General features: G+C 47.5%; 14 protein-coding genes, 2 long non-coding RNA genes and 4 other non-coding genes across 56 annotated transcripts; 9 read left to right on the top strand and 11 right to left on the bottom strand.

Moving 5' to 3' along the window:
* Positions 1-506: 506 nt before the first annotated feature.
* Positions 507-9,651, bottom strand: SDF2 (stromal cell derived factor 2). The gene is made up of 3 exons (XM_008527773.2): positions 9,423-9,651; positions 5,434-5,630; positions 507-1,182 (listed from the first exon to the last, which is right to left on the bottom strand). Exons 1-3 carry the CDS (start codon positions 9,571-9,573, stop codon positions 895-897), a joined length of 636 nt encoding a protein of 211 aa, XP_008525995.1. The 5' UTR covers positions 9,574-9,651; the 3' UTR covers positions 507-894.
* Positions 1,357-5,352, bottom strand: LOC139074106 (uncharacterized). Its single transcript, XR_011523548.1, has 3 exons — positions 5,217-5,352; positions 4,386-4,605; positions 1,357-1,546 (listed from the first exon to the last, which is right to left on the bottom strand). It is a non-coding gene; the product is annotated as an uncharacterized lncRNA (long non-coding RNA).
* Positions 2,429-3,036, bottom strand: LOC103555951 (histone H3.3A-like). Its single transcript, XM_070562722.1, has one exon. The coding sequence runs from the start codon at positions 2,882-2,884 to the stop codon at positions 2,471-2,473; it is 414 nt and encodes a 137-aa protein (XP_070418823.1). The 5' UTR covers positions 2,885-3,036; the 3' UTR covers positions 2,429-2,470.
* On the top strand, positions 9,632-40,163 carry SUPT6H (SPT6 homolog, histone chaperone and transcription elongation factor). Of its 3 annotated transcripts, none has more exons than XM_008527769.2 (37): positions 9,632-10,042; positions 17,965-18,096; positions 18,877-19,035; positions 19,133-19,209; positions 19,568-19,760; positions 20,001-20,085; positions 20,720-20,993; positions 21,371-21,472; positions 21,723-21,839; positions 22,205-22,294; positions 22,501-22,643; positions 23,288-23,436; positions 23,587-23,685; positions 24,186-24,315; positions 24,401-24,551; positions 24,724-24,878; positions 25,073-25,268; positions 25,679-25,818; positions 25,940-26,057; positions 27,128-27,204; positions 27,462-27,597; positions 27,896-28,033; positions 28,114-28,281; positions 28,900-29,027; positions 30,153-30,360; positions 30,853-31,000; positions 31,432-31,574; positions 32,471-32,611; positions 34,071-34,266; positions 34,681-34,919; positions 35,508-35,621; positions 35,794-35,918; positions 37,671-37,783; positions 38,066-38,143; positions 38,241-38,407; positions 38,880-39,067; positions 39,363-40,163. In XM_008527769.2, exons 2-37 carry the CDS (start codon positions 17,988-17,990, stop codon positions 39,547-39,549), a joined length of 5,181 nt encoding a protein of 1,726 aa, XP_008525991.2. In that variant the 5' UTR covers positions 9,632-10,042; positions 17,965-17,987; the 3' UTR covers positions 39,550-40,163. The 3 variants fall into 3 exon arrangements, with proteins under 3 accessions (XP_008525991.2, XP_008525993.2, XP_008525992.2); XM_008527771.2 differs by having other exon boundaries at positions 9,882-10,042; positions 17,969-18,096; XM_008527770.2 differs by lacking the exon at positions 9,632-10,042 and adding an exon at positions 14,717-14,787.
* A 1,667-nt stretch (positions 40,164-41,830) lies between these two features.
* PROCA1 (protein interacting with cyclin A1) lies at positions 41,831-50,417 on the bottom strand. 11 transcript variants are annotated; one of them, XM_008527776.2, is made up of 6 exons: positions 50,266-50,417; positions 49,652-49,805; positions 45,268-45,351; positions 43,090-43,225; positions 42,638-42,793; positions 41,831-42,545 (listed from the first exon to the last, which is right to left on the bottom strand). In XM_008527776.2, the coding sequence occupies exons 2-6, from the start codon at positions 49,737-49,739 to the stop codon at positions 41,873-41,875; spliced, it is 1,137 nt and encodes a 378-aa protein (XP_008525998.2). In that variant the 5' UTR covers positions 49,740-49,805; positions 50,266-50,417; the 3' UTR covers positions 41,831-41,872. The 11 variants fall into 11 exon arrangements, with proteins under 11 accessions (XP_008525998.2, XP_070418817.1, XP_070418816.1 ...); XM_070562716.1 differs by lacking the exon at positions 49,652-49,805 and having other exon boundaries at positions 50,266-50,416; XM_070562715.1 differs by lacking the exon at positions 42,638-42,793 and having other exon boundaries at positions 50,266-50,404.
* Positions 50,418-52,313: 1,896 nt separating this feature from the next.
* RAB34 (RAB34, member RAS oncogene family) lies at positions 52,314-55,624 on the bottom strand. 3 transcript variants are annotated; one of them, XM_008527785.2, is made up of 10 exons: positions 55,491-55,624; positions 55,174-55,265; positions 54,022-54,087; positions 53,814-53,915; positions 53,647-53,711; positions 53,476-53,527; positions 53,204-53,285; positions 53,040-53,130; positions 52,803-52,910; positions 52,314-52,721 (listed from the first exon to the last, which is right to left on the bottom strand). In XM_008527785.2, the coding sequence occupies exons 1-10, from the start codon at positions 55,542-55,544 to the stop codon at positions 52,654-52,656; spliced, it is 780 nt and encodes a 259-aa protein (XP_008526007.1). In that variant the 5' UTR covers positions 55,545-55,624; the 3' UTR covers positions 52,314-52,653. The 3 variants fall into 3 exon arrangements, with proteins under 3 accessions (XP_008526007.1, XP_008526006.1, XP_070418820.1); XM_008527784.2 differs by having other exon boundaries at positions 54,022-54,090; XM_070562719.1 differs by lacking the exons at positions 53,476-53,527; positions 53,647-53,711 and having other exon boundaries at positions 54,022-54,090.
* A 1,857-nt stretch (positions 55,625-57,481) lies between these two features.
* Positions 57,482-61,066, top strand: RPL23A (ribosomal protein L23a). The gene is made up of 5 exons (XM_008527783.2): positions 57,482-57,808; positions 58,436-58,619; positions 60,005-60,181; positions 60,704-60,773; positions 61,005-61,066. The coding sequence occupies exons 1-5, from the start codon at positions 57,727-57,729 to the stop codon at positions 61,017-61,019; spliced, it is 528 nt and encodes a 175-aa protein (XP_008526005.1). The 5' UTR covers positions 57,482-57,726; the 3' UTR covers positions 61,020-61,066.
* LOC139074253 (small nucleolar RNA SNORD42) lies at positions 58,281-58,347 on the top strand. Its single transcript, XR_011523789.1, has one exon. It is a non-coding gene; the product is annotated as a small nucleolar RNA SNORD42 (small nucleolar RNA).
* LOC139074257 (small nucleolar RNA Z17) lies at positions 59,859-59,930 on the top strand. Its single transcript, XR_011523793.1, has one exon. It is a non-coding gene; the product is annotated as a small nucleolar RNA Z17 (small nucleolar RNA).
* Positions 60,563-60,627, top strand: LOC139074254 (small nucleolar RNA SNORD42). Its single transcript, XR_011523790.1, has one exon. It is a non-coding gene; the product is annotated as a small nucleolar RNA SNORD42 (small nucleolar RNA).
* Positions 60,816-60,887, top strand: LOC139074258 (small nucleolar RNA Z17). The gene has a single exon (XR_011523794.1). It is a non-coding gene; the product is annotated as a small nucleolar RNA Z17 (small nucleolar RNA).
* Positions 61,067-61,522: 456 nt separating the features above from the next.
* Positions 61,523-63,376, bottom strand: TLCD1 (TLC domain containing 1). Its single transcript, XM_008527781.2, has 4 exons — positions 62,985-63,376; positions 62,601-62,683; positions 62,422-62,504; positions 61,523-62,050 (listed from the first exon to the last, which is right to left on the bottom strand). Exons 1-4 carry the CDS (start codon positions 63,176-63,178, stop codon positions 61,667-61,669), a joined length of 744 nt encoding a protein of 247 aa, XP_008526003.1. The 5' UTR covers positions 63,179-63,376; the 3' UTR covers positions 61,523-61,666.
* A 2,401-nt stretch (positions 63,377-65,777) lies between these two features.
* On the top strand, positions 65,778-74,537 carry NEK8 (NIMA related kinase 8). The gene is made up of 15 exons (XM_008527780.2): positions 65,778-65,899; positions 67,801-68,006; positions 68,246-68,478; positions 68,718-68,849; positions 69,351-69,559; positions 69,723-69,802; positions 69,886-70,067; positions 70,168-70,318; positions 70,718-70,794; positions 71,113-71,230; positions 71,905-72,055; positions 72,296-72,459; positions 72,620-72,778; positions 72,964-73,122; positions 73,525-74,537. The coding sequence occupies exons 1-15, from the start codon at positions 65,853-65,855 to the stop codon at positions 73,551-73,553; spliced, it is 2,097 nt and encodes a 698-aa protein (XP_008526002.1). The 5' UTR covers positions 65,778-65,852; the 3' UTR covers positions 73,554-74,537.
* A 503-nt stretch (positions 74,538-75,040) lies between these two features.
* Positions 75,041-81,186, top strand: TRAF4 (TNF receptor associated factor 4). Of its 2 annotated transcripts, XM_008527786.2 has the most exons (8): positions 75,774-75,926; positions 78,311-78,362; positions 78,728-78,854; positions 78,949-79,053; positions 79,124-79,285; positions 79,375-79,536; positions 79,617-79,772; positions 80,048-81,186. In XM_008527786.2, the coding sequence occupies exons 2-8, from the start codon at positions 78,355-78,357 to the stop codon at positions 80,678-80,680; spliced, it is 1,353 nt and encodes a 450-aa protein (XP_008526008.2). In that variant the 5' UTR covers positions 75,774-75,926; positions 78,311-78,354; the 3' UTR covers positions 80,681-81,186. The 2 variants fall into 2 exon arrangements, with proteins under 2 accessions (XP_070418811.1, XP_008526008.2); XM_070562710.1 differs by lacking the exons at positions 75,774-75,926; positions 78,728-78,854 and adding an exon at positions 75,041-75,314.
* A 3,184-nt stretch (positions 81,187-84,370) lies between these two features.
* Positions 84,371-152,453, bottom strand: FAM222B (family with sequence similarity 222 member B). Of its 8 annotated transcripts, none has more exons than XM_070562707.1 (4): positions 152,073-152,220; positions 140,760-140,851; positions 95,415-95,536; positions 84,371-87,475 (listed from the first exon to the last, which is right to left on the bottom strand). In XM_070562707.1, the coding sequence occupies exon 4, from the start codon at positions 87,283-87,285 to the stop codon at positions 85,981-85,983; it is 1,305 nt and encodes a 434-aa protein (XP_070418808.1). In that variant the 5' UTR covers positions 87,286-87,475; positions 95,415-95,536; positions 140,760-140,851; positions 152,073-152,220; the 3' UTR covers positions 84,371-85,980. The 8 variants fall into 8 exon arrangements, with proteins under 8 accessions (XP_070418808.1, XP_008526012.2, XP_070418806.1 ...); XM_008527790.2 differs by having other exon boundaries at positions 84,371-87,587; XM_070562705.1 differs by lacking the exon at positions 140,760-140,851 and adding an exon at positions 121,670-121,810 and having other exon boundaries at positions 84,371-87,587; positions 152,073-152,214.
* Positions 152,454-158,584: 6,131 nt separating this feature from the next.
* Positions 158,585-162,903, top strand: ERAL1 (Era like 12S mitochondrial rRNA chaperone 1). Its single transcript, XM_008527792.2, has 10 exons — positions 158,585-158,914; positions 159,828-159,955; positions 160,072-160,149; positions 160,782-160,828; positions 160,994-161,055; positions 161,223-161,335; positions 161,426-161,674; positions 161,814-161,963; positions 162,087-162,167; positions 162,283-162,903. Exons 1-10 carry the CDS (start codon positions 158,632-158,634, stop codon positions 162,403-162,405), a joined length of 1,314 nt encoding a protein of 437 aa, XP_008526014.2. The 5' UTR covers positions 158,585-158,631; the 3' UTR covers positions 162,406-162,903.
* A 1-nt stretch (position 162,904) lies between these two features.
* On the bottom strand, positions 162,905-163,674 carry LOC139074107 (uncharacterized). Its single transcript, XR_011523549.1, has 2 exons — positions 163,624-163,674; positions 162,905-163,042 (listed from the first exon to the last, which is right to left on the bottom strand). It is a non-coding gene; the product is annotated as an uncharacterized lncRNA (long non-coding RNA).
* A 19,067-nt stretch (positions 163,675-182,741) lies between these two features.
* Positions 182,742-198,284, bottom strand: FLOT2 (flotillin 2). 11 transcript variants are annotated; one of them, XM_070562735.1, is made up of 13 exons: positions 197,975-198,175; positions 194,957-195,081; positions 193,455-193,536; positions 190,366-190,456; positions 187,664-187,754; positions 186,514-186,637; positions 185,961-186,079; positions 185,726-185,839; positions 185,506-185,625; positions 185,202-185,416; positions 184,612-184,795; positions 184,152-184,301; positions 182,742-184,038 (listed from the first exon to the last, which is right to left on the bottom strand). In XM_070562735.1, the coding sequence occupies exons 5-13, from the start codon at positions 187,736-187,738 to the stop codon at positions 184,000-184,002; spliced, it is 1,140 nt and encodes a 379-aa protein (XP_070418836.1). In that variant the 5' UTR covers positions 187,739-187,754; positions 190,366-190,456; positions 193,455-193,536; positions 194,957-195,081; positions 197,975-198,175; the 3' UTR covers positions 182,742-183,999. The 11 variants fall into 11 exon arrangements, with proteins under 11 accessions (XP_070418836.1, XP_070418833.1, XP_070418834.1 ...); XM_070562732.1 differs by lacking the exon at positions 190,366-190,456 and having other exon boundaries at positions 197,975-198,226; XM_070562733.1 differs by lacking the exon at positions 194,957-195,081 and having other exon boundaries at positions 197,975-198,181.
* Positions 198,227-202,899, bottom strand: DHRS13 (dehydrogenase/reductase 13). The gene is made up of 5 exons (XM_070562745.1): positions 202,548-202,899; positions 202,335-202,453; positions 201,190-201,313; positions 200,691-201,002; positions 198,227-199,309 (listed from the first exon to the last, which is right to left on the bottom strand). The coding sequence occupies exons 1-5, from the start codon at positions 202,672-202,674 to the stop codon at positions 198,858-198,860; spliced, it is 1,134 nt and encodes a 377-aa protein (XP_070418846.1). The 5' UTR covers positions 202,675-202,899; the 3' UTR covers positions 198,227-198,857.
* A 2,493-nt stretch (positions 202,900-205,392) lies between these two features.
* PHF12 (PHD finger protein 12) lies at positions 205,393-243,761 on the bottom strand. 5 transcript variants are annotated; one of them, XR_011523551.1, is made up of 16 exons: positions 243,313-243,761; positions 241,909-242,090; positions 225,058-225,130; positions 222,063-222,456; positions 220,630-220,750; positions 219,272-219,404; positions 216,929-217,093; positions 214,048-214,206; positions 212,647-213,442; positions 211,544-211,568; positions 211,295-211,420; positions 210,183-210,326; positions 208,567-208,665; positions 207,742-207,824; positions 207,007-207,145; positions 205,393-206,661 (listed from the first exon to the last, which is right to left on the bottom strand). XR_011523551.1 is itself a non-coding variant. In XM_070562723.1 (15 exons), the coding sequence occupies exons 1-15, from the start codon at positions 243,448-243,450 to the stop codon at positions 206,327-206,329; spliced, it is 3,087 nt and encodes a 1,028-aa protein (XP_070418824.1). In that variant the 5' UTR covers positions 243,451-243,761; the 3' UTR covers positions 205,393-206,326. The 5 variants fall into 5 exon arrangements, 2 of the variants coding, with proteins under 2 accessions (XP_070418824.1, XP_070418825.1); XR_011523552.1 differs by having other exon boundaries at positions 207,007-207,198; XR_011523550.1 differs by lacking the exon at positions 211,544-211,568 and having other exon boundaries at positions 207,007-207,198.
* Between the last annotated feature and the right edge of the window lie 675 nt (positions 243,762-244,436).

The raw sequence follows: 244,436 nt of genomic DNA on the forward strand, positions 1-244,436 counted from the left end.
AGTAAAAAGAACATGTGCTAGACACAACTGGATTCCTATCCTCAAATTATTTACTAGTTTTAAGAATTCAGGCAGTTACTCAACTTTTCTGTTCTGCATTGGTAAAACTGTAGTACCTACCCTACAACATATCTGTGAAAATTAAATGACGTTAGATCTGTAGTATGGTGCCTAGTATTTCACAGTGAAAAAATGTTGGTTCCACTTTCTACCTCTGCCCCTTCTTCTCAACTGCACTAACAGAGAGTAAAATATTTCATTGGCTATTTACTAAGCTGTATTCTTTGAGGGTCTTTAGCTATAATTAGTCAAAAATCTAATAAAGATGAGGTGCCGAGGGAGAAGTAAAAGTAGAGAGAGAAAAAGTTTGGATGCAAGTAAGGCTCTTTTTCAAAAGGGCCCACACCAAAGGTAGGATCTCAAAAGAGTGATAGTAATGACTCTTAGGACTCAAGGATTAATCAGGTTATGAAATAGTACACCTAATAAAATGACAATGCAGTGACTAACAATAAAATTCTTTTTTATCATTTTGGAGAAAGAAACAGGAAAAGTCACACCATTAACAATCCATGATGCCAAGCTTCTGGAAGTAAAAATGTCCCAGCTAGGAGGGATGTCTCCCTCAGTTTGTTTTATCAATATGAATAAAAAGTATCTGCTCCTTCACCAGGAAGTCCTGTACTCAAAAAGAACTGACCCAAGTCTAAGAAAACAACCAATTCAAGTGTGAAGGGTTGAAGCTTCCAAACACAGCCACTTTTTCTGTCGTGCATCTCCATCTCAGTGGTGACATGGCCAATGCCCAGGGAACCTGTGGCAAGGATCCCAGGGTGAAGTAGAAGCAAATGTCTATGAACACTGTGTGGTGACAGTGGCTTACAGCCTCCAGACTCAGAGCTCTGCGTGGTGGGATTCTGCCTTCAACAACTCACTGGGCTTCATGAAGATGCCTTCCATGGCTTTCCAGTAATTGTTCTGGCTTGGCTGGGCCATGCCATGCACCTCTTTTTGCCCACTAATGGGTCGACCATATTGTTCTCCTGTGACAGACAGCAGAACCTCGGTAGAAGAATGCTTGAATCGCACCTCACCATCCCTCACCCAGTAGGGCCCATTACAGAGCACTGTCCAGTCATCCAGATAATCGCCTTCACCTTCCTCACCAAAAGCACTCACCTCCTGCAAGACACAGATAGTAGCAACATTAGCATGGCTGACACACAGGCTTGGAAAGGAGAGGGAGGCAATGGGAAAACATGGCTACCCAAAAGTGAAAAATGAGAGGCTTTCCAGTGTTATTTAAAAATAAATTAAATAGGGGCCGGCCCGGTGGCGCAGGGGTTAAGTGCGCACATTCCTTTCTGGTGGCCTGGGGTCCACCGGTTCGGATCCCAGGTGCAGACATGGCACCACTCATCAAGCCATGATGTGGCAGGCGTCCCACATATAAAGTAGAGGAAGATGGGCACAGATGTTATCTCAGGGCTAATCTTCCTCAGCAAAAAGATGAGGATTGGCAGATGTTAGCTCAGGGCTGATCTTCCTAAAAAAAATATAAATAAATAAATTAAATTAAATAAACTGTGGGAAATAAGGGAAAAAAAGACAAAGGACAGGAAATCAGTTGCCATAATATTATGGTCCAAACTTTTATTTTGTAAGTACTCCTATATTCAGCTTATGTTTTCTAATGTTTTCCTTTTTTAGTTCAGTGTATCTTAATAGCAAACTTACAGGAACAGCACAGCAGACAGACAACACTAAAAACATGTACTTGCATGTAGGACAACTCAGTTAGAAAAGTATAGTGAATGGATGGAATCTACTGTATGCTACAAACACCATTTAGTTGCCGTCAATAAGAAATTTACTTGTTTTAAAAAATCCAAATGCTGGCATTGTCCAGAAAAATTTAACAGGTTTATTTATAATTGTTACAAAGCAGAAGTGCTGAAACTTGTTCACTGAAACATTTTGACTTGCATTAACTCTTTATGTCCCTGCACTTATAGTAAAAGTTCACACACAAATGAAAATGGAAAAACGGCCAATGCCTGATTTCTGTCGCCTATTTTCCCACTTGCAATCATATCCTTAGGTACCTTCTGACCCCATGGAAAAAAAAATCTAATGTTCAGAACTACCAATAACAGGAAGAGCAATTTTTTTTTTTTTTTTTTTTTTTATTTGGAGGAAGATTAGCCCTCAGCTAACTACTGCCAGTCCTCCTCTTTTTGCTGAGGAAGCCTGGCTCTGAGCTAACATCCGTGCCCATCTTCCTCTAGTTTATACGTGGGACGCCTACCACAGCATGGCTGCCAAGCAGTGCCATGTCCGCACCCGGGATCCGAACCAGCGAACCCCGGGCCGCCGAGAAGCGGAACGTGCGAACTTAACCGCTGCGCCACCGGGCCGGCCCCGCAATTTTTTTTTTAAAGACTGGAATATTTCCCATCATAGTGGATTCTTAAGCACATTCTCCATGTATGTGGCGTGCTGCTAGCTGGATGTCTTTTGGCATCATCATTACACATTTGGCATGGATAGCACACAGGTTGGTGTCTTCAAAAAGGCATACCAGATAGGCCTCACTTGCTTCCTGCAAAGCACCAATAGCTGCGCTTTGGAAGCATAGATCTGTTTTGAAGTCCTGAGCAATTTCTCGCACCAGATGCTGGAAAGGAAGTTTGTCAATCAGAAGTTCAGGGGACTTCAGATAACGTCTAATTTCACAGAGCACCTCAGTACCAGGCTTGTAACAATGAGGTTTCTTCACCCTGCCAGTAGGGGGCACACTCTTGCAAGCGGCTTTTGTAGCCAGTTGCTTCCTTGGTGCTTTACCACCCGTTGATTTGTGGCCAGTCTGCTTTGTACCGGCCATGGTAGAGACCTCTTTACTTACCCCCCTTCTCCTTCAGCTGGAGCTCCACGAGCTGGAGGCGGCACTGGCATTAAGAGAGCGATGGCCTATGTTTTCTATTATAGTCTTAAAATACTTTATAAATCTCGTGCTTTGATTCTAAATATTCCTGCCTCATTCCTTTAACTAGATTTTAAGTGACCTGGTGAGAAACACAAGTTGGAGAGGGGATAGGCTCTGGAGACACGCAGACCTTAAATCTCAGCTCCCTCTCTAGCTGTGTAACTCCTTTGAGGCTTCATTTTCCTCCTCCATAGAATGACAATATCACCTTACAGAATAATTGTGAGAATGAAATAATAAACTTTAACTGAACAAATTATAGCAGATTCTACCTTCTACTCCTCTACTAATCCCATTCTCCTTAAGGCCAAATATTCAGAGTTTCTATCACAATAAAAAAGTTACTGATTATTTCAGAAATATTACTTTTAAAACACACTAATAGCAATATAATTTTAAATGATTAAAAAGCGGTCATTTGGAAATAGAGTCTATAAGACTAAAGGCAAAAAGTACTGCACATAATTAACAATTCTACTATATTTGTATATTGGAACTGAACAAATAAGTAAATGGATGACAGTGACGGGAGCCAAGCATCTCACTGTTAGAACGGGAATTTACAAATAAGCAAAGGGAGGAGGCTAGAATGATCCATGTGGTAATGGATTAGAGTTGGAGACACCAGTAAGAACTTATGTTTAACTTAATATACATACAGATGGTTACACATATAAACATTTATAGATATGTATATATATGTATACACACATATTTCTTTGTTCTGTCAGGTGAGAGGGACTAAAAGAGACAACACCCCAGTAGCAACGAGCTCATGTAGGGCCCAGATCTTGGTTTGTAATACCATTCTCCAAGAAAAGGAAGCAGGGTTCCTTGGAGAAATAGGTGATTCTAGGACTGTGGCAAGAAATACACAAGATGAATTTGGAACATCTTTTAGTGCCAGAAAGTAAGAAAGTATTAAAACACATCCACACACATACACAATGATGGGAGTATGTCAAATGGACACAGGAGACAACTGAAAGAGCTTCCAGCAGCCAAAGTTGGAACAATTTGAGCAAGAAAATAAAGACAGTGGTATTGAATTATAACTCAAAGTATAAAATAAATATCCACGAGTCCATATTGATATAAATAAATGATTGAATAAACAAAGAGTAAAGAGACAAATCTCTCATGCAGAAGAATTCCAAATACATTATTTAGCTACTCCACCCTAAAGGAGAAGCATAACTCCTTTCTTCTTAAGTGTGGGCCGTGCATAGTGACTTCCTTCCAAAGAGTACAGTATGAAAAGGGGGGAAACAAAAAGAATAACTTTACAGGAAAAGACTGGCAACACTACTTCAGCCAGGTAACCAATAACAATAGTTATAGTAAAATTATGTAGATAGTATTTACACTTGATACCCATGTGATAAAAATGGCACTTTACCTCTGTTGTCTTCCTCCCAAAAATCTTTAGAAATCCAGTCTAATCAGGAGAAAAATATCAGACTAATTCCAATAGAGGAGCACTCTATAACAAACCTGACCAGCACTCCTCAAAACTGTTAAGGTCATCAAAAACAAGAAGAATCTGAGAAACTGTCACAGCCAAGAGGGGCGTAAGGAGACATGACAACTAAATGTAATGTGCTGTCCTGGATGGGATCCTGGAACAGAAAAAGGACAGCGGTAAAAACTAAGGAAATCGGAATAATCTATGGACTTTAGTTGATTGCTTTATTAACTGCAGTTAACTTTAGTTATCACTTTATTAACTGCAGCAAATTTACCATACTAACGTAAGATGTTATCAGAGAAAACTGTGCAGAGTCAGGGTGGGAGGGAAGCAGTCATTAAGGGTTCCACATGCCCCCAAAAATTCAAGGCTTAAAAAAGTAGCAAAGGGGCCGGCCCGGTGGCACAGCAGTTAAGTTCGCACGTTCTGCTTCGGCGACCCAGGGTTCGCTGGTTCGGATCCCAAGTGCAGACATGGCACCGCTTGGCAAGCCATGCTGTGGCAGGCATCCCACATATAAAGAAGAGGAAGATGGGCATGGATGTTAGCTCAGGGCCAGTCTTCCTCAGCAAAAAGAGGAGGATTGGCAGCAGTTAGCTCAGGGCTAATCTTCCTCAAAAAAAAAAAAGCACAATATCTAGTTCATTTTCCCAATGTGGTTGGCATCATTAAAAAATAATAATTTTTATTGCAAGTTTGGAAAACACTGGGTTTCCTTATTGCAGGATTTATCAGGACAACTTATGATATGTTAACGTATACCTATTCTGTTTTTTCCTCCTCATTTTTTGATTTGATCCAGATGTAAAGTCTCCATTTGGACCAGAAACAATTTCCTTCACACTTGTAAGACAAAGCCAGTTCTCCAGGTCTGCACAAAAGAGAACGTCTACACCTGAAAAAGAAAGGGCTAAGAACCAAGATATCAAAGAACTGAGTAATGAACAGAGCAGCAATGGTCCACAGGATGCCACCTCACCTGGTTTCCAGAAAGAGGTGAAGTGAAGTGGTGACTATGGAGGTTTCGGCCAGTGTTGACATGTGTCAGCCGGATGGGCTGGCCACATCTGATGGGGGTTCCCCTCTCACACACTGTGGCAGTCTTCCCCCGTATCCTCCAGTAACTATTGCTGTCATCCACAGAGGTTACACCTGTCACTGACTGCTGCCCACTACCTGCAGTCAAAAAAAAAAGAAAAGAGAGTGAGCTCAACCTGACCCCTCTCTTTCCTATGGCCAATAACGTGCCCTGTATCATAAAATAGGTTTGGAGGTGTGGGGAGGAAACCCTATGTTTGGTAATATTTCCTCTTCTACAACATTAAAATATACATATGAGAAATACTAGATGTATTTATGTAGTAGTAGTAGTTATATGATAAACCATATTTAAGAGTGTACCAGGGGGCCGGCCCCGTGGCTGAGTGGTTAAGTTTGCGCGCTCAGCTTCAGCCGCCCAGGGTTTCACTGGTTCAGATCCTGGGCGCAGACATGGCACCACTCGTCAGGCCATGCTGAGGCTGCGTCCCACATGCCACAACTGGAAGGACCCACTACTAAAAGTATACAACTATGTACTGGGGGGCTTTGGGGAGGAAAAAGCAGAAAAAAAAAAAAAGATTGGCAACAGTTGTTAGCTCAGGTGCCAATCTTAAAAAAAAAGAGTGTACCATATCAGAAAATCCCAAGAATTTGCATGAAAGGGCACTAAATAAATGAACACGTAGTTTTTTTGAAGCACAGGCAGTGTTTACCTGTATATACTATCCTGGATAGCCCCTGGTATATGTCAGGTATCTAATCATATAATTTTAACATGTTTGTAACATTATTCAATGATTACTACGTATGACAATCAAAAATTTTTTTTTAAACATTTTGTTTTTTTCCTTTTTCTCCCCAAAGCCCCCCGGTATACAGTTGTATATTCTTAGTTGTGGGTCCTTCTAGTTGTGGCATGCGGGACGCTGCCTCAGCGTGGCTTGATGAGTGGTACCATGTCCGCACCCAGGATTCGAACCAACGAAACCCTGGGCCACCTGCAGCAGAGCGCGTGAATTTAACCACTCAGCCAGGGGGCCAGCCCCGACAATCAAAAATTTTTATCACATTTCACCAGTTTCGTTAAGACCACTTTTTGCTGTCAACTTTAATCTAAGCAGGCATTACAGTTCCCAAATCCTGTAAGTGACCGATCAATGCATTATAAAAGTATTCTTAAGTCATCTAAGTTTGATTAATACTGCCTCATGTAGTACAACTGCGCAGGTTAAAAGGTACTGGGTTAAACACATAGCTCCAGGCTTAAAAAAAAGGAGGGGCTCGCCCCGTGGCCGAGTGGTTAACTTCATGCACTCCGCTTCGGCAGCCCAGGGTTTCACCAGTTCAGATCCTGTGCGCCGACATGGCACCAATCATTAGGCCACACTGAGGCAACGTCCCACATGTCACAACTAGAAGGAACCACAGCTGAAATATACAATTATGTATTGGGGGGGATTTGGGGAGAAAAAGCAGGAAAATAGAAAAGGAAAATACACAAATAATAATTGCTAGTTAGCTAATGTATACTGAGCGCTTACTAGGAGTCAGATACCAACCCAAGCCTTTTGCCTGCATGCTCCTATTTGATACATGCATCTATTCTCTGAACTAGGTATTATTATTACTATTATTATTATCCCCATTTTACACTGAAGTGTTAGAAGGGTTGAACAGTATGCCCAAGGTTACACTGCTCCAAGAGACAGTGCTGGGGTTTGAACCTAGGCCACCTGATTCTAGAACTCACACTCTTAACCACTCTACCACACGGCCTCCCACAAAGCTGTATTTTCTGTCAAGCTCCCCCAAACAGGCCACTTTTCATATTAACTCCGGGGATATTCTCTTTCCTAGGCCTCACTCATTACTCAATTCTTTGAAAGCACTCCCTATTTCCCACTTTCCTCAGTTACTCTCACCTACTTCTCCCAGCTTTGCCTTCAGTCCCCCAGTCCTGCCTGACCATAGCCTTCTGATGACACTTCCCTTTTACCACAGTCATCTGCGGGAATGTTTGTAGCTAAACTACCAGCTTCTCTTTATTACTTCTTCCACTCAGCTCGTAATGATTTTGTTACGTCTTAAAAAAAAAAAAAAGGCAAACCAACCCACCCTCCTTACTTCTGGGTACTGCTTTACAGTTCTCTTGGTCCTCACTACCATGATGCTTCCCTAAATCATGATCTACACTTTGTCTCCTACTTTTTCACCTTCTATTCAACTCTCCACTTCCTCTCCCATCCTTAAAGCTTGGGATTACCCAGGGTTCTATCCCTGGCCCTTATCTATTCTTAAATACTTGTGGAGGATCAGGACAAAAGCATTCATAAGTACTTCAACAAGTTTTTCAAGTGATTCAAATTGACACCAGATTGAGAACTGCCGTTCATCCTGGGCAACCTCATTTTACTCTTTCCACATCTTCAACCACAACCTGTACAATCCTGTTGTACTTAACTCTGTATCTCTGGCTCAGCACAGATCTCTCTTTTGAGCTCCAGACTGGACCTGGTTCTCACTGGGCTACCCATCAGGAGCACGTGAAGAGAGCTTTTTAAACCTACAGATTCCTACTGGCAGGCCTCTCTCCACTCACATTCTGATTTAGTAGATCCAAAGTAGGAAACTAGATCAAATTAAAAAGTAATAAGCCTGGGGGCTGGCCCCGTGGCCGAGTGGTTAACTTCACACACCCCACTTCAGCGGCCCAGTGTTTCACAGGTCCGAATCCTGGGCGCAGACATGGCACCGCTCATCAGGCCATGCTGAGGCGGCATCCCACATGCCACAGCTAGAATGACCCACAACTAAAATATACAACTATGTACTGGGGGGATTTGGGGAGAAAAATGAAAAATAAAATCTTAAAAAAAAAAAAGTAATAAGCCTGACACACAGTAGGTGTTCACTGAATGGTTACTAGGATTATTAAGACATCCCAACAAGGACAACTCCTTTCCTAGTCTAACTGGTCAGACAGGTTTTGGGAATCAGGAACCACAGACTAGCCCCCATCTGAGAGAACTCCTTCCTTTCTTAGCTAATAGCATCATCAGTCATCCAAGACAGAAATCTAGCAGTCATTTTAGATGCCTCTCACATCTCATAAGCTACGCTTTTTTCTGTTTTTCGTCTTTGTTTTCTTTTAACTTGCTGACTAGTTCACTACTGTATCCAGGCATATATTAGGAGCTCATTAAATCTATACTGGATGAATGAACCCACAATTAATGAATTATAAATAAACCCACAAACTAAGCATTTTCATTTGTTAAGTTAAAAAGCCCTCTAAATAGTTTCCTCTCCAATTCCAGTGAGTCCTTTAGTTTAAGCTCTTTACAAGAAGAAAAGTAAGGTTTCAGTAAAAAGAGGCCAAAGAAAAAGAGTTGAAGTGCAAGTGTAAGATGCACAAGAGCTAAAAAAGAGTCATAGTCAAAGAGTGAGCTCTTGGAGTTTGAAACTTCAAAGATACGGCACTTACTGTAACTTTCTACATGTCTGTCTCCCCCGCACTGAGTAGTACCAGCCTGGAGTAGCTGAAAGCAGGCTATGAACCTGAACATATCTGGATCAAACCCTGTCCTTGTCAAACACTAGGCGCAAGGCTTTGAGCATGCGAATTATTTCTGAGTCTGTTTCCTCATCTGTAACATGAGATTAACAGTCTCTACCATGTATGAAAGTTATAAACCTGAAAAAGTATATATGTAATGTCCCTGGCACGTAGCTCACCAAACAGAAGCTGGTATTACGATAAAGATGCCTTTGGACAACTCAATTCTCCGACTCTCCGCCTGTAGATCTCAGGAACCTCCCCCAGCCTCCCCTAACCTCCCCAGACCACACCCCTCATCTTTTCCCTAGGCCCCGCCCCTCCGGAGCCTACCAGGCCTTGCCAGACCACCCGCACCCGGGAGGCAGTACCTGACCCATAGCGCACGTCGTGTGAGTGCAGTCGCACGTTGTGGCGCGTATTCAGTAGCTTCACTACAGAACCGCATGTAACGACAGCCAGATTGGACGCTCCCACAGCACTCCACAAACCCGCGAACAACAGCAGCAATACCACAGACATCCTCGCTGTAGCGCGGAGCCCCTAGTCTACGAAGAAAACTCGGCCCCTCCCCGGAACCGGAAGCTGCAGGCGGAACCACAGAGAGGAGGAAGAAGAAGCCCTAGTCTGGTCTTTATGGTTCTTTTGGCTAGAGTGGCCGGAGGAAGCCGCTAGGCCTGGTTGCTTCCAATCCCTTCCTTCTGTTCCCGGGGCTCTGTGACAGCTGCCTTCCTGAACCGCTTCGGCCAGTTTTCGCGCCCCCCGGGACAAAGCGCCGAGAACCCGGTGGGAGAAGAGAGCAAAAAATGGCCCGCCCACTCCCAGTGACAGAGAGCCGGAAGTGACGTAGCACGTTGACGCAGCAGCGGCGGCGGTGGCGGCGGAGGGGCCGTGCGGTGGGTCTGTACTATCCTTTCCCAGTCTCGGTTCGACGACTCCATTTTCCTCGGTGGGGGCTTAGCGCACCGGAGGAGCGGCGGGCTTCAGGCAGGTACAGTTCAGACTGGAAAGCGTGTTCCTCAAGTGCGTCAGGTGGGGAGCTAGGCTCCTAGGGCCTGGTCCTGTAAGGGAAGAGGCACTGGAGAGCCCTATGCGGGAAGAAGGGGGCCCCCGGCCTTCACTGCTCTAGGAGGGAAAAAGAGGACGAAAGTGGGGTAGTTGCTCAGAGTCTCAAGGCGTTTCCCAATTCTCTGCCACCCAGAACCAGTGAACTGGGCAGTCTATTGTATGAACAGGCTCCCTGGGATCCCGTCCTTCTCTCGCAGCTTCTGAAAACTGGGCCACGCCAAAGGATGGGGAATGGAGGGGACCTGGGGCTTCTGAGTCAGGATCAGGTGATCCAATTGTTTGTTCTGGGGATGTGAAAGCTACGGAGCTTTCATCAGCTTGGCCATGAGGCTAGAGGACGATGCCAAATTCCATCTTTTCCCATATTGTTGAGTAATAAAATTAGAAGTTTTTGTAGATGGCTACGTCCCCCAAACGCCTACCACAAACATCGGGATGGGCTATTAAGTCAAAACTTCCTTTTTTTCTAGTTTCTACCTTTTTCTCCAGGCACTCTCTTGAACGGGCTGGAGTGGTTCATTTCCCTTGGTTGTTGCAATAGCTGATACTTATTTTTCTTTAAGAGGATGCCTAAGCTCTCTGAAAATACGTCCGCGGAAATTCACTGTGGTATCAGAAGTAGCAAAGGAGGATTAAGTTACACTGCTGCTGTTAATGAACATATAGAGTGTAAACAATTTTGAATTTGATTAATTTCTTAGGGAAAAATCTCACTTCCACTGTTTATTTGAAAATTACTGGTTTTTTAAGTCTTTAGTGTGTTGATTACAAAAGTATGATTGCTCCCCCATTAGCTATGAATTTAGAGCCCTTTTCCATAAGTTGGGCTCCTTCAGCCAATACAAGTCCATTCTTATTCACTTGGATTGTGTGGCTACTAGATTAGATTAGTATTGTTACTCCCTAAAAGGTCTAAACCTCATCAAGGAATTAATCACATCAGGAAGTGGTGCAGTCTGGAGAGGTTCACTCACATTTTACAGTGCTCTCAGAAGACCTTCACAAGAAAGGAAGCCTACCCAGTATGGGGGAAACATACGGTCTTTCAAGGCACATAAATTTGCCCTTGCTCCTGTGTTCTTGGTCTCAGTAAATGGCACCACAATCAGAATCCTGTGTATAATCCTTGGATCCTTCTTCATTATTTCCCGATAAAATCAATCACCAGATCCTACCTCTCCATAAAAATCTGTTTCCATCAACATACAAATTATGTCCTGGTATCCCTCTCATCTCCCACCAACTACCATCCTACTCTTTTGCTATCCCTTCACAGCCAGATTTCTACCTGTGTCAACTTTCTTGACTTTTATTCATTCTTCAGCTTACATGAGTCTGGCTTCTCTTCTGACTACTCCATTGAAGCTGCTCTTGTCAAGGTCACCAGTGACTTCTGTATTGCTAAATCCCACGGATACTTTGTTCTCATCTTCCTCAGTCTCTGGAGTATTCTACACAGTTTACCCCTTTCTTAAAACTCTCTTCTCTTGACTTTGTTGACGCTTCACTCCTGAATTTTCCCCATTTCTCTGGCTGCTACTTCTCAGTGTCCTTTACTAGCCACTTTTGCTCTCTACCTGAGACCTAATGCTGAATTTCCTTCAGAGTTCAATCCTGGGTTCTCAGAATGCTGCTTTTAGGTGATCCAGTCCCATGGCTTTAATTACCATCTGAAAGCTTGCAACTCCCTAGTTTAAACTTCTAGCCCAGCCCTCTCTTCTCTAGGTTCAGGAATCACACACAGAATGCCAATTTAATAGCTCCATTTGGATGTCTGTTAGAGATCCTATACCTAACATAACAAAAAGAAAATTTTGCTTTTCCCTGTCGTCGTTCTAAACCTGGTCTTCCCTGTCTCACTAAGTGGGCTCCCGTAAGTTGGGCTCCTTCAGCCAATAGAAGTCCATTCTTATTCACTTGGATTGTGTGGCTGCTAGATTAGATTAGTATTGTTACTCCCTAAAAGGTCTAAACCTCATCAAGGAATTAATCAGGCTCTCATCTACATGGTTACCAAAGCTAGACCTCTGGGAATCATGTTGGATTCTTCTCCCTTACTACCTGCCTTCCCCGAGTCTTTCAATAAGTCCTGTGACTTCTACCTCCAAAATGTATTTCAGATCTGTCTTCTATTTTCCATCTCCACTGCTACCACCATGTTCCAAACCAACCATCATCTTTTGCCTGGACTCCCACAATAGTATCCTCAGTTTTCCCTACTTCCACCCAAATCACCCTCCAGGTAGAAATTTTTACATTTTTACATCCCCCTCCCTTTCTCATTCTTCTGCCTTCACCATTCTCTGGTCACACTGGCCTTAGAGTATCACCTACCATAGGCCAAGTTCTTGCCCACCTATTCTACCAGGTACCTCTTCCCTTGGCTCTGTATACCATATCCTACCCATTCTTGCTATCTCAGCCTAAACTCACTCACTCAGAAGTCAGGGTATTTATTTCCTTCCTAGCACTTATAGCAAGGTTTATTATATTCGTTTGTGGTTTGTCTCCTGCACCAGAATACAGGTATCCTGGGGGCAGGGACTTTGTCTTATACATACCTAGTATGTAGTAGGTACTCATTAAATAATTTTTTGTTGAATTAGCAAGTAAATTAAGTCAGTAGTGCTCTTTTATACACTGGTTCTCTGCAGGGGCTTCCCAGCACCTTGTGAATAGAGTCTAAAATCCTTAAGTTAAAATCCTACCAAGATGTATATGACTTCACCACCAACTCATTATGAACCCTACTCTCTCTCCCCAAACTGGCCCTCACTGTTACTGCCACAGAGCATCCTGGGCCTTGTTCTGGGAGAACTCTTCTCAAAAACCACCACTCCTTGAACCACCTCCGAAGAAACAGCTCCTCCACTTAGCCAATTCCTCTTCACTCTTAAGCTTTTTATTTAAAGTTAGTTTCTCAAAACCAGGTTAGGGTCCTCTATTACAGCCTCCCATGGTACCTTTGTCATCAATTCTTTAAAGACTTTCTATACTTCTAGGTCAGGGGTCCTAGGTCCTAGCCAAACTAAGCCTCCTGGGTCAAATTAGGCCACTCCCGTTTATCTACATATTGTCTATGTCTGCTTTTGTGCTACAATGGCAGATCTGGCCTTCTGTAGTTTGCCAGCCCCTGTGCCAGAGCAAGAACTGTATGTTTTCCAGTGTGTAGCACAAGGCTCGAGAACTGTTACCTCCTCCCTGTGTTGCCGGGATTCTGAATCTGGTTATGTATTTCAATTGTTTCTGCTCTTCTTTTGCCCTTTTCTTGTTTCCCCAGGAAACATAGAAAGAAAAGGGATACCTAATATTTCTAAATTACTTACTATATGCACCATTATTAACAGTAATGCGTTTTATACCCTGGCACTGAAAAGATTCTAAGACTGTTATTTCGTATAAGTAAGGTGTGCATGTTAACATGATTATAGGTGGAATTAACCTTGCCTGTATTTTAACATCTTGACTTGGTGTGATTAGGATTTTTCGTAACAGTGTTCTGAATCCCAGATTTAAAAGAACTTGTCTTAAGTGGACTCTGAATACTTTTATTTACTGAACTTAGAGGTTTTTGTATTCCAAATTGGGTAGTCACTCGTGAACACCTTTGGAATAGCCCTAAGCCGTTGCTCATAAATTATAGAATGTCTTATAGTTTGAGCTCCACACCAGACTTCTGGAGCTTTTCCCCAGACCACTAGGCCTTTTCAAACCTAAGCCTTTGCTCATGTTGCCTTTTTCCAGACTGTCTTCTTAACTCCTCTCAATTCAAGCATCACCTTTTCTGAGGCATTCTCTCACTTGTCTCTTCATGCTACTCTCATAGTCCTGGTTCATAACTATCATATATCATTTATTATGCTTTTTTGTAACTTTATTTACAGGTTTTTTTTTTTGAGATAGATTGTGAACTCCGCCAGGGTACAAAGCATGTTTTACTCATTTTTATATACCCAAGCCCTAGAATAGAACTTGACCCTGAAAAAAACAGTAAACATTAACTGAAGCTGCCGGTGGAGGGAATTAACAGACATCTCTTTTTGTTCTGGTCTCTTTTTAATTGCCTCCTACATCATCTTGTTCAAAGGGAGGGACTGCTGAGGGCCTCCCCTGTGGCAATCTGATCCCAGCTCCATTCCTCTTGCAGAGAATGTCATGGTAACTGCCAGCCTTTTCCTTTGAGCCACATCCTATACTGCAGCTGTGCTTCCACCTGAAGAAACCTTGTTCATTCACCTTCCCATTCCTCATCTAGATCTATTTTCGTAGTAAATTTAACCCACAATCTGAATATGAGGAAAATTCAAGAGCATAAGTACTAAATACAAACTCCAAACTCCATCAGGCTCATCTCAGATATCATACATTAATAATATTCATGTCTACTAAATAGGGTTTTTGTTCTGGAATAGTTGCTACTTGCCAACCTCAGCCTGCAGTGCTGCTGCAGCACCCTCTGCACTCTAGGTCTGCAAGTTGCTGCAAGTCAGGATTGCTTCTGGCATACTTCTTTTAATTGGAAATCTTGGCAGTGAGCTAGATTGGAGGCATTCCCCAGCTATAGCACAACATGTACTTTATTGCTAACCTAGGGAATGGGAGAAAAGGTGTATGCAGCACAGCGCACCGGCTGCCTCCGGGACAGAAGAAAGCTGTTGTTTTCATCAGGTAGGGTGTCTGTTTCTCTTGTTCAGTAGGCTGTAGGCTCATCTGATCTGCAGGAGCTGGCATTTAATGTGAAGATGTTGAGGGCTTAAAAGGCTGAATTTGTGGGTCTGATAGCCTAATTAAAGCAAGCTATGTGCGGGGGCTGCTGTACACAAATCTGTTTTTAATGGCTCGGTTCAGGGCTGCGGGTTGGGGGGGGTGTGGTGTCATAATTAGAGCCCCAGATTTAATTGGCAGAATTTTAGATATTCACTTTTGGCAGTACTCAAGCTAAATGATCTTAAGGATACAGCTCTTGGGGAAAAAAGGGCATCAGTCTAACCCTAGGGCTTCCTATATCATTGCTCTATGGGGCCTATACAATGGTGTAGTGTAGTGGCTCTCAAACTTTGTATCTTAGGACCCCTTTATACTCTTAAAAACAGTCTAAGACTCCCAACGACATTTTGTTTATGTGAGTTATATCGATGTTCATGAGATTTATATATATTGATGTTTATCAGATTAGAAATTAAAACTGAGACGTATTAAATCATTTTAAGGTAATAATAAGCCCACCAGAAAAATGTAATCATTTTGCAATACACAAGTATATCAAATCAACACATTATACACCTTAAGCTTAGACAATGTTATATGTCAATTATATCTCAATAAAACTGGGAGAAAAAAAATAAACCCATTGCAGTTTAACATAAATAATACCTTTTATAAAAAACAACTATAATCTTCAAAACAAAAAGTGTAGTGAGAAGAGTGGCATTGTTTTGCTTTTTGGGGGGCAAATCTTTTTAATGTCTGCCTTAATAGAATACAGCTGGATTCTCATATATGTTTCTGCATTCAGTCTGTTGTGATACTACACATCGTATAACCACTGGAAAACTCCACTGTACGCTCATGAGAGAAAGGATCTCAGCTCTTGCAGTTGTTTGTGTCGCCTTGAACAGGTGACTTTATCTGAGTCTGTTTCCTCATGTGTTGAATGGAGAGAAGTGTGCTGTAATTCATAGGACAGTGTAAGGGTTAATAGGATATTTGTTAGGCGTCTGAAACTTGGTAGGTGTGTGATAAATATTATACCTCAGTGCACATTTTTTTAAATTATTTTAAGTATCCAGGAAAGGCCTATATTAGTTTTGGTTGGGTTTTGTTTAAGTGTTGTGAGTTTGTTTTCCACTTCTCTTCCTGTGCCTGCCCTATACCTGTGATAATACGTAAACTTACTTTATGGTCCTTATATGCATTCATCTCTCTCTCGCTCTGTCAGAAGTCAACTCCTTGAGAACCATTCTGTTTCTCTTCAAATCCTCAGCTCCTAGCAGAGTGTATGTATATAGTAGGCATTCAATAGAGTTTGAAAAGAAATAGTACCTGAAAGCTCAGCGTAAAATTGAACATAAGACCATGTCATTGCCCCTCCCTTTCCACCAGAACTCAGTATCTTTAGTTTTGTTTCCTTGAGCTCAATTAATCTTAAGTTAATTGGTTATGGTATCAGTTGATATCAGTAAGGCTAATTTTCAGGAGAATTAGAGCCACGGAACTTAAGGCGCCTTCTAGAGCTCAGACCATTTCAGGTAGCACTTAGCCACCCTCCTCTTCTCTCCCGTCCCACTGCCGTCTTTCACTGGGAAGGTGGCAACAATATGAAGAAGTAAGTAATTTATTTGACAGATACTTAGCAGTTCCTGTTTTGTACAGAGCACCTATAAGGATATAGCTTTCTGATACAGAATCACAACATGCCTTGTAATGCCTCTCATATTGCCATTTATGTTTTCATGGTTTTTATTAGCCCTTCAATTGGATGTGGTCTCTAATTTCCGGAAGCTTATAGTCTAAGTGGGGAAAATGGACATATACACAATGGACCATAATTCAGGATAGGGTGAGGAGTGATGCTGAGTTTATCAGCTGCCAGCTTCAGGATTCCAGAATGGAATCTTGATGTTATGATTTGGGTTATGTGTGCTGTTTCTTAAAGTCCTGTTTCAGACCCAGGAAACTCCATTTTATGGTTCTTGGGTTCTCCGCTGCCACTTCCAGGCTTTGGATGAGGCTGAAAGCAGGGAAGTAGAAGACAAAGTTGGGATTGGTTGGCACATAATTACAGGATGCTAGGGAAAATTAGGCCCAGGATTCAAATTCAAACTCAGTTAACATTTATTGAAACAGTAAGATAGGTTCTTTCCCCATGTCATGTAGTATTCTCAACTACCCTTGAGGTAGGTAGTGCTGTTGCCATTGTCCAGATGAAGAAATTAATGTTCAGACACATTCAGTAATTTGCTTGAGTTTATATACCTGGTAGATGATGGGACCGGGATTTGATTTCTACTCTTAAACCCAACAATCTTTGTGTTTAACTATGTTGGCCTTTATTTTGTAGGCCATGGACGTCTCTCTCAAACTGTTTTCAAAGTGCCAGGGAGGTAGATGATAAAAATAGAATTATGGTTCTAATGTTTCTAAAGAGGCCTCTTCTCCATCTAAATGCTCCTGACCAGTACTCACACAAGTGGGCTTAAGTTCGTGAAATGTTTAATCTATTCAATAGGATTTTCCTTTTGGCTCTGCCAATAGCCAGGTATAGTATATGAAAATGCCTGTCATTAAGTTGGCACTTACTATTTCCTAAACTTCTTATGAGTCACATAATCTCACTACTACCATATCCCTACTTATAATTATTCCTACACTAATTTCTTTCCTCTTCTGCCCATTCCTGCTCCCAAGTGGTAAGTGAGATAAAACTCTTTGGAAAGTGAGATGGTATATGTAGAGAAGTCCAGTATATGTAATCACCCTTTAAAGGTACACATGAGAGGAGTAACTGTGGGAGCAATGGAAGATGGAAGAGACAGAACCATCTGATTCATACCCTCTTCTCCCCAGGTGGAAGTGATTGAGTGGGCAAAGCAGTGGCATGTGGCTAAAAGGCTGTTTGTAGAAAGGTTTAAGAGCCCTCTGTAAAGTCATGTGTCTCTTTTTTTCTTAAAGGTTGGCACCTGAGCTAACATCTGTTGTCAGTCTTTTTTTTTTTCTTCTTTTCTTCTTTTCTTCTCCCTAAAGCCCCCCAGTACGTAGTTGTATATTCTAATTGTAGGTCCTTCTGGTTATGCCATGTGTCTCATTTTTTATCCCCATCTTTCTTCATTCCCTTCTCTTCTTCAGGCAGGCTGTGAGAAGCTGCAGCAATGTCTGATTTTGTGGAAAGCGAGGCTGAGGAGTCAGAGGAAGAATACAACGATGAAGGCGAAGTGGTGTCCCGGGTCACCAAGAAATTTGTGGAAGAGGAGGATGACGGTGAGGAGGCCCCAGCCTCAAGCTTCTCCCCACTATTGCTAAGCTTTGGATAGTTGGATTCTTGCTGATGAGAGGCTCAGGCTGAGCACAGAAGTTATCACACATGAGGTACCAGCTTGAGAATTTTTAGTCATTCATAGAAAATATTTACTGAACATCTTTCTCCTGTATACCAGGCACTGTGCCTAGAACTAGGAATACGAAATAAAGATCTTGCTATTATAGTTTACATTAGTGGGAGGGGACAGACAATAAACCAATAAATTAATACATGTGTAATGTTTCCCTCTTTTAGAGACCTAGCAGTGTGGGTATTTATGCACCCAGTTGCTTATTTCTCTGGCCAAACCCCACCATTAGGATCATCATCAGAGTAGAACAATGAAATGGCTTTAAAGGTGGAAAGGGAAATGTAAGTTTTGTCAAAAGAATTATGGATGAAAGAAGGAATATAGCTGCTGAGTTTATAAACTGAGAGGAAAACAAAGGTTGTTGGTGGCTATAAAGCCTGTAGTAATGATTTGGAAGAACCAAAGTAATTTGGAAGATCATCTTGCCTAAAGACAGATGGTGCATGTAGAAAAGAGAGAGTCCTTTCCAGATGCTGCTGCTCTTAAGTCAATGGTCATGTTTTTGCATTTGTAGATGAGGCAGAAGAGTTAACATGACACCCAGGTCATTAGGTTCAGAGCAGATGGAGGATCACAGTTAAGCACGTGGCCCTGCCCCACCCTTAGCCTGTTTCCCAAACTCCATGCCTCAAACATGCTTGCTTTCCAGATGAGGAGGAGGAAGAGGAGAACCTAGATGATCAGGATGAGCAAGGCAACCTGAAAGGCTTTATCAATGATGATGACGATGAAGATGAAGGGGAGGAGGATGAAGGTAGTGACTCTGGGGATTCAGAAGATGATGTTGGCCACAAGAAGAGAAAACGCAGTGAGTAGTCTCTCCTCAGGTCAAGTGAGGCTGGGGTGGAAGTTGCAGTGGAGATGGGTCCTCTCCATCATCAGGGATAACACTTTGTTTTCTCCAGCATCTTTTGACGACCGCCTGGAGGATGATGATTTTGACCTCATTGAGGAGAATTTGGGTGTCAAAGTCAAAAGAGGAGTAAGTATCATTTCTTTATCTCTGTCCTTGTGAGTGAAAGAAAAAGCCCTTGAAATTCATTGATTCTTGGGGGAGGAGGCACATCCGGAACAGTTTGGGGAACATCAGAGAAGAGGCAATTGCTCAGTATCCTTGTGCTGTGGAGCCTAGAGTTGCATCCTGTATCTGGATGCCTCTCAGAGAAAGGCTTATCAAAGTTTCAGTGGTGGGCCTTGGGGCTGAAAGAACATCACTTAATGTGCTCTTTTCCTCTCCATTGGTCAGCGTGACTGGTGGGAAAATGGGACTAAGACTGGAGAGCAGGCATCCTTATGCCAGTACACTCAGACCCTGATGAGGCAGGTTTTCCCACCCCTAGCAAAAGTACCGACGTGTCAAAAAAATGTCAGATGACGAGGATGACGATGAGGAGGAATATGGCAAGGAGGAACATGAAAAAGAGGCTATTGCAGAGGAAATCTTCCAGGATGGGGAAGGGGAAGAAGGGCAGGAGGCTGTGGAGGCCCCCATGGCTCCTCCAGAGGAGGAGGAGGAAGATGATGAAGAGTCAGGTATGTGGCATCAGCCAGGGAACCCAATATTTGGGTGTGTGTTGGTATTTCCTAGCCCCTGGGAATAGGATGAGAAACCATTCCGCAACTGTAGGCTCCCAGCATTTGACACAAAGAAGTTACTTTTCAGGAGCCTCTCTACTCTTCTCCTCACTGGCTACTCATATAGTAGGAACTAAAACCATTCATTCCTGGCTCATCCCCTGCCTTTGAGCACTAATCTCTCCCATCCCTACCTAGACATTGACGACTTCATTGTGGATGATGATGGACAGCCTCTGAAAAAACCTAAGTGGAGGAAAAAGCTTCCCGGATACACAGATGCGTGAGTGGGGTCTGATACAAGGTGGTGATAAAGGCATTTGAGTGGACCCAGTCAGGAAGGAGGAGGTCAGAAGCCTCTGCCAAAAATGGAACATTCCCAGCTCTCAGCCATTTTGCGTCTCTACCTCAAATAACCTTTACTCGGCAGCAATTTCAGACTGCTCTTAAAATTCCTGAGAGCTCTCTGCATTCTAGGGGCACTATGGGATTAGGGTGGAGTCGCATATGGGCAAGCCTCCAGGCTCCCTCTTCCACATGCAGCTCCATCTTTATGTGTTTATATATTGGCCTTCTAAATATATTTTTATTGGAAGAAAGCTTTTGCTTTAAAGGAATACTGTAATGCCTTAGCAGAAGATGGATTCACTGAGCAGGATATGGATCCATCTTCCCTGTTGCTGTTTGATCCCTGTCACTGGCATGTGCCAAAGATGGGCTTTTTTATCCCCCATAAATAATAGTTTCCCAGAAATATCTCCCAGATAAGCCTTTATACCATAGTGAATATGCCTTTTTTATGTACCTCTCTCTTAGCTTTCCTAGTTCCCTTCTGGCAAGTAAAGTATCTGTGCAGGGGTTGCATTTCTCTCTTCTCACCAGAACCTGGGCCAACTGCCTCTTGCTCTTACCCGCAGGGCCCTGCAAGAAGCTCAGGAGATTTTTGGTGTGGACTTTGACTATGATGAATTTGAGAAATACAATGAGTACGATGAAGAACTGGAGGAAGAGTATGAGTATGAGGATGATGAGGCTGAGGGTGAGATCCGAGTGCGCCCCAAGAAGACCACCAAGAAACGTGTGAGCCGCAGGAGCATCTTTGAGATGTATGAACCCAGTGAGCTGGAAAGCAGCCACCTCACAGATCAGGACAATGAAATCCGAGCCACTGACCTGCCTGAGAGGTTCCAGGTAAGAAACCACCTGCCTCTGTCCTTCTGCCGATCTGTCATCAGCTGCCCTGAGCCTCCTTGCTGCAAAGGTTGTAGCAGAGAAATAGTCTGATGTCGAATGGTATCTAGAAAGTCGGCTTTGAACCCCATCTGACTGCAGGGTACAAGGAGTCCAGCCCTTATAGGAGGGAAGATAGACTCATGCTGCTTATGGTTCTTGAAATGGCACTCTTTCTTAAGTAAATATATGAAGTGCCTACTTCTTACCAGGATGCTGCTCTTCCAGGTTCTGGAAATGTGTGTCTGTGGGGCATATGCTTTTGTCCAGAAGTGGTGTACGTTTTACGTGGGATACAGGATAAAGTCAGTCTCACTCTGTTGTCTTATCCTGTGCAGCTTCGCTCCATCCCAGTCAAGGGGGCTGAAGATGATGAACTAGAAGAAGAAGCTGACTGGATCTACAGGAATGCTTTTGCCACACCAACCATTTCTCTTCAGGTACCCAAAAAAATATCCTTACATTTTGAATGAACCGGAAGCCACTTCATCAAGGTGAGGAGCTGCTCCTCCCCTGTCCCAAACATCTGTGTGCCATGTACACAGCATTATGTATACGTGCAGATATATGAGAGAGATTTTTCTAGATTTCATCTGATTGAGGTCATCCTGTAACTTGAAACAGTTTGATGTGTTCTAAGACAAGGCAAGTAACAGTGTTGTTGCTGTTCCTTTTTTCTTCTGACTATAGGAAAGCTGTGATTACCTAGACCGAGGGCAGCCAACCAGCACGTTCAGTCGAAAAGGGCCCAGCACAATTCAGAAGATTAAAGAGGCCCTGGGCTTCATGCGAAATCAGCATTTTGAGGTAGCACCTCAAGCTCTAGTGGCTGATTGGTTAGAAATTCAGCTCAGGGATGAAGGAAAAGGTAGCTTCCTAAGTCAGGTGGGGAGCCCCCTTCTCCTGTCTTCAGCAGTGGTCTCTTGACTCAAGAAATGTGAAGACCCAGGGAGATGCTAGTGATCAAGAGAATGATGCTATCCTGTCTATAGCATTATCCTCCCCTGTTGGGGAGAGCGTGTGCCCTGGATAGGCCTGTGAAGGAGGCCAAGCCTGCAACTGTGAAAGTTCCTGGAGTGTTTATCCCTCCAGGATAAACGGGGAGTAATTGGCAAAGGGGATCCTTGCAAACTTTTCCTCTCTGGTTGACTGCAATCTCTTTGCCACCCTAGGTGCCTTTTATTGCCTTCTACCGAAAGGAGTATGTGGAGCCTGAGTTGCACATTAATGACCTGTGGAGGGTGTGGCAGTGGGATGAAAAGGTAATATGGATCCATGCCCCCCATGGGGTTGAGGGCTGGATTGGCCACCACCACTACTAGGGCCCAAGCTTTCCTATATGTATTAGATGGCAGCCCAAAACCCCCAGGCCTGTCAAGCTTCTCACAGGGTTTCCTGGTAAGGACCAAAGCAGCCTTGGGTATCCAAGCTGAACACCAGCCCTTACTCCTGCCCTGTCCTGTCCTAGTGGACCCAGCTGAGGATCCGCAAAGAGAACCTAACGCGGCTGTTTGAGAAGATGCAGGCTTATCAGTACGAGCAAATCTCTGCTGACCCTGACAAACCCCTTGCTGATGGCATCCGGGCTCTGGACACCACCGACATGGAAAGGTAGCATATGCGGGGTTTATTCCATTACAGAAAGCCCTCAGACCAGGGGAGGCCCCGCAGGAGCAGCATAACCTTGCAAAATTCTCAGCAGAGCTCCTATCCCTTAGAAACTCAATTTGTCAACACATCAAAAGTTACCTTTGTTACCGGAAGATTCATATTGGTTATCCACATTGGTATAAAAGGTTAAAAGGGTCAGATATTCATGTTTGCTGATCTGTATATTCTCTGTGTATAAAGTTAGATGGGAAACCAAATTATAACCAGAAAGTAGCTTGGTGAGCCTGGAATCACAGCAGGGTGTGGGAGGGGAGCAGATGATTTTAGTGGCCAATGTCATGAAGGGACAAGGACTGTCTCAAGGACTCTGAACCATGCTAGACACACGTTGCCTTGTCTGCTTCTCCCCTTTTGTTTCCATTTCTAACAACCACCAACCGCCATTTGTTTGACTTATTCTTTGTTTAAGATATCTTGGTTCCCTTAAGTCAATGATCTGGGGCCATTATGAGTCTCTAATAATTGGAGAATACAGGCACTCATCCTAGTTGGGATTTTGCTTTACGGGAATTGGACCTCTTGGAGCAGAACTGGGATACTCCCTTCCTCAGTGACAGTTGAGGTCTTATGTCTCTTCCCTCCAGGCTCAAGGATGTGCAGTCAATGGATGAGCTGAAAGATGTCTACAACCATTTCCTGCTTTATTATGGTCGTGACATCCCCAAGATGCAGAATGCTGCCAAGGCCAGCCGCAAGAAGCTGAAGCGTGTAAGAGAAGAGGGAGATGAGGAAGGTGAGTGCTGGAAAAGAAAACCGAGGAGGCTTGATGGCCATGGCATTTCCAAGGATGCCCTTGGCTGAGTGCCCTTTGGGGCTTCTCTACATGTGTTGGATCCTCGGGAGTAATTGGAAACTAGAGCACTAACTCATGTTTTCTTGCCAGGTGAAGGTGAGGAAGCAGAAGATGAGGAACAGAGAGGGCCGGAGCTCAAACAGGCTTCTCGCCGAGACATGTACACCATTTGCCAGAGTGCTGGGCTAGGTAAAAGCTAGCTGCGTTGTGATCTGAGCATTCCAGCCTTGAGCAAGGGAGGTTCTCTGATAGTCACTGGTAGGTCAGAAGAGGACTTAAAGGACATCTGAGTGAATCACCAATATGATTCTGAACACTTGCTCCCATGACCCACACCCACCCAGCAATAATGGTCCAGCTTCTCCCAAAATTCCTGAAGAAATGGGAAACTCATATATCAGGGGGAGGGAGTCAGTCTGTCCTATCTTTGGGAAGTTCTTTTATTAAACTGTAGCTTCCACCTTAGTTCTGAGCCCAGAAGTCACATAGAAAATTTCTGTTTCTTCTGCCTCATAACAGCCCATCAGGTGTTTAAAGTCAGTTTTTTCTTTCTTTGTAAGATGTCCTGGTCCTGCTCATTCATGACCCCTTTAAAACCTAGAGCCCAGAAGTGCTGCTCTAGACTCTCAGAGCCAAGAGATTTGTTACTCTAGCTGTTGCCTTACCGTTCACTCTCCTGTTCATGTTAGATGGGCTGGCCAAAAAGTTTGGGCTTACTCCTGAGCAGTTTGGGGAGAACCTCCGGGACAGCTATCAGCGGCATGAGACAGAGCAGTTTCCTGCGGAGCCCTTGGAGCTGGCCAAGGATTATGTTTGCAGGTAGGCATGTATCAGCTGGCTGGCAGGAGGAGGCGCCTGAGGGCAAAGACGCCCTCATGCTGCAGCTCCTCCGTTTTCCCCACAGTCAGTTCCCTACACCGGAAGCTGTGCTGGAAGGTGCCCGCTACATGGTAGCCCTGCAGATTGCTCGAGAGCCACTTGTCCGGCAGGTGCTGAGGCAGACTTTCCAGGAGAGAGCCAAGCTAAATATAACCCCCACCAAGAAAGGTAGAAAGGTGAGCCAGGTGAAGGGCTTTGATCCAACATGTGGCCCAGCTCTCTGATTGAACTGAGTTTCTTGCTTCACATTTAGCTGAGCTGTCTGCCTGAGAGCAGAGAGGGTGTCTTTTCTCCCAGGGTCAAGCCCAGCCTATCCATAGGCTAATGGTTCCCTCTTGATGTGTACAGGATGTGGATGAGGCCCACTATGCTTACTCCTTCAAGTACTTAAAGAACAAGCCTGTTAAGGAACTGAGAGATGACCAGTTCCTCAAGATATGCCTAGCTGAAGATGAAGGGCTGCTCATCATTGACATCAGCATAGATATGAAGGGGGTAGAAGGGTAAGCAAAGCTCTGGAGTGAGGGCTCTTTGGGGAGGGCTTGGTGAGGAGTCTTTTGGAGGGAGGGGTCACTCAGGAATGTGAACCACTATTTCAGAATTAAGCAAGCCATTGTCCTTGGCTCGCTCACAGTGTTCATGGATGTTTGGGCATCACCTTTTCTCCATCCCGGACCACAGTGTTGTCTCTCCTCAGCTATGGCAATGACCAGACATATTTCGAAGAGATCAAGCAGTTTTACTACCGAGATGAGTTCAGCCACCAGGTGCAGGAGTGGAACCGGCAGCGCACCATGGCCATCGAGCGGGCTTTGCAGCAGTTCCTCTACGTGCAGATGGCCAAAGAGCTCAAGAACAAACTGCTGGCCGAAGCCAAAGAATATGTCATAAAGGTGAAGATGGAAACTCACAATCTTTACTTGTGTGATTTCCCCAGATTAGAGCTGAGAGTGATGAGACCCCTTAATAGTAGTCCCGTAGCTAGTGTAGAAACACTGAGGGCAGGCGGAGCATGATCTGAGAGGGAGTGCAAACAGAGCCGCAGGTGACTCTAAGACCTCCCAACTTGAGGAGCCTCTTCCCTCCCACTCCCTCCCCCATCCAAACATTCTTTGTTTACAGCGCTCTCCTCTATGTACTCTCCTGTTCACAAAAGCAAGGTATGCCTTCAGGTTGTAAGCCTGCCAATCGCTAGGAACGTGTGCACATATGAATACAACCTTTCCAGATGTGTGCTGCATCTGTTTCCTTAGCACACTTGGCAAGCTTGATGGCCATAGTGTCTGGTGTGTCTCCTCCCCAGGCCTGTAGTCGAAAGCTGTACAACTGGTTAAGGGTGGCACCCTACCGGCCAGATCAGCAGGTGGAGGAAGATGATGACTTTATGGATGAGAACCAAGGGAAGGGCATCCGAGTTCTAGGCATTGCTTTCTCCTCTGCCAGGTAACTACCTATTCCTGCCTGCCTGGCATCACCCCTTACGTGTCTTCCTAATCTCATTGGTCTCTTACTTATATCCTCATGTTGTTGATGATTACACTTTCCTTTCCTGTCCGGCTGGCAGAGATCACCCTGTGTTCTGCGCCTTGGTCAATGGTGAGGGAGAAGTGACAGACTTCCTCCGGCTGCCCCATTTTACCAAACGTCGAACTGCGTGGAGAGAGGAAGAACGAGAAAAGAAGGCAAGTGGCCGGGATGAGTTTCCAAGTGTACATCTTCCAAGTGTACCAAGTGGGGATAATTGTTTATGTCTAAGCAATATCCCATGCAAGACCCTGATTGTCTCTGACCCCCTCAAGCCCTGAGATAAGTCTCACTCCCATAGGCAGTAGATGGCACTCACATTCTCGTGCAGAATTTGTTTCTGGCTTAAAGCCTAGGCCTTGTGTACTTCTGGGAGCTGCCATCACTGTCTCTGTTCTTAACAGCATCTAGGTCAGCGTGTTCCAGGAGCTGAAAGCTACTGAGGCATTAAGCCAGCCTTTTCCCTGCTTTAGCCTTTCAGCATTTCTTTTTCCAAGGAAAGAGGAATTTGAATTCATATCATGTACATGCTTCTGGGTTTTTTTAACTTAATGGTACCTTTCAATTTTGTTGAGAGCACCCCAATCTAAAAAGTAATTTTTAACAAATAACTCCAAAAAAAAAAGAAAGAAAAATCTTAAAGTGGAGATCAGAATAATCCTGAGCCAGCCCTGATGGCCTAGTGGTTAAAGTTTGGTGTGCTCTACTTGGGTGGCCGAGTTCAGTTCCCAGGTGCAGAACCACACCACTCGTCTGTCAGTAGTCATGCTGTGGCAGGGGCTCACATAGAAAAACTAGAAGGACCGACAGTTAGAATATGCAATTGTGTACTGGGGCTTTGAGGAGGGGAAAAAAAGGAAGATTGGCAACAGATGTTAGCTCTGGGTGACTCTTTCCCAGCAAAAAAATAAAAGGAAAAGAATAGTCCTGACTGCCAGGCACTGGTTTATGTTAAAAAGACTCAAGTATGTTTAGTTAACCACAACCCACATATAAGCCAGAAGTATAATAATCTTAGAAAATATTGACAGATGTGTAATACTCAACCCAGAGGTCCTAGTTCCCTTCCTTGTTTTCTGTTCCAGTTAGACAACATGTGATGCATTATGTCTAACTTGGAGCTTATTGTTCTCTGGTCTTGTAAAGTCTCAAGCTACTTGGCAAGTGAGAACTACTTGAAATCTCCTTATCCTCAGAGCCATTCAGCTCCAATTTTCTTTCAATCCAGGCTCAAGACATTGAAACCCTAAAGAAATTTCTTCTGAATAAAAAGCCTCACGTGGTGACAGTTGCAGGAGAGAACAGGTAGGGCACCAGGGGATTGGGCTAGACCTGGTTTAAAGTCACTCATCCCTTATTGTTGAATCTGGCACATGCCTATAACAGAGTGGGTATAGGTCTGTGGAGAGTCCTGATAATATCCTCATCCCCAGGTGATATCACTGGGGATGTTGTACCTCTTTGTCTTCAAAGTTCTTTCCTCCCCCATCCCAGCCATGACACTGTCCCTCCCTGAGAAACTATCCAGAAATAGCCCTGACCAATACCCCTTATCCCTCCAGGGACGCGCAGATGTTGATTGAGGATGTGAAGCGCATTGTGCATGAGCTGGACCAGGGCCAACAGCTGTCCTCTATTGGGGTGGAGCTGGTTGACAACGAGTTGGCCATTCTCTATATGAACAGCAAGAAATCGGAGGTAATGCCGGAGCCCCACCCTTTGAACTTGCACAGGCCAGAGCTGTCAATCCTAGGGAGATTTACTAGGGGACAGAGGTTATCAGGGGCACAGGACTGCTCTGTTCACTTACCCATGCAGAGGTTTTCCATTTTGCCTGTCATGGTTCAGACTGGAGCCCCAGAGATTAAATTGGTCCCAGGAAACATGATCTCAGAGGAGAAGAAAAAAATGACTTAAAGCCAGAATGGTTTGGATTTTCTCTTGCTGTTGGAGCCGAGGGGACTTCATTGCCTTGCTGACCCTCTTTTGACTCTAGGCAGAGTTCCGGGATTACCCCCCAGTGCTGAGACAGGCTGTCTCCCTGGCTCGGCGCATCCAAGATCCTCTGATTGAATTTGCCCAGGTGTGCAGCTCTGATGAAGACATCCTGTGTCTCAAGTTTCACCCCTTGCAGGTGAGTAGGATTTGACAGGCAGGCCTGGGTGGGCAGAAGGGCACGGTAACCTTATCCCTCTCCCTGCTATATTTCAACAGGAGCATGTGGTGAAAGAGGAGCTGCTCAACGCCTTGTACTGTGAATTTATCAACCGAGTTAATGAGGTTGGGGTCGATGTCAATCGTGCCATTGCCCACCCTTACAGCCAGGCCTTAATCCAGTATGTCTGTGGCCTGGGACCTCGGAAAGGGACCCATCTCCTGAAGGTAGGATTGGATTGAGTCAGAAAATAAGAAAAGTTCCCATTTCGTTGAGCCTTTACACTATGCCAATATGATTTGACAGGAAGACCAAGGTCAGAGACATAGAGGGACTTGTCCAGAGTCATCCAGCTAGTGAGAGTCAGACTTCAGACCCAGGTGGCCGCAGCTATACTCTTCACTACTGTACTATAGTGGCTCATGGAAGAGAGCAATAAGTCATGATTTAAAACAGATGGAAGAAAGCAAGAGCATACTAGACACAAACCTCGGGATAGTGGTTTTTTCCAGTGAGGAGAAAAAAGGTTTCAATCAGAGAAGGGAGCATGCAGGGAGCTTCAGAAGTATTGGTAATATTCTTTTTCTTAAGATGAGTAATGGGTACTTGAGTATATATTTTATCATTAACTTTTAAGCCTTAAGTTAGTTATATATTGCCTTTGGTAGGTATAATATAGTTCATTAAAATAATTTTTTAGTAGCAGATACTATGATGTAGTGCTCAGTTTGGTACTGGGGCATGGGGACAGAGTTCTCATCGTGGAGGTTTCCCAGAAACCTAAAAGCAGTCTTGGGAAGTGGGCCCTGTCTCCTACTCTGGCTCACTCCAGGCCTCTCTCCTAGATCCTGAAGCAGAACAACACCAGGCTCGAGAGCCGGACCCAGCTGGTCACCATGTGCCACATGGGTCCCAAAGTCTTCATGAATTGTGCTGGCTTCCTCAAGATTGACACAGCCTCCCTGGGGGACAGGTGATGCCCTCTGCCTGGGTGGGCCAGGAGGAATTCCCTTGGGTTTTGCTTTGGGGATTCAGGGGATTAGGGCTGTCAAACGGCCACAAGCTCTTTAAATTAGGAATTGTTTTAAAGCAAAGGTGAGGAATCTTTATTCAGTCAAGAGCCTCTGACCTATGGAAAAGATCGGTTCAATTACGCGAAGCTTTTTTGTGAGGGAAACATAAAAATAATCAACTTAGTTTACAAATTAAAGACAGAAAACATAAGACTTTGTTCAGTAAACACAAACTTGGTCTGTTTTTATGGCTTGTCGTGGCTAGATAAGGGTGGGGATAGCAGGGGCAATGGAAAAGGAGTGGGGGTCTAAGGAGATAAGGAAGGGCAAGAGAGATTCGGTGTGTTTTGAGATGATGTTATTGAGAGAAAGTTCTATTCACTTGGACTTTGGACTTCACTATTGACCTCTTCCTCTCCAGAAGTTATCAACTCAGTCTTTGGAGGATCTTTTCCACGGGCACATAGCTCCTCATTCAGTAATGGAAATCAGTGGGGAAATAGGCTTCAAGTTCTAAAACTTCATTTTCCACCCAGCTTTGCTGTAACACTCCACGAATAACATAGGTCCATGTGAGTGCACGGGCAAGACCAGCCTGGGAAGGCTTTATGGGGGAAAATAGCTGTCAGCAAATTCTCAGAGGTCTTTTCCCCCTCCTTGTTTTATGTTATTGTAAGACTCGTATAAGTTCATTATATAAAATTCAACATATAGAAATATTATGCAGAAAGTGGAAGTCCCCCATAATCCCACCCCCCAGAGATAACTACCATAACAATTTGATGTATACTACAACTTTTCTAAATTTTATTTTTGCTATGCATTTACTAACTACCCATTTACTACAAAAATGGGATCATACGGTTCATAGTGTTTTGCAGTGCATTTTTCACGTATCAATATATCGTGGCCATCTTTCCATGTCAGCACACATAGATCTACCTCATTCTTTTGAATGGCTGTATAGTATTCCATTGTATGAAGGTACCCTAATTTATTTAACCAGTTCCCCATTGGTGGACATTTGGGTTGTTACTAGAACCTTCTCGTTCTATATCCTTGCCCCTTTTCTACCTTTCCTTCAGCACTGATTCATATATAGAAGTCCTTGACGGTTCCCGAGTCCACCCTGAGACCTATGAATGGGCTAGGAAGATGGCAGTGGATGCTCTAGAATATGATGAATCAGCTGAGGATGCCAACCCTGCAGGAGCCCTTGAAGAAATCTTGGAAAACCCAGAGCGACTCAAGGACCTGGACCTTGATGCCTTTGCGGAAGAACTGGAGAGGCAGGTGGGCAACAGTGTAGAAGGCCTGGCATGGAAACCATACCAAGTTGAGAAGAAACTAGGGCAGCAAGGCTCCAGAGAAACCCTTGATGCTCTTAGTGTAGGGGATTTGAATCTCTCTTTTCTTTCCTCATGCTATACTAGGTTTCTCATGGAAGTTTTCCTCCTTAAGGAGGAGCCAAGGAAGTCTTAGAGACTGCTGCAGTCACTGTGGGGAGTGGGAGGAAACTGGGAGGGTGTCAGTAGTATCCTTCTAGGCCCTCTTTCCTCCTTTCCAACAGCACATCTTTGCATTTGTCTGTTTTACACATTGGGGTTCCATGAAGCTTTTTTATTATAGATCAGTGTTGCGTGGCTAAGAAAAAGTTTGAAAATCTCCTCTAGTAAATGTTAAAGGGAAAGAAGAAAATCCCTGGCATACTCCTTTCGTTGAAACCCCTTGTGGCTCGGGTTGGGGAGGAGTTACAAGGCTTTTTCTGATGGGCTTCTTCCCCAGGGCTATGGTGACAAACACATCACCCTCTACGACATCCGGGCAGAGCTGAGCTGTCGATATAAGGATCTGCGGACAGCCTACCGCTCTCCCAACACAGAGGAAATCTTCAATATGTTAACCAAAGAAACACCAGAAACCTTCTACATCGGTAACTTCTGGGTCTGTTTTCCAGTCGGAGAAGGATGTGTAGGGGCGGGGAATGCATTTACCATATACATTCAAACCAAGCAGCAATGCCAACAGAATGAGGCAGGTTTGTACCCTAGGTGGGAATGACCAGGGGAGCTTTTAAAAAGTATAGAGCCCTAGACTGGAACTCAAGGCTGAGTTCAAGGTCAAAGTATGCTTTTAACCTGCTACTGCGGGATCTCTGTGGAGTCACTCTTATAGGCCTCATTTTCCTCTGTTGTCAAATCGCGGAGATCTCCCTTCTCAAGAATGTGAGGGAAATCAGTGGAGATGCTATTGGGCAGATGGTCTGTCACTAAAGGTTGGTGGGAAGGAGTTGCCTCTCTAGATCTCTTAGCCAGCTCTTCATTCTCTTCTTCCCTTCCTTGTCCTCCTCTCCCCTTTCTCCAGGAAAGCTCATCATCTGCAATGTCACTGGCATCGCCCACAGGCGTCCACAGGGTGAGAGCTATGACCAGGCAATCCGCAATGATGAGACAGGGCTATGGCAGTGCCCCTTCTGTCAGCAGGACAATTTCCCTGAACTGAGCGAGGTGCGTGCTGCAGTGTTGCTATTGTGGTCACTGAATTTCTTTAATTGAATGGTCTCACTGCCCTAGAAAGGAGTCGGGAATGGGTATATTTTAGGTCACGCTCTTACCACATGAATACACCAACAAGAAAGAAGGCTGGAACACACAGGTTTAACATGAAGTCTCTCCTTGTGCTGGGCAGAAGTGATCCGTGTGCTTTTTTCTATTCTGGGTCAGCCTTTAACCCTTGTTTCCCATTCTCTGGGAATCTAGCTCAACCAGATTAGAGACATGAGGACATACTTTTCTTACCTACAGGGTATGCATGGTATTCCTATGCTATTAGAAGGTGTATCTGTAGGCTTTCCTCAATTTTTTCATTCTCCACACACATTTTAATTTTTCCCACATTCTTCTAGACATCATCTGTCTTTCTGATGGTCAGAAGTCATTAAAGCCACCCTGAAATCTTTTTCTGGGTCTTCACATGCTATTAGGCAGATTGTAAAAGAGAATTTCACAACTTGACCCACTAAAAGTAGTTGGTGGGATTAGTCCAGCATGTAAGAAAGCCGACGTGGGGTGCCTGGTTCACTGAATTGACAGAGACATTTCTTATGCCCACAAGGTCAGAATAAAATGGGAGGGAGGGGCCTCAGTTGTAGCTAGAGGGATGTATAGATTAGATTAACATAAAAGATTGATCTGATGGCTGGTGATGCCAAACATCATTTATGAGTCAGAGAACGTTGGGGATGTTCAAATTCTGTGTTGGTGGGTGGCTAAGTCATTGTATTTTCAGACCTTGAGGTCAGACGTCAATGGTAAAATAAATTACAACACCCCGGCAGCTCGTTTCTGAATGTGTGATCTCCAGAATCTTAATTATCAAACTCCTGCCCTGATGCCCTCTTTAGGTCTGGAACCACTTTGACAGCGGTTCATGCCCAGGCCAGGCCATCGGTGTCAAAACACGACTAGACAATGGTGTCACCGGCTTCATCCCTACCAAATTCCTCAGTGACAAAGTGGTAAAGCGGCCAGAGGAACGAGTGAAGGTAGATGAATGACTGGACTAAGGCATCTAGTGCAGTTTTCAGCTGCCCAAATTGGGCTCTTTGAGTTTGGGCTGTCCCCGCGAGAAATTAGGCTCTATTCTCAATAGCTGCTGGTCTCGGGAGAGAGTTTCAGAAGGATTTATAACTAGTTGAAAGAAGCCAGGGCAAGAAGCATCTGAATGAGTAGCAGCTTTTGTTCACTGCCTTTGTGAAATTTCATCCAGTTGCCAGCCCTTTGGGAGATGGCTCTCTCTTTCTGTGTGGGAAGCTGTGGTTTAGTCCAACAGGCAGGAAGCTGGGCCCAGTATTACATGCTGCAAAACAGACAGGCTCTGCCTGTTCTACCAAAGCCAGGCAGTGCTGCTCTAGGAAGTGGAAAAGAATGTATGGCATAGCCCCTGTGCTACAGGCAAAACTAGATGACGTAGAAGGAACATTCAAATAGTGGGTTTGGAGTAAATCTCTAAGCTCCCTTTTGGTTCTGGTATTCTCCTACCATAGCTGCCATTTATTATGTGCCCACTAGATACCAGCACTTGACATTTACATATTTTGTCTCTAATCTCCCAATTCGATAGGGAAGGAATTACTACCTTTTATCTTCAGGGAAATTCAAGTCCCTGCCTTTTCCAGGATCACACAGGTAGTTTGTGACATGACTGGTACTAGATCTGTCAAATTCTCTGCTTCTAAGTATTGTGAACCCCTGAGAACTGTGGACTTCAGAAAGCCAGGGAAAGACATTCCTAATAAATGAAGCTAGAGAGATTTTCAAAAGGAAAACTATGCATGGTGATTGGCTTTTGCCACTGTTTAGACAGAAGGGCTTAAGTCGGGTAAGGTACAGAAAACAGCCCCTTTTTTTTTTTTTTTGCTAAGGAAGATTGGCCCTGAGCTAACATCTGTTGCCAATTTTCCTCTTTTTGCTTGAGGAAGATTGTCCCTCAGCTAACATCCATGCCAGTCTTCCTCTGTTCTGTATGTGGGACGCCACCAGGGCATAGCTTGGTGAGCAGTGTCTAGGTCCACACCTGGGATCTGAACCTGCAAACCCTGGGCCACTGAAGTAGAGCACGTGAACTTAACCACTACGCCACCAGGCTAACCCCAAAACAGCTATTTTGCTTCCCCTCCAAAAAGGGCAGGCAGACTTTGTTGGCACCCTGGAAGCAGTAATTAGGCAACTTTATGGGAAAAGGGAATAGTGCCAGTGACAGGATAGATCCCAGTAGGCTCCAGTTGGTTTTCCTGCCTAGAGTGGAAGGCATCAGTGCAGGACTCAGCCTATAGTCAGTAGACCAGACTCAACCCTGAACTCCTAATCTGCCACTCAGTAGCTGGCTGGCTTTGGGCAAGTCACTCCAGCTTTCTGCCTGGACTTCGGTTTTCTTATATATAAAATAGGGCATCGGGCTAGATCACCTTTGTCCCTTCCAGCTCAAATGTTCTGTGGATCTAGGTGGGAATGACTGTTCACTGCCGCATAATGAAGATTGACATCGAGAAGTTTAGTGCAGACCTGACCTGCCGTACCTCAGACCTCATGGACAGGAACAACGAGTGGAAACTGCCCAAGGACACCTACTATGATTTTGATGCTGAGGCAGCAGACCATAAGCAGGAGGAGGACATGAAGCGGAAGCAGCAGCGGACCAGTGAGTGTGCCCACCACCATCCCTATGCAGCCCGAGTCTTGGCAGCCGTCCCTCTACAGGATGCATGTGCTAGTGGCTGTTTCCCTTGCTTAGCCTCCTGGTAGGAGTGAGTGCTCAGCTTTGAGGTGCTGAGGCCCAGAGACATCATGAAATGGAGTCACTTGCAGGGCTGGAAACCAGGGTCTTTTGGGGTCACATTTTCTTTGCTAATGTACTGTGACTCTTAAAGCTTCATCTTCTCAGGACCCTGGGAACCCAGGTTAACACATCCTTCACATCAGAGAATCCAGGTCGAGAGAGGGTGAGAGAGTCTCAGAATGCAGTAGTGAAGCAGAAATGCAGCCATGGTTTGTCCCGTTGCTGTCAGCACCCAGCCCCGTCACCTGATCTGCACTTCTTTCCTGACCTCTTCAGCATACATCAAGCGAGTGATTGCACACCCATCCTTCCATAATATAAATTTCAAGCAAGCAGAAAAGATGATGGAGACCATGGACCAGGGTGATGTGATTATCCGGCCGAGCAGCAAGGGCGAAAATCACCTGACAGTGACCTGGAAGGTCAGTGACGGCATCTACCAGCACGTGGATGTGCGGGAAGAAGGCAAGGAAAATGCCTTCAGCCTGGGAGCCACCCTGTGGATCAACAGTGAGGTGAGAGCCAGCCCCTGCCCACATTCCATCCCACTCCTACTTCCAGAAGCAAGCCATTTCTGGCCGCTTTCACCTGACGTTAGTAACTCGTATGCAACATATGTGTTTTAGCTACACAGAGCAGCAAAACAGGAGGTTTGTTGTGAAATTAGTCATTTGATATCAGTTTTGTATCTTTCATCTTTCCTTCTCTGTCCTCCAATTTTAAAATAGACTACCTAGAGAGAGCCACTGGAGGAAGAGGAGAAAATACACATGCAGCATGCACGTGCACATACACACACGGACATATCAAATTTTTCTGTCCTGTTTTCAGTGGAGAGAAATCTTATGAGGCTCCCTATTGTTCCCAAGCACCAGGGGAGAATCAAAGTTTTATGATTTAAAGGCTTTTATGCCTCGTAAGCTAATAAATTAGGGCATGACTTGAACAGGTGGATAAATTGAGGGGACTTTGTAGTGAAGTAAGGCTACAGCAGGGCTGAAAAGCCCACCCCTCCTATGAGTTGCCGTCAGGGTGGATTTGATGAAAGGCCAGGAATCTCAGCTCTGGATGTGACACATGGAGCCTTTACCTTCTTCCCACAGGAGTTTGAAGACTTGGATGAGATCGTTGCCCGCTATGTCCAGCCCATGGCATCCTTTGCCCGGGACCTTCTGAACCACAAGTATTATCAGGACTGCAGCGGTGGGGACCGGAAGGTGAGCCCAGGGCCCTGCGAGGGATGACACCTCCCCGTCACTTAAGGATGTATGGTTTCCCTTCAGTGTAGGGGATGCTCAGCTGGTGAAGGAAGTCTACGTCATATATGCGCCAGACATTGTATACCAAGCATGCTACTATCCCAACCTCTCCCCCTCATTCTACCCCCAGAAATTAGAGGAGCTGCTCATCAAAACTAAGAAGGAGAAGCCCACCTTCATCCCTTATTTCATCTGTGCCTGCAAGGAACTGCCCGGCAAGTTCCTACTGGGATACCAGCCCCGGGGTAAACCCAGGTGAGCACTGGTGCTGAGAAGGTGCTGCCACTGGGGTCCACAGACAGGCTAGCAAAGGAGTCAGAGGCCCCCAGAGCAGTACTCTCTAGTTCTGCTTAACTACCTTTTTCCTCTTATCTGTTTAGAATGGAGGTGGAGGTTGGAGGTGGGGAAAGAGGGTGATGATTTAGAGACAAAAGGCAAAGATTCGTATAAGAAAGGCACTTCCATCAACCCTGTGAAAAGAGTTCCGTTCTCCTCTTCTCCCTCCCAAGGAGTGATGGAAATCACCAGACGCTCTCCACCTGACTGGCAAAGATGGTCGCCAGCATACTGGTCTCTTTTCCATTCTGCCTCACCCTCGCCAGGGCTTTCAGCACATGGTGGCTCACTGTTGCTGTAGTGTGCTAACTCTTCTGCCTGCACAGAAGGGATGGGTCAGGAGAGCATCTCTTCTTTCCAGCATCAACCCACTCCGCTCCCTTCTGTGTATGACTTGACAAGGTGGCCTTCCTAGGTATTCCTTTAACTGGGTCCCTCTGGTGCTCACCCTCAATGGGACAAAGTCCAGTTTCCTTAGACCTGCTTTCTTTGTGTGTGTTACCCAGATTGATAACTGTATGAGCCTTCTCTACCTAAGCCCTGCCCACAGCCATCCTCCTTTTGGCCCTTGTCCAGGGCCTTTGCATTTCTGCTCTTATGCCTACACGTGACACACTGTGTAGACTCTTTGAGCGGGGGCTCAGTAGCCAGATGACAAGAAGCTCTAGACTCTGGACCCTGCCCTATCTTGGGCACGTCTGGAATATGGTGCTTGTTTCTGAGAACCCTTTCCTCATTCACCAGCGTGCTTCTAGAGGATGGCAGCCAGGGCTGTGTGGGGGCTGGAAACTGTCCTGTGAGGAACAGTTGAACAAACTGTGTACCTTTAACTGATACCTCAGAAGCGACATGATAGCTTCCTGTGGAAAGGGGCATAGACTCCTTGTGTTGCAGAATGAACAACACTTGAATAGAAGATTTAAGAAGCAAGTTTCAGCTTAACGTAAATGAGAACTTGGCAATACTTAGCGTTGTCTGTTGGCTGTTGACAGCTGTCTTTGAGCACGACCCTAATTTAGGTGTTGTGATAAGTGCTTTACATGCACTATCTCACTTATTTCTCACACTCACCCTATAGATTTAAGTGCTGCTATCCTCATTTTACAAATGAAGTTGAGATTTTGGTTTAGTGACTTGGTATAAAGTCATATAGGTGGTAAGTGGCAGAGCCAAAACTGGAACTCGAACTGAGTCTGAACCCAGAGCCCAGCCTCTTGTCCACTCTCTCCTGTACAAAGTATTGAATAAGGGCAGACTAACCACCTTCCACGCTCTTCCAGATTCTGGCTCATGGCGAGTTGTGCTTTGCTGCTCTTGGGGGCCTCTTCCAACCCTGACACTCTCTGACTTCAGTGTCACCTTCACCTGCAGTGTGCTGCCATCATACTGCAGCCTAGGATGGTGGCCCAGCCACCAGCAAGCCTTCCTCTGGTAGCCTGTATGTAGCACACCAGGGGCTGCTGACTCCTGGCTTGACTGTACTCTGCCACGCACTCCTCGCCTCCCCAGTCAGAGTGTAGCCTCCTTGTACAGAGTCAGGGATGGCTCTTTCACCTCTCCTTTCCCCTAGCACCCAGTGTGGCTACTTCACGTGGTGGAGATCTGTTCTGGCCGCTCTCTCGCAGCTGGCCCTAAGTGGTATCTGATGCATGTTTCCTTCCAAAATCCCAGGATAGAATATGTAACGGTGACTCCAGAAGGATTCCGGTACCGAGGCCAAATCTTTCCAACTGTGAATGGACTTTTCAGATGGTTTAAGGATCATTACCAAGATCCTGTACCAGGTGAGTTCCACTCTCTCTGACTTCTAGGGTGTGGTAGGAGGGACATCTAGGCCCTGACTCAAGGTAATCATTGGCCATCTATGGGAGGGGGTGAGGCCGAGGCTGTCATTTCAGCTCTCTTACTCCTGCTCCAACCTCCTAGCGTTAGGGAAGTTCTCTATCTGCTTTGCCTCTGCACCTTCCCTTCTTCTTTCCACTCATCTCAGTACCTCCTCCAGCCCCCTAAATTGTGAAACCAGAAACAGGTTTCTGGAGAAATGTAATTCAGGCCATTTCCCACAGGCATCACCCCCAGTAGCAGCAGCAGGACCCGGACACCTGCTTCTATCAATGCTACGCCAGCTAACATCAACCTTGCAGGTGAGGAGCTCATGCCTGGGACTAGGGAATTGGAGGGATGGAGCCAGAAGGACTTGCACCTCTAAAGTGCCCATCTCCCATGTCTGTGTGCTTACAGATCTGACACGGGCTGTGAACGCCCTGCCCCAGAACATGACCTCGCAGATGTTCAGTGCCATTGCAGCTGTGACAGGCCAAGGACAGAACCCTAATGCCACCCCAGCCCAGTGGGCCTCTAGCCAGTATGGCTATGGTGGCAGTGGAGGGGGCAGCAGCGCTTATCACGTACGTGGCCTGGGGAGGGGGCTCCCTGCGGAGGTTGGGAAAGAGTGAAAGGGAATGGTCATCATTTACCAGCCACCTCCATAGACTGACCTCTGGCAGCGTCCACCACGAGGGGCTTCATATGCACAGATGGGGCTGCCACAACCTTAGCAACTGTCCCAAGCAGATCGTTCCTGTTTCTTAAGCCCGTTTGGGGGGAAGGGGAATAAGAGGACTGACCTTTCCACAATCCTTTGGGATCTTTGGAACCTTCAGGCTGTTAGAAACCTGAAGTGGTCAGGATTGGTGGGTCCCATTGTTGTGCCAGGTCCCACCCCACTGGTCTACCCCTGCTGCTAAGACCACACACTGCTCAAGAGAGGGTCAGCTGGAAAGCTCTGTGCTGAGCCCAAACTTTCAGCTTGCCAGAAGTTCACAGCAAGGCCAAATAAGCTCAGAACCCATCCCCCTTTAACTGTTCGCCCTTCTCCAGGTGTTCCCAACGCCAGCCCAGCAGCCAGTGGCCACACCACTAATGACCCCCAGCTACTCTTACACGACCCCAAGCCAGCCCATCACCACACCACAGTACCACCAGCTACAGGCCAGCACCACCCCGCAGTCTGCCCAGGCCCAGCCCCAGCCTTCCTCCAGCTCGCGGCAACGGCAGCAGCAGCCAAAGTGAGTATATGGATAGTGGCACGGAGCAGGGGCAGGCGATGTCAGGAGGCCGAGGAGCTTAGCATAGGCAGGTACTCTGGGTCTTCCGAGAGCCATGACCCAGGTGATGTCCCCAGGAGGACTGCTTTCTGGGAGAAGACAGAAGAGGGCAATGTGGCAGCTTCTCATCTCACACCCAGCAGAGGTGTGAGATTCACTACTGCAAAGATGGGTACTCACCAGTGATTGGTGAGGCTTCCTTCTAGTGCAACCCTGGAGAGCCCCAGTCTCAAAGGCCCCTTCTTCTCCCTCCAAGGTCCAACAGCCACGCAGCCATCGACTGGGGGAAGATGGCGGAACAGTGGCTTCAGGAGAAGGAGGCAGAGCGGCGGAAACAGAAGCAGCGGCTGACACCTCGGCCCTCCCCCAGCCCCATGATCGAAAGCACCCCCATGTCCATTGCTGGCGATGCCACCCCGCTTCTGGACGAGATGGATCGGTAGGGGACCTGCTCCTAGGACTCGGGTTACCTCTGAGGCTGGGAGAGGTCTGGCCTCCCACTGCCTCACTCCCTGCTCCTCCTTTTCTGTCCATAAAGTGACGTGAATTGACGTTCTCATTGGTGGTCAGCCTGGATGGGTGACAGCCTGGATGCCTTGCGAACTTGAGCTCAATATACGTTAGGCGACAATTCTCCCACTCCAGGCTCTCACCGACCACCTGTCCTGGGACCAGGCTGGGAGGGGAGTGTGGCAGGGAGGAAGAAGAGGAGGAAGAGAATGAGAGTGGAACAGTTTTGTATTCTACTCCCTACAAGCCATTTTGAGCTTCTGCCCTCACCTGACTTTGGGCTGTGACCAGGGCACAAAGCTCAGCACATGAGACTCCCCCAACTCTTGTGGGGAGAGGGATGCTATTTATTCAGTTTGTGGCAGGAGGGAGAGGAGGGGAAGTATTTCTGACCCTGATGCCAACAGCTTGGGTGGCTATCAGAGCAGGATTGCAGGGGACATAGAGGAGCAGTGCTAACCTGCCGAGCCCCCGCCTGGCTGCCCTCACCCACCTGCTGCCGCTGCTTCCTGCCTGTCGTTTGAATAAACAGTGTTTCTACAGAGCACTTGACAAAGCCTCTCTCTCCAGCTCTCCAGCTATTGAGGGGTGGCTTTCGAAGCAGTTTTTGGATCTCTCAGGGCTCCCCTGACTCCCTCTTCCAGGCCATCAGAAAGGCAATGACTCATAGAAGAGCAGGCAGCTTCTGCCTCAGACTGCCTGTGGTCGCATCCCTGCTCCACTTCCCAGCCCTGTGATCTCGACCAACCTCTTGTTGTCTCTAGGCCAGCTTTCTTATTTTTAAAATGGAGGTGGTGCTACCCACCTCATCTGGTGTCAGGCTGTGAGGACTGAGATGGAATGTGTGAAGTGCATACTTTAGCCCAGTGCCTGGACCTCATAAGGCTCAGCAGTGTTAGCTACTATTATTACACTCACTCACAGCCACCCTGTCCACTGTACCTACTAGTCTTCTCTGGCACATTGGAGAACAGCCACAAGTAAATCTAGGTTTCTCAACTTAATCCCTTACACCTCACTCTCCCCTTTTTGCCAGCTGGGCCTTGGTCTCTGACATTATCTCCACGCAAGTCAGGTGCTTCTGCCCCAGGATGGGCCCCACGCTCACCTGCTCCCACACACACACTGGCCCTGGAAAAAGGAGCTGGAACGTCACAGGGGAGGCCTGTCCACTGGCCCTGGTCTCTTCCCCAGCCCCACTGCCTCTTTTGTTCTGGACTCCTGATCTCCCTGGGGTTTTTTTTGTTTGTTGTTGTTTCTTTGCTGAGGAAGATCCACCCTAGCTAACAAGCATCACCAATCTTCTTTTTGCTTGAGGAAGATTCACCCTGAGCTAACATCTGTGCCAGTCTTCCTCTATTGTTGTGTATGTGGGTCACTGCCTCAGCATGGCTGCTGACGAGTGGTGTAGGTCCGTGCCGGGGAACCAAGCTCGGGCCACCAAAGCAGAGCACACTGTCCACTGAATTTAACCACTAGGTCTCGGGGCCGGGCCCTCCGTGTATTTCTTCACAAGGGCTTCACCTCACAGTTTTGTAAGTCGGTGCTAGTGAAGTGAAGCTTTCCCCTCCCTTTCCTCTGCTTGGGCCTCAGCAGAAAAGTCAGAAAAGGCCACTGCTGCCCAACTTTGGTGAACACCCACCTCGCTTTCCTTCATTTAAGGTCTCTAGCTCTTCTGTTGGCAAGAGTCAGGGGGAAGGGGCTGGCCTTCTGCCAGGAAATTAGTTCCATTCCCTTCAGCACAAAAGGTGTGGAAGGGCCCAGCAGGAGCAGGGCCACCCCCACTGGGAAGATCACATTTCCTTTGGTGCCACCAGCACCTTCCCCAGGGCCACTTAGAGGAGGGAAAGGCCAGGCACTGTGGCACACAGTGAGTTAAAAGGTTCAATTTATTAGGTGCATCACTGTAGACGGTACTGCCTGTCCCCAAGTGGATTTCACACAGACCAATCTCCCAGTAGTCAGGAAGCCCCCTGCCCACCCCACCCAGATGTGCTCTTCTCCTGCCCTGGGCCTAGGATATTACAGAGAAACTGGCTGTATCTCCTTTCCCTCCCACCTACCTTCCCATGGACCTCCTCTGGAAAGATGAGTTGCCCTTCAGAAACCCCTGCAGCCCCCTAGCCCCTTGGCTTTAGCTATGCCCAGAGGCCACCCCTTACCCCCAGAAGTAGCCAGATTGGAGGGAGAGAGAAGAGCAGCAAGGGTCAGCGACAGGCTTGATCGCATTTATTCTTCACCCTGGTCGCCCTGGCCTCAACTGAGATTGGGGTTTGATGCTGGGGGAGATTTCCTCTTGTTGACCTTCTTGATCGGTGAGGCCTTTACCCTGGGCTGCTTGGCCTGGACCGTGTTCTTCTCTCTCTTCTTGGGCAATGAAGACTCCACAATATCCTCACTAGAGGGTGCCTCCCGCCCGGGGTCATTGTAACTGTCCTCACTCTCCAGGTCTTCCCGAGTGTCTGGGCTGGACTCTGACATCCTGACCAACTCTCTTGGGCTTAGTGATCGGCTCAAGTCTGGAGGTGGAGATTCTGATTTAACCAGGCTTTTCTTCTTAGGCAGCTTGCCCTTCTTGACTTTTTTCTTCAGCTTTGTCTTCTCATCTGACTCCTCCTCCTTGTCTTTCTCTTTTTCCTTTTTCTTCTTGATCTTCTTGATCACCTTGCTGCCCTGGGACTTCCCTGTGGGGCTCTCAGAGCGCCAGATGGTAATGGGAGCTGCCGAGTCAGGAGTACCCGTGACCATGCCCATGCCCGCATCAGTGGGTGTGGTGGTGGGCCCCACCTGGGTCGGGATGGGAGGCTTGCTTTTTTCTTCCTCCTCCTCCTCCTCCTCTTCCTCTTCTTCATCTAGGTCATCTGCCCCACACTCGTGGTGGATGGGATGGTGGATCACTGCCACAGAGACAGGCCTGTAGCTTTTGCACCTGGGACAAAAGGAGACAGGGAAAGAGAAAGTTGGTAGAGAGTGGGAACCAGTGCCCCAGAGAGGGCCCCCTGCTCCCCCACCGTCACTCACCAGCCGTACCAGAACCGCTCCACACACAATTCCTCTGGGATGAACTCAAGGCAAGGGGACTGGATGATCTTGAAACAAGTTGAACCCACATCTCGGGAGCAGGTTGGGCCCCCATCTCGGGAGCTGCTGGTATTTGTCTTTGAGCAGTCCTTCAGCCTGCCACACAGGGGACTCGCCTGGCTTCCATGCCTCCATCACTCCCAAGGGGCCGAGAGTGAGAAGGCTAAGGGACAACAGGCTTGTGCTGGGCTCAGCCCAGCCTGCCAGAAGACTTTCTCCCCATTACTCTTGGAGCAGAGGCAGGTTTACAAAGTTGGGGCTGGGCTGGCAGCGCCAAGTCAAAGCTGAAGGGGCACCAAAGTTTGAGGGAGGAAACCACAGTGAAAGTTTGGATTTGGTTCTTCCCAGGAGTCTCTCCTGAGCTGGGGTCACTCGAGGACGAGGGCCCTTACCTAGAGTCACAGTCACAGTGGCTGACAGAGTGCAGGTGCAGATCGTGGTGGCCATAGGCAGAGGCGAAGGGGTACATGATGTGCCCAGTGCATGGCTTGTGTTTCCAGCAGCACCTGTCAGGGTCCTTGAATTCACCTGAGGGGGTAGGAGTCTCAGTCACACAGAGGTGGCGACAGCACACCTCTGGGTCTCCCCTCACAGCTCAGTCTCAAGGCTTCAACCGCTTCCCCTGCTGCCACCACCCTCCCTCTCCTGCAGCTGTTTTGACTTCAGTAGTAGTAACAGCCTAGCAGTAACTGCAGGCCCCCGCACTCCCCCTTCCCCAATCTGCAGCATGAATCTGCCTTCCTTCTGCAGACTCCAGGAAAATGTCTCACCAAGGTCCTCACCAAGTCCCCCTTGCTGTCCTATCACATTTGCCTCTTCCCCTCCCCTGCCTTTTGTGGGAGCCTACCCTCCTGGGTCCCTCCAGTGACTCCCGCCTGCCCCTCACCCGGCCACTCAGAGTTGTCAGCTACCCTACCCCACAGGGTATCTGAGTAGGAGAAGGCTGTCTTGACATGGCCAACTGTGGAGCCACATGGCAGACAGAAGCATGACTTCAGAGGCCCCAGCAGCAGCAGCATCCTCAGTTCCTATGCCTGCCCTGCACGGGCCCAGGAGGCCTACATCCAACACCTCACAGCCTCTGAAGCCACTCCAGACACAAGGCCTACCACAGCATAGCAACTCAGGCCTGGAGAGGAGCTGAGATCTAACTCATGGTATGTCATGCTCCCTGCTACCTTCTCCTGACTCTGGTCCTTCCCTTTTCCCTCCTTTCTTCTCCAAGCTCCTTTTCCCTCCTGATGCCTTTCTCACTTCTCTCCCCTTTCCCATGCTCATTCTTGATTTCTTTCCCTACTCTTGATTCATCAAGTTCCCATTCTCTGTCCATTCTCTCTCTTCAGTCCTTAGAGCCACAGACTTCTGAACAACCTATCCCCAGCCTGCACCCTTCCACCTCATGTAGGCAGCATAGATACCATGTCCCCTTTCCCAAGGCACAGGGGAGAAGCTGCTGGGGTGAGAATTTGGGGTTAGGGGAAAGCCCTGGAGAAAGGCTCCCACCTCTTTTGCTCAGCCAAATGCAAGCCCTGGACACACACTGGAGTCTGCCAGCCTCCACCCCCCACTGCCTCACCTCTGACCCTGCCTATGGCTCCAGTCTACCAGTGGCTCTCCCTCAGGCCCCCGTCTAAAAAGTAAGCCCATGAGGTGACTCCACATGCCCAAGGTCTCATACACAAGGACAGAGAGGACAGGGCACCTTCATACAGTTCCCCCCTGGACTCCAGCTCCGCTCACCCCAGAAGAAGGAGTGGGTGGGCGCTGATGAGTTCCATGGCAGCATGGCATGGGGTGCTGTGGCTGGCTAACTCCCTCCAAGCAGCCCAGGAGGATTTCGCCTTTATCCACCCCCCACGAGGCAGGTGAAACCTGGGCAAGACCTCATACTGGCCACCAGCCAGGAGTTAAACCAGGCTGGAGGTGTGTTAGTCCAAGTGTCCTTAAAGTACTTGAGAGGTGAGGAGATAGCAGCTTGGTCTGAGCCTCCCCCACATTCCTCTTCCTTTCCTTTCTCCACACCAAGCTGTGAGGGTCCCAGGTCTCCCATACACCCCTGACCCCATGCCCTTTCTCCATCCTGAAAGAAATAAGGCATGTGAGGTAGGATCTTGGAACACTACCACCACCTTGGGTTTCTTCAGCACTGCTGAACTGGGACAAAGGGCAGCACAGTGGCAAGTGCCCTGAACTTGTGGTCAGACAGGCCTGAGTCCAAGTCTTGGTTCTGTCACTTACTAACTGGGTGACCTAGGGCAAGTTATTTTACTTCTCTGAACCTTCATTTCCTTGTGCATAAAATGAGGATGGCGGTAATAGCTATTCTGCATGGTTCTTGGGAAGACTCAGTTCATATTGTGGACTATAAAGTGCTCTACAATGGAGAGGAGTGATTGTGGCCTCCAGGAAGGGGCCCTCTGTCTCACATGAGTAGGGGATAGGGTGGAGGTGGGGTGGCTGGGTAACCCCTTCAGGACCAAGCACTTCCCTCCCTCCTGCTTCCCACCAGGTGTCAGCTTTGCCAGGTGAGACGTGGTGGGGACCCCGGGGCAGAGATCCACTCGACCCACCTTCAGAGAAGGTAGATGCATCAGTGCTAGACGCCACACCAGCCAGCAGATGTCCTCTCTCCCAACTGGGCAACCTGTTTATATCTGAGAGAGTACAGAGTAGCAGCAGCAGCCCCTCTCCCCATGCCATTCATTCATCAAACATTTCCTGAGACGCTCCAGGTGTGGGGCCCCAGCTGCACCCCAGAGATGCAGAAATTGAAAAAACAACACAACAGTCCCTGCTCTCAAGGTGTTGTGGGGGGGCGGGGAGAGGGCTGCAGGGAAGGTATGTGGCACTGTTCAGGACAGTGGTGTGATGCAGACGATGATAGGGAGGGAAATGGTGAGAAAGGCCTGTGAGAGCACAGAACAGGGATACCTACGGAAACCTTGGGGGTGGGGAGAATTAGAAAAGACTTCTTGGAAGAAGAATGCTAGAAGCTGAAGCTAAAGTAATGGATAGGAGTAAGCCAGAGTTCAGGAAAGGAGGGACAGTTCCAGGAATTGTCCCAGGGTATGTGGAGCCTAGTTAGAGGGTGTTCCCAAGCAGAACTCCAGCTGGGACAGCAGCTCCACCAGCAACCACAGGGTGGAGTCTGGCACTTTCATTTTCTTCCCAACAATTAGCTTCGGTTTTTGGGGCATTGGAGCTGAGTCCTACTTAGGGAAGGGAAGCTGATTGCTTGGGGACTTCAGCCGGGCCTTCAGTGGCACTTGGGCATCCCTCTACAGGTCCCTGGTCAGCCTCTTCTGTTTTTCACAGCACAGTAAGTACTCAAAATTTATTGAATGAATGAATGATACTTCAAGCACTTCCTTGGAAGCTCCTACCCTGCTGCTGCTCTCTCAGCAGATCATTTCACCAGCCTTGTCTGTGGCTGCTCCCACATGAGCTCTCCTCCAGCCTGGGGAAGTATTGCTCCTTCGTCCTGCCCAAAGCATTTGAACTCTAGATCCCAGCCAGAATTTTCTCCTTCTCCCTCTTTAATGTTTTTGTTTTGTTTGTTTTTTCCTACAGGCTATAAACACCTTTAAACAAAAGACTCTGTGAACTCTGTTTCTCCCTCTACCACTACATAACCCACCCGTCTTCGTTTTCAATCCCAGTTTATTCACTCATTCATTTAACAGACACATTGGATAGCTTCACTAGGCACCAGTGAAGGAGGCCCAGTCCCTACCTTCAGAGAGCTGAGCCTCCACCTCTCTCTTCTACTCAGCCCCCTACAACATGGCAGTCATCTGGACCCCTCTATCGGAAGAGGCCAGGCAAAGGCCACTGTTGATTTCCTGATAGCAAAACCCAGTGGCCGTTTTTTCTTCATCTCTTCCATTGACTAATCAGTCTCTTCTTCTGAAAACTGTTCCTTTGACTCCCATGACAGGTCTCTCTCATCTCCTCTCTCTCTTCCTTCCCTGACTAGCTTTTTAGTTCTTTCCTAACTCCTTTGCTGTCTCCTTCCTTCTCAGAAGACTTTACAGGCTTGTCTTGGATAATGTCATCCACTTCCATGGTTTCAATACCCACCAATAAAATGATGTAAATCTGGGTCTCCAATCCAGACTGCCTTCCCAAGCACATAGCCAATATTGTTTTGGACATTCCCAGAACATCTTACACCAGCATGTCCCACATGAACTACCATCTTCTCCCTACCCTCCATAAACCATCTCCTCTTGGATCTTCAATTTCAGAGAGCAACAGACAGCTCAGCTAGAATCTAGGGATGATTCTTTCCCTCACTTCTACACCAACTTGATGTCCAAGTCTTTTTTTTTTTTTTTTTTTTTTGAGGAAGATTAGCCCTCAGCTAACTACTGCCAGTCCTCCTCTTTTTGCTGAGGAAGCCTGGCCCTGAGCTAACATCTGTGCCCATCTTCCTCTACTTTATATGTGGGATGCCTACCACAGCATGGCGTGCCAAGCGGTGCCGTGTCCGCACCCGGGATCCGAACCAGTGAACCCCAGGCCGCCGAGAAGTGGAACGTGTGAACTTAACCACTGCGCCACCGGGCCGGCCCCAGATGACCAAGTCTTGTCATGCCTGCCTGCCCCCACATCTGCCCCTGTCTTGGTTCAGACCTTCATTATCTCACACCAAGACAGCTGCAGTAGCCTCCTGCCCGGCCTCCCTGCCTCCTGTCTCACTACCCTCATCCAGTTCTCACAATGAAGCCAAACTGAGTTTTAAGAGTACCAAGCAGTCCACCATGTTGCTCCTCCTTAATGTCATTCCACTACCTTCAGGATGAGGTGCACTCCTTATCATGACATAACTGGCCCTCTAGGACCCAGGTCTTGGTTCCTTCCTCAGTTATCAGTTCCTCCCCCGCATCCATCCATCCTCCCACCTCTCCCTTCTCCATTCCTTCTCTCCTGCCTCCACTTCCAAGAAGCACCTGCTCATCTTGGAAAGAACAATGCTGTCCAAGTAGAACTGGTCATATGTCTTGTGCCCCTTTACCCTGCCGTGGTACTGCATATAAGTACTCTATAGCAACTTAAGAACAAGGCCCATATTTCATCTGCCTCTGTGTCTACAGGTCCTGGGACATGGAAGGTGCTCAGTAAATGTTAGTTGATCAAATGAATACATGAGTAGAATAGAATAAACCCCATATTGGAGCCACAAAGTAGCTATGGCATTGGAGATTCTGCCCAGGGTTCAGACTTGGGGACTTTTCTAGGGGAAGAAAACTTACCCAAGATGACCATCTTCCCAATGTCAGACTCTGTCCTGGGCTTTTAAAATATGCCTTTGATTTTTTTTTTTTTTTTTTTTTTTTTGCTGAGGAAAAGGTGCCCTGAGCTAACATCTGTTGCCCATCTTCCTGTTTTTGCTTGAGGAAGATTTGTCCTGAGCTAACATCTATGCCAGTCTTCCTCTATTTTGTATATGGGTTGCTGCCACAGCATGGCCACCGACGAGTAGTGTAGGTCTACGCCTGTGAAGCGAACCCTGGCTGCTGAAACAGAGTGCACTGCACTTAACAATTAGGCTGTGGGGCCAGTGCCTCAAATAGGCCTTTGATTCTAAATTACACAACGCATTCTGTGGATGGGAACACAGAGACTCAGGATAAGTAACTTGTCCAAAGACACAAGTTAATAGATGACAGAGGTAGGATTCAAACCCAGTCTTCCTGGCTCCATAGCCTGTTCTCTTTTAGCCCTGTCTACTTGGGGTTCCTCTCCCAAACCCATCCTGCAAGCTGTCACTTTCTAATACACCTGATTTTCATCTCGATAACAGTCAATCCCTCATCCTCTGGTTTTTGTCAGTCCTAACTCCACAGCCTCGCTTGTCCCTTATGATGTGGACCCTAAGGTCAGGCCAGAGGGCCCTGAGCCGGGGTCTGGGTTCAACCTCTGCTTTATCTGACTCCACTGTCCTTGCTCTCTCCCGAGTCACCATGAAAGAGGCTTATATTCAGGGTCTGCTGATTAACATCCCCCAAATCCCCAAGAAGCCCTAACAAGCATAATTCTGTTTGCTGAGGGGAGGGACTTAGTAACTCTCCTCAGATCTGAGGAAGGCAGTCTGTTCTCTGGCTTCACAGACAGAACGAGAGCTCTTGCAGCAGAAGTGGTTGAAGTGGACACAGGGGAGACTTCATAATAAATGAGGGTGGTCTCTTGAAAGGAAGAGGGAGGCTTGTTTTCTCTTTCTCGGTAGAGCGTTAATGGGGCACAGGGGCCTAACTCAAAACTCACAGGTGATGCTCATTTGTACAGAATCCTCCCAGTCCTGCGGGCTGAGGAGAGCCCCCCTCCCTTGCGGCACAGGGGGTAGGGTTCCAGGTTGGGCACCAGAAGAGCTGAATAGGGGAGGGAGGGAGGGAGGGAATAACCAAGGAAGGGAAGGAGGGAAAAGGAGGGAGCAAGGCAGGGGCAGTGTGCAAGCGTCTCCTTGGAAATGCCGCCCTGGCCCCGCCCACATCTGAAGGCAATTGTGATGTCACGCGTGGAACCTCCAGACTCCTTCCTGCCCCCGGAGTCAATGGAACCGCCCGCCCCAGCCCAGGGGAGTGGGTGGGCGCTGGACCATGGGCTTCAGCCAGGTCCTGCACTTATTGGGCGGTGGCCTGGGCGCCCTGCTGCACCACAACGCTGCCTTCCATCCCTACAACTAGGATTTGCAGCTCTGGCTCCAGCCGGACCGCCCCAGCCAATCCACAAGCGATTCCCCAGGGCCTCAGGACTCTAGTCCTCCATCATTGGTTCAAGGCTCGAAGTGAGCCCGCCTCCAAGCCCTAACTCCGCCCCAGCCCAGCCCTTGGCCCCGCCTCCTTTGTCAGGTTCCGTTCAGTCCTACACTCTCCCGGAGTACTCAGGGCAGTTCACGTGCCACGCCCCCAGCTCGAAGCCCTCCCCTAATCTTCTGCCCCGTCCCCTCCTTACCCCAGCTGCTCTCATCCCAGATGTTGGCATCGTCCTCAGTCTTTTCACTAGTCCATCTTTCAGTCGTCAGTGTCGTCCTGACCCACATCGCTCTCAGCCCAGTTCTTCTTCTCTACAAGACTCTTCCTTGTCGTAGTCCAACCCTGAACCTCAGCTTGGCCGAGCCAACCATAAACCCCAGTCTCAGCTTGGCCCCAGCCCAGCCCCTAACTCTGCCTCATGCTTGCCCTATCCCTCCACCCCCACCCCTCCCCCGTTCTAGTTTGCGTTGTCCTCTCAGCCCACGTCTAAGCTCAGTCGCCCTCTTCATCTGGGGCCTCCCAGCTCCTTCCAGGCCCCTCTTTGTCCCACCTTCAGCCTTAGTACCTCCCCTTTATCTCGGGCCCAGCCCTCAGTCCCATCCCTAGTTCCTTTCCAGACCTTCTCGCTGCTCTTAGCCCTACCCTCAGGCTTTAGCCCCGCCCCTGGCCCCGTTCTTAGCCCCGCCCCAGCCATTCTCTCGACCGCATCCTTCGGCCCGCCCCCGGCCCCTCCCAATCCTTCCGACCCTGAGACCCGCCAACAGTCTACCCTTGAGCCCTCGCCCGCCCGCCTGGGAAGCGACTTCCTCCAACCTCCACCCTGTCATCCCGGCTGTTCCGAGGTCCCTCCTGCCCTGGCGGGAGGCCGGGCCCGCTCGCTTGCTCCCTGCCCGCAGGTCGCTCCACAGCAGCCCATGGCCAAACTCCCGAATGAGGACATGATGTCGGCCCCCAGCTCCCCTGTGACGACCCTTCCCAACGTTCCTTCCTAGCCCCAGCGGGCTCCAGCCAAGTCCTGCACTTCTTGGCGCCCAAGAAAGATGTCAACATAGAGCCAGGGTCTTGGTCACTCCTTTCTAAAACAGTTATTTTAATAGTTAAGGGTTTTGAGCGCTTCCTATGTGTGTTAGTGCTTTATCTTATCTCATTGATGCAACTTCGTGTATCTCCATAGGCTTGCCCCGTGCAGTAAGCAGGACCAGCTGCATTTATAGTAACCGACTACACACAACCCTCACACTGCACACTCCTCACACCCTTAAGTATAATATACACTCTGCACATGCATGTATCGCACACGTAGGGCACATAAAAAATCTCACCACACACAAACAAATGCAACATGCAGACACCTCTCACAAACAGCAGTCAGGACACAGAACCACACCCCTCCTCCCCACACTCCAGGCAGCACAAACACTCCTCAGCAGTACTGTGGTGCAGGCTTCACACACACACACACACACACACACACACACACATTGAGTTACAGCCTCCGTGCAAAGCAAGGGGTGAGGAGTGCAGTCCTGGAAGGGAATGGAAAAAACAATTCCAGGAGAGTAGAAAAGCATCAGAGCCAGATCACCGACATTCCACACATCACACCCCTCAATTGCTCTTGGCACCTTTTTTTTTCTGAGGAAGACTTGCCCTGAGCCAACATCTGTGCCAATCTTCCTCTTTTTTGTATATGGGTCCCCACCACAGCATGTCTGCCAATGAATGGTGTAGGTCTGTGCCTAGGAACTGAACCCAGGCCACCAAAGCAGAGTGCACTGAACTTTTTTTTAAGATTGGCACCAGAGCTAACATCTGTTGCCAATCTTCTCTTTTTTTCTTTGTCCCCAAATCCCCCTAGTGCATAGTTGCATATTCTTTTTTTTTTTTTTTTTTGAGGAAGATTAGCCTTGAGCTAACATCTGCCACCAATCCTCCTCTTTTTGCTGAGGAAGGCTGGCCCTGAGCTAACATCTGGGCCCATCTTCCTCTACTTTATATGTGGGACGCCTACCACAGCATGGCTTGTCAAGCAGTGCCATGTCTGCACCCGGGATCTGAACCAGCAAACCCCGGGCTGCCAAAGCAGAACGTACACACTTAACCACTATACCACCAGGCTGGCACCATAGTTGTATATTCTAGTTGTAGGTGCTTCCAGGTGTGCTATGTCGGGTGCCGCCTTAGCATGGCTTGATGAGCAGTGCCATGTCTGTGCCCAGGATGCGAACCAGCAAAACCCCCAGTTGCTGAAGTGGAGTGTGTGAACTTAACCACTCGGCCATGGGCCCAGCACACCGAACTGAACCATTAGGCCATGGGGCTGGCCCCTAATCATGTTTTAAAATGTAAAAAAATACTACTCATAGTTTTATGTGTATATCACTAAATACAAAAAAAATACTACTCATAGTTTTATGTTTGTATCACTAATATAGACATTAGATAGCACTTCTTCTGATACCTCCCCCCCTCCCCCCGGGGCCTTCTGGTCAACCCAAAAAGCATCCAAAACTTAATCGTTTCTCACTGTGTTCCTCTCAAATAAGTATTTTTTAAAGGAAAAGCAGAAAGAGTGTGAAAAAAAGAAAAATATTATCCAATGGTGGAAATTTGGGTATAAGCACCAAAGGAGGACACATTTGGGAGGAAGAGACCAATGCAAAGCCAAACATTCAGATGTCACTCAGTGAGAGTGCAGTGTAGCCCCCTTAACCTGGTCCCTGAGCTCCCAGACTGCCTGGGGCCTGCCCAGGAGCCAGGGATGGCCAGAATCCCAGCAGAAGCCTCCAGTCCCAAGATTGCCATACAGCCCTGCCCATTTCACATCTCTCATCCCCAACAAAGGCCTCCAGCCCCCAAACTGCTAATAACGGAGACTTTAATGCATAAGGCACAGTGTGAGCCTGGGATCATTAAGCATCCGCATACCCAAAGGGCCCAGCAGGCTGAACAAAAGCAGCAAGGACCACTTCACTATGGTTGTGCTCCTGGCAGAGGGGGGCATCCAGTCTTTGGCATAGTGCCTAGGGGCAGGAAGTGACTAGCTGGTCCCTGCTACCCCTCTAGGGGGTACTGCCACCAAGGGGCAGGTCTTTGGTCTGGAGAAACAGTCAGTGCAAATGTCCAGGGGCCGAGCTCTGGGGGAGTCAGGGTGCCAGAGTGCCCCAGGGCTGGGCAGCCTCTGGACAGTTCCCTCACCCCTCATCGGCAACACGTGAGCTTCTTCTTGCTGGCAGTTAGGTAGAGGTTGCTGTCTTCACTGCTGATGCCTGAAGAAGGGTGGGGAATATTAGAGCAGGGATTGGAGGGTCCCTGTGCCCTCTGCCACCCTCATCCAGGTGGGCACTCACGAACAACATCCCCAATGCGCCGGGCTCCCGATTTCTCCAGCTCAGCCAGCACGTTGGCCTCAAAGGTCAGTGCTGCCACACGGAAGAAGAATTCCCGGACATTTTCACCTGACACAGGGAGATGGGTGCTCAGGGGCAGTGCCAGGCCTGAGTTCATTGGGCACAGGGGGAGGCGTAGGAAAGCGAGGCAAGGGAGGCAGAAATGCCACAGCAGAAGGCCCGAAGGCTCCGACTCACCAGTGAGAGATGAGACTGCCCAGTACTCGGCCTTCATCTCTTGGGCCATCTTGAGCGCATCTTTCTCCATTAGCACATACTGAGCAGGAGTCTGACGGAAAGCCAGAGTCAGATCGAGGGGTTCCCCTCATCAAGTTGGAAAGTCCCCCCACTGGCACACTCACACTCAAGTCTTTCTTGGAACCCACGAGGAAGAGAAGCACGCTAGAAGGGTCGTTCTCCTTGAGTGCATCAGCTAGCCACTGCCTGCCACAGATGGTGGACAGTGAGAGATGAGTGAGCTGGACAGGCTCCTCTCGCCAACAGTCATATGCCTAATTACCTTCTCTTTGGTCCTAGATGCATTCTTTTCCTTCCCTACCATGCCCCTGACCCCCATTCTTTTCTGAACCCCCTCTCCCCTGAGCCCCCACTGTAGTTCAGCATCCCCACATACTTGGTATGTTCCAGGGAAGCCACATCATTCAGGTTGAAGACAATGATGATGGCTGGAAGAGTGGCAGAAACAGCCCCAGGTTGACGGGGAAGATACAACTGGCTCATTGCCACAATCTCCCAGGCCCTAGATTAGAGGCCAGGTGTACCCCCACTTCACCCAGCCCCTTACCTTGGGCTCCTCGGTAGTAGGTTGATGCAATGCATTTGAACCTCTCCTGTCCAGCAGTATCCCAGCTGGGAGGAAGGAGGGGTGAAATACAGGTGTGGGGGTGGGGGTGACATGGGGTATAGGTGCTAGGGGAAGGAATGGCTGGAAGGGGTGGAGGGAGAACTCACAGCTGCAGACTGAAGGGGACGCCCAACACCTCAAATCGTTCCATCTCAAAGTCCACTCCGATGGTGGCCTTGTAATTCTTATCAAAGGTGTCTTTGCAGAATCTGAGGGGACAAAAGATGCTCTGGCCCTGAGCCCAGCCCACCTGGCTAGGCGTGGCCCTACCCTGCCCAGCCCAACCCAGCTCAGCTCCGGCCAGCCCCCTCTTACCTATTAATGAGACAAGTCTTCCCCACCGACAGGTCCCCCACCACAATGACCTTGGAGATCTTAAATCTGCTGGACACAAGAGTGGGCAGGAGGAGGGGACGCTAGTTCTTTCACCCTAGGGAGTCCCAGTGCTCCCTAGTAGGTCCACGAAGGTAGCTGCACCCAGGCTGAGGCTACCACAGACACCAGGCCTCCCAGGCAGCTTGCCTGGGAGAGATGTGCTGGGGAGGAGTGTTTTGTGCTTCAGTATCAGAGAGACATGAATTTGAATCCCAGCTCTTACACCTACTAGCTGTGTGACTTAGGACAAGTTAGCCTCTCTGAGCCTCGGTTTCAACATTTGTTAAGTGGAGATTTAGTATATATTTTATCGGGTTATTGTGAAGGTTAAAATGAGATAAATGTCCTATATTCTGAGACATATCCGCCCTACACACATACATTTTAACATCTCTGAAATCAGGATACATCTTAAAAGTGATGGTGTTTTCTATTTAATAAAAGACAATAATAGTACCCAACACACCGCCTGGCACACAGTAAATGCTCAATTAATGGTGCCAACTGTTATTAATACTACCCTTTTTTACCCACAATGGGATTCATCCCTGTAGGCACAACCCCCCACCCTGGGGCTCAAATGGATGATATGTTGGAAGCTGAGCTGCTGACCACCTCTTCATGCTGGACACCTTCTCTGTGTCAGGAATTGAACTGCCACCTTTCCACCCCAACCCATCTCATAGGGCTCACCACAACCTTGCTGGGAAGAAAGGGGAGAACACGGGGGCAAAAAAGGAGGAATAATCGGGGCTGGCCCCGTGGCCGAGTGGTTAAGTTCGCGCGCTCTGCTGCAGGCGGCCCAGTGTTTCGTAGTTCGAATCCTGGGCGCGGACATGGCACTGCTCATGAGACCACGCTGAGGCAGCGTCCCACATGCCACAACTAGAAGAGCCCACAACGAAGAATACACAACTATGTACCGGGTGGCTTTGGGGAGAAAAAGGAAAAATAAAATCTTTAAAAAAAAAAAAAAAAAAGGAGGAATAACCATATAGTTGGCAGAGGCTGAACAAAGCCCCAAGGGGTTGCTTGTGTACCCTGGCTTCCACTACAGGGTTTCCCTTCTTTGTTATGGGGTCTCTAACTCACCCCACGGTGCCTGTCCGGTGCTCCTGGCAGGCGCAGGTGACGCGGGGGTGGAAGCCTTTGTGCACGTGCAAAGCGGCCTCCTTCCTCAGGCACTGGAAGGGATGGAAGAGAATGGGACTCACCCACTCCGGGCCCTTGTCCCGAAGCCAAGTAGCCCAGGGAGGGAGTGAGGTTGGGGGGTGGGGAGCGGACCACCCAGAAGCAGCAGGCCTAGCAGGGCGGAAGGGCTGGGCCCAAGCCTGGAACTGGTCCGATGCCACCTCCTCCCCGCCCACACCCTACAGCAGCCAGAAGCCCGACGTGGCCCTGACGCCTACCTGGGGCAGCTCCGCCAGGACGCGGTCCCTCCGCACCGGCGCCAGAATGTTCATCTTGCCTACGTCCTTGCGGGGCGCTCTGAGAAGGCGCGGAGGCCTGATCCGCCCCAGCGACCCGGGCCCGTGGAGACCCGACAATCACCCGCGACCGAGGTGTCCCGACTATAACTCGGGGCCACGGGGAGTCTACGGGAGCCCGTGGCCTTGGGGACGCTACGACCACCGCGGGCCACGGGGATGAGACAATCACCCGGGGCCGGGGCGAGCCCACAATTACCCGGGCCCGGGGCGTCCCGAGGACGACTCGGGGGCGAGGAGACCCCTCTGCCGCCAAATGGGGGCGGGGAGTCCCGTCTTGGGGGGCCCGGGCCCGCGTAGACCCTACAATAACTCGGGGCCGGATCGTCCCTACAATAACTCGAGGCCGCGGAGACCCGACGACAACTCGGGGTTGAGGTGGCCCTACCATAACAGAGCGGCCCAGGGGCGCGGAGCGGCCCCGCCACACGGGGTCAGTGTGGGCAGGGACGGCGCTGCGAAGCCCGCGGGCGGCTGAAGGAGGGGGCGAGGGGCCCAGTCCGTTGCAGGGCCTCGCGTCCCACTGGGCTCTTCCTCCGCCAGCGCTGTAACATGATCCCCGGAAATTCCTGGAGAAGGGCCGCCCCTCGCCCCTCTCCCGGCAACTCCCGGCCTCGCAGCCCGCCCGGGCCTCCCCTTCTTCTCCTCCCCCTGCGCTGCTCAGGCTCCCCCTCCAGACGCCTCAGCGGGCACCAGGACTACCCCCACCCAGGCTGGAACCAGCCCAGATCGGGATCCCCCAGGTCGCTCTCCCCTGCACCTCTGTGCGGAGCTGCGCCTCCTTGGGGACCCTTACCCAGGCGAACCGGTGATGGGGTATCGGTGACTGCTGCGCAGGATCTGGCTGCGCCAGGAACCAGCGGGAGGGAAAAGGGGGAGAGAAGGGGCCCTAGGAGAGGCGGTGCTTCCCTCCTCAACTTCAGGCCCAGGACGTGACTCATAGAGTCTGCCCCTGCTCGCCCTTCTGCCCCGGGAGGATGAGAGGGGAGCACAGAGGGGGTGCCAAGGTCGGAACGGGGTGCCCACCAAGGAGAGAGACGTCCAAAGTCTGGTGTCTTTTCCTCCAAGGTTGTCGTGTAGATTGAGGGGTGGGGAGGCCGAAGACCAAGCTGCCTCCCTGGATGGAGAATAAAGAAGGGCTAGGTGGATCGAGAACTTAGCCCTTTGGGGAGGCCACCGCTCCGCGACGTGGGGACTCCCCTCTGTTATGGCGTTCTTCGCTTTGATCCCATTGGAATCTCTCCCCATCAAAGACAACTTTTCCTTTTTGCAGTTTTGCAGGATAGAAGAGAGGGTAGCACACAACAAATCTCACCTTGAAAGGGGAAATCTCGTTCCAAGAGGGGAGGGGAAAGGCAGAAAGGGCCGTGTGGAGGTGGGGTAGGCAGACCCTCAGAGATGCAAACCTGACAAACCTGAGCGTGACTAAACCTTGCTGTGTGTCGGGAACTGAATCTGAGGATGCAAAAATGACTGGGGCAGGGTAACGAAGACTACTTAAAGGAGGGGACTGTGAGTGAAATTATCCGCAAGAAAAGCTAGCGAATCCTGGAGAAACCTGCGCGCTGTGTGTTTGGAATATTGGTAGAGTTTCTTCCAGAGTATTACCGGGGAAACGCAGGAAATCTAATTGTCACAGGGGCAGATGTGGCTGCCTCCTACCTCCTCTGACACTGCTCCTCCCCTCTGCCTGACTCTACTTTTTCTGCCACCAAATCACTGTTATTAATAAGTCACGTCCCCTCTCCGGACCTCAATTTCCACAGATGTCGTCTGAGGGAGTTGGACCGGAAAAATTCTGCACTAACGTTCTAGAATTTTGCTTCACTTTCCCTGGGTCACTCTAACCATATTCATTCCAGTTTGCAGTATTATTATCTCCTGGAACTGCAATCCTCTTTGAAGTTGCTCAAAATGAGAAGCGCTCAGGGTCAGACCGAAGCTGTGGCCAGCTTCACCCATCCGGCGCCGGGCCGCAGCAAATAAAAACGTGTCTCCAAAAAACTACAACCCCCAAGAAGCTTTAGCAGCTTACGAGCGGAGGCGGCGCCTGCGTAGTTCCTCTCGCGAGGAAATTAAACCCAACTACCATTCCCGGCGGGCGCCGCGCTACAAAATTATCCAATCATCTTTAAGTAAAAAGCATCGCGAGTCTTCGATGAGATTTGGCTCTATAAGCCCGTGGAACCGGGTCTTGGAAACCCTTTTCAAGAAGATGGCGCCGAAAGCGAAGAAGGAAGGTGTGTGCTCGGGCTAGGGGCTGCCGCTGGCTGGTCTGGGATCCCCGGAGAGCGAGCGAACTGGGAGGACGATGGCTAGGCTAAGGCTTGGGGTGTCTGCTCTGGAGCTGCTCCTTGCGTTTCGGCCGCGCTGCGGTGCGCGTGGGCCCAGCCGCATGGGCTCCAGTGAAGGGGGTTGGGGAGGCAAGCGCGGCCGGCACCACCCGCGGGGGACAGCCAGACAATTGGCCCTGGGGAGCTACACGCATCTACAGGCCGGAGCTCCATGTCTCCAGACCTATAAGGAGTCAGTGCCATTAACTTTCTTTTTTTTTCTTCTTGTTAGACGGCACTATGTTCCCTTCCAGGGTGACTGTGCGATGGTATATATTAAATCAGCACACATCCTGGCAAGTATCAAGCATTCGATCGTTGTTAGTTACTTTTTGTTTTTCTTGTATCCCTGGAGTTACTCCAAGTTCTTCCCAGTATCGTGCACATGATGGAAAAAATTAAACCACCTGAAATTTGTGATGTCTTCAAAGGAACCGCTGATGCACGTGTGGCCTGGGGTGCCCACTACCGGTCTTGAGGCCGGAAGTGATCGATTTCTGAATCTCGCACCCTTATTTTCTTTCCTTCTCTCAGCCCCTGCCCCTCCCAAAGCCGAAGCCAAAGCAAAGGCTTTGAAGGCCAAGAAAGCTGTGCTAAAAGGCGTCCAGAGCCACAAAAAAAAGAAGATCCGTACGTCACCCACCTTCCGACGTCCCAAGACACTGCGGCTCCGAAGGCAACCCAAGTATCCTCGGAAGAGCGCCCCGCGGAGAAACAAGTCAGTACTGCCCCGTACCCATGAAAAGATGTTTGGGGATTCTCCGTTGGTAATGTGAAAACTTACCAAACCTAGAGCACGACTTCTCAAAAACATGTTAAACCTAGTGTGCTTCTCTAATGGGAGTGAGAGAAGATCATTAATACCCTACTTAACAAGCGGAGACGTTTTTACAGTATTGGCAGGAATTGTGTAAAACAACCCAGAGTCACTGTCAAGGTTAATTGTTAGGTTAATTATTGCTTCATATGTGGTCAGGGTTTTAAAGTCCACTTTCTTGGGAGTATAAAGTAGGGCTTAGAGAAATGTTCTTTGTGTTGGAGTTCAGGTTTAGTTGGTTCCTTGTTGCACCTGTTGCTATAGGGAACAGTCCTTGAGGGTCAGGATGTGGGATGACTGTAGATTGATAAGGAGATTAATTTATCTGTAGTGGACAGTGAAGTCCTGCCACAGTGTGTGGAAACTTCTTTTCAATCACTCTTCCAAATTTTTCCATTCATGGAATGGTTAGGAGGAAATGGGCAAAAGGTTAGGGTACTTGAGTATTTGGGTGTCATGCTACTGATAACTGACCGTAGGGAGCACAGATTAGAGTAGAGCCAGGGTAGTAGTTGCCACCAATGGGTTTCTGGTCCTCCCACTGTGCTTCCTAAAAAAAAGGCAGGAGAGAGGGTTGTGTCCATGGAGGACAGCACTTGACAGACTTTTTACCCCCATTTGGACCTAGAATTTAATGTGATGAGAGGTGGAGACCTGACCTCTAGCTTCAAAACAAGAAGGTTGTGTTCGGTGGAATAGAGCCTTGCTTCTCTGAATTTCAGGGGGCATGTTGTGTCATAGGTGTGTTCAAGCCACTGGTTTTAAGTTTAACCTGAGCTGCAAATAAAAAGTTGCTCTCAAGAATTGATGGCCAGCCCTCAAGCCAGTTTTCAGCAACCAAAGAGGACAGAAATGGTCTATTCAACCACAGAGTGAAGCACCAACATTCTTTGGAACCCTAATCTGGGTTTCAGGATTCCGTAGTCTAGCTTTGTGCTTTTGGGTTAAGTTGTTTAACCTCTCACGTCTCAAATTTCTTCCATCAATTTGTCCTTCAGAAACGTTGAGGTCAAATAAAGAATGAAGGGGTTTGGAACTCAAAGATGATTCTTGAATCACTTAAAGGATGAAAGCCCTTCAAGTGAAAGAATGCACAAGGGTTCTGTCCCCAGGCCGAGGCTCCAGGTCTCTAGGTTTCAGGGTGCAGATGATGACACTGTTCAGCGACCAAAGTCTGACGAAGATGATAGCTACCTCGTTGTCTGATGCACCTGGGCTCCAAAAGAGGGCCCATCTTTGCTTCTGCTGGACCCTGGGCAGGTGACCCCATTTTGCCTCTCCCCCAGGCTTGACCACTATGCCATCATCAAGTTCCCCTTGACCACCGAATCAGCCATGAAGAAGATAGAAGACAACAACACGCTTGTGTTCATTGTGGATGTCAAGGCCAACAAGCATCAGATCAAACAGGCTGTAAAGAAGCTCTATGACATTGATGTGGCCAAGGTCAACACCCTGATCAGGTGAGTGGGGCCCTGTGGGATGGAGAGGAGGCTGGTGCTTCAGTCAGGAACCAAGAAACCTGAATCGCATGAAATTTCTTGATGCTGCTTTTGGGGTCAGAAGGTGGTTTCACAGTGTGCTAGCCTTGAGAAATGAGTAGCCCCTGCTGTAATTAGTTCTATGTGTAGAGTGTAGGCTTTTGAGCTTGTCCTGCCTCTGGGACTTAATTTGCGCGTTTGGTGCTCATTTGCTCATTTTGGTGCTCTGGTAGAGGCAGGCCCTAAAGTGAGATACAATTTTATGTCAGACTACCTCAATTTAGGTCTTGAAACGTCCTGTGGTGTTTCCCAGAAAAGGTAATTGGCTTCCTTTGTGGCTTAGTGACTTCCCTAGTCCCCTATGCGCAAATGATGGAAAAATCACTATTTGGAAAAGAATGACATGAGCAAAGGAACCACTGATGCGCAAAAGACTGGGGGAGGCAGGGGCCTATGCTGGCAGTGAGGGGCAGCGGGGTCTAAGGGCTTCCTTCTCCACCCTAGGCCTGATGGAGAGAAGAAGGCATATGTTCGACTGGCTCCTGACTATGATGCTTTGGATGTTGCCAACAAAGTAAGCTTCGTTTGCTACAAACTCCTTAACACCTACCCCTCGGGTGCAAATGATGTGTATGTTAGCGACCAAAGCCTGACCTTTGCTGATTAGGCCTAACTGACTGACTGTACCCCTATCCTTAATAGCCCTACACTCACCATGAGCCATCATTTTGCTTTTTAACCATGACATTCCAGCTTAATCTTCACATTGCAGCTCCCAGTAACAAAGCTCCCTTTTGTTTTTCAGATTGGGATCATCTAAACTGAGTCCAGCTGGCTAATTCTAAATACAAGTTTTTTTTCACTATATATATGCTTCTTGTCTTTATGTTGATTTCTGGTTGGGCTGGGAGGAGGCCATACTGAGGTATATACACACCTAAGTAATAGGACTTGGGTAAGACTCTTGGTCTATGAACTGTGTTGGAACACTTGGCCCTGACACTTCATCAGACTTGTTATAATCCTGGTGGTGGGACCTCAGGTAGCAGAGATATTTGTGACCCAGGCTAGGGTTAGTTGTCCTAGCACAACTACAACTTGCCTCCTTCGTAGGGGTAAGAGAACAAGCAAGAAGCTTTATAAGAGCCCCTTCCTTTATCCCTGGAAGAGGCTTTATATGAAACCAACACCCAGGGTTTTCATTAGCATTCATTTTCAGGGCAGTGTGGGGCTGGCACCATGTCCCCACACCCATCTATCATCTCCAACCGGTCTGTCTGCTCCCCTCTCCTTGACAAAGAAAGGACAAGGACTTCAGAGGAGTGCTTTCATTAATGTTTTCAATGGTGGGCGCAAGCTTGAAACATGGAGAGGATGCTCCAGACTTGGGGCTGTCTCTCAGTTTCTGTTGGAGGCTGTTCCTGGTTGTGTTTGTCTCCTTGCCACAAGTCCCAGGCTCTGTGCCTTTCACTCAGTCAAGAACTTGTCTTTCTGTTGCCGGCGGGGGACACGCTCAGGGCAGAAGTCCGAGCGGAGGAGGCGGGAAAAGTAGATGAGGATCATGACATCCAGCATGAGCAGGACACCCAGCAGAAAGGTGCCAAGGGTCATCTGGCCCACGTAACGCAGGAAGAAATGGGTGAGGTAGGCCTGAGGGGCCAGGCGGAAGAGAAAGTACATAACCAAGTTGACATACTTATTGATCCGGTAGAGGAGGAGATCCTGGGCATTGTTGATCTTCATCATCATGCGGATGGTGAGGAAGATGTTGCTGACCTCCACCAGCAGTGTTAGGACGCCCCCACCGACGAAACTGCGCCAAAAGATGCCTGAAAAGAAGGCAGCCATGGCCTAGAAGACAAGGGAGAGACCAGGTTAGGGAACCCAGACACCAAGGCTCCCAGACTGAGGGCTGGAAAATCCTCTCGTTTCCTCTTGGAATACTATAGTTTACAGTGGATTCAACACGATTAAGTTTTGATCCCAGCCCACAGGTTCTGGCTCTGGGTGTGGGGTTTCCAGTCTAAGGAAGGCCATGAATTGCTGGCCTCAAATAGTAAGCCAATGGCACGGAGACAGTGTCAACCCTTAGCATCCTAGCATGAGATGCAGGACACAAGATGGGAATGGGGTTAAGAAAAGATGGTCTTTACCTCCCAGGTTCAGAAAGACAGGGCTGAGAGTAGGTTGCTAGCATACCGCGTCCCATGCTTCTCACATACCATGACGTGATGGACGAGGTATTCCCAAGAAGCTCGAGCCTGACGACTAACCACGATGTCTACCGTGTCGTGGATAAAATACCCTAGGGGAGGGATGGGGGAACAGATCATGAAGGGGACTGAAGAAGCAGCTACGCCCTGTCCTCCTACCGACTTAATGTTTCCTGGGCAAGACTTACCCGCGGAGAAGCAAACGAGCAGATAGCCAGAAAGCGACCATGCCGTCTCAATTTCCACAAGCATCTCGGGAGCCTGCCATACACTAGAAAGGAGGGAAGAGGGCAGGCTCTCATCTCGGCATCCTCAAGGACCCTCAACTCCCCTATTACCCTTGCCAGTCCCCGAGGAGTCTGGGATCGCGCTTTTGGCTGACTGGGGAGCGAGGAGGGGCTTGGCTGAAACCCAGGTGTCTCCCGTCTCCCCTGGGGCCGCTGCCGCTTCTGGTTGGACAGCATTCCAAATAGGGAATCAGGTGGGACTGCGTGGCCTCAGCCCGTCCGTGAGGGATGGGGAGAGTAACGCGGGATCCTCTAGCCACCTTCACTCCCCAGGCCTTCACTCACCACAGCAGCGCCCAGGTCCCTGACACAATGGAATGCGCGAAGGAGACGAGCAGGTTGTGCCAGCGCCAGGTGCGCAGCGGGTCGGCGCGCACGTGCTTGGGCAGGGGCAAGCGACAGAGCGCGCGCCGGAGAGCCCGGAAGGTCAGCGTGGCGCCCAGGAGCAGCGGCAGGGCGGGGTGCAGCAGGGGGGGCATGCTGGCCCTTCCCGCCGTCTGAATGTCCGCCCTCTAGGCGGCTCCCCGGGCTGTTCAGGGAACGTAGCTCCCTCGCTGGCCAGTCACCCCGGACGCCTCTTCCGCCGGCCGCCAGCCTCGCACCGTATTCGGGGAGCTCTCTAGGCCCCGTCACTCCTCCCCGGCCCTCCCCGCGGGCCTCTACCCCCGCCTCCAGCCGCCCGCCCCGCCCCATCCGCCTGTCCCCGCCCCTCCGGCGCCTCCCCGGCACCGAGGGCGCGAGCCCCTTTTCACGGGGGCCTCCTGCCCGGCTCCCGCAGCCTTCGGGCGAAAAGGGGCTGTTCTGGGGGCGCCAGGCGCCTCCCGACTGCCGACGGAGTCCCGCCTTGCTGGCTTGGCCTTATTAACCCGCGTCCCCACTTTCCCCGGGGCCACCGGCTCCCCAACCTGGGCGGTACTGAGAGAACTCTCTCTCCGCCCTCAACGCCTTTCTGGGCAGAGCTGGGCGGTTCCTGTCACACCCCCACGTCCTTTAAACCCTGGTTCTGGGGACAGGTCGGAGCCCCGCCTCGGACAACGATCCCTAGCCAGGCCCCGTTCCTCCACTGGATCACTAGCTGCTTCTTCAAGCCAGAGACGGACATGTTTACCTGCCTCTACCGCGCCCCGCACCGAGTCGGTGCCTAGAAACTGTTGACTAACCCATCACCATCCCTCCTCCCAGTCCGCTCTTGGGCTCCAGGGACCGAGCGGCCGTCACGGTCCTCCCTCAGACAGTCTCAGCTCTCTTCTTCCGGCTCCCTGGAGGCTGGGGCCGGGAAGCCGGCTGACTTCCCCAGGCTGCGGGGTGATCCTCACTCTTCAGGGCAGTGGCCTGGAGCAGTTACAGGTCGCGGCCACTAGGTGTCAGTCTGTCCACACTGTGGCGTGGGATCCCCTCCCGCCTCCAGAGGAACGAGGTGGTTGCTTTCAGGGGAGAGTTAGCCAGACTCTGGCGAACGGAGGAGCTTCTGAGAGCCGGGGCGAGGGGGCACGGGGCGGCAGGGTGGTAAAGGAGAGGAAGTGAGTAGTAGGGGGAGAAGGCGGTGAGCGGTTTTGCGAAAGGCAGGAAAAGCCAGAAGCCTGAGGCGCAAGAGACCTAGGGGCCAAGCAGTTTGGGTGTTTGCTCTGCCTCCCGCGATGGCTCCAAGGTTACAAATTAACCCCTGTGGGGCTCATGGGTCAACCAAGGCCCGATCGGTTTCTAGGTGAGAGCACGAGTGTCCCGGGTGAGCGGCTTTCCGCCTCTGTGCTCCCCTTTGCTCACGGGGCAGCTTTGTCCGCCAGCCAACACCGGCCGGAGCCAGCGACCGAGAGGCCCTCATGGGGCCGTTCCAGTGGTCATTCCACATGGGCAGGTTTGGGCACCCTTTCCAGGGGTAGAGTGAGAGCAGAAGATAAACACCCCTTTCCTCACAGCCCTCACCCACTCCGAAACAGGGACGCTATCCCTTAGCTAATGACCATCCTTCTGCTCCTTACCTGAGCTTTTATGGGGCTTGCGAGGAGCAAGAAGCTCCAGAGAGACGCCTGGAATTAAACTCACTTCCGGTCAAGATCCTAGACAATCGTACTAACTAGCCTACCTCTGGGCAGAAGCCTTAAACCCATATCGGCCTCCCCCTGACCCTCAGATAGTGGTCCACTTCTCTCCCACCTTCCCCTAAGGAGGTTCGCCCTAGTTGAGCTATGAAGGCAGATTACCCTGCGACAGTGTTGTGTGTGTGCATCGGGTAGTTGAGGGTGTTGACGACCGCGGTGCTCACTAGTCAGGACAGCCTGGAGACCATGTCACGTCCTCCCTAGGTGAATCAACTTGTACAGCTAGCGGTTTCCCCGGGTCCCTCCCTAGGCAAACACGAAACTAACTCTGTTCCCTGCCCCACAGACCGAAAGCAGTGATGCTTTCGGTTCAGTTTTTTCTTTCTTTCTTTCTTTCTTTCTTTTTTTTTTTTTTTTTTGAGCAAGATTAGCCCTGAGCTAACATCTGCTGCCAATCCTCCTCTTTTTGCTGAGGAAGACTGGCCCTAAGCTAACATCCGTGCCCATCTTCCTCTACTTTATATGTGGGACGCCTGCCACAGCATGGCTTGCCAAGCGGTCCATGTCCGAACCCGGGATCCGAACTTGCGAACCCCAGGCCTCCGAAGGGAAACATGCGAACTTAACTGCTGCGCCACCAGGCTGGCCCCTCTTTTCAGTTTTGGTACTGTTTATTGTTTGCATGTCAATGAGAATCTGCTCCTCTTTCCCAAACAGCGTCACTAGTGGGCAAAGAGGGGGTCAGAGAGAGGTCGGTCCTCGCTTCCCACCCTCACTTGGCCCGCGCGGGGCACTCCTCCGGTCTAGGGAAGCTTTGCGAGGGCCAGATGCAGCCACGTGTGTGGAAAGTGGCTGGTACCGTGCCGGCCATTGCGGAGCGCGCCAAGAAATCGCATATCGCCCCATTCCTTGAACCCTAGAAAAGAGACTGTGGATAGAGGTTGCAGGAATGGTGCAAATCGGCAGAGATCCCAGGCAAAACCAACACCTTGTTCCACTTGCTCCGCCCCACAATTAACATACAGCGTAGGGGGCGTGGCCCAGGGTGGGCGGGTCCGCGCACGCGCCGCGCCTGGGTGTGGGGGATTCCGGAAATGTGACTCTGAGAAATGAGATGGAGAAGTACGAGCGGATCCGAGTGGTGGGGAGAGGTGCCTTCGGGTAAGCCAGGGCTCTGGGGGAGGAAATTGCTCGGGGAGATGGAGAATAAACCCCAACTCTGACCGCGAAATCAGTGCTCGGCTAGCCCCGCCCCGAGGCGTGAGCACCCACTCTGGGAAGCCCCGCCCAGGCTTCCGGTCCCAGTCCTGGCTGGGAGACTCCGCCTCTAACGAGGTCACGCCCCCGGCAAGCCTTTGCACCCCCGCAGAGTTGCGTTCTTGGATTCCTGATTCATTCATTCAACAGATGTTGAGCGCCAACTCTACACGTCAGGCTCTCGGTGTTGGGTGTACAGATAAGACCAAAACAGGCGTGGTCTTTTCTATCTCGGAGCTTACAGACTATAGGAAAATTATACAACAATCAAGACACTGTTAAAGCAGTTATACAACACCAAGGAGTACTTATTTGGGGTGGTCAAGGAAAATTCTTCTCAGACGTGAAGTTTAAAGCCGAGACTTGAGGAATGAGGACGAGTAGTCTGAAGGTGAAGGCAGAGCTTTTCAGGCAGAGGAAACAGCATATGCGAAGGTCCTCACGTGAGAAAGAATTCAGAGTATTTAAGAAACTGCCAGACTAATGCAGTTGGAATGTAGTGGGCAAGGCAAAGACGGGTATAAAATGTGATTATCACGGAGGGCGGGGACCAGATTATAGCCTCGTAGGCTCAGGTTAAGGGATTGAATTTATTTGCAGTGTAAAGGGAAGAGGTTTAAGCAGACGAATGGTCTTTTTATGATTTGTATTTTTAAAATGTCACTCTGGCTGCTGTGTGGAATTTAGATTTGAGGGTGACAAGAGTGAAAGGGGCCATTTTGAAGCCTAGTGCAATATTTTAGGCAAGAAATGATAATTTGGCCAAGGGTTATAGCAGAGATCACAAAGAGAAATGGGTGGGTTCACGATATTTTGGACGTAGAAACAGGATTTACTGATGGTTAGTGTGAGATGGAGGAAAGATCCTGGCATGATTTTCAGGTGTCTGACTTTAGTAACTTGGGGATGGTCGTGTCATTTACTGAGATGGAAGATACTGAGGAAAGAAAGGTTTTGGGGACAGGAATCAAGAGTTTTATTTTGAATTTGTTAAAATTTAGGATGCTCTCGAGTCATTCAGGTAGAGATGCAAAGCAGGTAGTTGGATAAGTCTGGGGCTCAGAGGAGAGGGCTGAGCTCGAGACACAAATTTGATACCTAGAGGACCATCTTATAGTCCATTCATTCAGCAGATACTGATTGAGCTCCTGTTATGTGCTGGAGTATGCACTAGGCTATGCACTGGGGATGCAGAAGTGAATAAGAAAGAACAAGAACCCTGCTTTTATGAACACTGACCAGTTGGAAGAAAATGATATGATTGGCTTCCACTCATTGAGCATTTTTTTAAATTGCTTTTTATCCCCAAATCCCCCCAGTACATAGTTGCATATATTTTAGTTGTGGGTCCTATTGAGCATTTTTGATGCACTAGGCACTGTGCTAAGTGCATTTTCTCATTTGATCCACTCAACAACCCTATAAGGTCAAGTCTATTTTCCAGATGATGATGTCACAGGATCCAAGACCAGATAACTAGTAAGAGGAGGAGCCAGGATTTGAACCCAGGCAGTTAACTCCAGAGTCTGTGGGAACTTAGAGAGATCAAGACTAACTTTACCTCATTGTGCCCCTGGTGAAACTGAGTCTCAGATAAGTTAAATGACTTGCTCAAGGTCTCACACACAATTTGTGGTCAGCTCTCCTCATTTCTAAACTCAGAGTTCTGTGCACTTAGTTAGATGACCTCTTAGTCTGGGTGCCTGTTCCCCCTCCCCTCTGGAACATCCAGTCACCAGGTCTGCCCTGCCTGATGTGTGGCTGGAGGCTCAGCTGGCACCCACTCCTGTACTCTGCATCCTCAGGATTGTGCACCTGTGCCTGCGCAAAGCCGACCAAAAGCTGGTGATCATCAAGCAGATCCCAGTGGAGCAGATGACCAAGGAAGAGCGGCAGGCAGCCCAAAATGAGTGCCAGGTCCTCAAGCTGCTCAACCACCCCAATGTCATTGAGTACTACGAGAACTTCCTGGAGGACAAGGCCCTCATGATCGCCATGGAATATGCACCAGGTGGGCCAGCATCCTTGTATTGGCCTGGCTCCAAGGGCCTCTCACCTCTAGGACAGGCAGACACAGACCAGCTGGCTTCCCTCCTTGGAATGGGCTTGGCTGAGGGTCAGAGGTAGAGAGTTCTGACCCCAGTTGTGTGACACTGGCAGGCCCTTGCCCCATCTGGGCCTTTAGTTTCATAAAAGCAGAGTCTCAGGCATTGAAAAGCCTGGGTCTTGACTAGTCCCTTACGGCTGCAGGCGGCACCCTTGCTGAGTTCATCCAAAAGCGCTGTAATTCCCTGCTGGAGGAGGAGACCATCCTGCACTTCTTTGTGCAGATCCTGCTCGCGTTGCATCACGTGCACACCCACCTCATCCTGCACCGGGACCTCAAGACCCAAAACATCCTTCTTGACAAACACCGCATGGTCGTCAAGATTGGCGACTTCGGCATCTCCAAGATCCTTAGCAGCAAGAGCAAGGCCTACACGGTGCCTGGGCATGGAGGGGACTCAAGGGTGCTAGAGGTTTTGAGGGCCAACGCCCACTCGGCATCCCTATCTCCCCACCCCTACCCCCCAGGACCTTGGCCCCTCACCCCCTGGCTGGATGGTCCTTCAGGAGAAAGCACTTTTGCCTGCTTTGGGGAAAAACTGTCTTCAAGTGGGCCCGTGGGCAGAGCCCTTGGTCTTCCTCCCCAGGGGCTGTAATATCAGCTTCCCTCCTGCAGGTGGTGGGTACTCCATGCTACATCTCCCCTGAACTGTGTGAGGGCAAGCCCTACAACCAGAAGAGTGACATCTGGGCCCTGGGCTGCGTCCTCTACGAGTTGGCCAGCCTCAAGAGGGCCTTTGAGGCTGCGGTGAGAAAGCACCCCCAAGGGGACAACTGGGAAAACTCTGGCTCCCCCCCTCTGAAGTCCTCAGCCCCAACCACTTCTGTGTTTCTTCTCTTGTGGCTGAGTCACGTCTCTCTCACCAGACTGGTGGGTTACCCCAGGGCAGGGCTGTGGCTTCCCTCAGACCATGCGTTCCTGAGGGTAGGGCTTAGGTCCCCCCATTTAAACTGAGGGCTCCTGAGGGCAGGGCTCTCCCATCAGATTAGGGGCCCTCTTAAGGGCAAGGCTTAAGTTTTTGCAACAACCTGGGGTTTCTGAGGACACAGCTGCAGCTCCTCTATCAGAGGTTCTGGAAAGCAGAGTTCGGCTCCCCTATCATCCTGGTAGTCCCTCATCAGACTGAAGGCTCCTGAGTGCAGGGCCCTGACCACCCCATGAGACCAGGGGCTGGGGCTGGAGCTGGAGGTGCTGCCGCCTAAAAGCCTGGCCCAAGGCTCTGGCCAACCCAAGTTGGTGCCTTCACAGAACCTGCCAGCCTTGGTGCTGAAGATCATGAGCGGCACCTTCGCACCCATCTCTGACCGGTACAGCCCTGAGCTGCGCCAGCTTGTCCTGAGTCTGCTCAGCCTGGAGCCAGCCCAGCGGCCACCGCTCAGCCACATCATGGCACAGCCCCTCTGCATCCGTGCCCTCCTCAACCTCCACACAGACCTGGGCAGTGTCCGCATGCGGAGGCCTGTGCAGGGAGTTGGGAGGGGGCCTGGGCAACGGGGGGGGGGGCACCTAGTGGAAGCACAGTAAGACTGGGACAGAGGGAAGCTTAGGGCAAGTCCTCCATTCCTACGTGTGGGGATGCCAGGGAGAGTTCGTGTCCTGAGGTCCCCATCTGTCCAGCAGGGCAGAGAAGTCCCTGGCCACTGGGCCAGCCCTGACCCCAGGCAGCACAGGGAGCAGGACCACCAGTGCCCGCTGCAGGGGTAAGTTGAGGCCGTTCGCTGGGTCCCCGTAGACGCCACGCCATTCCTACCAGTTTAATAGGCCTGATGAACTGTCCTCGCAGGTATCCCACGGGGACCTGCACGGCCCGCCATTCCGCCGCCGCTGTCGTCGGTGTACACGTGGGGTGGTGGGCTCAGCGCCCCGCTGCGACTGCCAATGCTCAACACAGAGGTGGTCCAGGTGGCAGCGGGGCGCACGCAGAAGGCCGGTGTCACGCGCTCTGGGCGCCTCATCCTGTGGGAGGTGAGCAGGCTGGGGGTAGGGAGCTGGATGGAGTGAGGGGGCGCCTGTCAGGAGGTAAGGGGCTCAGGCGCCGCCCATGCCTTCCCCCGCCCTCCGGCAGGCCCCGCCCCTAGGCGCCGGAGGGGGCGCCCTCCTCCCCGGGGCGGTGGAGCAGCAGCAGCCCCAGTTCATCTCACGTTTCCTGGAGGGCCAGTCAGGTGTGACCATCAAGCACGTGGCCTGCGGGGACCTCTTCACGGCCTGCCTGACTGGTGAGTCGTCAGGGGACCACACTGTGGGGAGAAGGTCCTCCAGAACAACTTTCCTCATTGCCTCTCATTTACACACTGCTCACTTAATGCTTCTTTCTACTAGTTATTGAGCACCAGGGGCTTTACTTAATCTGTTTTACCCTTCATAACAGGCCTGGCAAGGTAGTTATATTATCCCCATTTGACAGATCTGGAAGCTAAGGCTCGGAAGCTAAGTCACTTGTCCAAAGTCACACGCTTGGGAAGAGAAACGCCTGTCCTTTTCTGCCCCCATCCCATTCTTCCAGCCCTAGCCTCCAACTAATTTTTTCTTGCTCTCCCAACCCAAGGTTGAACTGGTCTGCTGGAGAAACAGCCTAACCTCTGTCCTTTCCGTTTCCTCACCGCCCTCCTTCCCAGACCGAGGCATCATCATGACCTTTGGCAGTGGGAGCAATGGGTGCCTAGGCCATGGCAGCCTCAATGACATCAGCCAGGTGAGTGTTGCAGGTACCTTGGGGAGGAGGAAGTGGGAAGATGGCAACGAGGCCACATCTGAGAGCTGACACCCAGGTTGGGGCCAGAGGAATCCCCAGCAGCCACAGTCCCTCTAGCACCTGTTCTGGGGAGCATTAGGGGAAGTACAGAGAGACGGGACTTCCTCAGGGGCGGCAGTGTGTGTGGGGGAGTTAAAGAGACAGCCACCACATGAGAATTTGCAGCCTCCAACTTTGTCCCTACAGGGAATGCTGAGGCCAAGCAGCTTGTCCAGGCCCCTTGCCCACAGTCTCCTCTTGCTTCCTCTTTCTCCCTAGCCCACTATTGTGGAGGCCCTGCTGGGCTATGAGATGGTGCAGGTGGCCTGCGGGGCTTCTCATGTGCTGGCCCTGTCCACTGAGCGAGAACTGTTTGCCTGGGGCCGTGGAGATGGCGGTAAGCTCTTCACCCTGTTCCAGCCTCTGGCTCTATGTCACAGCACTCCCAGCCGTGATTTGTTCCCCTTCATATGCACCTTCCACCCCATGGCCTATTCTCTCCTTCCTCTCTTCTCTCCGATTCCATTCATTTATTCATTCAACAAACCATTACTGGACACCCATTATGTGCCCACTTTGTGCTTGGTGCTGAGACAAGATGAATAAAATGTCACTTCCTTCAGGTGCTGATGACATAATGAGGGAGATTTCATTCATCCAGCAATATTTATTGCAGCCCTCTCTGGATCAGGCATCAGGCTGGGCATTGAAACTAAAGATGACTTAGATGGGGTTCCTGTCCTCTTGGAGGACTCAGGCTAGTGGGAGAAGGGATGACACATCTCCAGCATGCATGATAGAGGAGAGACAGCATCAGGGCTCCACCCAAAGTCCACAGGTGTGGGATACCAAGCAATGGCAAGGGACTGCACCTGGGGGAGACAGAGGTGGCATCTGAACAGGGCCTAAAGGACAAGTAGGATTTTGACCTGCACAGGGGCCAAGGGTGGGCATTTCAGGCTGAGGCAACAGCCTTCACTCGTGCTGTTACTTCCTTTCCGTGGGTCCTTCTCATCCTGGAATCACCAACCCCAAAGTTCAAACTAGCCCCATCCCGGTTTCTCCTTGTAGGCCGGCTGGGACTAGGCACCAGGGAGTCCCACAGCTGCCCCCAGCAGGTGCCCATGCCCCTAGGACAGGAAGCCCAGCGAGTTGTATGTGGCATTGACTCCTCCATGATCCTCACTGTGCCTGGCCGAGCCCTGGCCTGTGGGAGCAACAGGTAAATAGGTGCACCAGGATGACTATCCTGCCCCCTCACCCTCTCTGGCTGCTAATGCTCCATCTGTCATTGCCCACGTCCCACCAGAGAGCAGAACTGAGGGGGGCTGAGGGTGCTGTGGGGTTAACTCACCGTAGGATCTGTCCCCTGGTGCACCAGCTCCTGCCAAAAGATAGGTGGGGGCAGGATAGTCTATAACAAACTGTCTCAGTTGGACTTGGCTTCTGGCTCTGCTTTCAGGTTCAACAAGCTGGGCCTGGACCACTTCTCCCTAGGGGAGGAGCCTGCCCCCCACCAGCAAGTGGAGGAGGCCCTGAGCTTCACACCACTAGGTTCTGCACCCCTGGACCAGGAGGCCTTGCTGAGTGTGGACCTTGGCACTGCTCATTCGGCTGCTGTGACCAGTGAGTAGGACCTGGGCACAGGAGGCAGAGCTGGACTCTCCTCCTCACTCACTGTAACTCTCTCGTCGTGAGTTACAACTTTTCCCACCTCACCCACACAGGAACCACTTGGAACCTCAGCTGAGGCCCCTTCCTTCCTTTCCTCTCTCCTCCCCTATAGCTTCCGGTGACTGCTACACTTTTGGCAGCAATCAGCATGGGCAGTTGGGTACCAGTGCTCGCCGGGTCAGCCGGGCACCTTGTCGAGTCCAAGGCCTCCAGGGCATCAAGATAGCGATGGTGGCCTGTGGGGATGCCTTCACTGTAGCCATTGGGGCAGGTGATTACTGGGTGCTATGGGGGCAGATAGGGTGTGGGCAGGCCCATGGGCAACGGGGGGTTATCTTGCTCAGGGCTGCTGAACTCAGCAACCTCGTATTGGGGCTGCTATGGCAACCCAGGGGGGTAGCTGCTTACTAAGCTATGTCCTCCTCCCATTTCCCTCCTTGGGATTCTCTTTGGCAGAAGGTGAAGTGTACTCTTGGGGTAAAGGGGCCCGAGGTCGACTGGGAAGGAGGGATGAGGACGCTGGACTCCCTCGGCCAGTGCAGCTGGATGAGACACACCCCTACACAGTGACTTCTGTCTCCTGTTGCCATGGAAATACTCTCTTGGCTGTTCGTCGTGAGTTACAACTTTTCCCACCTCACCCACACAGGGGTTAACTCAGCTGGCCCCTGCCCACACTCCCATCTGGGTGGTCACAGCCCAAATCACTAAAAGCATCTTCAGCCCCAAATACATGAAAGCAGAAGCTGTGGGGGTAAAACTTCCTGCCGGGGTGGGCAAGGGTGAGTGCTTCTTGGGCCTCGCGGAAATGCTGCCTCCACTGCTTCCCAGGGCCCAAAGGCATTCTTTCTCCTCCCGCCCCCAAGTCCAATTTAGTTAGAACTCCTGTTTCTGGCCTGGCAGGGTCCAGAGTCCAGGGCCCAGTGTGGGAGTAGGAGTGGGAGCAGAGGTGGATGATGCTTGCTGGAGGCACTGCCCTCTGGGAGGCTGCAGGCGTTTCTCTTTTCTACTCTCCAGCTGTCACAGATGAGCCAGTCCCCCCCTGAGGCACCTGGATACACCTCCAGACCACCCTGATATTGCTTCTCTTCTGAATGTTCTTCAAAGGTGCAGGTGCCTGAGGCATGACTGTCCCCACCAGCCCTCTGGATTGTGGGGACATAAGAACGAGTGAAGCTCTGCTTTTGGCCCTGGATATTTAAAACTCAACCCATCCTATTCCCCCAACACCTCTCTTTTCTCTCCCCACTCCTTCTCCTCTTTGTTTTTGTTCTGAGGAAGATTAGCCCTGAGCTAACACCTGCTGCCAATCCTCCTCTTTTTGTTGAGGAAGATTGGCCCTGCGCTAACATCTGTGCCCATCTTCCTCTACTTTATATGTGGGACGCTTGCCAGGCGGTGCCATGTCCGCACCCGGGATCCGAACTGGCAAACCCCGGGCTGCCAAAGTGGGATGTGTGAACTTAACTGCTGTGCCATCGGCCAGCCCCTCCTTCTCCTCTTAAGTCGGTGTTCCCAGGGTCCAGCCTGGCTAGAGTTGGAAGCCAGACTTAATCTTTGGAAGCATGCTGGTCTCCAGAACCTTGGCAGAAAAAGGCTGGAGGTGGCTGTGGCTCCACTCAGACTCTGCCCCTTCCTCCAGCCCAGTTAGAAAATAAGTCTCTGGTGCCCAGTGTGGGAGCAGCTCAGTGCTTTGGAGCAGGGCAAGCCTGGGCCTGCCTGGACTGGCCATTCTGGCGGCCTAGCCTGGCCTAGCTTCTGCACTGCCCGGGGCAGGGCAGTCCAAGGGAGCCTGCCACCCGCCCCCACTTCTATATCCTGAGGCAGGGATTTGCACAACTTCTGAGTGCCTCTCTCCCTGGGGAAGTGCATCGGCCTGCAGTGTACTGCGGAGAGGGCTTCTGCTGAAGGTTGCCCCTCACCCCACGCCATTGCCCCAAAGCAGGTTGGGAGAAAGGGTAGGTAGCTGGCCTGACCAGACCAGTTTCTCAGATAACTGGGAAGTAGCACCAATAAAAACATCAGCTGCCTGCCTAGAGTGTGGTCTCTTCAGGGATGGGGGCGGCGGCCAGGCTCCCAGGGCTGGGCTGGGCCCTATCTCGGCTGCAGGGCCGCGACCGCGATCGAGGGAGGAATGTGGGCGCAGCCTCAGGCTGGGGCCGAGGTTCCTCTGGCCCAGAGCCTAGCCTGGCCTCCCCGCCCCAGCCGGGCTCCCGGAACTGGTTGCCAGGCTTCAGCTGCGTAGCACCTGGAAGCTGGAGCCCCAGGCTCCTGGGCGATACGTGGCCCCCGAGACGGACCTGTTGACTCTGGAGAAGCGAAGCTTTGTGGCGCGGCCCGACCCGGCCCGTCCCCCGGGGTCCCCCACCCCATCCAGGGTCAGGGCCCCCGAGCTCTCTTCCCAAGGGGAAAGAGGAGCCCCTGCTCCGTGTAGGGGGCGAGCCTGGCCGTCAGCCGACCCGAACCCTCGAGCTCGCGAGGTGGGCGGGGCCGACGGCGAGCACTAGGACCGCGAGGGCGCGGCCCCGCCCCTCTTCCGGCGGGCGGGCGGGGCGCGGGCCACGGCCGTCAGTCGGCGCCGCCTGGAGCCGGAGCGCGGCCGGAGCGAGGCGCGGGCTGTGGGGCCGCCGTGTGCCCGGCCCCGCTCGCCCGTGCCCGCCCGCCATGCCCGGCTTCGACTACAAGTTCCTGGAGAAGCCCAAGCGGCGGCTGCTGTGCCCGCTGTGCGGGAAGCCCATGCGCGAGCCCGTGCAGGTTTCTACCTGCGGCCACCGCTTCTGCGACACCTGCCTGCAGGAGTTCCTCAGGTGCGGCCCGGGGGCGCGGGGCGGCCGGGGGGGCGCCGCCCGGGAGGGGTCCGGCCGGGGCTCGCCGGGCCTTTGTCTGCGCGGCGGCCCGTGATCTCAGGGGCGCCCGCCGTGACGTCACGGGGCGGCGGTGACGTCAGGCCCCGAGGGAGGACCCCAGCGCTCGTCCGTAGGGTCCCGGGTGCCATCGGCTCCCGCGCCGGGAGGGAGGAATTCAGAGCCTCCCCGCGGGGGGCGGTGGAAAGCCGCCCTTCCTAACCCGGGGCCGGCCCTGCCCCCTCACCTGAGCGCGAGCGCGGCCTCAGCCTTGAACTTTGAACCCTTCTGGGAAGAGTAGGACAGCCCTCTAAACCCTCTGTCCCGCGTAGCACCTTAAGACTCCGGAGTTCTCACCCGTCTAACCTCTTCTGGTTCTTGGAACATTCCGAGAACGGCCGCTATTGTTCTCCCATTTCACAGATGATGAAACAAGAGATTCAGAGAAAGGCTGCGACTTGCCAGTGGTCACACAATTACTGAAAGGCTTAACTGGGATTTCAGCCCGGGCTGCTTGTGGTCACACAATAGAGGGAGGACTGTGACGCTCCAGATCTCCCCTGAAGCAGGAACCCTGTGGGTGTCCCCATCCCTGGGGGACTTGAATACCGCGGGTGGTCTATAAATTTAGGGAAGGGGTCGCACCCTGGGTGTTACTGAACGCCCCTGCCCTCAGGACCCAGTTCGCCCCGTGGTTCTTGGGCCTCCGTTGAATTTTGGGCACCCTGTAGTGTCTTGAATCTCCTGCCCGCGCTAGGGGCTGCTAGGCCCGGGTGAGGGAGCCCCCACTCCCGGGGAGGTCGTGCCCCGAGAGCACAGGGAAGGCCGGCTGAGCCACTGCCCTGTCAGGAGGCTGTTTGCTGAGGGGATCGAGGGGCGCAGGTCGGGGGCACCCGGGGGCTCCTGCCTGCAGTGCTCCCTCCCTCCGTCCTGCGCAGCCCCTAGGCTGGCGGAAATCTCAGCAGGCCCTTTGTTTTCTGTTCCCCGCAGCTGGGGCCGGCTCTGCCCTCACATATGCTCCAGCACTAGCTGCTGTGCTGCCCCCTCCTCCTTTTCCCTCCTCCCTCCTCCCTCCCTCCAGTGTACACCCAGACTCACTCCCCCAAAGACACACAGTCCCATTGTCTTCTCCAGGGCCCGTCGCCGGCCCTCTGGTTTCCAGATGAGTCCAGCTGAGTCCCGTCCCTCACCCCCCCCACCTCCCCCAGCTGACCCACCCTGACTACCTCCGGGATGGAGCGGGGGAGGGGCTGTCAGCCCGTTTCTCTCCACCTTCTCTGCTGCTTCTGCCCCTCCCCCTCCCGGAAATCCCCTCTTCCTCTCCACGGCCCCCTCCCCCCATCCTGTCTTCTCCCCTGGGTCTGGGCCTCCATTGCACCGCCTGGAGCAGTCTCTGCCCCTCTCTCCTTTAGCTCCTGAGCTGTGTTGCTGAGTCCTCCGGAGAGAAGAGGTGGTGGGACGTGCTCTGCCCCTCACCACGGCCCCCAACCCTACGAGCAAGGGTGTCCATAGCTCTGGAGGAGCCTTTGCCCTGGCTGGGCCCCAAGCTGCTTCAGGCTAATCTGCCTGAAGCCTGGGGACTTGCCTCAGTCCCCTCCCTGTCTCCAAAACCTCTAAGTCAGCACATTCCTGAAGCAGCCAAGCCGACCCCCCTCCCCCATGGGCCACCCTTCTTTCCCCACTCCTGCCAGGGCTATTACTCAGGTTGGTCCAGGAAGGCTGTTTGCCCCGTGGGCATGGGCACACCTCTTCAGTGCCTGGGCACGTATTCTTGGCATTGGCCGCATGGCCAGTGGTGGTAGTGGGGTCAAGGGAAGGAGGTGGGTGAGAAATCCTTTGGGCACCTGGGGCATGGCCTGCCCGGGTCCTACAAAGTGCCATCACGGGTAAGGCTGCCATGTGGCCTCTGCTTCCGCCTTGATCCCTACCTCCCTCCCACCTACTTGACTCAGACCTGCCAGAAATGCCATGCCTGAGGGCCTTCAGTCCTGTTGGGTGAGCCCTTGCCCTGCTTAGTCAATGCCAGGCATGTGTGACTAGTCCTGGCTAGGGTCAGCAAGGCCATGTTGGTGGAAGGAGGCATGCCAGCAGCTTCCTGAGGTGCTAACAGCCTGGTGGGGGATTGCTGGAAGAGAGAGAGGGCCATGGGCTGGGTCGACAGGCTTCAGCTGCATGCCGTGCAGTGACAGGGTCTTGGCTGTGCTTGTCTGGACAGTTTTTCTTGCCCTAGCCTCTCTTCTGTGTGCTGTACAGTGTAGTACAACTTGTCCGAGCTGTAGAATCAGACAGACATACCCAGCGGCTGCTTTACCTGTAAACCTCAGTTCTTTCATCTGCAAGTTGGGGACATTCAAGCCCCTTCTCAGAGGCAGGCGGTGAGGACTGGATGAGACTGTAAACACAGTGCCTTGGAGTGAGCCGCTCTTCCTCTTTGCTTTAGGAGACACACCCTCATAGGAGGAGGGAAGGGATGGAGTAAGGTGGCCCCAAGCTGACCTTTGCCCTGGGTTCTTGGCTGGGTACCCTTATGGGGGCTAGACGGCGCTGATACTTAATCTCAGCCCATCCCTGTTCACCCTCCCCCATCAGCTTTTAGCCCAGCCAGCCAATGAAAACTAACCTGGGGGGCAGGCAGTGGCCCGGCAGCCTGTTCCTTTCCCAGTCCAGCTGCCATCCTGGGGGAGGGGTGCCAGCTGCCACCTGTTGGCCAAATGCTGTCTGAGGCAGCTGTCTGTGTCTCCACTGGGCCCAGAACCCCCCTCCTCAGGATGAGAGCTGCGTTCTTCTGGGGTCCTGGGGAAGTGCATACCCTCAGGCCTCTGCTTGCCCTCTCAGGTGGGGCTGGCTGGGAACCGGTCTGGTGAGTGAAGGAGGCAGGCTGCCCTGGTTGAGGAGGTGAGGCCCAGGGGTCTCTCTTCCCATGGTGTGGAGCCTTGACCCTCTCCCCTCCCCCTCCACAGTGAAGGAGTCTTCAAATGCCCTGAGGACCAACTTCCTCTGGACTATGCCAAGGTGAGTCCACAGGGCCAGGCAGAGGCCCAGGTACAGGCTATTGCCCTTGGTGGAGGCTGGAGCTGTGGGCTCAGAGCCAATGTCAACACAGTGCTGCGGAATCCTGCACCCCCACAAAGGTGGCCTGTTCCTTCCCCCCAGGCAAGTTTGCAAATGAGGCCCCTGTTTACCCTAGAGGGCAGGCACAATGCCCAGCCTGTGGGGGTGCACAGAGCTGCTCTGTGCCCACAAGAAGTGCTCCCCTCCCCTTTGCGTAACAGGCCAGACCTGTGGCTGAGGGCCGGGACCCCTCTACTGGGGAGAAGGAAGCAGAGGGTGTGGGGGTTGCCTGGGACTGAACAGGCTGATTGGTTGCCACTCCAAAGGGAGTGTCATGTGCAGGCATGTTGGGGACCCTGGAATCCAGCATTGGAGCAGATACTATCCACTGTGCCCTTTATTCCTGGACACAGAGGGGAATATAGCCCAAGAGACGGTGTTACTGGCTCTAAGGTAGAGCTAGCCTACCCTGGGGGGTTGAGGGGGTGGGAATTGAGGACTGTAGCAGGCTCTGACCCTGACCATTTCCCCTCATCCCTGCCTCCAGATCTACCCAGACCCAGAGCTGGAGGTGCAGGTACTGGGCCTGCCTATTCGCTGCATCCACAGTGAGGAGGGCTGCCGCTGGAGCGGGCCACTTCGTCACCTACAGGTGAGGCTCTGGTGGGGACGGGGAGGACTGCCTCTCCCTTGGCAGGCACTAACTGCACCCTTCGCACCAGGGCCACCTGAATACCTGCAGCTTCAATGTAGTCCCCTGCCCCAATCGCTGCCCCACCAAGCTGAGCCGCCGGGATCTGCCTGCACACTTGCAGCACGACTGCCCCAAGCGGCGCCTCAAGTGCGAGTTTTGTGGCTGTGACTTCAGTGGGGAGGCCTTTGAGGTGAGTGGGGCCTGACTGAGGGTAGAGGGAGATTGGGGCACCTGGGAGCCTAGGGAGCCCTTAACTCAACGCCTTTGGCATTTCCACAGAGCCACGAGGGCATGTGCCCCCAAGAGAGTGTCTACTGTGAGAACAAGTGTGGTGCCCGCATGATGCGGCGGCTGCTGGCCCAGCATGCCACCTCTGAGTGCCCCAAGCGCACCCAGCCTTGCACCTACTGCGCCAAGGAGTTCGTCTTTGACACCATCCAGGTGAGGCCCTTCCTTAGTTGTGGGGTAGCTAGCTGGGAGTCAGACTACTGACTGCTCTCTCTCTGCCTCTGCGGCCCTAGAGCCACCAGTACCAGTGTCCGAGGCTGCCTGTGCCCTGCCCCAACCAGTGTGGTGTGGGCACTGTGGCTCGGGAGGACCTGCCGGGCCATCTGAAGGACAGCTGTAGCACTGCCCTGGTGCTATGTCCATTCAAAGACTCTGGCTGCAAGCACAGGGTGAGATGCCCCTCCTCCTTCCTCTCAGTCCCCTTCTTGGTCCTGGAAGCCTCAGACATAGACTAGGCCCTTGGTGGTTCCTGCTGTGCTGCTCTGAAGCCTTCGGTCCTTCCCCCTGCTGGCCAGCTCCAGCCTCCTCCTAGTGCCCTCTATCTTCCTCATTCAGAGCTGGGTGCCTACCACCCTCTACCCATTCCTCCCCTCTCCTGTCCTCTGGACCTGCCCCCGCTGATAACTCTCCTCCCTTCCCCCATGGCCTGGGGCTTTGCCAACAGTGCCCTAAGCTGGCAATGGCACGGCACGTGGAGGAGAGCGTGAAACCACATCTGGCCATGATGTGTGCCCTTGTGAGCCGGCAGCGGCAGGAGCTGCAGGAGCTGCGGCGAGAGCTGGAGGAGCTATCGGTGGGCAGTGATGGCGTGCTCATCTGGAAGATTGGCAGCTATGGGCGACGGCTGCAGGAGGCCAAAGCCAAGCCCAACCTCGAGTGCTTCAGCCCGGCCTTTTACACACATAAGTATGGCTACAAGCTGCAGGTGTCTGCATTTCTCAATGGCAACGGCAGTGGTGAGGGTACACACCTCTCCCTCTACATTCGCGTGCTGCCAGGTGCCTTTGACAATCTCCTTGAGTGGCCCTTTGCCCGCCGTGTAACCTTCTCCCTGCTGGATCAGAGCGACCCCGGGCTGGCTAAGCCACAGCATGTCACTGAGACCTTTCACCCCGACCCAAACTGGAAGAATTTCCAAAAACCAGGCACTTGGAGGGGCTCCCTGGATGAGAGTTCTCTGGGCTTTGGTTACCCCAAGTTCATCTCCCACCAGGATATCCGCAAGCGAAACTATGTGCGGGATGATGCAGTCTTCATCCGTGCCTCTGTTGAATTGCCCCGAAAGATCCTCAGCTGAATGCAGATGGGGCTCCAGCAGAAAGGGGGATGGGACATGACCTCCTGTGAGGCACTGGTTGAACCTGGAGAGGGGGCTGGACCCCCTTTCAGCTGCTTCTGCTGCCTGGGTTCTGTTACCCCTTTTCCCTTTCCCCCTTCTTTACCACCCTCAGGTGCCTCCTATTGGTGCTTCAGCCCTGGCCCTTGGGAGGAGGAGGTCTTGGGGTCATCAAGGGCTTGGAAACAAGTGATCCCAGGGCCTGTCTCCTCTCCTGGGCAGGGCAGACATGCCTTGGTGCCCACGGCCACACTACCGGGGACTGAGGTGCCTGCTGGTGCTATGTCCCAAGAGCCATAGGGGGGAGGGGGAGTTGGGAAAGTGAGGGGGTAGTTGCATCTGTCTTGAGATGTGATTTCGCTTCCCCTGTCCCCAGCTGTGCCCCCTCTGGTTATTTATTTACTTAGTGCCAGGAGGGCACAGCAGGGGAGTCCTGATTTTTAATAAATCCTGAATTGTATTTATTAGCTTGCTTCCAGCCTGAATCATCTGGGTTGGTTAAGGCCCTGGAAGGCTGGGTTCCTTGTGAAGTAAGGGACCAGTCAGAGACGGGCTGCTGCCGCTGTGGCCCCAGGATCCAGCTGCTCTGCTGGGTCTCCCCCTAGTGGACAAAGGGGAACTGCATTAGGCTTTGTGTGCAAGATAGTTTTCTGCCCTGCCCTCTGGTGGCTAGTTCCTGGAGGTGCAGGCTCTGGACATTTTACAAGGCTGGAGTCCGTGATCCACACTCCACCAAAGACTAGTGCCTTTGCCCTAGGCAGGTCTTGGTCTAATAATAGCTACCACTTACTGGGTACTTTCATGTGGCAGACACTGCTGAGCACTTTACATGCATTATTTCATTTAAGACAATAGTCACCTGAAGCAGCTTTTATCACAATAAAAGGACCTATCTTGGTGGGCTCTAGTGAAGATTTAATGACAGTGCTTGTTCCCAGCACAAAATAAGTGCTTGATGAATGTTAATCTAACTCCAAAGCCCAGCCCACCCAGGGACTAAGCTGAGCAAAGGAGCCTTTGAGGTGTACAAGGCACTTGGAGCTCCTCATCCATAGGCATTTGCCTTTCACACAAGCCTCGATGGATGCCTGTGAATATCCATATTTGACGGATGAGATAGGAACAGAGGAGTGAATTGACTTCACAGTGATCTTTCAGCTGGTTTAGGGCAGGGCCTGGATTCTGTCTTAAGCTCCAGCAATCCTTAGAAGTATAGCTTCCTTTAATTTTGGCAATAGTTAATTCGGGTTTGGATCCTTGCTGTGCTTGTTCTTTGGCAAGTTTCTTAGCTACATGGGGGATCCCTACTCATTGGTAAAATGAGAGTAATCCTGCTCACCTCCTAGATTGTTGGAAAGATTAACTAATCAGCAGAAAGTATTTCACTCTTTTCACCTGACCCTGAGAAAAGGCCCTATGTACAGAAACTGTATCTAGTAGGGGGAAGGCTCAAGGGCTATAGTTCTTGCCTTCTCCAGTCTCCCACGCAGAGGCTCAGGTGAACAGAGCCCTTAGCAGAAGGTGAAAGGAGAGGTCTGAAGCTGAGACAGCTAGCCTGGGAAACTAACCACCAGCTTAGCCTTCAAAAGGTCAAATTCACTGATCTGGGGGAGATGGGACCCCAGTGGCCCTGCTGAGAAGGTAAAGATGGCCCCTTCACCAGATAAACCATCTTGTGCCATGAGGCCTGGAAGCTGATTGATAGGGAGAACGATGGGCTGTAGCAGAGGAAGTGTCTTAAGTGCTTGCTTCAGGCCACAGGTGGAACCCACCTTTCTAGCAGGTGTTCTGAGGGAAGCCAAACAGGACAGATCAAGCTTGGGCTCCCTCTGCTAGCACTGCACCATTCCAGGGGGCACATTCACATGGTTGAACGGTGCCCTCTAGAGTTGTGTGCAACAATGGGATGTTGCAGTCAACCCCATACCAAGTCTAGCCCTCGTAACAGTGCTGTTGCAGGCAGCCATCGCTGCTTTGTGGAATTCAGCCCAGATTTTGCATCAGAGTATGAGCCGGACTCCCCAAGCACCTATCCCAGGAGTTTGCTGTGGAGGCAGAGCTGGACTCACCTGTCTACTCTGTCTAGGTCTGTGACCTTAGGCTGACTGCCGGTCTCATCTGACACAGGCAGAAGAGGGCCTTCTTTCACAGGAATGGCATAAGTATAGGAAAGGAGACAAAGCACCTTCAGAAAACGGCATGTTCAGGAGAGGGTGCCTTCAACTTCATCAGTATTCTGAGAGCCACTTGCTGACTCTTGCTACTAAAGGTCTGATTCTACCCTCACTGCATCCCACATCCTGTGGAATCTTTCCCTCCATCACATCTTAACCCAAACTCAGCAGAAAAGAGAGAAGGGGAATCTAAATAGCTCTTTTGGATTTTTGTTTTCCCTAAGACAAAAAAGGGAAATTTCTCTGGATTCAAGTCACTCAGGCCACTGCTTATGTTACAGATTACAGCACCTACCACCTCCATCTCTGTCAGAGGCCCTCAGAAATTCCAAAGTGTTGGAGGTGGGAGAACGGGGGAGAGAGGTACATGTTTAGTCTTAAATTGGCTTATTAGCAAACCAGGTCTCCATTTTTCAATGACTGATGGTCCTTGGAGTGAAAGTGGCAGTATACTCTGGGTCTCTAGTGAAGGGCAACAAACCATACTTAGCCATCAAATCCCACCAACCCCCTAACAGTCCTGCTTAGTGAGGGGGCCAGCTGGCTGGGTGCTACCCCCCACCCCTAGTCTGGTTGAACTGTCAACTCCACTCCTGATACTCACCACAGCACCTGGTCTGGGATAACAGATTGGGAGGGTTTCTGAGTGGGACAAATTTAGGGGTCCCTGTCTTAAAAATGAGGAATTACTTCCCTTCTAGCAAATGAGACATGTTAGAAACTTATTTAAAAAATCGCCGCAAACACTGACGGCATTAAACGAATAGGACAAGATCAAAAGGTGAGTTTTTTCTTTTTACTGGTTTATAATAATCTTAAAAATCCCATCACACCCATAAACCACCACAGGTGAGAAGATGAGGGAGATGGAGAATGAATGCTACAGTGTGTGGACAGTGCAAGGAATCCAGGTATTCCCTGGGGGCAGCGTGGGATGGAGGCAGGGAGTGTGGCTAGGAGGCCCTGGCTTGGACCCTTATTGCTGGTTGGGGGTTGGCTGGCAGAGGGGGGAAGAGGGGTTCAGGGTGAACTAGGAAACATCTCACACCAAAGGCAGGGCAGTTGGGGGGGTAATCACAGTACATTTTCCATGCAGACTAGGAGTGGGAGTGAGAGCTTCAGAGACTTGCACCCCGACACAGGAAGAGATGGGTTTGAGGTTTGATTTAAAGCCCCCAAGTTGGTGTCTGGTCCAATTTCCTAAAATGGCAGCTCACCTTTCAGGGAGAGGCATTGGAAAAATTACAGCAAAAATATCTGGTTTGGAGACTGAGCAAGGCAAAGGGGGAGACAGTGGTGCTCTTTCAATTTAACTCAGAGAAGTGAGAACCAGAAGGGGGCCCTGGGTGAGATGTGAGATGGTGGCCAATGCCTTGAGAGAAGGCATTGCACCAGAAGCTGCAGGTGCTCCTGAGGGCTCGGGGACAAGGAGGTACCAGTGTTCACAGACAGCAGGAAAACAATCCAGAACAATAAATTAGGACTTCATGTTGCTATCATTTGGCATAACACAATCAGGCATTTTTTTCTTTTTTTTTCTCTTTTTAAATATAAGGCAACCTGCCAACACATAATTTAAAAACTGGTCTTCAGTCACATTGTTTCAGATCACTAGAGAATTTCTGGCTAAAGAACAGTGGATAGTAAACAAAACTCAAAATCTTAAATAAGAACATCAGCTCACATTCCCCAGAGACAAGAGGAAAGGTAAGGGCTTATTTGGTTTTTTTTTCCCCAAAAAAGTTAGAGCCCAACTACGCATCTTTAACAGAAGGGTGCAAAAGATTACAACAAAACATAATCTAAGCTTAAAGTTACAGGAAAGGTAAAATTCTAGCCAACTAATGATCACTTAGGAATGAGACACTGAGCACGGAGTGGATGGGGGTATGCGCCGAGGAAGGGCGAGGGGCAGGAGGGGCTGTTTCCAGTGGAGGCCCATCTCCAACTGTTAGAACCATGCTCATTGGTAAAGGAAGAATTCAAAGAGCTTAAGGCTTTGTGTTTTTTTTTTTTTTTTCCTTTCTTCATTAAACTGAGGGGCTGCGAAAGGAAGTGACTAGAGGATGAATGTACCTGTGGGGCCACTCACACACAATGCTACTCAAACCCGCACTACATTCATACAGAAACATGACGTTTAGAACTTAGAGTGGAGAGCAATATTCTTAGCCAGTGTAGAGAGAACTAAATGAATTTTTCCTTTTTTTTTTTCCTTTTTTGGTGTTTTTAATTCCAAACTCCAATGTGATCATCCCTTACCTACCTAAAGCAACATCGGGTTTTTTTGAGGGGGGAGGGGGATGAGGGCAGCAGTGAAGTCAGGAGAGAGGCTGTGTGAAAGGGATCTTGGGTATGCTGGATGGTCACTGCGGTTCTCTAGGGCTGCAAAGGGGAGTCAGGAAACAAGATACCAATGCAAAGACGGATTTTCCCCCCCACGTCTCAAGGCCATGGCCAAGTGCCTGCACTTCAGGTGGATGCCCTTCAGGAATGTGGCTAAGACAAGTGCAGTAGCTTTGCGGTCAATGTAGATATAAAACAGCCTTGAGGAATGGAAAGGGACTGGGAGAAGATGAAGACTGGGTCAGTTTTAATTTGAGGTCTTTGGGTGAATAAGGAATTAGCTTCCAGAGCAATTGGGAAGTCCGGCTTCTTAGTCCCAAAGAGAGACAGACAGAGGCCTAGTTTAGGGGATTGGGCACCTACAGCTACCTCACCTAGGACCCTTCCCTTGGCCCACACCTCAGTCCTAAGGGAAACAGGCAGAGATGCAGGAAAAGACAGGAGGCGGCTGGTGGGAAACAGCTGGGGGAAGATAAGCAGGTAGCGAAGAGAAAACCCTGGGGTTGGGATTAGGTCCTAACATAAACCCAAAAGTTGCTGGGGCTGGGGGGGGGGGGGGGATGAGGGCACAGAGGATCCCCCTCTGTCCTCAATTAGATCCCAGCAAATTCCCTTTCTTAGACATCTAAGAATGATCACATTGAAGCAGTGAAACTTTGAAACTATCCAATTACTCAAAAGTAAGACTAAACCTAAGAAGGTGATGTACGATGTGAAGCATGTGGAGGGCACCGGGGCCACCTATCTATACCCAGGGTGCTGAATATGAAGACTTCGACTATCTGTGGGATCAGGGGCTCGGTTGCCAGGGGCTCGGTGGGCCTTGCTCAGCATGGCCAGGCTCTGTTCTCGGAAGCAGGCCTGCTGGAAATCCCCACTTAGGTAATCCACTGTTTGCATCAAGCTGTTCTGGCTGGCCACTGGACCGCCCCCAGTCCCAGCTCGGTAGTGGGCCCCCGCAGCCGCTGCACAGTCGAGGGGTGCACCTGTGGGCTGCCCACCATGGAACGGCATAGTGAGGTCCTGAGACCCCGAGCTGTCGCTATTGGGAGTGGGCAAAATGTTGTTCCACAGAGGTTGGAAGTAGTGACCATTGGGATAGGCCAGTGGGGCTGCCAGGCCGTTGACTGGTGGGGATGGGGTTGGCTTCTCCAGGGGTGGCTTCAGATGGAAGGACTGTGCCAGGCAGAGTTCCTGCGGGTAGGCAGGGGCCTTGCCCACAAAGCCAGGCCCTGCCAACTCGCGTCCTGCCGCATGCTTGCCTGTCAGGCCAGGGGCCGGCGTCCCACCAGCCTCACTGCACATCTGTTGTAGGTGGGCCAGCTGGTGCTGGTTCCAGGCGACTGGCTTGAGGTCGCTAGGGTAGCCAGTGGGGGCTCGAGAGATGCCCGTGGGCAGGTTGACAGGGCCCGCGGCAGGCAATGCGGCTGTGGCCGCATGGGTGTGCTCCATGGGATTGACCACACATGAAGGCATTGGTGTGGGGACGCTGTGGGTCGACACCCGGGTGCTTGCATTGATGAGCAGACTGCGACTAATGGGGCTGGGGTTGGCGATCTGGCCCTCACACACTGAGGTAGTGCTGATGCCTGCCCTCGTCTGGCAAAACTGGTTGATCTGATGCACGATGCTGCTCAGGTCCGGGGGCTGGCTGTGCTGCAGGGTGGCCGCCATTGAAAGGGGGATAGTTGAGGTAGACACGGTCACATTCGGGGGGGCATCTGAGTCTGGCATCTTCCGGCCTCCATGCAGCAAGGGATTGGGGGGGTGCTGGAGACCCTGGTGAGACAGGGCCTGAGGGTGGACCAAACCCTGGGTTTGGGCCATGGGCTGAGGGTGGCCCAGGCCCTGAGGCTGCTGTAGGCTCTGAGGGTGGGACAGCGCCTGAGACGGCGGGATACCCTGAGGGTGCTGCAGCGTCGGGGGAGGGGCATGGGCCAGGGTCTGTGCATGCTGCAGGGCCTGCTGGCGAGCCAGAGCCTGGGCCTGGGGGTGGGCTAAAGTGCTGGGTGCCACAGTAGCATAGGGCGCCACGGGGGGGTTCATGATGGCCTCAGGGAGCAACCGGGCTCGGGTGCCGTCAAAGTCCTTGAGTATGCTTTTGGCTGGCACTTTGACAATGGCAAGCAGGCCTGCCTTGGTGGCAGCCTGAGTCGGGTAGGGGCTGTAGCGCTGGGCTGATGTGTCGAGGCCGTTCACAGTACGACGAACGTGTTTCCGCTGGGGAACCTTCACACTGTTGGGGAAGATTTTTATAGTCAGTGGGTTGTTTGCGACCTTCTTAGCATACGCGTCCAATTCGGCTGGGGTAGGATAGTGAGCAGTTCTCATTTTCTGTGTAGTGTCCCCTAGAGAGAGAGAAGGGGAAGGGGAAGGAGAGCAAAGAAGGAGAGGGAGCTCATCAGTGCCAAGCCAACCAGCCCTTCTAGATCCCCCTTTTGAGGGCCTAGGGTGGAGGGTTAAGCTGTTGTCCCTAGTCTTCATTTCAGACCCTGGCTCCGCCCCCACAGCAACAAGCACTGCTGACATTTAGTCAGTACTCATACAGTCGTGCATCACTTAATGACAGGATACTGAGAAACGTATTGAGAGGTGATCTCGTCGTTGTGTGGACATCACAGGATGTACTTCACAAACCTAGATGGTCTAGCCTACTACACACCTAGGCTGCATGTACTAATCACATGGGACCACCGTCATATATGCGGGCCCATTGTTGACCAAAACATCATTATGTGGTGCATGACTGTAATGGGCCAGGCCCTGTGCTAAGTGACAGGCTATCTCAATGAATCCTTGCTAGTGCTTTAGGAGGCAGGTACTCTCAAGGTTCCCATTTTACAAATGAGGTCACTAAAGATCAGAATAGCAGAAGAACTTTCAAAAGTCCCATATCTTGGAGAGCCAGAACTTGACCAATTCTCAGAGGTAACCAAGAATTCTTCCCCTACATGGAACTCTCTCCAGGTTCCTACCAGCCCATGCTGGCCCAGGGACTGAAGGGTCTAAGCAGAGTTGCTTGTCAGGGCCCTCCATGGCCACTCAGTTCCTTCCCCATGACACCCTGGTGAAGAAGGCACCCAGAGTGACTCCTACTCAGTCTACAGTGGCCAGTGAGGCATCAGCTTTTTCTTTTGCCTTGGCAGCTGGGATGCCGTGCCCACTGGGTGCGCACCCTGGCACAGTAGACAGGATGCTTTTTTTTCAGGAGCAGAGGAATAAGCTGCCAACATCCCTCCCCCATCTCCGTGTCACAAGTTCACTTTTGTTTACAGCTTACTCTCTGCCTGACTGTGTGAAGATCAAAAGGCTTTATTTATTTCCTTGTGGGGGGTGACAATAATGACAGGGCAGCAGGGAGGGAATTGAGAAGAAAGGATTCAGAGAATCTTTAAGTCCTGAGAGCCAAAAATAGTCTGTATTTGGCGCTTGTCAGCTGTCACTTTCCAAAATGAAAGAGGAAAAAACCTGCCTTCCTTTGGAGAGTGCGGAAATACCCACTCAATGTGCCTCATTAATGTTAACAGTCTCTTTGTTCCCATCTCCAGTTGCCTCCCATCAGGGGGCTCCAGCGGATGTTGTGCTTCCAGTCAGAAAGGAAAAGGTTCTAAGAACAAGAGCTCTTTAAGGATGCCAGGCTCCTGCAAGGGGTCTCTGCTCTGTTCTCCCTCTTTCTGAGGGAGGGTCTTCCCTGAGTATACACAGAAGGTGCTTAATAAAGGCTTGCTGAGTGAGTTAAGTACACAGACTGCCCAAAGCAGAAGGAGAGGGGCTTGGCTGGGAGCTTAGGCTCAGCTAGCTGACTCCCCCCCTACTGCCTCTCCTTGTGGGAGGCAGCCAGGACAGACCAAGGACTAATCTGACTGAATGAATGCCTGGCTTGTGGCCTCAGCTGGCTTGGCCCGAAGGAGACTCCATTCAAAGTCACGTCACTGAGCATCAACTGGAACAGAAGTAGCTAGTGACTGCGCTAGAAAGAAAAGGACACAGCTGCCTTCGTTTGGTGACATTGCTAGTTAGCTGGCAGCAAGTGCTTAGAAACTGCTGCTCTTGGAAGCAAGAAAAGAAGGCTTAAAAGGCCAGGAGGGGCAGAGATATTCAGGCTCATGCTCAACAAGGTAGAACTTAGCAAAAAGGGTACAGAAAGGAAAAAGTTTGTGCTTTCAAATACCAGCACAATACCTTGAACTTAGTAGGCACTCCAACATATTTAAGGGTCTGCTTTACTTATGAGTACAGAATAGATGCTCCATCCATAAATGAAATGTTTGTAAAAGATGACTGATTTGGAGAAGGTCTTAAAAGAATGAGTGTGACGATGAGAACTGAGGGCAGGAAGGAGAGGGAGGCAGAGAGGCCTAGAAATCTTCTCTGGTCCACTAGGTAGCACCAGCTAGTGAGGAAGGTCAAATCCCTGAGAGCACAGTCTGAGTTCTGCTGCTGCTTATAAGCAACTGACCCGTAATGGGCTTCAGTCTCCATAATGTGAGGCCACTTTATGACCCTTCTTACATTCTCCTGGACAAGAAGATAGAAAAGAAGTCTGTGATCACTGAGAGAGAGTCCCTAAACTAAAGGCACCAGAATTCCATTGGAAGCTGCCCTGGTCAACCACTGTACTTAGGTGTCTGACTGGTCAAAGTCATGTGACACTCCAAGCTCAGTGCCTACCCCAGAGCAGACATGCAGTAAATACTCAGTAAGTGCCATCAGTATAGGTACTCCCTGACTGACCAGCTGGGACTCAGGTGAGTAATGGGAGGCTGAAGCTGCTGGGTTTTAGTTCAGACAGGAAATGAAGATCTGCCCCTGGGCAGGATCCTCCATGTTGGTGGACTTCTCTCTATAAAAGCCAAGTAAGAGTACAGTGGCTTGCTGAATACGGTCATGCGTCACTTAACGAGAGGGATATATTTTGAGAAAGGCAGCATTAGGTGATTCTGTCATTGTGTGAACATCACAGAGTGTACTTACACAAACCTAGATGGTACAGCACACTACACACTATATGGTACTAATCTTATGGGACCACCGTTGTATATGCGGTCCGTCGTTGACTGAAACATCGTTATGTGCATGACTCTAAGAGAGTTCCTTTGTTCCAAGTCTACACCAACTCTCAGGCTGGTTTCTTTTTGCAGAGGCAGGTGGTAGCTTGGCCTCATTCAGGAGTATGGAATGGGACACTTACACTGATTAGTTCTCTTCATCCTGCCTCCACTGATGCCGCCAGCAGTAATGAGGACTCAAATAAAGAAATCAGAATCAAAGGGAGGAAAGGGTGGGGAGGGTGGCCACAGGCTACAGTATCTTTGTTAAGGAAGAATCTCAAAGATGAGATGAGTATATTGGACAAGAAAGAGGCCACATTCTGGGAATCCAGCACCACCTGCCTCACATACCAGCCTTAAGCCCAACCCTTTAAAAAAAGCAAGTTTGGGGCCAGCCCGGTGGCACAGCAGTTAAGTTCGCACGTTCTGCTTCTCAGCAGCCTGGGGTTTGCCGGTTTGGATCCTGGGTGTGGACATGGCACCACTTGGCAAAAGCCATGCTGTGGTAGGCGTCCCATGTATAAAGTAGAGGAAGATGGGCATGGATGTTAGCTCAGGGCCAGTCTTCCTCAGCAAAAAGAGGATGAGTGGTGGCAGATGTTATGTTAGCTCAGGGCTAATCTTCCTCAAAAAAAAAAAAAGCCAAGTTTTTCTCAATACTTTGTTATCTCAGTCCCCACACAAGCACCCTGGAGCCTTTGTTTCTTCTATAACATCTTCCCCTAAGTGCACAGCTAACACAGATACCACAGCTTTGTAAGCACCTTACTTAAATACCTGGTACATGACACCATTAATTGAGACATAAGGCAGTGTAGAGAATAGGGAATCTGTGTTCAGAAAAAAGGTAGAGAAATCCAGATTCAAGCATTGGCTTATAATTATAATCTGACTTCTCAGAGTCTCAGTCATTCTTCATTTATAAACAGGGACAGCACCTACTGTCCCACCTCACAGAATTACTAAGATCAAGAGATTCAACGAACACGAAAACACTCTGTGAACAGGAACGATGACTGTCAACAGCACTGATTCAAGGACAGCAGATTTGGCTGAATCTGCTCAGAGACAGGACAAAGTAACCTGATCAAGGAAGCCCCAACTGTAGGATCTCCTGGACTTGAGTCTGAGAGTTAATGTAGCAGAAAGCACTGTTGCCTATTCCAGAAACTGGGGGAAACCTCCCTGAATCTGGGCTTCTCTGCAGGGACCTCCCTGTTTATCTTTCTATTTTGTAGGTCAGAAGACAGAGGTGCATATGCAGAAGGAACCTCTATCTATTGGTGGAGAGGCATAGGCAGTGTGTTTAAAACACAGACTTTGGAGTCTGACCCAAGAATGAGTTCCAGCCCAGTCACTGAACAGTAATGTGATGTTGGCAAATGACAAACACTCGCGTCTCACCCCTGAAAAAAAAGAGAAGACAGTCTCCCATATGGAATTATTGAGGAATGAATGAGACCATATATAAAAATACTCAAGATAGTGCCTGGCACATGGTAAGCATGCAACAAATGCTAGCAATAATATTTCTGATATTTCTGAGTTTATCCAGTCATTTCCTGGCTCTTCCACTAGGGGGCAGATAGGCATACAAAGTAGCAGTAGAGAAGATAATTTTGACATTTGTCCCAGGCCCCAAGACTCTACAATGAAGGAGGTCAACATTGTTGTCTAAAAGATGATTTGAGGACCAAGGACCTTTGGTCACTTCAGCCTAGAAATATTTATTGAGCCACTACTACAGATACCTGACCGTGAGCTGGGGAAATAGGAGCAGAGGCTGGGGGTTAACAAAGAAAAAAGCGTTCAAAAACATTTTCTGGGGGCTGGCCCCGTGGCTAAGTGGTTAAGTTCGTGCGCTCTGCTTCGGCGGCCCAGGCGTTTACTGGTTTGGATCCTGGGCGCGGACATGGCACCACTCGTCAGGCCACGTTGAGGCAGGGTCCCACATGCCACAACTAGGACTCACAACTAAATAATATACAACTGTGTACTGGGGGAATTTGGGGAGAAAAAGCAGGAAAAAAAAAAGACTGGGAACAGTTGTTAGCTCAGGTGCCAATCTTTATTAAAAAAAAAGTTTTTCTGGGGAAGTGAGAGAAGATGGGTTAGAGAAAAACAAATTTTCCAAGTACAGAGCTCCAAAATGGCTGAGGACTCTCAAAGCAAGTGACATCGTGGAATATACAATCTAGAAAAACTCTTGGAGGACATCCACCTAACCCCAAATGTGGTCCGCTACCAAGTGCAGGACCCACCCAAAGCCAAGATGTTCTTGTCCAGCCTGGCTTATGGCACATTACACATCAATGATGGGAAATGTGTTACATCCTCCTACACACATAGAAAAGGAAGGGGAGAAGAGAAAATGTTGAAGTTAGAAGGGATCAATATTGTGATCCTGTACATATGGCGGCTCAAGCCTAAGGAAAAGTGATTAGCAAGGGGACTTACAGTGCTGGGCCAAAAAGCCACATATCCCATCTCCTGACCCCTGATCCATCTCTCCTGCCTGGAGCTGACTCTTACAATACAAAGTACATTAAGCTATAAACATCTGCACCCCATCCACACCCCACCAGATACCAAGCTCTGTGTTTCCAGCAACTTTTAAGACCCTTTTGAGGATGGGGGGCAGAGAAAAACTGAAGAGCAGAGTCACAAAACTTGTTTTAAGGTCTCTATAGCTGATCAGCCTGGGCTCTGAGCAGGTCCTTGGCTGCTGGTTCCCAAAGGAGACATCTTATGCTCCATCTCACCTTAATAGTAAATGTTTAATGCCAGCTATAAGTCACATTACAGGATTTTTTTTTCTTATACATTTTGGGAGAGGAGAAAAGAGAGCAAACAAGCTTAAAACCACCACTGGGTTTTCTCCTCTGCAAAGGTTTGGGTGTGGTTAAGGATAGAAACAAGAGAGTCAAAATGTTTCTAGTACACTGTTCCCTAAATGGACAGGTGAGCCTGAGACCAGGGAAAGAGGATATCTCAATTCTCTCTCTTTTTTTGAGGAAGATTAGCCCTGAGCTAACATCCGCTGCCAATCCTCCTCTTTTTGCTGAGGAAGACTGGCCCTGAGCTAACATCCGTGCCCATCTTCCTCTACTTTATGTATCACAGCATGACTTGCCAAGCGGTGCCATGTCTGCACCTGGGATCCAAACCAGCAAACTCTGGGCTGCCGAAGCGGAACGTGCGCACTTAACCGCTGCGCCACCGAGCCGGCCCCGTATCTCGATTCTTGAATATGGATTTGGGGACAGTGGTTGGCAGAGACTGCTTGGGGGCTGCTTTGGGGAGAAGGGAGTGGAGATCCAATGTCAGCACCCAAGAGAAAGCTGCCAATGTGCCTTTCCTCCCAAGTGGCTCATCCCTAGATATCACATCTCTGGGTGAAGCTGTCAGAGTATGTTCAAGAACCTGTAAGAAAGATAGTGAGCTGTTCTTGGTTATCATATACTTGCGAGTACACTGCCTCTCCAGTTGTGTCCCTGGAAGCCCAGAACCAGTCACAACACAGTTAGCACGGAGATGTGGCTGACTAGGGAGCACATACAACTTCATCACCCGATCAGCATTTAGTAAGAGAAAGGCTGGGGAAAGCTGATACAGAGGAGTTTATCTATTGCGTCAGGCAGTTGTAGAAGAAACACAACTTAAATTCACTTGCCAGATTCCAGAACCACCCAGGCTCTGAGTCTTACTCACCCTCAAAGAAACAAAGTCAAGAGGCTAGACCATTCTTAACCTCTTAACCTCTGAAGACGATCTCATAGAGCAGGGTCAGCAAACTACAGCCTGCAGGCCAAAATCCAGCTGCTGTGTTTTTGTAAAAAGTTTTATTGGAACCCAGCCACACTCATTTGTTTACACATTGTCTAGGACTGCCTTTGCCCTACGACAGTAGAATTGAGCACATGCAACAGAGACCACAGGGCCCACAAAACCTAAAATATTTACTATCTGGCCCTTTACAGAAAAAGTTTGCCAACCCCTGCCATAAGGGATTCAGGTAAGGTGCTAAAACACCTTTTCTATTAAAGAGTAAGCCTAGACGCCTCACTGATTTCTCGTTTTTTGTTCTGAAAGGAAGGTTTATTCCAGATCCAGGGCCATTTTTCTACCTAAAGATACTGTAGGTGCCAGCCCGGTGGCGCAGCAGTTAAGTGCGCACGTTCTGCTTCGGCGGCCCGGGGTTCGCTGGTTCATATCCCAGGTGCTGACATGGCACTGCTTGGCAAGCCATGCTGTGGCACGCGTCCCACATATAAAGTAGAGGAAGATGGCCATGGATGTTCGCTGAGGGCCAGTCTTCCTCAGCAAAAAGAGGAGGATTGGTGCTGGATGTTAGCTCAAGGCTAACCTTCTCAAAAAAAATAAATAAAAATAAACAACAACAAAAAAGATACTGTACAGGGTACTGAGCCAGGAATAGAGTATTTTCCTTGTACATCATGTAGTACAAGGATAGGATGTAGGAATCTGGGAAAATATGAAGTACAAAGCCCTAACTCCAGTCAGTTTAAGACAGGAATATAACAAACGATTCTCAAATGCTCAATCTTGTAGGAAGTATATTAACAGGAATATGCCCAGAAGGACTGAGAAAGCTAGCTCCCTATTGCTTCTGGAGGCAAAAGCTTCTTCACCTGCTATGAACTGAGGTCAGTGGCTCAGAAGGCAGACAGCAAAGCCAAAGGGAACTGTCTGTTTCCATGGTAAAGAGTACTCAGAGTTAAAAACAACAGAATAGTGTAAATAGTTTGTTTCAGAAATACACTAAGTAATCTGGACTATGAGTTTTCATTCAATTCCTCATGGGGGTTCAAACTGAAACACTTTTTTGAAGGGTGATATATATCTATCTTTAAAACTCCTTATCCTCATAGCTTTGTTGTTCAACAGACAGTTATCAACAACAATTAAAATTAAGATGACACACACTGGAGAATTCTAGTTTTTAAGAGGGTCTCTCTGATCACTGAAGTGTCTCACATTGCTGAAGAATATCTTAGAAGTACCAAAGTTCACAGTCAATGTACCTCAGATGTGCTTCTAGGAGAGACCAAATGTAGGGACACAATAAAGGCTCACATCCTCCCCTGGATCCAGATTACTTACATTTCTGAGGTCCAGTGTTCATCTGCGTGTGAGAAAGAAGCTGGAAGGACAGGTCACCTGGCCCTGGTAGACAGGCTAGCATGGCAGACTGGCATCAACACAACATGGGGCAGTCACTCACACTGCAATGAACAAAAAACAAGGTCATGGAATACAATGGAATTCAAGGAAGATTACCAGGGACATTGGATATGAGCAGCAGAGCCCAAGTTTAGATGAATAAGCAATTTAATTAGCAGCATGCTGGTTGGAAATATATCTACATCTTTATCTGTAGCAACAATTTGTTCCCAATTATTACTACAGCTAAAATGATAATTCAGTCAGCCGTGGGGAAAATAAAAACTGGAAAATATCTATCCACACAAATAATTGGAAAATACAGGTGCTTCTGTAAGGTCTTTTATACTCACAAGCTACAGATACACTCATTTGGCATTGGCATTTCCTGTAGACTGCCTCTCCCTACTGCTTTTGGATAGGTCCATGGGGCTGCCAGATAAACAGCATGCTGGCTCTCATCTGTGCTCCAGCTAAGGCAGGAGCAGGAAGGCTGGGGCACATTCTAACCGAGGTGAAGGGAAAGATGATTTCTCCCTGAAAATAGAACAGTGCTCCTGAAGAGAGCTGGCTCTCATAGGGCCTGGCTCAGTCTGTAAGCAGCCATGCTTGGGGGCCGGGACTGTCAGACATTTCCAGAGGCAGTACAGTATATGAGCTGCAAAGGCACCCAAAGTCCAACTTGCGGCCCCAGTAATCTGAACTTGCTTTTAAAAGGAAGGAAAAGCAAAGCATCCTAGAAGACACAATTAACTACCGTTGCAGCAAATTCTGTTCCTAAGTTTCTGAGGATTCACCTTCCCTATTGCCTATCACACAATTAAACCTCCTGAACCCAAAAAAGGAAAAAAATTGCATTGTTCCCAGAGTAAATCAAGGCAGTAGTAGGCTGCCAGCAGCCCTCTTTGGGCAGGCAATCCTCACATTATGTCAAGATGTCATAGTTTCATCAGTGATGTCTATACAGCCCAGGCAAGCAGACACTGATGTGACCTTCTGTAGGGAAGGAAGCCTTCTCAATGATGCAAGTTCCCTGTGTACCAAGGATCAAGCTTTTCTCAAATAAGTATAATGTACTAAAATACATGAAGTTTCTTTCCCATACTGCAAAACCCAGAAATCAAAGTGGCCTATTAAGGCTTTAGATCACAACAAAGGAGGAGTGAGGGGAAAGCTCAAATGTTAAGCAAAGGCCACAAAACCTCTTTCTTTCTCTTAGGGGGCCCTCTCAGGTATGTGAAACTACCTTGTCACTATGAACATCAGAGAGCTCCAACTTGCAAGGCCAGGTAGCTGAAAAGATACTTTGTAAAAAAGGCTGCTCAACTGATACTTTGTTTAAAAAAGAGGCTGCTCAAACTGTGTCCAAGATAGCAACTGCAAAAAGAAGCCACCATTGAATACCTCAATGAGAATAGAGCTGCCCAAGAGTTCTGGCACAGATTCAGTCTTTTTAGGTCTCTGGTGGGTGGGATGACAGAATGAACACAGTGTGCCAACTGAGTGCCTCAAGAAATAAAGAGTCTTCTGTTGGGGTCAAATGACTGTCTGCTTACAATCTCTTCCCTTGTGAACGCTGATCTCTATTTAATAACCTCTCCCCTATGGTCTGAATATAGCTGAGGGCAAACTCTAAGGAAAGGAAGAGAATTAACAAATACTGCAGCCTAATATTGTGAAATGGGCTGTATGAGGGACTTCCGTGATGTTTTCTTAATTAGGTCTCCCAATCTTTCTTGGAGATAGGTAATAACTTCACTTGTCATCTCATCATCTCTAGCCTGGATTACTACAACAGCCTTCTAAATGGTCTCTCTGTTCCACCCTTGCCCCTATCACCCAATCTATTCTCCACACAGCAGCCAAGTAATTTATTTTTTTAATTGGAAATCATATCAGCTCAAAAATCTCCAATGACTTCCCATCTCACTTAGAATAAAGCACAAAATCCTAACACAGCCCACAAGGCTTTCCATGATCTGTTACTACTGCCTGTCTGACCTCATCTTCTAACCTCCCCTGCCCCTTTTGCTGACACTACTTCCAGCCACAGTGGTATCCTTGCAGCTCCTCCAATGAGTCAGGCACACTCCCACCTCCAGGGCTTGTACTTCATCTGGGTAGCTGAGATATTGTGATGATGGAGGTACAAAGAACACATTCACTCACTCTCTTGCAGATGCATTCTCTCCTGTACTTTTGGGAAGGAACTAATCTATGAATGATCATCATAATCTCTGATATACCTATTAAATCTTGATGCCTGCACCCAAGAAGAGATAAGCAGTGGACTGTGGATCCTAAGAGCTGACCATAACATAATGCCCCTCAAGCCACAACTCTGGATTTCAACAGGAGGAAAAGGAGATAATTAAACCAGTTAAACTGGCAAAGAGGCATTAATGCATTTACTGACAGTGAACAAAGGGGCAAAAATAAGAGGTGAATTCTGTAAAGACTCCAGAAAGTCAATTTTAGTTTGAACAGGAGAGTCAATGAGTAAGAAAGATCCCAGAGCTTGGGGCCCTCCACAATTATGTCCTCAAGAAGAACCACCTATAGCAAGTCTAAAATACTGCTGAGCTTGGGGCCAGCCCAATGGCGCAGCAGTTAAGTTTGCACATTCTGCTTCGGTGGCCTGGGGTTCACTGCTTCAGATCCCGGGTGCAAATCTATGCATCACTTGTCAAGGAACGCTGTGGCAGGCATCCCATATATAAAGTAGAGGAAGATAGGCATGGATATTAGCTCAGGGCCAGTCATGCTCAGCAAAAAAAGAGGAGGATTGGCAGCAGATGTTAGCTCAGGGCTAATCTTCCTCAAAAAAAAGCAATAATAAAATAAAATACTCCTGAGCTCTCACTGGCATCATCTGGGCTGCTAAGAGTACAGCCCCTAATTTGTGACCCTTCTTTAAGAGTTCAGGGATCTATCTGCCTTCCTTTCCCAAAAAGACTGCCTCCTATACTAAGGAAGTCTTCAAGCCCCTGACCAAATTCACTGAAGTCAAGAATTAGATTCTTCTAACGCAGGGAATGTGGCAGGGTCACAAGGGTTGTGATCAAACAGAAGGAGGCAACTTCCACAACCCATTCTAGAAAGCAGGGATGCATGGTATAAAGCACTCTGCTGGAGGTCTGATAAGCAGCTGACCAAAGGCCTTTTATTTAAAAACTTCAAACCACCCACACATTTTGATTATCATCTGGCTTTTTCCTAAATGTAAATTCCAATATAACTTTACAGCTGACATTTCCAGAAGCACAATTAGACCCAGAAATCAACACTAGCACTACCTTTTCAAAGGGCCTCAAAATTCAAGTCCTGACTTCTGAGTAGAATCAAGTAGTAACCTGGAGCTCAGGCCAAGGGAGCTGCAGACATCACAGAAAAGAAAAAAATATTTCCTTGGCAGAGAGCCTCTCTGTGAGCTCTCAGCCAGCTTTCCTACCGCCAGCTGGTCTACTCCCCAAGCAGGGGGAATACAGTATCACAGTAAATGCAGAACTAAGGTGTTCAAACTCTCCTGGGGCATTCACACAAGTGCTACTATTTCCCAGACTACCTCTAATTAAGGAACAAAACCCTTGTCCCCACTGGGAAAATTCAAAAGTACTTTCATCTGTACCCATCCGCCCACCCTGTCAGAGAACCGAATGAGGTTTCATTAGACTTCTGATGTCACACTGTGCTTTCCCCAGTGGCATCTGATAAAGGACCGTCTCTGCCTTAGGGTAGGTCTGTGCCGGTAAGGAAAAGCTCATTTGGGTTTGTGCTGCTTGTCCTTGCTCATGCTTAAGACCACTGAAGGGGAGGGAAAGGAGGAAGAGGAAGACTCCTCTTCATATGTTGTTTTTGGTGGGAAAAGGAGAGAGAAGACGAGTCCTAGAGTAAAGGAATTTTTACTTGGGAGGGTGGGGGTGAGGGGTGAAGTGATCTAGAGCCATCACTTCCCAGCACAGTCTCACTGCCCACAATCTAGTGCCTTCCAGTACACTTCTTTGCAAGTTCTTTCTTCTGCTTTCCTTTCCTTTCCCTATCTTCAACTCCTACCTTCAAAAAAAGAAGAAAAAAGAAAACAGCCCCCTAACAAGAGGTTGACTAGCCCAGTTTCTGATTCATGGTGTGATTCAAAAATTTAAACCTGCCATTTATGGACTTTAATTAAAAAGTGAAACTCAGAGCAGTGCCATTTCTGCGTCCTAAGGAAGAAAATATTACATCTCGTTACTTGACTCCACTTTATGAAACACATCCAACAGTGAAAATCCTGAGCCACATGCATCTGAAGAGAATGTGAGTAACACTGAGAAACTGCACTCATTAAAAGAGTCACACTAACTCTGATTAAGCCTTCCCATCATGAGTTAAAGGTTTATCTAAAAACACTACTTTTTGATAATGGTAATGATACTTGGTATCATTATCAATGGTAATGATAATGATACTGTTTTCTGTTCCTTTACTCCTGGGGTCCAAGAAATTAGGTTAAAACCTAAGGGACACACCAAAATACTGCTCTGGGGAAAATGAACAGGGTTAAAGATAGAAAAAATTACATGTTTATCAAATCAGACTCTGCAAAATCAGTCATCTTTATGGTCTGTTACAATGAAACAATCTTTCAACAAGTAATTTTGTCAGTCCAGATAACTGAACTTCCAACTAAATCATACTTTTCACTATTTACCCAACCTGAATAAAGTTCAGCCATTGCTCAAAGGCATTTTTCTTCTTTATCTTCAACCCAATAGTGGACCACTTGCAACTGTGACCTCATAGCTCCAGGCTGGGGGAAAGAGGAGCAGAGAGACGGATGGATGTGCACTCTGGACTTACTTTGTTGAAAATCCAGAACTGTCTCTACTGCAAATCATGTCCATGTAGCTCAAGAGATGAGGCTCAAAGGGTTTGGAAATATTACTTCTAACTACCCTTTAGAACCCATCACAACAGGTCCTCGTCCTATCCTGTTTTCCACCCCCACCCTAGTCGCTAAAGGTGCTTTCTCTGCTAGTGCTTTCTTTAGCAAGGATGCTCTTTCCTGGATCCTCTAATTACTTAACTCATCTATGACCCAGTGCTTTCTCTTTAATTCAGGTACCAGGAAAGCACTCTCCTTGGACATTCTAACCTTTCAACTGGAGTGTGAGCTTCCTAAGACCACAGACTCTTTTATTTATCCTTCCAAGTTACAGGGTCAAGAACAAAATCATTTACATAATAGATGTTTGATAAATAATACTAGCTCACACGCCTGAAGAATAGCATATACTTTAATCCCAGGCTCTGGAACTCTGAAGTTATGTCCTGGAAACACATGGATAATACAAGGGCCAACAAGTGTCTGTGCATGTGCCTGTCCTTCACTCTGGGAGTGACAAGACAGAGGAGATAAAAAAATGCCTGGGCACTTAAAAGAAAAACAGAAAAGAAGCCCAGGTACTACTTTTGAACTGTATTGAAAAGTATCATCTGGCTTCTTTACTTTAATCCCCATTAAGTAAAAATCAGTGTTCCTAAAAATGTGCAAATGCAGGCTATGTTCACTGCAGGCAGCTAAATCAGAACTTGCAATTTTTCATTATGGGATGTAATTGGTTTGTGTTTCCAAAAACTGGTACTAAATCAGAAAGTTTTAAATTATTATTATTCACATGAAACATAACTCAACATATACACTACAATTATGTGTTAATTTTTAATCTTCCAAGCCCTGAGTCCCACATGAGTCCACGAAAAGCTGCCAGGTGACAGAGAAGCACTGATCTCACACCCAGACAGGGCAACTGAGACAACAGAACCAAATTATTTTAAAAAAATGGAATCTGGGGGTCCGGCCTGGTGGTGTAGCTAGTGGTCAAGTTTGTGTGCCCCACTTCGGCAGTCCAGAGTTCACCAGTTTGGATCCGGGATGGACCTACACACTGCTTGTCAAGCCATCCTGTGGAAGGCGTCCCACATATAAAACAGAGGAAGATGGGCACAGATGTTAGCTCAGGGCCAAGGTCAATCTTCCTCAGCAAAAAGAGGAGGATTGGAGGTAGATGTTAGCTCAGGGTGAATCTTCCTCAAAAAAAAAAAAAAAAGGAATCTGGGGGCCGGCCCTGTGGCATAGTGGTTACGTTTGATGCACTCTGCTTCAGCAGCCCAGATCCCAGGCACGGACCTACACCACTCGTCAGCCATGCTGTGGCAGCAACCCACACATAAAGTGGAGGAAGACTGGCAAAGACGTTAGCTCAGGGCTAAACTTCTTCACGGGGGAAAAAAAAAGGAGGAATTTGTAGGAAAGAAAGATATCAGGGTTGAGTGTAATTTTAGGTCTCAGGGTGTCTATAAAGTCCTTTAATAGGCCCTGATTGAGCCCAAAACAAGTCACACCACAGATGAGTATTCATTCTGATAAAAAATGGAAAAGGCAGTTCTCCAGTGTAGCTTCTGTAATCTTACAGATCAGGGTCACAACATGGAAAAAGAATTTTAAGAATTTAGCAGGCTGTTAAAAAATTTTGGCAAGCATGTGGTTAGAATCGCTAAACAAGTTACTTATTCATACCCTCTCTCCTCCCCTCCACTGCATGAGGTACAACAGAGGCCAGATTCTCTAGAGACTCTCTTGCCTCAGAATCACCTCACTAGAGTAGGCCCTCTACCCTAGTCTAGAGTCTGACTTTCAAGTTTAAAGGGTGACAGAAATTTAAGAGATTTAAGGTCACTTAGAAAGCTCGTGCCATTCTGGGTACACAACTACAAGGTGTTATTTTGAAACAAGTCTAGATGAGAGCGTTTGGGTCTGTGTGTGCCTGCACTTCCTGATCCCGGTGCAAAGGGGTCTTCCTTTTCTGGGTCTAAAGTGCCTCAGCAAAGTTCACTGCTGGGTTTAGAAATTTCAAGAGACATTTATAAACCTATATTTTTGTTATGTAGCAAGTGACACTGACTTACACTGCTTAATAGATAATTTATCAAAATCACAGAGAATGGTCCAAATGAAATTTTGAACAGGTGTTGAAGAGCTATGAATGGAAGCAGTGAAAGAGACACAATCCACAGCAGCATCTGAATGCACGTGAGGGGAGTGAAGACACAACTCCCTCCAAAGTCATGTGGAGAAATATAAGAAACTAATGAATATATAAAGAAATGGTGCAACTATCTAATAATTAAAGAAATATAAATTAAGTGGAATGAGATTCTATTTTTTGCTTAAAAATTGACAAACGTTTAAAAAAATCTAAAACACTGAGTCAAGGATATAGTAGAGTCACTAAAGTGAGAGGTTAAATTGACACATTCTTTTTAGAAATAAGTATGAAGTTTTAAAAATATTCATACTCTTTGATATAGTAATTACACTCCTAAAACCTAATTTAAGGAAATACTACAGATGTGAACAAAGATTTACATATGTCTCTCTTCACTGCAGTGTTGTTCATAACCATCTAAAAAGTGGAAACAATCTAAAAGTCCAAAAGCAAGGAAATGGTTATATAAACTAAGGGATAAATAATAAATGGGTATCATCTAATAAAATGAGCATCAGCCTCCCAAATAAAAAATATATACTGTTAAAGAATATCTGAAGACAGAGAAAAAGAAAAATGTTTATAACATAAAATCTGGCTAAAAAAGTATATACAATATGTAAATATGGTATAATATTATAAAACTTATTATACATACATAAAAATTACAAAGTCATTTCTTCTTTGTTTTTTGTAGGGCACAGGGACTTATTAGCCCTTTGTTTTTTTCCTAAAGATTGGCACCTGAGCTAACACCTGTTGCAAATCTTTTTTTTCTTTTTCTTCTTCTTCTCCCCAAAGCCTCCCAGTACATAGTTGTATATTCTAGCTGTAGATCCTTCTGGTTGTTCTATGTGGGATGCCACCTCACCATGGCTTTATGAGCAGTGCCATGTCCACACCCAGGATCCAAACCCTGGGCCACTGAAGCAGAGAACGTGAACTTAACCACTCAGCCATGGGGTCGGCCCCTGAAGTCATTTCTATTGACCACCAAATACATTACAGCATTTTGTGGGGATAAATTCTCATTCCTGGCCTATCCAGTTTAGGATAACATTTTAATTAGTTTTCATTTCTGGCACATAGAGCCAAGGAACTAACCCAGAAAAAAGTGAGTGGCAAGGATAAGCCATTTTCTGATAAGAAGTTTTCATCAAAAGACAAAAGCACTAAAATTATCTATGTCCATGATAAGAGGTAACAGCTACATACAAAAAAGAGGTTAAATGTGATATCAAAAACATAAAATGTGGGAGGAGGGGAGTAAAAGAGTAGAGCTTTTAGCAAGAAGTCAAACTTAAAAGACTATTAACAATATATAGATTGCTATATACATAGGTTATTGTATATGAACCTCATGGTAATCACAAACCCGAAACCTATAATAAATATGCAAAAAATTAAGAGAAAGGAACCCAAACATAATACTAAAGAAAGTCATCAAACCACAAGGGAAGAGAGCAAAAGAAGAAAGAACAGAGGAGAACTACTGAAACGCCCAGGAAAACAGTAACAAAGTGGCAATAAGTACATACTTATCAATAGCCACTTTAAATGTCAATGGAATAAATGCTCCAATCAAAACACAGAGGGTAGATGATTGGATAAAAACAAGACCCATAAATATGCTGCATACAAGAGACACACTTCAGCCCTAAAGACACATAAACTGAAAGTGATGGGATGGAAAAAGATACTCCATGCAAACGGCAATGAAAAGAAAGCTGGGGTAGCAATACTTGTATCAGACAAAACAGACTTTAAAACAAAAACCGTTACAAGAGACAAAGAAGGGTACTACATAATGATAAAAGGAAGAATCCAACAAGAGGATATAACACTTGCAAATATACTATGCATCTAAATATATAAAGCAATTATTAACAGACATAAAAGGACAAATAGACAGTAACACAATAACAGCAGGGGACTTTAACACTCCACTTACACCAATGGATAGATCATTCAAACAGAAGGTCAGTAAGGAAACACTGGCCTTAAACAATACATTAGACTAGATGGACTCAGTAGATATATACAGAACATTCCATCCAAAAACCACAGAATACATATTGTTTTCAAATGCACATGGAACATTCTCCAGGACTGATCACATATTAGGCCACAAAACAAGTCTCAATAAATTTAAGAAGACTGAAATAATACCGAGCATCTTTTCGACCACAATGGTATAAAACTAGAAATCAACTACAGGAAGAAAACTAGAAAAGCCACAAATACATGGAGATTAAACAAAATGCTACTGAACAGTGACTGGGCCAACAAAGGAGTCAAAGGAGAAATAAAAAAATACCTGAAGACAAATGAAAATGAAAATACAATTTGCCAAAATTTATGGGATACAGCAAAAACAGTTCTAAGAGGGAAGTTTACAGCAATACAGGCCTACCTCAGCAAACAAGAAAAATCTCAAATGAACAATCTAACAGTGCACTTAAAAGAACTGGATAAAGAACAAAGCCCAAAATCAGTGGAAGGAAGGAAATAATAAAAATCAGAGCAGAAACAAATGAAATACAGACTAAAAAGAAAAAAAATTAATAAAACTAAGAGCTGATTCTTTGAAAAGATAAACAAAATTGACAAACATTTAGGTAGACTCACCAAGAAAAAAAGAGAAAGCAACCTTCTAAAACTAAATCAAGAAGAAACAGAATTTGAATAGACCAATCACCAGTAAGGAGATCGAATCAGTAATCAAAAACCTCCCAAAAAATAAAAGTCCAGGAACAGACAGCTTCCCTGGTGAATCCTACCAAACATTCAAAGAAGACTTAATACCTATGGTTCTCAAACTCTTCCAAAAAACTGAAGAGGAGGGGAAGCTTCCTAACTCATTCTACAAGGCCAACATCACCCTGATACCAAAACCAAACATGGACAACACAAAAAAGGAAAATTACAGGACAGTATCACTGATGAATATTGATGTAAAAATCCTCAACAAAATAGTAGCAAATTGAATACAATACATTAAAAAGATCATACACCATGATTATGCAGGATTTACTCTGGGGATGCAGGCATGGTTCAACATCTGCAATTCAATCAACATGATACACATTAACAAGATGAAGAACAAAAAGCACATAATCATCTCAATAGATGCAGAGAAAGCATTTGACAAGATACAGCATACATTTATGATAAAAAAAAGAACTCGGAATAAAATGGGTACAGAAGGAAAGTACTTCAACATAATAAAAGCCACATTTGACAAAGCCACAGCTAATATCACACTCAACAGAGAAAAACTGAAAGCTATCCCTCTAAGAACAAGAACCAAACAAGGATGTCCACTTTCACCACTCTTATTTAGCATAGTATTGGAAGTACTAGCCAGAGCAATCAGGCAAGAAAAAGAAATAAAAGGGATCCAGATTGGAAAGGAAGAAGTGAAACTGTCACTATTTGCAGATGACATGATTTTATATATAGAAAACCCTAAAGAACCCACCAAAAAACTTTTAGAAATAATAAATGAATAAGTAAAGTTGCAGGATACAAGAATCAACATACCAAAATCAGTTGCATTTCTCATATACTAACAATGAAGTAGCAGAAAGAGAAATTAAGACTACAATCCCATTTACAAGTGCAACAAAAAGAATAAAATACCTAGGAATAAACTTAACCAAGAGGTGAAAGATCTATACATTGAAAACTATAAAACACTGCTGAAAGAAACTGAAGACGACACAAAGAAATGGAAAGATATTCCATGCTCTTGGATTGGAAGAATTAACATAGTTAAAATGTCCATACTTCCTAAAGCAATCTACAGATTCAATGCAATCCCTATCAAAGTTCCAATGACATTTTTCACAGAAACAGAACAAAGAATCCTAAAATTTATATGGAACAACAAAAGATCCTGAATAGCCAAAGAAATCCTGAGAAAAAAGAACAAAGCTGGAGGTATCACACTCCCTGATTTCAAAATACACTACAAAGCTATAGTAATCAAAACAGCATGGTACTAGCAAAAAAACAGACACGCAGTTCCATGGAACAGAATCGAGAGCCCAGAAATAAACCCACACATCTACAGACAGCTAATTTTCAACAAGGGAGCAAAGAACATACAATGGAGAAAGGAAAGTCTCTTCAATAAATGGTGCTGGGAAAACTGGACAGCAAAAGAATGAAAGTAGACCATTGTCTTACACCATACACAAAAACTACCTCAAAAGGGTTAAAAACTTCAGTGTAAGATCTGAAACCATAAAACTTCTAGAAGAAAATCATAGGCAGTGTGCTCTTCAACATCAGTCTTAGCAGCATATTTTCAAACACCATGTCCGACTAGGCAAGGGAAACAATAGAAAAAATAAACAAATGAGACTACATTAAACTAAAAAGCTTCTGTGCAGCAAAAGAACCCATCAACAAAACAAAAAGACCACCTAACAAGTGGGAGAAGATATTTGCAAACCACATATTTGATAAGGGGTTAATATCTAAAATATATAAACAACTCATACATCTCAACAAAAAAGAAAACAACCCAATTAAAAAATGGGCAAAAGATCTGGACAGACATTTTCCCAAAGAAGATAATACAGATGGCCAACAGGTACATGAAAAGATGTTCAACATCACTAAGTATTAGGGAAATGCAAATCAAAACTACAATGAGATACCAACTCATGCCCGAGGACTATAATTAACAAGACAAGAAATAACAAGTGTTGGAGAGGATGTGGAGAAAAAGGAACCCTCATACACTGCTGGTGGGAATGCAAACTGGTGCAGCCACTACAGAAAACAGTATGGAGATTCCTCAAAAAATTAAGAATAGAACTACCATATGATCCAGCTATTCCACTGTTGGGTATTAATCCAAAGATCATGAAAACACTAATGCATAATTATATGCACCCCTGTGTTCACAGCGTTATTCACAATAGCCAAGTCTTGGAAACAACCTAAGTGCCCATCAAGGGATGAATGGATAAAGACGATGTGATATATGTACACAATGGGATACTACTCAGCTATAAAAAAAAAAAAAGAAGATGAAATCTTGCCATTTGTAACAACATGGATGGACCTTAAGGATATTATCCTAAGCGAAATAAGTCAGAGGGAGAAAATCAAATAGGGTATGATCTCACTCATAAATAGAAGATAAAAACAGTAACAAGAACAAACACACACATAGACACAGAGATTAGATTAGTGGTTACCAGAGGGTAAAAGGGGAGGGAGGAGGGTGAAAGGGGTGACTGGGCACATGAGTGTGGTGATGGATGGTAATTAGTCTTTGGGTGGTAAACATGATGTAGTCTATGCAGAAAATAAAATACAATGATGTACATCTGAAATTTATATAATGTTATAAACCAATGTTATCTCAAAAAAATAAGCAAAGAAAAATTAGGACTAAACTAACAATAGCTCAGCTGAACTTGAACAGAGAGCCCTTCCGTTAACAGATCTGGTTTTAATAAATATAGGCAAGCATAGGAAAGAAATATTTAAGAGATTATTTACCAGTCTTTTGGGAATCTACTTTGTGCTAGGCACTGTGCTAAATTCTAAAGAGGCTACGAAGATAAACAAATAAAATTCCTTCTCTTAAGGAACTTACTATTATTATTATGTAGATTAAAATTTACCCATGGCCCATTATTTTAATTTAGTTTTACCTTGGTAAAGTTCTTCAGGGTCATAATTACTTTTTGCTGTATGCTTTGGGTCTTGAAGCTACTTTTAACATTGGCTTAAGCAAGATGTTTGTACGGTGAAAAGTAAAATAATTGATGTCAAATTACAAATGAATTGTTTGGATTAGATATGGTTTTATATAATAGAAAGGTATAGGTTACTATGGATTATGCTTCTAATAAATTAACAAAAGCTAACTGCAAAAAAAAAGAAGTTTCAAAACGGGAAAATTCACATATAGATAAACGTTAACTGCAGCTCAAATCACCTCAATAAACCTGGATTAACAAGAGGCACTGTATCAAAGTGGTTAAAACAAGACTTTGGGTTTGAATCTCAGCTTGCTACTTACTAGCTGTGTGACCTTGAGAAGGACACTTAACTTCATCTGTAAAATGTATCTACTTCATGGGACTGCTGTGAGGATTAAATGGGTTTAATACAGTCAAGTGCTTAGGATACTGGTGCCTGACATACAGTGAACATTTAAATGTTGGCTATTACCACTTCCCTAATCTATCAGCACCCAGGTCACTTATTATTTTGCCAAGAGAACCAAAACACGACCTTACATTTTATAGTTCTTCATACTTTGAAACATGTTTACATATATTATTTCATTTGAAATTTAACACAATCTTTTAATCTAGATGGAACAAGTATCATTTCCTTCATATAGATTACGAAACTCTGCTCAGAAAGACTAAGTAACTTGTCCAGCAATACACAGCTGGGATGTAGAGCTCACACTGGATTCTCTGTCTTAATTCTCAGATTTGTGGCTCATTCCATTAGACAAGTATTTTCTAATCTGCAGGCTGTGACCAGCCTTAAAAACCATTTTTTGAATTAAAAAAATCTCAAAGTAACAGTAAGAATGCTTACTGTTTCATGACTCTCTGTCTCAATTACCCAAATCATATGCGTATGTTTAGTGGGATGCAATCTTTATTGTGAGCATAGACAACAATGTTTGAAAAACACTGCACTTTGCTGTAGCTGCCTCTCAAGTCAGTATTTATTGAGCACCTATCGTATCCATCTTCTTACACTATTACATACAACAAAATCACACAATTCTAAGCCACAGTTTTGTTTTTTAAATGTGAATGTAATTATTGACTCTCCTATGGACTGGGGGAATTACCTGCCCCAGATTAGCACTTTGCACCATAACTCTATTTAACTTTGCTAGCCTAACACTTTGGAATCAGTGCTTAGTGAAAATCCTTTCAAGGTAAACTATAAGCCAGCTACCATAACCAAGGTAAGAATGCACTGGGGAAGTGACTACATATAGGCAAAGAAAAGCTTTAAATTCAAGTAGTCAGACTTTTTTTCCCCAGAGGAAGGCTGTATCATTCACACTGAGGAAACTACATCAGAGAACACCACAAGTACGGATCCAAAGCTATCTCTCATCCTCAAACAATCCTGGCACAGAAAACTCTTCCCCTCCTATCTTCACACTCTTGCCTGAATGTGAGAAGTAAACCCTGACTAACTCTGAACCTACCCTCTCAACTCACACCTTTTCTAAGTCAGCTTCCATTTGGACACTTGCACTATGACAGCTTTTGGAAGCTGGGCATCATAGGGCTCATGAAGGTCTCTGACAGGAAGCATCTCTCGGCTCTCTAAGGTGTTTTAAACTTGGGGGTAAAGGAGCTCACACTTTTCCTGGGCCACGCATCTATTATATCCACTATAATTCATCTGGTTTATTACCTTCTAGAACTAGTTCTCTGCACACAATGCCTTGAGCAAATGTACCTCACATTTTTAGTGAAGAGTTTCAAAAAGGCTAATAAATTCAGCACAGGTAAGAAATGAAATTTTACTTATAGTTAACACACTGCCTTTCAATCTGTCTTCTAGTCTGCTGCCATCCGGGTTAGTTTAATAGGCAGATATTATGGTAATAGGACAAGGCATGATTGATCTATTAATACATTCTGTTCATTTAGGCCATTCCTACTCCTCCCCCAGCCTGAGTAGAGAACCATGAGGAATCCCGATACATAACAACTTTCGGTGAGGGCTTCTATAACCCTAATGAAAATCAAAAGATTGTACCTTGCCGTGTCATCGAGACTCACTATAACTTGAAGCTTTATGGCTTGCACTCCAAATGTCCAAGGAATTACCAAGTTTCTGAAGCTAAAGGGTCTCTGAAAGTAGGAGAGGCTGCTAAGCCTTAAAAGGACCCAGGAACTAAAAGTCTATTGAGGAAGAAGAGCACCCCCTCCTTCCATGCCCTGCAAACAACCACAACTAGCTAACGAAATTCAAAATACTAGCTCAGGGCTGGCCCCCTAGGCAAGTGGTTAAGTTCGTGTGCTCCGCTGCGGCAGCCCAGTGTTTCGCCGGTTCGAGTCCTGGGCGTGGACATGGCACCGCTCATCAAGCCATGCTGAGCCGGCGTCCCACATGCCACAACTACAAAGACCCACAACTAAGAATATACAACTATGTACCTGGGGACTTTGGGGAGAAAAAGGAAAAAATAAAATCTTAAAAAAAAAAAATACTAGCTCAATCCACAGGAAGAAGTGAGAACAGAGAGACAGTCCCTGCTAGAAGAACGCTTTTATAGCTAGAGTAAACACCCACTGAAATAAGATTCTGAACTTAGCGTTATGAAGTTTCCTCATTTCAGGAACTTCCTATAAAACAAAACCAAACCTTTAACAAAGTAGTCCTTTAAACCTCTCAAGGATTTAAAGCACCACAACTCACTCACTGACCAGCAGAAATCTTTTACTGCCTTCTGTGGCCCTGAGAAATTCCATAATCATTCAGTATTGTTATTTATCAGTATGTGACTGGTTCTAACTGGTCAAATATGCCTTATACCACATTTCAAGTCCCACTCAAACAGAGCAATTTAACTCAAGATTACTCCAGCACTGAGATAATCAGGGGAAAAAATTATATAAATACATATTTTAACCCTACAGATGTCCAAATGATTTTGCCTTCCTTTTATCTCAAAGATATCTGAAAGGAATGGCTAGCACCACTCAACACCTATGGACAGTGGCAGAAAATGCAAGTTCACAACTTTTCTATTCCTGGTACATGCCTCTTTCGCTCAGTGTACCCATTCACTGTCCTAATTTCTACTCTGTAAACTTCTCTCTCTGGGGCCTCCCTCACCAACTGAGTGTCCTTACCAACTTTCACCTAGTTCCCTCTGTTAAATCACTTCAACTGGATTAGAAACATAAAGTACCCAAACAGAGTGAGGAGGGTATCCACAAAGGAACGAGGGGTGGAGGCTGGTGTGGCGAGTGGAATCCAAGTGGTGTGAGGGGAGCATCCCCAGAGGGGCTGCAGTATTTACTCCCCATCCAAGAGTAATGAGCCCAAATAGGGTCCACTCACATCTTAGCTCCTAAATATTAAATTCTCCACTAACGGGAACAAAGCGTCCTTGGAGAAATGGCTGAGGCAGAGGAAGTACTAGATGAGTCTGGTATATTTTATTGTGCAGGAAAGGAAGGAAGTACTCAAAGAATAATGATGACATGTCAAAGGACACAGAAACTACGGCATGCTCAACTGGTAAGGGAAACCCCAGAAAGAGAAGTTCAGACAGTAAAAATTAGAGAGAAAAGAGAATGGGTACACTGAGTGAAGGAGGCATGTACCAGGAATAGAATTGTAAACTTTTGTCTTCTATCACTGTTCATAAGATGTCAGACGGGCAGTATCAGCCAATCTTTTGAAATAAAACAGCAGCAAATCATTGGGGCATCTTTAGGGTTAAATATATAGCTATATAATTTTTCCTGACTTACTAGAAAATCTGGATAATGTGAACATCAAAAAAATGATGATAATAACAAATTATATCCTACTGAATAAAACAGGAAATCATGAGTCCATACTAATGTAAATAAATAAACTAATAATTGAAAGGCTGAAGAGGAACAGGATATTTACAGTTTCAAAGTATCTCCTCCCAAAATACTTATTAATTACAAAGGGAAAAAGATTAACTTTACACTGGAAATGCCTAGCAGGCACCACCTTACTCAAGTGATCAAACATTACCAGTAATGGGACAGACAAAAATTCAGCACCTCCTGAAATTATGCAAGGAAGAACACAGCATCACTCCTCTGACATTCCTGCTGACGATGCATAACCTAAACTAAACACAAAGAACCATCAGAACATCCTAAACTGAGGGACTTTCTAGAAAATAACTGTCAGTAGTGTCAAGGTAATGAAAGTGAAAGAAGGCCTGAAGAATTGTTCCAGATTGAAGGAGACCAAGAAGACATAACAAATAAATGCAATGTGTGACAACATGTTATTCTCAGCTGGATCCTTTCTGCAATAAAGGACACTACTGGTACATACTAGCAACATCTGAGGGAGGTCTGAGAATTATATGATAGTAGTGTGTCAGTATTAACTTCCTGATTTGATGGTTGTATTGTGGTAATGTTGGAGAATGTCCTTGTTTGCAGAAGATAAACACTAAAGTATTCAGGGATGATGAAGCATCAGGTCAGCAACTTACTCTCGAACAATTCAAGGAAGAAAAATATTCTTTGTACTGTATTTGTAACTTTTCTATAAATTTGAAATTGTTTCCAAAAATTTTATTTAAAAAAAAAAAAGGTAGCAGTGTCGAAGTCTGGGGGGAGGGGCGGGTAGCGATCATAAAGAACTGGAGAGAGAGGTCTGTTGCTAACCACTCTCATTTTATCTTAATGCAGGTGACATCTCTGAATTGGTAAGTGCCGACACTGAGGTTCTTGCCATCTGGAATAGGTTTCCTGTATCTTTCTGCCTCATCAACTTCCAATTTCTTTTCAACACTTACCTGAATAACATTTTCTCTAGTGCCCCATACTTCAAATTCTCTCCCAACCTCTACTTTGTTCTGGCAATGCTTTCACTGTATGGCATTCGTGTAACCCTCCCACTCCAAAGATGGAGAATTTCACCTTTGGAAAGGTTCCAAAAGAAATGTCTATCCTGAAGGAGGCGGTATTAACGACCCTCCTTTCTTCAGGCCTGACATTCACTAACATCTCCACTAAGCTGTTCACGTTTTAATAAGAGCTTTTCAAGGTCCTTCTTTCTAAACACACATCCTGAACCTCTGCAAAGTGCCATGCAAACTCCCCTATGCTCCAAAGGAAACCCTTGTTATATCTTCTAAAGTGTAACCGAGTTTTGATCCTCTTTCCTCCCACTACACAAAAGTTTCAAATAACATGATAAGCTTTATCTCCAGATTTCCTGAAAAGTACCGACTATAACTTGCTTCTCCACTTTCACACCAACAGCAGCTGGCAGTCAGGGTCTTGGCTATTCTACAGCAGAAAAGTTTTCAGTAACAACCAGGTGAGAGCTTTGAATTAGTACAAGGATGATGTTTATCACTCACCTTTTCCTCTTCTTTCCTAGTTAGTGTGATCAGGGAAGTTTTGGAAGAGGAACAACTGTATTATGGCCCTTCTCCAAGCAGCCATGAACTTTATTCCTTTACTTTAAACAAACTCACAAAAACAGGCTCTTAAAATGCACTGCCATACTCCTTGGCAATTTATTCTCAACAAAAAAAATTTTTTTTAAAGATTTTATTTTTCCTTTTTCTCCCCAAAGCCCCCCGGTACATAGCTGTATATTTCTAGTTGTGGCTGCTTCTAGTTGTGGCATGTGGGACACTGCCTCAGCATGGCTTGATGAGTGGTGCCATGTCCGTGCCCAGGACTCAAACCAGTGAAACCCTGGGCCACTGAAGGGGGGCGCACGAACTTAACCACTAAGCCACAGGGCCGGCCCCTCAACAAAATTTTTATGCAGTCACATCCATGAAGATATCTAAAGAGAACTGATCCGCCCTTCAGAAGAGAGCCTAGCAACAAAGAACACTAAGGTGAACAATAACATCTGAAACGAAAGCAGGAGCAAGTCACCTGGAGATCTAGGAACAGCCATAGCAGGAATCAACTTCAGTCTTTTGCCTGTTAAGGGGTAAGATTTAGCATACAAGCCCATTTACTTTTCAGGGTAACCATCAAACAACAATATTGAAAAGTCTGAAGGGAAGCAGCTAAGGGATGTAGTCATCTTCTGAGAAAGACAAACTATTTACTCTTTCTGTCCCTCTTTCTCCACCTAGTAAGCATTGTTTCCAGGGATATCATGCAACTTTCTATTAAAATAACACACTAAAATTCCTACAGAGCTAAAGAAATGTGTCCTCAGTGTCCTACTGATTTGAAAAGTGCCTGAAACAAAAGTTTTCTTTTGCAATTTGAAGAGAATTTCAAAGGCAAAGAGAAGACTAAACTGCACCTTGCCAATTACTATAATCTTACAATAAGCACATATTGCTGTGAATGACATTTAGTTTCATCCCAGTCTATTCTCCTATGATAAGTAGCAATGAACTCAAGGGTATGATCTCAGAATATAAAAAGCCATTAAGGCTGCTCCTAATAGATTCTTTTAAAATATGATCCTACACAGCTCTTCAAACGAAGGACAAGATGTTTTAATTGTGAGATGGATTTTTACAATGCCTTGACCTCCTGTCTAAAAGAGGTCTGGAGAAAGAAGTAACTACAGTGGGGGGAGGGAGTGAAATGCGTCCTTCTGGTTATTAAAATCCATCAAGTTCATCCTTCAGCCCTGGGATAACCACAGCCAAAAAACTGACTTGCGAGTAATTATCACCACTATCTGCAATAAAAGTTAATTGGGCATAATTGAACTAATGCCCTAATCGGACGGATGCTGCAACTGGCAAGGAGCCCACTCCTCCTGCTCCTTCAATCTGCAAATGAAACTGCTAATGATAATTTGTGGACAAACAAGAAATTGCTCTCATGGTTTCCCCACTGCAAATCACTCAGCAATTCCAGCTAATGCCCAGCATGTTGGGCCAGGAGAAAAATCCTTAACCAGTGCTTCCTTTGATAAAGATGAATTTTAACAATAACCAAGCCCTAAGGCTGAGGGTTGCTGAGAATTGTTCACTTTCCCCTGTACACCCTCAGTAAGGCACGGCGGCCTGATCTCCACACACTAGCACTATGCATTACCTGTACCCTGTGCCACTAGCATGTAGTACTAAGAAGAGATATTATGGAAGGCCAGGAGCTACTATTACACTAATAATTTATCTTCTTGTAAGAGAATCCTGGGTAATCTCATTTTTAGACAGCCAAATGGCATTGTTGATCTGCTTCAATAGCAAAAATTAAATCACTTCTGAATGGACTTTGGAGTTGATAGATTCCTGCTGACTGACTCATTTGCCTTCACTTCTGCACAAGAACTGTGCCCTTTTCCCTGGAATTTGATATCAGACCCTGCTTTTCAACTGTGTCTACTGTCCAAGAGACTAAGCTCCTAAGAGTATTGTGGAGTGTTGGGAAACCACTCTCTTTTACAGAAGGGGAAAACAGTCGTCTTTATATCAACAGTGACCTGTAAGTGGACAGGCAGCAGGTACCCTGCTGCGGTGGCAGAAGGTAAAAGAGAAAAGCAGGTCCAAAGTGCTACCTCTGTTTGTTTGTTTGTTTTTTTAGGAAGATTGGCCCTGAGCTAACTCTTGCCAATCCTCCTCTTTTTGCTGAGGAAGACAGGCCCTGAGCTAACATTCATGCCCATCTTCCTCTACTTTATATGTGGGATGCCTACCACAGCATGTCTTGCCAAGTGGTGCCATGTCCGCACCCGGGATTGAAACTGGTGAACCCCGGGCCACCGAGAAGTGGAATGTGCGAAATTAACCACTGCACCACCGGGCCGGCCCCTGCTTATTTTTGCTAAGGTGTTTTGGGCTCTATTCTGGCAAGGAGGTGGCTAGAAATTAATGCAATCAGAACATTTCCCAAAGAAGCAGCTGGACCATCTGCCCATTTGATACACTTTTTGGTAAAAGTTATTTTAGAAGGTTGCAGTTCACTTTCTATAGTCATTAAAAGACAACACTTTCTGATGTGAAATATGGAAAAGCCTAGGAATAGCTCAGCCAGGACGTAAAAAATAAAGAGGGCTCTAGAAACTGTAATATGGCTAGTAAGGGGAAATGAGTTTAACCTGAAAAAGAGAAGGTGCCTAGGGACATCATTCATTCATTCGTTCACTGAGCACCTATGATGCACCAGGCGCTGTGGTAGTACTGATTGGGAATACAAATGTGACAGATTAAATGCCTGATGAGAAATGTGAATAAAGTTGTTTGAAAACCCAAATAATGAAACAAATACACCCAGGAAACAATGAGAAAGAAGGTGAACAACAATAGGGGTCACTGAAGGCCAAGAAAGAATTGACCAGATTGAGAAGGGTAGGCCACTCGAAGCAGAGAAAACTAGCATAACGAAAGGTATGCAATTGTAAAACTAAATGGCATGTTTGGGGAACAAGTGGTCTGGTGTGGAGAGTAGGGTGCTGGGTGTATGTGCTAAACCTGGAGATGAGCCTGATGTGCTAAATTATGAAGAGCCTTACACTTCACACCAGAGAGACAGAATAGCAGACTCAGAATAAAGCTGGGTTGGGGGGCCGGCCCAGTGGCTGAGTGGTTAAGTTTACGCGCTCCGCTTTGGTGGCCCAGGGTTTTGCTGGTTCGGATCCTGGGCGCGGACATGGCACCATTTGTCAGGCCATGCTGAGGCAATGTCCCACATGCCATAACTAGACGGACCCACAGCTAAAATATACAACTACGTACTGGGGGGATTCGGAGAGAAAAAGCAGGAAAAAAAAAAGATTGGCAACAGTTGTTAGCTCAGGTGCCAATCTAAAAGAAAAAAAAAAAGAATAAAGCTGGGTTGGGTTGGAGTTACAGCTCATGTTCTTACCATTAAATCAGCATAAAAGTAGCCCCAACATCTTCTAGAATAATTGTGATGATTAAATGAGATTTTTTTTTTTTGGAGGAAGATTAGCCCTGAGATAACATCTGCTGCCAATCCTCCTCTTTTTGCTGAGGAAGATTGGCCCTGAGCTAACATCTGTGCCCATCTTCCTCCACTTTATATGTGGGATGCCTACCACAGCATGGCTTGCCAAGCGGTGCCATGTCCACATCCAGCATCCGAACTGGTGACCCCCGGCCGCCGAAGAGGAACGTGCAAACTTAACCACTGCGCCACCAGGCTGGCCCCCTAAATGAGATTATTTTTACGAAGTGCTTAGTACAGTGCCTAGGCTCAATGATGGTAGTTGTGACTATTATTAGTTAATGTCAGACTTTATCCTACAAGCCGTGGGGAAACAGGGACAGGGTTTTAGGAGAGTAACATGATCTGAGGTCTATTTTAAATAAATCTTCCGGAAGTGTGAAAGACAAACAGGAGATGGCAGAAGTCAGTTAAGTGGCTACAGTGATTTCGAGGTGAGAGATGATCTCAACTAAGGGTGTCATAAGAGAGCTGTCACACAAAGGAGGGAGTAGCTTTCTCTCTGAGCTTCAGAGATCAAAAACAGGTTAATAAATTAAAGTCTGAAGAAAGGCAATTTTAGGTGAACACAAACAATGATCTGAGCTTGTTCGGGTGGCACAGCGCTAGAAACGCTCAAGTAAAAGCAATGACCATTCTTTAAGAATGATGCAGTCTATTTTCATAGCTAAGAATCTGGACTAGAGACCACTAAATCCAACTTCCAGATCCCATAACTCTAAACAACTTACAAAGGTGGTTTTGTAAAGTCATTAACAACTGCTTACACTTGTAGAGCTTCACAATTTTCAAAGTGCTTTCACACTGATTCTCTCACTGGATTTTCTCCAGTGCCCTATGGGGCCTTAGTTCCGTTTTCACAGATAAAGAAACCAGGAAAAGCTAGTAGGTGCCTAGACTACAACCAAGCTTTGAAGCCTCTGGCTCTGTGCTCTTACCATTCTTACTACTGCCTTCAAAATGGTACCAGAGGGGGCCAGCCCCATGGCCCACTGGTTAAGTTCCCACACTCTGCTTCGGCGGCCCAGGGTTTCGCCGGTTCGGATCCTGGGCAGACACGGTACTGCTCATCAAGCAATACTGAGGCAGCATCCCACATGCCACAACTAGAAGGACCCACAACTTAAAAAAATATACAACTATGCACTGGGGGGACTTGGGGAGAAAACGCCAAAAAAAAAAAAATTGGCAACAGTTGTTAGCTCAAGTGCCAATCTTTTAAAAAAGTAATCCCCTTCCAAGGAGACGTAAAAGCAGTTTTCTGGTGGCGCAGCGGTTAAGTGCACACATTCTGCTTCGGCGGCCCGGGGTTCACCAGTTTGGATCCCGGGTGCAGACATGGCACCGCTTGGCAAGCCATGCTGTGGTAGGCATCCCACATATAAAGTAGAGGAAGACGGGCACAGATGTTAGCTCAGGGCCAGTCTTCCTCAGCAAAAAGAGGAGGATTGGCAGCAGATGTTAGCTCAGGGCTAATCTTCCTCAAAAAAAAAAAAAGGTGCCTGAGTTGAAAATTCATTCTGAGAATCCATTCCTCTTTGGTCACCTGTTCTACTGTGTATTCTCAAAACCAGGAAATTATTCTGCATGTCTTATTTTCATTGTTCAGGAGCTTCAGCCTATTTCTCTGTCCTCTTCAAGGTGACTAAGAGCTAGTCATCTATCTTTATATAATGTTCCCTCATATTTGTATACCATAAAATGTCATTTCTCTAATCTAGGCTAATTAATCCCAATTCCTTGTTTTTTTCACATAAATATTCTTTCCCTTAAATTAGTTAAGTAACCTCATCCCTAATTTAGTACTAGCTCCAGGAGACAATAATCTCTTCCCATACACTCCAATTATAATCCCCAGATATCTATAAAAGGGTACCTCTCTAATTAATTCACACCACTATTACTGAGCATCTACTATGTAGCAAGGCATTGCTCCAAGAGCTAGGGACTCAGCAATGAACAAAACAGACAAAAACTCCTGCCTTCATGGTGCTTCCATTTTTACATAGGGTAAAATGAGAGGGTCAGACAAACTTAATGAATAGGTAAGTTACATAAATTCTTAGAAGGTGATAAACACTATGAAAAAATAGAGCAGTTTAAGGAGATGAGGAGTATTGGATGGGGTACAGCTTTTAATTATGCAAGAGGTTTTTTTAAAGCATTTAAATTACAATTAACACAGTTTTTTTGCCCCTCTCATTTCATGTTTACTCTTAAGCACATGCAAATTTAATAAAAAGCAATTTATCAACTTGTTTTGAAGAGTGAAATCTTGTTTCTCTAATGTAGAAATACTCTTCAAGCAATAATACAACAAAGTAACGGCAAGCCTGCACACATACAAAGATTGCTGTTGGATGCAACTCTACCTTTGATATTGACTAGCATTTCCCTGGTGGAGCAATGATACTTTAACTAGTTGTGGGGAGCTGAGAGCTGAGCAGATGCAGACAGATGAGAGGTGGAAGGAGTTGGTAGAAACAGAATTTTAGAGAGCTACAAAATTGATGTGCAGGCTGAAGAGGCATCAGCCTCTCATGTCCAGGTGCACTAAGGAACAATCTCCTCAACAGATAGTACGAATAATAACAACATATTTCAGTTGGGACATTTGTTCAGCTTAGAGAAGAGGCAAAAATAAAAATACAGCTTGCTGAAAAAGCAATGTGTTCCAACTTAATTTTGGTAGGGACTATGGAAATAGGCAAAGGACATTTCTTCAAAGGAAAGGTTCCTTTTGTCTCTCTGGGGAAATGTTCTAACACAGTATCACAATCCAATGGCACCATACGTCACAGGGACTCAATGAAGCCTAAGTACTAAAATCCTTTGTAAAGCACTTCAGTGAATGCACAGTAACACCTGGCAGGACAGGTTAAAAACCAAGATATGGACTCTTCATTAATCCACTGGTCCCACTTCCTGTAGAATGAAAGAGGTCTGGGAGAATAAGATAAGCAGAAGTCAAACCAGTACCTTCACAGCTACAAAATTAATGTCTTCACAATAGGAAAACCACTTCCAGCTGAGGAGCTGGGTAATACAGAAGGCCCATTCAGGAACCCAGGAAATGTGAATTTTCCACTGATGTACTGTGACCTAGGATGAGCTGCCTTTAACTTCCCATAGTCCTGATACCCCTTTCCTTTTAAAGTAGATTAAGTCCTATCCTTTACATAGTAAGTGATAAATGAAATGTCAATGGTAGAAGCACTTTAGCTTTTGGAAGGAAAGAAGAAATTTAAGTTATGACTAATAATGCTTATGCTTCTCCTCTGAAGCAACAGGATGTTGTCCAAATCATTTCAATTCTGCAAGTGGCATAAGATCTGATTTTCACTCAATCAGCAACTGATCCTTAAAACCACTTTGTTGAGTGCAAAGATTTAGTCATTGGTCTTTTAAATCTGCTTTTTTAAATTTGCTGTAATATTCAGTTGATCTTCCACTAAAAAAAGGGAGAAACCGGTAACACTTTCCCACCAAACAGCACTTAAAGAAATCCTCAGCTTTGAATTTATAACTTACAGCACTTCTTTAATCACAACCTGACTTTTAAATGGATTTCATTTCAGCCAAGGGCTCTCATCATTAGAGCACATACAGCCCAGTGTTGGAAGAGGGGTTTGCTTTGGTAACAGTTCTTTGGCTTGGCTATCTACAGCTAGGCCACACACGGTGAATGTTTTACATATAGTGAGGGGCCAGAAGACACCAACAAAGAAGATATGCTACTATGAAGAGCCAGTTTATCTGTGATTTACTTGGAAGATCTCAATTCCATAGGACCTCAGTGTAATTAGGTAACAAGGGTTAAGTCTTAAATTATTAAATAAACTGTCGCGAGGATACTAAACTGAGCCGAACTTTTCTAGGTTCAGTACTGAATTACATAATACTTTTGATGATTAAGAAACTAAATGTAGGGCCGGCCCGGTGGCTCAGTGGTTAAGTTCGCACACTCTGCTTTGGCGGCCCGGGGTTTCGCTGGTTCGGATCCTGGGCAAGGACATGGCACCGCTCATCAAGCCATGTTGAGGCGGCATTCCACATGGCACAACTAGAAGGATCCACAACTAAAAATACACAACTATGTACTAGGGGGCTTTGGAAGAAAGAGGAAAAATAAAAAATCTTAAAAAAAAAAAAAAAGAAAAGAAACTAAGTGTAATCCAAGCTCGTAGGTATCTTGCCTACCGGTCTCTTGAATGACCAGAGGAAAAAAACAAAATCTCTCATCAGTTTGTTCAGCTAGGAAATCCCAGTTAAAAGATAGACAAAATTAAAGCTATTACTTAAAGACGTGGCCATGGAAATATCTTTGGATTTTACCTGTCTATACTTTGCCTGTTTGCCTTTCTGCATGAATAATCAGGAGCTGACTGTATTCTCTGATCAAGAACGAAGCCTTAACTAGAGTTCCGTCCATATGTTGATAAAGATGCCCTCCGCCCTTTCAGCTAGGCTGAAATGTAACAAACTCAGTCCATGACTGAATTTGATCTAATCAGCCAAGGCTCCCTACCTGGGATCCATCAGCACCAAATATAATAAAACTTCAATTTGGCCATTCCTTTACACCTTTTATTCCTCCAACACCTCATCTTTAATCTTCCTCCTTCTCTTGATTGAAAACGACATCTTGGTCTTTGGATTTCCTTCATGACTAAAGAAATAAAAACAGCGTCAGGGTAGAGACAGGAAAACTTCAAATAATTTCATATAGAGAGATCCTGAAAGGAGTTCTTGGAGAACAGAGTTAAATACATTAGAAATTCAGAGATGTGAAGAATTCAGAGACCTTGGCTCTGGGTTTAGCTAAATCACTGTCTAAGTTATTGAGACACTCTGAGGGTATTCGTTTTCCCAACCTCTGAGAAATGCTGAGACCACTAAGAGACTGTTTGTTTAATTCACTGGATAAAAACTAATCCAAAAGTAAAAATATTTAAGTTAATACGGGAAATCGTTCTTGGGCTGAAGAAACTCTTGTCTTAACCTTTTGTGAGTTGTGATATAATTACACCCTACAATCCCACATTTAATTTCAAAGTATAATATATACTCAAAGTACCAAAGAATTCCTTTACACCAGGCTCAGGCTTTCTATTTTTCTATTCTATTACCACATATATTTACAGATAATGAAATCTCTCATTATACAAAATTCTAAGATGTGGCCAAACAAAAGGACTGTCCAGTATCACAGACTGCTAACATACATAACAAAGTGGAGGCGGGGGCCTGGACTCTAAAAAATAAATGAGTAATTTGAGTGTTTGGTTTAAAAAACAAACAAACAAACAAAAAGATGGGTTAAAAGTTTATATCTAAAAGGCAACTCTTTTGAATGGCTCTAACAATCCCATAATAAGTGCTGTATCAAACACAGTTGGGGTAATTAATTCAGTGGACTCTTCCCCTTTCACTGCCAGACTGAACAGCTCTGAGGATAATCTCTTTCACTCTCCCAGGGCTCAGTTGGAAGATTCATTATTTATGCCCTCAATTGTTTACTCTGTCCTATTTTTCCATTCATCCAGGCCCAAGGGCAGTGTTATCGCTGGCCTGTTTCCAAAATGAATGTGTTAGTTCACTGCCTTACTAGTTACAAAACCAAAGATAATCAAACATGGTGGTATCTTAATATGGGAGAGCAGCCCCACCCACCACTTGATCCAGGAGGAAGTTAATGACAACGCTGATCCGGGTTACCAACAGCTAAGTTATCTTAGATGGATGAAGTGAGAGCCCTACATCATTTTAGTCTTTTTTTTTTTCCTGAGCCACTGAGCAACATATATACACTTCCAACAAGGATTCTTAAAGGGCAGTACCATTAGAAAGGCAGTTCTGGCCTTCAAGAGCAGACCTGTAAACTATTGAGGATTAAACTGATTGAGATGCACTTTGCCTAGCAACCATTCATTAGGAAGAGTTCAGTAACTCACCACCAATCAATTCCACCTCCTTATCTGAGCTGTAAACAGATAAGACTCCACCAAGTCCTCTACCCTCTGGATTCAGACTTACAGCAAACAACTTCGTCACAAAATTCAGCTCTCAAGTTAACCCCTGGGGGAGAGGGTTGTGCTTAAACAAACGCAAAATATTGTCTCAGACACCTGACAAAGCTGAATAGCTAAAAACCACTACCAGCCACATCTCCATATGAATACATTCACTGTTTCTAAATAAGTCTCTCACATAGCAGCATTCCGAGGTCTTTTTGCCTCTAGTATTTCTCACCTTGAGCAAGCTTTTCCAATTCCAAACCTTACAGCACTAAAGCTGATTATTATGAGACTCGAACAATGCCAAGGGTCCAATCTTTCCCTTCACCTTCTCAAGGGGATCATTTTATACTTTAGTTGTGAAGGGAGGATTGGGCTTCAGTCTCCCTTTAGAGAGAACAGAGTGCCCTTTTGCTTAACACATTCTAAACTGTGACTCACAAAAATAAGCAGGATGGATAAAAACAGATTGCTAGAGAAAATTAAATCAGTTACTTTAACCTCAGCAGCACCATGTCCCCTCAAGCTAAGAGATTGTGGTGAAGCCATGGCTTCATATAATTGTTTCCTTGCAGAGGACCAAATTTGAAGATTTCCACCCCCTTTAAATGACTATGCGGAGATCACTGTAGATACACTTATGATTAGTTCTATACATAGCCTTTTGTCTCCTGGGGACAATTCTTTGGGGAAATCACTGCACCTTGCAAAACACTGATTACATAAATCAGTCAAGAAAATAGAAATATTAAAAAATGAAGCAAGAAAAGTGTAATATAACTTTATAAAGCTGTGTTAACTACTCACCCATGGGTAAACAGCAACCAAAAAACCCACCCAGGATATCAAATAGCAGGGCAACCTGTTTCTCGGGAGAAGCAAACTGAAGTGGTCTGTGCTTTACTATGGCCTCCAAGTGCTTTCTGTCACTTCCTCAGCTTGCTATAGCTCAGACATCAAAGTGCACTTGTTTCATACACTAGCTAGCTGTCAAAGCTTCAATCAGTGATTTTTAACAGTTTATTCTCAGTAACAAGTTAGGTAAGATGACATCTGGGGGATCCTCTTTGCCTTTAATTCAAACATGATTCATGGAGTCTTAAAGGATAAATGGGTAATAAACTAAAAACCCAAAATTCAACAGAGGTTCACCGTGAATCTACTTTTTTGCAAAGTGCTATACTAAGGCTACTTGAGATTAAAGAAAAGTATACTAAATTCCCTCATCCCTAGTAAGTTTCCACAACTGAGATGCTTTCCTATCCCATCATCCCTATTCTTTATAATACTTGCTTTCACCCCAAACTCCTCCTTATTGGTTAGAGATCCAATAAATCAATGCAAAGAAAAAAAACTAACCCAGCTAAAACTGTAAGACAGCTCCAGAATATCAATTCTGTTCTCAAAACTGAACTCCAATTAGAACAATTTCTGGTAAGTGAATCTGGACTAACAAGAATGAACTCTCAATCATTTCAATTAATATTTACCAAAGTACTGCTAAAAAATTGACATTCATCTCTTTAGGCATTCTAGCTCTTTAATACTCAACATTAAGATAAATCTGATCCAAACACTTTGGTTGAAAATGCCCAGTTAAATCAAGTTTACCATGAACTCAACACAGACAGACACCCACACACCCTTTGTTTCCAACATCATAAATTTTGGCTCTTCTATTTTCAACTGATAACTTTCCTCTCAATTAAAAACCTATAAAGACGTTCCCAGTTTTGGCTGAAGATGAGCTCTGTGTCCTTCAGAAAGGATCCACAAGTTGTAGAAGCAAAGGAACTCAAAAGAGATAAATATAATTTAAATTGCAATGTTACAACCACCCAAATTCATAAAGTTTGGGAGGGGGCTCTAAAAAATAAACGAATTAAAATTCATCTGAATTTTTTAAAAGTTTGGCTCTGGTTTCTGAAGACAAAAACTAATCCCTCTGAGAACCTATGGATATAAGAAATATATCAATGGAGAAACAGATAAGATCTTTAAGTTTCAGTTAATGGCAAGGTTAAGTTTTCTCGCTCTAGCTAGGTTTCTCCAACAGGGCTGAGTACTACACAAAGCCGGTGACAATGTACTCGTGAAGAGACTTGAGCAGAGTTAATCGCTAACAACTATCAGGATTTCCTTTAACCACCATTTAACGGGGGCTGCACCCTCTTTCTACTAGTACCTCGTTCCTTTTCAGATTGTTTTTGCTGATTAAGGTAGTCCAAAGTAGGAAAACGGTGAAGAAGCCTTAGTGGGCACGGACGCAGTACAGTTTCAAAAACCCACTCCTAGTCTGCCTTTTTTTTCTTTTGCTTTTTCGTTTCTTTCCCTTTTTTTTTTTTTTTTTTTTTGCAGGTTACTGCATCAGATGTCACACAAGAAAGGGCTCCTCTTTTCTTCTCTGTTCATTTTACTACGCGACCGACATCAACACATCAGTAAAAAAAGATAAGAGTCCTGAATCTCCTTACCCTACTGCAGGGGCGAGATGAAGGCAGGGAAAGAAAAATAAGAGGTAGAACTTAAAAATCAAAATAGACTGATGGGATGTGGAGCTCTTACTTCCCATTCCATTTCCCCTTTCCTCACAAGGTTAAGTCAGCTGAAGTCGGGGTTGCGTTAGAAAAAGCACACACACACCTCGAGCCCTGGAAAGGAGGGGAGGTTCGGTCCGCAGCGCTCGGTGGGGCTCCGGGCTCCGCCCCGCCCGCCTGGGGCAGCTCAGCCCTCTTCGCCCCGGCCCCGGGAGGATGGATGAGAAGGGGCTTCTAGCGGTCTCGGCAGGGGGAGGGGGAGGCGGCTGCTCCGGGTGCCAGGCTCTTCGAGCGCAGCACTCCGCGGTGCGCCGACACCCCCTCCCCCAGCCGGCTGCCTCTCGCTCGGCTTCGCCGCCGGAAGTCAGCCCCGCCCCCTCAACTCCATCCCGGCCCTCCGCGAGCCCCCTCCCGTCCGCACAGCCAATGGTGAGCCAGAAAGCCAGCAGAGCGACTCGCCACGCAGCCAACTAGGGAGGCCCACTGGGAGGTCAGCCGCCAGGGATAGGCCAGATACCCGCGGTCCCGGCGCCAGCGCGGCTCCTCTTTGTTAGAGCTGCCCTCATCTCTCCTGGGTCTCACCCCAAAGCCGGGAGCCAAGCATCCCGCAGCTGGGCCAGGTGATGCCGCGCCACTTCTCCCGCTCCCCTGCCCATTCTCTGCCTGGATACTAAGAGCGACCGACCCCCATCGAGGCGGTACCTCCCAGAGTGCCTCAGACTTACACAGCAATAGCCACCGGGAGACACCCAACAGTAAAAAGATGCTCCCCCGGCCTCTCTGCCTCACCCTTCTTGTGTCAGACTAATCTACTGCACTCCCTCATAACCATGCATAGATTTAGGTTTGCATATTAGGTCAGCTGCACACATTAAGCCACCCTGTCTGAAATTCCTGCTTCCCGTGACGCACAAATTACGGGATGGGGGTGGGGCCGCTTACTGGGAAGGTATGTGTCTGGAAGTTGATGGGGTAGAAGAGGGAAGATATCAAATGATCTGCAAAAAAAAGCCCAAGAAACAGAGTTGGCTCCAATTCAGCTCAGATACAAGACATCTACATGCAATTAAACCCAGATAACCACTCCCTTAGCAGGTTTCAGTACAATCAGGAAGCAAATTCTAAGTTTTGTTCAAGTCATATACCTAATATTAGGAAAAACTCAGCAACTGCCAGGGCTCCGCATAATTGGCAGGTTGCATCAACACTTCAATCACTAATGCCAACATTAAGGGCATAAAACTGCTGGGATGGAATACGCTAAAGATTGTAAGATATTTTCTTAGGCGTAGTAGTGGAGCAGTACATGGGGCTCATTTAAGAAAAATAAAATGGGGATCGGGGACGGCAAGCTATTACCTTTATTGTCATTTTTGCCCACAGAGTTCTTGCCACTAATGTTAAGTATCTACATCACACTCTACTATTTCCACTTAGTTCCCCCAAGTACTACTACAGTGTTTAATAAACAACAAAATACTTTAGGGGCCGGCCCGTGGCCGAATGGTTAAGTTCGCGCGCACTGCTTCAGCCGCCCAGGGTTTTGCCGGTTGGAATCCTGGGCACGGACACGGCACCGCTTGTCAAGCCATGCTGAGGCGGCGTCCCACATGTCACAACTAGAAGGAACCATAACTAAAAATACACAACTAGGTACCGGGAGGCTTTGGGAGAAAAAGGAAAAAGAAATAAAATCTTTAAAAAAACCCAAAAACTTTAAATTTAAGTAGCTTTTTTGAGATATTGTGATTTACAAGAAATATATATATTTGGGGCTGGCCTGGTGGCGCAGCAGTTAAAGTACACGCGTTCCACTTGGGCCACCCGGGGTTATCTGGTTTGGATCCTGGGTGCAGACGTGGCACCGCTTGGCAAGCCATGCTGTAGCAGGCATCCCACATATAAAGTAGAGGAAGATGGGCATGGATGTTAGCTCAGGACCAGTCTTCCTCAGCAAAAACAGGAGGATTGGCAGCAGTTAGCTCAGGGCTAATCTTCCTCAAAAAAAAAAAAAAAAGAAATATATATATTTGGTTATTCAGATGACCAAAATATATTCCTCAGATATATTTGGTCTTAATCCATAGTTTCTGGCTCATAGCTCCCAAAATCCTTGGAATTTGCTGAAGTGATAAGAGCAATGCTAGCATTTTTTGTTTATTATTTGGTCTCATCCTCAGTTCCTGAAAACACCTGAAGGCCAGAAAAGTGAAATGGGTGTCTGGTTTATGTTAATGAAGGTGGCTTTTGGACCCCCACCCAAGAGTGGGGGCTGGTTGCCAGAAGAACCAGCCATGTGATCCGAGTGTTGGAACTTTCAGTCTCACCCCTGATTTCAGGGGAGGGGAGAGGAGCTTGAGGTTGAATCAACTGCAAACAGCCCAAGACGTAGGTAATCGTGACTACGTAATGAAGCCTCCATAAAAACCCAAAAAGTCAGCTCTCTGGCTCTGTTTTCCGGAGAGCTTCCACACTAGGGGACCATAACACATATCCAAGTGCCACCGGGCCCCAAACTCCACGAGGGCAGAAGCTCCTTTGTTTGAGACCTTGCCCTACATATCTCTTCATCCAGCTATTGAGTCATATCCTTTGTAGTAAGTCAGTAATCTAGGGAGTAAACAGGTTTTTTTTTTTAAGATTTTTTATTTTTCCTTTTTCTCCCAAAGCCCCCCAGTACATAGTTGTGTATTTTTAGTTGTGGGTCCTTCTAGTTGTGGCATGTAGGATGCCACGTCAGCATGGCCTGATGAGCGGTGCCATGTCCTCGCCCAAGATCTGAACCAGCGAAACCTTGGGCCACCGAAGCGGAGTGCGAACTTAACCACTCGGCCAGGGGCCAGCCCCAGGTTTTCTTGCTCTGTGAGTCGTTCTAGCAAACTAATCAAACCTGAGGAGGGGGTTCTTGGGAACCTCTGATTTAGTTAGTTGGTCAGAAGCACAGGTAACAACTTGGGCTTGTGACTGGCGCCTGAAGTGGAGTCTGAAGGTTTGGTGGGACTAAATCCTTTACTGTGGAATCTGATTCTATCTCCAGGTTGATACTGCCAGAACTGTGTTGAATTCTCAGACACCCTGGTGGTGTCCAAGAACTGCTTGTTGGTGTGAAGTACACACACACACACATACACACACACACACACACACGAATTGGATGCAGGAAGCCTTTGCACTTTTCTTTTGTGGAGCTCAAAGCACTTCATATATACAACCTCAGTCTTCTTGGAAGATGGAAAAGGAGCTATACGACATACCCATTTTAAAGCCAGCTCATTTTTCTAACCCACATTAAAAGACTCTGGCTTTAACAGATTTATAGAAGAACTTAATTGGTGTCTCATGGGTTAGTTTTTATTAGGTTCCATATGAAAAGAACCAAATGTGAACATTTTTTATTTTAAATTCTGTCCACAAAAGCACCAGATTACCTAGCAGGTGAGTCCAGTCTCTCCCCATCTTTTGACCTAAAACAAAAATTCTCAAGAGCACAAAAGTAATAACTCTTCTCCACATCATTTAGCAACTCTGGCATTTTCCATATTAAAATAACTACATACTTCAGGAAGTCACCATTTAAAATAGCTGACCTAAAAGGTACTCTGGTTTTTTTTTTTTGAGGAAGATTAGCCCTCAGCCAACATCTGCTGCCACTCCTCCTCTTTTTGCTGAGGAAGACTGGCCCTGAGCTAACATCCATGCCCATCTTCCTCTACTTTATTATGTGGGACAACTGCCACAGCATGGCTTGACAAGCGGTGCACCGGTCCGCAGGTCCACATCCAGGATCCAAAACAGCAAACCCTGGGCTGCCGAAGCAGAATGTGTGAACTTAACCACTGGGCCACCAGGCTCGCCCCTAGAAGATACTCTTGATGTCTGAGGAAAACTTCCATGTCAGTACATTCCTTCAGATTCTAGCCTTCTTGATAAAGGCAATATTTCTGTCTTTAAGGATTAAATAGAAACTAAAACTTAAATCCTTCCAACATCACTCGTGCACCAATTAATCTGCCAAGAAAAACAAACATACCAGTCTCGCCATTATTAGTACGAATGTTCTTGACAATTGGTTAATTCAGACAAAACTAATACCCTCTTCTAAAATATAAACAAGGAACTCTCAGAGAGTTTCAAATACTTTAACTAAAATTAAAACGTCAAATTCATCTTGCCAAAAGTATCTATATAGTCCAAGAATCCACAGAATAATTACAACTGTTTTAATAAAGATCACAGGGGAAGCCCAAAACATTTCCTCCTAAAGAGGAATTCAAGTCCAATTTCTTTTCATGTCCCTCCAGTGTACTCTTTCTATCTTATTACCACTACCCTAACAGAGACCCTTACTATGTCTGCAGGGATAACTATACCTTCTTCCTAGTCTCCCTCATTCCACATACCACTGCTTTCATCCATCTGCTCTTCTTAAGAACTACAGAAACAGTTCAATTTACTGCACATTTACTAGATGCAAGGCCGTGTGTCAAGAACTGTATATAAAATAATTATTACATATATTATATCATCATCATAAACCTATGAAATAGGTGTTTCCCCCATTTTCACAGATGTAGAAACTGAGATCCAGAGAGGCTGAACCATCTGCTCTAGGTCACGTAGCCGGTAAATGGAAAAGTCAATATCAGAACTTAAGTCTCCCTGGCTCCAAATCTAATACTCCTATCCACTAAGCTATATCATGGCTCTCTGGCGTCTATGTCAGCCAGCCAAGTTTCCACTCTATGGCTGTTATATGTTCCATAATCTGGCTCTATCCTATCTTATCAAACTTACTCCCTACCTTTCCTCAGGATGTTTTCCCCACACCAGACAGACTGATCTGCTTGCTCACTGTCTGTGTATCATGTTCATCCATTTCTACTTTCTTGCCACGACTCGTGCTGTTACAATCATTCCATTTAAACTCTACCCATTCTTCAAGGCCCAGCTCAAATTCCACCTCCCTTGTGGAGCCTTCTTTGATGCTGTCAGCAATGATCCCTTTTCTGAATTACTACACAATTTAGTACTTAATTGCTCTGTTGTCTAATACGTGATTTGTCTTCCCAATTTAGATTGTAACTGAGAGCTTATATTTGCCTTTGTATCTTCTCCCTTCCCAATTTTGCACAGTAAGGCATACATGGTAAAGCCCTCAATAAACATTTAGACCAGTAAACTTTATAGCAAAAGAACGGTTCAAATCACTTAAATGACCCAAGTTCTCATAACAGCCACCAAAGCTGAAATCATTTATAATTCTTCATTCATTTTCAAGATAGAACAAACAACCAAGTTATAACTCTGTCACTACTGACTTAAGTACTTACCCATTGTCTGCTTCAACAATATGGACAAATTGAGAGGAGGGGCTTCAAGAGGGCAATTGGGGCCGGCCCCCGGTAGAGTGGTTAAGTTCACACATTGCATTTCAGCAGCCCAAGGTTTCGCCAGTTCGGATCCTGGGTGCAAACATGGCACCACTCATCAGGTCATGTTGAGACAGTATCCCACACACCACCACCAGAGGCACTCACAACTAGAATATACAACTATGTGCTGAGGGGCTTTGGGAAGAAGAAGAAGAAAAAAAAAAGATTGGCAACACATGTTAGCTCAGGTGCCAATCTTTAAAAAAGAAAAAAGAGGGCTAGTCATGTTTCTTGATCTGGGAACTAGTTACATAGGTATGTTCAATTTGTGAAAATTCACTGAGCTGTACACTTATACGCACTTTTTTTTTTTTCTTGTTTTTTTAAGATTTTATTTTTCCTTTTTCTCCCCAAAGCCCCCTGGTATATAGTTGTATATTTTTAGTTGTGCGTCCTTCTAGTTGTGGCATGTGGGATGCCGCCTCAGCATGGCCCCAGGAGCGGTGCCATGTCCGGGCCCAGGATCCAAAGCAGTGAAATCCTGGGCCGCCAAAGCCGAGTGCATGAACTTAACCACTCCACCATGGGGCTGGCCCCATATGCACTTTTCTACATGTACTATTTTACCTCAAAAAGTTTAAAAATATCAAGTTTCAGATTGTATTATAAAATAATCACACCAAATTTTTAAGCACATGATATATTATATCCATCTATAGGTCCAAGAAAATATCTGGAAGTATATACACCAATCAACAACAGTTACCACTGAGAGGAGGATAAGAGGGGTAGGGTGGAGTGAAAGAGAGAATTTTTTTTATATGTTTTATTCGATCTTTCAAAAAATAAAAAACATGCATTAATTTTGTAATTTAAATAGATTAGCCGAGTAATTAGATTAATTTTTTAATCATTTTTAAACTTTCTATGTTGAAAATGTCTTTTACAGTCAGTAAAAGATATTAAAACAAACACATCATCTCTCAGAAATGGAAAGAAAGGATCAATGAGCTGGACTGAAAACTAGTTCATGTAACATCCATCCAGTCTGATCACTGTTTGCACTTCAATATTTCTTGAGTACTCTATTTCACAACTTTCCCAAATGACATTTATAACAAGCAAAAAAACAAAGATGGTGCCTTTGACACTAAATTTACTCCAATCAAAATAAACAGTTTTCAGTAGAACTGAATAACAAAGACAAAACAATAACAATCCTCTATCCTGAACAGAAGCTGAACACTATAAAAAGGTATTTTCCCCATGAAGACCTACTGCATGACATTTTACAGAATTCAAACATTCTTGAGACAGAACACAGACGTCGACAAGAAACCTTATTATTCACTAGACTTAAAGAGAACAGCAGGTCTGAGAAAATAAGTGTGAACATTAAAAAAAAAAGGCAATGCCTTGAATTATTATTTCAATGTAGCAAGGTATTCTTTAAGTTTTTTTTTTAACTGGCTGCACTCTCTCTTTCAGACGCTAGAGGGAAGTATAAAATCCATTCACTGTATCTTTGGGAATTAAATTTATGCATTCATTCACTAACGTCACCATGTATTTATTGTATTCCTATATATCAGGAACTCTATTAGATCCCAGAGACAAAGAGATGAATAAGCTACAGTCCCTGTTTTTAAAGTGCTTAGTCTACTGAGGGGGAGACACACCAGTTAAAAAAAAAAAAGGCAAACTACAAGCAAGAATGCACATAAGAACAAAACCCCAACTTTCGCAAGACTGTGGGTTTGGGAGAGGACAGAAGAAGAAGCATTTCCGGCAGAGGGAGGAAAAGACTGTCCATAAAATAATTCACACTACACAAACCAGCTTATGCAACCTGGCTTATTCGGTTATTCACAACCTCCCCACCTTAATCTAAATGGAAATAACCTATGCCTAGAAGGTATCTCTAAAGTGCTGTCTATAAAAAGTAGAAGCATTAAGGGGTGTGGAAGACTTGCTAAAATATTTAGTTGGCTAGGTTTCAAAATCAATTTTACATAGTTTAAAAAGCATGAAGGTAACAGATACAACTGGAGTTAAGGCTGCTTACATGATAATAAAATGCTGCATTTGAAATCAGGGTTTCCCAAGTTAGGAAATACAGCATTCTGACAATTAGCTTTCACTGACACCTTTGAAAAAGCCTCTGTCAACAGACATCTTGGTTGGCCAATCATTTCCACACCTAAATAATTCAAGCCAACATAGGAAAGACTAAGACTAACTGATAAACCAGAATTAAAACTCAAACTCACCATAAGGGCAATGGAAACATTCATGTGGTATATTTTTTCCTAATCTTCAAAATGACTGTTGCATGTTTTGCTATGGTTTGGGATGTTTGGATTGTGTGTGTTGTGGGTGGGGAACTGCAGAGAAGGGACAAGTTGTTAACTTCTCATACTGATGGGGTAGCACATGGAAGAAAAACTAAAAGCCAACATCCTGAAAAAGTTTCACACACATACACAAAATGAGACAGCAAACTTGTGAATCAAGCATGATTTGGCATCTTTAAATGCAGAGCCAGTTCTCTTCTAGTGCCAAAGCCAATGGCTTCTCCTGTAGATAAAATGGCACAGTTCCTGAAAAAGCCCTGGACGCTGTTTCCCCACAATCCTATAATCTGTCAGAAGACAGAAAACAAAAAGAAGGCTCTGCCAGCCAGAAAAAGCAAATTATAACCAACACAGAACTAACACTTTACTTCAGACAGAAGGAGCTTTTCTATGCATCTTTGGAAGGAGCGAGACAAAAGCAGCTTACCATTGCTTAAATAACCAAGGCAAACATTTTAACCAAATACCATCTTGGATAAGCATTTGATGCAATAGACTGCTTTCTCACTTCTTCTTCATAGCCTTAAAGAATATTTGCAACATTTATGCAAAAGAGTTGATGGTCATAAAATACAAAGAACTTACACAAGTCAATATGAAAAAGACAACCAAAGAGGAAAATTTCAAAGGGCATAAACTAGTAGTCACAGAAGAAATACATAAGATCAAATATTACATATATTACATATTGTTAGGAAGTGGGTGGTGGAAAGGGCCTTCTCCATACAGTCCTAAAGGTATTTTGAATTGATAGTGCTGCCAACTGCAAGATTTCAGAGAAACCCTGGCTACTCAGAATGAAAAAACAAAAAACAAAAAAAGATAAGGGTACCTAAAATCATCATATTGTACACTTTAAATATCTTACAATTTCACTTGTCAATTATACTTCAAAAAAACTAGAAACAAAAAAGATAAGGGTGCCTAGCATAAGCAACACATTCCTAAAAATACTTAGAAGCTTTGTGAAATACCTACTCTGGGAAGAAACTAGTATGTAGAATGGATATAGGTAAACTGCAAATCAAATCCAAACTAAAGTAAGAATGTAAACTGACTGTTTACCTACGAACATAAATAGCTGAAGCCATTCCCTGAATCTACAATGAACAAGGCAGATGATGGAAGTAAATAATAGAAAGTCTTAATACAAACACAGGTAAAGCATCTCCAAGAAACTAAGTTTATTCAACTGTCTTTGCTGTGGAAGCAGGCCATTCAGGGACGCTTTTTCCATTCACCAAATGCAAAAGAAAAGCAAACAATGCCTGGGTGCGGCAAAATCAAGTACAGTCTTCCCATCAAAGAGGAAAAGAAACCCAAGCCTTTTACTTGTCCTTGACACAAAGAGGTAACAAATTGTGGGAACTCACATTCCAGAAAAAAATTCAATTCCAACCTATGGAAAGCGAAGAACTTCATGTCACTTTGTTCTAAAATTAGCAATACACAGGTCCCTACTGAAAAAACAATACACAAGATCCTAACTGAGCTGTCAGCAGGGTAAAGTTCTAAGCATGGCAGCAGAGTATTGCTTAACCATTTCAGTTTTCCCTTATTGGTTTTAGGCATCAAAAGAACCACATCGCAATTTTCTTCTATTGTTAACGCCACTTTAGAGGCTGAGAAAAATTTAGTTCATCAGATTCAAATTTCCAGCATTTTCTAAGTACATTATAGGTAATGATGCCACTGATTCTATATTTAGACTCAGGTGTAGAACACGGAGTGCTAGCTCTGTCTGAAATGGTACCATGTCCCTCTTCAAAGTCTGACTGCAACCATCACCTAAACCTGCATTAAAGTGTCTGTATGGTGCCGCCTAAAATAAATTAAAATGCCTTTTCAATACTTTTCTGTGAGTGGTTCTATCGATTAGCTGTGATGCTTTAAATATAGATAATAAATCACCCCCACTACTCCTTTAAACATTCAGCATTGTAACTGCCATAGGGTGACATTCATACCCTCACTGGAACCAAAAAGCCAAGATGGTAAAAACTCTTGTGATAAGAATCCTCTAAAAGTGATATCTTTTGGAAATATTCTCTTCAATAAAAAGTTGTTCCATTATAGTTCTGTAATTGTTACATTCCAGAAATTAGGATAACAATATCTTTTCCCAAATCCTGAGCTATTTTCCTCTTCAAATAGTACTTATAAAAATATATCACCTTTCTCAAAAGGAACTTAAGGCCTCTAACAGACAGCATGCTGCTAATTTTCACAACATCACAATAAAGAACTATTTTTTAGCATTTATATCACACTTTAACTTGCAAAAGTGTTTTACAATTATTTTCATTAGTAGTCATGCCTCACAACCACCCACTGAGCTAAACTGGTTCAGTTACTCTCATTTGACAGCTGAGAAAACTGATGTATCCTAAGGCCAAGGTCAAGCCAGTCTGCTTCTCCAATACCAGAGAACCAACCCTTAAAAATAGTCTCATTCACTCACGAGTGTATCTGTACCACTCATAACCCTAGTTAAAGTAAGCTTTTAGAGAACAGGAATCCACCTAAAACAATGGTACAAAAACATTAAAAGATTATAACACTTCAACAAAAATATATAACCACATTGGAATACAAATAGGTACGGTTTTAGTAACAATGACACAGGAAGAGGAAGTTTTCAGAAATTAGCTTCCAAAACCTCACTGTCATACAAAAACAAAAAAATGATCAAATGCTTCTTTATCTCCTTTTTCCCCTCAATCCACTACAATCATACTTCTATCTCCACCATGCCAGTGAACGGTTCTAGGAAAGGTCACCAATAAGCTCTAGGTTGCCAAATCCCATGGACGCTTCTCTGTTCTTTTCCTTTTTCTGCTTTTTCTCCCCAAATCCCCCCAGTACACAGCTGTATATTCTAGTTGTGGGTCCTTCTAGTTGTGGCATGTGGGACGCCGCCTCAGCACAGCCTGATGAGTGGTGCCATGTCCGGGCCCAGGATCCGAACCAGCAAAACCATGGGCCGCCGAAGCGGAGAGCGTGAACTTAAGCCACAGGGCCGGCTCCAACTTCTCTGTTCTTATCTGAGACAGCATTCAGTACAGCGGTCCACTTTCTTCTTGAAAAATATTCTTTACTTCGCTTCCATAACATCTCTTTCCTAGTTTTCCTCCTACTTTGATAGCTGCTCCTTCTCTTTCAGAACCACAAACCATTCCTAAGTGACCTCCTGAGTGAATTCTGCGACTTCAAATTCTACCCACATGTTGATGATTTCCACGTCTAAAATTCCAGCCCAGAATTCTCCCAGGAATGCCAGGCTTTTCTAACCAACTATTTTACAGCACCTGTTGGCTGTCTAAGAAGCATTTCAAAGTTGACATGACCAAAACAGAATTCTTTATTTTTTATTGGCCCTGAGCTAACATCTGTTGCCAATCTTTTTTTTTCCTTCTTCTTCTCCCCAAAGCCCCCCAGTACATAGCTGTATCTAGCTACAGGTCCTTCTAGTTTTGCTATGTGGGATGCTGCCTCAGCACGGCTTGATGAGTGGCGCCAGGTCCACACCCAGGATGCAAACGAGGGAAACCCTGGGCCACTGAAGCAGAGCACTTGAACTTAACCACGCAGGCACAGGGCCAGCCTCACCAAAACAGCATTCTTGACAAATATGTTCTGCCACAGGTCTTACCCATCTCAAGAAATATCATCACCATTTAGCTACCTAGTTGCTCCAGCCAATAATGTAGAAGTTAGTTATGATTCCTCTCTTTGCTTCACTTCCCTTGGCTGCTCCCTGTCAATTTCATTTCCAAAAGCTATCCCAAATGGGTCCACTTCTCTAGAGCTCTTCTACCATCACCCCAGTCCAAGTCACCAGCAGCTCTCATCTGCAGTAGTACAAGAGCCTTGTAACTAGTCTTCTTGCCTCCACTCTTGATCTCCCCCTATAATCCATTTCCACACAGTAACTAGAATACTGTAATTACAAATCAACTTACATCATATCCCTGCTTAAAAATCTCCAAAGGAGAGCCAGCCTGGTGGCACAGCGGTTAAGTTCCCACGTTCTGCTTCAGCAGCCCGGGTTCACTGGTTCAGATCCCAGGTGTGGACCTATGCACTGCCAGTCTTCCCCAGCAAATAGAGGAGGATTGACAGCAGATGTTAGCTCAGGGCCTATCTTCCAAAAAAAAAACCTCCAAAGGAAGTACATTACCCTAGCTTTCAAATCTCAATGTTGTCTGGCCTCTCGCTCATTCTTGCACAACTCTCCCTCCCTCTCACACACCATATTCAAGCCACTTTGGCCTTATTTCCATTCCTTCAATACACCAAGTTCATCCTTCCTTAGCTTTGTACTGGAAATGTTTGATCTGCTGATCTTTGTAACCTCCTAGATCTTAAACGCCATACTCTCAGAGAGGTATTCCCTATTCTTACAATTTAAAGTAGCTACCCATTCATTCTCTACTGCATCACTCTATTTTAATTCTTTGAATAGTATTTATCATTAACTGATTTTTAAAAAGTTATTTGTCGTCTACCCTTACTAGAATATAACTTCCCTAAGAGTAGGAATTTTGTCTATTTTGTTTACCAGTGTATTGCTAGTGCCCAACATAGGCAACAAACTCAATAAATTTGGCGAGCTTTAGTTGTTAGGTGCTAAAGTTAAAAAGACATAACCCCTACTGACAAAGAGCTCACAATCCAGCTGCAGAAACAAAACAACGTTTAAATAATATATGTAATGCCAACAGCATAATAAAATGTCAAAGTAGTCCAGGAGCAGCAGTGATTAATTCTGCCTTGGGAACTGGGAAAACTTTACAGAAGAAATGACCTATGAGCTAATTCCTAAAGATTAATTAGTAGATTCACCAGATTATTGGTTATGTTTTTGTCTGTCTGTCTGTTTTAGAGAAAGTGTCCTTGGAGGAAAAGAAAATAGCTTGAGCAAAAACATAATGAGGAAAGGAGGAAGGAAAATGGAATCAAACATCTGCTATCTATCAGGCACTGTGGGTAATGAAGGGTCTTAAAGAGAAAGAGCATAAGCAGTCTTACAATTTAGGACTATCAGGAGTTTTACAATTTAGGAACATCACAAGTTAGGAATATCACTCTTACAGAGTAGTCTTACAATTTAGGCAGTGTGGTGGATTGACTGAAGGGGTGATAAGACTTGAGGCATGCAGACCAGTTAGAATGATAAGCACAACTGTCCAAGGGAGAAATGAAAATGGTCTAATCCAAGACTTCAGCAATATGGTTGGAAAGGAAAAGGCAGATTTAGGAGAACTTCAAGGTTAAAATCAGACCTAGAGATCAATCAGATATGACTGATAACGGAGAAGGAAAAACCAAGATCAAATTCAAAGTTTTGTTTTTTTTTTTTTGGAAGATTAGCTCTGAGCTAACATCTGCTGCCAATCCTCCTCTTTTTGCTGAGGAAGACTGGCCCTGAGCTAACATCCGTGCCCATCTTCCACTACTTTATATGTGGGACGCCTACCACAGCATGGCTTGACAAGCGGTGCCATGTCCGCATCCAGGATCCAAACTGATGAACCCCAGGCCACTGAAACAGAACGTACGCACTTAACCACTGTGCCACTGGGCCGGCCCCAAAGTTTTTTTTTTTAAAGACTTTATTTTTCCTTTTTCTCCCAAAGTCCCTCAGTACATAGTTGCATATCTTTAGTTGTGGGTCCTTCTAGTTGTGGCATGTGGGACACCACCTCAGCATGGCCTGATGAGTGGTGCTATGTCCGCACCCAGGCTCAGAATCAGTGAAACCCTGGGTTGCTGAAGCAGAAGCCGCGAACTTAACCACTCAGCCACGGGGCCAGCGCCCCAAAGTTTTTTAATTTAGGCAATGTGTAGCTATCAATATCATTCAACTAGGCAGGGACTCTACAAGGTTTAGATTTTTCAGGGAGGATAATGACTCGGAGGTGCCTATGGGATGTCCAGGTGGGTTTTGGAAATACAGGCCTGGATTGCAGGGGAGAAAGAGAGGGAGAGAAAGGGAGAGGAAGGGAAACAGGGAGAGAGGGAGAGAGAAAGAGAGAGATTTGAGTTAAATATAGAGATTTGGAGGATGTGTCTGTGTGTGTAGTGTACAACACCTGTGAAAATAAAAAAAGAAGGTAGCTAAGAACAGAATTCTTGGGAACACCAACATTTAGGGAATGGACGGAAGAAAAGGAGACTAAGAAGGAATAAGAAGTAACCAAGGAATAAGAGAAGAAGGAATAAGAGAAAAACCAAGAGTGGACGGTATCACAGTTTAAAGAAGCAGAGAGGAAAAATAAACTAAAAACTGAAAAGTGTCGGGGCAGGCCGGGTGGCACAGCGGTTAAGTTCTCAGGCTTCAGTTCGTTGGCCCATGATTCGCCAGTTCAGATGTCGGGCATGGACCTAGCACCACTTCTCAAGCCATGCTGTGGCAGGCATCCCACATACAAAGTAGAGGAAGGTGGGGACAGATGTTAGCTCAGGGTCAGCCTTCCTCAGAAAAAAGAGGAGGATTGGCAGCAGTTAGCTCAGGCCTAATCTTCCTCAAAAAACAAACAAACAAATAAACAAAAAAGGACTGAAAAGCATCATCTGGGTTTGACAATTAGGTCACTGAGCAGAGCAATTTCAGTGGAGTGGTGGGGACAAAATCAAATTATGTGCTTGAGAAACAAATAGGCTGTGAGAAGGTGAAGAAAACAGGGGCAAGACTCCTTTTATGAACAGGAAAGAAAATAAGCAGTAACTGGGGGCAAGACAGGGACACAGTTGGGGAAAAGAAAAAGACAGAAAGATTGATGATCCAGATGAAGGAGAAATAGTGATGCAACATCACAGAGGGATTCACAGCACATGCAAGAAAGGAAAAGCCAACACGAGTATGAATACAGTAAACTCTACAGGTGCGGAAGAAAGAAATAAAGGTAATGTCCATTTGACAGCCTTCGAGAAAAAGGTCAGGGGAGAATAGCATTCAAGGACTAGAGATCAACTAGGTTAACAATTTACCAAGAACAGGCAAAATTTAGGTGAGACGCAGGAGCCTAACCAGACACTCAACGATCCCCTACTCAGAAGAATGATCTTACCTTATCTAAATAAAAATCTTTATTTAGAAACTTGAGATCTGGTGGAAAATCAGAGTAGTTGTGGAAAAAAAGAGCAGAGACATGGTCCAGAAACAATGGCAAATAGTTCAAATTGCCTCTCAAGAGAAAGCAGTAGCAGAGGGAAGAGGATGGATGCCAAGCAGAGGGGGAAACGCTCTTAATCAATATTGGACCTAGTCCAGCTGCCTAAAAATCACAGCCAATATTCTCAATGTCTTCCCAAATCTGAAAATTCCATACTTACCTGGAGGCTGTAACACGCAATGTGCAAGAATATTAGGGATGTCTCCTGCCACAATATTCTGAGTGTCCAAGCTTCAGTCCGTTAAGTAATTCCTGGGAGAACAGACAGCTTGGCTAGACTTTGGATGAGATCCACGTAGCCCCCAATTAACTTGATAAATCTCACAAGTGAATATTGTTTCATTTACTGAAGTGGAAAATATTTCTTTAGCTGACACAGCAGTGTCCTAGGATAGGAAGAGGAGAATGGGAAAAGAAATCTAGTAGCATCATGCTTGGCAATAAGCAAACTTAGCAAACAGAATAGAAAATAACTAGCAAAGTATTCCTGAAGTCTGAAGAATCAGAGTACACAACTGCATTTCAAAGTAAAATAAAGAAATTCTAAAGGACCTAAAATTTCCACTCAGAGACTTTTCACAATGTACCTTTTAAACTATTTAAAATATATTCAAAAAAGAAATAAAGTTTAAAAATTCAAATATATTTCGGAAATTACATTTCTGGAATTCTCTCCCTCTTCTGCCCCCCAGATTTTTTAAATTTTACACAATAAAATTCATTTTTTAGTGTTCAGTTCTAAGAACATAAATGCATAGTCATGTAACTACAACAAAAAGCAAGATACAGGGGCTGGCCCTGTGGCCAAGTGGTTAAGTTCGTGCGCTCCGCTGCAGGCGGCCCAGTGTTTTGTTGGTTCGGATCCTGGGCACGGACATGGCACTGCTCATCAAACCACGCTGAGGCAGTGTCCCACATGCCACAACTAGAAGGACCCACAACGAAGAATATGCAACTATGTACTGGGGGGCTTTGGGGAGAAAAAGGAAAAAAAATAAAATCTTTAAAACAAAAAATCAAGATACAGAACAGTTCTATCACCCAAAAGCCCTTCCTCAGGCTACCCCTTTGTAGTCAAACGCTCCCCTATCCTTAACCTGAGGGAATCATTGATCTGTTCTCCTTTGTCCCCACTGTTTTGAGTTTTCCAGAAAGTCATACAAATTTTTTTTTTAAGATTTTATTTTTCCTTTCTCTCTCCAAATCCCCCAGTACATAACTGTGTATTCTTAGTTGTGTGTCCTTCCAGTTGTGGCATGTGGAACACCGCCTCAGCATGGCCTGATGAGCGGCACCATGTCCGCGCCCAGGATTTGAACCAGCGAAACCCTGGGCCACTGAAGTGGAGCGCGAGAACTTAACCACTCGGCCACGGGGCTGGCCCCCAGAATGTCATATAAATTCAATCATATAGTGAGTAGCCTTTTGAGTTTGGCTTCTTTCACTTACCATAACGCATAAGAGATTCATTCGTGTTATTATGTATAGAAATAGTTCCTTGTTATTGCTGAGTAATATTCCATCATGTGGATATATCACAGTTGGTTTATCCATTCTCAAGTTGAGGGACATTCAGATTGTTTTCAGTTTTGGGTGAATACAAATAAAGCTGCTATAAATATTCACATGCAGCTTTTTGTGTCACAGGTTGTCATTTCACTTGGGTAAATACTTGGGTCATATGTTAAGGGTATGTTTTACTTTATAAGAAATTACCACAGTGTTTCCCAGAAGTTCCAGTTGTTCCACATCCCCACCAGTCCATAATCTAGTCGGTTTTCTTCTTTCGTTGTTGTTTTTTAAGCCTTTCTAATAGGTGTATCTCGTTATGATTTTAATGATTTTTTTATGCTTTTTCTCCCCAAATCCCCCCAGTACATAGTTGCATATTTTCTTAGTTGTGGGTCCTTCTAGTTGCAGCATGTGGGCCGCTGTCTCAGCATGGCCTGACAAGCAGTGCCATGTCTGTGCCCAGGATCCAAACGGGCGAAGCCCTGAGCCGCCGCAGTGGAGCAAGCCAATTTAACCACTTGGCCATGGGGCTGGCCACGATTTTAGTGATTTTAATTTGCATTTCTTTAATGACTAAGATATTGAGCGTATTTTCATGTGCTTATTTGCCATTCATATATCTTCTCTGGTGAAGTCACTCTAATCTTTCACCCACTTTTTTTTTTTTTTTAGTGGTGGTGCTTGCTTTCTTCTTTTTTTTTTTTTTAAGATTTTATTTTTTTCCTTTTTCTCCCCAAAGCCCCCGTGTACATAGTTGTATATTTTTAGCTGTGAGTCCTTCTAGTTGTGGCATGTGGGAGGCCACCTCAGCATGGCTTGATGAGTGGTGCCATGTCCGTGCCCAGGATCCGAACCAGTGAAGCCCTGGGCCTCCACAGTGGAGCGCGCGCACTTAACCACTCGGCCACGGGGCGGCTCCCTGCTTTCTTCTTAATGAGTGTTGAGCTCTTTATACATTCTGGATACAGGTCCTATGATTCATATATGATTTGCAAATATTTTCTCCCAATCTGCCATGTCTTTTCATTAACTTAATCTCTTTTACAGAGTAAAAGTTTTAAACTTTGATGAAGCCCAATTTATCAATTTTTTCCTTTTATGGATCTTGCTTTTGGTGGTGTATCTAAGAACTTATTGCCTAACTCAAGATAACAAGGATTTTCTCCCTTTTCTTCTCAATATTTTATAGTTTTCCATTTTACGTTTAGATCCGTGATTGATTTTGAGTTAATTTTTACATAATGTGTGACGTATAGGTTAAAGTTCTTTTTTTTTTTGCATATGATATCTAGTTGTTCCAAAAACTAGTTGTTGAGAAGACTATCCTTTCTCCATGGACTTGCCTTGCACCTCTGTCAAAAATCAAATAGCCTTGGGACCAGCCCAGTGGCACAGTGGTTAAGTGAGCACGTTCCCGCTTCCGCAGCCCAGAGGTCGCCAGTTAGAATCCCGGGTGCAGACATGGCACCACTTGGCAAGCCACGCTGTGGGAGGTGTCCCACATATAAAATAGAGGAAGATGGGCACGGGCATTAGCTCAGGGCGAGTCTTCTCAGCAAAAAGAGGCGGATTGGCAGATACTAGCTCAGGGCTAATTTTCCTCAAAAAAAAATAGAGGAAGATGGGCACAGATGTTAGCTCAGGGCCAATCTTCCTCAGCAAAAAGAGAAGGATTGGCAGCCGATGTTAGCTCAGGACTAATCTTTCTCAAAAGAAAAGAAAAGAAAAAGGGCTGGCCTGGTGGCGCAGCGGTTAAGTGAGCACATTCCACTTCGGTGGCCCGGGGTTCGCTGGTTTGGATCCTGGGTGCAGACGTGGCACCAAGTGGCAAGCCATGCTGTGGTAGGCGTCCCACATATAAAGTAGAGGAAGATGGGCACAGATGTTAGCTCAGGGCCAGTCTTCCTCAGCAAAAAGAGGAGGATTGGCAGCAGATGTTAGCTCAGAGCTAATCTTCCCAAAAAAACAAAAAAAAAAGAAAACAAAAAAGATATATATTAATGTTATTTGGTAAAAAAATTGAAAACACAATAAATGACATGCTATTTATTTCAAATAGTGAAAATAAAAATGTTAAACTTCTCGTACTTTACAATGGTCCCTCTGCTGCCAGTAATTTTTCCTAACTCCTCACCTAACTCCTACTCACCCTTCAGGTCTTACCTTGGACATTCCTCCAGATCCACAGCCTTTCTTGACCTCCCAAATATGGATTGAGGGTTAACATGTGTCCATTGCACCCTGAGGTCCCCTATCATCACTCTTAACACATTATATTCTATAACTGACAGTTAACTTGTCTGTTTCTCCCATCAGGACATAAACTCTGGGTGGGCAGGAAATAGCTACACTAGCTACTTCCTTCTTCACTCCTAGCACACAGTGGGCAACGCATAAATCTTTGTTTTGAATGACAGCAAGATAGAGAGGAAGCTAAAAAGAGGATATCCTACTTTGCAGACATACAGTAAAAGGAAACCTCCAACAGTAGAAAGTGATAGCAGTTTTTAAAAAGGAGAGATCTTCAATAAATACATGAAGAGATGAAGGGCAAAACTACAGATTAAAAGATAAATAGGAGACATATGTAAACCATAATATTGGGGCTGGCCCAGCGGCGCAGTGGTTAAGTTCACACATTCCGCTTCAGTGGCCCGGGGTTTGCCGGTTGGGATCCCGGGTGCGGACATGGCACCGCTTGGCAAGCCATGCTGTGGCAGGTGTCCTACATATAAAGTAGAGGAAAGTGGGCATGGATGTTAGCTCAAGGCCGATCTTCCTCAGTAAAAAGAGGAGGATTGGCACCAGATGTTAGCCCAGGGCTAATCTTCCAAAAAAATAAATAAATAAATAAAAAATGCTTAGCTAAAATCTACCAACAACTTTGGATACTCTGCATATTCCTTCTTTTCATAAAACATGTCTCTGCTTATATTTCAAAATCATGAACTATAATAAAAGCACCTAAATTATACCAAATTGTCCTTCCAAAAAGCAACAACAGCATGTATATCTTTTGCTTGCCATCAGGTATATTTATGTCAGTGTTTTCAGGTCTTATATAACTGGTGAAAAAACTATGGGGTAGCAGAAAACTGGACAGAGTTAGTTTGCTTAGGTTCCCAATCCCAACTCTGAACTAACCTGACATCATTGGTTCAAAATTGTCCTGTGGTCTTCAAACCAAATATTCTGAGGTTGTGGTTTATAAAAATCACCTAGTTTCTAATCTAAAGCACTCAGCGGAAAAGATCCCCTTTTTTTCCATATTTATAATGGAACTGATTTAGAAAAGGTAGTTTTTCTAAGTTTGGTAAACCACTGAGAATAGGAAAAGAAGATGTACAGCTGACATGCACACTAATTTCCTTTTATTGAAAATTTTACAAACCTATATATGCTTTTAAGCATGAATGATATCTTTATTTAAAAGTAATACCATTCTTCCCATTAAGGTGAGAGGTTTTGTGTTTTACTCTTGTTTGCAGTCTGAAAACTGCTAATTTAAGCCAAGTACATAGCACATTAAAAAATGGAAAAACAAGGAAAAAGATTAGCACTGTATGAACTACTATAGAGAAGGTACTTAGTGCCACATTCCCATAAAGCCAACCCCTCCTGATGATGTGAACGAACGTATAAAGCAACTAGAGCTTAGATTCACAGGGTCATCACACTGGCTTTAACTATTACTTACACCCTAATGACTGCTAGATCTGCATCTTCATTCTAAACTGTTCTACTGAACTCAAGACCCAAATATCCAGAAGCCTACTGGACATTTGCTCCCAGATTTCCCAGACACCTCAAATCTAATAGACCAAAATCAAATGCATTTTCCCTGAAACGTAACATCCTCCTACTCCTGTATTCCCTACCTTGGTTAACGACATCACTGTCCACTTGGTGGCCCAAACTAGCAATTTCACATCCATCTTCGACAACTCCTCCCTTACATACTCACAACAGAAAGTCAGTAAAATCCTTCTAGTCAGTCTCCTAAAAAGCTCTTTAATTTGTCTACAGTTTCACCATTACCACTGTAACTGAGATCTTCAATATCTCTCAAGTGATCATCACACCAGTCTCATAACCAACTAGTCTCTGCAGCCAATTTCAACTTTTAAAATCTAACTTCCACACTGTCAACAGTGTTACTTTTCTTTCTTTCTTTCTTTTTTTTTGAGGAGCATTAGCCCTGAGCTAACACCCACCACCAATCCTCCTCTTTTTGCTGAAGAAGACTGGCCCTGAGCTAACATCTGTGCCCATCTTCCTCTACTTTATATGTAGGATGCCTGCCACAGCATGGCTTGCCAAGCGGTGCCATGTCCGCATCTGGGACCGGAACCTGCGAACCCTGGGTGGCCAAAGTGGAACGAGCGAACTTAACCACTGTGCCACCTGGCTGGTTCCAGTGTTATTTTTCTTAAATAGTGATCCGAAAGTGTTCCTTACCTGGTTTAAAACTCTCCGATGACTCCCTAGCACCTAAGAAATAAAATTCAGACCCTTCAACAAGGCCATCCACAATTGGGCTCCAACGCATCTTTCACCTCTCTTCCTTCCATTCTTTCCTCATACTCCATGATCTAGCCATATTAAACCATGGCCCACAGGCCCCTACTCTTATACCTCTGTACCCTTGTACAAGCGGTTCTCTGCACCTGAAACACTAACCTCTCCAATCTTTTTTTGCTGAAGCAGCCAAATTGTATTTATCCTTCAAGGCCCAACTGACTCTTCCTCCAGGAAGCCTTCTCCAACCTTCCCCACCCTCCCGGCGCCCCCTCCCCCTGCCAGTAAAACCAATGCTCCCACAGCACTTAGTGCAGATCTCTTACTGTACTGATTCATAATTACTTTTGTGTCGGTCTCTAATTAAAATGTGACCTCTTTAAAAACAAGTGTTATGTCATTCATATTTTATTCCCAGTGCCTAGCATAATGCCTAAGACACAACAGGCACTTAAATATCTGCTGAACAAATCAACTACAACACCTCTCTTTCTTTTTTTTTTGAGGAAAATTAGCCCTGAGCTAACATCTGCCGCCAATCCTCCTCTTTTTTTTGCTGAGGAAGATTGGCCCTGAGCTAACATCCGTGCCCATCTTCCTCTATTTTATATGTGGGATGCCTACCACAGCATGGCCTGCCAAGCAGTGCCATGTTGGCACCTGGGATCCGAACCAGCAAAGCCCAGGCCGCCAAAGTGGAACATGCACATTTAACTGCTGTGCCACCGGGCCAGCCCCTACAACACCTTTCAATGAGACCACACAGTCCAAAAAGCTTAAGAGATTCAAGCCTGGTTTTGGCTTAACGGTGAAAAGAAAAGACACTACACAAATTTAAGCTTATGTTATTTCTTGTTTTTCATATTATTCCCTACTAGCTTCAGGGTTAGTTACTAGAAAATTAGTAACTAAGTCTTTTAAATCACTCCTTAAATGACCTAAATTTCCTCATGAAACAGTACAATCCAGTGCTGCACCAAACCACCATTTTATAACTGAGCTATCAAATCTGATAACTTATTACCCTCCTTGTATTAAGTGCATCTTTAATAAAGAAAACTTAGCATTTTTTCTGTCAAGTTGCATTCCTTTTCACCCTAAGTTACAAAACTCTGAAAGGGACATAACCAAGACCTTGATAGGCAATGAAAAGACAGAAATAGATATTAAACACTCCTCTGCTGAGAAAGCATTCACCTCTCACCAAGAATATAGTGACTTCACACTTATGTCCCCTCTGCTCAGCTATAAAGCTTCAGCCGCCCCCCTGGCCACTTTGCTTCTCACACTCATTCACTTTCCAATTTATTATATTAGAATCATCTTTTTAGAGGTGCTATAATATTTTAGGAGTTTAAACCCAAGAATTAGGCTTATGTCTCTTCTGAAAATGTTCCAAGCTTCCTGTCCTGCTCTGCTGCATTATACACTGCTACTCTGCCAAAGTCTTAGCTCATTTCCTCCTCCTGCTTGTCCTGATACGGTGGTACACATCAATAATGCCCTCTCCCTTCCAGTTTTCAGACTTCACTGTCTGCCTGGAACGCCCTATCTTCCTTTTTCATCTGTGAGGGCCTGTCATGCAAGTTCAATGCAGGAGACCTTTACTGACAATACCTGCACCCAGCCTTCCATCAACTCTCATAACAAGTTGCACCTCCCTCTAATATAGCACTTACTGTACTTCAATTCTAAGACACACTTTTTGCCCCCAAATTTCTCTGAAAACAGGATATATCTTACAACTGATGGCATGCAGTCTCATGGGCAGCATTTCTTCTTTCTTAGTGGTACATAAAATAACTGTGAGCCTTACAATCATTGGCACCACAGATCTGACGGAATAAGGTATGACATTCTATTATAATTACTTTGTATACTTCTGTTTTCTCCATTAGACTGTAAACTCCCAGAGGGCAGGGGCTATGTCATAATCATCTTATCATCTTTGACCAGCAAAGATTTGGGCACAAGGACAGTGTGTATCCAACAAACACTAATAATAATCAGCATTTATTTAATCAGGTAGTATACTAAACACTTTACATGTATTAACACATTTAACCCTCAAAACAAATCCCATGAAGTAAGTACAATTATTATCTTCATTTTATAGATGAGGAAATTGAGATAAAGACACATAGGTAAGTTGTTCAAAGACACACAAAGTTGCAGAAATTTGAACCCATGTTTGCTGATTACGATTCATACTGTTTATCATTTTTCCATTCAGCAAAGATTTAAAGAGCACCTACTCTAGGCCAACTACTGTGCTAAACCCTGAACCCTAAGTCCCATCTTGAACCTTTCCCCTCCAAACATCAGGACCAACCTATAAATTCACTAAGCTAAATCCACTCTCCTTTCTACTTTTCCTTTTTAATATCTTCTCATACAGTCCTCCTTTGAAGTTGTTAGAACTCTATAAAGAACCAAAACAAATGACAAAAAACAAACAAATCTGTGTGCTCTATTATTAACTAACTGTAAAAATATCACAAAAGAAACTTCAGTTAAGGAATGGGTGGCAAGATCAGAAGGGCTCTTAAGAAACAAAGATTCTGTTTATAAGCAAATATTCTCAGTAAAAGAGAGAGTGAGGTAAAAACACCATAATTTTTAAATAGACTGTTTTAAAAAGTTTTCCCCGAGGCATGAGATGCTTTTTAAAGAAAAATGGTTCATTTTATCAGAATAAAAATGAGCTAGCAGGGGCCGGCCGGGTAGTACAGCGGTTAAGAGCGCACGTTCCCGCTTCGGCAGTCAGGGGTTCACTGGTTCGGATTCTGGGTTCGGACATGGGACCGCTTGTCAAGCCACGCTGTGGCAGGCATCCCATATATAAAGTAGAGGAAGATGGGCACGAATGTTAGCTCAGGGCCAGTCTTCCTCAGCAAAAAGAGGAGGATTGGCAGCAGTTAGCTCAGGGCTAATCTTCCTCAAAAAAAAAAAGAGCTAGTAAACCTCATTCCTTTTATTTTAGCCCTTGCTATACCAGGGATTCAGAATCCTTACATCCCCACATTAAACAGACTGCTCACACAACAGGCAACCAAGGCACACAACTGACCATCCCTCTCTCTCCCCCAGAGGAAGACTCCTCATTTGGTAATACATAAAAGTAACCACAAATAGAAAAAAGAATAGAAGGAGAAAAGGACAGGAAATTGTCATCACAGCTGAACAAATCTCTATCATTTTAACATAACATGGATGGCATTTATGGACTTGCCTGAAATGATGGAAATTTCCAATAGAGGGAAAAATGCATTATCAAAATTAAAAATAAATGTCCAATTATTAACAATAAAACAAGCTGGCTAGGCCAGCTCAAACATTTTATACTTCTACTTCCTCTTCCATGTGGTAGTCAAAGGTGACCCATAATAACAGTAACAAATATTTTCTTTTTTAAGCTAACCTCTAAAAAAGGATAATCTGTGCTATGGACAGAGAATTTATTAGGAGAGCCAAGGAACTAGAGCAAAAAGTTAAAAACGATATATCATTGTGCATTTCCAGGAAAGAGAGGTAAAACACATTTTACCAGATAGAGAAGTTAAAGACAAGCAGGGCTCATTTGCCCCATTCCCATAAAATAATTCATTCTCCTTATCTGTGAATCTTCAAGAATCTAGTACTGGGGCCAGCCCTGTGGCTGAGTGGTTAAGTTCGCGCGCTCAGCTTCGGGGGCCCAGGGTTTCGCCAGTTCGGATCCTGGGCACGGACATGGCACTGATCATCAAGCCATGCTGGGGTGGTATCCCACACACCACAACTAAAAGGACCCACAACTAAAAATACACAACTATGTACCGCGGGGCTTTGGGGAGAAATTGGAAAAATTAAAAAATCTTTAAAAAAAGAATCTAGCACAGCCACTCCCTACCTTCCTTAGATGAAAGACAAGTTAACTAATTTCCAAAAGGCCTCTACATTTCAAGCTCTCAGTCCTCAGAGCCAGCAAAACTGAAGGATCCATCTCTTTCTGTTCTTTAGAAAGGAGTTCACCTCTCCTTCAAAAGCTGTTGCTAGAAAGCCATCTTCTCTCTCTGGAAGCACACAGTTTAACTCTGTCCTTTGCTTTGTCTACCTTAAACAACAACAAAGCCTCAGGAGTGCTCCTTCAGCCTCTCAGAAAAGAATCAGCCACCTCTTGGGCTCTTGCACAGCTTTCTCTGAGGGACATTCCACCCTGGAGGTTCCACAGGCAGGATAACAAAAAGTGGAGCTGAAAAGCTGCTATATGCTTATCTGACCTCCAAAATAGACAGAGCCGTGGGGCAACCAGAGACTCCTTGGCAAAGGAAAACTTTTTTACAATTTAAAAATAACAAATTGTATTAGCACATCCCTCACTGGGCAGCCCTCCCAGCTTGTCTCAAACTAGTTTTCTCAACTCATAATAAAAAGCTCATTAGTCCCAACTGTGTTACAAGGGAAGGAACCTGACTGAGCTGCATTCAGAAAGCATTTAACATACTGGCCCTCCATTCTCTATTTCCTTCCTCTTGGGAAAGGAACTACATACCATTTGTAAAAATGCCTAAGAGTATGGTATTTTTTCCTACACAAGTCTGACGGTTAAGTTGTCACATTACAGAACAAACTGGGATTTCTACACATGATCTGCTGTGCCTGTGCGAAAGCACATATGTGCCAATCGAGGTTTTACAAACAATATGCTTCGTCTTGACAAAGACGTCAGTCATTCCAATAATAATGGTTAGGTCTAAAATCCAGTAATATTGTTGGTGACACAGTAACATCGGCACAGTGTTTACAATTTACATTTTCATAAACAATCTCAATCACACACATGATGCTTGCAATAGCCCTTGGAAGTACTACATCTTCCACAGGTTCAGAAAGGTTAAGTGGGACCTGCCCCAAGTTATCTACCAGCTTTATCAGTAATGGACGTGGGTTCGAACCTGTCGTACTCTAAGCCCCCAGCCCTTTTCCCAAGACCCCTCCCAGCTTTAAACAGAGGGCTGTCGACTCCCATCCTTTACCCAGAGCAGCCTATTACTCCGGGCGACCGGCACTTCCCTGCCTGGATCAGAGGTGGCTTCTTCAGCTCCAGCAGGGTTTTCATCCTCCACCACCCTCCCCCCACGACCATTCTCTGAAAGAAGCGGAAAGGGAGAGGCGACCGAAAGCTCCTGGGGGAAGGGACGATGACAAATGGGAGAGCGCGGGACACTGCCGCGGACTCCTTCTCTCTGCAGAGTGCACCCCCTTCCCTCCGCCACGCTGTCCAGCCCTGGGGCCAGCGATCTGACCACCCGTGCCGCAAATTCGCTCATCATCACCTCGAACTGTCCCTCCCCCACGCCCCTTCGCCTCCAACTGGCAGAGCCCACCCGCTAAGTCGGGGTATCCTTCCACCAAGTCACTCCCCTTCCCTCCCGTCGCCCACTTCCCTTCCGCCACCACTCACTGTCGGTGACTGGGCCCGGCCCTCATGGCTGCTCGGTAGCCGCCCGCCGCTGCCACCGCTGCTCCACGCCCCGGCTCCTCAGTCGCCGCCGCCGCCGTCGGGACTCGCCGGGAGCCGCTCCTGCGCCTGCGCAGTTCGGAGTGCCGGGGCCCTCTCGGGCCGCCCGCGCCTGCGCAGCCCGCGCTGGGGGCGTCTTCTTCAGTGCCTGATGCCTTGGATACCTGTGTCTCAGGTAGACATGGCCGCAGGCCTCAAGGACTTGTTAGGCTTAGAGGCTTTGGCGGCTGCCCCAGCGTTTGAGGACTCCGGAATATCTTGCCTAGGTTATTAAACCCTTGGACCGCGGTGCCCATAAGGAGCCATAGACTTAAGGGCACTTCCAGGGTTCTGGATCCCACTTGCACTTAAAGGCCTAAATTCAGGTGCTTTGAGGTGACCACTGATAATAAGTTTAGATTTCTTTCAAGAAGACAGTCACATCTAGAATGCATTGGAGGTAATTGTGTAAGAGGCGACTTTGACATCCCAGAATACAGTACTGGCCAGAGTTGCTCAGGGAACCTTGTCCAGGAGGTGACTGCACCTAGAACGCATTGGGACACTGCTATGTTCAGTCCCTTTATCAAGCACATACTGTTTTCTTGTGTTTTTTGTGGGGTTTTTTTTTTTTTTTTTTTTTTGATGAAGATTAGCCCTGAGCTAACATCTGCTGCCAATCCTCCTGTTTTTGCTGAGGAAGACAGGCCCTGCACTAACATCCATGCCCATCTTCCTCTACCTTACATGTGGGACGCCTGCGACAGCGTGGCTTGCCAAGCGGTGCCCTGTCCACACCCGGGATCTAAACCAGCAAACCCCGGGCCGCCAAAGCGGAATGTGTACACTTAACCGCTGCGCCACCAGGCCGGCCCAAAGTGCATACTGTTTATTGGACGAAAATGTTCTAGGCATCTCATATAGGCTATCGAGGCACTTGCAGGCTAATTGTCCCCTACTTTCCAGCTCTGACTGTGGAGCCTGACCCTTTTACAAACCAGGAAATGAAAACCAGTACTTTAGCCCAAGGAGACCCAACTGTCAGCCCCTAGACCACTAAGCTGCCTTGGCATTGCCCAAGAAGAAACTAGACTCAAGTGAGTCCTGGGAATTCAACAACACAAACTTGAAAGCTGTGGGCAATGCACTGCAGTGAGACGGAAGAGGAAATATAGGACTAAACTCCCTCCTTAGCACTATGACTCTTCCATCCCACCTCCAGAAGGGTGTTAAAGTTCTCTCTACTTCTAGGGAAAGCACAAGCTACTCCTAATTCTGGCATCTGGTATAAGTGTTTGGACTCCTAATCTAAGATTAAGGGAAGTTTTCCTCATTTTGGAAAGAAGCAAGAATAGACCTTAAAGATTGAGAATGCTGAAAACGAAGTGTCACAGAGGTGCTGGAGACAGTAGAGCTTGCCTGTCACTAGTATTACTAATTCTTCTGTAAAAGGATGCAGAAAGATATACACAAATGCATATAATGGAATTCTCAGGTCACTGAGAACCTGAGGGTTACTCCCTAGAGCACCTAGGACCCTGAGGGGTTTTTCTCCTCAGATGCTTGTGACTTTTATGTACATAGCTGTGGAGAAAGTGGATAAATTGGCATAATCTCATCCCTAGAAAAACAAATCTACAAAAGGTGCGGGCCTCATGTATGAACTGCCTCCCACCTAGGCAGTTCTATCTTGACACACGCAGAGTCAAATGCAACAGCTGACTGAGGAGGGTGGTGGGCAGTAAACAGGACATCCTGTGGGTGGGGCCCTGGATCAATCCCAAAGGCTAGCTCCGGGCTTAGAAGAGTTGTCATTACTTACAAAAGTATTACCCTTTGGAATGAGAGCACATTTGGCACCACAAAGGACTTGCAAAGCCAGAAAGGAGAGAAAATTAATATTGACGCTATGTTCTGATGAATGGATGACTAAAAAGAAGGCCATAGCTGACACTAAAGCTTCCGGGAACTGTGCTTTCCCAACCCCACCGCCACATGCAGCCCCCAGGAAGGCCTGCTGGAATCTATATGATGACCATTTATCTATATGATGATATTTGAACCACAAGGATCTCCTGAGCCATTTCCCTAAGCCATTTCTTACCAAGGGCAGGATACTGGATTTGTTTTTTCCTGCCAAGCATTCATTCACTATATTCAATGACAATCATTCAGAGAACCACCCCTACTCCATTTTTAGACCATGTGGATGAGCAAATAACCCAGACCCAAGTCAATCAGCACATAACATTCCCTAAATCACAAAGATTTGTTTCAGGGATGGGCACGTAACTGAGTCAGGGCCAAAAATGTACAAGGAGAATTTTCCTTCTGGGAAAGTCTGTTGCTCTTTCCCACAAAACTGGATGTGAGAAGATGTAATATCTGGAACTGCTGCAACCATGTTGACACCACAAAGGGAGAGCCAATCCAGAGAAAGATGTAATTTATTCGCTCAATCTATTGAGTACCCACTATGTGCCAGACGCTCTTCTAGGTGCAGGAGAACAATAGATATATAAATTCCTTGTCCTCATGGAACTTACAGTCCAGTAGAGGACATACAATAATAACAGCAAACATACGGCATTTACGATGTGCCAAGCACTGTTCTAAGCACTTTACACATATCGGTTATTTTAATCATAACAACCCTATGAGGGTACTATCATTATGCCTATTTTAAAGATGAGGAAACAGGGGCTGGCCCTGTGGCCGAGTGGTTAAGTTCGCGCGCTCTGCTGCAGGCGGCCCAGTGTTTCGTTGGTTCGAATCCTGGGCGCGGACATGGCACTGCTCATCAGACCACGCTGAGGCAGCGTCCCACATGCCACAACTAGAAGAACCCACAGCGAAGAATACACAACTATGTACCGGGGGGCTTTGGGGAGAAAAAGGAAAAAATAAAATCTTTAAAAAAAATAAAAAATAAAAAAATAAAGATGAGGAAACTGAGGTACAGAGAAGTTACTTGCTCTGGGTCACGCGGTACATAATGGAGCTGAGAATCAAACCCAGGATGTCTGGCTCAATAATCTGTGTGCTCAGTCACTATATTATAAACAGTGTTGTCATAGGAGGAAAAAGGGTCCTAAGAGAGAATTTAACCAGTCGTAGAAGGAATGGTCTATGTGACGGCCTGGAAGTGAAAGAGAATACCAGGCAATTGAGGGACTAAAAAAATTCAATTGAACTGAAAGAGAGTGATGAGATGGGTCTGCTGAAGTAAGCCAGAGACATGTTAATTAGTTTGCACTTTATTCTGAGAGCAGTGAAGCAAGGGAATGACTAGGTCAGATTGGGGCCATGAGGAGGTCGGTAAGATCAAAGACCCTGAAGGCCCCTGAGGAGCCTCTTATAGCATTCCAGGCACTGCAACAGGATCATTGCAGGCAGTGATAAATGCTGTGAGGAAAAGCCTCTCTGAGGAAGTGACATTTAAGCTGAAACTTGAATGAGGAGCAGAAGCCAAATCTGGAACATAGGAGGCAGGAGTAGCAGGTATAAAGGCCCTGTGGTAGAAGTGAGCTTGCTCTATTCAAGAGATGGAAAGAAAGTCGATGTGGCTGAAGCCTTGGGAGTAGAAATAAGCAAGGCTCAATGCATGCAAGGACTTTGGATTAATCTAGTTGTAATAGGGGGCCATCCAAGGGTTTAAAGCACCATCTCCTCCCAATTCTATCCCCTTAAATCTCTGGAATCCATCTGCTTCTCTCCACTGCCTCCACTGCACCATTTTAGTGAGAAAGGTAAAATGACATCTAGTTGGAAAAAGACTTGGAGTCAGGGAAGGTTTTCCGCTTTTCACATAGAAGAGGTTAGCATTTTTTAAAAATAAATGCTGATGGGAGAAACACAGCACAGAGAGAAACTGTTTATATAAAGAAGAAAGGATAATTCATAGAACAAGGTTCCTGAAGGAGTAAAACAATAAACCTTAAGAAAGGAACATTTAAGGGGCTGGCTCTGTGGCCAGGTGGTTAAGTTCACACACTCTGCTGCGGCGGCCCAGGGTTCGGATCCTGGGCGTGGACGTGGCACCGCTCGTCAGGCCATGTTGAGGCGGCGTCCCACATCCCACAACTAGAAGGACCTGCAACTAAGATATACAACTGTGTACAGGGTAGTGGGTGGGGGTTGGGGAGATAAAGCAGAAAAAAAAAACCAGATTGACAACAGTTGTTAGCCCAGGTGCCAATCTTTAAAAAAAAAGAAAGAAAGAAAGAAAGGAACATTTAAGAGCCTACATTGTTTCAAGTCTTGGTTCCAAGTAAGTACATGACATTAGTTAGATATGTGTATTATCATTTTCTTTATTTTACAGATGAAGAAACTGACACTTGGAGGGTTTAAATAACTTGTCCAAACTCAAACAGCTAATAAATGGCAGGCTGAGACAAGACCCCAGGCATCTGTTTAATTTGATTAGCCTCTGCTAATCTCACAAAACACAAAATTCCCCCACAATATCCTTTAAAAGAAAATCTCTGGGAAAGAAGAGAATTAATAAGCCACTTTGACTCATTTCCCCTAATCTTTGTGTCATGCCTGGGATTCTTTCACATTTTCTGCTGCCAGCACTGTAGTACTTAATATGTGTTCCTCGGGTGATTTTGCATTTACGTAATTAAGTTCTTCAAACACTGTTTAACCCGAAATTTCCCTTCACCTCAATTACAGTTGAAATGGCATTTCACCTAACTGTCTATCAAAGAAGATTCATATTTTTCTGCTTGCTGGTTGTCATGTATTTAGTGGCATCTTGTTCTTTGGGCATATGGGTGCCCAAAGAACATGCAGAATATCATGTTCCAAAAAGGCTGTTCCTTCCACTAACAGAGCAGGCAGCCTGAAGGCTGGAGCCTGGTGCCATGTGCAAACCATTGGTGCATTTGGCTGCCCAGGCTCTGTCAATCCTGTGTCACTCAGAGCTTCTCCGGACACAGCCTCCATTCCTACAGTAACAGCCTGGCCGTTTGGTTCTCACTATCTTCCAACAATTCTTCCCTCTCTGTCCTATATCATCAATTTTTTCCTCTCTACTGGATCCTTGCCATGAACAAACAAAAATCTCCCATTTTAAAAAAGGAAAGAAAACCCTCTCTTCACTTCACTTTTCTCTCCTCGTGTTCCGTTACCACTCCCGTTTGCTCTGCTCCCCTGGAAGAGTTGTATATATAGATATTCTGGCTATCCTCAATTTCTCTCCTCTCATTCTCTCTTAAACCCCCTCCATGTAGGCTTTCACCTAGACTGTTCTACTGAAACTGTTCCTTTCGCGTCAGCAATATATGTCACACACATGGCCCCCAGGTCACTAATACTGTCACACACACACACACACACACACACACACACCGCCCCCATGATGCAAGCGATGGAGAATTTTGTCCGTTTTGTTCATTGATGTATCCCAGCATCCAGGCAGGGCCTGTACATAGTATATGTTTAATGAATCCCTATTTCCTCCAACCCGCAAGTTTACCTCTCAATGTCAAGAGTTTGACTGAGAGGCTTCAAAGGATGAAGAGTGCTTAAGGCCACAAATCGGCCAAGGCAAATCAAGTTCCTCAGGCCGCTAAGGTAGTCTGGGAGATCCTAGGTAACTAAGCAGCTTCCTCTCCCTTTGCAGACCCTCTGGTTTTTCTCCCGAAAGGAATGGCCTCAAAGAGGAGATAGCAGCCGAGGTTTACAGGAGGGAAATCCGGGTCTGCTGCTCATCAGGAATACTGACTCATGGCCGCTGCCGTGAGGCCAAGCCAAAGCGGGATTGGGGCCAGCCGGTGGTGCAGCCGGTTAAGTGCGCACACTTGGGTGGCCCCAGGTTCACTGGTTCAGATCCCGGGTGCGGACATGGCACCGCTTGGCAAGCCATGCTGTGGTAGATGTCCCACATATTAAGTAGAGGAAGACGGGCATGGATGTTAGCTCAGGGCCAGTCTTCCTTAGCAAAAAAAAAAAAAAAAAGAGGAGGATTGGCAGCAGTTAGCTCAGGGCTAAGCTTCCTCAAGAAAAAACCAAAAACAAAAAAACAAACTGGGATTGGCAGAAGATCCTCCAAGGCTGAGGCTGGAGCGTGCCAAAATGACCCTTAGGGGGACCGCCAGAACAGTGCCCACCCCCAAGGCCAAGACCATTACTCCGCTAGGCGGGTTTCTCCAGCTGGGTGACGTCAGGCGCTAAGAGAACGCTTTCTGACGCTTGGCCTCGTGGGAGATGTAGTCTTTCACGAAGCAGGGCTAGAAGGGCCTTTTACAAAATTCTGGCAGGAGAAGAACACACGATGTGTATAGGAGTTCAAAACGATCGTCATGCTCACACAAACTCTAAATACACATTTTCCCCCTTCCTTAGCCTCAGCCAGTCTTTAGAGTAGTTCCTTCCCCATCCGGCTTCCAACATCCCTTCTATCTCCGCTCTCTGTTTGGGCCAATCGAGCTCTCTCCTGCTCGCTCGCCTTTCCGCCGCTCTATCCAATTGTAGGTGCGTTTCTGGTCAGTTCCCAGAGTGCCTTGCGGCTGTAATGGCTGCCCCCGGCCGGCGTGGGGCCGCGCTCTTTCAAGCGGTATTAGGGGTCTGGCAGCTGGGCCCTGTCGCCGGAAGGGAGTGGGCGACCCGGCTCACCTTGTCCTTGGGCTTTCAGCGGAAGTGCGTGTCCTGTGTCGCGGGCGCCGCTTCCCCTGGTCCCCTCCTGGCCTCGGCATCTAGGCGTTATGGCCAGAGCTCAGCCCTGGACCGTTTCCTGGGACTCTGTCAGCCCGACAGTTCCTTGACTCCTGGCGTTCCCGCCGTGCCCGTGCACAAAGGTAAAGAGCCTAGATAGATTTGTCCGGGACTGTCACGGTTTTAGCACTGAAAGTCTCATTTAGGAGAAACCTCTCAGTTTCTGGGGATAGCATCTTTGGCCCTGTATTATAAAAAACTATCTCGAGGCCCCGAGAGACAGGCGAGCAGTGAAGGATCTCACAGGAGAGAGATACCAGGTTCTAAGAGTTTGTGAGCCAGAGGGAACCGATCTAGTCACGACCAGAGACACTCACAAAGAGCGCAAGATTGAAGGGCCACAGGCAAGGAAGAGTTGTAGCTGTCTCCACATGGGAAGCAAACTCGATCCAATAAGTGCTCCATCTACTTGTCAAGACGCTGAGTTACACTTGGGGAGTAGCACCGTCTGTGCTTCACGTAGCATAAAGTCTGGTAGGGAGGCTGCACGCATAAACTGGTAATTACAACAGTGTCATAAGGAGCTAAAACAGAGTGAGAAGGCTTACAGAGCCTTCATAACACCCTTAGTAGGGTGAGATAATCAGAGCTGGCGGGATTTCTGACTATCTGGTCTAGCTGTACTTTCACACATGTACGTACATTTACCAGGCACAACGACATAGTACAGTTTCACACAGTAATTGAGTGTTAAGTGGCAGGCATTGTGCTGAGTGGTTTTACGCAATTGCTTATTGTCAAAACAAGGTTATAAGTAAGTACAGTAATGGCATCTTCATTTTACATATGAGAAAAATAAAGGGCTTGGATAGGTTAGAGGACTTGATAAAATCATATAAACAAATTAATGGACAAAGTAAGTCTCCAAGCCAGGTCTCAGCTTCAACCTGGTGCACTAGTCTTGTATCCCTACTCCCTTTGTTGGTGGATAGGATTGAGTACCTGACAGGATCCAGATTGCACTCTCTCTCACTCTCCTCCCGCCCCCACACACAGATGAGCAGGATCTCCTCTTGGTCCATCATCCCGACATGCCTGAGAACCCCCGAGTCCTACGAGTGGTTCTCCTGGGTGCCCCGAATGCAGGGAAGTCAACACTCTCCAACCAGCTGCTGGGCCGAAAAGTATGCTGCATTCTTGACCCCCCAACACCCTTTTCATCTTTCACTTCTTACTGTGCCTTCATTCATTTTCCTAGAGGGACCTGGGACCTCACTTGGGACTTTTTTGTTTCCGGCAGGTGTTCCCTGTCTCCAAGAAGGTGCACACCACTCGCTGCCGAGCTCTGGGGGTCATCACAGAGAAAGAGGCCCAGGTGGTGGGTACCTGCAAAGGTAGTCCAGCAAACAGGACAGAGGGTGAAGCTAAGAGGTTCTCCCTTATTGTTAGACCTGAAAAAAAATGTTTAGACTTACCCCACTGCGGGAAGGGGAGTATTCTCTTTCTTTAGGCCTAGTGCAATTCTCTCTTTACCTTCCCCCTCTGGCCTCTAGTCAAAAAGATCTCATTTTTTTTACAGCTTCCTAATCTTCCATATATTCATAGTCACCATCTTCCTCCTGGATCCCCTCTGGAATTAAAACTGGAGGGCAAAAATCTAAAGTCAGCTTGGGAGGCTGGCTTCAAGGCCAAGTGGTTAAGTTCGCGTGTTCCGCTTTCGTGGCCCAGGGTTTTGCAGGTTCAGATCCTGGGCATGGACATGGCACCACTCGTCAGGCCATACTGAGGCCATGTCCCACATAGCACAACCAGAGGCACTCACAACTAGAGTATACAACTGTGTACTGGGGGGCTTTGAGGAGAAGGAAAAAAAATAAATAATAAAGTCAGCTTGGCCAAGAAGGGAGAAGTCACACCCCTGACATCAAGGGTGGCCTTTCTCTTACTTCCCAGTCATAATCTTTCCTCCTGGGGCCTTGGGGTCTGGGCATCTCTCTCTCCTGATTTTAGATTCTACTTGACACACCTGGTCTCATCAGCCCCATTAAACAGAAAAGGTAATAGCTGTGTTAACTATTGGAGGTTGTAGGGGGATAGGTGTTGAAGAGGGGGTGGGAAGATTCCATCATAGGGGCTGGAAAACTCCCTTACCACACCCCATCCCTCATCAGGAGTGCATCAGTCATAGGACCCTTCCTGACCTATGTATGTCTGTCCCTCAGGCACCATCTGGAGCTTTCTTTGTTGGAAGATCCATGGAAGAGCATGGAATCTGCTGATTTGGGTTAGGCTCATAATGGGAATCTGAAGCTCAATTTACATGGTCGTGACCTCTCATTCCTGGTAGTTTGGGAGGAGGGGATTAGCCAGAGCCCATACCGTGAAAGTTTTGGGGGAATGGGGGAAAGAGTGGTCATATCCTTTTCATGGATATGCCATGCCAACTTCCAGTTGTGGTTCTTGTGGATGTCTCGGACAAGTGGACCCGCAACCAGCTCAGCCCCCAGGTGCTCCAGTGCTTGACCCAGTTCTCCCAAGTCCCCAGCATCCTTGTTATGAACAAGGTGAGTACCACCTACCTGGGGAATGGGCTACTTTCCTCCAAGGTGCCCACCTCACTGACTGCACACCCTCTGCCCATCCCGCATGCCCAGGTAGATTGCCTGAAGCAGAAGTCAGTTCTCCTGGAGCTCACAGCAGCCCTCACTGACGGTGTGGTCAACGGCAAGAAGCTCAAGATGAGGCAGGCCTTCAGCTCACAGTTGGGCACTCACTGCCCCAGCCCAGCAGCTAAGGGCCCAAACACACAGTCTGTGGGACGCCCTCAGAGGACTGGCTGGCCCCACTTCCAGGAGATCTTCATGTTGTCAGCCCTAAGCCAGGAGGATGTGAAGACGCTAAAGGTCAGTTAGCTTTGGCTATAGCCTGGCCCTTGGTTTCCATCATGGGAAGACAAGCCTCAGAGTGCCTCCTGGAAGTGAGAGTGAGTAGGAAACTCCTGGTTGGGACTGAGCTGCCCACCTACTCCCTCTGTGCCCACAGCAATACCTGCTGGCACAGGCCCGGCCAGGGCCCTGGGAGTTCCACAGTGGAGTCCTCACCAGCCAGACGCCTGAAGAGATCTGCACCAACATGATCCGAGAGAAGCTCCTAGAGCACCTGCCCCAGGAGGTGCCCTACAATGTGCAGCAGGTGCAGGCACAGAGAGGGGACCTGGGGGCTCTCCACCAGGTGTACACCCAGAGCAGGACAGCTGGGTCCTGGAGAGAGAAAGGTGTGGGGCTGCCTGACTAATCGTGGTGTCTCCCTGTGCAGAAGACGGTGGTATGGGAAGAAGGGCCAAGTGGGGAGCTGGTGATTGTACAGAAGCTTCTGGTGCCCAAAGAATCTCATGTGGTAAGCAGGGCTAGGCTTGGAGGAGGGACCAAGTCTCTGTTAGGCAGAGGTTCTTCCCGCACAGCTGGGGGTCCCTGAGATCAGGCTCAAGTCCCTCTTTTTACTCCACCCTTAGAGGATCCTGATTGGTCCGAAGGGGCACCTGATCTCCCAAATTGCGCAGGAGGTGGGCCGTGACCTCATGAACATCTTCCTCTGCGACGTCCAGCTCCGCCTCTCTGTGAAACTCCTCCAGTGACCACCCTCTGCTGCCCCTCCCAAGGCATGCCAGTCCAAGCTACTGGCAGGAGCCACCAACCAGAACTGCCCCTGCTGGGGGCCTGCAGGGACTGGTAAGGGGCATGGACACTAATTGACTGGTGGCTGGTCTGGCCTTGTGGAGTCTGCACAGCTCCAGCCCTGCCGTGTCTCCTGTTGGAGGAAGGAACCTACCTTAGCTCGGTTCCCAGGTGGTTCCTCTGCCTGGGGCCCCAGCTACTTAGGTCTTAGGTTCTTTGGTGGGAGCAGTGCCACACTGTTTCCAACTGGCATTGAGCCCAGAGTTTCTCCCTGAGTTGCCCGTTGTTAGCAAAGAGGAGATCTTTTTCCTTTCCCCTCAGTGCCTCCACCTTGAAGCCGTGTAAAGACCCATGTGTCCCAAGTGAGACAGTGCCCCCCACCTGCTCCCCAAGTCCTTAATCCCTCCCACCCCATCCCTCTCCTCTGTCTCGGATGCTAATAAAGTTAAAAGACAAGCGTTCTGGTTCTCATCTTTATTTCTTTAGAACAGGAAAGAGAAAACTTACCCATTCCCTTACCCCCACCCCAATGTCTGAACTGGAGTCTTCCTCCCTTCCAGTACTCCAGGGTCCTGAGCTCTCTTCGTGGCACGTTTTCTGGGTACAGCAAGAGAACCGTTACCATTACTAAACACAGTAATGGTAACGGTTTCCTCGACATTCCCAAGTGCCCTGGCAGTCGGCCGGCTGTGATAGGCTGAGCAGTGAGCCCGGTGGGCTTGCAGCATCCCCTGCCCTCCTCATCAGGCTCCAGAGCTGGGGGTACCCGGACTAGTACATCATCTATACTGTAGTGTCTCATCGCAAACTTACAGTATATGATGATATCCCAGCCAGGGACCTGCAGGGGGCTCAGGGAGCATGGCTTGGAGAGCACTGTGGCAGTGAGAGCCAGGGGCTGGGGGCGGAGCAGGACAGGCCACGCTGAACACACAGAGCTCCCCACTCCCTGCTCCACAGCTCCTGGGCCCGCATCTCCTTGATTCTGTGGTCAAGGGCAGCCCAGGTGAGTCAGGCAAGGAGACTGGCCTGAAGAATCCTGCAGAACTGGGCTCTGTTGAGATCTCCTTAGGGACCCAGCGTCAGAGTTAAACAAGCCAGAGATCGCATAATGAGACAAGGTTCCCTGTGGTTAGCCAACAAGCAGACAGACAGACAGCCAGAAAAGAGGCACTTACTTGGAGCTAGAACTGCAGACTGGGGAGGCCTTTGGATATAGGGAGGCCCTGTCCCTGCCTCTCCACTCAAGCTGCTTGCCTTTTAATCTACTGGCCCCTCCTATGGGTGTGGCACCTTCCCGGGTTCTAGAAGGCCCTGCCTCTTAACCCTTTCCCTGCTGGACTCCTAGGAGCAAGGGTCACTGGCCCCTCTCCCTGGTAGGCCCCTTCTCACATACTCTTTTATGGACCTTGCTAAGCCTAGGATCTACCCTTCACAGCCATCCCCATGAAGCTGGTCATCTGTCTGCTGGGTGGGCTAGGGAGAAAAAAGCACAGCCTTACCCCATCCTTCAGGGCTTACTTGCTTGTTAGAGCCCTGGTGGAGGCATTTTTTTGTTTATTGTGATTTTTTTTTTTGGTGGTGGGAATGTTAGTTGAATATAAGGCAGGGAGGGTCCTGACATCTCGATCCCTGTGGATTCTTGGGGCAAGCTCTGACCTAAATTTCAATCCCCAGGCCCCTGCCTATGTTTAATACTGAGCCCGAGGAGGCCAGACTCAGGCGGGTGGACCCCACACCCACCTCTGCCGTGGCAAGGTCTCCTGGGTAAGGGGTCCTCACTGGGAGGTGTGAGGGTAGCTGAATCTCAAGCTCTTGTGGGAGCCGGCATAAGAAAGAGTGGAGGATAGGCCGGCCTGGTGGTACCGCAGTTAAGTGCGCACGTTCCACTTCAGCGGTCTGGCGTTCGGACGTGGCACCGCTTGGCAAGCCATGCTGTGGCAGGCATCCCACCTATAAAGTAGAGGAAGATGGGCACGGATGTTAGCTCAGGGCCAGTCTTCCTCAGAAAAAAGGAGGATTGACAGCAGACGTTAGCTCAGGGCTAATCTTCCTCTAAAAAAAAATTAAGTTAAATAAATAAGAATGAGTGGGGGCCTGTTCTTCAGAGCTTAAGGCACTTAGGGTGAAAGCCTGGCCATATTTGGTTCTCTGCCTCTAGGACAGGTGAGACTCCTGGGGTAGAGACTCCTCAAAGCAGGGCCTCAGTTATTTATTTATTTGTTTATTTATGTATTTATTTATGTATTTTTGTGGAGGAAGATTCCCTGAGCTAACATCTGTGCCAATCTTCCTCTATTTTGTATGTGGGTCACTGCCACAGCATGACTGACAAGAGGTGTAGGTCTACGCCTGGGATCCCGGCCAGGAACCTGGGTTGGTGAAGCAGAGCATGTGGAACATTAGCCACTAGGCCATGGGCCGGCCCCCAGGGCCTTGGTTGTTTACATCTCCTTCTGGGGGACACATCTGCTTCTCTGCTCCCTCCCCCTCCCCGAACCTAGACAATCTGGTCTGCGTGCTGGGAGGCAGTTACACCCCTCCTCTGCAGGGGCAGATGAGGCCAGGGTCGGGGGTGGAAGGAGAGACTCAACTTTGTGGTCCCTTGGAGGTGTTCTATTTCCTGCTGCCACAGAACCTCGGCCCGTGCTCTCCCCTCTCTTTGGCATGATCTTCCCCCCTTTCTTGTCTGGTCAACTCCTATTCCCTCTTTAGATCTCTAAGTTTCACATCTGCAGGGAAGTCTTCCCTGGCTGGTTAAATCCTCCTGCTATGGGCTCATTTATTTATGCGATTATCCACATTAAGCAAATAATCATGAGGGCCTGGTTTATTCACTGATGTATCTCTACCACTAAATGAACGTTCATGTCGAATGACTGGCATGGACCTGAGCCCACTGTAATGTGGGGGAGGAGAGAGACTGGCCTGGCGAGGCAGGCAGACAAAGCTGTAGCTCTCTCAGGAACGTCATTTTCTCTCTTGGACAGTCCCTGTTTTTTGTAAGTATCAGTAATAACTGTCCCCAGTTCACAGAGTCCTGAGGGCCAGGTGATTAGCTGCTGGTAAAGCACTTAGCACCTGCTAGTGCTGGCCCACAGAAGGGGTTCAGAGTACTTAACTCCTCCCTCACCCCTTTCCCACAGCGGCTCACTGAAAGCTGCAGGGGAGGCCTCTTGTTGAACATCTGAAAGTGCATGGAATAGTCTTGAAAGCAGCACGAGGCCATTGTGAGAGCCCAGGTTTAGAGGTAACAGGCCTTGAGTGACAGTCCCAACTCCACTGCATCCGGCTCTCTGACTTTGGGCCAAGTGCTCTCAGCTTCAGTTTCCTCAAATCTAAAATGGGAGCTGTCCATACCTACCTCATATGGTGGTTGTGAGGATTATCTGACCACTCATCTCAAACTCCCAGATTAGAGCCTGGCACGTATAGAACTCATGTCAGTTTCTTTTTTTTTTTTTTGCAAGGAAGATTGTTGCTGAATATCCGTTGCCAACCTTCCTCTATTTTATGTGGGATGTCCCCACAGCATGGCTTGATGAGCAGTGCTAGGTCTGTGCCTGGGATCCAAAGCTGTGAATCCCGGGCCGCCAAAGTGGAGCACATGAACTTAACCACTATGTCCTCATGTCAGTTTCTCATCCTCCTTTCCTCTATCTCACTCACTAGCTGTGTGACTAGTGGTAAAGAGCCGCTTCTCTGAGCTTTGGTAGTAATACACACCTCACCAAGTTGTGAGAATTAAGTGAAAAACCTTCATAAACTCAAGTGCTTCAACTGAGTGAGGAATTATCGTTATGCCTGCTCCTGCATCCCGGCAACCCTCTTTCCTGTCCTGTGATCCCTCTGCCAGGCCACCTCTACTCAGAGACCCCACAGATAGTTCAGACTCCTTTACCAGAGTAAAGGCTTCATGCACCAGGGCCAAACTTCATGCCACTCACTGCCTGGACTTCCGCTTAGTGCCTGGGGGCCAAGGGCAAAGGTGAGCAGGAATAGAACCCAGGGGTCCTGGAGGTAGAGGAGACAGATATCTCAGCCAGCCAGAGATCCTGTGGCTGTGGCCCCTCACTGGGGTGGAGGGTGCTGTGATCAGGGTGTGGGCTGGAGGAGAGCCTGAGCCTGGGTGGGGTAGTCTGGGGACCCTGATAGGCAGACTTGGGGCCATAAGGGTGGGGGCCCTTCCGCTTATCAGGAGCCTGCAGGGGCCACAGTAGGACCTGAGGACACTTCCCGCCCAGAGCTGTATCCTGGATGGCTGATGTTCCATCCCTCTGCCTCCTAAGAACACTCAGGGGAGTTAGGATGGGAAGTCTTCTCCCTTTCCGCAAGTCACATGGAGACTCTGCCCCTTGCCTGGCCAGCATGGGGATGGGAATACAGTCCGGATCCTTGGGCCCAGCCTTGCATTCTAACAACTTTTGCTTCACGCCAGGAGCTTCATGGCTCCCCTGAGGCCAACGTGGGCTGGTCTGGGACCTTATCCTTCTAAAGTCTAATTCTAAACCCTGCCACTGTTACCTTAAGCCCTTGACTCTTATTTATTTTTTTGTTTTTTTTTACTTGTTTGGTTTTTTTCTTTTGGAGGAAGATTAGCCCCGAGCTAACTGCTGCCAATCCTCCTCTTTTTGCTGAGGAAGACTGGCCCTGAGCTAACATCCATGCCCATCTTCCTCTTTGACTCTTGTTTAGGCCTTCTTTGGATGAAGTCCTTAAACCCTATGGTGAGTGATGAAGTTTTAAGGATGGTCAGATCTGCGAGAGTCTTTCAAAATCATGGAGTGCAAGTTCCTCATTTATTTAATTAATTTATTTATTTTGAGGAAGATTGGCCCTGAGCTAACATCCACTGCCAATCCTCCTCTTTTTGCTGAGGAAGACTGGCCCTGAGCTAACATCCATGCCCATCTTTCTCTATTTTATATGTGGGATGCCTACCACAGCATGGCTTGTCATGTGGTGCCGTGTTCACACCAGGGGGCCGAACAGGCGAACCCCGGGCCAGCGAAAGAGAATGTGCGAATTTAACTGCTGCGCCACCAGGCCGGCCCTAAGTCCCTCATTTATAAAGAAGACAAAATTGAGGCCTAGAGAAAGGAAGAGAATCATCCGAAGCCTCAAAGTTCCCTCCACATCTCAGCATCAGGCAACCCATGACCCTAAGAGGAACAGGAAAGCAGCAGCAGATACCCATGGATACACAGATACACACATAACATGCAGAACACACACAGCACACATGTGTGATGCCCACATAGACATAGGACACATGGAGATACACATTAAAAAAATAGATTCAGCTACTAAAATTACTCTCAATTTCTTCTTGGCTGCTTTCCTAAGTTTTATGAAGTTGGCAGTTCTGTATAAAGATAAAAGAAGGCCAAATGATATGGTATTCAATGTTTCAGAGCATAGTCAGCAGCAAAACTCATCCTGGAACCAAGGACTTTGAGAAGTTCTGGAAGGTTCTTGCTCTTGTTTTGCTTTAGATGCAGGGGACCCAAAGTAAGAGCCTGATTGGTTCTATGAGCTTAACAGTTGTGAGAAAGAAAACCTGGAAAACTGTTCTAATCCTTCCTCTCCATGAGATGGATTGGGGCTTGGGATCTAGGGGGTTTGTCAGAGCTGACTGCTGGAGATGGCCTTTTAGCCCGGCTCGGTTCATCTTGACTGGCCTGTGAAGCTTCTCCTAACCCACCCTGACACGTGCCCCCTACGTCCAGGCTTTGGACTTGCTCTGTTTTCCTCACCACACTTGAGAATTCATCTGATCCCTTTTTGTCCCCAACTACTCTTGTGAGTTGATCCTTGTCTGATTCTTCTCTGTGGCCCCAGGACCCTTCATGGGCCTTATCCTGGGAGGTGCTCAGAGAATGCCTTACACTGAACAGATGTTGACCCTGCCCAGTGTGTGCTCAAGTACTCCACAGTTCCCTCACACTCCACTCTATACCTTTCAGCCCCACGACAAGCGTACGTTTTGAGCAATGATCCCAGATGTAGTGGGGTTCTAGCAATGGCTTCCCTGAGGGCTTTGCCAATGTCTGTCAGTCTCCAAAAGATGACTGTCTGACAGTTTTGTTTTTGTTTTTGTTTTTTTTGCTGAGGAAGATTCTCCCTGAGCTAACATCTGTTGCCAGTCTTCCTTTATTTTGTATGTGGGTCACCGCCAACAAGTGGTATAAGTCTGTGCCTGGGAACTGAACTTGGGCTGCACTTAACCACTGGGCCATGGGGCCAGCCCAGACCTGCCAATTTTATAATAGAGAAACTGAGGCTCCAGGAGGAAATGTGCGGCCCTGAGTCATACAGTAAATCAAGAAGAGGCAAGACTACAACTCCGCTCTCCGGACTCTAGACCCCAGGCTCTGTGCACAAACCTGTTGTGAATGAGGTTGATTTTGTGTGTGTCTCTGTGGGGCCTTTTTGAGTTTCAGAGGCAATGGAATCAGACCTGAGTTTTGTCACTTACCAGTAATGTGATTCTGAACATATTACTTACTTCATCTGTCTGTGCCTCCGTCTCCTTGTCTCTAAAATGGGGATGACAATAATTCCCACCTCACAAGATCCTTGGGAAGATTCAGTGAAAGAATGTGTGGGAAGCCCCTGAATGAAGCAGGGATTCCCTCCTTGCTTCGCTTCCTCAAACCCTCCCACCCATCTGACCCCCTTTTAAGCCTCTCCTACCTGCTGCTCTTGGCCAACTCCAACCCAGCAAAAATCCTCTCTCTTTTCTCTGACCTCCTGCAGCTTGTGATCCAGGTGCTCGCATGGAGCTCACACACCCTGGAATCACAGGCCATCTTCGGCTTGAACCAGAGCCTCAGCCTGCAGGGTTCAGTGGGTGTGCCTTGGAGTTCTTGCCTTTCTTTCAGACCACCTTCCCAGGACAGCCTCAGAGCCAGGAAGGAAAAGCACAACTTCGGATTCATCAGAGCCTGGGCTCCCCAACCACCTGCAAAGTGGGTCAGGGCTCTGCCAGCTCTTGGAGCCCTGGTTTCCTTATTAGTAAAATAGGCTTAAAATGCCTTCTTTTCCATGATTGTGGTTGAGATGAAATGAGACAGTAGAGGTGAAAATTCTGAACCTAGAGCCTGGCTCGTATATATAACAGGAGCTCATTAAATGCCAGGCTCCTTCCCCTCTGGCTTTGCAATGGGCTCTCCCTACCCATCCTCCCTAGTGGGCCATGTAGCCATGGGCACGAGCGCTCATCACATACTGTGCGGATGCACATGATAGCGCACACCTGCCCAGGCACATATTGAGTCAGAAATAGAAACTTTCCAATCAACACCTCCCTAAGTCTGTTCATCAGCTCCCAGTTCCTGTTCTCTGGGGCCGTGGGAATTCCCATGCCCAGACTCAGGCCGTGACCTCTCCAGTGTCCAGGGACAGTCCTGAAGGTAGCTGTTGGGTGGGAAAGGATCCCCAAGGAGCCTGGGTGTCCCTCTCTCCTCAAATCCTTCCCGCCATCAGCCAGGCCCTTACCTCCCTCCCTCCCTCCCTGCCAGGACAACCTGTCTGCTTCACAGCTGCTGTGGAAGAGATAGGCAGCCTGGATTATCAGGCCAGACAAGGCTTCTTCTGACAGTTCCCTCCCCCACCTCCAGGCAAAAGTTGCAGGGCCCTTAACCCTCTCTGTGCTGGGCCCTCAGGCCCAGGGACTGGGAATAGCAGGGAAGAGGGTAGGCCCTGTGCCCCCAACACCCAGTCCCCAAGGCCGGAGTCATGAGTACAAGGAAGTGGGGAGCACCATTGCCTGTGCCTCCAGGAGCCCAGTCTGCACCCTGGGCCCTCTTCTGCCCCATCCTGGGTCTGTGGCAGCCCAGGATGAGGAGGAGCAGCCTAGGCAGGCCTTTAAGGGCTTAGACAAAAGGGCTCCCTCTTCCTGAGGCTGGTTCCAGGCTCTGGGGACAGAGGCCTGGTTCTCCTGACTCTCAGAGTCCATTATCCTGGGTGCAGTGCTAGTGCATCACCCTCTCCTTCTACTCCCAAATCATTTCCCGTTTCTCCTCTCCAGCACCCTTCAGGCCTCTTTCACCAAGGCCTCTCCTTGTTTTCTTGCTGACTGCCTTTTTGCAGGCCCCTCTGGTCATCTCCTCTGGCTAGCCACTCTCCTTGACACTAAGGCTAATCCGGACCCTCTCCTAGTTGGGCCCCACTGCAGCCACCCAGGCCTCCCTTTCCTGAAGGTCCACAGGAAGTAACAAAAAAAGCAGGCGCCTCAGAGTCTGGGAGTCTGGCTTTCAGTTCTGGTTCTGGCTTAGACACGTACTGCATGATCTTGGCAAGTTCCTTCACTTCCATGCTCCTCAGTTTCCTCATTTTATAAAACAGAGGCAGTAGCTCTTTTCACAGGGTTGACTCACAGATTAAATTAGTACAAGATATATATCATTTTAGTAATCAGTTGGAAAATAAAGTTAAAACCCGAAAAAAAAAAATGCTTGCGAGAGTGCTTTATAAGCCACCTACTGGGGCTGGCCCCATGGCCGAGTGGTTAGTGTTCCGAGCACTCTGCTTCAGTGCCTGGGTTCACAGGTTTGGATCCCGGGCGCAGACCTACTCTACACATCAGCCACATTGTGGAGGCGACCCATATACAAGATAGAGGAAGATTGGCACAGATGTTAGCTCAGGGCTAATCTTCCTCACACACACACACATACAAAATTGTCTAAGGGGGCCAGCCCCATGGCCAAGTGGTTAAGTTCACACACTCCCCTTTGGTGGCCCAGGGTATTGCTGGTTTGGATCCTGGGTGCAGACCTAGCACTGCTCATCAAGCCACGCTGTGGCAGCGTCCCACATAGCACACCTAGAAAGGCCTACAACTAGAATATACAACTATGTACTGGGGGGCTTTGGAGAGAAGAAGAAGAAGAGAAAAAAGCCAGCTACCAAGCAAGTACTACCAGCTAATCCACTCTAAACACTCATGAGGTGCCATACTTGATGCTAACAAGAGCTACGTCATTTAGTCCTTAAAACAACCCCTACTGTAGACAGCCCCATGCTCAATCCTTGAACCTCTTCTCTTTACTGCCTATGCTCATTCCTTTCCTGATGTCGTCTTGTCCCATTGCTTTAAATACTATTTATACACTGGTGACTCCCTAATGCGTGTGTCCAGGCCAAGCCTCTCCCCTAAACTACTTACAGAGTGAATCTCCCAGTTGCCAATTTCCCTGATAGGTACTTTAGACTTAACATGTCCAAAACTGAGGTCCTGATTCCACCTCAGATCTGCTCCTTCAACTGTTTTTCTCATTTCAGTAAATAGCAATGCCATTCTTCCAGACAGGCAAAAATCTTAGAGGCAATTTATTTATTTATTTTCTGCTTTTTCTCTCCAAATACCCCCAGTACGTAGTTGCATATTTTAGTTGCAGGTCCTTCTGGTTGTGCTATGTGGGACGCCGCCTCAGCATGACTGGATGAGCAGTGCCATGTCAGCTCCCAGGATCTGAACCCGAGAAACCCTGGGCCGCTGAAGCAGAGCACACGAACTTAACCACTCAGCCATGGGGCCGGCCCCGAGGCAATTTATTTATTTTTATTTTTATTTTTGTTTTTATTTTTTTTGAGGAAGATTAGCCCTGAGCTAACATCTGCTGCCAATCCTCCTCTTTTTGCTGAGGAAGACTGGCCCTGAGCTAACATCTGTGCCCATCTTCCTCTACTTTACATGTGAGACACCTGCCACAGCATGGCTTACCAAGCGGTGCCATGTCTGCACCCGGGATCTGAACTGGCGAACCCTGGGCCACAGAAGCGGAACGTGCGAACTTAACCACTGCGCCACTGGGCCAACCCCAAATTTTATTTGGATTTTTTTCTTGAGGCAATTTATTTTTGAATTAGCTTTTTATTGAAGTACAACATACATTGAAAAAATGCACAACGGGGCTGGCCTAGTGGCACAACGGTTGGGTGCCCACATTCTGCTTTGGCAGCCTGGGGTTCGCCAGTTCGGATCCCGGGTGCAGACACGCCACCGCTTGGTTAAGCCATGCTGTGGTAGGCATCCCACATATAAAGAAGCGGAAGATGGGCCAGTCTTCCTCAGCAAATAGAGGAAGATTGGCAGCAGTTAGCTCAAGGCTAATCTTCCTCAGAAAAAAAAAAGCACAACCCTGGGCCAGCCCCATGGCTGAGTGGTTAAAGTTCCACGCATTCTGCTTCCATGGTGCGGGGTTTCTGAGTTCAGATCCCAGGTATGGACCTACTCCACTCATCAGCCATGCTGTGGAGGCATCCCACATACAAAATAAGGGAAGATTGGCACAGATGTTAGTTCAGGGCGAATCTCCCTCACATACACACACAAAACACAACTCATAAGTGAATTATCACAAACTGAACACACCCACATAATAACCACCCAGGGCAAGAAACAGAATACTACTACCAGCACACCACCAGAACATTCCCAGGAACCTCCTGTGTTCTCTCTCTCAGTTGCTCCCCTCTTCCTCTCTGAAGGACTTCTATTCTGACTTCTAATGCCATGGATTAACTTTGCCTGCTTTATTTGGACTTTATATAATGGAATGATACACTATATATTATTTTATATCTGGCTTGTTTTGTTCAACATTATGTCTGTAGAGTCATTCAAGTTGCATGTATCACAAGTTTATTTTTATTACTGCATAGTACTCAATTTCGTGAATATACTACACTTTATTCATTCTACCATTGGTCAATATTTGGGTTGTTTGAATTGGGGAGCCTTGATTCATAATGCTGCTATGAATATTCTTGTACATACCTGTGTGTATATTTATGTTGGGAGTGGGATGGTTGGGTCATAGGGTTTGCTTATGTTCAGCTGTAGTAGATTCTGTCAAACAGGTTTTCAAAGTGGTTGTATCAATATACATTTTTACCAGCAGTGTATGAAAGTTCAATTGCTCCACATCCTCACCTACACTTGGCATTATCACTCTTTTCCATGTTGGTCATTCTGGTGGGTGTGTGGTGGTATCTCATTTTGGGTTTAATTTGCATTCCCTGATGACTAATAAAGTTATGCACACTATTCCCATTATCCACTGCTGTATAACAAATCATCCCAAACTTAGAAGCTTAAACAGTTAACAGTCTTTTTACTCTTACACAGTTTCAGGGGTCAGGATTTCAGGAGGTTGGCTGGGCAGAAGTGGCTTGGGGTCTCTCATGCAGATGCAGTCAGACAGGAGCTGGAGGAGTTGGGGGCTGGCCAGGCATCTCTCTCTCTTCCTGTAGCTCAGGGCCTATGAATGGGGTTTCTCTGTTGGGCTTCCTCACAGCACAGTGGCCTCAGAACAGTCAGACTGCTTACACAGTGGCTGAAGGCTTAAAGACAGAGTATTCTAGCAAATAAAGTGGAAGCTACGTTGTCTTTTGTGGTCTAGCCTCAGAAGTCACATAGCATCACTTCTGCTATATTCTGTTGACCTAAATAGTCACAAATTTCACTCAGTTTCAAGGGAAGAGGGCAGAGTTTCTACTTCTAGTTGGAAGGACTGTCAAAGTCACACTTTTGCTTTCTCTCTCATGCCCAATATGTCAGCAAGTGTGGCTGGTTCAAAATATATCCAGAATCTGGGAGCTTCTCACCACCCGCATTGGTCCAAGTAGCCATCATATTTCACAAGTAAGAGGAACATGTGGAATGGAAGATACTGTTGCCACTATCTTTGTAAAACACAATCTGCCACACACATTTTCATATGTCTATCGGCCATTCTGCATAGTGCCTGAGCCCATAATTTGTCTATTTTTCCGCTGGGTTATCTTTTTTCCTTATTGATTTGCAAAATATATTCTGGCTGCTAGTTTTTTCCCCCAGATATACGTATTGCGAATATCTTTTCCCATTACTCTGAGGCTTGCCTTCTCATTCTCTTAATGGGTCTTTGTGTGTGTGTGTATTAATTGAAATTTTTAGGGGCCGGCCTGGTGGCGCAGTCGTTAAGTTCATATATTCCTTTTTGGCGGCCCGGGATTGCTGGCTCAGGTGCCAGGTGTGGACATATGCACCGCTTGGCAAGCCATGCTGTGGCAGCCGTCCCACATATAAAGTAGAGGAAGATGGGCACGGATGTTAGCTCAGGGCTAACCTCCCTCAAAAAAAAAATTATTTTATTGAGATCATTGTAGATTCACATGCAGTTGTAAGAAATAATATGGAGAGATCCCTTGTACACTTTGCCCAGTTTCCCCAATGGTGACATTTTACAAAACTACAGTATAATATGACAACCATAGCCAAATATTGCAGGATGTTGACATTGACATAATCCATCTATTTTATTCAGATTTCCTGTTTTATTCGTGCTCATTTGCATGTGTGTATTAAGTTCTATACAATTTTATCACCTGTGTATGTTCATGTATCCACAACCACTGCTAAGTTTCCCAACAGTTTCAGTACAAGGATCCCTAGTGTTTATCACCACACCCACTTCCCTCCTTCCACTCCCACCCCCTACCCACCTTCTCTACCCCTGGCAGCACTAATCTGTTCTCTGTTTCTTTTTTTTGTTTTGTCATTACTATTTTTTTTTTAGGAAGATTAGCCCTGAGCTAACATCTGCCACCAATCCTCCTCTTTTTGCTGAGGAAGACTGGCTCTGAGCTAACATCCATGCCCACCTTCCTCTACTTTATATGTGGGATGCCTACCACAGCATGGCGTGCCAAGCGGTGCATGTCTGTACCGGGATCTGAACTGGCGAACCCCAGGCCAGTGAAGCAGAACATGTGAACTTAACCGCAGCGCCACCGGCCTGGACCCTGTTCTCTGTTTCTAAAATGTTGTCATTTCAAAAATGTTATATACAACCTCACACCCATTAGATGGCTACTATTAAAAAACAGAAAGTAACAAGTGTTGGTGAGGATGTGGAGAAGTTGAAAACCTTGTGCACTGTTGGTGGGAATATAAAATGGTACAGCCACTGTGGAAAACAGTATAGCTCCTCAAAAAATTAAGAACAGAATTGCCATATGAGCCAGCAATACCACTCCTGGGTATACACCCAAGAGAACTGAAAGCAGGCTCTTGAAGAGATATGTGTACCCCCAGGTTCACAATAACTAAAACATAGAAGCAACCCAAGTGCCCATCGACAGGTGAATGGATAAGCAAAATGTGGTATATACATACAATGTAACATTATTCAGCCTTAAAAAAGGAAGGACACCTGCTACAACATGGATGATCGTTGAGGACATTATGCTGAAATAGTGAAAGAAGCCAGTCACAGAAAGACAAATACTGTATGATTCCACTTTTATGAGGTACTTAGTCAAATTCGTAGAGACAGAAAGTAGAATGGTAGTTGCTAGGGACTCAGGGGAGGGACACTGGGGAATGAGTGTTTAATGGGTACAGAGCTTCAGTTTTACAAGATGAAAAGAGTTCTGGAGATGGATGGTGGTGATGGCTGCATAAGGATGTGAATGTCCTTAATACCACTGAAGTGTGCGCTTAAATATGATTAAGACGGTAAGTTTTACGTTATATGTAGTCTATCACAATTAAAAATAAAAAATTATATAAATAGGGGCTGGCCCAGTGGCGTAGTGGTTAAGTTTGTGCCCTCCACTTTGGCAGCCCAGGGTTCATAGGTTTGGGTCCTGGGCATGGACCTACACACTGCTCATCAAGCCATGCTGTGGTGGTGTCCCACATACAGAACAGAGGAAGATGGGCACAGACGTTAGCTCAGGGTGAATCTTCCTCAAGCAAAAAAATAAATTAAAAATAAATAAATAAATAAATAGAATCATATAGAATGTAACAGTTTGGAATTGGCTTTTTTTGCTCAGCATAATTCCTTGGAGATTGATATGTCTTTTAATAAAGATATTCTTTTTTTTTTTCTTTTTCTCCCCAAAGCCCCCCAGTACATAGTTGTATATTTTTCGTTGTGGGCCCTTCTAGTTGTGGCATGTGGGACGCTGCCTCAGCGTGGTTTGATGAGCAGTGCCACGTCCGCGCCCAGGATTTGAACCAACGAAACACTGGGCCGCCTACAGCGGAGCGCGCAAACTTAACCATTCAGCCACAGGCCCAGCCCCAGTAAAGATATTCTTAATTTTAAAGATTTTATTTTTCCTTTTTCTCCCCAAAGCCACCTGGTATATTTTTAGTTATGCGTCCTTCTGCTTGTGGCATGTGGGACGCCACCCCAGCATGACTTTATGAGAGGTGCCATGTCTGAGCCCAGGATCTGAACCCGTGAAACCCTGGGCCACCAAAGCGGAGTGCGTGAACTTAACCACTCGGCCACGGGGCTGACCCCAAGAGATTCTTAATTTTAATGTTCTAATTTATCAATCTTTCCTTGATAGTTATTGATTTTTGTATTGTTTTAAAAATCTTTGTTTACCTTAAGCTCATTAAAGACATTCTGTTATTTTCTAAATATTTTTTATTTTACTTTTCATAGTTAGATCTACAATCCATCCAGAACTGCTTTTGCGTACAATGTGAGGTTCAGAGTCAAGAACTAGTTTGCTCCCATACAGATACCCAGTGTCTTTTTTTTTTCAAGATTTGCACCTGAGCTAACAACTGTTGCCAATCTTCTTCTTTTTTTTTTTCCTGTTTTTTCTCCCCAAATCCCCCCAGTACATAGTTGTATATTTAGTTGTGGGTCCTTCTAGTTGTGGCATGTGGGACACCATCTCAGTGTGGCCTGATGAGCGGCGCCATGTCCGCGCCCAGGATCCGAACCAGCGAAACCCCGGGCCTCCGAAGCCAAACGCTTGAACTTAACCACTCGGCCACGGGCCGGCCCCTCCAGTATCTTTTATTGAAACAAGTGTCCTGTCCCCACAGCTCTACATTGCCACTCTTATCATAAAACAAGTATCGATCTATTTCTGGACTCTCCATTCTATTCCATTGGTCTACTGTGTGCCAATGTCACACTTTCTTAATTACTAAAACTTTAAAAAGTCTTGGGGCCACGCCGGTGGCGTACTGGTTAAGTTTGCACACTAGCTTGGGCAGCCCAGGGTTTGTGGGTTCGGAACCAAGGCACATACTTGGCACTGCTCATCAAGCTACATTGTAGCGGTATCCCACATAAGATAGAAGAAGATTGGCACAGATGTTAGCTCAGTGACAATCTTCCTGAAGCACAAAGAGGAAGACTGGGGCCAGCCGGTGATGCAGCGGTTAAGTACGCACATTCCACTTAGGTGGCCCAGGGTTCGCAAGTTTGGATCTTGGGTGCAGACACGGCACCACTTGGCAAGCCATGCTGTGGTAGGTGTCCCACGTATAAAGTAGAGGAAGATGAGCATGGATGTAGCTCAGGGCCAGTCTTCCTCAGCAAAAAGAGGAGGATTGGCAGTAGTTAGCTCAGGGCTAATCTTCCTCAAAAAAAAGAAAAGAGAAAAGAAAACAAGAAGAAGAATAAAGTCTTTTTTTTTTTTGAAGGTTTTATTTTTTTCCTTTTTCTCCCCAAAGCCCCCTTGGTACATAGTTGTATATTCTTCGTTGTGGGTCCTTCTAGTTGTGGCATGTGGGACGCCGCCTCAGCGTGGCCTGATGAGCAGTGCCACGTCCGCACCCAGGATTCAAACCAATGAAACACTCGGCCGCCTACAGCAGAGCACGCAAACTTAACCACTCAGCCACAGGGCCAGCCCCAAGAATAAAGTCTTAATATCTGATAGTTTAAATCTTCCGACTTTGCTTTTTCAAGTTTGTTTTGCTTATTCTTTGTCCTTTGGCATTTCCCTATAACTTCCAGAATTAGTTTGTCAATTAATAATCTCTTGGGATTTTGATTGGGATTGTGTTGAACCTATGGCATATTGAAGGACATAGCACATTGAAGGCATTTTTCATTTGTTTTTCTCTCATACCCAATACATCAGCAAGTGTGGTTACTTCAAAATATATCCAGAATCCGAGTGCTTCTCATCACCCTCATTGGTCTGAGTGGGCATTGTATTTCATTTTTTGTGTGTCTTTTTTGAGGAAGATTAGCCCTGAGCTAACACCTGCTGCCAATCCTCCTCTTTTTGCTGAGGAAGACTGGCCCTGAGCTAACACCAGTGCCCATCTTCCTCTACTTTATATGTGGGACGCCTACCACAGCATGGCTTGCCAAGCGGTGTCATGTCTGCACCTGGGATCCAAACTGGTGAACCCTGGGCCGCTGAATCAGAACGTGCGCACTTAACTACTGCACCGCCGGGCCTTTGTTCTATAGATACGTGTAAACATTTTTTCTGACTTAGCTTGCCTTTTCATTTTCTTAAGTTTCTTTTGATGAACAGAGACTTATTTTGATGTCCAATTTATTCATTTTTCTTTTCTTTAATTAAGATTATGATAGTTAACAACCTTGTGAAATTAAAGTTGTACATTATTGTTAGTCATATTATAGGTACACCGCCTCACCCTTTGTGCCCTCCCCCCACCCCCTTTTCCCCTGGTAACCACTGATCAGTTCTCTTTGTCTATATGTTAACTTCCACCTATGAGTGGAGTCATACAGAGTTCGTCTTTCTCTGTCTGGCTTATTTCACTTAACATAATACCCTCAAGGTCCATCCATGTTGTTGTGAATTGGAGGACTTTGTCCTTTTTTATAGCTGAGTAGTATTCCACTGTATAAATATATATATATATATATATATATATATATATATATATATATACACACCATATCTTCTTTATCCAATCATCAGTTGCTGGACACTTAGGTTGGTTTCACGTCTTGGCTATTGTGAATAATGCTGCGATGAACATAGGGCTGCATGGGACTTTTGGAATTGCTGATTTCAGGTTCTTAGGATAGATACCCAGTAGTGGGATGCCTGGGTCATAAGGTATTTCTATTTTTAACTTTTTGAGAAATCTCCATACTGTTTTCCATAGTGGCTGCACCAGTTTGCATTCCCACCAACAGTGTATGAGGGTTTCTTTTTCTCTACAACCTCTCCAACATTTGTCACTCTTGGTTTTGGATATTTTTGCCATTCTAACAGGTGTAAGGTGATATCTTAGTGTAGTTTTGATTTGCATTTCCCTGATGATTAGTGATGATGAGCATCTTTTCATGTTTCTATTGGCCATCCATATATCTTCTTTGGAGAAATGTCTGGTCATGTCCCCTGCCCATTTTTTGATCGGGTTGTTTGATTTTTTGTTGTTGAGCTGTGTGAGTTCTTTACATATTATGGAGATTAACCCTTTGTCGAATAAATAACTTGTAAATATTTTTTCCCAATTAGTGGGCTGTTTTTTTGGTTTCAATCCTGTTTTCCCTTGCCTTGAAGAAGCTCTTTAGTCTGATGAAGTCCCATTTCTTTATTCTTTCTATTGTTTCCCTCGTCTGAGGGGTTATGGTGTTCGAAAAGATTCTTTTGAAATTGATGTCAAAGAGTGTACTGCTGGGACCGGCCCGGTGGCACAGTGGTTAAGTTCGCACGTTCAGCTTCTCAGCTGCCCGGGGTTTGCTGGTTTGGATCCCGGGTGCAGACATGGCACCGCTTGGCAATCCATGTTGTGGTAGACGTGCCACGTATAAAGTAGAGGAAGATCAGCACAGATGTTAGCTCAGGGCCGGTATTCCTCAGCAAAAAGAGGAGGATTGGCAGTGGTTAGCTCAAGGCTAATCTTCCTCAAAAAAAAAAAAAAAAAAGAGTGTACTGCCTATATTCTCTTCTAGAAGACTTATTGTTTCAGGCCTAATCTTTAGGTCTTTGACCCATTTTGAGTTTATTTTTGTGAATGGTGAAAAAGAATGGTCAATTTTCATTCTTTTACATGTGGCTGTCCAGTTTTCCCAGCACCATTTGTTGAAGAGACTTTCTTTTCTCCACTGTAGGCCCTCAGCTCCTTTGTCGAAGATTAGCTACCCATAGATGTGTGGTTTTATTTCTGGACTTTCAATTCTGTTGCATTGATCTGTGCACCTATTTTTGTACCAGTACCATGCTGTTTTGATTACTGTAGCTTTGTAGTATGCTTTGTAGTCAGGGATTGTGATGCCTCCGGCTTTATTCTTCTTTCTCAGGATTGCTTTGGCAATTCGGGGTCTTTTGTTGCCCCATATGAATTTTCGGATTCCTTGTTCAATTTCTGTAAAGAATGTCATTGGGATTCTGATTGGGATAGCATTGAATCTGTAGATTGCTTTAGGTAGTATGGACATTTTAACTATGTTTATTCTTCCAATCCATGTGCATGGAATGTCTTTCCATCTCTTTATGTCATCATCAATTTCTTTCAGGAAAGTCTTGTAGTTTTCATTGTATAGATCTTTCACTTCCTTGGTTAAATTTATCCCAAGGTATTTTATTCTTTTTGTTGCGATTGTGAATGGGATTGAGTTCTTGAGTTCTTTTTCTGTTGGTTCATTGTTAGCGTACAGAAATGCTACTGATCTATGTATGTTGATTTTATACCCTGAAACTTTGCTGTAGCTGTTGATTGTTTCTAATAGTTTTCCTATGGAGTCTTTGGGGTTTTCTATATATAAGATCACGTCGTCTGCAAACAGCGAGAGTTTTACTTCTTTGTTGCCCGTTTGGATTCTTTTTATTTCTTTTTCCTGCCGAATTGCTCTGGCCAACACTTCCAGTACTATGTTGAATAAGAGTGGTGAAAGTGGGCACCCTTGTCTTGTTCCTGTTCTCAGAGGGATGGCTTTCAGTTTTTGTCCATTGAGTAAGATGTTGGCTGTGGGTTTGTCATATATGGCCTTTATTATGTTGAGGTACTTTCCTTCTATACCCATTTTATTGAGGGTTTTTATCATAAATTATTGATTTTTCCTTTACAGTAAGTCCTCTTTTTTTTTTTTTGTCCTAAGAAATCTCACCTATGCCAAGGTCATAAAAACACTCTCCTCTTATTCTATAAATATTATGGTTTGAGTTTTTACATTACGTCTATGATCCAGCTCAAACTAGTTTTTGTGTATGGAGTGAGGCAGGGGTTGTGATTCAATTTTTTTCCCCAAACAGACCTAGTTTTTCCAGCACCATTTTTGGAAAAGAGATTCCCTTTTCCCTGAATTGTCTCAGGGCCTAGAATGATCCTTTTATTTTTTAAAGATTGGCACCTGAGCTAACAACTGCCAACCTTTTTTTTTTTTTTCTGCTTTTTCTCCCCAAATCCCCCCAGTATCTAGCTGTATATTTTAGTTGTGGGTCCTTCTAGTTGTGGCATGTGGGACGCCTCCTCAGCATGGCTTGATGAGCGGTGCCAAGTCTGAGCCCAGGATCTGAACTGGGGAAACCCTGGGCCGCTGAAGCAGAGTGCGTGAACTTAACCACTCAGCTCTGGGGCCGGCCCCTAGAACGATCTTTTTAGATGTGTGAGATCACATCACTCCTCTTTCAAGACCCTTCAGTGGTTTCCCATCTCAGAGTAAAGGCCAAAATACGCCCCATTAAGTTTCCACATGATCTGGAAACAGGGTTCCATCCTGACCTCATTTACTGCCGCTGCCCCCTGCTCATTCGCTCTCTCGTTTCCAAACACACTGACCTCTTACTGTTCTCAGACACACTCCCTCTCGGGCTCTTTGGCCACAAAGCTCTTCTCTCAGATATCTGCATGGCTCATTCCTTTACTTTCCTCAGTGCTACCTTCTCAATGAAGCCTTCCTTTGACACCCTAAAATTTCAACACCCTCAACTTCCTATTCCTCTTCCTGTTTCATTTTCCTCCCTAGTACATATATACCATTGTCTAACATACTGTATATTTCATTTTTCTCATTTTGTTTTCCCCACCTGAATATAAACTCTAAAAGCTAGGGATTTGTTTGGTTCACTGCTGTCTCCCCAGCATCTAGGACAATGCCTGGCACATAGCAAGAATTAGATAAATAAGAATACTGAAGCCCAGAAAGATGAAGTTACTTGTCCAAGATTACATAAGTGATAAAGAATAGAGCTGAAATTTAAACCCAAGCAGTGTGACTCAAGTTTATGCTCTTAAGCTTGAGAAATGGGCTCCATCACAGAGGGGTTCAGGACAGGCACAGAGGTGCAGTAAGCCTGGCAGACCCCTCCACCTTCCTCCTGCAATGGAGACAGGTCGCCCAGGGCTCAGGTCCAGCCTCAGTACCTGGGCCAAAGGTGGCCCTGCCCAGGATGCTACTGGGTGCAAGGCCAGTGTACTGATGCCCCCCAGTGGCTAGGGTGGTAAAGAACAGACAAAATATAGCCTTCAGGCTGAAGTCATGTCTGGGTGGGGGACCTGTTTGAGGCTTGACCCCAGTCTCTCCCCTCACAGAAGACACAATACAGGGCATGGGCATAACAGATCTTTATTTTACCAGGAGGGACAGGTAGCGGGGCAGTGCAGCATCCAAGCCCCATACCAGACACGCAGCATCCACATGCAGGAAGAGCTACACAGGCTGGGGCAGGGCCAGGGGTAGGCGACTGGGACCATAGAATACCCACAGCACCCTGGCCAGGATGCTTGGGTCCTGGGCTCTTCTGCCTCCATTAGGGCAAGGAGACAGAGGACTGGGCTGCTTCCCCATGGCTGGAACTCTATCACTCTGGCCAAGAAGGATGGCACAAGGGGTATGGAGTCTGGCCAGTCAACAGCACTTGGTTCTGTACAGGGTTGGCACAGTCTTGCCCACTGGAAGGGCCTGGGCCTGATACCCAGGACAGCGCAGCCCTAGCAGGAAGAGGGTCTACACACTTTCTAGTCCCCAACAGGGCTAGACCCTGATCCCGCAAAGGCTTAGGAAAGATGGGACCAAGCCCCACTCCACCCAGTAGGGACGTGTCCATGAAAGGGACTTCCCTGAGCACAAACAGGGGCCTCCTAAGGCAGTAGTAAACCGAGGGAGCTGTTATAGACAGGAGGCCTTGCCTCTGTGCCCCTGGGGTAGGGGAGAGAGAGGGAAGGGATGAAAGCAGGCCTGGGGCCGGAGAGGGGTGAAGTGAAGAGCAATGGCCCTGGGCCTGCAGGCCATAGCTACCTAGGCCTAGAGGGCCAGAGTGGGTGAGGCTGGGGGCTTCCTGGGGCAGGGTGGAGGACTGGGAAGACCAGGCCAGGACAGGGGAGGTTGGCCATCCTACCCAGACCCCCTGCACCCATGCTGAGCTCTGGCCAGGGCCACAGGGAGGATGGACAGATACACAGAGAACTTCAAGGCACCAGGATTCGGAGGAGCAGCAGGGCCACCTCCCAGAGACAGACAGTGATTATAATAAACATCTTTAGCTTAAACTACATGATGTGTGTAGAGGGCGGGAGGAGAGAGGGAAGAAAACAGATAAATGAAGAGACAAACAGGGAGATGAAGGTGGAAGAGATAAACCAGATAAACATGGCAGTGAAAGTGAGGGTGTTGGGAAGAGGAGAAGAGGAAGGAGACAGAGACAGGAGAGAAGGGAAGACAGCCAGAGAAGGCCTGCACACGCAGCACTTCTGGTCCCTACAAAATAAGGCACCAGAGTCAGTAACGCTCCTGTTGTCGCTGTGGTATTAAAACGAGTGCTGAAGGGAGAGGTGGGCAGCTGCTGAAGGGTGTGGGCCCTCAGGAGCCTCACACCTGTGCACTGGTGGCCTTCTTGATCAGGGGTATCTGCAAAGATGGGAGATGCCATGAGGTCCTGGTTCCAGGGTCCACAACTGTTCCACCTGGGCCCGTTCAATGGGCTGCCCAGGCAACCCCAGCACAGCTAGCTAGGCACACACCTGAGTCAGGTCCACGCCTGTGAGGGCATGCACAGAGGCAGGCAGCTCGGCCAGCAGTCGGTTCACTTCTGATGTCACCTTGCTGTTGTCCCCACTGAGGATCACAATCTCATCGACTTTGGTGAGTGGGGCAGCAATTTTGGCAGCAATCTAGGAGGCAGAGTGGGAAGAGAGCTTGGCTGGTGCCCTGACTCTGTCCACTTGCCCTGTCCAGCATCTCTCCCTCCCTTCTCCACCTCACCCAAACCCCAAAGCAACCTGGATGGCTCTTATTTGCAAGCCAAGGTCAGAGAGGCCCAGTGGGCCAGGGATGAACCTATGCCTATTGTAGGGTTCCTGCCCCTCCATTGAGTATGCCCCTATCTAAACCTTCTAGTCAGCCTATTGCTGTGCTACTGACAAGGCCCAGAGAAGTTTCAGCACTTGCCCAGCTAGCCCCAGCCTGGGATGGGAGCCTCACCTCGGGCAGGGTCTCCAGCACCAAGGCCATCTTGGCTGCGTCCCCATATTTCTGGTAGGCCTCAGCCTTGAGTTTCATCCGCTCGGCCTCTGCCTTGCCCATTGCCTCGATGACTGCTGCCTCTGCCTCCCCGATTTTGCGGATCTTCTCAGCCTCTGCCTGTGCCAAGAGGACCTGCTTCACCCTGGGGGATTCCAGGCCAGACAGGATCAGTGGGAAGTGCCAAGGGCCCCTTAAGCCTTGCCTGGGGGCCAGCAAACCCTCAAGCCCTCTGCTCTGGCAGGTGTCAGGGGTGGGGGACCCATGAAGGGGGGTGCCCTGGCCTTCTGGCTCTGGTCAGGGACAGGCCACTGGCTCCCAGGTCCAAATGAGGGGACTAACCAGGTTGCCGTTTGTGCCAATTATCATACTAAGCCCTCGAACCTCCTTTATCTAATTCAGTCTTCCTGACAACAATCCCATGCAGGAGGCAGGAATAAGCAGGTACGGAGGAGAAGTGGCTTGCAAACTGCGGTCAGGAGAGTGGAGGGAGTGCATGGCGGCAGAGGAGCTTGACTAGTCCCCCAGCTCTGGCACCCGGTGGCACTCACTTTTCACCCTCAGCGATCTGCTGTATGCGGTGGGCCTCGGCCTCGGCGGGGCGGCGCACTGTGGCAATGAGCTCCTTGTCTACACGCAGGATCTCCTGCGCCTCCACTGCAATCTGCTTCTTGCGCTGCACAATCTCAATCTCAATTTCTTCCTGCCGGATCTTCTGTTGCTCACGGGCCCCTTGTAGCTCATAGGCCAGCTGGGCCTCAGCTGTCTGCGGTAGGAGTGTGGTCAGCATGTCAGAGGCTGGCCACCAAGTTTTGAGCCCTGAGCCCCAACCCAGGATACCCTACAGCTTCTCACCTTGATGTTGACCTCCTCACTGAAGGCTGACTTTTGCAGCTCAAAGGCTCGTTTGGAGTCGGCAATCTTAGTGTCTGCCATAAACTTCACGTCCAGCATCTCTTTCTTGCACTCGGCTTCCTGGGAGCAGGAGGGGCAGGTGCTGGGGGTACCCTAAGCAACCATGGTCCCAGCACCCCTAGCTCCCTGTCCCTGGGGGCAGGAAAGAAAGCCCACGTACCCGGATGCCTGCATCCCGCTCGGCCTCGGCCACTCCGATGTCGGCATCTCTTTGTACCACGGCAGTCTGTGTCTTGCCCAGGGAGCTCAGATAGTCTACTTTGTCATACACGTCCTGGGGAAGGAAGGGGGAGTCATCGCTGGGAAGTCATAGGCACAAAAGTGCCCCTCCTGCCAAGCCCCCTGCTCCCAGATGGACACGGCAGGTTGGCTACAGTCCTCCCATCACACTGTACCTTGATGGTGAAGCTGAGGATCTCGATGCCCATGCGGCCGACGTCAGGGGCTGCCACCTCCCGCACCAGCTTGGCAAACTGGTCCCGGTCTTGATAAATCTGCTCCACAGTCAGGGTCCCTGGGGGCAGAGGGATCATGGGCTGGCTCCCTAGGGGCGCAACCAGCTGGGAAAGGGAAGGGGTGTGCAAGTAGAGGCCTGAGGGTATGCAGGGGTCGGGCAGTCTGAGCTGGGTCTTCTCCTTAACAGTGTATAACACTGAGCCTCCTCCTGCAGGGTCCAGGCTGGGTGAGGAAAAGTGTCCTCAGCAGCACCAGGTGCCTGCCCAGACTGGCAGCCCCTCAGCCCATCTCAACGCCCTCCCTTTCACTCAAGTCACCTGAAGTTTTCGAAGAAAATACTTGAGGGAAAATGTTTCAGCTTTTCAGCTAGAAACCTCAGTGGGACTGACAGATCCCCTGCTCTGCCCCACCCCATTCCATGGCCCTGGCCTGGGGGCACTGTGAGGCTCCTGGAAGACAGCAGAGGGGTCCCTGGTGTGGGCAGGGCCTCACCAAGGATGGAGCGCAGGTGCCCCTCCAGGGTCTGCAGCACGACATTCTTGATGTCCTGCACGTTCTTGCCCAGGAACTGCTCGCAGGCCACGGCCAAGAGCTCCTTCTCTGTCATGATCTTCACCTGCCGGAGGTCACAGAGGTGCCTGAGCCAGGCCGGCGGGAGGCAGACGGAGGCCCCAGACCCAGAGGTGTGGAGGATGGTGGCTGGCCCCTCCCCTCCCTTTTCAGACCTGGAGGCCTAAGGGGCAGTGGGGTGTCGGCGGTGGGGGGCGGGGGGTGGGGGTGGGGGGTGAGTCTGCCTGAGGCCTCTAGTGGGGAGAACACACAAGGAATTCTTAGACTGAGAAATTTCATCTCCACTGGCAGCCCCAGGGCCTGGTATGGCCTCTCTCCTGGGCATTTGGGGCTCGTCCCTCCACCCCTCCAGCCCACTCACTGTTCCCTCATTAACCAATTCCTCTCTTACAGGCTCCTCACAGGTGGGAGACCTGCAGGCTGAGAGGCAGTGAGTGCAAAAAGAAGAATGAACAAGAGGGACATAGACAGACTAGGAAAGAGCCTGGACAGGGCAGGAGACAGGTCCAGGGGGCTCCCACCGAGGGTGGGAATCCTCCTGCCTTTCCTTCCTGAGGTACTAAGCCAACACCCCCTCACCAGAGGCCTATAATACGGTTGAATCTCGCTGCCCTGTGAAGTCGAGAGGTGGACTAGAGCAGGAAGCCCCTCACCCAGGCACCGAGCTGAGAATATAATGCAGCCCAGAGCTCCTCTGCCTCACGCGGCCTTGTCTTCTGGTCCCTACCCCTTCAGCCCCTACCCAGGGAACAGAGAAGGCCTGGATTCTGGGGTGGCATTTCCGACACCTGCAAAGAATGGGGTGGGGTTAGTGAGACAGCAGCCCTCAGCACTGGTTCTGTCCCTCGTGGGCCTGCTGAGGAGAAAAGGGATGTCTGTTAGTCCTGCTGGGTGGCCAAGGGGCCGACTAAGCACGTTCCAGTGGTGACGAACCTCTCTGAGAAGGCGGGACGGGGGCAGGGACACTGGAGAGAGACTGCCCCTGGCTGCCGTCCTCTCCTCCTCCCCCCAAACCCCAGCACGGGCACGAGGCAGCTCAACGGACATGCGCAGGGCTGCTGAGTTACTATACCTGGGCGACACCCGTCACAGTTAAAGCTACCCCCTCGGCCGTCTCTACGTCCTCGCAGCGGGGCTGTAACGTCATAATCTCTAGGGAAATCCTGCCAAGAAATGCAAAACAGGGGCATGGGTCTGGGGGCCCAGGGCCTGGGGCGTGGGGGAAGAGTCCAATACCTCACTACTCCAGCTGGGACGGGCCAGGGGTCCTGTTTCGGAGGAGGGCAGCGAGGACTCTCCAGGGGGTCGTAGTTGGGAATATGTGAGAAGGAGATGGTGAGAAGGCAAGGCGGGGGTGGGAGGCAGGGTGGGGTGCAGGTTGCTCCAGGGGAAGGAGTGAAAGTGTGTGCCCATGTGCACACATGTCCTCTGCTCAAAGCAGCCTGGCTTGAAGAGTGGAAAAGAAGTAGAGAAGTGGTTGAGGGTGGTCTGGGCTGGTGCGGAGTGGGGAGAGTTCAGGGATATGTGTGTGTGTGTCCTGGGACAGCAAAAGTGCTGGTATCCAGGCTGTGCTGTGTAGGTCGCCCATGGGTGCCATCTGCACATCCTCCACAGCCCTCATCTGTTCCCCAGGTCTGCTCAGCATCCCAGGATGCCCCAAGAGGTTGCCTAGAAAGCTCTGCCTGAAAGCCTGGCATGCTGGGAGTATACCCACTGCTGGACCAAGATGGAAATGATCCTGCATCTGCTTTTGCCAGGGAAGCCCTGCCTGGTCCCTCTACCTGGTAACAGGCTATGACTTGAAGCCTATCCTCTGGGGTTGGGGCCAGGTGGGTTAAGCAGGGAATGAGGGCTAGAGTCACATTAGAGCTTCCTGGCCAAGGAGCACTAACCCTAGAAAGACCTCTTCCACCAGACAAATCTGAGTCCTCAAGCGTCCACGTCGCCCAGCTTAAAAGGGACATGGGCATTTACAGTTGTTTCAAGAAGAGTAGTGGGGGGCCGGCTCCGTGGCTGAGTGGTTAAGTTCGTGTGCTCCACTTCAGTGGCCCAGGGTTTTGCCGGTTTGGATCCTGGGTGGGGACATAGCACCGCTCCTCAAGCCACGCTGAGGCAGTGTCCTACATGCCACAACCAGAAGGATCCACAACTAAAAATATACAACTATGTACCGGGGGACTTTGGGGAGAAGAAGGGAAAAAAAAAAAAAAAAGGTAAAGAAGAGTAGTTAGTTTGGAGGGGGACAGGGCTGCTTTAGACAGGGTATCAAGGGAGGCCAGGACCCTACCCATCCCACACAAGGTGCCCGAGCTTCTTCTCAGGCCTCTGTACTGAAGCCTGCCCTCCCATGGCTACCAGGGGCAGGTGAGATGGGGATGGTCCCCTTCCCGATTAGAGACAGCAGGATGGGTGAGGAAGGGTGTGGTGGGGCAGGGTTTTCGCCTGAGAAGGCTGAAGGGCAGTTTCACGCACTGTGAAGGGGATGAGTAAGAAGAGGTTTAGGTGTCTTTCAGCCTGGGGACCCACCAACACGTAGGCTCTGAGGGGACATGGGTTTCCTGATGTTCACTGCTGTATCCACAGCGCCTGGAACCGGGAAGGTGCACAATACAGAGCTGGTGAATGAAGCAATGAAGATGGGAACCTGCACGTTACAAGAAAAGCTCTTGGAGTTACTGAACGCCCTGGCTCAGGAATGGGTTTCATCAGCTCCAGCTGCACGGCAACAAAGAGTGAGACACCAGGTCAGTTGCTTTCTGAAGTGAGATCGTATTCATAAAAAAGCCTGGGATTCTCTAGCACTTCTTTTCCAAAAATTCCACTGTGCCCTCATAGCATTTTACTTGCCTTTCTAATATCCTAACAAGGCACAGAGAGGGCATGATTCTCCCCATTTTACAAATGGGGAAACTGAAGCCTAGCAACAAGAGATTTGCTCAAACGCCTCTCAACAGAATTAGGGGCAGGGAATGGCCAAGGCTCTTTTTGCTCAGGCCTGTCAAGGAGACTGGAGGGGGCAAAGGGGCTGGGGGAACAGAACTCCCCATGGAACCCATCTTTGGACCTTACAGGGAGGAGGGCTAGGGCTGGAACCTGGGGTGTCTGCCTGGAGATGGGGCTCTGTGGTGCCCGGAGGACTAGGACTTCAGCAGGAGTAGTTAGGACTGAACCCTCCCTACCTGGACAGCCCAGCTCTGTCACATAAGAGCCTATGTCTCCTGCCTCAACTTACTCCCAATTTAGACTTGACATCCAAGGACACTCACTGGCAGACTTGGGCAGAGTTTCCTTTTTTTAATTTTTTTATTTTTGAGGATGATTAGCCCTGAGCTAACTGCTGCCAATCCTTCTCTTTTTGCTGAGGAAGGCTGGCCCTGAGCTAACATCCATGCCCATCGTCTACTTTATATGTGGGATGCCTACCACAGCATGGCTTGCCAAGTGGTGCCATGTCCGCACCCGGGATCCGAACTGGCGAACCCCGGGCCGCTGAAGTGGAACGTGCGCACTTAACCGCTGTGCCACGGGGCAGGCTCCAAGGGGCAGAGTTTCCATAATCCCTTGCTCTTTCCCCACTAGCAGCCCCAGTGGGCGTGGGCAAGGGAGCTGGGGATCTATAGGGATCCATCCTGGCACCCAGAGCAGCAGAAGTGGGAGCAGAGGGGATGGAGGCACACCCTTAGGAGGGGAGTCCACCTGGCTTCTGCCTGCCAGGCCCTGTGGGGCAGGAAGAGAGAAGGTTAGACACAGAGGAGGAAGCAGGTGGGTTATTACCTGTGCAACCCCTGTTACGAATAGCGGGACCCCCTCCGACGTCTCAATATTCTCACAGCGACACAGGATGGTCATAACCTCCAGAGACAGTCTGAGGAGCAGCCAGGGGGTAGGGAGAGGTAGGGACAGGAAAGGGTAGGAGGGGACACAGCAAACACACACAGTGGTTACCAGACAAGCACTGATGCCTGATGCCTGGGGGTAGGGCGGGTTGTTCTCGATACTTCAGCTCCCCACTGCCAGCTCAGCCTAGGGCTGTAAGTGGACAGACACACACCCTTGCTGGCCTGAGGCCTCTGGGTCTCTTCTTTGGCCCCCATACCCTTCCAAGGAGGAGCTGCTGGGCTGGGTGGAAAGCCTGCTGATGCCCTGGGCCCAGGACCTGAGGTTGGGAGGCCTGTACACAGGGCATTCAGGTTGCCCACCACCTCACTTGCCCAGGAGATTCCTGGCACAACCTGGGAGACTTAGCTTCAACTCCACCCTCCAAACACAGGCAAGCCTGTGTTTCCAGAAATTGGGAGGGGGAGGCCACTCCGGGGATTAATGAGCTACAGCAAATGCCAAATCCTGCTGTAGGCACAAACCCTCAAGGTTTGTGCTACATATCACTAAGAAGGCAAGTTAGGGCCAGAAAAGCCCAAAGAAAACTTTGAATTTTCTGTTTGGGGGTGTGTGTGTGTGAAGGAAGGCTGGGGAGAAAGTGTGCCCCTGCTAGAATATTCACAGGGACGACTGGGAGATGATGGAGTAATTCCGTTAGGAATTTCCCAAGTTGGGCACAGGCAGAGAAGAGAGTCATGGCAAAAATAAACTACTTGAAGCTACAAGCTACTAGCTAGGCCTCCCTAGGGCAGCGTGTGCGCGTGAGTGTGTGTAGGGTGGTGGTCCAGGCAGAGGCCAGGCTGTGGACAGTGTGGAAGGTTTCCTTAAACCAGAGGAAGGAGGACAGAGGCTGAGGCTAAAGGAGCAGAAGCAGATGGACTGCGGGGATGTGAGCAGTAGGCAATGTGGAGCCCCCACCTCAGCTCTCACAGTGCCAGCAGGTGTGCACAGAATGCCTTCATTCAAGCACCTAACACTAGCACCCTTGGGCCTGAGAGGACTCTCAATCCAGCTCAGACAGGAAACCACCAAGCTCTCTTCTGGGGAAGGAGGAGAGAGAGAGACAGGGGAAAGGGAGGGAAGGAAGGAGGGAAGGAAGGAGGGAAGACAGGAGGCTGCAGCTCAGATGCCAGAAGTGGAGGAATCGCTCAGGTAAGGGGGAGAGAGCTGTGCACACCAGGGCCTCAGGATAGTACAGGACATGGCAGCAAAGTGCAGCAGAGGGGGCTTCACTGAGTCTGGAGAAGAATGGCTGACACCAAGGGCAGGTGACATGAAGGATGGCTGCAGAAAGTAATCTGAAAGGGAGGCTGAGGATCCAGGCTGGGTTAGAAACTCTACACTGACCTAAGAGGCTCCTGCCGGCCTAGGGAAATAAAGGCCCACTCTTGTGGAGATGTCCCCCAAGCAGGCTAGGGGGTGGGGAAGGGGCTGCCCCCAGAACAGGGCCCAAAAGGGGAGGGGCTGCAGGCTCAGACTGCACAGCAAGTGGAACCAGAGCAGGATGCTGAGACTGGGTGTGTGAGATCAGTTTCCTAGGACGAGGTGCAAGGCCCTCCACCCCTCACTTCCAAACCTGCTGTCAGGGAAGCTTAGCCCTCCGGCCCTGGGGCTCTGCTCCCTGGAGCAAGAAGAGGGAGCAGGGGACCAAGATGTGGAGAAAGGGCTGCAGGGGTGTTGCCTCAGCAGTGAGGGCCCAGGACAGGTCTCTGGGCAAGTCAGAAACTCTCTGGGGTCAGCTGTAGGGCGAAGTGTTGGGACAGGAAGGACTCTGGTCCCAGGACTGCATGGCATGTGAGGTGGGGTGGGGTGGCAGTGTCTCTGGAAAGGGCACCCCAGGACTTTTCACAGGCCAAGTGGCCCACTCAGGAGTGCCTAGAATCCTCCTGAGAGGAAGTTGTGACCAGGATTGATTACTCTCTGACACTTTTGGCCTTAGGCTAGAAGAGTCCTCCAGGGTCCCTCAGCTCAGGCAGGGCAAAGTGAGGGGAGAGACGGGAGAGTGGAGAGGGTTATTGGGAAATCAGTGAAGTTAAAAAGTTGTGACATGCTTCCCATGCCCCTGACTCTAGTTGACACCCTCAGACCTCCTGAAGCCTCAAGCATTGGCAGCTCAGTGCAGCCATGGGGCTTCTTTCTCGTGGGGCTTAGGTGGAGGGGGATTTCCAGTGGAATCTCCATGACTCTCCCTTCGGGATGACCCCCCCGCCGCCCCCGCCCATCCTGCTCTGCTGCCCTTGTTGCCTGGGTCCTAGCCTGGAAGGATCTGGGCCCCACCCCCATGTCCCAAAATCCGGAAGGGGTGATGGTGAAAGGTAGCTGGCTTGCCTCATCTCCTCCTGGGGGGCCAGTGAGGGTGGCAGGAAAGGCCCAGGCCAAGTCCAGCCCTGCCAGGGGCTCTGGGGAGCTGAAATCTCCCTACTTCTAGTAAGTCTTTCCAGACTGATTTAGGAGGTCGAGATCTGTCTTGCCCGGCGCCAGCCCCAACGCCTTAGATTTCTACCCATTGTCTCTAACCCGCCACTGTCACAGAGCCACTTCAGCCTGTACATCCATTCTCTGCCATTTAGCCCCTGCCTGCATTGTCCCAGGGCCTGCACAGGTGAGGGTGTGTGTAAGGGGTCTCTTCAGCCTTTCTTTCCTCCCTGCACCCACTCCAAACAGGGCATATAACTGAGGCTTCATAAATATAACTTTGAGCTAGAATCAGGGAATTGGGATTCTGCCTGGGCATGACCCTGAATTCTCCAGGATAGAAGTGATGCCTCCAATGGAAAAAAGCACACCCCTGAGGAGGAGGTGCCCACAGCAGACCTCTTCCATACCTGTGCAACCCATGTTCCCTGCTTCTTAGGAGGCCCCTGCCCCCTAGAATGGAATGTAGCAAATGGTAGATGCCCTAGCTGACCTGTGGGGTGAAGGGGGGAAGACTGGAAACCCTTTTCTCCCTTGCCCACCCGGTTCCGGAGGCCCCAGGCCCTTACCTCTGAGTGTCGGAGATACACCACCACGCCCAGGCCCAGCCACCAAACACGTACTGTTTATAGTCGGAACCACAACAGCCCCCTGGAGAGCAAAGCAAACCACTGCTGGTGAGTCAGTTCTTGGGTGTGTCTATCCCCCATCCCTCCAAAAGCACTCTTGGGCCTTTACCGGCTCTGACACTTGATGACTCCCACTGTCAGGTGCCAGGTGCTGAGGGTGCATATAAATGGGAGACATGCCCTTAAGGGCCTTGGAATCTAGTTTAGTAGACAGGCAATTTGCATAAAAAAGGGCATATCCAATGAGTGGTTCAGAATGCAAGTGCTTTCAGAGAAGAGAAGAGGTCAGTGGGCAGGAGTGAGCAGGAAAAGCTTCCATCTTTCATTCAACCATTCATTCAACAAAGAGTACTTTTCTGTGCTACGGAAACAGGGAGGAAGATACAATTCCTATCTTGAAGGAGATGACACTAGGATGAGGCACCTTTTCCTGAGAGGATTGTAATGCCATGCGATTCACCTGCTATCGGGGCAGGCACAGACAGAGGGAGGGAATGCAGGGGGTTGCCAACACTGGAAGGCTGATGGGAGGGAGGGCATCTCTGAGCCTAGGAAGGAGCCTTGCTCATGCCCAGCAGACACATCTCAGTGAGGCTGGTTATTCCCACATCTTTTGGAGTGACTTTGTTCCTCTTATGGGAGCAGATGGGAAAGGCAGGGCCTCAAAACAAAGGCCAGCTCATGGTACCAATGGGAGAAGTGAAGAGAAAGGGAAAGGATCTGAAAAGGAAGTGGTTCCTGGAAACTGCGTATCAGCTAAACAGAAAGTTGAATCTGGCCATGACCCAGGTTTATGCCGTAGCCACGTCTGGCATGCTCTCTATATAGAAAGGAGAAAAATCAGTTCCTGAAATTCTTGTCATGAACTTTCCTGCTAATGCCAAAATTACTCATCAAGTTCAAGAAAACTCTGGCAAAAGCTGGAGGGGCAGTTCACTTGCAGCGCAAAGGTACAGGAAACGATTCAAAGGAAACGTGATTTGGGAAACAGCGAGTGGATGTCATCACTTCTGTGTTCACAAACTTGGGTCTTCAGGAAAGCCTCAGGGTGTGTTCCTCCCAAGATTAAGGGTCAGGGGTAGTTTCCAGTAGCTGGGTTACAGAGTCTCTGAGGACCCACAGCAGGGAACAGAGAGTCTTAGTTGTTAGGCCAGGGAGGTGGTGTGTGTGTGTGAGATGGGGGGTCACTTGGGGATTTAAGCTGGGGAGCGACAATAATACATCTGCATTTTAGAAACACCACTTTGCACAAGAGGAACATACTAGGGTCAAAGAGACCGGGTGGAAGCCTCTTGTGGTGACCCAGGCCAGACACAGTAGCGGTGCATAGTGGGCAAGTAGCTGAGCCAGAGGTCCAAGGAGCAAAGAGCTGCCCCGCAGTGTGAGTAGGGGTGGGAAGAGGAGGTCTTAGGTCTCTGTCTGCTTCTCTGTGGTGGAAATACCTGTCCACAGGGCTGCTGCTCAAGGTAAGCCACTGCAGGCTTCTCTACGCTGGGGAGTGGGGTAGAGGAGCCTCTAAGGATAAGCAGTCAATCTGAAACCCAAACCATGTCGAGATGCAGCGAAACTGGAAGAGAGGCAAAAATCACAGCTTTTTCCACTTCTTCTGGCCTGGTGGGAGCTGGGGCATGGCTGCCTCCAGTCAGCTCCAGGGGCTTCTCAATGTGCTGTGGAAGAAAGTGGTTGTGTGCGTGTGTGTGTGTAGGGGGAATGGGGGCGGGAACCAGGGCGGGTGTCCATCCTTTACCTTTAACTCATTCTTTGACCTTGGAAGTGGGCTGCTGCAGTTCATGCTGGGCCTTGGCCAAGCCACATGACCAGGTTCCAGGGCTAGCAACAACAGGAAGCTGGGACTGCCAGGCTACCCCATTCTCAGCACCCTCTTCCCCTGGAAGGTATCTTCCTCCCAGCTTCCTGGTCACACTGAGCCTGAGCATCACTCTCAGAAGGGACACTTAGGTGCCCCTTCCTTGACCTCCCTAGCTCGCATTGTCCTGAGACCTGGAAGTTTTTCCTAATTCTATCTCACTTTTTCTAACCCAACTTGCTTTCCTTTGCCCTGTCCTCAAACAAGCTGAAGAATCACAACCAAGCCCAGGATAACCTCTGCCCTACTCAGCCCCTTCCCAGACACAGCCTCACTCTGCCCTCTCAAGAACACTCTTTCCTTCCTGCCCCTCTTCCACCGTCTTCTTCCTACTATTCCAGAAGACACCACTCTCTACAAGGGGGATTTACTCTTTTTTGAGGCACAAACCCCCTTAGTAGTCCAGCAATGCCGGTATGTTCTTAAATGCATAAAATAAAATACATAAGAAATAAATCCTATTGGAAGTTGTCAAAATATTAAAACCAAATGTGTGATAATGTAAATTATAAGCTCTAGTGGCAGGTCTAATAACTAGCTAAATTTCAATAGTGATGAGCAGAAATGACTTTTAAGGTTCTGCAACAACTGCAGTACGGTAGGAAAATATCTGCTAACGCTATCATGGACTGTTGTCGACATTCACATTCATAGGAAATGTGAAATTTCAGTAAGGTTCCTGAAAATAAAAATGTACCCCCCCCATCCAAATGCACAGACGTCTAAATTCTATCCACAAACCTCAGGTTAAGAACCTCTGCCTATTGTAGAGATGAGAGAAAGGTGTATGGTATTTGGATTTCCCTTTTAAATTCTCCAAAGCAGAAACAGAGAAAAAAGTTTTATGTTACAGAATGAAGGAGGGAGGTTAAACAACCAGAAGAACTTCCAGAGTTTTCAGGTGGAAAAGATGACCCTGAGGCGTATCCTCTTCCTGAAATGGGGCTGAGTGAGATGTCTCTGGACTTAGATGCCCAAGTAACCAGGTGGGGGCGGGGCTGGCAGTGTTTGCTCTGCTCTCCTGGGAGTCCACCAGCAAGACAAAGATGCATCTCAGCTTGATCATCTCAAATCACAAGGTACTATTATGCTAGGTATTATCTCTTGCTCTTCTCTCCCACTCTTCCTTGACTCCAGCACCCTCAATTCTCACCACAGCCTCCTACCCCCACCCCTAAAACAGCTTCAAAGCTAGCACTGCATTGGCCCCTGGCCAGAGGACGAGGTTTCTGGCAACTGGAAAATACAGGGCATCTTAGGTGTTCCTCTCATCCCCCAGTCTCAAGGCTCTCCACAGGGACAGGAGCGAGCTTTTGTCTCCTCAGCCCAGAGTCTGGACTTTCAGAAACAAACTCCACAAGGAAAACAAAGTGCCATGCAGATTCGGGTTCTGAAAGCCTTCTTCAGGAGTAGGGGCTGGGAGACAGGCCTGGGTCTTGTGGAGGTGCAAGCTTGGCCTCAGCGCTCTCAGGGGGTCTCCCTCCAGGTCCAGAGACCGTCTCTGGTCTTTAGGGAAGTGAAGTATCTTACCTCCCCCGCAGGAGTAGGGGGTCAGGGAGAGTGGGGATTTCCTGTTCCAGTGGACTGATTGATTTTGAGATCCAAACCGAGCCAGAGGCCATGTTCCGGAGTAAAAGTTCCCAATGGATTTATCACACCTCCCCAAGTGTGGGCAGCTACAAGCCCTGGCCTAGCCCACCCCCTTCTCCCCACTTGTGTAGCTGGCCTTAGTAACTGCACACAGGCTAAAACCCGGCATTGACAGTGGGCAGGCAGGAAGGATTCCTGCAGCCAGCGGCCTCCACGCTGCCAGGAAACACCGCCCCTCCCCAGCACCTGTGAGCCAGGGCTGCCCAAGCTGACGGCTTCAAAGACTTCAGCCACCTTCCAAGATACCCAAATATACGATTTAAAAAGCAGCCTTAAGGCCAGATACCTCTCCCCTCGCCAATACCGCAGTCCCCAAGCCCCGCCTAAGCGCACGGAAATGCCCGAACCTGCAGCATTAAGCAACCGGAGCGGCACAGCCATTCGCCTTTCTCCACTCGCGGAGGCAGCACCCGCGTTTCCCAAGCGCCCAACGCCAGTCAGCCCAGCAAGCCCCAGCCTGCTCGGAGTTAACGGGTCTCACGGCGCCCGGAGGAAGCATCCGGCCCCGGGGCCCCTCCCCACAGGCACTCGCCCTTCAGAGCCGCGCGACCCACCCCCGTCCCGGACGCCGGAATCTGGCCAAACCGCTGCGTTCCGGGAACCCCCGGTGCCCCCCTCCCGGAATCCCCCGGCGTCGGCTCGGGACCCCCCAGGCCACGGAGGGCAGATCCTGCTTAGGGAGGAGGCGGAGAAGGGGGTGGTAAACACGGGGAAACCGCGGCGGGAGGGGCACCCCAGTGAGCGCTCAAGGGCGCGGGCCCGGGCACTGGGAGCATGGGGTCTCTCCTGGGAGGGTCTCAGGCGCGGCAGACTCGGGCCCGACACACGGCGCTCCCGCCTCGTCCCCACCCCGGGCCGGCCCCTCTCCGCCCGGCCACCGCCCCCAGCCCCCTCCTCACCCACCCGCCCCGGCACAGCCCCCGCCCAAGACGCGCCCCCTCACCTGAAACCACCAGCGCCTCGTTGGGCCCCACGGTGTGGCAATTGCCCATGGCGCCGGCGGGACTGAGGGCCCTGGGGGACCGCTGAGGCCTGGACAGCAGCAGCCGGCCCACACCCGGCGCCCGGCCGCGCCCAGCCTATCCCGCCACCCTCAGCGGCCGCCCGGCCAGCCCCTCGGCGGTCGCAGCCCCGCCGGAAGCGTAGCGGCAGAGGGCGGGGCCGGCGCGGCGAGAGAGGCGGCAACGAGCGCGGCCCCGCAGACAACACGCTTTATTGCACCGGGGCCGCCGTGCACCCGGGAAGGCCTCCCCCTGCTCCCACGGGGCGCCTTGGTGACGACCGCGCTGCCCTGCCTCACCGCCCGGCGCCCACCTACAGCAGTCGGCCCTGGAGTCCGGTGGCCTGGGTTCCAATGTCAGTCCCTGCTCTTCCGAGCTGAGAGACCTTGGGTGAGTCCCTTACCTCTGCAGCCTAATCCCGCCTGTGCAAAATGGGGGTAATTGAACTATCTGGCTACAGGTTGCAAAGGGACCGGTTCAGTAATTCTCCATGTTGGCAGTGCATCAAATTACAAATTCCCGGGCCCTCATCCAGAGCTGATCCGCATCACCAAGGGTGGGGCCTGGAAACATGAAATTCAAATTCCTGAGAAGCAGTGTCTGGCACATTACACTCCGCCTCTCAATCTGGAGATTCTCAGGAAGAAACAATCCCCCCATATTTCCTTCCGCCAGGAAAAGAGCTGTCCAGGACATGACTTAAAGCCCCAGAAAGCAACCATGTGGGTAAAAATTGCAAACCCCTCAATGCCCAGGGAAGGCCTTGCACACAGCTAAGGCTTTCAAGGGCCACCAAGTGCCACAGAAAGCATCCCAGCCCGGGGGTTAGGAGCCTTGGCGCTCAGATTCAGCTTTAACCGGAATTCGGCGTGTGACCTTAGACAAGTCTGGTGAACTCTGAGGGCTGGGGTAGGGTTCAGAAACTGTGGGGTCCTCAGGGTGGGGGTTGCTCAAAGCAGATGGGGCCCGTGAGTCCTCAGGCTGGGAGTCTTCATCGGGCTCGGCATCCTCCCCAGGCCCAAGGCCTGCCAGCCTTTTGCTGGCCTGCCACAGCCGGTGAGCTGCCCGGTCGTCTCGGGCAGCTGGGGGCACCTCCTCTACACGGCAGTTGGCAAAGTATCTCCCACTGAGGGGCTCAATGCCCTCCTGTAGAGCGCAGTACAGGGGTGTCTGGGCACCCCCTCTCGGTGCCCGCAGCACTAGCCAAGCCAGTGGGCGCAAAAGTGGGTGCAGCCATCCGGGAACGTGGCGTAGGAACAGCTCCGAGTTCACAGGCCCTGTGGACAGGAAGAAAGGAAGGAGGGGGAGAGTGGGTGAGGGCCCAGGGTAAGAGCAGCGAGAACACAGCTAGAAGGGAGTGGGGAACAGAGTCCAGTTCCCGGGAAACCAGGGTGGTATTTACCAGGCATTCAGGGCCCCTATAAGGTGGCCTCACTTATTTCCAACAGCAAGCTTCCTCCTCTCCATCGAAACTCCTTGGACATCCCCATCTCCCAGATTTTGCTCACCCTGTGTCCCCTGCCTCAAACAATTCTGTCTCTCTCCATCTTTTCTACTAGCCCAAACCTTGGTCTTTTGATTAACCAGCAAACATTTACTAACATCTGACCAGCCACTGTTTGGACATTAGAGATATGGAGTGTAATAAAGGCTGGATAAGGGTTAGTTGTAATTATTATCGTCACTATTATAATTAATAATGAGCTTAGGCAATGAGTACCTAAAATGTAATATGGTAAAAAGGGTAGGGCAGGATCTTGTTATCCTGTAACCTGTTCTCAACATGCAGGGACGGGTCTTCATCACTTGTCTCAAGCAAACTATTAGCCAAGATGCTTATAGTGGACCTCCAGAACCCTGATGACCCAGCCCATCTCTATGATGTAATCTCTTCCCACTTGTCCCCTCTCACTCTGTTTCAGCCACCTAAGACTCCCTGTTCTTTCTCAAACACACCAGGCACTTCTGCCTCAGGGCCTTTGCACTTGCTCTTTGCTCTGTTCTTTATACTCTTCTCCCCAGAAAGCCACATGGCTCATTCTCTCATCTCCTTCTGGTCTCTGCTCAAATGTCACCTTTGCAGATATGTCTTCCTTGACTGCCATGGATGAAATAGCACCCCTGTCATTTCAGATTTCTCTTACCCTGTTTTATCTTTCCCTATAGCACTTTATCATAACCTGTCTTTGTATTTATTTATTAGCTGTCTCCCCCTCCCCTAAACTAGAATTTAACTACAAGGATGGGGTCTTTGTTTTGTTCACTGCTACATCCCTAGCATGGAGATTAATGCCTGGTACATAGTAGGTACTCAGTAAATGCTTCTTGAATGAATGAATAATCATTGGCTAGCATCATTAGCATCATATTGGAGTCAGTTCAGTCATTTGAATGGCTCCTTGGGGTGAGAACCTGGGCCTTATTTGTTGCCATATCCTGACCAGTAGTCAGCATCCAAGCTTGTGGTGTGAGAGGAAGAACCCAGAAAAGGAGAGCCTGGTTCCAAGATCAGCAAGGACCATGTCTCTCCTTGGACCATGCTTCCTTTCTGCTCTGCAATTCTGCGGCTCAGTGAGAGGCTGGGGGAGCACAGGATGGGGCGAGGATGGGAGAGGGGGAATCAAAGCAAAGTATAGCAGCCAAAGAACCAGGCCTCACCTGGGTGGGCGGCATAGCAGGTGACGCCAGTGCCCTCAAGCTGAGTGGCGAGCTCCCGGGCAAACAGTACGTTGGCCAGCTTACTGTCAGCATATGCTCGCAGCTCCTGCCGCCAGCCCACCACTGGGCGGTTCAGGCGTGTGAAGTCCAGACGCCCTCGCCGGTGGGCAGCTGAGGATACCACAACCACCCGGCTAGGGGCGCAAGCCTTCAGCCGGGGCAGCAGCAGATGTGTCAGCAGGAAGGGGCCGATGTGGTTCACTCGCAGCAGCAGGTTAAAGGGCTCTCGAGTCCGGCCACAGGAACTGATCCCTGGGGCAGGGGCTAGGTGTGAGCAACTGCTCCAGAGGGATCCCCGCAGGCCTCAGTGTCCCCATCTGTGAGATGCTGGCAGGGGGCATCCTTCCCACGTGTCCACTGGCCCCCGGCAAGGCCTGGCTGGAGGGGACAGCTGCCCCTGGCCACCCACCGCCCCCCTGCAGGGCCTGCTGCCCCTCACCGGCATTGTGGATGAGGATGTCCAGCCGTGGCTCAGAGCTCAGGAAGGCGGTGGCAAAGGCCCGTACAGAGGCCAGACTGGCCAAGTCCAAGGCCATGAAGATGACCTCATTGTTCCCACTCTCCTGTGAAGCGGCAAGGGCCCGGCTTGTCACCAGGTACCTCTCTCCTCTTCCCTCTCCCCAGGCACCAAATTCTGAGTCCACCCCCTCCGATTGCTAAGATCTGCCCCTATGCATTAGAATGTAGTGGATAAGGGTGTAGACTCTGGAATGAAATCTTGACTTTGCCTCTTTCTAGAGTGTGAGCTTGGGCAGGATACTTAATCTCTCTGGGCCTGGTTCTCTCACTGTAAAATGGGAATAATAATAATAGTGCCTATCTCATAGAGTTGTGGTGAGGATTAAATGGTTAATATATGTAAAATACTTAGAACAGTGCCTGGCACACAGTCAGCACTGTGTAGGTGCCTGCTATCATTAACATTATCATACCCTTTGCCTATTATTGCTTTCCCTAAAATCTACAACAGACTTCTTAACTGGTCTCCTCTAACCCACTCTTGCCCCCTCCAGTCCAGGCACCATACAGCTACCAAGGGGTTCGTTCCAAAAGGCTATTCTGACAGTCCAGACTCTGCTAAGGACCCTCACTGGATCTCCACTGCCCATCCTATAAAATCTGATCTCCTCAATAGAGTCTCTAAGGGCCTTCAGAACCTGGCCCTGGCTCAGAGCCTCCAGCCCCTTCATTTTGCCTCTTTTCTTCATATTCTGAGCTCCAGCCTCATTAAACCTTTTTTGGTTTCTTATATCAGACCAATCTTGCCCCGGGGCCTTTGCTTATTCTGTTCCCTCTGCTGTTCCCTTTCCCACTGTTTCATTAGTGTAACTTCTACCGATTTTTAAACGTCTCAGAACAGCAATTACTTCCTTCAGGGAGCCCACTCCCCAGCTTGGGGCTGGTTCCCCTTCCCCGTGTGACTAGAACACCTGTGCACGCCCTCTTCTGCACCTAACGAACCAAGCTGCACTCTCCTTTCAGGGGCTGGGTCCCGCTGAGCCGCCCCGCTCACCTCTCGGTGTCCCGGTGTGTCTATCCAGCGCTCCCGGCCCGCCCGGCTGGCCCCGCCCCGCCCTCCCTCACCTGGCGGAGGTCGAAGGCGGCCGCCTCTCCGCGCTCCCGGCTTCGGCAGGCCAGCACCACGCGCGCTCCCCGGCGCGCCAGCTCCAGCGCCGTCATCTTCCCGATGCCGCTGTTGGCGCCTGCGGGCGGCAGGAGGGAGCTGCGCTGAGCCGGCCGGGCCGCCGACCCCGCCGCCCGGGCCTCCCGGCCGCCCGGCCGCCCGCCCGCACTCACCGGTGACCACGGCCGTGCGGCCCCGCAGGCTGGCGATGCCGCCGCACGGCGGGGCCTTCACCAGGTTGTAGTAGACGAGCACGTAGGCGCCCAGCAGTAACCCCGCGCCTAGCAGCAGCGCCTCCATGCTGGCCGCGCCTCCAGGCTCCCCCCAGGCCCCGCGCCGGCAGGGTCGCCCCCCGGCCGCTGTCAATCCGCTCCGCACGGGCCTGGAAGGGCGCTGGGCGAGCGCGGGCCTCCCAAAGGCGAAGGCGGAGGCGGAGGCGCAGGCGGAGGCGGAGGCGGGGGCAGGCCAGGGGTGTGTGTGTGCGTGCGTGTGCGCGCGGACCCTGCGAGCGCCCTCTAGGCGCGCGTCTGCGTCCTCGGTGTGTGCCTGTGCGAACATCTTCTAGGTGTGTGTTTGGGCCCTCGGAGCGCCCTCTAGGTGTGTTGCCTGTGTGAACTCCTGGATGCATGTATGTGTGCACAGGCACCCTGGGAGTGCCCCCTAGGTAGGTACATGCACCCACATACTCTGTGAGTATGTGAATGACTTTTTGGTGTGTAATGTGCCCATGGGCCCTGGGATCGCTCTTCAGGTCATGTGCATGCCTCTGGATCCTGTGTGTGTGTGTGTACTTGTGGGTGTGCGTGCCTGCGTGAGCACCTTTTACATGTTTGTGCCCATGCGGGCTGAGAGTGCCTCCAGGTGTGTGCATGTGTCTGTAGTCTCTGCCAATGTGTGTGCTTGTATGAACATCTTCGTATTTACCTGTCCTTTGTGCGCGTGCCCTGTAGCTAAGGCCTTGCAGGAGGAGCTAACAGGGTGTGTAAGCCCTCTGGGTGTCAGTATGTAGCACAGTCCTTGCCTTCTGGAGGGGCATGTGTACGTGAATGCTGTTATGTCCGAGAGAGTGAGTCTGGTCCTGGATGCCTTGCTCTCCATAAACAAGCCCTTCAGTTCCTTTCCTCACATCCAGCCCTCAGCTTCTAGGACTCTTCCCGGTTCTTCCCATAGAGGCCAGAGGTGACGGTAGTGTGTTCAGGGTGGCACCATCAGTTAAGGGCTGTCAGAACTCTCATTTCTTAGCTATCTGTATCCCTCTGCCTCTGCCCCACCCCCTCCATTTCTGAAGGAAACAGGAAGAAGACAGGGGGTAAAACCGGTTATTTAATCCTCAGGAGGAAATTTGTCTCTGGAATGGTTCTCACAGGTGGTAGAAATAAAGAAGCTCCATTACTCAATGGAAGAAGTAACTATGACGGCAAGGTGGGTGGGGACAGCTAGGGACGCATGGGCAAGGGTATTCCTGGCCAGGTGACTTGCCAGAAGAATGGACCTTGCCTGAGAAACCTAGTATAGTTTAGCACCCATTGTTTGGCATTTATGGTGTGCCCAGCAGTGTGGTTAGCCGTGAAAATACGGAGCAGAACAATATATGCTTCTGCCTTTAAAGAGTTCAAGAAGCCCACCAGGGCAGGGGGAGCAGAGTGGTGGTGACAAAGCTAGGCAGGTAGATGGAAGCCAGGAACAGACCTCAGGCTCTAGGGGAAGTTTCCTATTTAGCTGCACTATGGATTCAGGGTTCAATTATAGATGCTGTGGGAAGAGGCTAGAGATGGAATATTGATGAAACAAATGCATGCATTCTCCATCCCCAAGGCAAAATCCTGACATGCCAACAGGTCCCACCTACTCAAACAGCGCTGGGATAGACACACAAGTGCTATCGAAGGAGTCAGAGACTGTCTTCAGGAAAAACTTCTGGGAGCAAGTTTGTCACATAATGTCTGAGAGGAGGAAAGGATGGAGTTTGGTTTAATAAGAGAGTTCTCAGGGCCTTAAAATTAAGGTAACGTGGTAGACTTGTCTTCTGACGAGGAGCCGCAGTTGTAGAAAAGATGTGATTCTGAGTCACATCACTTGTGGCACAGCTGGGTCTAGAGACTGGATTTCTCCTTTGTCTTCATGTTCCCGAGAACTTTTTGTGTTTAAATTTATATGTATTTATGTATGTATTTTGTTGTTGTTGAAGAACATTAGCCCTGAGCTAACATCTGTGACAATCTTCCTCTATTTTGTATGACTCGCTGCCAGAGCATGGCTGATGAGTGGTGTAGGTCCATGCCTGGGATCTGAACCCATGAACTCCAGCCACCAAAGTGGAGCGTGCAGACCTTAACCACCACGCCACTGGGCTGGCTCCTCCCCAGAGAACTTTGGATCAACAAATTTCTCCACACTAGATTCTAAGCTCCGAGACAGGGGCCGTATGCTCACAGCAAGTGATCTAGACCAAGACCCAAGTCCCAGCAGAGGCTAAGCCAGGGGAGGAACTCAAGTGATACTTGAGTAAATGAATGAATTATCCCATGCCCAGCTAAAGCTGACAGGGAAAGGACAAAACCAGGTGTTATGACTTCTCCCAGAATAGATGAATAAAATATGGTAGCAAACAATTAGGACCAAAGGCAGCCCCAACTCCTTAGGTTAAAGCTTCTAGACCAGAATGCAGAGGTCTCATGCCAGCGCGTTTTAATGTCTTGGTTTTGGAGCCAATGGGAGCAGGGACCTGCACACTCTCTGGTTCTTGCAGAATCTGATCATGTCGAATAACCAAGCCCTCTAAACTCCCTCAGGTCACCCACCAAACCATACAACAGCCCCCTAGCAGATCAGCCCTACCCTTCCATTTCCCCCACCTGCCTTAGGCTTACTTTTCTACAACACCTCCCCTCTCCTGACTGCCCGTGGAGACTGAGCATCTGGGAATGAGACTTATTCAATGAGACTGCGGGACCAAGATCTCAGGGAGGGTCCCCTCTAAGGGTGATGACAGGTAGGACAGACAGGCAGAAAACATAATTTGAAGTATTTTTGTTTTTTTATATACAGAATACAGGAAAGTTTCTGTAAAGTCTAAAACATTACAATTACTATGTACATTGGTACTAGTTGCGGGGATGGGAGGAGAGGAGGGAGCTGGGGGTGGGAGGAAGAGGAGAGAAGTGGCAAGAGAACAAAAAAAGGAGACAAAACAGGTTTACGACAAAAACATTTTTGCTACAATAGACAATTTGAAGAAAACGCTCTACCACATGTAGTACTGTACACAGTTTTTAAAAACATTGAAAAAATGTCATCACTAGATGTATTTACACAAAATCCAAATACACTTTTCCTTATTTGAAATAAAATAGATGGACAGCCAGAAAAAGAATTCATTTCTCATTTGTCCATAATACACAGTAGCTACCTGTAGTGCAACCGCTGCAGAAGGGAAAATAACTTGGAGGGTGGGAACATGGAAGAAGGGTGGGTAGCGATCTTTATATTAAATAAAACAATGATATTGTATAGATTTTGCTGTATGAAAACTGTATTTTTTTCTTTTAATATAAAACTATTGTCACTGCCACAAAATAGAACAAGTTTCTGATTATTTTACAACGGCGGGCGAGGGGGAGGGAGCAGAGGTGGGTTGGGAACGGTTTTGTGTTGGAGGAAGTGTCCAGACCATGGGCCTTCCCCTCCCCGCCCACACTGTTCCTCAGCTCGGGTCTGCCGCTTTCCCATGAAATGGTGAGTACAAATATATGTGCAAATGCCCCCTAGAACTTGAGAAAAGAAAAAGGATTTTTAAAAAACAGTCAAAAGGTTTTCTTCATTTCATGCAAAGATTGTAGTTGAGGGGTTTCTGGTGGAGTATAGAAAAAACCCGGGCTTGGTTTGTGTACATTTTTGCATTGCAGGAGTCTTGGGTTGGGTGGACAGGCGGGTGACCGGGTAGCCGCCAGTCCTAAGGAACGGAGTTGGAGCGCAGCACAGGGCCCTGGTGGGGCTTGAGAGAGAGCTTCTCGGCCAAGACCGCATCCTGCAGCAGGCCGGCATCGCCTTTGGGCTGTTTGGTCGCAAACTCAGTGATGCTGAAGACAAACTGCAGGCACCCCAGCTTGATGTAGCTGCCATGGTGCAGTAAAGCCGTGCCTTCCCAGCCGGCCCCACTGCCCCCGATCAAGCTTGAGCTGCTGGCTTTGCAGTTGCAGGGTCTCCGCTGTGGCCCCTGGGCCTGGGAGCTCATCATTACTGCCTCCTCACTTGGCTCTTCATCCTGTTTCTGGTGCCGGCGGCGCCCTGGGAAAAAGGGGAATGGTTACAGGAGAGGAATAGTGAGCAGCTAACCCACGTGGGCTCTTTGCCAGGGCTGGGTCCCTCCCCATTCTAACTGCTGTGTGACAAGGGTGAGGGATGCTCAGAAAGCGCTGAAGTCCCCAAGTAGGTGTGTACACATTTGTGGGTGCATAGCACTTGCTTCTCCGAGGCCTTCCCTGGGCCCACGAGCAAGAACCTGGCCAACTGGATGGGAAGGCAAGAGACAGTAGATCATTGGCAGCAAGCCAGAGCCACCCTGACTGTGGCCTTGGACAATATGTCCCAAAATGGCAGGCTTTGTGGCCACAGGCCTCTGCTCCAACTTACTGATGACACTCTGCACTTTGGCAACAATACTGCTTGGGGGGGTTGGCGGGGTCTTCTCAGAGAAGTCACATGAATACAGCACGTTGTCCACCGTTGTCCCGTGCTCACTGTAGTTTAACAGCTCATAATGTTTGGTATTCTGAGGAGGAGGAGGGAAGATAAGATGTGTGGTCTGCTGCGTGGGGCCTGGGGCTAAGGGGAGAGAGGACACATGGAGAACACTGTGCTGCTCTATCTGGGGAGCTCTCTTTCTTCCCCAATCATGCCCCCTTCCCTGTTCCTTTAGAATGGGGCTCAAGACTTACCTTCTCCGGGAAGCCTTCCTTCCTAGCACCCCATACCCCCCACTCTCCCACTGCTCCTTCACTCTGCCTCCTCAGCACTGGCTCCTATTGAAATGATATTCACTGGCACATGATGATGATGAAACTCACAGGGACACACCCAAGAGGGCTTGGCTTCCTTCTATGCTTGTCCCCTTCCCTGCTTTAGGGTGGGCTCCCCGTGCTGAGCCTGTGATCACCTTCAGAGAAATGGCAGCCTTACTCCCGGGGAGCAGGTAGCCATGGTAGGGTGCCCTTTTACACCAAGACTCTTCTCCTCCGGGAATGAAAAGAAAGGGAAGAAAAGGAGAGGACTCCCAACCCCCTTCTCCTCACTCCAGGGCACTGAACAAAAACCCAACCCCTGGGAGCGGGGAGGAGAGCTCCCTCCCACCCCATCCCCACCCCTCACCTCATCGTAGAATATGCAGGCGTGTTTCCCGGACACGTAGTTACAGTGACCATAGTTTGTAAGGCACACGTCCATGTCAGCTCCTGCAAGGCGGCAGGAGTAGAAGAAAAGGCAGGCAGAGAACAGACTGTAAGGTGTATGTATGGGGGAGGTGGGGAGGGAGGGAGTTAGCTCCTGGGTGGGCACTAGTAGAGACCTCAAGGGGCAGGTAGCTCAGGGCCCCCTCCTTGTATGTTTGAACAGAAACCAATGTATTTTCCAATCTCCTGCCAAAGAACAGCTGTCCCTGCCAGCTGATTTGCTTTGGAACATGTGGCTGCTGCCCAGAGGGGAATAGTGAGCTACTGAAGAGCATGGGATATTTCCATGAGAGCACAACATTGGGTGCAGGGCTCATAAATCCTATCATCTGAAAGAAAGGTAAATTTCTAGGCTAAGGGCTAATTTGTCTGTTCCTTTGTACAAGATACAGGGCTAACTAAACGTTAGGTATGTGTGAGCCCCATCACTTTTTTAAAGACTTCCAGGGACACAGCATTTGCCCTTTGCTCAGGTATTTCCTGCAGAGTTTGAAATGCCTCGCTGAGCAGCAGTCAGAGCTGACTTTCATCTCTCCTGATGCCATGCTGGGCACAAAGCAAAAGGGCCTGAGTCAGGGAGACAAGTAGCCGAGAGTGTTCGTTCTTAGTAGCCTCTCGTCCGGGTATCTGCTGGGTCAACCAGTTAGCCCTGGAGAGGGCTTCCCTTACCCCTTTCTAGCCTCTGTGGATAAGGGTGTCAGTCTTCAGGGCTGAACAGATTCAGTGCCTCTCCTAGGTGGCTCACCTGTCCCGATGTAGAGGGTTCGATAGCACATGTTCACAGCTCCTCCCAACCCTAAGAGAGGGTAGAACACAGCTCGGGCCTGTACCTCCTTTCTTTGCACTACAAGACAAACACAGGGAGAGGATCACTCAGAAACCCAGAACCTGGGATCCAAACACAGAGCAACAGAACTTGTGGCTCAAACATAAACCAACAGAACCTGGACCTTTGGTTCACGGTTTGGGGAAAATAATCCCACTGGAAGAGTCATCTTTCCAAACTCACATCTGACACTGGGCGGGTGCATAGTGAGGCATTCTCTCCCCACCCACAGCATTTCCCACATAGGGTAAGAAGGATCATCTTCTTTTTTTTTTTGGAGGAAGATTAGCCCTGAGCTAACTGCTGCCAATCCTCTTTTTTTTTTTTTTTGCTGAGGAAGACTGGCCCTGAGCTAACATCCGTGCCCATCTTCCTCTACTTTATATGTAGGACACCTGCCACAGCATGGCTTGACAAGTGGTGTGTAGGTCCGCACCTAGGATCTGAACCTATGAACCCTGGGATGCTGAAGCAGAACGTGCAAACTTAACCACTACGCCACTGGGCCAGCCTCCCCCACTTTTTTTTTTAAAGACTGGCACCTGAGTTAACAACTATTGCCAATCTTTGTTTTTTTTTTTTCCCTTCTTCTCCTCAAAGCCCCCAGCACATAGTTGTATATTCTAGTTGTAAGTCCTTCTGGCTCCACCATGTGGGACGCCACCTCAGCATGGCCTGGTGAGTGGTGATAGGTCTGCACCCAGGATCCGCACCAGTGAAACCCCAGGCAGTGCAAGGCAGAACGTACGAACTTAACCTCTTGGCCACAGGGCCAGCTCCAAGAAGGTCCACCTTTGAAGATGGCCATAGAATTCAAGGATGATAGTACTTTAAGCTCCTGGGCTACAGGTTGGTTTATCAGGGATATATCAGCTGATACTTCAGGGAGGCCACGCAAAAAAACAGAAGGCACAGACCAATGTTTCTCTAATTTTAATGTGCATATGAATCACCTAGGAATCTCGTTAAAATGCAGATTCTGATGCCACAGGTCTGAGGAAGGGCCTGAGCTCTGCATTTCTAACAAGCTCTCAGGTGATGCTGATGCTGCTGGTCTGGGGATCACACTTTTAAGCATCAAGGCTTTTAATGGCTAATCCTCAAAGGGATATCCTAAGCAGTCAAACTTTTGGGATGAATTTCCAGGACACTAGCCAAAGTGTTATTCTGTTTCTCACCTTGAACTTGAAAAACTCCCTTTTGGGAAACTCTTCTAATTCAAATATTTGAAAGCAATTGAGCAGAAAGCACACCACATATACCCAAAGGCACGCATAGCTGCTTTCTGTGTCTCAAAGTGGATGTGTATGAAAAGACAGTCACAGTACACTTCCCCAAGTCTGATCTGAAAGTTGTGATTGCCATCTTGTTCCTGCTTTCTGAGAAAAGAAACCATGGTGCTTTACTGAGTGCATTAAAGGCACACAAGGAGGACTGAGATATTGAAAGCTGAAATTCTCAAAGGGGGCAGATGGCTGTTCACACAGAGGGGAGAACTGACGGTGTGGTGTGGTGGCAGATGCGTATGCACGTACCTTCTGTGTGGTGCCCTCCAGAAGCCAGCTGATGTGCCCCGACACTGCCTGGTGAAGCTTGGACTCGGGAGGGGAAAAGCTGATGTATTCTCTGCAAGGCCAGAAACTTGATCAGCTTCTCGTCCAGCATATTTATCTCGATTTCTAGTAACCAAAGAGAAAGATTAAAAAGCAGCTGAGGAGGAAATGGAATGTGGAAGTAGGTGAGGGTCACAGAGCAAATAGTTCATTTCTTTTTTTTTTGAGGAAGATTAGCCCTGAGCTAACATCTGCTGCCAATCCTCCTCTTTTTGCTGAAGAAGACTGGCCCTCAGCTAAGATCTGTGCCCATCTTCCTCTATTTTATATGTGGGACGCCTGCCACAGCATGGGTTGATAAGCAGTGCTAGTCTGCTCCTGGGATCCGAACCAATGAACCCTGGGCCACCAAAGCGGTGTGTGCAAACTTAAACTGTATGCCACAGGGCCGGCCCCAGTTCAGCATTTCTAAAATCCAGTCAAGTGATTTTTCTCAGACAGCAAAGAGTACAAAGTGATAGAAAGGTTGGGAGTTGAGCATCTCACTAGCCATTTGCAGAGAGATGGGCCCCAACATAGCCTGTGCTGATGCCTCCTGCAGCTGGGTAGCTTGATTCTAGGTAAAGTAGAAAGACAGAGCAAGACAAACCACTTGCCTGCCTGTGGGGGAGGGCCTGGACGTCCAATATTGAGGCCTGGATTTTCTACCCACCCTTTGTTCACCGAGATCAAGATCTGCCCCAGTTGTCCTCGACTTTGGGGGTTTCTCAGATGAGTTCCCTCCTTTGGGAGTGAGGCTCCTCCTGGTTTTATTCTGCAAGACCAGGTGACCTGCCTAAAGTGATTTTCTTCTCTTCTCACTGGTTCAGCTTGGCCCTGCTCTGCCTTCATCTTTGATTATACGTATATGCATGTGTGTAAGGCAGAGATAGGGGAAGGGGCTTTCTTTCCTATCCCACTCCCCTACCCATCTCCCCAGCCCTCTGAGATCAGGCACCCCCACTTCAGTCCCTTTTTGAAATGAGCTGAATGCCGTGTAGGGACAGCACTTTCACCCCAGCAGCTGGTGGTAGAGCAGCAGCTCACTCACTCACCTCCATTGACATCCATAAATGCTCGAAGTGAGTTGGTGAGGTCCACCATGGCAGTAGAGTTGGCTGGGAAAGAGGGTACGGTTAAAGCGCTTCCTATGGATAACGTGCCGGGGCTGACCTTGCCATCTGGGGACGGAGCAGGAAGACTGTTACTTACGTCGCCTGAGGGAAACCCACCGGTCCAATCCCCCACTGCTGAGACAGGTCTGGATTTCGGACCCAAGGTGATGTTCCCTTCTTGATTCTCACCCCACAGGCTCTGGAACTCCTAGAGCTAAAAACGCGTGGTGAGGAAGGGCAGATGGAACGACAATGCACCCGGGCACGCAGGAGTCTCCAGAGCACTGAGAACCAGTGAGATCTACTGCTCTGGGGAACGTGGTGGGGTAGCTTCATTCTCTGGGCCATGACTACCTCCCTGCTGCCTCTACTCATTTAAATAGTGGTGACTGTCCCTGCAATTCCTGCCTACTGATGTTCAAATCACAAGGTGCAAAATCTATTCAGGTTGGTATTAAGAGAGAAACAGAACAGGAAAAAGAGCCTGAGTATGGGCCATCCTGGGACCAGGGGCCCCCATGCAGAGAAGTCACAGTCACCTGGTCACCGAGACTCCCAGCTGACTAGGAGGCCGGCTTCAGTTCAGACGAGAGAGACCACAGGGGGTTCCAGCAGCATCTGAAACCTGGTTCAGATGCTGGGGTCAGCAACCTTGAGGTCCTGAATGCTGACTGGGGATAGCTGAGAGAGCAGGTCCACGCCGGGCTAAGTATGGACGTAAGGAACTAACTCTTGGCATGTGGCCTGAGGTTAAGCTTTTGGGTCAGACCAACCTCTGTGGGTATCCCACTCTGCAGCTACTCTGAAAGGCAGTGTTGCTTTCTGTCTCTGCTTTTCCTAGCATGGGAATTCCTTCAAATGAGCTGGCTCTGAGAATCTGGATCGGGCGAGGATCCAGTCTCCAGTGTGGATCATGAGGCACCAATGCCATGACCCATAACCTCAGGCTGACCACAGTGGCTCCAGAGAGCATACTGCCTTCCTCTAAGGTGATGGAACAAAACAAGCAGAAGGTGTGGGAAGGTGGAGTCAAGAGACCCAGGCTGTAGTTCCAATCCTGCACTGACATGGAAAGTCACCTTAAGAAAATCACTTAATCTTTCAGAGCTTAAGAAGTCCCACCTATAAGATGGGGACAAGTTAACATGTGCTTTCTCTTCTATCACAGAAAGGAGGGGAGGACAAATAATACAGAGACCAAAGTCCTCCGAAATATTCACAGGGATGTAAGTGTTTTTTGAATCTTAAGTCTTATTTGCCAGGAAGAGCATGAAAGGCCGAGCAGCACTCACCTGATGATGGCGCTGGTGAGCAGAATCGTTGGTTGGCTCCTGGGGCCAAGATACCATCTCCTGCTGCTTGGGGGGGAGTGAGCACCCGGGTGGCATTTGGGGGTGAGCCCAGTGGCCTTGAATCTGTCAACGGAGGTCCTATCTGTGATTGGACAGTCTTTCTTTGCAAAGTGCTGGTGTTCTCGATGCTGGCACAAGAGCTGGGAATGGAAGGGGGCAGGCTTGGGACAGGAACCAAACTCCTCTGGGGGCAAGAGCTGGGGCCAGTGGCATTCTCTGTCTTCACAATGATGCCGACGGTGTGGTTCTGAAGCCCCCCAGCCGCTGGTGGCGTGAGGGGCCTGGGCCAGCCTTGCCGGTGTGAGAGGCCTGGTAGGGGGGTGTTGGCGCCTGGAAGTCGCCGGGGGTCCGTGGAATCAGTGGGGCTGCTGTAGAGGTGTGGGCCATTGGCTTTCACCTCTGTGTTCACTGGCCCGTTGGCAGTCCCACAGGGGGCTTTCTTGGATTTTTCCGCACAAGAACTGCAGCTGATGTCCTCTAGGGCTGGGGGCTGGGGGGGTGGAGAGCAGCTCAGGGAATTCTGGGTGCTAATCCCCGAGGGACAGGACAAGGGGTAGTGGGAAGGTATAGGTGCCTTGTCAGCTGTTTGCAGGGAGGTGGTGATTGAGCTGTCAGTCACAATAACAGGCTTAATATCAGCCTTCTCTGTCTGTTCAGAGTCCCAATGCGAAGGCATCTGCTTAGCAGATAAATGTTTCAATATGCTGCACTGGAGCGCAACAACACTACAGAGCCACTGCAATGGAAGGAGAGGAGAGGAGAGGAGGGTGAGAGGCCTGGGAGGCGCTGGTCCTTCCTGCCACAGCGGCCAGGGCTACAGCAGAGCTGACAAGCACAGTTTCCGAGGTCCCATCGCGAATGCCCAAAAAGGACGTGCTTGACTCCTGATAGATTCCATTTCCATTCCCACGCAAGACTTGTTGGTACACTCAGCAGGCAACACCCTGGTCAGCAGAGCTTGGGATTCCCGTTCTGGCTCTGCCCCTAGTCACCTGTGACCAATATTCAGCAAGTACCCTAAGCACCTGCTGTATGTCCAGAACTATCACCTAACCTCTCTATGGGTCTACTGATCTCTTTCAACGAGACAGATTTGCCCGTCTCACAGCACAGTGGGGGACCGATGGAGAGAAGCAGACGGCGGACTCTGTAGTTCTCTTACTTGCCTCAGGATCTGAGCCAGAGGTTCCCTCTGGAATATTCAACTCTTAGCAGGTGAGGGTAGGGGTAGGTGGGGTTGTAGAAGATGGGGGGTGGGAATGACAGAGGCTACTTCCAATAACAACTGTGCAGAGATGGAAGGAAGATTGGATTTGGAATTCCAGCCCCTTCTTCACTCACCTCTTGCTGCTCTGCCTGGGTGGCTAAGTGCTCAGAGTTCAAAAGGTGCGTCTGTGATTCCTCAGGGATCCCATTGCAGATCAGCTCCCCATCCCGAATGGCCGCGGGTGCAATGAGAGGGGGTGGAAACTGGTACTGAGATTTTATAGCATCGGGAACCTGTTCAGGATAGACAGAAGGAGGAAGGAGAGGAAGATAGTGCCAACATGTCCAGTTGATTCTGCCCTGGCTACACTCTTCTGTCTGTGGTGCTGATGCCCAAGGGACCACCATCCACTCTGGGATTCAGAGGACAAGGAAGGTCAGTGGGCAGCAACTGCTCTGTGCTCCCATCTGACTCTGACATACACACACCAGCCTGAGAAGGCACAGAAATGGAAACAGTAGGCACGTCCCCTACTTTTCCTCATCAAGGTCTCAGGCCTACAGAAGCCAGAACCCATTGCATGCTGCCTCTGCTCTGGCCTAAAAAGTGTAGAAGTGGCACTGGACAGGGCTTCAGAGTACTACTCTAGGCTTTTATTGCTTAGCATCAAGTTCGGGAGGTGAGTGAACAGCATCTGAGACATAGAAAGTTAAGTGAGGTCACATTCAGAGAGGAAATGCTCAGCATGAGGCCTGGCTCGTGGTAAGTACTCAATCAATGTCAGTTTTCTTCATCCATTCATTCATGACTCATGAAACAACTGAAGACCTCTTTGTTGCACAAAGACAGAAGACACACTCTAAATCACACCATGTAAGAATGAAAGAGCCACATAAGCAAAGAGTCATTCATACATTCGACTAACATTTATTGAGCACCTCCTGAGTCTGGGCACTGTGCCAAGTCCTAGACATCCAGAGATGAATAAAACTTAAGCCTTGCCCTCAAGGAGCTCACAGTCTAGTGGGGAGATGAGCACAGAAACATTATAATACAATGTAATGCATCCCAGAATAGGGTCATGTCTAAGAAGCTATAAAAAACATAGAGGAGAGTGCTTCTTTCCGTCTAGAGGACAGGAATTTGGGATTAGGGAAGCTTTTATAGGAAGGCAGTATTTGAGCTAAGACTTGGAAGTTGAGATAGAACTTCCAGGCAGACAAAGGGGACATAAGGGTAGGAGGGCAGCACAGAAGGCACAGAGACGTGAAAGCACTTGGTAGATTTGGAAAACACTTGGAGAAGCAACAGATTTAGTGAGCAAGTCCTTATGAAGGATAAGGGAAGAAGAGCTGGAAATGGTTCCCAGATTTTTGGCCTGAGGGACTGGGTGGAGATCGGTGTCATTCATTGAAACAGGAAATACAAGAGGAAGACCAGATTTGGAGGCAGAGGACTTTTGGTCTTGGGCAGGTTGAGACTGAGGTGTCTGTGGGATGGGCAGGCAGATATGAATCTGGATGTGAGGAGAAAGGCAAGGAATATGGAACTGAGAGTCATCACCATTAACAGTGGTGGCCGGTGGCATGGGCTTGTCTGAGGTCACTCAGGAATGGGAGGGGAGGAATGGAGTGGTAGGCTAATCTAAGGCTGCCGCTGGGGAAGAGTGACAGGGTAGGAGGAAGAGGAATCCCCAACAAAGACAGAAGGTTCTCAGCCTATTTTGCCTGCACTGCTATACATCAAGGACAAAGGCCAATGTTCCAGGACAGATTGGGGCAGTTCCCCACCACTGGTCTGTCATGCTAAAGTCTTCACTTCAATCTCAAACTGCCCAAGTACAAAATGCTTTTCAGGCAACTTGTGCCCTTTGATTTTCCTCAAGAATAGGAAAAGATTTAAAAAAGGGGAGGTGGCATCATAAAATGACAGGATTTTATCAAGGCCTCCTGGCCTATTATTCACTTCAGCAGCCAGGCTCTTTTCCAAATCTACACAGTGACGTACACAGTCTAGATTACTTTTAGATCTCTTTAACTAAGTACGAGGCATGCCACCGCTAATATGCCCTGCCCCCAACTGAAAACACCTTAATTTAATTTTGGAAAACTGGTGTTTCCACTAAAGTATAAATATTTACACAGTTACGAGTTTGTTATACAATTTTCAACAGTTAACATCTTGCTAGCGCTGACACCCACTGGAAGCGGCAGGAGTGGCGTGTGATTTTAAAGTGTGGTTGCCACCAAGTGGCCATATTTGAGAATTGCTGGTTTCCATTGGCACATAGGACTGTCTGAGGGATTATTTCAAAAGAGAGAACTCAAGCTTACAAATGGGTATATAGCATTGGGCTCTCTAGGTTAAATGAATGAAGGGATTGGATGGTTTACGAGAAACAGCCTCAACGCCACCAAATGCTTTTCAATGAAGGAAATTTTTCTGCCAATCTCTGTGGACACACTTTAGCGATTGTCAAGTGCATGCAAATGTTAGGTATTATTACAATAATGCTCCAATTTAGAGTATTGGTGATATGTTCACAGCAGCCTGGAAAAATATATTCAACTCTCCTTTAGACATTTTCCTCTTAAGTTCCTCAGCTGGGATAGCTCCTCAATGTCACAAGGCCCTCCGCTTAATCACCCCCACCATCACCTCTCCAGACAGCTCTGGGAAAGGGGCAATCTAACAAGAACAGACAGCATGAGTGCCAGGTGAGGGGCAGTAACACCAGAGCACATCTAAAGTTTGGAGGGAGGGGCTAAAGGGTGCTTATCCTTGGAAGAACTAGAGACTTAGTTTGAAGGCCTACTTTGGGGTTTGGCCTTCATAATCCTGACCACCCTCCTCAAGTACTAAAACATATAGTCACATTCATTACTTGCTGAGACACAACAGACAAATCTCAGGAGCTTCAGTCTCCCTATCTGTGAAATTGAGACCATGATCCTCTGTGTATCCAGTGAAGGCAATCAGAGACCACCATCCCGCCTGCATCGGGTTTCGACTCACCTTCAAGCTTCTTCTTTTGACTGACTGGAGCACACGGCGGTTAGGAGGGTGCTTCTTGTGGATTCGGTTCAGGAAGTCTACTTTGACAACATGCTGCGAAATGGTGTCCTGAAAACGGTCAAACACCTGGCACCGATTGCTCAGCGTCATATTCTTCTGGTTCAGCTATGGACAAAGCAGACACACTGCTGTAGTGAACCCCAAAAGTCAGCCCCCTCCCAACTAACCCTATTCTCTACGTTTAAAAAATAGAAGCCCTGGCCAAATGGGTTGGGGCTGGTATTTCAACACTGCTGTCAGAGGGCCTGGTAAGGTGGATGAGACTTTCTCCCCCAGCCCTGCTCAGTCCAGCAAGGGAAAACTGGTATGTTCCCATTCCCTAGAGAGGCTTGAGGTGGGCAGGAAATGGGGAATTAGCCAAGAAGTGCCCTTCCAAATTCAGCCTCTGATAGTTTTCTGTCCAGCTCAGATCACCCTTTGTCAGTGTACCCTACAGAGCACAGGTTTCAGAGGAGATGCAGGCCTCCCTTCCTAGCAAACGACTCTTTCCCACAAGAAGCAGGACTGTTTCCTTTTTTTTTTTAAGATTTTATTTTTTTTTCTTTTTTCTCCCCAAAGCTCCCCGGTACATAGTTGTGTATTTTTAGTTATGGGTCCTTCCAGTTGTGGCACGTGGGACACTGCCTCAGCATGGCCTGATGAGCAGTGCCATGTCCGTGCCCAGGATTTGAACTGATGAAACCCTGGGCTGCCGAAGTGGAGCGCAAGAACTTCACCACTCGGCCATGGGGCCGGCCCCAGGACTGTTTCCTATATAGGAGCTTGGCTGACAACTGGGACCAGCACCAGAATCCTGTGTGTGCTGCCCTATTCCCTCCTCCATGGTACCAGGGAGCATTAGTGAACCCATCTGGATTATCACAGTCTTGCTCTATAGGAGGCAGAAAACCTTGGACTGCTCTCAGAGGCCAAAGGGAGGAAAGAAAAATGTTTGTGCAGGGGCCGGCCCGGTGGCGCAGCGGTTAAGTGTGCACGTTCCACTTCAGCGGCCCAGGGTTTGCTGGTTCAGATCCCAGGTGTGGACATGGCACCACTTGGCAATCCATGCTGTGGTAGGCGTCCCACATATAAAGTAGAGGAAGATGGGCATGGATGTTAGCTCAGGGCCAGTCTTCCTCAGAAAAAAGAGGAGGATTGGCAGCAGATGTTAGCTCAGGCCTAATCTTCCTCAAAAAAAAAAAAGAAAGAAAGAAAAGAAAAGAAAAAAGTTTGTGCAGCAGTATATAGAAGGCATAGAAACAATGTCACTTTTCCTCTTCTACATCTGGTCCCCTAGACTTTAATTCAAAAGAAGAGATCTGTGTGGCAGCTTCTTAATTAGTAAATTAGGAAAAACCCCTAAGTGGCTAATAAAAAATTACCCAACTAATAATTTCTCATCTGTGGAACGCTGCTCTTTAAGATTCATATTTGGGTAAACTGCTCATTGCTGTTTTTTTCTGGTTCAGCAGGAGTTCCTTTCCGAGCAGCATTAGTCAAATTGAGAGCAAAGCAACTCTTCTTCCAGGTGTACAAGTCTATTACTAAGGTTTCTCTCAGGGCAAGGTGGGAAGCACACTGTCATGCTGAGGGCCAACAGTCATTCCATGGTTATTACCATTTGACAGACAATGTACCCACCACTCCTGGGAGATAAGATAATAGCACCCACATACCATTCATTCTTCAACAATTTACTGAACATCTATTACGTGCCATGACAAGTGGGTTGCAAAGAACTAAAGTAAGAGAAGGGAAAGAACCTCATTCGGTACCAAGGACACATTAGGTGTTCAATAAATAGTCGACTGTTTGGAATACCATTATCTATGCCAATTCTCCAAAGTTACTGGACAGTTATCTGCCAGTGCTAATACCTGAGATATGAGAATAAACAATTTGGAATTTTCTTAGTTTATTCTCTCTAAAAATAAGACACAGAAAAATATGGAAGCAATTACTGTGAGAGCATTTATTTCCATATGGTTGGATCTAATATACTCCCCTTTTAGGGCTGTTACATGAACTGTTTAATTCATCGTGGAAGAAATTATTCACGAACAACCAAGCGCTAGTGGGTTAAATAAGTCTGCCTGTGCAGCTAAAATAAGGCATTGTGGGAAAAAGAAAAATGTACAGCTGAGGCACGTCAAAATACTCAGAAGTGAGTAGGATGGTGTGGAGAAACCAGCATCTGAGAGATTATAGTGCACTCTGGCACCAAGCTGGCCTTACGTGCTTTCTACTCAATCAGTCCACGCCCCGCTTGCCGGAAGGAGACTAAAGGGACACTGCTGTGCTTACCACCACATGTTCGATGTGATTCGGACACATCCATCTGCCCAGGGGCATGGCAGTGAGCGGCGGCTCGAGGCAGTCCATGTGGAACAGGAGGGGGCAATAGTCACACTGGATAAGAGGGGCCACGCGGCAACTCCTGCAAAAAAGGGATGTAGGCCATTTCTGTGGCAAGACAGGAGAATCCAAACCAACTCTGCACTGTGGAACAGCCCCCACTCCCTAATCCTAACAACGTTCTCTCAATCCTCCTCCCCCAATGATTCAGTTACATTCATGCTTAGGAAGATGGATGAGTTGGGGGCTACCATCAGGCTCTCCATTATTCTCTAAGAGGAATGTGTCTTGCAGGGAAGTGAATGTTTATTTGGAGTACAGCTAAAGTGGCTGTCAGAGCAGGAATGATCAATGCTTAGTACCTACTGGAGGAAGACAGCCAACTTAGCTCTGATCTTTCTACTCCTTAGAAGAAAGCAACTACCTCATTAAAAAAATGACTAGCAGCCTTTTTAGAGTCCTATACCACAGCAAGAGAAGATTTCTCTTCTGCATAAAGTACTCAGCAAAAGTGACAACCAGAGAGAGTTGTGCTGGGAAAATGGCTTTGTAATGTACTCATGTAAGCCTAGTTCAAGGGAAGGGAAGGAGCCTAAGCAAATGCCAATTATGATTTGTAACTACGATGCTCCTTGGGTCCTTGAGGTGCACTGGAGACATAGTCCAGCCTGGCTCAGAGTTCTGCTGCTTTACTATCTAGTTCCCTATAGCTTTTGCTGTGGAACATTTCTTTTTGATGGCTACTTTCTCCTGCTATCCTGCCCTTCTAGCACATCCAAGCCAACAAGTCCCGCCTGAGTAATTGAAGCAGCTGGTTCCTGTCACTGAGGAGATCCTATTTGAGGGAAACCAGTGTCCCAGGGAAGCTGCAAATGGGGCAGCCCAGAGGCTTTTGGAAGTCATCCAGTCTGATGCATACTGGCTACCATGGATACTTCTACTACTTTTAAACTCATCTTTAGTGATTTAAAAATTATTTGCCTTTTCCAGGGACTTGTGTCTCTGCTGTTCAGAGTTCTTCCTGATAGCTAGTCTAAATATCTCATGCTTCGGTTTAAGTTCAACTCCTCGTGTTGTAGGCTCTATAAACACAGTTTACAGTACTTCTGTATCATGATTCTTCAGGGAATTTGCTGTTAAGACATTCAAGGCTCTGGTCAATTAGTCACTCAGCCTCTCTGTACTCATATCATCAGAAAATGGGTTATCCACATTTAACATACATGGTTTAGAAGAGGCGATGGAAGAGAGAAATAAGACCATTTGCTGCATATGAGGAAGAGCTCCTTAGTATGGAAGAAAAATACCTGTTACACGTGAAGCAGACTTTGACTGGTAAGGGAACGAGACCATTGTGATCTAACTCATGCTGTGTCTTCTTAACATTTTTCCCTGTGGTTTCCTCCTTTCTTCTTCTTTTGCTAGAACCTGGAAGAGAAACTGGTGGTGCTGAACTTTGCCTGGATGCAGAATTCCTAGGCTGGGATATGGAAACAAGACTAAGTGAAAGGAATAGATCTTAGTAACTGAATGTGCCATGGCCTAGACATGGATCTCTTTCTGAGGCCCCCAGGGCTGGTGTCAAGTGAGAAAAAGAATGAAAAGGGAGGGAAAGGGAGATGAGACTAAGTCAGAACCAGGCTCAGAAGTCCCTTTTTATGTGGCAGAAACACATCTAAAAGTTTTGCAAACATGAAGTGGTCAGGAGCCTACCTAGGTTAGATACTGGCAACCTAAGAAATATAAATGACAAAGTCAAATGCTCAACAAAGACCATTCTGTGGAGGTGGCTAAGGAAAAGACTATAATTTCACTGCATTTTTATAAAAATCAGAAAAGCTCTGATTCCATATGTATCCTACTGACCAGTAGATTTCTTAAGCCTGCCAAATCCAATTTCTCTGGAAGAAAATAAGATCTAGAAGCTTTGTGGTATCAAGTAGAAGCCATGACTTAATAAAAAAAAAAAAGGCAGGGGGGCAATTTGGTAGTACCTATCAAAACTATAAATGCATAGTTTTGATGCAATTCTAATAATAGGAATTTATCCTATAGATATACTCACATGGATACAATGAGGTATTTACAAAATTATTCATTAAAGTACTATATGTGGTAACAAAAGATTAGGAATAACCTGAACGTCCATTAATAGGAAATTAGTTAAATAAATTATGGTACATCTACATAACAGACTATTATGCAACCATTAAGAAAAACTGAGGAATGTCTATATTAATACATAATAGAAAGACCTCTAGAGCTTATTGTGAATTGAAAAAAGCAAGGTGTAGAACAGTATATCAAGTATGCTATTTAAGGAGGAAACAATAAGCATCTATCTATATTTACTTATATAGGCACAAAGAAATTCTAGAAGGAGATACACAGGAACCAAACAGTGGTATCTGTCAGGGGTAGGAAGGTGGAAACTAGGCAAATGACAGACAGGGGTGGGAGCGAAAGTTTTCATTTTAAGTCTTTTTATATTTTTTGATTTTCAAACTATGTAAACATACTAAATATTTTTTTAAAAAGTGATCTGGGAAGGGAAGAAAATAAAAAACTGAAAGAGCACAATAAAAGCTAAACCCTTCAAACATCTCTCCAGGAAGAACCAAGCACAGGAACCTGAGACAGTGGCTACAAGGACAGTGACCCCACACGTAGCACTGCCCTTTGGCTGGACAATAACCATCGGAAGCTGGGTTGGGGGAGGGGATATGGTGCTTTGGCTAACCTGGTAGTGCAGTGGTACAAGTCAGTTCATTGGGCAACTGAAATTGGGTGGGGTTCCGCTCCATGGCGGCTGCAATCAGCAGCTCAAAGGGCCGCCTTAGCTGGGGCTGCACATAGTCCGACTCTGCTGCTGCTGGCTCCTCGTCCACATCAATGATGTCCTCGTCCACGTCGTTCTGCTCAGAGGTTGGGGTCTCTGTGCTGGCGTTGGATGTGGGCGTGCCAGGCCGGCTGGCTCTCCTCTCCAGGATCCGGGCATGAGCAATGGCCTTGAGTTCAGTTTTGCTAGCTGATCTGTCCAACAAGTCAGTGTCACTGCTGGGGGATGTAGTCCGTTTGCCAGATTTGTCCACTAATCCATTGACATGGCCCAGTTCCTTTTTCTGCTCTCGTTTCTGTGCAAATGAATAGGTGGGCCCATCACATTAAGTACCACAAAAGAGAAAGAGTGGTCCTGCTAGACCACTAACCATAATTATCGAAGTCTTTAACACATCACAGACTTATCTACCTGGGGACTTGGAATGCTGTCTGTTAAAGATGACAAAACTATAGCTGAACCTAACTAAAGCTGGCAAAACTATCACAGCAGGGAATCACCAAAAAGTATGGAAAGTTAGAAACAATTATATGAATGACACATCATTTATCATCATATGATACACAATATCTCTATACAAGTACAGGGTAAAGGAATAAAAAGTTAACACAGTGAAATAAACATCATGAGACTGAGTGAGAACAACATAGTGAGACTCAAAGAGATCACTGCAGTTTGCCTTGGAGCATCCTGACCTCCTGAATGATTTTAAGAACTCTGCTCAAAATCAAGACTGTAAAAGGTAAAATAGGCAAGTAGAGCCCCCCATCCAGGGAAGGTGGGTGCTGACATGGAAGGCAGCTGCACTACAAGGTAGAAGGGTAGTGTGTGCAGAGTAACGACCCAGCAATCATGGTGTCCAAGAATGGCGGCCTTCAATGTTTCAAGTTTCACTAGAACTCTGAAAGTGACACTTCTTCAAATTGGAAGGTGGGTAAATGGAAAAAGACTAAGCATGCTCAGCAGGACTGGATCACTGATAATACATTTTCTTCCAGGACTCCAAATAGAGTGGTCAAATGAAGGTTTAACACTGGTCTCCAGTCAGGAGACCTGGGATCTTATCCCAGTTCTGCCACTAATTCCCTATGACCTTGGGTGACTCAGGCTGGGGGGCAGGAATTTCTCTATTTGTAAAATGAGACTAGCAAAACCATTTTTTCTTCCTCTTAGGGATACGATACAGATAAAGAGAGTCTCCTTTATGGAAGGGATGGCTCTGAGTTGGGGGGAGATCTAGCCTCCACTAGGAACAGGACCTGAACATCAGAGGTTGCTGAAGCCCAGAGGATGTATCATTTCAATCCACTTCAGTGTAACAAAAGGAGGCCAAAGAGGGGCAGAGGCGGTGGTGATGGAAAAGGCAGATTTAGCACAGGTAGGCCAAGAGGTCCATCTGAAAGCAGGTCAGAGTGGCATTTCAGGAAAAGCACTCTGTTAAAAAAAGGTATACTATAATTCCCAGCAAGTAGCTCTGCTTCTAGAAAACTGATGAATAGGTAATAGAGCTTTGGAGTGAGACAGAATTTGGTTCAAATCTTGGCTCTGTCAATTCCTCTGAGTCCTTGGGAAAGTTACATTTGTGAACCTCGGTTTGTTCCTTTCTAAAATGGAGATACTACCACCACCAGCGCCCGTAGATGGCTGTATGGATTAAAAGAGATAAGATAAAATATCCGGCATGTGATGGGCACTAAAATAATGTTAGTTCCTCTTCTCCACTCTCTTTCCTTGGCTTCACTTCTTCTCCCTCAGCTGTTTGCGACCTTTTCCCGTCCAGCTTCTTTGAGTGGCAAGTTTCTAAAAGTCCTCCTGACTGGCAGGTGCCTCTAACTGGCCCTGCCCTCATTTAACTGTGGATGCACAGGAAGAGATCTTGGGAGGTGGACAGGCTGGAGAATAGCCTGGTTTGTGGACTTCAGGAGAAATCAAACTACAGCTGTGGTTAGGTGGTTGACTTGGCCTTGGCTTGCTTTTTAATAGGAACCTTTGTGCACACATTGAAAAATAATGTCTCCCTAACTGTTCACCTTCTTCTTACAGGCTGAAAACTGTTATACACATAAACCACAATCTCTGAATCATCTCATCCTGTTTCTGCTACCAAGGAAGTCATCATTCATTGTGACATCATGTTCAGGGGCCAGGAAAACAGAGGTGATGTCACAACAAAGGAAAGTTGCTTGGTGTATAATTAGTGTGGGGGGAGGATGGGGCTGGTTTACAATTCACAGACAAATTGTAATCCTCAGCCTATAATTTGAGGATTGGGTCTCTCATAATCTGGGTGGAAACACACCTACTTCCTTTTTTGATAAGGGAGAGTTTAGCTTTGCACCTCACAAAAGATCTCAAAGTAGAAAATAATGTTCTCAAAGCCAGTACTGAATTATCAAATCTGAGGGAAGGAGAACTAAAGAGAGATTAGGCAACCTGGGGTACAAGTGGGTTCAAAGTCCTCTCGCTCCCGTACACCTGGCTAAGACTCTGGATACCACTGACTTATTTGCCTTGGAGCGAGGGAAATGTTTTTTCCATCAAGCTGGAGAAGCAGCTTTCTTTTTCTTCAGCCACTTTCAGCCATGGATATAGCTGCCATATTCACGCTACTTATCAGGAGGTCTACAAGGAGATCAGACTACTCCTGTCACTAGTGAATGAACATGGCTCAGGAAATTAACACACCTCTTCTGCCCATTTCAGCAGCCCATGTTTGGATTTTAGGCCCTACTGGATTCCAAACAGTCACCATGGGGAGAGTGAGGGTGATTCCAGGGCTGGAAGAGACAAGAAGAAGGAACGAAAATGCCTTCAGGGCCAGGTCATCTTAGCTCTAGAATATCAGTGCTCTAGATCTGGCATTCTGAGCAAAGCCTTCAGAAAGCAGTATTATTACCTTTCGGCGAACAGTGCACCGGTGACACATCCACTCCCCAGGAGGCAACATCTCTTCACTCAGTGGAGGGTTACTGCAGGGAAAAGACAAGGGCAAGACTAAGTAACTAACCCTTTGATGCAGCAGTGCCAGGGTTCTCTCATCCTTCAAAATGCTTACTTGGCATCATTTACAATAACCTAAGGAGTGAGTATCCCTTCCCTTATCTTAGAAAGAGAAGCCAAATCCAGAGCTATTTACCCTGGGTTTACAGGGAAAGATATAAAGAACCAGTTTGGAGCCTTGAGAGTCATTCTCAAATTCTGCACCATGCTAATAAAAATCGCTGATAGACTAATAGACTTTGAAGAGTGTGAAGGACCTAAGTCTAAGCTCTTCCAGCTGCTGTTCAAAGGCCTCTGCAACACGGTTCCATTCCATCTTCTCAGGTCCCTTTCAGGTACCTTTGCCCCTAGTCAAATTAAAGACTTGCTATTTTTTCCTCTAGAACACTCTTACTCTAAAAAGTTATGTCTGTCAAAATCCTATTCATCCTGTAAGACCTGCCTCAATCAGCCTGTGATAGATTAAAGATGGCTGCAAATTCTTTGCTACTCCTTCTATCCAGAGTTAGTCCATTTCCTTCTTGAATTGGGCTTATCTCGTGACTTGTTTTGATCACCAGAATGCAACAGAGGTGACAATGTTGTAACTTCCAAGGGTGGGCCTTAAGAGACCTGCAGATTCCATTTTTACATGCTTGGAAGGTTCCACCTCAGAGCCCTGCTGTTATGCTGTGAGAGGCCACACGAAGGAGATTTAAGGCACTCCAACAGCTTCTAATGAACTCCAAGCCAACAGCCAGCACCAACTACTGCTACGTGACTGAGTCATCTTTGACCACGACAGCTCAGTCGAGGCTCCAAATGACTACAGTCCCAGACAACAATACATCAGAAAGAAAAACCACCCAGCTAAACCCAGTCAACCCGCAGACTTGTGAGAGATAATAACTAGCGTCTGTTTTAAGCCACTGAGTTTTGGGGTAGTTTGTTATGCAGCAATAGATAACTGAGCACAGCTTCTCCATGCATTCTTCCTGGATTACTCAGACATCCTGGACCTCTGGCTGCATAGTTTAGTTCTCTTTTGGCTCTTCTCATGCTTTCCCTTGTGTGACAGTTCTCTCATTTCTTTTACTGGAGGGACCAAGACAAGGATTGGATCTCTTCCCTCCTTGTATCTGTATAATATAGAGGTTGTGAACACAGTAGTCACTCGGTAAGCCAATAATTGATCAAAATTAGAGCTGTGAAGGGCTGGCTTTACTGATTCTCCAGATCATTGATTTCCATTAAGGTTACACCAAGAGTCATATGAGACTTTATTCAGTTCTTAGTAGGGTCACATTTATAATGTCTATACAGCAGTGGTTCTCAGAGTGTGGTCCTCAGATCAGTAGTATCAGCATAATCTGGGAACTTACTAGAAATGCAAATTCTGAGACCTCATTCCAGGCCTACTGAATCAGAAATTCTGGGGGTAGGGTTCAGCAATTCGTTTAACAAGCCATCCAGGTGATTCTGCTCAACACCAAAGTTTGAAAACCACTGCTATACAGAATAAGGCTACATTTAAGCTTAAAAAATTCCTTGGGAGTCACCTACTTGAAATGGTAAAAAGGAAATTTGTCTTCAAAGAATATGAGAAATACTAAAAAAAATTTGAGGGTTGAATATATAAGGACTCTCCTTTAAGTCCTAGAGCTTAACGCTATACTGCTTTACCATTTCTACCTAAAGCAGCACTTGCTTGGCAAATTTTCCTAGCTCCTGCTTTGCTATGCTTGCCTGGAGTCCTAAGCATACATGTCAGGACGCTCACCAAGCCCTCACAGCTCATTGCTTCCTTTCCTCCATTTCCTTGGTGGAATCTCAGGAGGATCCTCACCAGGAAGCAGAAAACTAGAGGCACATTGGCCTGCCGGGACAGGTCTTCCAAAGCCCTAGAGGACCACAGGTGGATGTCACCTCTGAAGTCTTCCCTAGTTCTCTCCAATGTATTTCTGCATAGGCCACATCCAAACTAATAAAATGCACGCACGTAATTTGCAAAGGCCTACACACTCTGCTATGCTTCAGCAGCTATATATTAAAACTAACCCTGAAAAGGATGTCACTTCTGATTCTGTTTTTCATCATTTCTTTTCATCTACCCACTGGCTTTGTACCAAGATATCCTACACGAAACATGTAAAGCAGAGGAGGGCGAGGCAAGGTGGTACAGGTTTAGATCTTCTACTAAGATGTGAATGCCCTCCTGGTTACCCCTCATGCTTCCCTCAACCAATTGAACACTAGTGGCAGAATGACTTATTTAAAACACAATTCTGATCATATCTGGAGCACTTCCCCACCTCAGCTGCCCATCTTAGAGCTCCTTCCCCATAAGAATGGTGTTCCCATAAGTTTAGTATGCAACTTTGAAACAATTATATGCACACCAGAGTCTTTAAATCATGATATGCCTGTCAAGAAAAACAAGGCTCTGGCCCAGCTCCCTCTCATCCCCATATATCAATGAAGACAGGGTGCTGAGGGCCATTCTCTACAAAAGGAAATCATTAAAAGTTAAAAGTCAGGTAACGCTGAAATTACTCTATCAGAGTTTCCGCTGTTCAGCAGTGAAAACCATGAAAACACTATAATGAGCCAGTGCTGCTTGTAAAGACATCAATATGCTTCCTAATCACTAAAGCTTAGAAATAGCAGTGATAATCTCATCTTACATCTAGATAGTGTATTACAGTTCACAAAGTGTTTTCACAGATGCTCTTACTTGATCTTCACCAGTATACTGTAAGAATTACTTCTTATTCCCCTAGTTCCTCCCACAGTGAGGAAACTGACAAATAAAGCCATGGAGCTAGTAAGTAGCAGAAATAGAACTCAAATCAGTTTCCCAGCTCTTTGAAATCTTGAGCCCAAGCTGTTTCTAAAGAATCTTTGGTAGTTCTCTTTTTTCTGGGGAACACAGTAGAATACCCAGCAAGGTATCTTCCTCAATCTCAAGGTTGAGCATTTCCTTCTACATCTGTCAATTATTTAGTACTCACTGGTTACTAACTAATGCTACACTGGAGGAAGGACATGAAGCAAAGAAGTTATGATATACCCCATCAAGAAACTCAGCCTTTGGGGAGAGAGGACCAAAGTAATCCATCCACTTAAGCATTTACTGGACACTTACTTTACGCTAGGCAATGTGCTAAGCGGTGAGATTTCAGACTCGGTCCTTGCTCTCAGGGATCACACCTTAGAGACAACGTGAAAAGGACAACTGGCAATGAGACCACATACAATCAACTACAAACTGATTCTTGCCATATAGATCTATATAAGACTCAACCACTCACGGATGCCAGACTCAATGAAGAGCCCCAGAAGTTTGGTCATTAGGTACCTGAAGAAGACAGTGGCTTTTTCCTTACTCTCTTCCCACCATTCAAAACTATTCAGCAATGGTAATTCAGCCAGTGACCCTTTAAAGATGGTGAAGTTAAGGATCTTGGGGGGTTCAGGCAGAAACTATAGATTTAGAAGCAGGTATATTTCTGTATTTTGAAAACTACCCAATAAAAGGAAGGTTCTGAGAGTGGGGACATTTTCCTGGGAATGAATGTTTAAGTCCATCTAGAGCACAAGAGTATTTGAACCTTTAGATTCCTTCTGAGACATATCTAAGTCCTGGGAAGGAAGGTGAGCCCTGGAATAGTCATGTTCTGTGCATGAGCGGGCTTGTCTTGGAAAACTGGCAGCTCTTCAGCCAACAGGCTAAGGACCTCTACTTTATTTTCTGGCTTCAAAAGAATGGCCTGCAGTGCAACAAGACAGGCATTCTACTCCATGGCAGACAAGAGTGTGAGTGCCCTCTGAGGACGGAGCTCTTGCAGAATATCTTCCCATGTTCACTCCATGGATGTTTCCTTCCAGATTATTTGTTAAAAAGCCCTGGCCTGCAATTCCTGGCCAGAATGTGACTGTTCACTGCTTTCCAACTCATTGTTTTTTTTTTGAGGAAGATTAGCCCTGAGCCAATATCTGCTACCAATCCTCCTCTTTTTGCTGAGGAAGACTGGCCCCGAGCTAACATCTGTGCCCATCCTCCTCTACTTTATATGTGGGACGCCTGCCACAGCATGGCTTACCAAGCGGTGCCATGTCCACACCAGGGATCCAAACCGGAGAACCCCAGGCTGACGAAGCGGAACGTGCAAACTTAACTGCTGCGCCACCGGGCCGGCCCCTCACTGTTTATTTTAACCACTACCTGATCTTAAAGACATTCTGTTAGCTATAAAATTGTTCATAACAATAGAGCTCTAAGTCTTCAGAGATTGTACAATTGAAGGATATCTCAGAGTTTGGTGTGGCTCTCTGTGAGACCTAAGAGGGTCTATAAACTGTTCACATCTGTACACAAACCAATTAGACAGCTGGTCAAGGGGGTTGCTGGCGTGGGGTTCACAGGTTCAGCTTCTGGGTGCAGACCTAGCACCACTCGTCAACGCATGCTGTGGCAGCATCCCACATAAAACAGAGGAAGACTGGCACAGATGTTAGTTCAGTGACAATCTTCCTCACACACACACACACAAAAGAAAGTTGGTCAAGGATATTAATTTTTCAAAACTAACACTCCTAAAGCCAACCTCTGCAGCAGGACTCCAGCATCTACACTTCCACAAACAAATCCAAGTGACCTGTCTCTATTGCTGATGAGGGTGTCTAGATTGGCCTATTTCTGAAGTCATCAAAGAGAAAACCACAAACATATACCCCTAAGCTAACTGTAATGCCTGCACTGATAGACCTCTTTATGTCAAAGATTCAAAGCCCAAAGCCAGATGATCCCAACTCACAGCCAAAGGATGAGTCCAGTTTTAACCTAGAATGCCTCTTTCACTCACTAATAAAGCTGCGGCTCTCCACTGCAGGTGGAAGATGTTGGTAGTTGTCATGGTTCTTGGCTCTCTAATTAAGAGGATCTATTTCAAGTCATATACCAGTGTGGTTGATCTGAGTCTAACCTCACTCATCTCCCTCGCCTATTAATACATGTGAACCTGCATGACATTAACATTTACTTCAGATTTAGTCGCCACCAGTGGGACCTGTTGCTTCACAGCTCTATGTTAATTATCCATCCAGCGCAAGCAGTTTTTCAGTATGGAACTGAAAGGGAGAAGGGGGAGGGGAGCAAGAGAACAAAGGGAGGAGGGGAGAGGTGGAGGGAGAGAGGGAGACAGGGAAGCAGAAAGACTGCCTTCTATTTCAGAGACCTATATTTTGCATTACAACAGGCAGATAAAAATGGTCTTGGGCTCTGGACTTATTTTTTTTAATAGGTTAGGTTACTGACGTATGGCTTGCAACTGTCCATCCAGCTAAGTGACACTGACATTTTAAAACTTGAGCCAAAAGCAGCCAGAGAGACATGAAAATATCACTCAACAAAATTAAAAGCTTTGGTGTATGTCTTAGGCCAAACGGAAGCGAGTGAATGAAAAAAATTTAAGAAAGAATACTTCATATTCTCTTCCTGGACTGACAAATACTCTATTTAATAAAACACTTAACAGGAACACTATGCAAACAGCCTATCTATACACAATATACCAACAGCCTTCCACTTGGGTTCTCTTTTTAAAAGAGGTCAGTCACATGAACTGGTAAGGTCCCTCCTGTCAGAACCCATCATTCTCCAAGAATCAGAAGCTCTCCAGCCCAACACAGCAGTTTCAGTTGAAATAAAGTATCAGACTAAGAAAGATTTCACTGTCCCCTCCCCACCATCATCAGCATGTCTCCTCCCTTTTTTTGGTGGTGGTGGGGGGTGTTCAGCAAGCAAACAATAGCACTGAGCAATTCTGATTTTTAATTTCACAGTTCACGGGTCTCATCCATCCATCTGAGGTCCACTATCAGATAAAAATCCTGCAATTATAGTTAATGGCATTGTATAAGGCCAACTGCAAAAGACAATACATGCTCAGAACAGGCCTACTCTCCCTAAGATGGGCCCTGCTTCCCTTGGCTAACTCAGGAAATACGTTGGGACTAGCTAAAATGGGAGTGAAGGTGATCGCTGTCAGGATCACAATCATGTCTCAGCCTCCCAGCAGCCATCTTGATCCATACAGGGACCTATGAACACAGAAAACAAGTCTTTTATAAATTGAAACCAGCTTCTGTTGTGGAAAAGCTAAGAGGTGTTGGGTAAAGTTTAATTTAAAAATGTCTTTTTAAATTTAAGTTAAAAGCTATACTAACATACCCAATTTAATGGTTTATGTTTTGAGGGAACAAAATTTAATAAAATTTAAATGTCAGCAGAAATAGTAAACTTCCTCTGGACACCTGTGTAGGCATTTTATCTTCAAGTATGGCCCACCTTTCAAAGGCAGAGAAGATGGTCATATTGAAGGATATTGGAGAGATTAAATCAGAGAGAAAGTTTATGGGCTCCCTGAACCTTAATTCCTTATCCTCCTTCATCCCAGCTGACTCAAATACAGCTAATGCCACAAAGTACATAAAAAGCACAAGGACTGCTGGTTTTTTCATGCAAAGCCTCAGTAGCAGTGTTAACAAGGAAACCAATGAAGTGCCAGGCCATTACAAATGCTCCATTGAGAAACTTAGCTAGTTGCGTCACTTCCACAGGCATACAATTCTTTCAGACTAGCAGACTGTGCCCCCAAATTTTATCGCCTTCTATGTAGAGCTGGCTTGTGGTATCCTCCTAGTGAAGGACACCTGGAGAAGAGAGTTTCAAGTTAGTGCAGGGAAAGGAGGAGGGAGGGGGGAGAGAGCACCAACAGTTATACCAGGTGTTTGCCTCTGCTAACTTCTCTACAAGCTGAGCCTGGGTGCCACAGGGCCTGCTCTATTACTGGTTTGGCTATTCTTGCAATCCTGGATTCTCCACAATGGAAAATGGGCTGGCTGCAACATTTAAAAAATGAGTTTCATTCATTCATCTCATGACAGATGTTGGAGCCTACTTGTTTTGAAAAAGAATCAACATTCTGGCCTCAACAGTCACTTTCTAACATCCCTAGAGAACATTCCATTGGAAAGAAGAATCAACAATTGTAATTGTGAATTCCAGAAGAGTCTCAGAGGTATGGAAAACTGGGTACTGTTCTGTGGCCAAATTTTAGTGGACTATCAAGAACAAGGAAATAGCCAGGCCACACTCTTCTTGCAGACACAGTTCAGAGAACTTGCACCAGTTTGCATCCTATAGACATTGGACCTAAAATTCTATAAAGGTTGGGAAAACTAAAACACTAACACTGTCTTGATTTGAAATCCAACTAAATATAGAGAGCAGGTTTCTACTTAAGACCCAGTTGCTTTTCCCTAAGGAAGATTTCTGTTTTATTTACCCTCCTCTGACAGGGTCTTCTAAAAAAAAGGAAGGAGGGAGAACATTGCTATTATATTATTATTATTGCTATTATTTGGGCTAAAGCAGCATAGGGCTTATTCCCTCCTTCTTTTACCCATAACTCCCCTCCCCTAATTTTACTTATAAACCTCAAAGCTCCCCGCCCTACTTGACTGAAGTAATCTCCTGGGCACACTGTCAAACTGTGCTGTCGTGGTTTGATGCCACAGCTAAGTGCTGACTTGGGCTTCTGAAGCCTTCCAGTTATACCCCCAGTGACCTATTTAGGAGTTGAACGTACTTCTCAGAGACAGAGCGCCATAATTTTTCCCTTTGGCCCACTTTTCTCTCAGATGGTCCCTAACTAAAGGAACAATCACCCTAAAGGCCTGAATGTGTGCACACAAATGATAAAATTTGAGGAAAGCTTGTATGCAGCAAGCATACAAGCCTTGGACATGAACTCTTTCCGTAACTTAAACTGCAGACAATTTTCTTACTATACAGCTTACTTTAACATCAACAAACTGCAGCCTTCAGTTAAAGATGTTTGATATCATGGAATTAGGCATTAGAATTAAGTTAAACTAGAATGGCCAAGTGTCATCTATGCCAGGCAAACCCACAAGAACTACAAAGGAGGGATAAAGCAAAAACAAGTGATAAAGCAAAATAATGTTTACAGAAGGTCAAAATTAGTGACAGAATTCTCCCTACATTTAAGATGCTCTTTCAAAAAATGGCAAGTAAGATCAAAGAAAGTTGAATACAGCCAACCTATGTACAGAATTATGAAAAGTTATAGGTTTAGACACATTTAATGAGATTAATGGAGTATAATTTTCATAATGTATTTTGACCAATAATTGATGACTGTCGGCTGAGAAAAAAGTTCACTGCAGTTTCCCTCTAATGTTTCCCGAGCTTCATTAAAACCAAGAATCAGGGTCCGGCGCAGTGGCGCAACCGTTAGGTTTGCACATTTTGCTTCGACGGCCCAGGGTTCACCGGTTCAGATCCTGGGTGCAGAAATGGCACCGCTTGGCAAGCCAAGCTGTGGCAGGCATCCCACACATAAAGTAGAGGAAGATGGGCAGCAGATGTTAGCTCAGGGCTAATCTTCCTCAAAAAACCCCCCAAAAAACCAAGAATCAGTAGAATTCTATGTGATGTTTCAGTGAACATGGGAATTAAAAAGCTCCCAGCTCATCACAGGAGCCCAGGGCTGGTGGAAAGAACAAGAGTGGCTCCACTCTGCTCAGTTTTGTAATTCAGACTTATCTAAACTCACTTGAAGTTCTGTGCATTTCCCTAGCTTCTCTGCACAAATGCAGATAGGAAAAAAATAACATTCAACATCCTTCTTAGGATCACAGCTGGGTAAAAGCCTGTAAATGTGCTTATGCTGCCACAAACAGGGTTCCACCCTGGAACTCAAGCTTGCTAGTAATTCTGAGAGGTTCCCCCACTCCTGCCTGACCTGGAGCTAAAGCGATGTCTTTGGGCTATGGTTAAATTCAAACCCTGTGGAGAGTCCTCTCTTGCTCACTGGAGCTTATTTCAAAAAGAGCCTCATGCCAAGCCCAAATCAGTGGGAAAGACTAACGCTAGGTTCAGGCATGGAGTTTTTCCCCGCCCTGCTGTTACTCTCTCTGTCTTTTGTCCTTTCAAGACTGGGAAACATTTCCAGGGAGATATCCTGTACAATTTGTCAGAAAACAGGGGAAGGGCAAAGATTAAACACCAAAGCTATTAACATACAGGAAAGCAAATGTAATTAGGGGGAAAGGAATGGTCACCGTGTGTTTGTGTTAACAAAGGTACCATCCACTTAGAAGAACCCAGATATCATTTCTGTTGCCCAACCAGTGTTTATCTTTGCACGTCTCTCATTTGTGATACCACTAGGTATTATGCAGCCATGAGCAGAGGAAATGGGTCAGCCTCCGGCGTTCAAGTAGTTTAGTGAGCATTTAGTACATGACTGCAAAAGGGAAAGGAGTAGCTCTTTGAATGAGCGAGTCAAGTTTTTCATTACTTAGACAATCTCATCAGTCTGCAAGGTGTACTTGGAATTTGCTTATTGTGAATTCAACAACAGCTCTACAGAGTAGCCAAGTTCCTTTATGCTGATGGGTCAAATCAATGATGTCTCCTTTTATCAGTTCCCTGTGTCTTTTGCCTCCCATGCAAATGTGCTAAAATTTCATCTTTAGTCTTATTTGCTGAGACCTAGATTTAGAAATAACCGTAGGCTTAAAGAATGAAGATTCTGATATCTCTAAATAGCTGGCAGAAAAAGGAGTCACCTTATTCTTAACTGCTCTCCAGTCACGGGAAAAGGAGTCAGCTAGTGACCTGTGCATGCGTCCTGGGCATGGTGACAAATTCGCAATACCAAAGTGCCTTTCTGAAATCACTGGTCTAGGACCTGCACTGAATACAATGTCCTCCTCTTTCAGGAAACTGGCAGAGGGACAGCTGTACTCCTGTCCTATCTCCTGGGAGGCTAGTATTATGCAGAGGTGCTCTTATAAGTGTCACTCACTGAATCTCAATGCAGCTGGCCATGTTGTACTCCCTGGAGACTCTAAGTCAAAGGAAGAGCACAGTGGAGGTGGGAAAACAAACTTTTTTTTCCTGCTCTGGTGACTTAAAACTCTGGCACCTTAAAACAAGAATGCATTTCCAGGAGCCTGTGCTGCATTACCATAGTAAGTGCCATCATAACCCAAACCAGAATCTTCTACCAGCGTGGCCTGCTTAATTACACACTCAAGGAATTGTTGTGTATGCGCTGGGGGTGGGCCAAGAAAGTTCAGAGAAGCATTTCAACACTCTTACCCATAACCAAAAGCAAACAACATTCAGCTTCATCTATTTTCTATTGCCCTGTCACTAGTAGGAGAAAAGATGCATCCATTTCTGTTAAGCAGCAGGAAAATCCTCCAAAAATCCTCTTGGGAGTATCAAAGCAGACTATTTCCTTTTATAAGCTATATACAACCTTCAGGTAAATATTCTCTGTGCTCTGTCTCCCTATTTACTGCTATCTGGGCTTACACAGAGACACATATAAACAGGTGAGTTCACTGCAATGTACAAGCAACTTTTTGTTCTTGTTAACTGGGCTCAAAAGATAGTTCATTAATTGATCTGAGTTATTCCTACTCCAAGCTGTTACCAAGCAAACTGAGGCAATTAAAATCTTTCTCCTTAAACTAGGGGCCTCGAAGTATGAGATGGGCCTCCAGATGGAAATTTTTTATGTGGCTGGTGAGTGCCAGGTGGGTATCCTGCCTTAAGGCAGGTGGTGGATTTTGTATACTTCCTCTGGGGTAACTTCCAGCCTTAGATTTCTTTGCTAAGAAGAGTTACCCAGAACAGTCAAAACAGCAACATATCGAATCATATTGTAAGGTTCTCTCTACTGAGATGCACAGTCCTGACTGGAGTACACAGAAGAAATCCTTTACTCCCTGTCATTACATAGATAATACAGGCATAGACATTAAAGTATGCTTAAATGAACCATCTTTTTCTAGGTAAGACTCAAAAATTTAAAAACAAAAAGACAAGGGAAGTGAAAAGACAACATAGAGACTGTGAGAAAATACTTTCGAATCATATATCTGACAAGGGACTTCTATCTAGAATATATAAAGAACTCATAACTTAATAATAAAAAACAAATATGCCAATTAAAATTAGACAAAGAATCTGAAGAGACATTTCTCCAAGAAAATATACAAATGGCCAATAAGCATATGAAAAGATGTTCAATATCATTAGCCATAAGGGAAATGCAAATCAAAACCACAATGAAATAGCACTTCTAGCCCGTAAGATGGCTTTAATCAAGAAGACAGATAATAACAAGTGTTGGAAAAGATGTGGAGAAATTGGAACCCTTGTACACTGCTGGTAAGAATGTAAAATGAAGCAGCCACTTTGGAAAACAGCCTGGCAGTTCTACAAAGATTAAATGGAAGAATACCATACGACCCAGCAATCCCAATCCTGGGTATACACCTAAGAGAAATGAAAACACATGTCCACACAAAAACGTACACACAAATGTTTTTAGCATCATTATTCACAACAGCAAGAAGTAGAAACCACCCAAATGTCTTGTCAATTGATGAATGGATAAACAAAATGTGGTATATTCATAAATGGACAGTATTCAGCCATAAGAAGGAATGAAGTACTGATAAATTCTACAAGGATGGACCTTGAAAACTCACTGAGCTCTTGAGTATCACTTACACAGAGCTTAATAAAAACCAGTGTTTCATTCAATACATAGCAGTGACTATTTGGATCTCTTACTAGTTCAAATTAGACAATTTATTTGTCTTTATTTTACGATTTGGCTTTAAAAAAAATTCTCTTGGAGGGGCTGGCCCCGTGGCTGAGTGGTTAAGTCCACATGCTCCACTCTGGCGGCCCAGGGTTTCACCAGTTCGGATCCTGGGCGTGGACCTAGCACTGCTCATCAAGCCACACTGAGGTGGTGTCCCACATAGCAGAGCCAGAAGGACCTACAACTAGAATACACAACTATGTACTGGGGGACTTTGGGGAGGAGAAGAAAATAAATTAAAAAAAAGAAGATTGGCAACAGATGTTAGCTCAGGTGCCAATCTTTAAAAAAAAAATTATCTTGGAGACATACTTGATGAAGAATTTAAAATAGATCAACATGAATCCTGTCTCCATATTAAAATGAAGGCAATACCTAAGTAGTATGTCTTTTACACATTTACACATGTAAAAAAATACACAAGTCATTTACAAAGGCCAAAAAACGGTCCTTTATATTAGTGGAGCCCATTTGTAAAGTACTTTGAGAACCTTCAGGAACAGCAGGAGATTGATGGGGCTGTAACTGCATCCTACCTTTCACTAAGTATGGTAATTAACTTTGGGACAGTCTCAAAATAAAAAATTTCCCACAACAGCACCACTAAATATTTGCCGTAAGTTACACAAAAACTGTTACCTTTGAGGAGTGTTACCTCCTTTCCCATTTTTAATATTTCTGATGCTTCTTTTCTCAACCAAAGCCATCTGGGTCACATTTTCTGAGTAACCAATTCATACCAAATATTATTCTTATATTTTTAAACAGTGATTATCCTTTATTTTTGAACTAAAGCACTCATTTCATAAGAATGAGCCCCACGTTAAGTTTACAAAGCACGCACGTGAAAACTGAATTAAAGCTGAAAGTTACTGGACACTCCCTATTTGAGTGGACCATTTAAAAACAATACTACACACCCAGATTCCAACAGAACACAGCAAATGCAAAAATAAATAAAATACACATAAAACCACATTAGGTTTGTTTATTGTTGAATCATTTTACTATTGAGGTGGCGGGATAGGGGGAGGGAGTCCAGATGTTGTCACCTCCAGTTCTTCAGTGCCAGGCTTCCAAGCACTTACAATGGCAGAAACAACAGATTCATAAGATAATGTTAAAATAAATGTACTTTAATTCATCACTTGCCTGATCCTATTCTAATAAAGAGCTAAACACAACAAAATCAGAAAACATCGCCTCTTTAAAAAGTTCAAACAGCAAAGATTTTCTGCAAGGCAGTTTTCTACTCTTTGTGTGAAGTCTTTCTTGTTATGACTCACTGAAAATTAAATATGCAAAACTCCAAGCTGAGCTTAGTTTTGCCTGTGCACAGAGACCTTTTTACTCTCATTCTTCGAAAACCTCATTTTGGATCTTGCTGCCAACACCAGAGAGAGGAAAGCCGGCCAACAATTCCAAATATAACATGCGGAGGCAAATGCTACAGAAATCTGTCTGACGGGAAGCGACCATGCTGAGGTCTGCTGAGGTAGATGCACTTCTCAATCAGACCGTTTTGGTCCCTCGGTCTGTTTGGAGGGAAATGCCATGAGAAAGCAATCAGAGGAAACCATCCAGGTTCCCGTCAGCTTCACTACAGATGCCCTATGGCGTTCACTTTATCAGCGAGAACAATCCTATCCATCTCAAACAGAAAGATGGGTCAGGGGCAACTAGAGCTCCACCAGTTACTCTAATTTTTTTTTTTTAACCAATTTTCAGGCACCAGTCCATGGAGAGCAGTATTTTCAGAAAGCTCAACTTATAGCACGACAATTCACCAGGGAACATTTAAAAACATATCTCTTTCCAATTCTGCAGGGGCAGGTTTAGTAACCCCTACTGCCACTCTGAATAATTGATAAACCAGTTAAACTTGGATAAAATAATTACACCATCACTTAAACAAATACGAAGACATCAGCTCCTCAAGTTTAATTCTTCAGTGAGGTCACGGTACTCAGCACAGGACAATTCATTCCCCCATCCAGAAGATCATTACAGAAAACCCAGAAATAGGGCTCCTAGTCTAATTGGGAAGAGAGGACTGCTCCTCATACAGAGCACTGGCCCCTGAGAAAAGATGAGACAATTAAAACAGCTTATTTGACCAGTCACTTCCTCCAGTAATTTATCTCAGAAAAATCCCCTGTGGTTATGGCTATGTCACTAAGCCCAAGAGGTAAAGTTTGCCTAGAATCACTTCTGGAACATTTTACTAGATCCTGTTCACTGTGAGGCAAACTGGCAAGGCACACTAGAGACTGAAAAAGGACTTGTCTCACAGAGCTTTGAATGCAGACCCACAGCAGTACTGCAGTTATGACCTACAGGGTTTGCAAAACTCCATCTTCACTCTTGTGCATTCTGTACATAAGGAAAATTACCATTACTATGCTTATCTAAATAACCCAGTCTTAGCCAGTTAAAACGGGAAGCAAGAGAAAATCCAGCCACACCTCCTAACCTCACTCCCTCATGGCACAAGTAAGCAACAATGAACAAATTAACGGGAGCACACTCAGGAATCAACATTTTCCAACACCGTTAACTGCTTAACCTCACTACTCTGGTTGAGATGGTTAATGAAGCACTTCGCTTGTGCTGGAAAGAATGTGGGGTAGGAGGCAGGAAAGTGGGATAAACCTCAGTTGCAAGAGGGCTTCCTGCCTTTGTACGAACACCTAGAATGTTCTATGATTTACATAAGTCAATGGTACATTCAGTACTCGCATCTTCAAAGGGGGAACTGGAGATGTGAAACAAGCCCTGCCTCATTTACTAGGATTCTCAAATCTCTGAGTACCAGTTCCCATTCATGGTCTCAAAACAAAAAACAAAAACAAAAAAACCAGTATTCAATGAAACGCAGCCTGGACAAGCCTGAACCTCACCAACAGCTAAAAGGCCCTTCCTCTCTCCTTCCAGTTAAAGTGGAAACTGTTAGTTGTTACAACTTGACATGATTTAGACTTACCTAATTAAAAGATTCAGAGGCTAGATTTTAGAGTTTAGAAGCCCAATCTCAGGCAAAACAGCACACTTTTTCCATGCCTGAAGTTTCTAATGAACAATTTCAGCTTTATTAAACAAATGAGATGAGATAACACAGAGCTTATAAAATTCTCACTCAATATGCAGCTAACCATTCTCGGTTAACACTAACTTCATCCTAGAGGTAAAACATTAACATATATTTTAAATCAAGAAACCTACAACTCAGTCCTAATACACACATATCAAACAAATACAATTAAAAAAAAATGTAAGCCAGCTGGGAACAAGTGGTAAGCAACAGAAGATATCCAAGTACAAATCTCTTCCGTACTCAAAAACAGCATAGGAAACTGGAAGAGAGAGATTTTTCCAGGTGGATTACACCTTGTAGGAAGCAAAGGCTAAAAACCACAGACCCTTCCTGCTGGTATTACTCACTTCATAATAAAAATTTTAAAGCCAGTAGCAAAGCTTCCTCCAGGATAATCATTTTTGTCCCTGCAACATCACAAGCCAAGATGGGGCACACTCCTGGGCAAAGGTGTCTTGGGAACGGTAATGGGAGCTTCCTACATAACTTCTAACCACAGACTTAATTTGCCCAGTATCAGTCATCTGTCTAATAAGTGTTCCAAAACCTGCAATTAGTACAAATATACAGTAGGCACTATTCCACAAACCAAGAGACGGAATGTGAATGGAATTGTGGAGAGTGCTTAAGGAAAACCTCATTTTGTTTTTCTTTAAACAGAGCTGAAAAAGGCAACATCAAAAACGGGTGGGAACAAACAGAACAGCCCCTCTCCTTTCCGCCGCCTCCTCTCACAAACGACTGCCTCAGTCAACTGTTGCTGAACAACAGAACAAGACCCATCAGAACAAGACGCAATCTGATTCCCTGCGCAGATGGAGGATTTTTGTGGAGGGCAGAGGTGATTTCTACAGGCAGAAGCTGGAGTTTAAACTCTTCTTGGCCGGACTGTTCTGGGCTGAGCTGCTGAGAAGGATCAAGCAGCAGGCGATCAACCCAGGTCCCTCCCTCTCTCTTCGGTCTCTCTCCTCCCCTCGCGTTCAGTAAGGGGGGGGGGGGGGGGGGGAAGCGCACAGCTTTCCAGCTCTCTCCTCCTTAAAAATGCCCTCGCGGAGCCACCGCACACAATCCTCCCCTGGAAGCAAAGAATTTTGCAGCGAAGGGCTCGTAGATCCGGAGCGAAGAAGTGAAATCGGCGCCCAAGGGCAATTTTAATTGTCTAACCCGGCCCGATTTCCTAAGAGGCGGCAGCGCGGGGAGGGGAGGGAAGAGGGAGGCCGCTTCGAGAGGCAACCGGGGGGAAGCGGAGGCAGAGAAAGGGGACCAAAGCGGCGAGATCCCAGCCCCGGCCCCCGAGGAGCTTCTGCAGAAAGGACTCCGGGGCTACCCCCACTGTTCCCCGGGAGACGTTTGCAAATCATATATGCAGCCAAAATGGCGCTGAGAATAAAAATATAATTTAAAGGCAGGTCGCCATATTGTAAACAGAGAAGCAGAGAAGAGGCGGACTCGAGAGAGACACCCTCCATGATTTCTTCCACAGCCGCAAGCGCCCAGGCGCCCGGTCCCCCGGGTCTGGACCAGGGCGGCTCAGGCGGCCGAGGGCTCCGCGCACCCACCCCGAGGAGAACCCAGCGCAGCAGGAGCCCGAGGGCGGCGGGCGCGCGGGCAGACAAGCAGCACAGGGCCTGGAGCTCCTCCCCTTCCTCCCCCGCCACCGCCGGCCGTGCCCTGCCGGCTCTGTCCCGGCTACCCGGCGACTTCCAATCCCAGATGGGGCTCTCCTCACTCCTCCCAACCCCCACCTCGGGGTCCGGACCCACCACTGCTCGCCCCCCCGCAAAACAGCCAGATGCGGGCAGACACCTGGGGGCGGGGAGGCGCTCGTCCCAGCGGCTGCAGAAAGTCAGCTAGCGGCTGCAAGCGCCCGTTATTTCAGCAGGCTGGGGTAGGCCGGGTGAAGGAATGTGCCGAGAAGGGTCCGCCAAGGGCCTCCAAAGGGGTCCCCAAACCTTACCAGCACTGGAGGTGAAAGGCGGCCGGGCAGTGGTCACAGCACAGGAGATCCCCACCTTCTTTGCAGCTATCGCAGCTGTCGTGATTGGTGGCCCTGCCGCTTCTCCGGGGCTCCTTCTCAGGCTTCCGACTCCGCTTTTCTGCCTCGTCCGTCTTGGGGGGAGCCAGCAGAGCTTGTATTTGCTGCACACACATACAAACGGCGTGTGTGCACACTCGGAGCTCCCGGGCGGTCCGTCGCCCCCCCGACGCGGCTTCTCCGTCACCCACCCCTCTCCCCCCTTTGTCCTTCTTCCTCCCATCCAGCCTGCTCCCAGAACCTCTCAGCCCCCGGAACCAGGGGGAGCCCACCCTAACCGCGTTCCTGCAGCACAACAACGAGAACAGCTTCTTCCAAATGGGGAGGATCAGGGTAGGGGGATGGGGAGAGGGTGCGCGGTTCCTTTCTCGCCACTTCCTTGTATGGACAGTGGGGGACTCTAAAGCCAGGATCGGGAGAGGCCTGAAGCCCGGTACCCGGACGTGCTGGGGGAAGCACAAAGGGGCCGACAAGAAGGGGGTGGGGAGGCCCGCCGGTGCAACGAGATGGAGTGGGCTGGCGCCTCGGGAGAGCGAATCGAGGGCGGCGGGTAGGTGAAACTGCTGCAAACGTCCTCGGAGGCTGAGCTCAGCCCCCCAAATTGCAAAGATGGGAGGGAGAGTCTGAGGGAGGAAGAATCCCTCCTCCCCTGGCCCTCTTGCGCTGCGAGCTCAGGACCGGCTTTGTGGGGCGGAGGGCGGAGGTTCCCTCCCGACGCTGGGGGAAGGGGATGAGGAGGGCCACTCTTACCTCCATCAGCCCCCCCGACGTGTCCAAGTCGTACACGATCGTCTTGGTCTCCATTTTCTCCCACATTCATCCACCTCCCGGGCTGGGCGCTTTCTGCTCCGGCCCCCCCAGCCCCGTGGGGAGGGGGGAAGCGGGGGGAGGGGACGCTCCTGACCCCGGCCCCCCTTCTTTTTTCCCAACACGGGTCCCGACTTCCTCGCCCTGGCTCCCCCCCACCCCCCGGCCCCCAGTCCCCGGGACGGCAGCGTCCTCCCCACGGGCCGTGAGGGGGGAGCGGCCCCTCAGCCCCGGCCCGGCGGCTGGCTGCACGGTGGGTCCCGGCTCCGGGGGTCAGGCCTCGGCGGGGCCTAGTCCCACAGGCTAAAGCCGGCGCTGGCGACCGCTGGTCCGGCCGGGAAGGCTGGCGGGCGCTGCCATCCCGGGGTTGGGGGGGATCGGAGGAGGGGTTAGAGGTTAGGTGAGGTTGTGATACGTGAGGTGACTGCGGGGAGGGTGATGGGGGGTGGTCCCCGGGCTCCGCCTCTCGCCGCCGCCGCCGTCTGCGTCCCGGCTGCCGCGCACTTGGCGCAAACTTACCGCGAGCGCCCGCAAAGCCACCCGCGCAGGCGCCCCGGGATCGCCGCTCGCCGCGCGCAACCGCAGTGACAGCCGGCGGCCGGGCTCCCGCGCAGCCGCAGTGAGAGGGTACCCCCCAGCGCGCAGCCGCGCTGGCATTCGTCTGGAGCGCCGAAGCCCCGCCTTTCTGCCCTGCGCCAGCGCACTGAGATAAGAGGGCGGGACCTGAGGTCTCGCGCAGGCGCCTGGGAGAGCTTGTAAGGGTCACAGCGCAGCCGCAGGAATATGGGGACGCTTCATCCATTGGTGTCCATTGGTGTTTGTGTATAGACCAAGAGTACTCTGTTCCCGCGCAGGCGTGTTGAGGATGCTCTCCTCCCGCCCCACAACAACACAGCCGGCTCCCGCGCAGGCGTATTGTCAACTGCAGGCCCTAACAAGAATGCTTCTCTTTTCGCCATTTTGGTAATGGGATATAGGCTACCATGTCCTTGGAGTCCTCAGGCATGAACAGGAGGAGCAAGGTGTGGTGTTGACTGGAGCTGGTAGGCTGTCGGTGACAAGAGTGCTCCTAGGGATGTTGTACTGGACTGTTTGGTTCCAGCGTCAGGTGTGGCTGGACCAGGCGCCATATTGGTAAAGAGAAAAGAAAAGCCATCGCGCCGGAAAACATGCTTTTGGTATCGGGTTGGACGGCTGCTGTACCCACTTCCCTCCGACTCCCGAGAGCTAATTTTAACCTGAGCATCCCTGCTTTGCGTAGTGGTGGCACCATGGAGAGTTCCGCCTGCCCGTTACTACCCTCTCTTGATCACTGTCCCCGAAAACTGTTCTTCAAGAGGAAGCCAAAAGCGAAGACTTTATAATACTGACAACGCCCAGCTACCTGCCTACAGTGGACTTCAACTCCCAGTTTGCAATGCACAAGGGGTCCAAAGGGCGAACGGGAGCGCATTGCACCCTGGGAGTAAGAATCGCGCTCGGTCTTGGATTGTGGGAGCCGTAGTTCCGTGTGCGTGCGATGCACTGTACGTGGGATGGACTCAGGGAAGAGTGATTTGCCTGCCGGGAAGGGATACTTTTGAGAGCTGCAATGTTGCATGCTGGGATTTGTAGTCTGAGAGCCTCACCTAGAATTCTAGGCG

This window comes from Equus przewalskii, chromosome 10, assembly GCF_037783145.1.
Source record: "Equus przewalskii isolate Varuska chromosome 10, EquPr2, whole genome shotgun sequence".
Taxonomy (NCBI): Eukaryota; Metazoa; Chordata; class Mammalia; order Perissodactyla; family Equidae; genus Equus; species Equus przewalskii.

Excerpts from the sequence above, each read along its gene's own strand:
- LOC103555951 (XM_070562722.1), bottom strand. The coding sequence starts at position 2,884 with ATGGCCGGTACAAAGCAGACTGGCCACAAATCAACGGGTGGTAAAGCA.
- SDF2 (XM_008527773.2), bottom strand. The coding sequence starts at position 9,573 with ATGTCTGTGGTATTGCTGCTGTTGTTCGCGGGTTTGTGGAGTGCTGTG. Across the intron at positions 5,631-9,422 it reads CGACGTGCGCTATGGGTCAG|GTAGTGGGCAGCAGTCAGTG; the intron begins GTACTGCCTCCC and ends TTTTGACTGCAG. Across the intron at positions 1,183-5,433 it reads CACCTCTTTCTGGAAACCAG|GAGGTGAGTGCTTTTGGTGA; the intron begins GTGAGGTGGCAT and ends TGTGTCTTGCAG.
- SUPT6H (XM_008527769.2), top strand. The coding sequence starts at position 17,988 with ATGTCTGATTTTGTGGAAAGCGAGGCTGAGGAGTCAGAGGAAGAATAC. Across the intron at positions 27,598-27,895 it reads TGAACAGCAAGAAATCGGAG|GCAGAGTTCCGGGATTACCC; the intron begins GTAATGCCGGAG and ends TTTTGACTCTAG. Across the intron at positions 37,784-38,065 it reads TTACCAAGATCCTGTACCAG|GCATCACCCCCAGTAGCAGC; the intron begins GTGAGTTCCACT and ends CATTTCCCACAG.
- PROCA1 (XM_008527776.2), bottom strand. The coding sequence starts at position 49,739 with ATGTGGGTCAGGACGACACTGACGACTGAAAGATGGACTAGTGAAAAG. Across the intron at positions 45,352-49,651 it reads CTGGGATGAGAGCAGCTGGG|ATATAAACAGGTTGCCCAGT; the intron begins GTAAGGAGGGGA and ends GTACTCTCTCAG. Across the intron at positions 43,226-45,267 it reads TGCATCTACCTTCTCTGAAG|GTGAATTCAAGGACCCTGAC; the intron begins GTGGGTCGAGTG and ends CTACCCCCTCAG.
- RAB34 (XM_008527784.2), bottom strand. The coding sequence starts at position 55,544 with ATGAACATTCTGGCGCCGGTGCGGAGGGACCGCGTCCTGGCGGAGCTG. Across the intron at positions 55,266-55,490 it reads TCCTGGCGGAGCTGCCCCAG|TGCCTGAGGAAGGAGGCCGC; the intron begins GTAGGCGTCAGG and ends CATCCCTTCCAG. Across the intron at positions 53,131-53,203 it reads GTTCCAAGAAAGACTTGAGT|ACTCCTGCTCAGTATGTGCT; the intron begins GTGAGTGTGCCA and ends GCTTTCCGTCAG.
- RPL23A (XM_008527783.2), top strand. The coding sequence starts at position 57,727 with ATGAGATTTGGCTCTATAAGCCCGTGGAACCGGGTCTTGGAAACCCTT. Across the intron at positions 57,809-58,435 it reads GCCGAAAGCGAAGAAGGAAG|CCCCTGCCCCTCCCAAAGCC; the intron begins GTGTGTGCTCGG and ends TCCTTCTCTCAG. Across the intron at positions 60,182-60,703 it reads AAGGTCAACACCCTGATCAG|GCCTGATGGAGAGAAGAAGG; the intron begins GTGAGTGGGGCC and ends TCTCCACCCTAG.
- TLCD1 (XM_008527781.2), bottom strand. The coding sequence starts at position 63,178 with ATGCCCCCCCTGCTGCACCCCGCCCTGCCGCTGCTCCTGGGCGCCACG. Across the intron at positions 62,684-62,984 it reads GGGACCTGGGCGCTGCTGTG|TGTATGGCAGGCTCCCGAGA; the intron begins GTGAGTGAAGGC and ends CCTCCTTTCTAG. Across the intron at positions 62,051-62,421 it reads ACCTCGTCCATCACGTCATG|GCCATGGCTGCCTTCTTTTC; the intron begins GTATGTGAGAAG and ends CTTGTCTTCTAG.
- NEK8 (XM_008527780.2), top strand. The coding sequence starts at position 65,853 with ATGGAGAAGTACGAGCGGATCCGAGTGGTGGGGAGAGGTGCCTTCGG. Across the intron at positions 68,850-69,350 it reads AGAGGGCCTTTGAGGCTGCG|AACCTGCCAGCCTTGGTGCT; the intron begins GTGAGAAAGCAC and ends GTGCCTTCACAG. Across the intron at positions 70,795-71,112 it reads GCCTCAATGACATCAGCCAG|CCCACTATTGTGGAGGCCCT; the intron begins GTGAGTGTTGCA and ends CTTTCTCCCTAG.
- TRAF4 (XM_070562710.1), top strand. The coding sequence starts at position 75,172 with ATGCCCGGCTTCGACTACAAGTTCCTGGAGAAGCCCAAGCGGCGGCTG. Across the intron at positions 79,054-79,123 it reads GGCCACTTCGTCACCTACAG|GGCCACCTGAATACCTGCAG; the intron begins GTGAGGCTCTGG and ends CCTTCGCACCAG. Across the intron at positions 79,537-79,616 it reads TCGTCTTTGACACCATCCAG|AGCCACCAGTACCAGTGTCC; the intron begins GTGAGGCCCTTC and ends CTGCGGCCCTAG.
- FAM222B (XM_008527788.2), bottom strand. The coding sequence starts at position 95,496 with ATGCTAGCCTGTCTACCAGGGCCAGGTGACCTGTCCTTCCAGCTTCTT. Across the intron at positions 87,588-95,414 it reads GAACACTGGACCTCAGAAAT|GGGACACTACACAGAAAATG; the intron begins GTAAGTAATCTG and ends CTCTCTCTCTAG.
- ERAL1 (XM_008527792.2), top strand. The coding sequence starts at position 158,632 with ATGGCTGCCCCCGGCCGGCGTGGGGCCGCGCTCTTTCAAGCGGTATTA. Across the intron at positions 161,056-161,222 it reads CATGGAATCTGCTGATTTGG|TTGTGGTTCTTGTGGATGTC; the intron begins GTTAGGCTCATA and ends GCCAACTTCCAG. Across the intron at positions 161,675-161,813 it reads AGGATGTGAAGACGCTAAAG|CAATACCTGCTGGCACAGGC; the intron begins GTCAGTTAGCTT and ends CTGTGCCCACAG.
- FLOT2 (XM_070562730.1), bottom strand. The coding sequence starts at position 198,023 with ATGGGCAATTGCCACACCGTGGGGCCCAACGAGGCGCTGGTGGTTTCA. Across the intron at positions 186,638-187,663 it reads CTGTGACGGGTGTCGCCCAG|GTGAAGATCATGACAGAGAA; the intron begins GTATAGTAACTC and ends GACCTCCGGCAG. Across the intron at positions 184,302-184,611 it reads TGCTGGAGACCCTGCCCGAG|ATTGCTGCCAAAATTGCTGC; the intron begins GTGAGGCTCCCA and ends TCTGCCTCCTAG.
- DHRS13 (XM_070562745.1), bottom strand. The coding sequence starts at position 202,674 with ATGGAGGCGCTGCTGCTAGGCGCGGGGTTACTGCTGGGCGCCTACGTG. Across the intron at positions 201,314-202,334 it reads CCGCCTTCGACCTCCGCCAG|GAGAGTGGGAACAATGAGGT; the intron begins GTGAGGGAGGGC and ends GCCGCTTCACAG. Across the intron at positions 201,003-201,189 it reads CATCCTCATCCACAATGCCG|GGATCAGTTCCTGTGGCCGG; the intron begins GTGAGGGGCAGC and ends CCCCTGCCCCAG.
- PHF12 (XM_070562723.1), bottom strand. The coding sequence starts at position 243,450 with ATGCCAGCGCGGCTGCGCGCTGGGGGGTACCCTCTCACTGCGGCTGCG. Across the intron at positions 222,457-225,057 it reads GGTGCACTGTTCGCCGAAAG|AAACGAGAGCAGAAAAAGGA; the intron begins GTAATAATACTG and ends TCATTTGCACAG. Across the intron at positions 214,207-216,928 it reads TCAAAAGAAGAAGCTTGAAG|GTTCCCGATGCTATAAAATC; the intron begins GTGAGTCGAAAC and ends TATCCTGAACAG.